At 44.9% G+C, this 288,358-nt stretch overlaps 1 protein-coding gene, 2 long non-coding RNA genes and 2 pseudogenes across 5 annotated transcripts; 3 read left to right on the top strand and 2 right to left on the bottom strand.

Annotated features, from left to right (window-relative positions):
* Positions 1 to 17,312: 17,312 nt before the first annotated feature.
* On the bottom strand, positions 17,313 to 36,560 carry MEX3C (mex-3 RNA binding family member C). The gene is made up of 2 exons (XM_008148294.3): positions 35,409 to 36,560; positions 17,313 to 20,338 (listed from the first exon to the last, which is right to left on the bottom strand). The coding sequence occupies exons 1-2, from the start codon at positions 36,127 to 36,129 to the stop codon at positions 19,116 to 19,118; spliced, it is 1,944 nt and encodes a 647-aa protein (XP_008146516.2). The 5' UTR covers positions 36,130 to 36,560; the 3' UTR covers positions 17,313 to 19,115.
* A 276-nt stretch (positions 36,561 to 36,836) lies between these two features.
* LOC129150996 (uncharacterized) lies at positions 36,837 to 237,508 on the top strand. Its single transcript, XR_008557797.1, has 4 exons — positions 36,837 to 36,882; positions 40,112 to 40,189; positions 224,466 to 224,535; positions 237,481 to 237,508. It is a non-coding gene; the product is annotated as an uncharacterized LOC129150996 (long non-coding RNA).
* LOC114234040 (small nucleolar RNA SNORA48) lies at positions 216,705 to 216,849 on the top strand (annotated as a pseudogene).
* Positions 218,003 to 226,310, bottom strand: LOC114234025 (uncharacterized). Of its 3 annotated transcripts, XR_008557796.1 has the most exons (5): positions 226,161 to 226,310; positions 224,216 to 224,512; positions 220,408 to 220,490; positions 218,999 to 219,064; positions 218,003 to 218,407 (listed from the first exon to the last, which is right to left on the bottom strand). It is a non-coding gene; the product is annotated as an uncharacterized LOC114234025 (long non-coding RNA). The 3 variants fall into 3 exon arrangements; XR_008557795.1 differs by lacking the exon at positions 220,408 to 220,490 and having other exon boundaries at positions 226,171 to 226,310; XR_003620225.2 differs by lacking the exon at positions 220,408 to 220,490.
* Positions 237,509 to 263,612: 26,104 nt separating the features above from the next.
* Positions 263,613 to 265,718, top strand: LOC103292172 (protein NipSnap homolog 3A-like; annotated as a pseudogene).
* Positions 265,719 to 288,358: the final 22,640 nt, after the last annotated feature.

The raw sequence follows: 288,358 nt of genomic DNA on the forward strand, positions 1-288,358 counted from the left end.
CTTCTTTTATCTTTATCAAACATTCCCTTCCCGATGAGAATATTCTAGCAGGTTCCTGTCTCAGAAGGCAGACAGCCCAGATCTCTGGGGTTTCTGTTCCAGGGGGACCTGACACCCAAGTTCCCGGCTCTGCTGGGGGCCCCAGGCGGACTTAGGATGACCTACTCCCGGGTGGGGTCCCCACTGCAGAGAGCGGGGGCACCTCGCCACATCACAGGCTTGTTCATGACTCACATGAACTCACCGCTTCCAACTCCAAACCTCTTGCACGCTGTGGTTTTTGTTTGCTCCTGTGGATGGGGGGGAGAGGGGGTGGGGTGGGGTGGGAAGGGGCTCTTGGGAAGTCTGAGGTACAACCCAACCCAGCTGTGGCCCTGTCTTCCCAGCCATGGCAACCCAGACCTAACCCACCAGTGAGGGCGGTGACCCCGGCCCACCCGGGGGAGGCCAGCGAGAGCTCAAAGCTTCAGCGCCCAGAGAGGAGGCGGGGGCAGGCGAGGTGCCCGCTTCCCTCCTGTGCGATGACCTCCTCTGCCCGCAGCTGCTCCCAGGGACTGCCCATGTTCAAGGCAAACTGTACTTGGTTCGTTAGGCAACAGCACATTCATGAAATTCACTTTTTAAAAAATACATATTTTTATTTATTTCAGAGAGGAAAGGAGAAGGAAAGAAACATCAATGATGAGAGAGAATCATTGGTCAGCTGCCTCCTGCACGCCCCCTACTGGGGATTGGGCCTGCAGCCCGGGCCTGTGCCCTTGGCCAGAATCGAACCTGGGACCCTTCAGTCTGCAGGCCGACACTCTATCCCCTGAGCCAAACCAGCCAGGGCTGAAATTCACTTTTTACATATTGACCACACAATGCTAGAACAGAGATTTCAGGCCCACGTGATGTCTGCTTGAACTCACCTCCTAGCAGGTGTCAGGTGATGGACACCTTCCTCCCCAGCCCTCTCTTTGCTGGTCCTGAACCCCGAAGGACTGTCCCCTCATCCTTCCGGCAGAAGCCCCCATTCTAGACAATTCTGGATAGCCGACTCCAACACCAAAGGGATGGTTTTTAGAAAGGAAATCAAAAGTTGTATGATACCCCCAGGGTTGACTGAAATTATTTTGCTTATTATATTACTTAAATAAGGATGAACACAAAATTACTTACACTCTGTATGCTTGAGAACAGTTACATAACTCCCCAACCGAAACCAGTGTTCAAATGAAATGCAAAAAGTCCCTACAAAACTGTTGGAACTCAAGTTAGCACATTTAATATGATTTTTCTCAAACGGAGCTCTAATTGACACATTGCATAAGTTTGGTTTTCTTTAAACAGTGATTTATTTATTTTTTTTTTAATCCACCCAAGGACATGTTAATTAATGAGAGAGAGAGAGAGAGACCCAGATAAGTGGCCTCCCGCCACTGACCCAGGATTGAACCCGAAACCTTTTGGTGCCTGGGCCCACATTCCAGCCAGCTGAGCCGCCAGCCGCGGGCTACACACTAGCAGTGATGGTTTTAATCCCACGCGCTTCAGCAACCTGCCGCGTTGTTTTTGTGAACCCGCACGCGGGGACCAGCGTGCTCAGTGCCACACCCCGCGAGGGTGAGGACAGGCTCCTTCCCCGTCTCTCCTCCCCTGGGGCAAGCCTTCCGCGTGTGTGGGCACCGGGATGTTTACGGATGGAAGCTTCTCCATTCCCTTGAAAATTAATCCCGTTTAGCCCCCCAATCTCTAGGAACCGTTATCAAATGATCTTATACACTGAGTGGCCAGATTATTATGACCTCTGAACGCATAATAATCTGGCCACTCAGTGTATATCCTTTATAATAAAAGGCTAATATGCAAATTGTACCCTCGACCTGGAGTTCGACCAACAGGCAGGCCGGCCAACCGCCCATATCCCCTCTCCCTAGACAGGCTGGCCGGACCCCACCCATACACGAATTCATGCACCGGGTCTCTAATACACACACACACACACACACACACACACACACACACACACACACACACTGAGTGGCCAGATTATTACGCGTTCAGAGATCATCATAATCTGGCCACTCAGTGTACATGCTGTGGAACACGTTTACATAAACTTCCGAGGTTTTTGTTTAAATGGAGATTAGGATGCTCGCCGAGGGTCACGGCCCTCCAGAGCGTGGCCGGGCTCCTGGGTCCGGCTCAGTGGATAGAGTGTCGGCCCGCAGGGTCCCAGGTTCCATTCCGGTCAAGGGCACGTACCTCGGTTGCAGGTTCCCCGGCCCTGGTCGGGGTGCATGCAGGAGACAACCAACCCATCGATGTTTCTCTCGGTCTCTCCCTCCCCCTTCCACTCTCTCTAAAAAACCAATAGAAAAATATCCTCGGGTGAAGACTAACAAATAAACAAACAAAGAAAGGATTTGCTTAAAAAAAAGAAAGAGAGAGAGTCCTGGCTGTCACATGCACAGCTCTCCGGCCCTTCTCTTGCCCCGAGTCCACCTCCAGCTCCTCCCGAGGCCGCGGGGAGGTGGCCCTGAGGCGCAGGGCCCAGCCGGCCCCGTTCTGCTCTCCTGCGTGGGGCCAGGGCACGTGTGCAAAGCAGCCCAAACCCAGGGGCTGTGGAGCCGCACAGGAGAAGGCTCCCCGCTCCCCGCTCCGGGGCCCCAGCTGCCGGGCGCCCCCAGGCCCTGGGCTGGGCTGGTGCAGGGAGGGCCGCCACCCAGCGGACGGGACCGGCGGGCGGCCGGCTGCCAACTGTGCCTCCCCCGGAGGAAAATAGTTGGGGCCTTGGAAACAGCGAGCGACTCACAGGACCGGAATAGCAACTGCAGACACTTAAAAACAGAAACACCTGCCTCCCGGAGTCGTGGCAGGAAATGAGGTTTCAGAAAGGCCACAGGGAAGCTGGGGAGCAGCAGCCCGCCCTGCCTCCCCCTGCCTCCCCCTGCCGCTGCCCACCGCCCTGGGACAGATACAGACGGGCCGGACTGCGGGGCCAGCCTGGCGCTGTCCAGCGGCGGGTCCTGCCGGCCAGGCCTCCGCGGGGCCCAGCTCCCCGGCCAGCCTCCCGGGTGGTGACCGGCCAGCCTCCCGGGTGGTGACCGGCCAGCCTCCCGGGTGGTGATCGAAACGCAGGCGGCTGGGCACAGAGGGGAGGGCTCTCGGCCCAGAGACCCCGCGTCTCCTCTGATGGGCTGAGGGCTGCTGGCAGATCCTGGACGGATGGCGTCTCTTTAGGGGCCTCCCGGGGAAGAGGGGGGAGGGTTTGCCGGGTTCAGTGCGGGGCAGGGGGTCTCCTAAGAGGCACACGCACCCCCGAGGGTGTGGAAAATGATCCACGGGGTCGAGGAAAGAAAATAATAGTCCATCTATTTAATGTTTCACTTCAAACATGAGGGACAAAGCCACACATCATTCCTGCTGGATGCTGACGCACTCGGGCACCCGGGTGTCCTGGAGGGCTGGGGAGGGGGGTGGGGGGAGCTGTGCCACTGAAGGCAACCGACAGTCTATTGTCTTTATGTACACAAACGAACTGGCACGAAAAGAACAAGCGGCTTTCAAACCTCGCAGCGAAGGACCCCTGGGCTGGAGGTAGCGCTAATGTGGACATGGGGGGTCGGGGGGTGGGAAGAGGGCTACAGCCCCAAGGGCGCCTGCTCCCCCCCCCCCCCCAGTGTGGGCTCGCTGTCAGCCAGGCTACCAGGTAAAACAACAGTTGGTGCTGTAACAATCTGGCAGAGCGGGCAAAGCTGAAATTGCCCAGAAGACTACGTAAAACACGGTCACCCGCGAATGGTACCTGAAGCGTACACTGCGCCACAGCGCGGAACCGGGCATTCAGAAGTGCTGTTCACCTCATCCTGTTCAATCTTGCTTTTCTGCATGTCTTACATGGTACACAATCCGATCCTAGCGCACAGATGTCACTTAGGAAATAAGATAAACAATCGGAACGTGTGTGGCTGTGGGAGCAGCCGGGTCGGGGTGGACGGCTGAGTGGCGTGTGGTTTCAGTGCCGCAGGGTCCCGGTGTGTGTGTGTGTGTGTGTGTGTGTGTGTGTGTGTGTGTAAACACAGGTTCAGCTTCAGGAGGCCCGGGATGGGCCGTGGGAACGGGCACCGCTAACAGGTCCCCGGGTGATGCTGACGCTGCTGGGCCGGGACCAGCCTGCTGGGCGATGGGCGTGACCAGGGCACAGGGGAAGCAGGCTGCGGGGAGCCAGCCCTGCTCTGCGGTCTCGGCCTTCCTCTCCGTGACGACAGGGTCCCCTGAGGCCAGGGACACCCCCACCCAGCCTGCCACCTGCCTGGAAGTCGCCCTCAGAGATGATTCCTTGGTCTTGGGCCTGGTTTGCAGTCACCTCTGGAAAAGGAGGTTCTAGAAACAGTGCTAAGGGGTGGGGCAGGGGTGGGATGGGGCAGGGGTGGGATGGGGCAGGGGCTGTGGTCCCCCCGCTGGCCTCCCAACCCCCAGCCGCCCCTCCTTGCCCCCGACACAGGGCTGGGAACCCCCAGGCTGGGATGGCAGAGCCTGATGGATCCCTGGGCCATTCGCTAGCTGTGACCTCAAATCTTCCACAACGTACGTGCAGCAGGAAGCCGTGTGTCCCAGGAGAGACAGGTCTATGTCCTGTTGCCTTGCCGCCTTCTAAGAAGGCAGGTCTGGCAGCTGCGGTCCTGTGTGCTGGGCTCAGGGAGGGGTGGGTATGTGAGCCTGGAGGTGCCGGCGTGTCTGGGAGGGGCGGGCAGGAGGAGGAGGAGCTGGGTGGGTTGGAGGCTGCGAGAAGGAAGCAGTGGACAGTGGGGAGTGGTCACACTCTGCTCCTCGGTGCCCTGCACGTCGTCATCCAGGCAGGGACGGGGCTGTCACATCTGGGGGTGAAGGCCTAACACAGAGGTCTCGGCCGGCACAGGATGGGGCCCCTCTGCCCCGCAGCTCCTCCCACACACAGTCCCATCCAGCCTTCTGTAGGCGCGTTATTTAGGGACACGGGGAAGCCAGGAGTTGTGGCACATGGAGGACTGGGTTGCAGTGGGATTTCAGTCAGTTCCTAGACTGGGCCCCAGTCACACCCCGTGCCCACGCCCGCTTCTGCGGGAAGGCAGCTGTGTCAGGCTCTGCACCTGCCCACTTTGGCTCCCAGGGCCAGATGCCAGAATCCCAGCCCCAGGCCCGCAGCCCACGGAGGGAACAAGCCCACGCAGGCCCTGCCAGGCCGGGTGGGGCGGCCTGGGCCCTGGGCTCCCCCCTCCTCAGCACTCCTTCGCACGTGGCTCAAGCTCTGTCTGTAGGGTTAGTTATGGGGCCTCCTTTGCCGCCATGACTGAGAGCCCAGCAAGGGCTGGTGAGGACCGTGGAGAGAGGCTGCGGAGTCGGGGAGACCTGGGTCCAATCCCCGTCCCGCCACTGAGCCTCTGTTCCTTGTCCTGCAAAATGGGCCGATGAGGGAGCCGGCTGTGTGTGGTGGCGAGAGTGAAGCGAATGTGTGCACCGTGCCCATCACGTGCTCCCTTGCACCCTCACTGTGTGCTGCTCCCATGTGAGGAAACCCCAAAGCGCCTGTGGGTTCCCCATGCGAAGTTAAACTTGGAGAATCATATCCAGGCGTTCCTGGGGCATCTGAGGGTAAGAGAATCAACTCCTTCACTCGTCCATGCACATACATATTGAGTGCTCACTGCCTGTCAGACAAGAGACTGAAAAATACGTAAAAACAGAGATAAAAGCCAGGAGGGCTACTCATGCAGAAGGGTCTTGGGGCTCTGGTGGGCCCCCCTGGGGACAGAGTGCTGGGAGGGAAAGGGGGCAGGCCGCTGGCACCGCCAGTGGATTGAAGCTCATCCCCCCCCTCCCCCAGGGGGGCGGGCAAAGTAGAGGAAAAACCAGAGCTGCTGCCAGGCTAAGGGCCCCCCTGAGACAGAGGGGAGGCTGCGGCCGGAGGGGCAGGCCCAGTGCCCTCCTCGCTTCGCTCTGGGTGGGTGCCCGCCTGCTTGGTCCCTGCAGAGGCCTTTTCTTCTCTGCACACCTCTCCCCGCGAGTCTTCCTGCCGCGCGGAAGGCTTCCGAGTCAGGCCTTTGGAGACAGACCTGCATGCAAAGCCGCTCCCTTGCTGTGCCTTGGGGAAGTCATTTTGGTGCTCTGAGCCTCAGTTGTTCCATCTGTGAAGTGGCCACAATTACATCTCCTTGTTCACTCTGCTCAGGAATAAATGAGATAAGAGGAAGTGTTCAGGTCCACAGCACCTCACACCCAGTGTCCACCATGTGGCCGGTCCTGGTGGCAGTCTGCAGGGCGGCGACCTCCTCCCTAGATGGCTCTTCTATTTTAAAAGGAAGCAGCAACATGGAGCCAACGGACCTTCCAGCCTCATTCTGGTGAGGCAAGGATCCTCACTGCTGGCTGGGGGAGAGGAAAAGGAGCCGAATGTGGGTACAGCAGGGAGCCAGCCCGGGGAGCAGCTGCTCACCCTCAGCCCGGGGAGCCAGCGTTGCAGCCACAGCTGTGTGAGGTCTGAACAGCTCGAGCCGGGCCCCAGGGGCAGTGGCTGCACAAACAGCCCCCTTCTGGGCGGGCCTGGGGGACGCGCGGTGACAGCAGTGGCCACACTGCAGGTGGCAGCGACCTGTCTGCATCCTCCACCTCCCTGCCTGCCTGGTGGTCTCCTGCTCACTCAGTTCCCCACCCAATCCTTCCCTCTGAGCCGTTATCCCCGAAGCTCAGCCACTGGCCAAGGACACCCTACGGCCAGGGTCTGGCCCTGGGTTTTGTACACCATGAGCTAAGAATGGTTTCACACTTTTACACGGTGTGAAAGTCCTCTCGAAGGCAGCACAATACTTTGGGACCTGTGAGAATCACATGCCATTTAAATGTCAGCGCCCACGCATCGTGGTCCGTGAAGTGTCTACGGCTACTTTTGTGCTACAACTCAGAGTGCGTGGTCACGGCAGGGATCGCAGGCCTTGCAAAACCCAAGATGTTCTCTGGCCCTCTGCAGAAAAAGTTTGCTGGCCCCTGACTTAGAGACACCTTTCTGCTAATGAAGCACAGTAACCTCCATCTTGGGTAAAAACTGCTGTTTGAAATTTTAACCCTGCTATTCTGGCTTTTGTAAATGCTTGCTTGCTTAAATATTAGGGAAAAATAAGACTACTCCCATTCCAGAGAGGCCATAAACAATGCCCCAGACAGAGTTGTCAGTGCTGGCGCCAGGCCAGGCCTTGAGATATGGTCTCACAGCCCTGTCCCAGCACACAGGACTTTTAAGGTCCGGAAGTCTCGTTCCAAATTTGGAAGACAAAGAGCTGAAAACATAAATAGAGAAGACTTCCACCACCATGCTGGGGCCCAGAATTTGACAGAGGTATTCTACTCTGAGCCTGCTAGCGCTAGCGTAATAGAAAGACTCCAAATTAATTTGGCTTATTGATTAAGGCGTCTTCTGATTTACAATATAACACTAGGAGCATTTGCACTTTAACTCACACTCATGTCTTAAGCAAAAGAGATGAAGCTCTAATGGTGGAATTTAGGCATCTATGTATGACAGATGGCTTCTGGCCAAACTTCCCAGGGGCAGGGGGTGGGGGTGGGGGTGTGTGTGGAGAAAATTAGGGCCAGGAAACCAAGAGGCAGCAGGATGCAAAATAGAAGACTGGAGTTTCTAATTTCAACTACAACTAGCTAATAGTTATGTGATTTTGAGCAAAAAAAAAAACACTATTTTTTTTCCCCCTCAAAATCACACAGTGCTTTTCTCACCCGTCCAAGATCTGCCCTCGACTTCATACAGGAAGACAGTAGCTGTGAAATGTTTTACGACCTAAAGGCTCACCCAGTCAGTGTGACTTAGTGGTTGAGTATCAACCCATGAACCAGGAGGTCACCGGTTTGATTCCCAGTCAGGGCATGCAGTCAGCTGATTAGTGCTTCTCTCTCATCATTGATGTTTCTATCTCTCTCTCCCTCTCCCCTTCCTCTCTCTGAAACCAATAAAACCATATTTAAGAAAAGACCTAAAGGATCTCAAATGCAAAGATGGGCCAATTCTAGAGGATCCTGTAAGGTCCATTTCTTCCTTTAAAGGCAAGGAAAACAAAGGTGCCCAAGGCAAGGGCTTTGGTTCGAGAACAAGACTATGCTAGATCCTTGGCATTGGTGCAAGGGACATTTTAGTCAACCCCACGTCGCCCAGAGTGGTGTCTCTGTCAGAGGCACAGCCGGAGTGACTCCCAGGCTGACTACAGTAGAACCAGTAGGCGGCCCAGACAGCATCCTGGTCCAGGGCAGCTCGAGGTTCTCTCCTTGTCCCGGCAGGTGTAGTGACGAATGAAGTGACTCAAAGCTCCCTCTGTAAATAACTGCTCGGTAGTCAGGATGTGGGTCCTCTCAAAAACCTCAGGACCTTCTTTATTTGCAACCAGGAGACTGGCCTGGGGCAGCCATTTCTGGGAGCTAAGATCCATGCCTTGAAGAACCACCCCAAGAAGTGGCTTCCTTTGATGGCCGTCTCCGTTACGGGTTCCTAGAACAGCTGACTTCAACAGCATCCGCTGGCACAGCTACCGGAGGGGGCCGGGGCCATGGATGGATGGCAACCACATTGTACTTGGACATCAAAGCACATCGCAGCCACATGCAGCCACACCCTGCAGTGGTCCCAGCGCATGCAGCAGGGCTTTTGCTGGATGTGTCTGCTCCCATTGCACACACCGAGCACGTGTGCTCCGAAAAATGCAAAGCCAGCCCTGGCCGGCGTGGCTCGGCAGTCAGAGCATCAGCCTGCGCTCCAAAGGGCCACGGGTTGGGTTTGATTCCCAGTCTCACATGTTTCTCTCTCTCCCTCCCTCCCTCCCTTCCTCTCTCCCTCCTTCCCACTCTTTCTTAAAAAATCAACAGAAAAATATCCTCAGGGGAGATTAACAAAAATAAAAATGCAGAGCCGCACCGGCCCATGCCAGACAGTTGCAACAAATTGCATCGCCTGGACTTTTTTGTTTATAATAGCCGCCCCCCTGGCAGTGCAAATTGGCCGTCGTGTGCTATTTTAACCCGGCCTGCTCCTTTCTCATTTCTGGGAGGGCTCACAACGCTGCCCAGGAGGAGGGAACCCTATGAGCATCAGAAGAATGGCCTGAAGTCCCGCTTCCTAGGCCCCAGGGGGGAACTGAGCGGGAAGGAGGACCGGCCAGCTGAGGGAGGTCCTTTCTCTGAGTCTGTGTCCTCAGGCTGCATGCTGGCCCCCCCCCCCCCCCGCTGTCCGAGGTCAGTGGGAGGGAACAGTGACCGGTGGCCGAGCGGCAAGGAGGCCTGGGGGCAGCGGGGGTTGGAAGCACGACCTGAGGACTCATCCTGGCTGCGTTTCCAGAGGCCACGCCAGGGCCCGTCCCTCTGTCTGGCCAGATCCAACCGTCCCTGGCAGAAAGGCTGCCGGCGGGCCCAGGCGTGGCCCTGTCCTTACCAGAACTCCCGCCGGGACGGAACCTCATCCAGCCCGCCGCTTCCTTTCTTGGATCTTCCAGTCCAGGATCTGTTCTGCTGGCGGGAGGTCACCTTAATCTTATCTCGCCCTTCTCCCTCCTCTCCTCGTCCCCTCCCCCTTCTAAATGGCCTGGGGACCCCAGGCTACACGCTTGCTGGATGCCCCCACACAGCCATCCCTCCTCCCCCACGTGGCTTCATTTCGGAAGCTGACTACACCCCAGCCTGCATCCCAGCTCACCAATGCCGTGTCTGGGATTCATACCGATGCCCATCAGGACAGGCGCCTCTGCGGGCCCAGGTCCCTTGTGAGGCCTCCGGGGGGTGTGGCGGGGATGGGGGGAGCGGAGGCAGAGATGTGGGGTCAGGGCCACCCTAAGAGAAGCCCCTCACTGCTCTCGATCTGCCTAGGGCCAGGCTGGTCTGCAGACAGCAGGACGTGTGTATAACCCCGGGAACAGTGCCTGCACGGGCTCGGGCAGAACTGGAGAACAACAGATACGCCGAGTCCAGAGTGATTACCGTGAACACCAGAACAGACGGGAAGTCTCTATGAATGAAGTACTTCACACCCGGGGGACCGGGCTTTCCCTTCGGCGATCAACGCTGTGAATTCGGCGAGCTTTACCCGTGAACTCAGAGGCTGGCATGGTGGGAGGTGGTTCCGACCAGGTGGCCGGCGCTCAGCCACCCCAGGCCTTGTCCTGGCATCAGAGCCTCCTCATCTGTAGGCTGGGGACTGCCCTGTCTCACAGGACGGGTCAGAGCTGATACCATCACATACTGTTTCCGGAATGAAGGAGTAACAAGAAAGGGAGCACACCAGAGGCCCCTCTCCCTGGCCTGGGCCTCGGTGTCCCCTGCTGGTCCCTGGCAGGTGCCTCCCTCTGCGCCTCTTTCCCGGCCGCCACAGAACGTTACGCGGGCACTGAGCGTGTCGTTCCTCTCTCACATGTTTAGAAGCAAAGGCAGCCCGAGGCCCCGGCAGAGCCGGACCCTGGGGAAATCCAGGCGCCAGTCAAACGGGAAAGAGGTTCCCAGACGCCCAGGGAAGACCGGCTGCTGTGCAGCTGGAGGACTTCCTGGTGACGAAGCTTCCCAGCCTGGGAGCGGGAAGGGTGTTTAACGACCTGGATCCCGCGCCTCGGATGAGCCATCACCGGAGGCCCGTGACAGGTGCCGAGCCCGTCCGGGAGGGTACCCGGGGACTGAAGGCAGGTGCTAGTAAGACAGCTCACCATCACCTGCGACGTTGCTCAGGAAATGCAAACTGTTCGTGGGCCCAGATGAAACGCGGCTTGAAAGAAGCCTCAGGTTTGCAGCTGAGTCCACGAGCCTGGCTTTGAGTTCACCCCCCCCCCGCCCCCCCCCCCCCGCTCCTCCTGTCTCCGCAGACTGGGCTGGCCCAGGGGCACCCACTGTGCCAGGACCTCAAGGGGCAGGTCCAGCATCAGCGCTTCCCAAAAGGTCCCGGGTGAGTGATGCTCAGGTGAGGTTAAGCAGCTCTGGCTCAAGGGTGTGTGTGTTCTTGAAACTCAGGGCAGGTGGGAAGGTCTGGAGGGGCTGTGGTCCCTTTGTAGGTGAGCCAGTGATTCTTCAGGGTCTGAGTGAGAGTGACACACCCGCCCGGGGCTTTGCTGGGCCCGGCCAGTGCTCACACCAGCCCTGGGGGATGAACTCCACCAGGCTGGCCGCAGTGGGGAGACACCGGATACGGGTGTGGAGGAGGACCGAGGACTCACTCCCAGGTGGCTTTTCCCACCCCCCCTCCCCCCCTGGCTCCCACCTTTTGATATCGGGGAGTAAATGATATAAGGGCATCTCTCAAAGTCTGTAAAGGAAGACAGCATTCCCCAATGCCTCCCTGGAGGAGATGCTACTGAAGACCTCTGGCTCCTTCCTGGACCCAGGATCAAACGGGAAAACCACTGAGCAAGGACACTTCCCAGAAAGGGGCAGGTCTCAGGGAGGACCTCGGCCCCCAGAACAGGGACTCAGGCGGCGCAGTTCCTTGTTGTTCCACAAACACAGTACCTTTCACCTCATGGATTCTAAGGACCCTGATGGGGCTGCCAGGCCCGTGGACAGTCTGCCCCAGGCGGCAATGCAGCGGACGGAGGCCTGGGAGCCATAAGCCAGCCCCCGGGGCAGTGGTCTGGGTCAGGCCACAGAGATCTCTAGAGTCCCTGGAAAGAGTAGGGGACAGCTTTGTGAGGAAGGGGGCCCGGCCTGGGGGGGGGGGGGGGCTTGATTGGCATCTCCATTAGAAGGTAAACTGCGTAAGGGCAAGGATGCCGTAGAGCCGGGTGAAGAACCCGCCTCAGAATTCCTCAGTGTGGAGAGGGGCCAAGGTGCCTGGCATGTCTCTTGTTCCGTGAAGGAGCTGACTTTTGGACTTCCCCTAAGCCTGGGGGCTGGAGGTCGAATCCATTGCCAGTGGCCAGGTAGTCAATGAATCGTGACTCAGTAATGGACTGAGGATGGGGGTCAGTAATGGACTGAGGACGGGGGTCAGACCTTCCGGCTGGTGAACGCCTGAAGATGGGGAGTGAGGTGCGTGGAGACAGCCTGGAGGCTGCGTGCCCTCGCCCCACAGCTGGCCCGATGCATCTCTTCCAGGTGGCTGTTCCTGTTACATCCTCCCATAATAAACCACTGACCTAGCAGGAAGTAAGAGGTCCCCCAAGGTCTGCGAGCCACTCTAGCAAGTGAATCAAACCCGAGGAGGGGGTTGTGGGAGCCTGAGTTATAGCCAGGGGAGTCTGGCCTTGCAGCTGGCATCTGACGTGGCAGAGGGGGCAGGAGGACTGAGCCCTGGACCTGTGGAATCTGATGCTGTCACCAGATGGATAGTGACCACAGAGAATTTCTGAGATGCTCTCAATAATTATATTGGGCTTGAACGGGAGGCAGAGGTTAGCCTGTTCACAAACTGCTGTGGGCCAGCTGACAAGACGTGACTGCTCACATCCCGAGTGTGTGTGGGAACTCTGAATTAATTTCCAGGTGGCTCTTTCCCAGACTATCTAAGAGGACAGAGAGAAAGCTGGAAGCCCGCTTCTTGTTAACCCACGTTTTCCGGATTGCTGTCTACAACCAATCCCCAGGAGCAGACTTCTCTCTCTCTTAAGGGCCCTGTTCCTTTCCCAGAGCGACTGGCCTGGATTCGCCTTCTCCCACCCCCTTTGTCCACAGCTAACGCAATTCATGCAGAACTTACATCTTTCTCCCCGTACTTGATGCATAAGAACTCAAGTTAGCACATTGAATATGATTTTTAAAAATTGAGCAGTTGCCCGGCCGGCATGGCTCCTTGGTTGAGCATCGACCTATGAACCAGGTCACAGTTCGATTCCGGTCAGGGCACAGGCCCTGGTTTCACTCAATCCCCACTCTGGGGCGAGCAAGAGGCAGCCGCAGCTGCCCAAGGATTCTCATCATGGATGTTTCTATCTCCCTCTCTGAGATCAATAACAATTTATAAAAACAAACCAACGCTTGCCAGCTCCAGGACGGCGGGCTGACTTTCCCACTTGGCCCTGCAGTGGGTGGTTTAGACTCCATGCCCAGGACCTGGTCTCATTTTCCTAGCAATGGCCCAAAAAACGCTTTCCTCTAAAGACCTTCAGCCATGGAGTTACGATTTTTGTTTGACAATAATGTTGGAATTGAGCTGCATTTTTGGACACCCTACTGATGCCTGAGAATTGCTCTTGATGGTGTGGGAACACTCCACCCCCAACACAGTGAGGCTCATAGGTCAGTGCAGTGATTTTAAAACTTTTTTTTTTTTTTGGAAGATGTGAAAAAGCAGTAGAAATTGGAGGATCAGAATGGGAAAGCGGCTGGAGGCTAAACTGTGGACCAGGAAAATGGATGAGGTCGGTCCCCCATTTTTTATTTTCTTTCTAGGATAAGGCACAGGCACACTGAGAGATTATAAGCACTAAGTAAAGGGAAGTTCCATGACTTACTCCTCAGAACAGCAACCAAGTGATCTGGACAGGCCACTATCTGCTCATGCTATGGCCTCAAAGATGAAATTTACAACCTAAGTGAAAATCCTGATTTGAAAAGTTTTGGCCAATTGTGACATTTCATTTGCTTGGTGGAGCATTTTGGAGTGCTCAGTATGAGTCCACAAATCAAATATTTTTGTTGTAAATCCTCATCCGAGGATATTTTTTCCACTGATTTTTAGAAAGAGTGGGAGGGAGGGGGAGAGAAACATCGAGGTAAGAGATGCATCGATTGGTTGCCTCCTGCAGGCACCCCGACTGGGGCCAGGGATTGAACTGGTTACCCTTTGGTGTGCGAGCTGACACTCTAACCACTGAGCAGCACTGGCCAGGGTCACAAACCAATTTTTAAACAAGAATTGGTGCCTTAATCTAGCCCAAGTTCTTCCTGGTCACGGTGGTTTGAAACACAAGTTAAACCCTATTGCATTAAGAAGTGCTACTGAATCTTTCGGCTGGCACGCCCAGGAATCAGAGAACCACTGACTTCAATGCAAAATGCCCCACCTCAGTTGTAAGCAACCAATGAGACATTTTATGAAATCTTCCTGAACGTGCTTTTAGATATGGGGAATTTTATTTTCACCGTCAGTCCGTTACTTAAGCTCTTAAACCTGTTGTTTTGTTTTTTTTGTCTTTCCTCTCTGCAAAGTGGAGATAATGGTCCCTTACCCCTGGGGCTGTGGTAAAGATTAAATACGATTATGCACCTGAGTTACTTTGTTCTAACTGGGTCACCCAACTGGAGGTCGTGGTCTGAAACCCAAAGGCTTGTTCCTTTCACCTGCCATTGCTCTTCAGCAGCATTCCATGTGTTTATTAGGGTCATCCATGCTGGGTTTAGAAAGAACCAGAAGAGGGATGCCACCTAGGAAAGCAAATTACTTCCGGCTTCTCTAGGTCTTCCTCTCATTTCAGTCTCATGTAGTCCTCCCTCAGAGGAGGTTATTTCCATTTTGCAGATGAGGAAAACAGGACTCCAAGTACATAATCTGCCAAGTACAGGACCAGAGGCCCTCTACTGCCGCCAGAAACGAAAGGCACCTGAATGGAAGTAGAATCCAAAGCTGGAAATACGTTTTGTAGGCTCAGCCCAGGAGCTCTTTTCTGAGCCTTCATCCAAACATTGAAAAGACAAACCTAAGATATGTCTAGCCGGTGGAACTTCTAGAATTAAAAAGAAACATGCTAAGGAATACCATGGGATGGCTTAAAATGTGCCAAGTTCCCAAGTACAAATCCTGTATTGTATAGAGTAACAAAGGAAAATTGCTGTTTAATCCAAACACAACCAAGAGCCCATTCATGGTCCATTCTTGATTTTTACCCATAGCTAGCCACAGGGGACAGTCCTGGACTGAGGCAGAGCGGACTGTTTCAAGTAGCTTTGAGAGCTGCTTTCAGGTACAGTTACCTCCACACACACACCTTCTTAAAAGTACTTCCAGCAAGTTCTTGTAGACGCTAGCCCATCTCTCGTTTCTCTCTGTAGTTTTGGTCTTCCTTTCAGGAGAATTTACACCACCGGCAGTACACAGTAACAATTTCTTAATAGGCATGGCTATTTGTTAATTCTATTATTATATTCTTTTGTCACCTAATAGTGAACTTCCAAGGCTTTAAACCTAAGTAATTTACAAATGTTTTTAGCATTAGCGAAAACCAAGGCTATCAAGTATTCCCTCACTCTTTTTTGAAGGCTTAGCTCTCTAGCTTTAGATTTGTCTTTAAAGTACAATGCTTAGCTCTAGCCTGTTTGCTCAGTGGTTAGAGTGTCAGCCTGTGCAGATTGAAGGGTCTCTGGTTCGACTCCAGATCAAGGGCACATACCTCGGTTGCAGGCTCAATCCCTGGCCCCTGGGTCGGGCACATGCGGGAGGCAACTGATCGATGTTTCTCTCCCCCACCCCCCTGCCCCCTCCACTGTCTCTAAAATAAATAAATAATCAATGGAAAAAATATCCTTGGGTGAGGATTAACAAAATACACACATACATACGTAAGTAAAAGTAAAGTACGACCAGTTTCCATACTTTAATTCTTTACACCTATGACTCACTGTAAGTAGAAATTTGAGGGGAAAAATAGGAAGCAGAGTGAACCAGTGTCTGTTTTTACGCTAACAGATTCACTAGGAATAATTAGAAGTGTAATAACATACCTATTCCAGGTCCCTAAACCTAATTATTCTATCTAGCCTTTACTCTTGCTAAAAACTTGTTTTTGCAAGGAGAGTCCTTTGTTAAAATCCTTTATAGAAAGAATTACATGTCGTTACATATCATAATTAAGCTGCTAACCAAACCAAATGTTTTCTTCAGGGTCACATCTATTCTCCAAGGTTATAAGATGGAGTATTGTCCAGTCCCTCCCAGTGTGTTTGCCTGATTCTAGATTGTTCACATTGCAGATTATCCTGTGTGGGGCTGCACTCAAGTCCCGGAAACACAGGCCCGAGGGCTACCTGGAGCCTCTCCCTCAACACTCCCACCAGCAAGAAAACCCCCTCAGGCATGAGAGGAAGGCAGACCCAGCCTTGGAACTTGCTGACGTGAATTTCAGGCAGTGTTGGCTTCCTCTGCCAAGGAAAGTCTTCCAAGTAGATTACTTTCAAGGTTCTGAAAGATCCTGACCCTATCATGGGTAAAAGTTAAGAAACTCGTATTTACTGGGTATTCATTTATGCTGGAATTGTAAATCCCAGAACACACCCAAATAATTTAACTTCCATACTCTTGGAGGCTAATCCTAAAAATAACAAGATAATTCTGGCAAAGTAATTCTAGGGCAATGATTTTGCCCACTTTCCAATCTATATATTCCAGTCTTTTAGCCCCATCTAAAAGATTTACTCTGTGTGTATAGTAAATACCTCTAAGTATTAAGAATGAATAGAATGAATAGAAAGATCTTTATTCTTGCTTGTTAACAAATGGAAACAATTTACTCCAGCCAGCATCACCAGATCAATTTCATCAATGGAGTAAATATTTTAGTCAATGACAAAAACGTAGCAAATGAAGTTAAAGACAGGGGTGGGAAATGCAGACTTAAGTTAGGAGTCTACACATGAAGGAGTTTATTCTTGCATTACGTACTGTCCCATTTCCATACGGAACCTAAACCCACTTCTGCCCACCCCATACGTGTACTTCCATATTAAGAAAAGAAGTTCATTTCATATACTTGGTGATTAAAAAGACAAAAATCCTCTGCCCTGGCCATTGTGGCTCAGTTGGTTGGAGTGTCGTCCTGTACACCAAAAAGTGGCGGTTCCATTCCGGTCAGGGCACATACCTAAATAGGTTATGGGTTCAATCCCCAAGTGCAGTAGGCAGCTGATCGCTGTTTCCCTCTCACATCGATGCCCTCCCCTCCCTCTCTTTCTAAAGAAAAAAAATCCTCAACGAAGGATAGACACTAAATCATCTAAGTTGGATTCAGGGTTTTAGTTCTCTCTCCTCATTGATGCTTCTATTTCTTTTCTCCCTTTCCCTTCCTCTCTGAAATATATATATATTAAATAATTTATTATTTTATTTATAATAAGCTTGATAGTTATGATTTGTGGTCAACTATAAACATGCAACTAAAAAACACCTTAAACTAGCTAAATCTAATTTTACTATAATGTGACACCATTTAAAGGCTAAATTTGGATATGAACATAAGTGACATATTAAACATTAACAACACACTTAAAAAACCCAAGAACACAGGTAGTTGGAGAGGGGCACTTTGTAAAAGGAAATATTCAATTTTGGTAAATAGTATCTTCCAGTCTAAACTAATGATTACATGAAAAACACCAAGGAGAATACATTCAAGTTAATGGAAACAAGTCTTTATTAAGTAACTTTTAATATCAGAAAAATAAAACTCTTATAATTCTCTTTACAGCAAATATATAATATCAGTGCTTTGGCCATCTTAAGTTAAAGGCCCTTTATCATAAAATATATGGTTTTAAACTTTACTCAAATTGAATTTATAATCCCTATAACTTCCCTACATATACATAACAAAAGAGTAGTAAAATTAGCAAATACTAAACTATATTGATAATTTATCATTCTTAGTTTGTGGTTTTAGAAACAGTACACGCACCTAATATATATGTCGATTCCTTGGCTTATTAGTTGCAGTGTACAATGCAACAAAATACAAAATACATGCTTGGCGAACATTCGTTCATATCTACAAGACGGCGCTAAGGATTAGGTTTCAATACTGACTTTAACTATCCTACAAGCAATTAGCATTACATCATAATATGCCATCAAGGCAATTTTTTATACTGAAAAAAATCAAAATAAAAACCGTTATTTGTAAACTTTTATACGAAATGTAACTCTTCAAGTGAAAATAAAAAATAAAATTTGTCTATGTACTATTCAATACACATAGGATTTCAATTTTTGTTACACTGAGAAAAAAAAAAGCTCCTTTTTTTTGGTTGGGAAAATAACGCTTCAAAAAATAATTAGTAGAAAAACCCACCAGTGTAATGTTTTGTCCTTTCAATGCCAGCATAGATTTGGGAACATACTGAGGATGAAGTTGCAGACATCCACAGGTGAAATGTAAAAGTGTATCTTAAATCTTCCCTTGTGATTAGAAATAGTTTTGAAATGAAGTAAACTGATTGGAGGTCATCACAGCTGCTTTTGTGAATTATACTAAGGGCATTATTCTCCCTCTCTCCCTCCCCCTTCCCTAAATTACTAAAAAATAAAAATATATTTATAATGTGCAAGACAAATATGAATTGAACATAAAATGTTTCACATTTTGATCTAGAGTCTAAATATTAATCAATAGCTTGATTAGACTAATGAATGGAATGTTCGTATCCTCAATTAGCCAATATAGGTGAACCCCAAAACCCTTCCTGAAATGGGAATACCCAGGTGGCCATTTCCACATTCACCAAGGGAGGCAATGGGTAGGAATTCACAATCGACACAATTGCCACAATTGCATTCCTGATCCACTGATTATACCAGCTGGGCGAGATGAAGGTCAATGTAGCAGTTTTTGTCCCAAATTATAACCAGTGATTGAGTAAACTGCCACCAGCCCTATTATTACCAGTAATTAAGTCACAATGCACTAGAAAGTTACTTGCAATCCTGCAGAATTAGGCATAAGTTGTTGTAAATAAAAAACAAACCTGTTTTGTCAAAACTGGCAGTGTAAAGAAGGCAGCCCTGGAAGTGTCTGAATCATCTGTAATGCCAAGCACCCTCCATAAACTCTTAATGTGGTTAGGCTTTGGGACCAGTTTTGAAATCTCAGACGTATACACTTTTCTTGTAGGCTCACACAACCTATGATGATCTTCACTCAAGCGAGTTGAACTTCAGCTTTAGCAATTCTTATACAAGCTATGTCTCTGGGTCTATAGGATAATATTAATAATTCAAACCAAACTAATAGACAAGAGACCACTTAGGTTTAGTGTTACCATAGCAGCCTTTTATAAGTTTACTAACAACTTTAGCCTAATCCCAATAAAGCCTGATAACAGTCATAAGAATTCATTAGGAAGTTTACTGGGGTACCATTATACCCATGCCTTTACGAGTCCATATAGAGATATAGTATTTATGTATATATATATAGTTAAGAGTGAATTTGGATTGCCTGAGTAACAGCTGTCTGGCAAACTGGACATGATGGCGTTCTCTTTTCACAGATCTTGTTGGCACATTCCATGCAGAAGAGGTTGTGGCCACATGGAACTAGGGCAGCAATAACTTCATTCTCAAAGCAAATCACACAGTCGTGCTTGCGTCTTGATTCTGGAGGTGAGCTAGAGGTGGAACCGCCGTTGGAAGAGGAGTAACTGTTGGTACCATTAGAAAAAGCAGGGATGTATATTGGAAGGCCAACATGGTTGCCCGTACTAGGTGGGTCGCTCCTAACCCTCCGAGCAAGTGGGTGCTCAATGCTCTCCGGAAAGGTAGGAGACAGACGAGGAGTAGATGGCTGACTTCCTCTACGCTGAGTCTTCATGTTACCAGAAGGATCACTCCCAAAGCCAGAGAGTGGGTTAACTGGTTCAAATGGAGTCCAGATAGTTTGCGCGGATGTTGGTAAAGAGTCAAAGGCAGGAGAATCAACTGCGAGATCTTCTGAGCCTACAGATGGCAGAGCATCTCCAAACCAGAAGTTCCCTGTGCTGAACGGGCTCGTCGGACTAAAGTCAGCCAGCCTATTGCTTCCGAAGTAGGAGTCTGTGGACCCACTTCCCAGAGAACTGGAGCTATCGTTGCGGTAATTGGATATCATTCTCGCACGGCTAGGAGGGACTGGGTTGGAGGAGAGCCACGCAGAGCTCAGAGTGCCGCTCTCGAAGCTCACGTCGGTGCCGTTGTAATGGAAATCGTTCTCTTCATTGAGCTCAATGTAGTTTCCTGTGCGCATGGCAATATGCATTTCTATCTCTTCTCGTGCTCGGTCAACGTTTTCAGGCATCCCCGTCACTTCAAAGACAGGCTCCTTATCTCTGCTCGGAGTGACTATGTATGTGTGGGTCTGCTGCTGAATTCTCTTAATAGTTGCTCCTTTGGGTCCAACTACTAATCCTACCACACGATATGGGACCCTCACTTGAACGGTGGTTTGGCCGGGCAGATTAGGGCTAGACAACCCTCCCAGGGCAGGGCCGTTTTTGTTTCGAGACGCACGGATCATGGAGAAGTGCTCTGCCGCGGAGAGGATTTCTCTTTTGGCCATGGCGACGTCTTCCTTCCGTCCTGTGACAACAAAAATGGGCTCTTCACCACGAACGGGTGTCTTGATGTACGTGTTTGTCTTGGCTCTCAGTGCTTTAATTTTACAACCTGTCAGAAAGAAAACACGTCATAAGAATCAGCATCTACTTCAACAACACGATCAAGACAAAGCAGAGCGCTCCTTTCAACCACACGTCTGCCCTGGGCAGCCGAGCACCCTACCCAGCAAGCTCTGCCAGGAGCGGGCTGACGGCCGAAGCTGTAGTAGAGTACTACCCTGCAGGGTACTGGCGGCAAAGAAAAACCATTAATGTATATCGACGATCTCATGTGATCTACACAATAACCTTAAGAACTAAGTATTATACTCCTTTTACTGAGAAGGAAAATAAAGCGCACAAAAATTGTATGACTTGTCCACGTTCGCACAGCTAGTAAGTGGCAGAGGCAGAGTTAGACCTACTCTGACTTGAAAATCTACTGTCTTTTTGTTAGTCCATGAACTTCAAATTTAATACGACTATACTATACGACACTCACTTCCACTCAATTATCATTTTACCATTACTCTTTCCTCTGTAAAGCTCAATGGATGACAACAGCCAAGTGCTCACGGCTAGTAAGTCATTTCATGTTTGCTCCCCATCAGTTGAATTATTAAGCTTACTAAGCTTCATATAAATCAGTGAAATGTGAATAAAAAAAAGACACTGTATTTGCATGAAAAGTCGATGGGGTAAAACAAGTAATATAGAATAACTTTTGCACTCACTATAAAATTCTTGCTAAATTCAAAATAAATATTGGAAATTGTATGTGGTTTTATTGAAGAGGGACAATTCTGGTTAGCAGACCCGTTCTCAAACAAAAAGTTTTGACCCAAAGCCTAAGTATATTTAAGTTAAAACATGTAAGACAATATGCCTAACTACACCTGATTCTTTCATCAACTTTTTTGGAGTATTCACCCATTCGAGTGCCAACTGTGTACAATTAGAGGGCTTCAAACTGTAACTTAACATGTCAAATACACCACCACAGCATATGGCTTTCCAAGATCTTAACATGAAACTTACCAGGAAAGATTTATTCCCATGAATGTATCATGCCATTTCTAGTTCCTCAAATAAGGAAGTCAGGTGCTGTTGAAGATACTCATCACAATCTGGGCAGGTCTTTTTCTTAAATTTTCCCCTTTGAATCCCCTCCCCCCAAATATATTCATAATGTACTAAAGTCTTTATATAATCATTTCTAACCTACATAACTGCAATAGTTTTCCCCAACAGGTCTCCTTGCCTCCAGTTTGCCAGACTTCAATCTACTGTCTATGATCACTTCAGTCAAATTATGCTTTCTCTAAATGAAGCGCATCACATGATCATTCTTTGCATGAAGTGTTTTAATGGCTCCCCTTTACCTTAAGGTAAATATGGCACACAAGGCCCCTCATTACCTGGAATCTGAGTACCTCTTTATCTCTTTACCACTCTCTTTTTCCCATTCCCCACTTAAGCTCTGCAGAGTGCACTACCACATTAGACTCTCATGCATGCACCTTCTTACATGACTAGAATGTTCCTGTCCCCACCTCTTTACCTCCCAGTTCTGACTGCTGAACTCCTGCCAGCCACTCCGGATTTTACATTAGCTGCCTCACCTTCTAAGAGGCTTCCTCTCCCTGAGGGCTGGTTTGTGTGCCATTCCTAAGCATTCTCAAAGCACTGAGTGGTTTGACTCTAAGTATATGTCATGGGTGGCCATACATTTGTTGAAACAAAGATTACTGTTTTTCTATATAATAATACTGGGCCTTTCTTATACATGATGTTTTGTAGCTAATCATTTTCTGCTGAGCTTTTTGAGACTTTCATATTCTGGCCTCATACTACTAATCCAACCTTTTTGAAAGGAGTTGATTTTGCTGACTTCAATTATAGCATAATCAACCTCCCTGTAACTTCCAGATCTCTACCACAAATGAAGCTCCTGTCCTTTCCAACCACCTGCAGAACTCCTAAACAGCAGCTTTCTCACTGCTGGATCCCAGGTCTCTTATCATGAAAACACTGAGAGTTAGGTTTATTCTAACCTGAAGGCTGTATGCGTTTGAAAAGACTGGGGTGGGGGGGTGGGGGGCGGCGGTGGCTGGATGAGGGTGAGGAGCCAAAAGGGAGGAGGTAGCTTGGGGCAATGAAGAAATTACTACAATGAGTCGAAATGTGACTGTAAAACACAAACGTTTTTATTTAATAAGAGTGCTGCTGTAAATTTACACCTATAACGAACTTCCAGAAGATTACATGGATAGTGCAATTTTTGAGTACAGGAAAACACTTTTGCTCCATAATAGAAAGTCAATTGGAAGACCAGAGCAGTAAAATTCCCCATCTACCTGTCATTTCTACAGGCTGGCTCTGCAGGATCCAGCACAGTAGGTGATGCTCGGGGCTAAGAACTGAAACCACTTTCCACTGGACAGCATGTGACTGATGGAAAGATGGCTACGAAATCCTGAAAAGGCTGATGTGAACACATCGCTGTAACTGTTCACACTATACACCCAAGGGAGTCAGAATCACCTTCCGAACAGAGGGTCCTGCAGAACAGGCGTCCTCAAACTACGGCCCTGCGGGCCACATGCGGGTGTTTTTGCCGTTTTGTTTTTTTACTTCAAAATAAGATATGTGCAGTGTGCATAGGAATTTGTTCATAGTTTTTTTAAACTGTAGTCCGGCCCTCCCGCGGTCTGAGGGACAGTGAACTGGCCCCCTGTTTAAAGAGTTTGAGGACCCCTGCTGCAGAACAGCGGCAATTTCTATTAAAGGTAGAGGGAGAATTGATCCGCCTAAGGACTGGCCCCTTTCCACCCTTAAGAAACTTCCTAAAAAAATACTTCTGAGGCTATAGTCAACCAGCAGTTGCTGCTTAGAACACTTTGTGTTTAATACCTAGTAGGCATATTAGTAACTAAGACAATGCCTAAAGGCACACAGGACACTATGTTTGCCTATGGTTAGATCTAATAAATAGGTTTGTAATATATGGCTCATTAGGAAGCAGAAGGTGAACATTTTGAGCACAGACTACTTCTGAGATGGGGGAGTAAGATAGGCCTTATACTGCCCAAAAGGGCCATGTGCATACGTTTTGCAGATGAGGGGAAAGTGATAACAGGGAGATAGCAAAGCCAGCTAATTTTAAGCTACTGCCAACAAAAAAAACAGAAGTATTTCTTCTCTCTCTACAGTGAACCTCATCAATCATAACCTTTAGAGTTCTAAACAACCAGCACACGATTTCTAGAATACACATACATTCTAAAGGTGTGGTCAATTTGAATTGGCAGACTTCTAAGTAGGTGACACAAACTAAAGGAGAAAAAATAATCATTTTATTATTTTTCAGGTGGAGATAAAAAGCTTTGAGTATTGTAGATTAAGTTTGTACTTGAAAATTCAAAGATACCAAAAAATCATAAAAGAATATATAGTCTCAGAACAGCACAAAACTCAGAGCTATAAAAGTACTGATAAAACGCACTGTAAGAAAAATCGCTGCCTGGCAAGTCACCCTTAACAAGGTTAAAACATTAATTATTTACAACTCATACTATAAATGGCTAATTTTTCTCTTACACAATATTCTACCCTACATATGAAAACACCAAAACCCAACAGAAAAATATGTAAAAGAAATAGCTCACAGAAAGAAATACATAAATGGCTCTGAACACAAAAACTCCCCTTTTCATGTGAATTGAGGTTAAGATCAAAAACAGTGCAAGGAAGAAATGGGAAAAAGACCCTCGTTTAGCTGCCGAGAGAATCAGCTGCCCAAGGGCACTTTGCAATGTCTATCAAAATTACAACGGCAGGCATCCCCTCTGCCCCATCACTCCACTCGTAGAACTGATTCTGCAGAAATACGTGCGTAAGTGCAAAATGACCTTTGTATTATATTATGCACTAGGGTTTGTATTAGTGAGGCCGGTACAGCCACATAATGGAATTCTGTGCAGTCACAAAACTGGCTGACTTAGGGGGACAGCACAGGAAGGAGGCAACTTCCCTTGTACACCAATTTTTATAAACTTTGAGCCAAACAAATGATTAGTTTTTCAAAGGTACGATTAAATTAGAACAATTAAAAAATAAAATGAGCCCTCTCCAGTTTGGCTCAATCGATAAGAGCGTCAGCCTGCGGACTGAAGGGTCCCGGGTTCGATTCCGGTCAAGGGCACATGCCTGGGTTGCGGGCTCAATCCCTAGTGGGGGGGGGGGGGGGGGGGGCGTGCAGGAGACAGCCAATCAATGATTCTCCCTCATCATTGATATTTCTATCTCTCTCTCTCTCCCTCTCTGAAATCAATATAAATATATTAAAAAGTCTCTAATTTACCTCCCTGGTGTAAGAGAAACCCACCTCTCCTTTGTATGTCACTGCAGCTGCAGCCAGAATTCTGGTCCTCTCACTCCCTGGAACAGCAGAGGTCCTGCCTTGCTTCTCAGGGTAGAGCCTCTCCTACCAGCTGCCTCGGCAATTAGAGAGGAGACTGGGTCCTCTGTGGCTGGGTGAGGAGCTGAAAGAACTGAAAGCATGGTATCTTCAGTTTCTCAAACCAGTTTGCATTACCAACTTAATAGGTTCAATCAGCATTAAAGACAAACAAAAAGCAAAATGAAACAAAAAAACCAAGAACTCAAAGTGTTCCAAATGTTTCAGTAAAATATGTGTACAACGGGCTTCAGTGTAAAATGTTCTTTTGCTTGGAGGATGGGGGTCAGTCAGAAAAGTGGAAAACCACTAGACTAGATAATCTTTAAGGCCATTTTTAAAATTCCATTAAGCATGTGGAAAGATGTACTTATAACAAAAGAACCAGATGAAGAATTACAGTCTGCAATTTAAATGTAATTACAGTCCAAATCAATTCACATTAAAAATAGGAAGATTAACCAGCTAATCTGGGCAGGCCTTACCTAACCATGTGTTCTTTAAGGTTTTCTCCAGTGGCTGGCCTCAAGTCAACCTACCTTCTCCTAGATTGTATCATCTCCGAAACATGCCTTATGCCTGTTCCTCTTTTTCCTCTGCTCAGGTATTTCCCTGCATAACCCGGAACACACTCCTAGTACTCCCACCCCGCACAGCTTCTGAGTAACAAGCATGGCCGTTTGGAAAAGATGAGACTGTGTGTGTGAAAGGCTCTATGAACTCAATAATACAAACATAGGCATGACTCTTATTACCACAGCTACTACATATGAATCTTCCAAGGTCCAGTCTAAAGGAAACTATGTAAGGAGCACAAAACTGAGTTACAAGACTGGGTTCAATCAGATCTTTCACCAGTTACTAGTGGTTTCAAGTGCTGGGTCCTTCAACCTCGAGGTCCCTTCCAATGCTTATATTTTTTTTTACCAAGTCCCTCTACTCCTAGGAAATACAGTTACCTCTTTGTTCTGAAGTCTAAAAAGCATTTGGGACAGTCATACATACATCTATTCTTTTCCTAAGAAAAGGTAGGTTGGATAATGGGTGAGGAATTATGATTGAAGATACTGTCTCACTTGGTTTTGCAACAATTAAATAAAATAATATATTAAAAATATTTAAGTGCCCTAGCTGGTTTGGCTCAGTGAATAAAGCGTTGGCCTGTGGACTGAAGGGTCCCTTGGTTCGATTCTGGACAAGGGCACATGCCGGGTTGTGAGCTTGATCCTCAGTTGGGGGTGTGCAGTAGGCAGAAACATCATTGATGATTCTGCTCTCTCCCCCTCTCCCTTCCACTCTGAAAATCCATTTTTTTAAAAAGTACTTCATTAGTAAATGAGACAATAGGCCTAACTCTTAAATAATAAAGATTTGTGGCCCAGTTTTCCAAACTCTGTTTACATTCTCATTTAATCATAACAGAGTGCTTTGAAGAGCAGGAAAGAGCCTAAATGAATTGCTCAAGATCTCCCAACTGGAAGGTCAGATATCAAACCCAAGGTGTCTTAATTCCATTATCCTCTCACTAGGCAAAACATGTTTTGTGAAATAGTAGAAAAAGGGGGAGGGGAGTCATATTGAACGCTCCTCCTATACAATAAAATGCTAATATGCAAACTGTCCCCTTGGGAGTTTGACCACTTGCTTTGACGTGCGCTGACCACCAGGAGGCTGCGCGGAATGAAGGAAGGCCCTGGTCGGCAGCCAGGGGAAGGAAGGCCCCAATCACTGGCCAGGCCTAGGGACCCTACCCATGCATTAATTTCATGCACCGTGCCTCTAGTTTTATGTAAGTGCCTCTAGTTTTATGTAAAACTAGAGGAACGGTGCACGAAATTTGTGCAAGAGCAGGCCTTCCTTCTCCCGGCTGCCAGCACCAGCTTCCCTCCAGCAACCAGGACCCGGTCTTCCCTCTGGCTGCTTCCCGCCAGTCAGTGGCCTGGGCCTCCCTTTTTGGGGCAATTATGGAGCCCTCCAGATTGATCACCGCCCCCCCCCCGGCCAGTGGCCTGGGTCTCCCTCTGCGGAGCGGTCATGGGGCAATGGCCGGCCCCCGACCAATCACATCGCACCTGCCTTGGCTGGCCTGGCACCAGTGGGTGTCAGCATGGTCCCGATTGGTCATCTGGATGGTCGTCCAGGTGGTCGTCCCACTGTTCAGTCAATGTGCTTATTACGCTTTTACTATCCTATATAGTAAAAGTAATATGCAAATTGACCATCACTCCAACACACAAGATGGCCGCCCCCATGTGGACACAAGATGGCCGACACAAGATGGCCAGCAGGGGAGGGCAATTGGGAGGGACCAGGCCTGCAGGGGAGAGCAGTTAGGGGAAATCGGGCTGGCATGGGAGTGGTTAGGGGGTGATCAGGCAGGCAAGAGCAGTTGGGAGTCAGCAGTCCTGGATTGTGAGAGGGATGTCCGACTGCCCATTTCAGGCCTCTAGTATAAGAGAAGATCCTTTACCTCCTAGAACAGTCTAGACAGACTCCTTGAATTTTACAAGGGACGCAACCGCAGTATTGTATCTTCAAAAATTGACAAATATCAGGGTAAATTCCAATAAGAATGTTTCTTATGTATACAACTTAATCTAATATTTAAATAAGTTACTTAGATCAGCAATGCAATGTATTCCTAAATCACAATAGCTTTCCTTTCTAGGGTTCAAATGTGCATCTTTGTAGCTCTTCTAGTCAAAATTTTCAAGAATTGTACTTTCTCACTTTGAGTTGCTTTCATAGTGATAACTAAACAGCTTCATTCATGTGATTTCAGTTTTGCTTATTATCAGTATTCATAGACATTTCACACCTTAAATCAATTAGCATCCACTGCCCTAAAAAAAAAAAAAAAAGCAGTTCCAAACAACTTGGGGTTGACTGGCTCCTAACTGGCAAAGGGTTAAAGATAAAGCAAGAGAGAAAAAACACCCTAATTACCACAATATGCAAATTAAAATAAATAATGAAATGATAAATTTCTAATCCAACAATTCAGTTCAATAAAACGAACAAGAGTAAGGATGCAAAGACGACAAGATTCAGTTCTGCCCTCTGACTTGTATCGGCTTCAGGCACCAACAGGATTTGGTGTTAAACATGTTCATGTACAGATATTGATCTGTCATTTTCTGTTTATAGGGTTGGTTGGTGATGTTGTTAAAGTCTTCTATATCCTTGCTGACTTTATTTCTGCTTGTTTTACCACTTATTGAAGATAGCAGTGTTGAAGTCTCCAATTTTATTAGGCTGAGACTCTGGTAAGTTATTATCTCTGTTGATCTGTTTCCTTATCTGTACAATGGAAATAAGAATGGATCAAATGAGATAATACACTGCCTGACACACTTAAATATTTATTTATTTCTTAGAATCTTTATTGTTGAAAGTATTACATTATAGCCCCCTTTTCCTCCCATTGACCTCTTGTAGCCTGTCCCCCTACCCCCCTGCCCCAGGCCTCCACCACTCTACTGTCTGTGTCCATGGGTTATGCATATATGTATACAGGTTCTTTGGTTAATCTCTTCCCACTGTCCGCCTCCCCTGAGGTTCTGTTCCTTGCTTCTATGTCTCTGGATCTATTTTGTTCACTAGATTCCACATATGAGTGAGATCATGTGATACTTATCTTTCTCTGACTGACTTACTTCACTTAGCATAATATTCTACAGGTCCCTCCAGGCTGTCTCAAAGGGTAAGAGAGCCTTCTTTTTTTTTACTGCTGAATAGGATTCCATGGTGTAAATGTAAAAAAAAAAAAAAAAAAAGCATTTTCTATAGGAAGTTAAAAACATTTAGGAATACATCCCTGCCCTGGCCTGTGTGGCTCAGTTGGTTGGAACATAGTCCTGGATACAGAGAGGTCACAGGTTGGATCCCCAGTCAGGGCCTGCATAGGAGGCATCCTATCAATGTTTCTCTCTCACGTGGATGGTTTCAACTAGTTATCTGCTCAGAGTCTAAATCCAGTAGAAAAACAAATTATAAACTTTACTTATGCCTCATACGTACTTTACTATTTCTTACACATTAAATTGTATAGTACATTGTACTCACGACATCTTCTCAAACTTGATCCTCACAACAAATGGACGGCCGAGGAGGGGCCAGGAAAAGCCAGTGGATGGAACAGGTTTTGTCCACAAGAGGTAAAGCTGAACTCAGTCGATGTTAAGTGATTTGTTCAAGGACATAGGCAACAAATGGTGAAACCCTGTCTCCATCAACTTATCTAAGTCCAAGTTCAATGTCACTAAATGGTACAGGTGGAAAGGCAGGAACAAGCCAAAGGGGAGGGGAGAGTGGTGCAGATAGGGGGACAGTAATAAGGTCAGTCCACAGTACAAACACTTTTACATGGTAACCTTTGGGGGAGATTTTCTAATTGTTTGCAACTATTCCCTCCCCACTCTCCTCTAACCATGCTCAATACTAACCACTTTTTGCTTATCTTCAACTATACCTGCAATTTTCATTAAATAATTTTATTACTTTAAGCTCTAGTCTTATTATTCCATGATACAACTACTTATGGTAAAATCAGGCTTCCCTGCATACAATGAGTTGTAGTAACTGCTTATTGGACAAAGGCAACAAACCATGCCCACATGAATTGTTCTTAAATCCCAAACACTGGCATGAAATAGGTGCTCTAGTTATGGTGTGTAACTTAAAATCCTCATAATCAGTCATGAAATAAAGGCTTGAACTTGAATGCTATTCAAACATCAGGCTGTGCATAATTCCATTTTATAGTTGCATGTGGTAATACAGTATTAGAGAATTATTATAAAGGCTTAAACTATCAGATTTAATTTTTATAAATGTCTATATAGTACCTAGTGGTAGGCATGGGGAAAAAAAGGTATAAGCCCACAAATTATGATTTAAAACTATTTGGGAAGCATTAAGATGCAGTTTAATAAAAACATCACTTTAGAATCATCTAGAGATCAATGGGGTTCTACAATTGATTATCCATAATCTATTTAGAGTCTCCCACAAAAGTTTTTAAACTCAAAGTTTTTAAACATTCCTATTTAATATATGATGATCATTATGTTTTTTTTTCAATTTGAGTTTAATTTTAAATCACAAATCCTACATTGCATAAATGACATTTTAAAAAATCTTGTAACAATCCCATAGATTAAAAAATAATACTCATGCTAGTCATCATGGCTGTTCACCAATATTCTGGCGCTCTCCTGTGGGCACAAGGTTGTAATGAACTTTCTTTTAATATTATTTTTTAATCCTTACCCAAGGGTTTTTTTCCATTGATTTCTAGAGTGGAAGGGAGGAATCGAGAAGGGGTAAGAGAAACAGAAGAGGTGGGGGAGGGAGAAAGAAAAAGAGAGAGTGACCTGCTGGGGAACCTGCAACTGAGGTACATGCCCTTGACCCACAATTGAACCCAGACCCGGAGGTCTGCAGGCCAAAGCTCTAACCACTGAGCACAGGCCAGGGCTGTGATGAACTTTCTTGACCACCTGAAGTGAGGTGTGGCCAGATAGCTTGCTTTGATAATTATTACTGCCGGGCCTGACATTTCAAGACCAGCATGTGCTATGTGGTCTCTCATCCCTCTGGCCCCGGGTAAGACCAGCCAACATTTGAGATGGTGGTTGCTTCACTGGCCTGTGTCCCTGAATGACTAAAACGACCAGAGCCCTTGTGGGTAGAAATAAACCTTTGTTGTTTTAATATTGAGAAGTTGGGGTTCTTTGTTACCACAGCATAATTTAAACCTATCTGGACAGAAGTGCCATGTAGCTGACAGGCATTCAGACATCAGATGGTTCTAGTTCTATCACATGAAAAGAATAAAATGGATGAAACTGCTAAGCAAGCCAAGGAAAGGTGAACGTGATTAAACAGGGTGGTTCAAATTAATTTCAGATTTAACTTAACAAAAGTAATATGTGCTATCACTTAGTTTCATATGTATCAACTTATTTGTGCATCACTCAGAGTTTCTCCATTACACCCAGCCGAAGAGGAGGAATCTGAAGCCCGGGGAGTTTAATCGACTTGTCCAAGATCATAAAGTGAGTTATTGGCAAATAATAGGATTTAGGAATTTTAATTTCTGAATTCTGGCTCTTTCCAAAATACCACAGTTGAGCAAAGACTGTTAAGGGCAATTTGAAGTAGTTTACAACATGCATTTTTACATTAAAACATACATTCTAAAACACTTTGTATTCAGCTTTAAGGCAAGATATTAAATACTTTAATTTGTACAAATATCAAATTTATTCAAATCCACAAAACATTAAGCACCATCCTATAACTACATGCTACCTTTCTTTGAAAACAAGATGTAAGAAGAACTACCTAGAATTCAACCCATAAATATTGTTGAATATTTATCTAAATAAAAATCTCTTAACAGAGTAAGTAACAGTTCTCAAATACTTGACTCCCTGGGTCAGTTTTAGGTTGTTGGTAATAGGATATAAAATACACCCTTGATTTACCACTTTATTTTCCATTTCCTGAATCAAAATAGTTCATTAGCAGAATAAGGCAGGAAGAAAAGGCAGTAGACTACCCATCAATTTGCAAAACAATTACAATAACTGAACCTTTCCCAAGGGTCCCGGAGGTAATACAATTATCAACTAAATTTAAATTTTAAAGCCTAAAAAAGTTACAGTATTTAATTTTTAAAGCTAGTGTGTATATATACACACACATTAACTTTCTAAACTATAAAATGACAATGAAATTTAATTAGACTCATAGACCTAAGAATATTAGAATAACTGCCTTCTGAGTAGTAGAGATACCAAAATTTTATTAAGGTAATTTGAATAATATGTTGTTATGCATACTAAAAATATAGTATCCCAACTCTTGATTATGACAGAAATTAACCCAAAATATTATTAATCATCGGGAGCAGGATGCTTCAGTGCTGAGGCAGCAATGTAGAGCGAGACCCTCATCTCTGACATCAAACAAACTGGTCAAATCCAAATACCATCACTGAGCAAGTTACTTTTCAGAACTTCAGTCTCTGCATCTGTAAAATGGGGGATAAGTGCCCAGCAGGGTTAAAAGGCATCAGGGAAGCACTTAGCATACTACCTGGCATAGAGAAGGCCAACAATCCTCCCTCACCCTATTCCACAAAAGAAAAAGACACTGCGCTTTAGTGTTATTCTTAAACTGAATAATCTTCTTATGAGATGTATATTTCTTCTTGAAGAGGATTTGTATAGCAAGACTAAGACTAAACATGCATATACCTTATTTCAATTGTGTTAGAGCTTGGTCCCAACCCTATGAAACTGGAGACAAGAGTAGCTCAATAAAGGAAAACATTCCAAAAGGGTCTAGGCTCAGCGATAGCCAAAGTAGGGTGCAAGAAACTCCCCTGGAGTGCAGAAAAACATAACAGAACTCCAATTTTCATTTTCCCCTCTCTTAAAAAGCTGGAGATGACTTTTCTAGACTGTGAGACTAGAAAACACATAAACCACCAATTAGTCACTAATGGAACTTTTCTTAAACAGTAACATAAAATCTTGGGTTCAGTTTTCTTAAAAACAACTGAACTTATGACACCAAGATTTATTTATAATATAGTTAAGAATGGGTCTATTGTTCTACTTTAATTCATTTTTTAGTCTAACTGGGTATCAATGATTGTGCAAATTAGGACAAAGTCTGTTGACTTAAACCTGTTAACCACTGTGAATCTGTCTTGTAAATCCTACATTTTAAAAAGTTGTCTTAAATCTGTTAGGTTTACTTTCTATGTCTATGTTCTAAAAGTTCTGATTACCAATAAGCTCTTTAGTTCCTGGCTTTATTTTACAGTATTACTGGTTTAAAAATGAAATGCAAGTTTTAAAGAATGGGGCCAATTTGGCATTTGCAAACAACCACACACTATTGGGGATTGGACATGAGGCCAACTCTGACCATTTTCATCACCAGCAAAAGCAGCGGTTTTACTGAGACGCTGGGACCAGAGGCCATGTGCAGGAGCTGCTAGTCTCCGACTCAGAATTCCATTTGTCCTGCTCTTTGCTTTGGAGCTGGTCATAAATGTCTTTATCTGTAACATAATTATTTCCCAACCCAATTAAGAGATGTCAAACAGAAAGTTATGACTTCCGGTAACGAAGGGAATGGCAGGAATAGAATAATTCTTAAAGATGAAAATTTAGTTCATTCAAGGCAAATGAATTAAATGACTTGCCTTGTTTATTCTCTTGGGGAAAGGGAAATGATCACTGTAAAAGGACGCGTACGTTAGAAGTTGTCGAGTTCTGCAGGAAAGTACAAGTTTTACCTCGGTGCTGGGGAGGGGTGGGAGTGGCAGAGGGGTCAATGTTGAATGGCTCAGAACAGCAAAAGGGCTAGACTTTCTGCTCTTAAGATAAGATAGAGGATGATGACATACTTTTTACAGTACTGTGAATTCTGGGAAAATACTAAGGAATAGTTAGCAATTCGTCTCCATGTCCTAAGACAGATTCACATATCCTTATTAACCATTAATCAGAGATCTAAAAAGAAAAACTAAATACTTTCTTTTGTTTGCTGCAGTTTATTAGATGGTACAAAATAAAAACTTGGAAATGAATTCAGTTTACTTTTATGTCATGGATTTGTATAAAGATAACAGTTTTTTCAATTAAAGACCATTTCATAGTGCTTTAAAAGGGTCTAATACAGAGAAGGGAAAAGCTTGTATTAAACTATATATACAAAAGATGTGTCATTACCTTGTCCCTTAGTAAAACCAGCATGCAAGTGTTTTCCTTTGATACCCTAAACTGTCACCAGGACCACCCTGTGAGAACTTGGGCTAAGGAAGTGGCATCCTAGTATGGCGATAAGAGTGTTCATTGCCAAAACACACACCTTCTGAGCTTTTCACCACTCCCCTTTACAGATCTTAAGCATCAAAAAACAAAGACAAAAAACCCCAAAACAATGCAACTTTCCAATCAGACCTAGAGATTATTCCTCCACACCATTCCTTACACTGCTCTTCAGACTTCCTTCCATCTCCATTTGTTAAAGTCCTGTCCACCGTTAGGGAGGCCGTCCAGGGTTGATGTTCTCCTATGTATGACTTTTGTTTGTCACACATTTACAGTCAGTGCCATTAACCACAGTGTAGTGACATCCCACTGTTTATTAAGATTATTAGCGTCTCAAGGCCAACAACTTGGAAATCAACCTTCCATTCCCAAACTGCCATGAATAAACTCTGCCTGCCACAACTCTCTGATGTTCTTAATTGAATGGCCAACTCATTCTGGATCCATAAATTGAGATGTTGTAATTTTATCCTATGTAAGGCGAAGTAGTTCCCTCCTGGATTAGTATCTTACGTATTGCAAAAACTCAAAGCATGCAAAAGTTATTCATCAAACTCTAGTCATAAACTCTCCGTTGAAAGGCATCAGCTTTGAACAGTGCCTTTAAGTACCCATCACCAAAGGTCTGAAGTAAGCTACCTATCTCCTCCATCCGGATTTCGGATGGGTTTTTCTTGTTAAAATCCTAGAGGGAAGACATGAGCCAACTCTGATATCTGAAACCACCATTTCAACAGACCTCTTATTTCTGCACTTCAGACCACTTGGGAAAGATGAGATCATTTAAGCAGCAGCGCCATCCCTTCTCTCTATTTGACCCCAACAATGCTCTCAGCCTAACAGCAAAGATACGTGTACGCACCAGGCCAACCCACATTGCCAGAAGGCAGCTGCAGGTGAGAACTCATCCAGCGGGAAAGGCTGCACTGGATGGAGCACCGGACCTTCCCCCAGCATGTCGGAGACAGAGGTAGTCGGGCATCCCCTTCCCCCACCTTCACAAATCTACTCCAGGAATCGGAGACATAGGTCCTTTGTCTGAGCAATGTGGGAGGAGTCAGTCTGCAGGACTGGTGTGCGGGCAAGGGGGAGAGAAAATGCACAAAAAACGGCACAAACGCCTAAAGTTCCTTCACTCGGTGGCCTCCCTGGTCCATGTTTCTCCACCGCGTACACTTCAGGGTGCACAGAGGTCGCCAATGCGCCTTTTCGAGAGTGAAAACGCCCCAGAGGAACGCACCCACCGGGAGTTGGGCTGCACTTCCCCAGCGAAGTTTCCGAAGAGCGGGGGGGAGGCGGGGAGGGGGTGAAGCCCACCAGCTGAGCACCCCCTTCCCTCCAGAGTGCACTGTGCACAGGCCTCCACTCCGGCCCGTTCCTTGATCGGACCCAGGTGCTGGCGGGGAAGCCGAGCGCGTTCACAAGCCAGGCGGGGAGCGCACCGGCCGCCTCGGAGCTTTGCGTGCACGACGCCGAGTGCACCATCGACCCGACCTTTTCCCAGCTGGCTGAGGGTTCTGGGGCCACGCCAGCCCGGGGTTCCACGAGTACAGCCCGAGGACCGTGAGCGCCGCCGGGCCGGGAGGCTGGAGCGACTGAACACCTTCTAGACACTCCACGCCCGCAGAACGAGCGGGACTCCCGCCTGGCCTCCGAAAGGTGCCCCGTCTCCCCGCGCCGACCCTCGGCTCCTCCCAGACCCCTTGGCGGGGCACTCGGGGGGGGGCCTCGCCAGGTTCGCCTTCTCGGCCCCAACCTCGTCTCTTTGGATGCTTCACCCACGCCCGGGGCCATGCCCGGCTCCACCCCGCGATCCCCGCACTCACCCTGGCGACCGACAATCTCGGCGACGTGCTCGGAGCTGGGCACCGGGACGCACTCGGTGGTGTTGACGCTCTTCCTCCGCAGCAGGGCCGCCTGCTCCCCGTTCAGGCCGGCCGCCGCCCCGCAGCCGCCGGGGCCGTAGGCGTGGGACAGCATCGCCGCCATCATGCCCGGGGCATCGTCCCCTCCGTACAGCACCCCCGCCGCCGCGGCCGCCGCCTCCCGGGCATCGAAGCCGGCGGCGGGCAGCAGCACCGACCCCAGGGACCCGCCCGGGATCGGCTGGGTCTGGGAGGCGGCGGCCGCGGGCGGCGACAGCAGCAGCAGCGACGGCCGGTCCTCCTCCTCCTCCGCCTCCTCCAGCTCCTCCTCCTCCAGCAGGTCTCCGTCCAGCTCCGCTTCCTCCCCCTCCTCGTCCTCCTCCAGCTCCAGCTCGGCCGTCTCAGGGGCCCCGGGCCGGCCGGGCGGAGTCCGCTCCTCCTGAGACGGCCCCGCCGCCCGCCTGGCCGGGCCCTGCGCCGCCGCGGCCCTCCGCGCCGGGGCGGGCTCCGCGGGGCTGGGGTCGTCGAGGCCTAGCGCGGCCAGGTGCTCCCGCAGCAGGAGCCCGTCCCCCTCCAGTTCGGGGCCGCTGGCGGGCGGCGGCAGCGGCGGCGGCGGGGGCGGCGGCGGCAGGGGGGCCGGGGCCGCCGCCAGGGCCAGGGCCGCGGAGCTGCCGCTCGGCATCGCGGCGGCGCGCTGTCAATGGCGGCGGCGGCGGCGGCGGCGGCCGGGTCAGGCGCGGCGGGCGGCGGGCCCCATGGCGGACAGGGCCCGGGCCCCGCTTAGCGCGCAAACACCTTTCCTCCGGGGAGGCGGCAGGGCTTGGCGACCCGGGCTCGGGGGCGCCTGGCCGCCCGGAGACGGAGGCTGGGGCGGGGGCTGGGGCCGAGGCAGAGGCAGGTAACTAGGTGGGTGGGTGGGGACGGCGGCGGGGCGGGCTGGCGGAGGTGGCAGCGGCTCCCTCTCAGGCTTTCTTTTGTTCCATGGCCTTAACCAGCCCCCGGCGCGCGCGGCGGCGGCGGCGACGCCCCACGCCGCTCTCCGAATGAAGCCGGCGCGCTCTGATTGGGCGTTTTAATCTCCGGGAGTCGGCCCTCGCCTCCCCGCAGCCTTCGAAGTTCTTTCCCTAGCCCCCCACCCACCCACCCTCTCCTCGGGTCCCGCCCCGCTCCGGCCCGGAGCTCTCTGATTGGGTGGCCGGGACGAGCCCGCCCCCTAAGCCTTCTCCGTTCGTCCTCTCCCCTCCCCCCCACCCCTCCCTCCTTTTCCTACTGGCTCACGAGAGGGGCCGTGATTGTTCGATTTTCACGTCACTCTTTGTGACGTACGAAGTGGGCGGGGAGGAGGAGGCGGGCCGAAGGGGCAGTAGCTGAGGCTGTAGCTAGGGGCTGGGGAGGGGTGTTTGCGCAGGCGCGCACCGTGGACGCGGGCACCTAGGTGTGTTCCTTTCGCGGCCTCCCTCTTGCCCACCTGGGCCGGTGCCTTTAGCGAACTGTGGGGGCAGCCCTGGGGCGGACCGTAGACATGGCCGGAGGGCGTGGTTTCCCCAGGTTCAGGAGGAGGTCTCCCTGCTGCAGGGAGAGGGCTTCGGCAGAGTCCTGGGAGGTGTCCTCCTATGGGGCCGCGGGGGTGGTTTCCGAGCCGCGTGGCCCTGGGCCTTCCCGGCTCACCCGGGGGCGCTCCCTCCCGCGCCCAGCTGGCTGGGCCTCCCGTGTGAAGCCGGTTGGTTACAGATTCTTTGGGGCTTTTCAAGGAAATTAAATCGTTTTCTCCTTCAAGATGCCCTTCCCACGGTCCTGCCCAAGGGATCCCACACGGTGGTTCTATTTTCCAGGGGTCTATTTATACTTAAAAAAAAAAAACAAAAATGGTTTTATTGATTTCAGAGAGGAAGGGAGAGAAACATCAATGACGAGAGTCATTGATCAGCTGCCTCCTGCACAGCCCGCCACCCCCGCATGTGCTCTGACCCGGGAATCAAATCGTGACCTCCTGGTTCATAGGGTGAAGCTCAACCGCTGAGCCACCCGAGCCGGGCAACCAGGGGTTTATCTGTAAATGGCTTTTTAAAGCCTATTACTTTCCTCCGCTGTAGACTATGACTCACCCCCGCCCCTGTGGTACCAGGTACTGAAGTTAGTGTTAATCATTAGCATTGTCCTGTCGCTATAATGCGACCAACATAGTGTAATTTTAAGGTTTCTAGTGGCATCATTAAAAACAGTAAGAAGGAACAGTTTTAATAAATGGGCAATAATTCGGAATATTATTTTAGCAATATAAAATCATTACTACTATCTTTAAGTTTTTTCATGCTAAACCTTTGAAAATTGTGTGTATTTTACCCTCACATACACTTGCAGCATACCTCAGTTCAGTTCACATCACACTAGCTACATTATCAAGTACGGAATAGCTACTAGCAACTCCTGACTTTTGAGTTGTAATTTGGGACCCTTTCTACTTTGGATTGATTGTATCTTGCTGCCCAAAAGTTGTTTCTTAAGAGTGAACTTTAATTGAGCACCAATTTTCTGAATTGTCTAGGACAGTGGTCGGCAAACTCATTAGTCAACAGAGCCAAATATCAACAGTACAAACGATCGAAATTTCTTTGGAGAGCCAAATTTTTTAAACTTAAACTTCTTCTAACGCCACTTCTTCAAAATAGACTCGCCCAGGCCATGGTATTTTGTGGAAGAGCTACACTCAAGGGGCCAAAGAGTCGCATGTGGCTCGCGAGCCGCAGTTTGCTGACCACAGGTCTAGGATGTCCAAGAGAAGGCTGAACTATGTCTTGTTGTGTTTTTTTGTGTGTGTTCCTAGTCCTACAATTTACCCTATCCCTCCAAAGGCCTAGAGAATTGTAGCTAACACTAAAACGGTTCATGTAACCCTGTATATTGCTTCTCTAACAACTCATTTGTAGCTATAGGCTCAGCAGGGATTTCAACCCTGGCTGTACAACAGGATGAGGGCTTTTCAAAAAGATAAATGCCCCTCGGGGAGAGGGAAGTGGATTATTTGGATTTAGTAGATGTGGAGTGGGGACATGGACGTGTTTTTATTTCTTTTCTAATAATTCTTTATTGTTGAAAGGATTACATATGTTTCCCCCCCCACACACACACACACATACATTGAGCCCAGCCTGCCCCTCCCCCCTCCCCACCATGTTTTTAAAAAGCCACACAGGTTCTGAAACCTAAGCCAGGGTTGAGAACACTGATCTCAACTATCAGGGGTTGAGTTTGGGGTTTACAGAAGGAATCTTGCTATTAATTCTACTGAAAAGTGTTCTTTCTCCCCTTACCCTCCCAATTAGATTAGGCACAATTTTCACTGGTTTGACTACATCTACACCCTTTTTTGCAATATCTTTGCCCAAGGACATAATATTTCATGGCGTCTTATAAAAGTACTTAATCTTTTTCAATATATCAGCGAATAGCTTATACTGAGGTTGGCAGAAGTAGGTTTATGGAGGTTCGTGTGGGAAAAGACATGCAGGTTATGATTATTACAATAGCTTTATTAACTCAAAAAAAATGTCACAATGCAACTGTGAACCTACTTTTTCCCTGCCCTGTATAGACATTTACTTATAGAATATACAGACACTCTTGCTGTCTGATATTCCAGTTCGAACAATAACCATTATTTGAGGGGTAGATCTAGCAAAGCAAATCTCATCAGGGGAGAAAGTCAAATAAAAGATGCAATGCCCCCTCCCAGTGTGTCCTGGTCGTTGGGAGGAAATGGGCAATAGAATTACCAATGGAACTCTCAGAAGTTCCTTCCTTTATCTCTTTTCATGAGAATTGTCATCTAATGCTCCCTCCTTGGTCTTAAGTTCTCTACTAAGGACCCAAAGCAAAAGCTATAGTGGGAGTGATCGTTCACCATACATTTTTCTTTTTAGAGGGGTGATGTAAAGAAGAGATACATCTAGATAAGATCCATTCAGCTAAGTTTTTAAAAAATGCTAAATGGTTTAGTTGGGGTGTTCATCATATAAAAATTGCTTCCTGCTTCATTCTCACATAATAAATGAGGTTTCATAAGTTCCCATATACAAATGTATACATTCATGCATTAATTTATATTTGATCAATATTGTGATTTATGAACAAGGCAGACGATATTGAAGCTCACACACCTTTCCCTTTGGGTCTATACTTACTGTCTTGTATTAAATCTTGTTTATGAAGCAAATTTAAGATTTGCTTTTGCTCTAAATATATGGCTGGGATTCTTTCATTTAAATTCATTAAACAACACCATCCCTTCTACCCTCCCCCAGCCACACAACACCATTAATTTGCATCTGAATAGGATTTCTCTTTCATTCCTATGCTGCTGTTTATGACTTGGGTTGATATTCGGGAGCAAAAGAATTGCTTTACGGGTCTTAAAACAAAAAGAAAACTACAGAATTGTTCAGGGCGGGTGGGTGGGTGGGAGGGGATCAACCAAAGAACTTGTATGCATATATGCATTAGCCATGGTCTCAGACAGTGGGGTGGCGAAGGCCTGGGGCGGGGGCGGGCCCGGGGGGGGGGGGGTGGTTAATGGGGGGAAAAAGGAGACATTTGTAATACTTTCAACAATAAAGATTAAAAACAAAAAGAAAACTATAGAATTGACTACATTTTGTCAACTACAGGCAGTCTTCGGGTTACCTCGTGGTTACGTCACCATCTCTGATAAACACCGACAATGCAGTATTTACCCACAAGTAAAGGTCAGGAATTGCTGTCTTTCTGTTAAATGTTTTATACTGTTTCACTTCATTACCGCTGTGTATGTGCTCTTGTAGGTGGGTTCTGACTTACGGCGAAAATCGCATTACATCGCACCGTAGGAACGCATCTTCAATGTAACCCAAGGACCTACTGTATTAGGCTAACTGCTGAACTAGCCTTTTAAATCTAATTGTGATGATATTAAGGTTGGAACAATTGCAAACTAAACGAAGCTTAGCGAAGCTGTCCTAGTAAGAAAACTTGAGCTAATTAGACAACAAATTTGAAAGCCAAGCCATAAAGGCCGCCACAAAAGTATGGTGAAAGATCTGGCTGACAGCCTCACCTAGAACCCCAAACTAAACACCTGCTTTATGTCAAGGCAGGATACATTTCCTTAGGGGCAGGCCGTCCCCTGGAATCAGCAGTACCCAGCTCCGAGATAAAGTCTTCCTACGGCATGACAACTAACATGTCACCCTCCTGCTTGAAATGGCTCCCAACTGCCCAAGAACAAAGTCTTCTACCTACAACTCCAGGCTTTCCACACTCTGGTATCATTCTTCCAGTGCTCACAGCTGTTACATAAACATGCCTAACTCTCTCCCACGTTAACTAACTCTTCCTTGATAGCACATATCCACCCTGTCACCACTTCCTTCTTCTCTGCTCCAATAGCCATCTGCTGTGCTTTCCTGCACACTTCCCTGTGCTGGGCGGCTCCTGCTGCTTCACTGGAATCACCCTCATCTTGTCACTGAACCCAGTGAGCACTTTTTACCCTTGGCCAGCTTAACCTTCCCCCCGGCACTGCTGACTGCTCTTTGAAGCGCTCCCTTGCGTTGCTTTCTCTCTGCTTTTCTTCCTACTTCCATAGTCATGCCTCAGTCTCCTTTACACACTCAGTGTCGCTATCAACCTTGGGGTGTTTATCAAGGCTCTGTCTTGGGCCTGCTTTCTGTTTACTCCATACTCTCCACCTAAAAATCTTCTCTCTTCCCAAGATTTCTGCTTCCTTGTCAAATCCCAGATCTATGTCGTCATTCCTGATCTTTCCCCTTGAGGCCCAACTGTTTTATGGATGTCTCCACTTGGCAATTCAAATTCAACCTTGATTTAAGCTCAGCTTCCCAAACTAAAATGTCAGTTAAAATTTGCCTTTCAGCTCAGTATTAGCACCACTGTCTGCTCAGTTCCTTTGACCAAAAGCCTAGTAGACATTCTTGACTTCTCCTTTAACCTCTATAACCTGTAAAGACCAAATCCTATCTCTTAACTCTCAGATCTACCTTTCTGCATCTTGACCACCATTACCATAGTCTAGGCCACTATTATTTAGACCATGAACTATTATAATAGCTTGCAAAACAGTATTCTTACATCCAGTCTTGTTTTCCTCCAATTTATTTTCCATTCTGTAGCCGGAATGGCTTTAATTCAAGTTTACTTCTTCCACTTCCCTGCTTAAAACTCTTTTTGTTGTCCTTAAGATGACATCCCACTTTCTTAACATAACTTATAAGATTTTCTGTATCTATCTATCTATCTATCTATCTCTTTCCCCTCATTCCATGCCATTCTTCCTCTTGCACTCCTGGCCTCAGCCATAGAGGCCTTCTAGCAGCCATTCATATATTCTGCATACTCTCATTATGCCTCCCGGCCTGGAATATGGCTCTCCTCTGCCCGCTTCCCTAGAAACACTCTTTAAAATATATATATATTGGTTTTAGAGAGGAAGGGAGAGAGAGATAGAAACATCAGTGGTGAGAGAGAATCATTGATCAGCTGCCTCCTGCATGCCCCATACTGCAGGGATTGAGCCTGAAACCTGGGCATGTGCCCCAACTAGGAATCGAACCGTGACCTCCTGGTTCATAGGTCAACACTCAACCATTGAGCCATGTGGGCCGAGCCCTATAAATACTCTTCATACTTTGTTGTTTATCTGTGCTTTTTCCTCTGTTTTCATCCTTATAAAGCCAGTGTCGGCTATTGTCCCTGGCATGTAGGAGGGACCAGTTTGTACTTACTGACCGACTACATAGATATTCTCCCAAATAAACTCAATTCTTCAGCCTGTCTGAGCTTTTGGCCATTTTTCCAGCACACATTGTAATTTCCCATCTTGGAGCGTCTGCTTGTGTTAGTTTTTCTGCCTATATTGCCTTCACCCTCAATTCTTACCCTTCCCATCTTTACCAATTTTAAAGCTTCAGTTTAAATTTGACTTCTTCCAACATACTATTTTCTTAATCAGTACAATTAGGGCTAGTCTTTCTTTCTCTTCCCAGAAAAATGCACATGAAAGCAACATTTTGAATACATCTTCTGAATGCCTAATCAACCCCCTAAAGTCTATCCATCCATCCCTTTGGGCTCCATCGACCTGTGACACAGACTGGCTAGGTGGATGTTCACTAACCCATTTCCTCCTCTTCCTGAGCACACAGCTACTACGTTTCCTGGCCTCCATTGCAATCAGGAGTAGCCATAAGACTGTGAGCTCTACCAAGTGCACACCAATTCCAGACCTTTAAAAACCCCTTACACATTTTCTTCCATGTTCCTCCCCACCTGTGACGTAGATGAATGTGATGACCATAGAAGCCACATGTTAAAGATGGCAGAGCTATGAGACAAAAGGAGTTGAATCACCACATGGAAGAGAGGTACTCTCCAATCAGATATACTAGTACTTATTTTAGACTTTATGTGAGAGAAAAAAATATTTTTATCAAGTTGAAGTATATATTTTTGTATTTATTACAGCAGTTAACCTATCTTAACTAACATAAAATGCTTGGTTAAAAGTCTCTGGTTTATGCCCGGCCGGCATGGCTCAGTGGTTGAACATTGAGCTATGAACCAGGAGGTCACAATTCGATTCTTGGTCAGGGCACATGCCCAGGGTGCAGGCTTGATCCTCAGTGGGGGCGGGGGGGGGGGGGGGGGGGGGGGGGGGGCGGGGGCGTGTAGGAGGCAGCCAATCGATGATTCTCCCTCATCATTGATGTTTCTATCTCTCTCTCCCTCTCCCTTCATCTCTAAATCAATAAAAAAATATTTAAAGAAAAAGTCTCTGGTTTGCAAGAAAACAATAAAATGGTCAGCAGGTGCCAGGGATTAAAGGGGAGGGAGGAATAAATAGGTGGAACACAGAGGATTTTCAGGGCAGTGAAATTCTTCTGTATATAACTGTAATGGTGGATACATGTCATATATATTTGTTCATGCTATCAAGGGAAAACACAAAATAAACAAATATAAGTAAATTATACAGTATGTTAGAGGTGATATTAAAAAAAAAGGAAACAAGATAGGGTAAGGAGGGTATGAGATTCTTCTTTTTTACTTCTACATAGTAAAAAAGCCTGGGGCATGATATAGTTTTAAATAGAATGGTCAAATCAGCAAATGACAAGTGCTGGCGAGAATGTGTAGAAAAAGGAACCCTAGTGCACTGCTGGTGGGAATGCAGACTGGTGCAGCCACTGTGGAGAACAGGATGGAGTTTCCTCAGAAACTTGAATATGACACTGCCATTTGACCCAGTGATCCCACTTCTAGGAACTTATCCTAAGAAACCCGAAACACCAATCAGAAAGAATGTATTCACCCCTATGTTCATAGGAGCACAATTTGCAATAGCCAAGATCAGGAAATAGCCCAAGTGCCCATCAGTAGACGAGTGGACAAAAAAAGCTGTGGTACATTTACACCATGGAATACTATGCAGTAGTAAAAAAGTAGGATCCCTTACCCTTTGAGACAGCATGGAGAGACCTGGAGAGCATCATGCTAAGTGAAATAAGTCAGTCAGAGAAAGACAAGTATCACATGACTGCACTCACATGTGGGATCTAATGAACAAAATAAAGTGATGAACAGAGTGGATCCAGAGACATGGAAGCATGCAACAGAGTGCAAAATATTGGAGGGAAGGCAGGGGAGGGTGGGTGGGTGGGAGGTAATCAACCAAAGACCTTGTAAGCACATATGCATGGCCCATGGACACAGACAACAGGGTGGTGAAGGCCTGGAGCAGGGGGCGGGGCGGTCTGGAGGGGGGCAGTGGGGGGGGGGGGGGGGGAAAGGGGAACATATATAATACTTTCAACAATAAAGATTTTAAAAAAAGATAGGATAAGGAGGGTATGGACTACAGAAGCCTGGGGCATGATAGTTCTAAATAAGGTGGTCAGGGTAGGCTTCACTGAGAAGATAATGTCTGAGCAATGATTGGAGGTTAAGGAGTTAGCCAAAGTGGAAATTTGGGGGAAGAATGTTCCAGAAAGAGCATTACATCTAGAGCAAAGGTCTAAGTTGGGAGCTGCTCATGCAGAGCATTGTAGACCATTTTAAGGACTTTAGTTTTACTCTGTGTGAAATGAGAAGCCATTGCTGGTTTTTTGTTATTTTTTTAAGCCAAGATCACAAGACTATTTATTTATTTATTTATTTATTTATTTATTTTCGTTAATCCTCACCTGAGGATATTTTTCCATTGATGTTTAGAGAGAGGGGAAAGAAGGAGGAGAGACAAAGAGAGAGAGAAACATCAATGTGAAGGAGACACATGGATTGGTTGCCTCCTGCACCCTGACCAGCACCGAGGTTCAGGCCTGAAACCAAAATTGAACCCGGGGACCCTCAGTCCATGGGCTGATGCCCTAACTGCTGAGCCAAACCAGCTAGTGCCTATTGCTGGGTTTTAAGCAAAGAAGTGCTATTTTCAAAGGCGTTGAGATTTTTTACTGTAGGAAGCACAAATAGGAGCAGGGTCATAAGGAGCTGTAGAGTCAGGACAGTGTGTGTGTGTGTGTGTGTGTGTGTGTGTGTGTGTGTGTGTGTGTGTGTGTAGTTGGCAGGATACGGAGAGTTAGGACATTTTTTGAAGACAGTGCCAGCTGACTCCAAGGTTTTGACCTGAGCAACGAGGTAATGCCATCAATAGGGAGAGCTGCGGGCAGAGCAAGTCTGGGGTGAATATTGCTAGGGTTTCGTGATCTTTGTTGTGGCCTCTGTTGTGGCTTCAATCCAAAGGCCTCTTCTCTGATTTGATGTTTCTCAAAATCCTTACTGCCAGTCCTCTTCCTCAGTGTTGCAACCCTCTTAGTCTTAGATTAATTTTTCAGGTACCTACCCCAGCCAGTGTAGCTCAGTGGGTGAGTGTTGTCCTAGGAACAAGGAGGTCATGGTTTGATTCCGGGTCAGGGCGCATGCCTGGGTTGCCGGCTTGATCCCCAATGTGGGGTGTGCAGGAGGCAGCCGATCAATGATTCTCTCTCATCATTGATATTTCTTATCTCTCTCTCTCTCCCTTTCCCTTCCTCTCTGAAATCAGTAAAAATATATTAAAAATATATATGTGTAAAAAAATAAAAAATTTATTTTCAGGTACCATATTGCCTTGCCTGGTTTCTCTTACTTAGACCATAGTTGGTAAATCTTTTTGCTAAATATTATCCCTTAGGACACTGGTCCTTGAGTGAATATGAAGAACTCACTCCTACTGGGAAAAAAACAAAATCTCCTAATACTTTCATTCTTTTTCTTAACATTTTTTTCATAAAATTAATTTTTTATTAAAAATCTTTCTTAAAATTATATTTTACAACAACTGAACTTTTAGAAGCAAATTTGATGCTCATTTTGCATGCAATATTGGAGGGTTAATTGCTCTAGGTGTAAAGATGATGGGAGCATTTCTTCTTCCAGTTTTTAGCAGAATATTTGAATGTTGATTGGGAAAAACTCTTCTTAAGGATAAAGTGAAATATACTTTCCATATCAGCTCAATCTCTGACTTCTTTATTTTGGGTCATGTGTAGGAATTGTTGAGTTTACAGCGGCTAGAATGAGGTTTGAACTATGCCAACTGCCTGTGAAGACCTGGGTTGAAACTATGATTGTATTCAGGTCCCTGTGTGATTGTGATAGAGGAACTGGTCCCTGTGGTCGGGTTTGCACTAAAGTCATTGCGCAGCAAAACTTCCCCACGGCTACATTTTTTATGTTTCATTTTCAGGCTGTGGGTGCCACAGGAGCAATTAAAATTCATGAATAATGTCTGTTTCCCCCTTGATAAATAATGTGATGGCCTGCAGTCTGTTAATATTCATGGCAAGGGACATAACAGGCTATTGTGTTAGGAACAGTGTGGATGCAAATTGTAAACATTTATCATCTCCAAAGTTTCAGGCGATTTTCAAAGCAATGTCAATTGAAACAGATGCTCTAAACTCCTCAAATAAAACAGTCGTTAGATGATTTCTCCACATTCTCCAAAAACATTTGTCTCCTAGTAACTTCTATTTATTATGTCAAATAATATTGTAAAATCTACTAGACAGTGAACAATAATGGATAAAAAGTTTAATGTAATGCCCTCTAAAATGGAGTTCCTGTTTCTTTAGATGCTATGAATGATTATCAAAGCATATCAATAACTCTTTCTATATGTTGGAATATAGTAGTAAGTTCCCTCTGCATGTTCATTAGAAGGTACGCTATATACATGCTAGTGAAAATTTCCCAATGTATTTATCTACAGTCTCCAAATTTTGCAATTGATATTATCTTCACTCATGAAAATCACTGATCATAATAGGAAAGTTCAAGGATTTGAAAGTCTTAACATTGAACTAATATTTTGTCAAGAGGGGGAAATTCTTTAAAAATTATGTCTTCTGCCCTAGCTGTTTTGGCTTAGTGGATAGAGTGTCGGCCAGTGGACTGAAGGGCCCCAGGTTTGATTTCGGTCAAGGGCACACGCCTGGGTTGCGGGCTTAATCCCCAGTAGGGGGCATGCAGGAGGCAGCCAATCAATGTTTCTCGAATCATTGATGTTTCTCTCTCTCTCTCCCTCTCCCTGCCTCTCTGAAATCAATAGAAATAAGATACTCATTTTCAGTGTTTTGATAGGAAATATTTTGTGAGTTAATCAGGAAAGACTTTATGGAGGAAGTGAAATGAGGTGAGGATGTAGGGGAGGCAAACTCTAAGTAGGTGAAAAGAAGGGGTAAGTCAGTGCATTGGTGAGAAATACCCCAAGGAAGAAGAGAAGCTTGCCTTGGTGTAGTGGTAGAATTGGAGGTGAACAGATATGTTTGATTAAAATGAAAGATAGATATATGATAATAAGAGGAAGAAAATCGAAAAAGGCCAAGGCATTTAGATTCTATTTTGAGGCCCATCTACTGTTGGGAGGTTGGTTTCTTGTATACAGCGATTCAGGTCATACAGAAATTAAATTCCAGCTCTATCACCTACGGATAATATGTTGTCTAGTGATTTAATATCTTTAAGCCTCAGTTTCCCTTCTATCCAATAGAGATTATATCGACCAAGCAGAGTTTTGAGGGCTGCACGAAATAGCATTTTCCTTGTCACATTAGCTGTCATCTCCTCTCTAGTAAATAGGCAGGGACCAGAGGCTACAGTAAGAGCTTGTGAAGAGGAAAATGACATAATTAAAGGATGGATATGGTGTCTTGGGAATATTAATTTTGCGATGGTGTGCAGGATGAATCGAGAAAGGAGAGCATGAGTGTGTTGAGGGTGAGGGAAACCAGGAAAATGAGCTCATTTGACCACACACAAAGACGCAGGGCCCTGAGTTAACCACGCGGGCTACGGCCAAGCCTATAGAAGTGATGAGTTCAGGAGGGAGGGATGGAGGGATTGGGTGAACACAGAGCCAAATGTAGAGAATGAAATCAGGAAGAAAAATTTATTTCAGGATGAAGAAAAAAGCATCAAATTAGTAGAAGAAAGTACTAAAGAAAATCCTCTAATGAACATTTGTTTTTTGTTTTGTTTTGTTTTGTTTTGCTTTGTCTGCCTGGTGGCTTAACCCACTCTTTCCTTTGGGTTAGCTGCTCTCTTTGATGACATGTCTTTTATCTGGCTTGGTGATATGGTCCCAATTATTATTGTGTGTGTGTGTGTGTGTGTGTGTGTGTGTGTGTATGCATTAGAATGTGAAATGGGACTTTTTCTATTGCCTTGAACTTTTGGCCAAAGCCCAAATCTGAGAATAATTGATAAACAAGTATCCTTACAGCTGCCATTTTCAAGGCAGAGTTTAAGACACTGTCCCACAATATTTACTGTAAGGCAAAAAGCAAAATAGACAAGGAACCTGGTTATCACCGTTACCACCAGGAACAGTCTATGAAGACATTTCTCAGACAGGATTACCTCAAGAGGATTTATAGGGGAATCTGTGCTTTTTGGCCTAGACCCTGGCGCCTGGTGCTGGAGCAGTCCACAGTGGCATGGCAGACGAAGGCACCGGTGGGCACAGGCTTCACTTTCCCGTTTGGGTAAAGGTACGTGGATTTTCCTTGGAGTGACTGGGGTGGGGCAAGGAGAACAGAAGACCAGACCATTGCCACCTGCTCCATCTGCTTCTCCCCACGTCCCTGAGTTATAGAAAGGCCTGGGCTTAGGGGAGCAGAAGCACTGACTTGCTCTGGATCAAACTGGACTTTTTAATGACTGCTCCTGAAAGTGGTTCCACTCTCCGCATGTGACAGGAAAGTGATGGTTCTGCCTGGATCATGGCTAAGGGCCGAGAATGGACACCTGATGAAGCAAGCTTGAAGGCAGTGGCGAGGGAAAGTCAAGCTGCCTCATCTTTGCGCTCTACCTATCCATCCTGTTCACTAATCACTCCTAAATGCATCGATCATGTTGGGGAAAAAATACATCAAATGTTATCTGAAGTCATCGCTGAGTGGTGCCTTTTCGTGTCTTCTTTATTACAATTATTTCTATTTTTCAAAATTTCCAAATAAAATTTTAGAAAGACAAAAAAGAAAGATGGAGAGGAAAGAATCCATCAAGAGATGGATCAAGAGAAAGAATCAAGATCAAAATTTGAAAGGAAATGAATCATCCCCAATGTAGTCTAATGAGCTGCACATTATATTTATACTAGAGGCCTGGTGCATGAATTCATGCATGGTGGGGTCTGGCCAGCCTGGCCCAATAGGGCCCGATCAGGGCTGGGCTGGTGGTGGGGTGGGGGTGCGGGGGGCATGGGAGGTCAGCTGGTCTGGCCCCCGATTGGGGTGTGAGTTGTGATCGGGGTCCAGGCTGGCGGGGGTGGGGTGGGGGAACGGGCCACGGGAAGTTGGCTGGCCGCCCCCACGCCCAATTGGGCCCATTGGCAAGCTGCAGTGCATGTCATAGCTACCAGTCGTTCCAGTCGTTCTGGTCTCTTGGCTTTTATATGTATAGATTTCTGTTGAAATGTCTTTTCATTTTCATGACACCACACTACTGCTGACCCTGCCACCTCCCTCTTGGGAGACAGCAGGGAATTCATAATTGATATATTTTTCTCATATGAACCACCACACCACTGACAGGATTATCTTCCCCAAATCTGTTCTCTTCTGACGTTTTCATTGCTTCCCAACTGTCCCAAACAACGCCCCAGCTTTGAGCAGGCCACTTTCCTCAAAGGGCTGGGTTTAACCCTACTTGAGCTCTTGCTAATTTCAAACATCCAAAGTAACCTTTCAGTCTATTCAAACGGTAAGCCTTTCTTGGAGCTCACCTTGATTCCCACCCCTTCACTAATGTCAGATAAAAAGAAGCACTTGGCTTGGGAGTTGGTTACATGTCAGAATTCTCTCCTATTTCATACATGTAAATTGTATACAGACTTGTAAACTCCACAAGTGATGGGACACGCAGTGTGCTTTTGTATGTTTACCCCCATGCCACATACTACATTGTTTAGTACATAATAGTCTCAGAAAATATTGTCGAATTTAAGTAGTTATCATGAAACTATTTAGTCTGTTAATTCATTCCTAAAACTAATAGGATTCTGGCACTTAAAATAGCCATTGGTTCCTTTCTGGAATCTTGTAAACTTTCTAAATAATCTTTTCACCTATGATATATAGTCATATGAAATTAATTTGACATCATAATGTCTTAAATGTAGATAAAAGAAAACCTGTATTTAAATCCAATTGAATGTGCAATGCAAAGAAACACTTCCACATTTCTGTCATTTAAAAATTACTTTTGAGCCTCCGAACAAGGGTTATTAAAAATAAACCATTTTCAACCTTCTCCTTACTCCCACCACCTGGGAAGACTTTATTTTCTTGACCTTTCTGAACAGATCCCAGGAAATAAAACAGAGGCTCATACTTGTTTTCGTCACAGTTAAATTTTTTTATTTGTAAGTAAATTTACCCTGACTCCACACAAGCCAAGAATTAAAATGCAAATAAGAGAGATTGGACATAGTCAAAGGTCAAGCATCCTCTCAAGTCTACAAAAGGACCATGTCCAATGGGACTGACAAACATGAAATACTTGTGTGAGCTGTGTTTGTCAGAAGGCCATGATATAGTGTCTTACATTTGATTTGACCTCATTAGCAAAGAGTACGGATCACAGTACTGATCTAGGTTTAGTTTTTTAAAGTTTTTTCTTTTTTAACTCCTTACTTCACCTCGCACAGAAACCCACCAACACCTTTTCTTTAATCCCCACCCCCTCTTCCCTGCAACCCCCAGCTCTATTGTTCTTGGCAGCAGCAAAGCTGTAGTGTAGACCAGCCTGTCTGCCGGGTTAAGCTCCGGGAGAAGCGGGTGTCTCGGGAAGGCCCTGAAACCCAGAGGCAGCTGGGCTCTTCCAGCCCCAACCCCTCTGACTCTTTAGCCTGGTTTCACCTCCCAGAGTCACACCCTTCCCCCTCCCGCACCCCTTTCTTAAAACTATGACTCTAGGCTTGGGCGTTTCCCTACCAGGGAGTTGGCAGGCCGCAGAGGTGCAAGCGGGCTGTTCCTGCTGGTGGCAGAGGCAGAGGTATGCCCTCGGCTGGAACTCAGAACTCACTTCCCCATAGGCACCGTAGAAGCCACGGTGGATTGTTAGGTAGGTTCTAGAGTACATTTAGAACTTCAGGTCAGGTAGGTGAGTCAAATGGATTTTTGTGAGTTCTTTGGGGCACCTACCTACTCATTTTAAGATGGTTTCCTTAGGAAAATGGCTCTGAGCTGTAATCAGTTAACCATACATCCTTTGTGTGGAGGGAGCCTCTGAGGTATAGGCCTAAATTCTTTGCTGAGAATCCAGAATGGTGTGGGTCCCTTTGAAGGGCTCGGCCCACAATACACCAACTCCAGGCCCTAGACTTCTGAGCTATTGGAAAAACCAGGAGCCCCCATAGAGTGAGCACCCACAAGGGAAATAACAGACTGAGTGGGGAGAGGGTGCACAGGAACTGGGTGCAAGGACAGTGGCCTGGGCAGAAAGAGGGGCTCAGGGATGGTAGGGTTGAAGATTTCCAGAGGTCTGTTGGCCCAGGCCCTAGAGATTTTAACAGTGTTATATTGTTAAGCTGGTTTCTATAGACTTGTGCCAGAGTCGTTGGCAGGAAGGTTGTGATAAAAGGCAAGTGGAACAAAGAGCTGTATATTTAGAGTTCTCTATGAAATGGAAGCCAGGGGTAGAGTTGTCTTGTGGCCTAAAAATAGAGAACATCACCAATGTGTGTGTGGGGGGGATTCCACTGCTCAGTTGGAACAAAACAAATGTGTAGCTATCGCCAAGGCCACACCAACCTGGTGATAACAGGAGGCGCGACAGTAGCAGCAGGGAAAGCAAGATCCCTTTTGAAAGGATGAAAGGCTGGAAGCCACCATGAAGTAGGAGAAGGAATGGTCATAGCCATTTATGAATCTGCGTGGGGTCCTATGGGATGAGAAAGAGGTTCTGGGGCAATGGGCTGCAGAGATTGTGATGGAGGGGTCCGATCTAGACTTATTAAATAATTATAGCTTTGTCCTGGGGAAACGAGGCTGCCTTTATACATCCCTTGGTGTTTACTACAGCATCATGCATAATAAAGTAGCTCTGAACAAATGTCACTGACAGCCTAAGCAAATAAGGTTAAATAAAATAGAATAAAACAAAATAAATGTATTGAGGAATAGATGAAAGGCAAACATCATGCGCTGCAGTATGGAAGACCCCCTGTGTAAGATTTGGAAGTTGAGCTTAGCCTCGTTGTTTATCATTATAATTGTTGAGGGTGTCCACGCAGTCCTTGCCTTCAGAGGAACTCAATAGAATTACGAAGAAAAACCAGCCTTTACGGTGATGGTTTGATGTTTATTTTGTGGTCTTTAAAAGTGTCCTGCTAGTGATCTGAGCCTTCTCCACTAACTGAGGGTGTGGTGGGGAATAATGTGGAGGATGAGTTGCTGGCAGAACTTTAAGGGTGACGATAGCGATTGGTGGTGGTGGTGGTGGTGGTGGTGGGCAGGAAGGAATTTTTGTTGAGAGGCATAAACCATTGACTCTTATAGCCAGAAGAAGCCCTCCCAGGCATTGGGAGTGGAGTGTGGCTGCAGAAATTGGCCCTTCTAAAAAAAAATTCAGCCAATATGTTACATTTGGCATGAGTTGGGGGTGGGGACGGAGGACTTCCTTGCTCTAGTCTATATAATGGGCAAAAACGTATGCAACCAAAGTACTTCAAACGATGTTAGATGTCAAATGGTCTTACTCATGTAAAGTGCCCTTTAATTATCCTTTGATTTAACAAATATTTATTGAATTCCTAGTATGTGCATAGATTGTCAGCCCGCTGGAGGTACTGGAGATGGCCTCAAGTTTTTATGCTTTTAGAACGGCGGGGACTTAGAATCTCTCATTCTTTTTTTTTATTCTTTGGGGCCTCTTTCTTGGAATTTCAAAGTGGCAGCAGAAGGAAGGTGTAGCTCTTTCTTCTTAGATTCCAGAACTGCTGGCAGACATACCCTTTGCCTCCTGGAGTGCCCTGAGAGAGTGCGCCCTAACTTCAGGCAGTAGCCCAGTGGAAAAGGAGAGCATGAAGAGGGGAAGAGAGACAGGGCAGGACAGAGAGGAAGTCCTGGTGATTTTAGACTGTAGTCACGAAGTCTTTGCAAACCCTACTTTGCTCACCAGTTTGTCCCCTCAGGTCAAAAATCTGGGTTATTCTAGACTCTTTGCTTCCTATCACCCCTGACAGTCAATGATAATCAACAAGTCCTCATGATGTTCCCCTAAATATTCCTTGAACCTATTTCCTCTTCCCCATTTTTATCATCATTACCTTAGGACAGACCTGAGCGCTTGCCTGGAGTTTTGCAATGGCCTTCTACCTGGGTTTCTTCCAGCTTCATTCTTGTTAAGTCCATCCTCCACATAGCAGCTATAATGCAAACCTAGCTTTATCAGTACAATGCCCACGTTTCCCATGACCCTCTCCAGTTTCTACACACTACACCTGTCATTTTTACACTGCATCAATCAACAAAAAGCTTATTATTTCACACACACACACACTGAGTCAGCTTGTGTGTCTGCAGCGATGATGGCTCTGATACTTAGAAAGAGAGGTGGTCTGTTTCCATTGACTTGATCTTCAACAGTCTTCAGTTTTTCATTTCCTACAAGATAAAGCCTATGTTTTGTAGGTTGCCATTTAATGCCCTGCCCACCTTTTCACCCCCCACAATTATGTAAGAATCATAGCTTCAGCCAGACTATTCTATACTACTGTTACCCACAAATGTCTTTCCCTCACTGAAGGTTTTTTACACAGGTCTCTCTGCCCTCAGAGCCCTTCACTTATTTTATCTCCATTCACTTGTACTTACCCTCAAGGCATTCCACCCACACTGAGTTATTGCTCGTCTAGCATCTGAATTCTGATCATTTGTACAACTCTCATTTTAAATCACTGATGGCATATTGCTTTATATTGATATTTGAGTCTTCATGAGTATGTCCTATCTCTACCACAAGTTCCAAGGCCTGTGAGGGCAAGGACTATGCCTCAGGCCTCTGCGTGTGCCCAGCATGTTGCCTTGTAGATGGTGGGTATTCAGTGGAGGTTTTGGGTTTTCTTCCACTGGACCCATTCTCTTCTCTTGAGTCATGGCACACCCACATTCTTGTGAGTTTTTAATCAACGGGTTCAGAGAAGACAAGGCCAGTACATTTTAACTTCCCAATGTAGAAGTTTTTTAAGGTCAGTTTCCTCAGTTCCCACAAAGGGGATAATCACTTTTGTGAGGTGCATATAGCAACAATCTTAAATCCCATTGAGTAAGTTCCAGGAGCCTCTAACTCCTGTGTCAATGAAAAGTATAATTACCGAGTACATTTGCATGCTGTGGAAATCATGCATATTATAATTCATGCATCTGTAAAATTGCCATTTTAGGGCTCATGAAGTACACAAGCTCAAGACAAAGGAGACCAAGAAAACCTTGGAACCAGATTTCTAGTCATAATAAAGCAGTTACTTTAAAACAGTCTGGGACTATACTTTTTAATTCTCTGTGTATATTCCTATTTACTTTTTAGTGTTTCACCTTAATTTGGAGCTCATGGACATAGAAATTCTCCTGGTATTGCCATTTTATTTTTTCTCTCTCAAGATTCTTTTTATCTGTTTTCCTAAGCTCTTATGATTACAAGGAGAATTTTAGTCAACACCCTGATCATCTCGTCATAGAAGGCATTTTTCTACTAAACTTCTTAGACATGGGATACATTTCATTTATCCTCCCATAGAATTTAGTATTGTTTTCATTGCAAATGACATTTGTACTTACTTGACTTATTCAGAAAAGGAAGTTATTGGCTCATCTAAGTTAAAAGTGTATGCGCAGCTAGATTAAGCTTCAGGCACAACTAGAATTAGAGGTGAAAGGATGTCATAACTATATTCTCATCATCTTTCTCTTTTGGCAACTGTTGCCTTTACTCCTGTATCTCATCCTTGGATCCTTAGCACGTTGTCTGATGCTTCTTAGTAGATGCTCCACAAATATTTAATTCATGAGGGAATCAGTGGAACAGCGTATACTCGAGCAGTGCAGAGTAGCTGTAGGGAGCTCTTCACCTGGAGCAGCCCCATCTCTTCTTAAGTTTCAAGACAGCAAGCAAGATTGATACTGTCTTTCCTAGAAGTCCTAGCCAACGGATCTCATTGGCTCTTGGTTCATGTCCATCCCGAAACCCATCAGCATGGCCATGATTTACTTAAGTCTGGTGGGGAGGCATGATAGGAACCCCTGGCCTCACCAGACTCTCATGGATTAAAAGTGTGGGTGAATTGGTATTGATCTTTCAGAAATCCACTTAGTGAACTCTCAGGAGTAATCAAACATGTTGACTACATCCTCTTTTGGTAATACATTTTCTTGGCCTCAGGCTCTTGGGTCCTTCTTCTATCTGGTCATTACCTCCTTTCTTGGTCTTAAATGTTTGAGGTCCTAGGCCCTCCATTCTAGGTTCCTTCATTCACACACGATACTTTAATGACTACCTAAAAAAACACAGGATTTGAAATTTCCTCTGTAACCCTGCAGAAACCCCTGACCCCCAAATAAACCTGTTCTGAGCAGTGTTTTCTGTTGCAGTGAATTTAACCATTATCTATTTAGTTTACAAGTTGGAAACCCAAGTGCCACCTTCAACATGGCCCTCATCCTCCTCATTCTTAGCTGGTATGTTGCCAAGTTCTAAAAATTTTACTTCCTCAATATCTCTCAAATCCTTCCATTTCTTTCCACCTTACAGCCACGTCCTTAGTCCAAGTCACTATTTTCTTTAATATATAGTATATTTGTATTGATTTTAGAGAGGAAAGGAGAGGGAGAGATAGATAGAAACATCAATGATGAGAGAGAATCATTGATCAGCTGCCTCCTGCATGCCCCACACTGGGGATTGAGCCCACAACCTGGACTTGTGCCCTGACCAGGAATCAAACCATGACTTTCTGGTTCATAGGTCGACACTCAACCACTGAGCCACACCGGCTGGACCTTTTTTTTCTCTTTTAATACAAGCCACTATTTTCAATCATCTAATTACTATACACCTTCTCAACTACTTTTCAATATGTTTTTGTCTTCTTCTTCTTCTTCTTCTTCTTCTTCTTCTTCTTCTTCTTCTTCTTCTTCTTTATTTTAAATATAAGTGCTTTTAAAAATCTATATATTTTTATTGATTTCAGAGAGGAAGGGAGAGGGAGAGAGAGATAGAAACATCAATGATGAGAGAGAATCATTGATCAAGCCCACAACCTAGGCATGTGCCCTTGACCAGAATCAAACCAAACCTGGGACCCTTCAGTCTGCAAGTCGACGCTCTATCCACTGAGCCAAATCAGCTAGGGCTGTTTCTGCCTTCTTTCAATCCATTTTTTAAATTTTGTAGTGAGAGTGCAATTTTTTAAAATGTAAATTCAGTGACTCCATTGGTCTTAAAAATACAGAATAAAATTCCTACCATGATCTTCAGAACTTTGCTGATATAGCTCCTCACCGTAACTCTTTATCTTCCCTTCTTGCCCTTTACATCCACCACAGTGGCCTCCTTTCGCTTTCTTGACACATTAGGGTAGAAAGAATAATGCATCCCCTACAAGGATGTCCCATCCTAACCACCAAAACCTGAATGTTACCTCGCATGGCCAGAGGGACTTTACAGATGTGATTAAATTAGGGGTCTTGAGATGAGGATATTTTCCTGGATTATCCAGGAAATTCCAATATAATCACAAGGATTCTTATAAGAAGAGCAAAGCAAGCGTGTCAAAGGCAGAGAAGGAGATGTGATGATGGAAGCAGAGGTCAGAGTGGTGTGAAGAGGGGTCTTTGAGTCATGCAGGCAACCACTAGTAGCTGGAAAAGGCAAGGAAACAGAGCCTCCTCTGAGCATCTAGAAAGGAATGCAGCCTTATCAACACCTCCATTTTAGGACTTCAGAACTGTAAGCTAATACCTTTGTTTTGTTTTAAGTCACTAAATTTGTGACAATTTGTTACAGCACCAATAGCAAACTAATACATGCAACATTGAGCTGAATCCAGTGTATTTATCCAGATTTATTCTCCACCTTTTATGCTGCTCTATGCCCCAAGGCAACCTGTGTGTTTGAATCAATGAACTCTCTTATTTCTGGTCTGGATGGAGCGTGGTCAAAGGGAGATACACACAGGAGATTGGAAGGCAGAAGGCAAGTGAAGCTGGGCTATGTATTTCCTCTACTACTACCCACCTGGGTCTCTATTGGCTGGCTGCACTCCTTCTAGTGAAGACCACAGCTCTTGTCAGATGGTCCTACCACACAGTTACCTGTTCCAGGTTCTGATAACTGCTTTATTCCTCTGCCTCGTGAAGCTGGCATGCTAGTATCGGCAGTGGTGTTGGTTGAAGTCTCCCTACTATTGCTAGGGTATTATAGCCTAGGGTATTGCATTATTCTGTACTATTTTCTCCATACCCTGGCCTTATCTTGTTAAATAGTCTTTCTATTAAACACTCCTAAAATTACCCAGATTGAAAGGGCCATCTGCTTCCCCATAGGATGCTGACTAATACAGATGTCATTATTTTCCTTCTGCCTCAGGGCCTTGGGACATGCCGCTGCCTTTGCCAGGAAAGCCCCTTTTCTGATCTGTGCTCCATTCCTGTATTAATCCTCAGATTCTTAAATAGTACTTCCTCAAGTAAGTCTTTCCTTCCCCTGGACAAAGTCAAGTATCACACAGCCTCCTAACACTACATACCTCTACTTCACATCCCTGATCATGATAGTTTCATAGTGTTTATGAGCTCATTTGATTATTGTTTATCTTTCCTCCTAGAGCTGCATTATCCTATATGGTAGCCACGAGCCACACGTGGCTATTGAGCCCTTGAAATGTGGCTAGCTTAACTGGCTAATGATATTTTAAATTTTATTTCATTCTAATTGATCTACATTTAAGAACTAATAAAGCTAGCGAGAAAGTTTTAAGTATGTTTGGAACAGCTTGGGCATGTGAATCTATCAACTGTACAATTTATGAAAATGAAATACTGATAAAATATCCTGATGAATTTAGCGTCTGAATAGAAATGGGCTGTACAGCGTAAAATATGCATGGGACTGCAAAGACTCAGTACAAAAAAAAGAATGTAAAGTATGTTTTTAATACTTTTAGAATGTTGATTACAAGTTGAAGTGATAATGTTTTGGGTCTTTTGAGCTAGATAAAACATATTATTAGAATCAATTTCACTTTTTTAAAAATCTGTTGTAAATATGGCTACTAGAAAATTTAGAATTATATATGCGGCGCACACTGTTATTTCTCTTGGTAAGTTCTCCATACTGAAGCCTATGTACCAAGAGGGCATTTCTTTTCTCAATCTTGTATCCCTTGGCACATTGTCTGAGGCTTCTCAGTAGATGCTCCACAAATATTTAATTCATGAGGGGATCAGTGGAACAGGGGAACCCCAACAGCGCAGAGTAGCCGTAGGGAGCTCTTCACCTGGAGTGTCAGCAGATTTCTACTCCGCCTCACTATATATGCGAAGAGTCAAACTTTTAGGGGCAACAATGATAAAGCCTATACATTTAATGAGGTTCCAGTATGTTTCTATCTCCTGGAAGCTAAGATGCCTCCAGCCTGGTAGGTGTAGCAGCCGTGTCTTAGCAACAGCAACGAGGCCTTATCTGGTGATGGGGTAGGGCGCACTTGGCAGGAAGCAGGCTGTGAGGTGGTTTCAGGAGAAGAAGGGGAGTGCTCGCTGTGCCAAAAAGTCTCCTGGCACCTCATGTATCAGAATAAACCAGGGCCACTCCCTGCCAGTCCTTTTCCCCAGCAAGGTCCTCCTGGTCGTTTTCCTCTGGTTTCACCCAGCCTTACCCCACGGGCTGTCCTCCGCCCACGACCCTGCACCCACGTGGAGACGCTTATTTGGTGGACAGCAGGCCTCTGCGTCCCAGCCTGGGCTCTGCAAAGGAGATGGGCAGCTTGGCTGGAGTGACAACTAGATCATTGGATTTTGTGTTAATAAGACATCGGCATCTCGGGTCACACATCTCCATTTTTTTTTAACTCCAAACACTTCTTTTCAACTTGGAAAATGGCATCCTCCCAGGTTGCTGAGCTCTTGTCCTCTGTTGAACCTTCCTCTCTCTGAGAAGAAATACATATAGACACAGGCAAGACAGTGACTGCTCGTCTGTATGATTAAGGTCCCTCGGATGCTCACCGTGCCTGTCTGACTAGTAATGCTGTAAGGTCTGAGTCACCGGGAGGCTCAGGGGGACTTCCGTTGCCGGCCCTGCCCTGTGACTGCCCATCTCCCTGCACTTTTCTTAGATTTCAACAAGCCAAATCCAGCCCCCACTTACTTTCAGTCATTCATCCCATCTTCACATCTCCTTTAGGGCGATGACCTATTAAATGAAAGGGAGATACAAACCCCCAAGGAAATTTGCTGACTGCTGTATCCTTGGTGGAATGAGATGGGGCATGTGTCTGAGAGAAGCTTATGAGCTCTAAGAATCGTTCTGGCTGGGAGTGGGAGTGAAGGGGTTGAAGATTTTTAACAAGTGTTAGATGACAAGGTTCCTGGGGAAGTGATTGGAGACTGATGGTCGAGGGAGGGTTGGGTAAGAAGTAGTTTCTCAAGGACAGACCTGGACTGGAACTTCCATGTCTGTTTCGTCTCCTCCCTCCGCGTCCTGTTCCAGGTCTCTACTCCTGAAGTCACAGGGCTGAAGAGTGTCAGGGTCTAGACGGAGTAGCAAAAGGCAAACCATTATTAGAACTGAGCACACTTGTGGCAGCTGGTGAATCACAGCACAGTTTGGAAGACAATTTAAGGACAAAGACAGAAACAGCTTCAAGCCAAGAGCCTGGGAGCTTGAATTTTTATATCGCGTTGGTCAGGAACTCTCTGTGTGTACTCCAAGCAAGTCATTTTGATCCCTCTAAGCCTCACTTTTCTCATCTGTAAGATGTGTGGTTTAGACTAGATGATGGCTAAGATGCCTTTCAGCTATTAATTTCCTTGAAACACATAAAATGATTTCCTTATTGGTTAAGAGTATTGAGTAAAGTTGTTAACAAGTAGACTGATTTATGTTTTTTCCTTTTCTTTCCTTCTCCCTCCCCTTCTCTCCTCCCCCCTCTCTCTTTTCCTTCCTTCCTTCCTTCCTTCCTTCCTTCCTTCCTTCCTTCCTTCCTTCCTTCCTTCCTTCCTTCCTTCCTTTCTTTCTTTCTTTCTTTCTTTCTTTCTTTCTTTCTTTCTTTCTTTCTTTCTTTCTTTCCTTGATGGAGGTATTTTGTAGGATGGCCAAAAGGTTGAATCACAGAAAAGATCAAAGATCTAAATAAGCCCCCAAAAGGGACAATCAGCCTGTGAACCAGAGGCCACCGATTGGCTGTGGACTGTCGAGTCCATTCGGTGCCTTCTGGTATGAGTCACAGGCCTCGCCATCCCAGGCATCCAATCCCGTGGGGCCATCTTCCCTTATCTATTCGTCTGGTATGTGGGAGAACCAACCACCTCCATGACTAACAGCCCAGACACTCCTGGCTGAGCCCTAATGTGCCCTTTGCGTAACTTCTTCATTCAATTGCAATGGCGTGAATGCAGTGGGCACTGAATAATGCCGGATGCTGAATTCCACAACAAACCATCTGCTGTTTATTAGGGGAGCTGTCAAAAGTAGGTATAGCAGGCAAAAGTACTTTTGGGTCAGTTTAGAAGCTTAAACTTATAGTGTTTATAGAATTTCAGAGTTAAAAGAGACTGAAATCCACCTGATCTAATATTAACACTTCATTTACTTATTTTTAAAAAATCTTTACTGTTGAAAGTATTACATATGTCTCCTTTCTTCCCCCATTGACAAATCAATAAAAAAACAAATAGGACTTTAAAAATATGCAATATGCAATGTATGTACTACAAAATTTAAAGACAAAGTTATTTACAGTGAAAATTTAGTCTCCCTCTATTACTGTCTCTAATCACTTAGCTTCCTCCCTCTGATCAATCATGTACGTTGGTTGCGGGCACATCCCCAGTAGGGAGTGTGCAGGAGGCAGCTGATCGATGTTTCTAACTCTCTATCTCTCTCCCTGCCCCCGACCCTAGGCCTTCACCATCCTATTGTCTGTGTCCATGGGTTATACATATATGCACACAAGTTCTTTGGTTGATCTCTTCCCACCCACCCACCCACCCACGCCTTCCCTCTGAGATTCGACAGTCTGTTCCTTGCTTCTATGTCTGTGGATCTATTTTGTTCATCAGTTTGTTTTGTTCGTTAGATTCCACATATGAGTGAGATCATTGGATACTTGTCTTTCTCTGACTGACTTATTTCACAGCATAATACTCTCCAGGCCCCTCTGTGCTGTTCCAAAGGGTAAGAGTAAATAAGAAGGATCTACTATTGACACTTTAGAGATGAAGTGAAGATAAAAGGAGTTGCCCAAAGTTACAAGTTAATTAGTGCAAAATCAGGACTCAAAATCAGGACTGCCATATTCTCAGGTCTGTGGTCTTACTACTATACTAGATTGCTCACGTAAGAACCCGAGTACATTTGGAATACAATGAATTAATTTTAAATATGCAATGTATGGCCCTAGCTGGTTTGGCTCAGTGAATAGAGTGTCTGCCTGCAGACAGAAGGGTCCTGGGTTCGAATCTGACCAAGGGCACCTGCCTGGGTTTCGGGCTCAATCCTCCCCCCAGTAGGGGGCGTGCGGGAGGTAGCCAATCAATGATTCTCTCCCATTGATGTTTCTATCTCTCTATCCCTCTTCTTTCCTCTCTGAAATCAATAAAAAAGCAAATAGGACTTAAAAAATATGCAATATGCAATGTATGTAGTACAAAATATAAAGACAAAGTTATTTACAGTGAAAATTTAGTCTCCCTCTATTACTGTCTCTAATCACTTAGCTTCCTCCCTCTGGTCAATCTGGACTTTATTTTACTGGCCGATAAGGTATGCTTCCCTTATTTGTGCTTATCTCTTAGAATTTTTGTATTTATTCTTTTTTTTTTTTTTTTTTTTTACTTTCTGTATGAACTTGAGACTCAGCTTGCACATTAAAAAATTATGTTGGTTTTTAAAAATGGAATTGTGTTACATTGACATATTATCTAAGGGAGATTTGACAGTGTTTACGAAGTCTGCTATAGAACTTCAGGACATAAGTTCCTCCTTGATAAAAAGAAATATGGTATGCCCAGCCAGTGTGGCTCAGTGGTTGAGTGTCGACCCATGAACCAGGAAGTCACAGTTCGATTCCAGGTCAGAGCACATGCCTGTGTTGTGGGCTTGATCCCCAGTGTGGGGTGTGTAGGAGGCAGCTGATCAATGATTCTCCCTCATCATTGATGTTTTTATCTATTTCTTCCTCTCCCTTCCTCTCTGAAATAAATAAAAAAAAAAGAAAGAAATATGGTAGGAGACACTATCCTTTCCTCCTTTTGATGTGATTCTGTTAGCGTGTGGTTGTCACACCTTCCAATACCACACCTTACCTCACACCTGTATTCCAGCCACGCTGGCCGCCTTGCTGTTTTTTCAACTCAACTGGCAGGTTCTCTCAGCTCAGAATACTCCCCCCACCCAGATATCTGCAGAACTTGCTCCCTCACCTCCTTTAAGAATTTGCACAGCCCTAACCCAGTGGTCGGCAAACTCATTAGTCAACAGAGCCAAATATCAACAGTACAACGATTGAAATTTCTTTTGAGAGCCACATTTTTTAAACTTAAACTATATAGGTAGGTACATTGTTATTAACTTAATTAGGGTATTCCTTCAATCGCACTGTACGTGTGCACCTGCACGTGGTATTTTGTGGGAGAGCCACACTCAAGGGGCCAAAGAGCCGCATGTGGCTCATGAGCCGCGGTTTGCCGACCACTGCCCTAACCGGTTTGGCTCAGTGGATAGAGCGCTGGCCTGCGGACTGAAGGGTCCTGGGTTCGATTCCCGTCAAGGGCGTGTACATTGGTTGCGGGCACATCCCCAGTAGGGAGTGTGCAGGAGGCAGCTGATCGATGTTTCTAACTCTCTATCTCTCTCCCTTCCTCTCTGTAAAAAAATATAAATAAAATCAATAAAATATATTTAAAAAAAAAAAGAATTTGTACAAATGTTACCATCTCATTGAGTCTGTCCTGACCACTTTATTTATAATTGCTATTGCCTCAACTCCCAGCTCCTAATTTTCCTTATCCTGTTCTACTTTATTTTCCATGCCACTCACCGCCTTCTAACATACTAGGTAATTTACTTAATCATTATGTTTATTATTTATTGTCTGTCTCCACCACTAATATGTAAGCCTCAAGAGGGCAGAGATTATTGTCTGTTTTATTCACTGCCATATCCCAAGTGCCTAGAACTATGCCTAGCATATAGTAATTGTTCAATAAATATTTGTTTAACTGGATTTAAATTAAAGGAAGTATATATCTAGTAAGATACTTTATTAAGAGTAGACGTTACATTTTTATCAAATATATTTTCAGCACCCATGGAAGTAATCATATAACTATCTTCTCTTTTCATTACCAGACATGGTAAATTATATACTAAATTTCCTAATAGTGAAAAATCCTTGCATTTCTGAAATTAAACTCACTTAATCATGGTGTGTTATTCTTTTCTGAGTTGCCTGATTTTGTTTGTTATTATATTTTGGTTTTTGAATTGATATTAAAAGTGAGATTGGTGTGAAGTTTGTCATGACATCTTTGTGTGTTTGCTTTGTTATGACATTGTGCTAGCTTCAAGAGATAATCTGGAATTCCCTTGCCTACTTTTTTAAATGTTCTGGACTAGTCCAAGTAGTACTGACTTTATTTTTTCTTTGAAATACAGTTATATATGCATTCTATGTGTGAAATCTCGGGGTTCTCACATTTTTTATTTTGTTATGCTTAGTATTTTGTAAACGCAGTTCTATTGTCCTTCATTTACGCATTCAAAATTAAGCTAGAGTTAATTATTTCAGGAAATTATCAAGAGCAAGTCATCTTACACCATCCATTCTTTTTAACCAAGTTTCAACGAACATGGAAATTCAGAGAACATTGCTGCAATTCCCCTCTCTCCCTTCCTTCCTTTGAAATAATCAATTTTTTTTTGCTTTATTTTTTTTATGTTGCCACATTGAAAAAACAACTCCTAAACTATGCATTTTCTTTCTTGAGTGCTTACACGATCCTAGAGCTACAAATACCTTGTTTTGTAGCTGACAAAACAACACCCAGGAAGTTCATGTATCCTGCCCCCTCGCATTCTCCCTGGAGAGTCAGAATTAGGGCCCTGATCTCCAGCGGCCTTTGCCTCACGCCACTGCTTCTCTCAGTGGGCTCTGCCCGTGTGTGCACGTGTGTGTGTATGTGTCCCTGTTCTGCTCTTCCTTCCAAGCCTTCTCCCTTCTACAAATAAATGTTAAATACCAAATCCGTGCCATCACTGTTGGAGGTGTGAGGAGATATGAAGATGAACGGGGCAGTCTTTTTAGTCTAGAAATTTACAGTTTAGTGAGAGACTCAGACAAGTAAACAGACTTACAGCACGAAGATGGTGCCTAGAAAATGTAAATGGACAGAAAGCACAGTGGAGGGCGGTCACTAAATGTGACTGGAGGGTTAGAAGAAGCTTGACAGAGTCTTGGATTTGGCCTGAGAAGGAGGAGTCTGCTCCTGTTTGCCATTCCTTGAGCTGAAATGTTCTATCAGAAAACAGGCATATCTAAAAATATTCCTGTCAGGGCACATGCCCAGGTTGCGGGCTCAATCCCCAGTGTGCAGTATGTAGTGCAGGCAGGCAATCTGTCAGGAGCCAAGAGTCGGTCAAAGGATTAACTCTGACCTTCAGTAAGTTACTGAAACTAGGCCCACTTCCTCTTGCCTGAGGACAAAGCATTTCTTCTGTAGCCGCCCTTCAACTGCCACACCTCTCTCTCTCTCTCTCTCTTTCTCTCTCTCTCTCTCCCTTCCTCTATGAAATAAATAAAATTATATTTTTAAAATATTCCCATTCCAGGGAAGCTGTTTGGTTCTAGGGAACCCTGTGATTAGAGGCCCTATGTTCTCTGTACTACAATCTCCATAACTCTTTCTTTCTGTTAATAACACTGGGCCCCAAACCAGTTTGGAGCTCTCTGCTCCATCCTATATGGCTTCTACTCTCAGATGCTCTAGAACCATCCCTTTGGCAATGCTCAGAGACTTCAGCAGCTCCAGGGAAGTAGGAATGTATTCTCGAGAGAGCAGGAGGTAAGGGTGCTTGCTTGTATGTTTACAAAAGAGTCCTCTGGCAGTGGTCACACGGTGTTCACTTAGTGCATTGAGGTTAACACTCTTGATTTATTTATCCCAAGGGATTTCTCAGCTTACTTATTTTTTAAATCATTTTTTTCCTAAACTAGTGCTTTTATTTAACACATTGTGAGCACCTGCTGTGTGCTTATCTCTGGATAAAGCATTGTGAGGATGGAAAGAAATGGAAGACATGCACCCCTCATTGTCTTATTCCTGACTATCCAAAGGAATTTTTAGTCTAATTGGGACGACAAGACAAATGGAAATCAAAGATAAATAATAAAGCAAGTCACTGTGTAATATGTCTCAAATGAATGATATAGGCAATTATTTCTATTGAGTACAGGAGAGGGAGTGGTTACTGTACAATGTACCAGGTTTTATTTGCCCCAGATATGTCCATCTTGAAGCCTGTGAGAGTTAACTCACTGGGTGAAATTGGCTAGGCTATGATACCCAATTGTTTGGTCAAACACCAGCCTAGATGTTGCTGTGAAGATAATTTTTGGATGTGATTAATATTAAAATTAGTAGACTTTGTGTAAAGCAGCTTACCCTCCATAATGTGGGTGAGTCTCACCTAATCAGCTGAAGGCCTTAAGAGAAAAGACTGAGTTCTCTAAGCAGGAAGAAATCCTACCTTCAGACGGCCTTCTTCAGACTTCTTCAGACTGCTGGTCTGGTCTGCAGATTTTGGACTTGCCAGTACCAACAATTGCATGAGTCAATTCCTTAAAATGAATCCATCTCTCCCTATACATGCATCCTATTGTGTTTGTTTCTCTGGAGACCATAATACAAAGCACAAAGATTTTCATCCTTGTTCAACCTGGTCCCTAAGGTAAGAAGAAGGCCTGGTACATATAGATGTCTCCATTGAGATGCAATCTCACTCATTTCTTTATTCTTTCAAGAAAAAATTTATTAGCTATCTATTAATATGGTGGGTTAAGAGTGTTTAGGCTTTAAATCCAGTCTATCTATGTTTATTTTCTAGTAGGACTCTCAGTTTTCTCATCTGTAAAATGGAGATAATAATTGCACCTACTTTTCATAATTGTTTTGAAGGATAATTGTGTTAATAGAAATATGCTAAGTGCTTTGAACAGCTCCTGGCATGCAGTAGGCACTACATACATGCTAGCTATTTTCTATTATGACTGTATTGTAGGGGTCCTGTACATGGCTCTGTGAGACTATGTTGAGTATTATACAGGGTTAGCTCTTAAGTTGCTCCTGGCCTATTTGGGGAGTCAGAGAAATAAATGTTCCAATGGAGTGTGCTAGGGGTATTTAAAAAAAAATTATTTTTCAATTGCAGTTGACATTCACTATTATTTTATATTAGTTTCAGGTGCACAGCATAGTGGTTAGACAATCCTATACTTTACAAAGTGGTCCCCCCCAATATTTCTAGTATCCACCTGGCCCCGTACATAGTTATTACAGTATAACTGACTGTACTGTGCTGTGACTATTTTGTGCCTACCAATTTGTACTTCTTAATCCCTTCACCTTTTCCACCCGATTCCCCAACCCTCTGTCAATCATCAGTCTGATTTCTGTATTTATGAGTTTGTTTCTATTTTTTTTTTTTTTTATTTTGCTCTTTAGATTCTGCCTATAAGTGAACTCTCATGGTATTTGTCTTTTACTTAGTAGAGTACCCTCTAGGTCCATCCATGCTAAGATTTGGGCTAGGGATATGGTGCAGGTGTGCACAGGGCCATGGGCTGTTCAGAAGAGCACAAATGCGGTGCTTGGAACCCTGAGAGGTCTGGACAAGGAAACTGTGGTTTAAGCTGTGCAGGCAGAGGGGATAGCCTGTGGGGTGGGGCTGGAAGCAGAGACACGGTGGTGTTTTCAAGGGAAGTAAAGTGTGAGGGTGAGCGGGTGGGAGAAGAGGCAGAAGAGATAAGCCTGAGACCAGATGATGGAGGGCTTTGTATGCCTGAGTAAGAGACCTCGCATCCTCATCTGGCCAATAAGTAACAGGAGGGGAAGCCTGCTGACGCGCAGAGCCCGCCTTGTTCTCAGTTCAGGGCCTTTCCCCGAAGCCTTCCTCTTCCACATCCTAGAACTTGAAAGCTTAGTTCCAGGCTACCTCCTCTGGGGAGACTTCTGGCCACCTCCCGCCGCGTGGGAGCCCCTCAGGCACTACGAGTCAGTGCCTCTGTCTTTGAAGGCGTATCTTATTTAGTCTATGTCTGCTTATCTTTCCACACAGAGATAACGTTTTTATCTCTATACTAGTAGCCCTGCGCACAAATCCGTGTGCTAGTAGCTCGCTGCCCTGCCCTCCTATAGGTGCCTCCTCCCTCCCTCCCCCATAGCTTGCTGCCCTGACCCCTCCTGTAGCTCTCCGCCGCCTGCTTGTAGCTCGCTGCCCCACCCTCCTAGCTGATCCGTGATCCGGTCATTACGTGGTCGGTCGTTATGCTTCACGGCATAACGACCATTTGCATACTACATCTTTATTATATAGGGTAGATAGGCCTTTAGTCTTGGCCCATGGTAGGTCCCGAATAAATAACTGTTGACCAAATTAATAAGAGAATTTAGGGTAGAAGGTTCAAAATGTACATTGGCAGAGCCACACCTAGACACAGATTTCTCTCTGTGTGGACTGGGGTTCCTGGATCTGCCTTTTGAAAAAGCCCCATTTGATATTGAGGCTCACCCATAGAACCACTGATACAACTCAATCTATTCTTCTCTCCACTCTGAAGTTCACTGAGGGCAAGTGACTTACCCAATATCACAATACAATTGAACTAAGTACCCAAATACCCCTCAACTGAGTCTCTTCTTCTGCACTCTAAAGAAAAACACAGATGTGAGGCATGAAACAAAACATCAGTCTGAGATGGAAGTCCTCCGGTCCTTCAGTAACACTCATCATCATTAATGGCAATAAACCCCATTGTGTTTGGACGCACAGGCATTGCTGATGATGGTGCAGATGTCTGGGAGGAAAAACGCAGCCCACGCAGCTGGAGGCAGTGCGGGAACGCATGGGCCCTGGTCAGCCCTGCTTCCTCTCTGTCCTTCCCACAGACAGCAAGGACCATCCTTGCACTTCTGGAGGAGGGAGGGGTGCAGAGAGCATTTAGTCCAGGGACCTCCTTTTAGAGAGGAGGAAACTGAGGCTCAGGGAAACGGAGGTAGCGACCTGCTCAGGCGCTGCAGCCAGCTAATGGAAAAGCTGGGCCTGCAATCTGGTTTCTCACCTCCTTGCCCAGTCTATGCACACTGACTATTCTGATCTAGTTAAGTGTTCCCAGGTTGAGGGGTGGCTTACTGCTTCACTCAGCAGTGAAGTGTCCTAACCAGTCCCCCCTCACCCCCTACCCCCAGTCTGACCTTCTCCCACCTCTGCCTCCAGTTATTTCTCTAAGACTCGGCACAGACCAGTGCTTTCCTCCTCCCCACAGAGATGTGTGCTGGTTTCTCATGAGTAAAACAAGCTCCAACCTCCTTAGCAAGGCCCGCAGGCCTCCACCACCCAGCCTGAGCGTGTCTCCTGGCGTCCTCACCCAGCCCCTCTGCCAGGCAGGACGGGCACTGCGGCTCTCTGCCCACGCTCATTCCAGATGCTCCTTTCCTGTCCACAGCGCCCACCTCCAGGCGGAGGTTGTGGGTCCCATAGACTCTTCCCCAGCACCCTGGGGCCCGAGCCCAGGCTGTGAGCAAGCTCCGGACAAAGGACTGCCACTGTGGAAGGTTGCAGGGGAGGGGAAGGTCACTCCTGGTAAAGACTTTTCTCCTAGACGAGAGAGAGACACACAGCAGCCCTGCCAGCTCCTGCCGTTCTGAGGGAGAAGCCCAAAAGAATCACGGAGAGGCTGCCCCCCGGCCCACCAGCACCGGGCCAGCTCGGGAATGCCACGTCGGGATTTGCTGTCATAGGAAATATAACGATATCAGGCAAGGATGGGCCTGAGAATACATCTCTCCAGAAAATGCTCAGTGGCTCGGGTCTTCCACTACTTGCATCCCCACTGAAGCTGCCCTTTACTCAGACCAGCCCTGGGGGGACACAGCAAACAGCTCCCTCCCTCAGCTGACTCCTCGGGAACAGGAGGAACAGTTACAACTGTAGCCCGGCCGGTGTGGCTCAGTGGTTGAGTATTGACCCATGAACCAGGAGGTCACAGTTCCATTCCCAGCGAGGGCACATGCCTGGATCGTGGGCTTGATCCCCAGTGTGGGGCGTGCAGGAGACAGCCGATCAATGATTCCTTCCCATGATTGGTGTTTCTATCTCTCCTTCTCCTTTCCTCTATGAAACCAGGCAAACATATTTAAAAAAAAAAAAAAAAAAAAAGAGTTACAACTGCAGAAAAGCTCAACTCTTCCCCTCCTGGCTTCCGCCCTGCTCCTCAGGCCGGACCTGTGTAAGCTCCCGTGGTAGTCATTCCTGCTTCCAAGGAAGGAGGAACTTGGACCCACACCCCACTCATCCTGAACAATGGTAGACTCTGCCGGTCAATGACTTCACTTCTGGTTTTCCTGCTTTCTTTTTAACCTTGCGGTTCAGATTTGAGGGGACCAGGTCACCCCAGTAAGGACTTCAGCTTCCTCATTGAGATATTCTGCCTCTCCACTCAACGGTCTCCTTGCCCACTCGAGGGGTGAGGGGATGGTCTTCCAAATTTCGCCCTCTCGAGGGATTCTCATTGCTTTGACACTGGTCTGCACGGTTGGAGGTGAACATTACCACGTCTCACCTCTACGCCTGCAGACCCAAGGCGTTTCCTTGCATGCTACAGAAGGTCCCCCTTTCTCTCCCACGTCACCGGTTTCTTCCGTGAATGCTCCTTCATGTCCACATCTCCACTCTCAAAACCCTCCCCACACTCATGCCTCTTGTGAGGTCATCCTTGTTCATTCCAGTCCCAGAACTCTCCTCCTGCCTGTCAGCGCCTGCAGGGTGTCGCACTGCCTTGTGTTGGGGTTGTGAACGCGTGTCCCCCTACTGTACTGCAAGCCCTCCCTGCCACCCCCCCACCCCCCGCCCAGGGACCACAGTTATTGTATGTTTTTAATCCTCTGCAGAGTAGGTGCTACAGGGCAATTCAAGTCAACACACATTTATTGTGCTTTGTGGTGCTGTCTCAGGACTTCTTATCTGGGGGAAAAAATAAATGTATTTATTGTTCAAAGTTACTTATATTTAGGTTTGTGCTTCCTTGTGGCCAAAAGCACCATCACTAATACACATACCAACTACATAAATAGATGTGGGGGTAAAAAAGGGGTTTTCCTATGGTTAATTGCAGCTTGGGGGTGGGGGGTGTTGAAGGGCAATGATTGAGAGAAAGGCAAAGCTAGGAGTCAGTGTGTGTGTGTGTGTGTGTGTGTGTGTGTGTGTGTGTATAAAAGCACAAAGCTCAAGGAAACAAGGGGAGAATATGTAGGAGAATGTGGTGGGCGATGCAAGGAGGATGTTTATTTAGAAGCAAGATTGAAATAATTAACTCCATGTAGTGTTACCACAATATGAATGAGTAAAATCTAGATGTTCTTTTTAACAGTAAACATTTACTGAGTGCCCCAGGTATGCTAGGGATGGCTTATAACACACATCCTTAAAACTTTATCTCACCTCCTCCAAACCAATGCTTCCTAACAAGAAATTTGATTTTACTCTCAATAGATAAAAAAAAAGTTTTTATTCTCCATTTAGGTCAAAAGCAATTTTGGCAGCAGTCCAAACACTCCTCCGGGCACCAAGAATAACTACAAGCTTATCTTTGTGAATGTCTTTTTGGGGCCTGCGTCTCATTCTCTGGTATTTTTCTTCTCCAGTCCTTGAATTTTCTTTCCCCTTTTTATAATTTTGCAGTTTTCATTTAGTTTTCATCATATCTCTCTTTGACGTCTCCCCAGATTCCTTATCGAGGTCTTCTTTCATCCCTCTCTGGGATGACGGTAACATTTCAATAACTCATGTTAATGGATTGGGAGATTTGGGGTCCCTGGAGCAGCAGGAATGCGGTCTGGTAAAATAGAAGGAGTGTTGGGCCCTTTATGGAGACCCTTTATCACTAACTAGTGGGATGACCTTGAGCAAAATAGCAACTTCTTGGAATCTTAGGGCCCTTATCGCTCAGAAGAAGGATTTGACAAATATGATCTGTAGGCATTAACATTCAGTGACATTTAAAAACAAAACTTTTTTTTTTTTTACTCAAAGAGTGAGATTTGCACTTGTATTTGGAGATATGCTTCCTTGGTGGTAATTAACGCTGGATTTAAAAGCCGTTTTATCTTCTGCAACTTTGTGGTGACTTGAGCTTTATAAATGAGGGCTGGGATTTGGGACTATTTCTCAGGTCGTCGTCAATCAAGCATTGGAAACTTTTCCAGACAGGAGCCCACGCTGAAGGAAATAAGGAATAGACTCGTGTTCTTTTTCTGTTAATTGTGGTAAAGACACATCACATAAAATCGACCCTATTAACACATTTTGAAGGGTACTACAATATTGTTACCTACTGTACGGCAGATCTGTAGAGCTTTTTCATCTTGCATGATTGAGACTTATACTCATTGCACAGCAACGGCCCCCACCCCACTTTGCCTCCAGCCCCTGGCAACCACCATTCTACTTCCTGATTCTATGAGTTTGACGACTTTAGAAACTTCATATAAGTGGAATCACGTAGTGTTTGTCCTGTGATGGGCTTATTTCCCTCAGCATAATGTCTTCAAGGCTCATCCATGTCATAACATGTGACAAAATGTCCTTCTTGTTAAAGGCTGTGTAATATTCCTTGACTTGTGTACTAAGCCAGAATTTTTTTTTTCTGAGTTTCATACAAATAAAATTAAAACTCACACATTTTGTCTCAACACCTTTTTCTGTTCCTACTGGTTGTTCAGGATGCCTTTATCCATGCAAAAATTCTTGGGGCAGAGTGGCCTAGTCCCCACTCACATCCAAGGATGGCTCTCTTTACCTTTTGATGTCTCTGTCAGCAAACACGGCCTTTTTGATAGACTAATCAGACTTTTGGGGACAATTTAGATTCTTGTCTTGATTCTGAGCAGCCTTGGGCAAAGTTCCTCCCACCATGGGCCTCAGTTTCCTCATCTGTAAAATGGACAGGTTAGATTAGTTCACTGGTCCTCAACGAGGGCAACCTTGCCCCTCAGTAGACATTAGGCAATGTCACACCTGGCCTGTCCCTACCTGTCCTAGGTAGAGGCCAGGGATTCTACTACTCACCCCACAAGGCATGGGACAGGCCCCTCCCTTCTCCCCAACAAACAATTACCCAGCCCCAAATATCAATAGCACAGAGGTTGTGGGATCCTGGACTAGCAAATGTCTGGGTTCTCTAGCATCTATAAAATGCCATGACTCCTTCCCTCACTTCAATTTTCCTTTCACTCTTTCATTGGCTTGAGCCTTAGATAAAAGTGTGAAATAGCAGAGTTTATCCAGTTTCTTCCTTCTCCTTTCATAGTCTGTCCTCCCAAAGGTTTCGTTCTCTTTTCCTTCCTTCACTGTCTCCTCACAATCTGGGTCCAGTATAAGAGGCTGATGCAACCCAGCCGGCGTGGCTCAGTGGTTGAGCATCAACCTATGAACCAGGAGGTCACAGTTTGATTCCCGGTCAGGGTGCACATGCCCAGGTTGCAGGCTCGATCCGCAGTGTGGGGTGAGCAGGACGCAGTCGATCAATGATTCTCTCTCCTTATTGATGTTTGCCTCTCTCTCTCTCTCTCTCTCTCTCTCTCTCTCTCTCTCTCTCGTTATCCCTTCCTCTCTGAAATCAATAAAAAAATATTTTTAAAAAAGAGGACAATGTTTTTGAACAGGGTCTGAACTTTGGGAGCATCAGGCTGGCGTGAGGGAGAGACATGGGACCAGGCTAGGCCTTTGCTGCCATACTGCTTCACTGACCCCCCACCCTCTAGTTATATAAGCCTGGGGGGGGGGGGCACCACAGTTTAGTATTAAAATAAGATGATATTTAATTTTTAGTTTTAATTTTGGCGACTGCTAAGTTTTGTTCCTTATGCTTTCTTATCCTGACAGTTGTCATCTTGTGCAGCACTTAAATGTGTGAAAAAATAATAACAGGCATACCTGCCTATGTAGGTTTAGTCCAGAGAACCAAAGAAACAAGATCCCTTATATATACTTGCCTTTAAGATATAATCTTAAAAAAAAAAGATATAATCTTTAAAAAATATATACATATATTTTTTAATTGATTCCAGAGAGGAAGGGAGAGGGAGAGAGAGATAGAAACATCAATGATGAGAGAGAATCATTGATTGGCTGCCTCCTGCATGCCCCACACTGGGGACTGAGCCCACAACCCAGGCATGTGCCCGACCGTGAACCGAATCATGCGTGACCTCCTGGTTCATAGGTCGACGCTCAACCACTGAGCTATCCTGGTCAGGGTAAGATATAATCTTTAATAATTTATTTCTAGCATGTCTTCTATGCTAGAAATATATTAACTATCCTATCTAATAATAGAGTAACATGTAAATTACCATCACTCCACTACGCCCACGATTGGGCGGCGGGAGGCTGGGGGGCGGGACTCGGGGTGGCCTATCCGGCCATTGAGAGGCACGGATCCGCTGTTGAGAAGCGCAGGGGGAGGGAGCCTGTGCCTCTCAATGGCCAGATCCGCGGCCGCTGAGGGGGCCTGCCTCGGACACCCAGCTGCGCCTCTCAACGGCAGGGTAGCCAGGTGTCCACGGCAGCCTCCCTCAGCGGCCGTTGAGAGGCGCAGGGGGTGGGAGTCCCGCCCCCTGCGCCTCTCAACAGCAGGGTAGCCCCCCTCAGCGGCCGCGGACCATCAAAAGTGGGGGAGCTGGGTGCCTGTCTGCTCCGGCACCAGGTCTTTCAGAAGCCTCTGGCTCGGCGGAGGCTTCTGAAAGGCCTGGTGCACCAGCAGACAGGCACCCAGCTCCCCCGCGATCAAAGCGAAAGCGTGTAGGGGACCCTACATGTGCATGATTCAATCATGCACTGGGCCTCTAGTTCAAACATAAAAGCCAGCCCCCAGTTGTTGTCTTTGATATTGCCCCCTCTCTCATCTTCAGACCTAATTCATCTCCATGTCCTGTCAATTTTGCCTCCTAAAATATCCTCCCACTCCACTACTGAAGCCCACCCCTGTCCATAACTGCAGTGCAAGTTCCCGTCGCCTCGTCCTGGACCACAGGGATCTACTGTGAACAACTCTAAGCACCCCTCCCCACGACCCCGCCAGCCTTGTTCATGTGGAAACAAGAGCCACCATTTCAAAACACAAACGGGATTACATCAATCTGTAAAATCCCGCAATGGCTTTTGCCTTCTGAGGATAAAGGCAAAACTCATTCATGTGCCTCTATTCCCTACCCCTCCTCCTACTTCTCCAGACTCATCTTCCCCCACTTCTTACTCATTTTTTTTTTTTTTAACTCCAGTTACACTAGCCAGTTTTCACTTCCTTGAACTCTCCCCGCTCCTTCAGGGCCTTAGCACCAGTTGCTTCTCCAGCCTGGAATGTTCTGTCCACCCCTCTTATCTTAGTTTGGGTTCTCCCAGCAGCAGGCCCTGACGACCGGGACTTGAGTTTGTGTGCAGTAGTCCCCTTATCCCGGCTCAGCTGCAACCTAAAAGTATTACATGGAAAGTTCCAGAAATAAACAGTGTGTACATTTTAAATCGAGTAGTGGGATGAAATCTGATGCTGTCTGGCTTCGTCTCACCTGGGACAGGAATCACCCTTCTGTCCGGCTTTCCCACCGGTAGACACTCCCTGCTCCTTAGCCACTCAGTGGCTGCATCGGTTATCACTGTGTGTCACGGTGCTTGTGTTCAGGTGTTCAGGTGACCCTTATGTCACGTCACAACGACCCCACCATGCAGGGGCAGGGCTGCTGGCAATTTGGATCTGCCTCAGAGAGGCCGGGAGTGCTTCCTTTAAGTGCAGTGGTTCTCAACCGGGCAGGGTTAGGGTTAGAGTCAGGGTCGCCTAAGACCATCGGAAAACACAGATATTTACATTACGATTCATAACAGTAGCAAAATTACAGTGATGAAGTAGCAACGAAAATAATTTTATGGTTGGGGGTCACCATAACATGAGGAGCTGTATTAAAGGGCCGCGGCATTAGGAAGGTTGAGAACCCCTGCTTTAAGTGGAAAGGTGAGCACGGCAGGCCGTCCGGGAGACTCATTGGTTCCATGTGTTTCCATGTAGCGCTGATGAGGAAAAGCAAGTGCTTCCAGCTGGTGCCACTATCGGGGTGGAGTTTGCACGTGCTCCCAGGGAGCTTTTCTCTGGTCCCGGGGTTTCCTCCCACATGCCAAAGGGTGCCCGTGAGCTGCACGGCGCGTCTGCGCTGCTCCAGGCTGGGTGTGCCTGTGCGTGGCCCTGGGATGCAAGGGCGGCCTGTCCAGGTGGGCCCCACCTTGTGCCCTGAGCGCCGGGAGCGGCTGCCGCCACCCGTGACCTTGAACTGGAATAAGCAGGTTGGAAAATAATTATCGGACTTCTCTTAACCTTTCTTAAATGTATGAGTAGCTTACATTTATTTCAGTGTTTAATATTAGAAGTGTTCTGGGTCTTTACATAGACGTTTGGTGGGTGATGGTTTTGTGACCAGAAATATGCGGTAGGAACTTAACTCTTCGTATCAATGAGCCTGCGGTCAAACTGGTTTCGGTATCTGTCATTTTGCTTAAAGTTGTAGTTTTCAAGAACTTACCGATGGTGAGTGAGGACTTATGGTACAGTCCAATACGGTATTTTGACACAATCCTCCTGACTGTTGAGAATTCACAATTTTCTAATTTTTATGAGCTTTTAGCTTAGTTATGAGATAGTCCAACCCTTTATATCAAAGGTATATATTTATTCATATTGTGGCATGCATGTGTTTCCTGATGAATATTGGGTTAATCCTTAATTAAATAGATACTATTTTATATTTCTCTCCTGTGTTCCCCAACAGCTGGTAAAATATTACGGTGTCCCTAAAACTTTTTTTGTGTGGCTACAATTTCTCTTATTGAATCTGGGTGGGAATCGATCCATCTGGAGGCTTTTCTTAAAGTCAAAGCAGCCCCCTCTGGGTGTGACCCTGGAGCCGCGGTCTCCTGCCCTGGGGCCCCGGGCGGAGGCCAGCGGAGGCCGCTGCTGCTCGATTCTTGGCTGGAGATCAAGCCCTGAATGTCTTCTGACTTGGGGGGTGGCTTAGGCAGCTGTGGCCTGTTCAGCAATTGTCAGGTTCTTGGGCAAAAGCCCAGCAGCTTCTGGTGTTTACAGGGGACGCTAGCCCTCCCCAACCTGGCGAGCAGTGCCATGCTCCGATGACAGCAAGTCTTTGACAATCTTCTGCCAGATACACCAGCACGAAACCGCCATGCAACCTGCTCTTGGGAGCTCAGGGGAGTGTTGCTTCAAGGGGAATGCTAAGGTTTCTGAAGACTTGTCATTGCATCCACGTGGAGTAAAATGTTCACAGGAGGTGCTTGTTGGAGTCCCTCAGGCAGGGGTGGGGAACCCGGCCTGTGGCCGTAAAAGGCCCACAAAACCATTTGGTCTGGCCCTGCCAAGGCCTTAGGGGGCAGTTAATTAAATGTCTGACCAAACATAGGCTAAATTTCAAGTTGATAATTCTGTATGGCCCGAGAACGATGTTAAAAATACCCAAATGGCCCTTGGGCAGGAAAAAGGTTCCCCACCCTTGCCCTAAAGTGTGGGGACAGACCTCTCAGGTTTCTCCAAATTTATTAGGTCCTGGGCTTATCTGGTCCTTATACTTCGTTTGTGTTAGCGTGGAAGGGCCTGGATAATTAAAAAAAATTTTTTTGGGGTAAAATATACATAACATAATATTCAATCACGTTAGCCATTTTTAATGCCACACTTCAGTGGCATTAAGTCAATCCACATTGTTGTGCTGCCATCATCGCCATTCAGCTCCAGAACCTTTTCATGATCTGAAACTCTGCACCCATTAAATATTCTCCCCAACCTGCCCCCCCCACCCCCCTACACACGCCCGTCCTCTGGCAAGCACCATTCTACTTTCTGTCTCTATGAACCTTATGTAAGTGGAATCATACAGCATTTGTCCTTTTTTGTCTAGTTTCTATCAGTTAGCATTCATGTTTTAAAGGAGCCTGGATAATTTTTATAGCAAGTCTGCATATTCCTTAAATGCCACTTATTTCACTAAAATAAATTATTTCTAATGTCCTTTATGCTATTTAACGAACGCGTGGAGTAGATTTAAGTAACAGTATTTAAGGGGCTTAGTAGCCACCTTTGAAGGTGGCTTAGAGTTTTTCTCATGCTAACTAATCCCCATTCACACATCACATAGATCAAACTGGAGTCTGCTTAAAGTAAATCATCACCCTGACGCTAAGGTGTAGTTAAAATTCAAAAGCTTCTGAGGGAGGTGAAGAGCTGAGTGTTGATAAGGAAGGGACACTTCTCATTGAATTAGCAGGATCACATTTTGGTTCTGCAACACAGTAGGGTTTGGGGATGTCTGGAATTTTACATAAATTTCTCTCTCTCTCTCTCTCTGTCTCTCTCTCTCTCTGTTCTGGGGTAAGAGTTTAAATTCTTAGGGTGGGTCATGGTCTCCCTAAAAGTGTCATGAGCCATCTTAGAAGGGGAAACACTATTTTCTATGGTGTCTGGGAGGAAACAGATGGCAAAAAGTCCAGACAGCCAGGTGGGGTGGTACGATGCACTGAATGTTTGCTTCCCCCAAATTCCTATGTTGAAATCTGACCCTCCATGTGATAGTAGGAGGTGCTGGGGCCTTTGGGAGGTGATGAGTCATGCGGGCAGAACTCTCCTGAATGGATTAGTGTCCTTATGAGAGACTCCAGAGAGCTCTCCTGCCCCTCTGCCCTGGGAGGATACAACCTGGGGATAGGTGTCCACCATGAACCAAGACGTGGACCCTCACCAGACACCAATCTGCTGGCACCGGATCTCGGACTTCCCAGCCTCCAGAACTTTGAGAAATAAAATTCTGTTGTTTATGAACTATGTCGCTCTGTTATGGCAGCTCGACTAAGTTAGGCGGGAATATTTAGAAGCTCAGGTTTTCATTGTCTCTGAATTTTTGTGCCCCCGGAGCTGAGGCTCCTGGTTGATGGTGGCTTCCAGCAGCAGGCTGACTTGAACGGAGCAGCTAGACTCGTGGTCGGCAAACTGCGGCTCGAGAGCCACATGCGGCTCTTTGGCTCCTTGAGTGTGGCTCTTCCACAAAATACCACGGCCTGGGCGAGTCTATTTTGAAGAAGTGGCGTTAGAAGAAGTTTAACTTTAAAAAATTTGGCTCTCAAAAGAAATTTCAATTGTTGTACTGTTGATATTTGGCTCTGTTGACTAATGAGTTTGCCGACCACTGAGCTAGACCCTCCATGCTTCCAATGTTTTGATCCCTTTATGCTCATTACTTCCTCTAAACAAGTATCTTTGCCTCCATAAAGTTGCATTGGTTAATAGCTCTAATTGACACTGTGTGTGTGTGTGTGTGTGTGTGTGTGTGTGTGTAGTCCTTTAGCCTTAATTATGTTACTGCCTTCAGCATGAGGACCAGTGTTGTGTAATTCCTCTTATTAGAGTCAGCAAATTCATTTCAGACTTGCAGCCTCAAAACTTTTCCCACTTATGAGGGCAACTGCATCTCACAACTCTAGGGGGCACTGTTCACTTTCATTCTATGTGAATGGCACCTCCTGGAGTTGGGTGGCACAGCAGCCTTGTTAATTACCAAGGCTTTTTTGTGGGGGCAAAGGTCACCAGAGTCTTCACCAACACCATTTTTCTCATAGCCAATATATATATATAATGTTTACATGGACTGTGGATAAGATTTAAAGAATTAAGAATAGGACACTTGCACCTGTGTTCCAAATTAGCAAGGTGAATTGGTATTTTGAAAAGATTTTTACAGTGATTGGCTAATGAGTGAGTTCAGAGAGATAACATCAGGAAGCTTTCAAGGCTAATAATGCCCTGATTTCCTGTGGTAGCCTTTCTTTCCTAGACTTCTCAATGATCCACCAATTTAGCAAGCTGATATGAACCATTCCTTCCTACCTGGGATGCTCTTCTCACACTGCCTGTGTAATTTTTCTACATTCTCAAAATTCCAGCTCAAGTCCCACCTTTTCCATAAGTCTTCCCTGGCCATTTCTGCCCACAATTTCCTCTTCTCAATTCAGTACCACTCAGGGCGCGCACCTCACTGCTAGCATTTACCATGCATTGCTATGCACTGTTAGTTCCATAGGTATGTGAAGGATAATATTTTGAAGTGTTAGCTGGTGTCATTGTCATTGCTGATCATTTTGGTGGCTCTGCAGCCCTCTCTTCCCATTGAGGCTGAGGCATCTACTGAACCAGGGGTGCAAGAGTTAGAGGAACAGTCCCCAAGACTTCCTTCACTTCTGACATCAAGTGCAAGTTTAGGGGGTTCCAAGACCATCCTCATGTTTGATACTTCACTTGAAGAACTCAGAACACACTATAAGCTGTTACACTTGTGGTGATGGTTTATTACAGGGAAGAGATACAGATTGAGATCAGCCAAGGGAAGCGACACATTGGGCAGAGAAGTTCCACGTGTGAGCTTTCTGTCGTCCTGGCCCAGTGTGATGGGCGGCGGTACTCTTCTAGCAAGGATGTGTGATAATGTATATGGAGTACTGCCAACCAGGGTAGCTCATCAGAGCCTCGGTGTCCAGAGTTTTTATTGGGGTTCCAAGGTTGACTGCCCATGTGGCCGATTCAGGCTGCAGCTCCTCGGAAGTTGAACTGATATTATGTGACTCAAAGTCCCCACCATAAATCACATGGATAGACTTTTTGGTGTGGTCCAAAGCCCCCAGGTAAGCAAGGACACTCTTATCAAGCAGGACATTCCAAGGACTTAGAGATGACCTCCCGAGGGATCAACGGCCAAGGCCAGACCTCTTTGGGCAAAGTTAAATTCTTTACTATACAGGGGGCTTTGCAGAATCTAGCTGAAGAGTAGAGACCGATTTTTGTTTCCGACTTCCAAGATAGGTCTGAAGGTGCACTTCAGAGCTGTGACTTTCATTTGCAAAACTCTTACATGTAGAGCCAGCCTCTTTGAGAGAAGTAGGGCTTGTGGGTTCTATGGGAGCCAACAATGAAGAACTAGAGTTTCGAGTTTATACAGGTGAACAATAGAAGAGAGAACTAGGGAGGCTGTGATAGAAGGCTGGCTTCCCATACGTAAGAAGGCAAGGGCCCTTCCTGGGCTGGGAGGAGGAGCTTGGGAGATCGAGAGAGGAGAAAAGGGAGGGGCTTTGGCATGACCCACTAGTGGGGTTGAAACCAGGGGCTGGAAGTGGGAGCAGAAACTCCCCAGATGCATTCGAGGATCTGGGTGCAGAAGGGACACCTGCCCTTCCTTCTGCCTGGAAATCGTGGAGACCAGCTCACAGAGTGATTCATGCCAGTAAACCACGAAGATAGAAAACACAAAGTTTCCTGGGTTGTAAGCAAATCCCCACATCAAGATGGCATGTGTGGAGCCATATGCAGATCCATTGTTATGCGGCATGATTCGTAGACAAACGGAAGTCTGCCCACATCAATGGCAAGAATTACTGTTATTTTTTCAGACACAATAGGCAATTTACAGCTTTCTTATCTTCCTTGGTTAGTTGTCTCATCTCTGAATAAACATAGTTGTGGGCAATTTATAGCTGATAGCACCCGACTATGTTTTTCTTGCTCAGATGTTGATGATAAAACTCCCTGTTTCTTGGCCTGGCATTCGGGCCTCCAGAGAAGTTTGGCCTCTGTCCTCGTGCCCAACATTAGCTTCTGTTCCTCCTCCTTAAAGGACTCGGCAGCTTCTGAATGCACATTCCCTCCTCTTGCCTTTACTCAAGGTGTCGTTTCTTCCTGGCCTGACTTCCTCCATCGCCACAGGGCTTACATTCTACTTCCCCAGGAAGCTCTCCTCAGTTTTCCAGGCCTGATGCCGACCTCCCCTGGCACATGGCTTTACCTCTGTTATGGGATCTAAAAACGCTGCCATTGCCATTATTATCTATGATCTGAATATAGGTCGTCTCCTGTGTTCGATGGTCAATTCCTTGAAGGCAAGGACCACACCTTTTCTTATTTAATCTCTGTGCCTCTAATAACCCCAGGCACAGGGCCCTGCATGCTCAGGTGCTGAGAGCACCTGCTGAGTTCACACACACACACACACACACACACACACACACACACACCTTTAGTCTCAGTCTCCCAGGAGTGAAATGCCATGATTGGGGGCCGGGGATTTGAGGGAGATGAGGCTGAACTCCAAGGTGGAGGGCAGGGGGCGGGGGGAGCTAGCAGTGGCTGGGATGGGGTTGACTTTGGAGTAACTTCTTGTCAGGCGGAGTGGCTTCCAGGTCCTAGAGCTGGGGACTGAAAGAGCAGACCAGACCCAGGCTTCTGTGCCTCTACAGTCAAATGTGGGCAGCAGGCTGGGGTATGGGCTGGGGTGGACCTCATAAGAACCAGAGAACTTCTCTTCTGACTCCCGCAAACCCTCCAGAATAGAGAAAACCAGGTTTCCTTAGTATCATCCTAAGGTGTTTGTGTGGTGGGATGTCAAGGGGTCCAGGAGTACAGGTCCAGAATCACCATGTGAGAAAGAAGAGATAAAAACAACCTACACCTATTTTCAGAAATGGTCACTCTCACTAGCCGTCAAAGAACGGTGAGTTAAGACAACAGTGGGGTTGGTTGGCCCTCCTGTCTTTTATTTTTGTCCGGTGGTAGTGAAGGGGAGGATGAGCTACAGGCCGTTCCTTTGGTTGCATTAAAACAGAGTCTAAAGTTGCTGTAACCTTGGCCAGTTTAAAAGCCTTCAGACTGAATATCCTCTTTGCTACAGAAATTCTACTTTTAGAAAATTTCCTTCCTTCCTTCCTTCCTTCCTTCCTTCCTTCCTTCCTTCCTTCCTTCCTTCCTTCCTTCCTTCCTTCCCTCCTTCCTTCCTCCCTCCCTCCCTCCCTCCCTCCCTCCCTCCCTCCCTCCCTCCCTCCCTCCCTCCCTTGGTCCCTTACTTTCGTTCTTCCTTCCACAAATGCTTCTCGAGTCCCCAGTCTGTGCCAGACAATGTTCTGAGCACTGGGGACACTGGCTGACTTCTCCCCTCCTCTACTGAGCAAGATGCCATGTATGGCCACGGGAACCACGGTTCTTGTCTGGAAGTAGCCAGGCATGGGACGTGTGCTGTGGCTTATGAAGAGTTAAGGGAATTTCTGGAAAAATCTGTTGAATAGCCTGCAACCCTTCTGAAAGATCACTCTAAGAGGGAAGCAACAGGCCCTGAGTCTTCCTAAGGACTGAGCCATCCCCAGGCCTCCATCTGTGGCCTCCGTACCTGTGTGTGGGAAGTGTGTTTTCCTGTTACAGATGGCTGGGCACCTTAAATCCGCTCGACACAGCTGTGGCAGGAGAGTCCCCTTGCTCCTGCTCAATCAGTTGGGAATCTTGCTGGTGATAGATGCAGGGAGCAAGGCAGTGAGAGGCCAGGCTTAAAGAGGGTTTTGGCAGTGTAGTCACATGTCCATGTCTGTGTAAAGACTCTGTTTTGAAGAGTTCTTACCCTGCCCAGCCAGCGTGGCTCAGTGGTTGAGCGTTGACCTATGAACCAGAAGGTCACGGTTTGATTCCCGATCAGGGCACATGCCCAGGTTGCAGGTTTGATCCCAAGTGTGGTGCGTGTAGGAGCCAGCTGATCAATGATTCCCACCATTGATGTTTCTATCTCTCTCTCCCTTCCTCTCTGAAATCAATAAAAATATTAAAAAAAAAAACCCCAACCAACCAACCAAACAAGAAAAGTTCTCACCCTGAAGAGGAGAAAGATGTGCATGATGTTCCACTACACATGAGAGGGGTCTGCTGGGGAAACTCTGAATAAATCAGGAATAACTATTAGCATTTTATGTTATTTATTACCACTTGTATTTGTCTAGCAAGTTATGCCTTTCAAAATGCTAATATATACCTGATCTCACTTGATCTTTCAAAGAATTTTACTGTAAAATCTGTTTCATATTATATATTTACAACTTTTTTTTTGTTTTGTTAATCCTCACCCAAGGATATTTTTTTCTTTAGAAAGAGTGGGAGGGAAGGGGGAAGGGGGAAGGGGAGAGGGAGGGAGGGAGGGAGGGAGGGAGAGAGGGAGAGAGGGAGAGAGGAGAGAGAGAGAGAGAGAGAGAGAGAGAGAGAGAGAGAGAGAGAGAGAGAGAGAGATGTGAGAAAGACACATCAATTGGTTGCCTCCCTGCACGCGCCCAACCAGGGCCGGGGATTGAACCTGCAACCCAGGTATGTGCCTTTGACTGGGAATCAAACCCGAGATCCTTTGATGCAAGGCCCAATGCTCTAACCACTGAGTGATGCCAGCCAGGGCTACAACTCTTTTCCTACTATCTGTTGGGCCCAAAACATGACGCCCCCATATATACTACAGTGGCATATTAATTACTTTGAATTAAGGCTACTTAACTAGCAGCTGGTGCCAGAGGGCACCTTGACCTTCCCTGTCTCCTCGAGTGCAGGAAATAAATCTCCTGAGAGAAAACCTTATCACTAGCGGTAAGAAACCTAGAGCCAGAGCTTTTTACAAGCTATTCACTTACTATCCAAGCCCAAACTTTAGGTTCCTCACTAACGAATGCCCACACCTTGCTTAGATTCCTTTCTAATGAGCACTAGCTTTCTTTGTTCTGTCAATTTCTCATTAATTTATTGTCTATTTATCTAAAAAATATATAATGGTATTCACTTTGATCATTTCTTTGAGCCTCATTTTGAGCATCATATTCTGCTTCTCCCGTGTGCACGTATTAAACTGTTTTTTCTAAAAAAAAAAAAAAAAAAACAATAAAAAAACTGTTTTTTCTCCTGTTAATCTAGTCTTGTGTCTATTTTATTATTTCACTATTAGTCCAACCATAAAAACTGAAAAAGGGTAGAAGGAAGAATTCTCCGTCTCCCTGACACGCCTATCAAAGCCAATAAAACTTCCACAGACACTGACTGTCAACGTTAGGAACGTCAACATCATCCGTTTTGCCCTCTCCGACTTGCCTCGTGACTGTTTTATAAGATGCGTTTTGTACTTCTAATTCTCCCATGACCTTTTCACATTTCCATTACCCAGAGCCTCTTTATCCCTCATATTGTATGTTTGATGTCCCACTCTAACCCATTTTATTGTTTGTTTTTTGCTGTTAAGAGTTAAAAAAAGAAAACCAATTGTGTTGTGGTACAATACAATTGACACAAAGTAAACTGTGCCTCCTTAAAAGTGGTACTTATGCCCTAACCGGTTTGGCTCAGTGGATAGAGCGTCGGCCTGCGGACTGAAGGGTCCCGGGTTCGATTCCGGTCAAGGGCATGTACCTTGGTTGCGGGCACATCCCCAGTAGGAGGTGTGCAGGAGGCAGCTAATCAATGTTCTCTCTCATCGATGTTTCTAACTCTCTATCCCTCTCCCTTCCTCTCTGTAAAAAAAAAATCAATAAAATATATATATTTTTAAAAAAGTGGTACTTATACATTGTGACATCTGTATAAACCCATACAACCATCACAATCAAGATAGTGAACATATCCATTTATTTCAAGTGACTCAAGTTGGTCTTTATTTTTTGCAACCCAAAGAAATGTAACTGAGGCACCATTTTATTTACGTTTTCTGGTTCTTGACTATGTTTGTGGAGAACTCTTTCTGGTTCTGGGCTCTCGGATCTGTCAGCTCATGCTGGACCTCAGTGTTAATCAGTCATCCCATATTAACGTCTCAATATCCCAGTTTCTCTTTCCGTCCCATGGGGTAGCTGAAAGAGCACAGTCTGAAGCTGGAAGACCTGAGTCCGTGTCTCCACCTCGCTACTGTTTAGATGTATGATCTTGGATGTTAATCGTTACACAATTCACCAAGTTGTTTAGGATCAATGCAAACCTCATTATGTAACAGGATGTCAAAATGGACATTTCTATACAGACACCGAGTCATGGTACATGTTATATTGCAAATCACCCCATGGAAAATTTACAAAGGGAATGTCCCCAAACTGGTTCAAGGACTCTTGAACTCCTCACCTGATTTAAGATAATCACAAGAGTGGAGGAGAGGACACAATGGCTTAGAAAGTCTCAAAGCTCATCATTAGGAGATTATGTTTGTAGTGTTATAGTCACCCTTTATGTGCAAATACTTATTGCGTATGTAGCATTAGTAAACAGAAGTAATGTGTTCAGTTTCTGGGTAGATGGGCTGCCCAGTTGTCATGAATTCTTCAGTCTTCCCAAACTCTGCTCAGAGACCCTATCCTATGTAATAAAAACCTAATATGCAAATTGACCAATATGCATAACAACTGCTTGCTATGACACGCACTGACCACCAGAGGGCAGACACTCAATGCAGGAGCTGCCCCCAGTCTGCAGGCCCCAGGCCCCAGGCCTAAGGAGGGGTGCCAGTGGGGGCCCCCGATCGCCCTGCAGGTCGCCCCACAGATTGGTCGTGAATGCTGGCCAGGCCTAGGGACCCTACCTGTGCATGAATTTCGTGCGCCGGGCCTCTAATTTATTACAGATTGATCGCTGATGCCTTCTACTCTGTGTACCTTTTTTGAAGACACCATTGAAATATTCTTGTAGGAAAGGAAGATTACTTTGGGAGGCAGTCACACATATTTTTTTATTCTCAGGCTCCCGTTCATATGTAGAATTATAACTGTACATCTGGTAGCTGAGATTCTCTTTTTTTCAAACATCCTCATTTTGTATATTAAACAGAATTCTACCTCTACATGACTTCCTTTCCATGTTATTAAGCTGTGTGAAGACCCCTAAACCCGTTCCCTTTATGTACAATAAAATTCTCTCTAGGTAGGAAGCTTTATTTCTTGGACTAAAATTACATGCAGTTGTTTGTCTCTCAGGATCGAGGCCCATCCATCCGGAACTCAGTGTTCTCACTTTCTTTGGCTTTCTCTCCCTTAATGCCTCTGCTGTCTTCTTTTCCTCCTCTGTTGATTCATTCAGGCATAATTGACTATTTCCTTTCCTTCCTGTGAGTTAGCTGTTCCCCAAAGCATTTACCCATAAGATTTTATTATGAAAAATTTAAAAATACAAAAAATTTTAAATAATTGTATAGTAAACATCCATATACCTACCACTCAGATTCCACGATTAACATTTTAGTATGCTTACCTTTTCACATATCTATCCATGTATCAGCGTCTGCTTTCCCTCGATCACATCACCTGAACTTACCTGGTATTTTTCTTTACCATTTACCTCCTATTTTTATTGTTGAAATAATAATTTACTATTTACCATTACAATTTAAAATCTATTCACTCAAAAAATCTTAACCTTGTAATAAGCAATTATACCTATGGAATTATTTTGATGTTCTAGTTCATTATTAAATATGTGATCATAAGAAATTGGTTCACAGGCCCCATAAAGTCATCCCAAATACTACCCAATGGTTCACATAATATACTTTGGCAAGTTCTGCTTTTTGTTCATTTACTAAATACTTTTGAACACCTACTATGTTCTAGGCCCTGGAGGTACAACAGCACATTCAACCTACAAAAGTTCTTGCTCTCATGGAGCTCACATTCTACCAAGAGACACAGATAACACACAAAATAAAGGAAGATAATTGAAGTATGTGAGGTGGTGATATGTATTTTGGGGAAAAATCAAACAACGAAAGGGGATAGGTGGTGTTGGAAGAGGGACACATGGGTGGATTACAATTTTAAATAGAGTGATCAGGACTTCCCTTTGAGCCAAGTCCTGATGGAGGGGACAGAACAAGCCATGTGCCTATTTGGGGAAGAGATTTCCAGGCTGATGAGAGAGCAAGTTCAGGGCCCTGAAACATGTCTGGTATGTTCAAGGAACAACAGGGAGGTCAGTGTCAGGACTGCGGAGAGCAAGGGGAGAAGGGTAGATAAGGGAGGTCAGAAGGTAGCCATGGGTGGCCCAACAGGCAGAACCTGCTGCTGCCACTCCTACTGCTATGACTGTGGCTGCTGCTACTAACTCTATTATTTCAGGGTAGAAGGAAGGAGGAAAGAGATAGGGTAAGGAGACAATATTCACGAATCAGTTTGTGGTTAGAGCCTAATTCTTAAATTTTTGCTCATGGGTCCCTTGGTTCTTGCAAACCACTAAACTTGCATGCCACCTAAATATCCATTACACCAAATTCACCACCTAAAAATATTCCAACAAAGAATAATGGAATAAACGAGAGAAAATGTACTGGCCACTTAATGTGCCATTCAGTACTCTACTAGGCTCTGTACAGAATGCAAAAGAAGTAAGACTGGATCTCTCATTTCAAGGAATCCATAGTCTTGTTGGAGAAAAAAACAAACAAACAAACAACAAAAAACCAATCCTTATAGACAGATCAGGAATTCTCTGAGCACCGGGCAATATAAAGTTCTATGCTGTTGACTCAGTGCAAGAGGTAGGAGGGAACGATGACTGAAAAGGATGGTTAGGGGAAGCTCCTGGACAGGGCAGGCCTGTGAGACGCTCTTTGAAGAGTGAATGGACAGAGGGAGGGAATTCCAAGCAAGAAAAAACAAACAAACACCCCATTCCCACCCCCCCACTCCCCCACAGCAATAGCCGTGAGCTTGAGCTTAGCTGTGGAGTGGGAGATGAGGTTAGGGAGGACCGTGAAAGCTTAACAGTTAACAGATTAATGTACTTTTCCATGATCGCAAGAAGAAAACTTACAGATGGGAAGCTGAAGGAATGGTTTATATTATAAACCTTGGTAGAGAAGAGGTTGGCCAGAAGCCCACCTAGACGTGCTGCAAGTAGAAATTCACTTGGAGAACTGCTGTGGGGAGCATTCTGCTGAAAGGAGTCCCTTAATGCTTCACGCTGGCCAAAAATTCCATTTCCTATCTGAGGGCAGCTAGGGAACCTCTCTTATCAGACCCAGGTCTCTAGCTGCAACAAGCCAGACTGAAGCCCGCACGTTACAAGATTAGAGGTTCCAGAAATGTCAGGGATAAAGGCTGTTCTCATTTTCAGCAGATGGAGGGGAATCTCAGAGAGCAGAAAAACAAGAAAATCATCTGTTGTTGAAAGCAGGGAGCTGGGGTAGAAATAGGCCTGCCCCACACCCTCCTGAACCCAGAGCGCTGCCTCAGGCAGATACCTCACACCCATCTTCTGCAGGTGAATTCCTCCTGCTGCTCCTGCAGCCAATGGATCCCTTGAGATTTTCCCTTAGACCCAGGAGTCTGATTTTCTACCTCCACGCCTTTCACAGCTCAGAGTTGGGACACCATCCCTTCAGCTTCCATCTGCTCATAGCTCTGATCTTAAGGAAAATGATTCAGAAGAACAGAGGTAATCATTGTGGGGCAAGTTTCAAGATTATCCTGCTACGGCCTGATCCGCAGGCCCCCGGGTCTGCTTCTTAAGCAGTTCTTGGAGACTTGAAGTGTGTCCAAAGCATCATTAGCATCAATAGAAATGCAGACTCTCAGCCCCACCCCAGCCCCTCCGAGTCAGAGTCTTCATTTTACCTGGGTCCCCAGCAGATGGTTCGGATGCACATAGACTTTGAGAAGCGCTGGTCTACTTCATTCTGGGAATCAGTGGTTCAGGAAGAGGCCTTCCCAGAATGCAGTTTGAGAAGTAGATGAGTCGGTGCTGCTCTTTGGTTTGGAGATTCTGGCTTTCTAGACTTCTTTCGGGGATGTCCCTCCCCTTCCTCTCACCAGCCTGTAGACATTGGATGGTGCTTGCTGAGTGCTAGGCACCAGGCTAGGCTCTGGGATACAATCACGAAAGGCCAGCCCTAGCCTCTTGGCAGCTGGTAATCTGGGAACAAAGCGTGCCTATGCCAAGGGAGGTACCTGTGTCCCGTTAGGCAAGTCAAGTACTTTCCCAGCGGCTCCCTCTCCTCCAGAATTCCCTGGCAAGCTTCCGGTCATGCTACACTGACTCTGAAAACCCTTCTTCCCTGCTTAAATATCTGCATGACCACCTCCTGGGATGCTAGACTCTCTCTGTAACTGATTATCCGGGCTCGTCAGTGTTCCTATTAGTCAAGTCCCCTTCTTCCCTTTTCAAGTCCTGACTCCTATGCCTCTGCTAATTCTGGAACCTGTCCCCTTTTCTCTAACTTCAATATGATGAGCCTGCTCCAGACCCTTTGTCTTTATCAAGAAGAATTCAGTATCTTTCGTCACTGGTCTTCTTTGTCTTGTGTCTTTTCTCTGTCAAGTCCATTCTCTCTATCAGATAGAGTGATCTTTCTGATACACAAGCTTCGTGCTCTTCAAAACCCTTTAGCGCTTCCCCGTGTAGGATACATTTGTTCTAAAGTCCTGACCAAAGCACATGGCACCTTTCATGACCTGTCCTCTGGCTCTCTGCCTCATCTCCTGTGGCCCTGGCCTTGTAGTTCAGCTACCTCAAACCTCTCGCATCTTGCCTCCATCCCTCTACAGATGCACTGATACCCAGCCTTCTGTTCTTTCCTTCTTCACCAGGCTGATGCCTGTTCATATCGCCACACCCAGTTCACCTTTCCTCTTCTGTAGGTTTTCCAACCCTAGCTGAATCTTAGAGTCACCTGGGGAGCTTTTTCAAAAAATACCCAAACCCAGGCCTCACCCGTAAGAAATCTGGTTTTATTGATGTGGGGACTGATGTCTAACATGGGTATTTTACTTTTAATTAAATGATTTTTTTGAAAGTGAGAGTGAATTTATTAAAGCTTGGGACAGTGAGGCAAAGAAGGGCCCCTGGAGGCAGAATCAGGTAAGCCTAGGATGAGCTGCCGCCGCCCACTGTTCCTCTGGTTGCAAGTATCGCTGGAACCCTTTGAGCTTAGGGTAAAGAATGCAAAAGCACACAGCTGAGGAAGGGGGCGTGGGTGTGCTCAAAGAAGAGCATGCCTAGACAGGGATATTTAAAAAGAAATTGCCCAAATCGCTGCTTCTCAAATCATGTACTTGAATCCCCTGGGGATCCGGTTAAATTGCAGATTCTGATTCTTCAGGTCTCAGGGGCCTGAGAGTCGGCATTTCTAATCAGCTCCCAGGTGCTGCTGGTCCAGTGATTGCACTTGAGCAGTGAGGGTCTGGGATGAGTGATTCCAAAGTGTGGCCAGTCTGGAAGCCTGGTCATTGATTCCCCCTTACTGCTCCACCCTCCTGCGTGTTGCCGTCCGGTTTCCTGACACTTCTTATCACAGTAAGTCTTCCTCTAATTCTCAATGCAGCCATCCAGGACAGAAATGCAATGAGCTGCTTCATGAGGGGGAAAATGTCACATGCCGTTTTACTAAGCAAACACTTGGGCACAAAGATATAGTGTCTCTTTAAAATGCTTATGAGTAGATTGGAAAAACGTCAAAGGAAGACATTTTTGCACAGAAGCAAAGGAAGGATGGTTTGTTTGCTTTAGAGACAAAACTCATGGACTGTTTGACGCATTTGAAGGAAAGAGCATGTACAGGTATAAAAAGAAATGGAAGAATTTACAACGACGATGGTAGCATAATGGCAATAGCTAACAAATCGCTGACACTTCCTAAGCGTTTATTACCTCGGTACAGTAGTGCCCCTTTATCTGCTGTTTCACTTCCCGAGGTTTCATTTACCCTCGGCCAAACACAGTCTGAAATAGTAAATGAAAAATTCGAGAAATAAACAATTGTTAAGTTTTAAATTGCACGACATTCTGAGTAGCATGATGAGGCTTTCGCTGTTCCGCTCCATCCTACCGGAGACACGAATCATCCCTTTGTCCAGTGCCTCCAGGCTGCATACACTACAGCCCATGAGTCACGTATAGCCATCTCAGGGATCAGCTCCACAGTCGCACTTGTGCTCAGGTACCTTTATTTCACTTAATAATGGCCCCAAAGACATTCACATAACTTTTATTATAGTATATTGCTATAATTATTCTATTTTATTACTAGTTACTAGAGGCCTGGTGCACGGAATTCATGCACGGGTAGGGACCCTAGACCTGGCCAACGATCAGGGCCAATCTGTGGGGCGACTGGCGGGGCGATCGGGGCCCCTGATAATACCTGCCTTGGCCTGGCACCACCAGCTCATCCGCTCCACCATCCCACTGTGGTCCTGCTCTCGTCGGGGCCCATTGGGGCCAGCAGTGCCTTCACTGCCGCCTGCTGCCAGCGCTGCATTGCTGATGCCCATCATGTTCTGCATTGCCCCCTAGTGGTCAGCGCACGTCTAACTCCTGGTCAGTCCAACTCTCGCCCGTGGGGACAATTTGCATATTAGCCTTTTATTATATAGGATTGTTGTTAATCATTTACTGTGCCTAATTTATAAATTATAGGTATGTGTGTATAAGACAAGACGTATATAAGGTTTGGCTCTAGCCGGTTTGGCTCAGTGGATAGAGTGTCGGCCTGTGGACTGGAAGGGTCCCGGGTTCAATTCTTGTCAAGGGCACATACCTTGGTTGCAGGCTCCTCCTCGGCTGGGGCCCTGGTCAGGGCACGTGCAGGAGGCAACCAATCCGTGTGTTTCTCTCACATCAATATTTCTCTCTGTCTTTCCCTCTCTCTTCACTCTCCCTAAAAATCAATGGGAAAATATCCTTGGGTGGGGATTAAAAAAAAAAAGCCATTACTTTAAATAAAAACCTAAGAAAAACATATATAGGGTTTGGTACTATGCGTGGGTTCAGGCATCCATTGGGAGTCTTAGAACATATCCCCCGCAGATAAGGCGGGGCTACTGTACTGTTCTAAATGCTTTATGTGCAATAACTCCATGAATCCTAACATTGCCATTTGATGTAGTTTCTATTAATTATCCCCATTTCACAAGTGAGGAAGGTCTTAAATACCCAGCTGTGTGGACTAACAAGTTGCTTCACCGAGACAAGTGAGTTAATAACAGGAAGTATTTCATAGAGCTGGAGTCAGCCAGAGGTTGGAGACATCATCTAACACCCGCGACAGGAGACAGCTGAAGAAGTCTTCCAGGGAAATGACCTTCCCCGCAGCGTTTACACACTGGCAGTGGTATCAGCGAACATCAGGTTGGCAAGGAAACATTTTTTTGTTTCACGACTTTGAATGCAATTTGCAGATCTGGGAACAGTGAAGAAAATGCTTACTCTTGCTTCAGGGAGATTTACCAGGAAGATATGTTCTCTGTTGTCTAACCTTTATTGCAGTTTTATTTTCAGATACATCAGCCAGTCTAGACCATGCTGAGAAACTCTGCCAAAAGAACATTTTAAAGGTTACTTTAATATTAAGTATTTGGATTTAATATTTGCATCTAATACTTAGGAGATATCTGGAAAAGCTTATACCAGTGGCTGCATAAAGTATACACGGTATTTCTGCGGTCTAAAGGGCTTTCCAGAAACGAAACCTACATTTATACCACTACATCTACAGGACATAAGCACTCCACGTATGATGGCTTGACAACTCTCTTATGACTGTTGGCCAAAACCCAAGGGGGCTGTCATAGGCTTGTGCACACATGGGTTCCTCAACACTTAATGAGCATGTTTTCTCAAGGGTCAGCACCAGGTTTATTCCTCTTTAATCCAGCTCCGGCACAGGACTCAATATGCTTATCAAACCAGACCAGTAGCAATGGCTAATGTGTCTGAGTGCTTTCTCTCTGACCCAGGCGCTGTGCTGAGCGCTTTTGCAGGGGTTAGCTCATTAAAGCCTCTCCGTAAAACCAGGTGGTGTGCGCACAACCCAGGCAGGCGACGACAGAGCCACCCTCTTGAGCACCACGTGTTAGTGCTTCTCCACCTGCGGGCTTGGGCTGCCTTCGGGCCACCTGGCCTTCCAGCTGCCAGGCTGCACACAGCGTCCATGCTCAGCTCTTCTCAGCAGACTGTCTCCCTTCCTGAGCTGGAGAAGCTGCTCTATTACAGCTCCTGAGCTGGGCAGAAAATTACCCACACACCCCAAGTCCAGGAACTTGAGATTCCATTTTATCCACATTCTGAGATCCTCTCTGAATCCTAAATCAGATATATTTCCCCCATTTGAATGTTTGAAAAATTAGTAAGTTACACTTGCATTCCAAGATTCTCTCTGAATCTTAATTCAGTTATTTTTTCCCCCCAACTTGAACTTCTAAAGAATGAATACTGCTAAAGTTTGACATTGAGTCCACATTTAATTAGAAACTATCCTTGATGTGGTCTTCCCTCTTGAATTGCCAGATATCTTTATGAGTAGAGGTATTTTCTCCATTTGACAGGTGAGAAAACTGAGGTCTGATGTTCAAGGTCACTCAGCTTGTATGTGGTAGGAAAGCCCAAACCCGGGACACCCCCCTGAAACTTCCCTGTCATCACAGCCCCGCGTGCGACACTTCCCTTGTTTTCAAAATTCTCTGGTTTCATTGATCTGCTCAGCCCTCTGGTGAGGGGCAGCTCAGGCATTAATTTCACTTTGTGGCTGACAACACTGAGGCTCAGAGACTTAGGGACCTCTCACATTCCTCAGGTTGCTAAGTGGAGGAGCCAGCACTTCTGACAGGTGCCTTGGGTTAACAGAAATGGTGGCAGGTGTTGAGGAGAGGAAGGTCATTTTGTCTCCAGAGTCTCCCAACGAAGGCCTTCAGACTATTTTGCAAAGTTGAGCTGTGCTATTTACTCTTGCCAAGGCGGATGCTGAGATGGGGTGAAAGACGGTGAGGGAAAGAAGACGACAGTAGTATACCACTTTTCAAAACTTACCAGATCTTGCTGTGCCCTCCTGCTCCGTCCCCATCTCCACATTTTATAAATAAGACAAACGAGGCTCAGAGAGGGGAACTGGCTCGTCTGTGGTCTGTGTGAGGAGGGAAGGCACGGCCTCTGGGTTTGGGTAGTCTTGAAGTGGGCTTGGCCATGTGACCCGTGAAACCATGCATGATGCTTCTCTCTCAGACACCCCCATTCATCCAACCTCTCCCCTGCTCTAGAACTTAAGGTGGCTCCCAGGAAACTCAACTCCCTGTTTTGAGCCTCATCCCATCCATGTGTGGGGTTGCTTGTCCTGCCCAGCCATTCTGTCTGAATTGATCTGGGGTCCGCCCTTGACTTCTGTACTTTCAGAAAGTTCCAGAAGGCTCTGATGCACATCTGGACTGAGAATTTATGATCTTGTTGAAACCTTCAGTTTACGGGTGAGGAGATGGAGGCTCTGATTTGTCTCAAACTCAAGTTCTTCATTTAAATTCTTGTTGGCCTCCCCTGGAAGTTTGGCCAACACCGAAATCTCAAATATTCCAAAATGGAAACATGTTCCTCTCGAACCAGCTTCAGCTCTCAGTGTCCTCACCATCATGGTCCTGAACGCCTCTCTGGAGACCTCCGGCATCTTTAATATCCTCCTGACCCCCACGCTGAACTCTGGAGCTGGACAGAAATTTCTTCACCAAATATCCTCCTTTAGTCCATGCCTTTCTGTTCCCACTGTCCACATGCTCGCTCCTGCCTTATTAGCTTACATCCTACCCCGTCCAGCCGCCTGCACGCTGGCCTCCTACGCTCTCCTCTTCTGTGATTTTCTCTGTCCGGAATCCGAGGCCTCTCGGAGGCGGGGGTCTCAGCTCCACAGCTGGCCTTGCAGGGCTCCTGCTTCGGCTTCGCTCTGCCTCTCTGCCCGCGCGGCCGAACTGGGCCTCTGCTTTCTGGACACGTGCTTGTTAGACGGTCCTCTTCCAGTTTTGCTCTCGCTCTTCCGCACCGTTCTCGGCCCGTTGAATCTCACTTATCCTTCAAAGGCCAACGTGAGCGCAGCCCCCTGCTAAGGATTTCCGGATCTCCTCCTGCCAAAGGGATGTCTCTCTGAACCCTGTAGCACTTCCTTTGTACTTGACTTTGGCGCTTAGCAGAATTGGGTTTCTCAGGGAGACTTTGACCTCCGTGGGGACCAGAGCCCTGCCCTATACATCTGTGTGCCTCCCTACGGATACCCGGCCCAGCCTTCTTTGCCACGGCGGGTGTGCAGCAGATATTTCTCGCGTGAATAAACACAGAATTGCAATACGGCTAAGTGACTTTTGCAGGATCATCTAGCTTGTGTGATGGGCCGAGTTGGAAGAGAATCCGTCTCTGACATGTGCACACTGTACCGTTTCAAGAAGCCCATTCTGTTAAAGATGAATCACAGACGGCCCACTTTATAATTAAAAACAAAATTTAAAAATAGTCTCATCGAGGACATCTGTTTGCTAACTTAGAAAAAAAATGAATATGAAAAAAGTTGAACAATTTGGGAGAGGGAAAAATAATCTGGCTCCATCAGAACCAACCGGAGAACCAAACATTCAGATTAGTGGAGAGTTAGTTACCTTTCCCCGTCGTTCCTGCAGGAGATGGCAAAGCTGAGGAGGGAGGAAGAAGGGACCGGGACAAGTTTCTTCCAGAAGATGAAGGCCCCAGGCTGTCTGCGCCCATCTGTCCTCCCTGATGGGGCTGCTGTGTGCCTTTGACAAGGGCGACAGACTCGCAGCGGGCAGTAGGGGCATTTCTTCCCCTTTCTCACCTCATTACACTTCTGAATGCAGAAGTGTTGCTAGTGGACTGTATTAGGATTACTCTCTCTGGAATCCCACACGTTTCATTTAAGCCGCACAGTTAATTTCCTGAGGGGTCATTGACATGCAGCATGAAGCATGTGGGGAGTGAGCTGTCACACACACCTTAGAGCCTACATTTCCGAGGAACTGTGAGCTGGCACCCATTAACGGCATTCCCTTTGGTGACCAGCATTTGGTTCATGCCAGTGAGTTAGCTCTGATGCGTGCCTTCTAACATGGTAACTGCCATCTTCACCCCTCTGTGTCTCTGTCTCCCTGTCTCGCCCAGTCTCTCTCTCTCTCTCTCTCTCTCTCTCTCTCTCTCTCTCTCTCTCTCTCTCTCTCTCCTCTTTTCTATTCCCAGTATAGAGGATTTCTTAAACTATTCACTATCTTAAGAATTCTCTTGTGAAATGAAGGCTAGAAAAGTAGTGATTTGGTGCTGGCTCATGGAGTGTGGGGACACGTTCATCGGACATTCCTGGCTTCCCATCAGGCATCTGCCCTGCTGCCCACAGAGATGCCCCAAGTTATGGGGAAGCACGTGGCCCCTGCCCTGCTTCTCCGGCTCTGTAACGACGAGGCGTGAGGTTTCTGGAGAGGGGTCCCTGCCTCACAGGTTAGTATGCGACCACCAAACAGCGTGTTATGCTCATGCAAACTTCTTTTCCCTGATCCAAGTGGAAAATAAATCCCATCGTCTCTCTCGCTCTTTTTCTTTTAGAAGAAAGGTCTTGCCTCTGTGAGGCCTGGTTCCTCAGGGGACCCTGGGACGGAAGAGCTGTGTCTGAGTCACTGCGGAGATGGCCTGGGCGTCCCGGCTGGGACCTGCAGCTGGACTGAGGGGTGGGGACAAACTCATGGGATACAGTGAGTGAATGATTGCACCGAATGCTTGTTCCTAACTCATCTGTGTGGGATTGCATACTAGTGGCTGCTTATGAAAACGTGCAGGTGCAGTGTGTGATGTGTGAGGACAGAGCTGGCACAGAGGAGGAGAAAGCGTGGCCTGAATTCTGGCCCCAGCCCTGTCTGGTCTCTGAGCATGACTGGCCTTTTGGCAAGTTGCTCACTGCCTCAGGCCTCACCTTCCCCATCTCCAAGGTGACCTCCGGGGCCCTTCCAGCAGCGGGAGACGTGATGTTTAAGGAGGCCCCGAGGCGCTCTCTGCAGGGCTCAGAAACCGTGTGAAATAACTCGGTGTAGCATGGACTTCCAAGGCTCAGGAGCAGAGCCGAGGAGCAAATATCAATAAAACCCACTAAGTCTCCGTGCCACCCAGGTTGTCAGCATCCACTCCACTGACCTTCATGAATCTATTGCCTCATTTAGCCAAATCCTATCCCCGCGTTGCTCACCACCCTCACTCAGGATTGGTCATTATGGATTTGTAGATTACTTTTCTCTTCTCTTGTGGGCTTACCTGTCTGCAGCAATTGAAGTCTGTGCTTGGTGGTGATTGGGAAATAGTGGTTAAATTAATAGTCCTTTCCAGCAAGGATACACTTATTGGAGGTAATAGATAAAATGTCTAATTAAGCAGGCCTATCATTGTTTACTTTGAGTCTAAGTAAATTTACCTCGTAACGTGGGTGGGCTAAGAGGTAATTAGAAAATGGGGGCGCGGCCGCACCTGCATGCTCACTGGTAAATGCAGTGTCCGGGTTTGAGAAGGTGGGGGAATGATTCTCGCCAGTGTGCTTCCTGCCCAGTATGCTTCCCACCCAGTGTACTGTCCACCCAGTATAATTTCCACCCTGTGTACTTCCCTTTAATTTATTTATTTTTTGGTAATCTTCATCTGAGGATATTTTTTCCATTGATTTTTAGAGAGAGTGGAAGAGAGAGGGAAAGACAGAGAGAAACATTGATGTGAGAGAAACACATCGATTGGTTGCCTCCTGCATGAGCCCCGACCAGGGCCCTGGCTGGGGAGAAGCCTGCAACCAAGGTACATGCCCTTGACCAAAATCGAACCGGGACCCTTTAGTCCACAGGCCCATGCTCTATCCACTGAGCCAAACCAGCTAGGGCCCATCCAGTGTACTTTTCATCCAGTGTAATGCTCTCGAAGGGCACAGGCCTAGCCAGGCAAGTGTGGAGTTAGAGTATTTATTTCCTGTGAATGAAGATAACTCACAAACACAGCACGGAAGGGCATGACTTCTTTACCCAGCCATCTGCGATGGATGCTTGGTTGTTTCCATTTCCATTGACTCCCTTGGAGAACTGGCCATCTTCTCATTTTCGAAGTGGGACCTAATGCCAGACCCAACCTTTGGTATGGAAATCTGACAGTTTCTGGGTTTGTGTCACCAGTTGGAAAACTGCCTATATCTTCTTCACTGTCCCCCCAAAGCACATCTATGCATACTCAAGGCCACATATATGCCAAGTGTAAGTGAAGGATGAGGGGAAATCCAGGCTATGTGACCCCTGATTTAGTTCATTTCACCCAACTTATCAAATGTTTGTTACGTGTTTTAGCTAGCACAGTGCTCTAGGGAATTAAAAAAAAGCATTGAGATAATCCTTGACCTGGAAATGTGTGGGAAGACAAGTTTTACTGACAAGAACTAATCAGAGAACAGTAGTGGTCAGTCTATAAGCGGCTGCTAAGTTAAATATAATCAAGTTCTAATGCAGCCACTTAGAAGAATGTGCTGTGGCTTGGGGAGAGGCAGAGCTCAATCGTCTTCGCTGAGGTGGTTGCAGAATCCAGGAGGGATCAGATTGGGACAGAGGAGCGGAGGTCTGAGAGTATTTATGGTAGAAAGGGAGGGGCCCCGGTACCAGGTGGTCAGTCTACTCTGTGTGGAGTGAAGTCTATTCTCTGGCTTCAGAAATAGAGCCCCACATCGATTCACTACCTCGGTTTGGTGACCTTCTTGGCTGTGAATCCCAAGGGAACACCCTGTAGTCACCCCATAGTTAAAATACCATGTCATATACTTGAAATTTGCTAAGAGAGTAGATCTTAAGTATTCTCTCTGCCAAAAAAAAAAAAAATCATAACTGTGAGATGATGAAAATATTATTAATTTTTATTTTTTTGTTAATCCTCACCTGAGGATATTTTTCCATTGATTTTTAGGGATAGTGGAAGAGAGAGGGAAAGACAGAGAGAAACATGGATGTGAGAGCAACACATCAATTGGTTGCCTCCTGCACAAGCCCCGATCAGGGCCCGGGCCTGAAACCAAGGTATGTGCCTTTGACCAGAATCGAACCTGGGACCCTTTGGTCCACAGGCCTAAGCCCTATCCACTGAGCCAAACCGGCTAGGCTTGATGATGAATATATTAATTAGCTTGATTGTGGTAATCATTTCACAACATATTCATATACCAAAGCATCACATTGTACACCTTTAACATATACTATCTTTATTTGTGAAGTATACCTCAATAAAGATGGGAAAAACATCTCATATAGTGCAAGAGCTAATTAACTTGTGTTTGTAAATGGCTTTGAGATCTAAAATTGAAAATAGTCACAAAGCACAAGATATCATTACAATGGTTTATTTGTGTCCTGTTATTTAATGTTATTTTATGGCTGAGGTTATGTAATTTTTTATCATAAGGTGAAGGAGAGCTCATTGCATGCCAAAATGAAAATATATAGTAGATACAGTAATATATCTATTACACATGTTTTAACCTGCTTGCATTTATCACCTGTGTTATGTGAGGGTGAGTTATGAGACCTCACCAAAAAGGCGTATCTCTTTTTTGCACTCATAATTTAGAAAGAGTGGTTGAATGGATTTTGGAGAAGCCTACACCCCCCCCCACACACACACACATACTCACACACATTGCCCCCACTCCCCTCAGCCCTCCTGCCTCCTACATGTGAACACCATGGGACTCAGATCAGCTCAGGAATTGGAATGACTAGAGCAATTTCTCTGCCTTGGGGTGTATTGAAGTGAACTAATGAGAAAGTACGTGCAAAGAAGGAAAGGCTGTAACTTTTGTCTTTATTGCTGTGGTTTAGAGTTGTAAGCTGAAGACTTTCAACGTAACATGAATATTTCGAGGTACCATGCTACTTAAATAGGGAGGCCACTTTTATTTTTAGTGGTAGATTCATTTATTATTTCCACTTTGTTGGTTGAAAAACCAAGCTAGAGGATGATTTTTCATCTGACATCTGATGGAGAAATTGCTGCACCTCTCATCGCCTTCGCATTAAACATTGAGAATACTGACCACAGCCGTTTGCGGAATATTCACCATGTAAATTACAGAGCATAGAGCTTGGCCCATGGTGACCAGGAAGCTGCTGTGTCAGACAGATACTGTGCTGAGGACTTTTCTTGGATTACCTCATTAGATCCTCTCATTAGTCCTGAGAGGTGGTAGCGCCCATTTTAGAAATGCAGAAGCTGAGAAACAAGAGAGGTTAAGTTCTTTATTGATGGGTCAGAGTGCAGACCTATATTCATCTGGTTCTTAAGTCTCTGTTATTAACCACTGACTCTAGTACTGTTCAATACAGTAGCCACTAGCCACACGTGAACAATCATCGCTTGAAATGTGTCTAATTGGAATTACAGTACAGAATTTGCTGTGAGTGTAACATACCTACTGGATTTTGAAGACTTTGTACAAAAGAAAGAATGTAGAATATAATGAGTATTTTAAAAATATTGATCACATATTGAACTCATAATATTTTGGGTTAAATAAATATGTAATATTAAAATTGTATTTACTTATTTCTCTTACAATTATTTAACATGGCTTCTAGAAAAGTTAAAATTGCGCCTGTGGCACAAATTGTAATTCTATTGGACAACACTGCTAGAACTTGCTGACACTGTCCCTTGTACTTCTTACCACAGTTTTCTGCCCACAATAAGCCCTCGCATGTTCTGAGTCACCCATGATTTATATAAGCACGGCTAAAAGCCAGAGAAGAGGAAAAATGATAACATAAATTGCCAAGTGAATCCTTTCAGCATGAGTGAAACACAGCTTAAAAAACTCAGGAGACAGATTATAAATTGGCAATTTTCCAAGGCTCAGGCTCCCATTATCACTCCTTCCCTCCCCACTGCCCAATCCTCTCCTCCTTTCATCAAGAAACATTCTAGGAGCACTTAGAATAGGGCAGGGACTGTACAAGGCCGTAGAAATTACAAAGACGAATAACACCAAGTAATCAAGGAGTTCACTCCCTAATAGAGAAAATTGATCTGTGGTATATTAGTGTGCTAGGGCTGCAGTAACGAGGTACCACAGAATGGAAGGCTTAACAGAAATGTTTTTCTCATGGTTCTGGAGGCTGGAAATCCATCTCCAGGTGTTGGCAGGATTGGTTTCTCCTAAGGTCTGTTTCCTTTGCTTGCAGATGGCCTTCTTCTCCCTGTGTCTTCACCTGGTCTTCTCTCTCTCTCTCTCTGTCTCTCTGTCTCTCTCTCTCTCTCTCTCTCTCTCTCTCTGTGTGTGTGTGTGTGTGTCTAAATTTCTTCTTATAAGGACACCAGTCCTATTGGATTAGGGCCCACCCTAGTGACTTCATGTTTATTTAATTATCTCTGTAAATATGGCCACATTCTGAGGTATTTGGGTTAGGACTTCAACATATTAGTTTTTTTGGAGGACACAATTCAGCCCAAAACATGATCTATGAAGCAAATGTGATGGCCATGTGGAAGATGGAATATCCAATTCTTTGTGGCTACATGTTGAGGGTGGTCAGGGAAGATGTTACATATATGAGCTGAGGATTTATGGGACACAAAAACTCAGTGGTGGAGGCAGGAATGAATAGTAGCCTCCTAAAATAAAATTACTTTGAAGAAAGGAGTGCCGACATTTGTGACTAGGTTTCGACTCAAAGAGCCAACTAGTGTTGAGGGGGGCCTGGTTTGGTCCAAGGGGTTACTGAAGTTGTTTTAGTCCAGGGTGTTAACTCTTGAGGATTTGAGCTTTGGGGTCAATGGATGAGTGTATGGGTGTTGGATCTAAAGAAGGTGCCTGGAGTCCAAGTGTAAGGCCTGTGAAGAGACTTGGACAAGTGTCTCTGGGGCTGTGCACAGGGGACCTGTGACTCTGAGGTGTATATAGCATGAACAAGTGGTTCCAAGATAGCACAACACAGCAAGGAAGGTAACAGCAGTGGTGCGGATCAGACGCCAGTTCTCTCTACTAAGCTTTGGCCGTGGATTGACCATTCTGGGTTGAATTACCCTTTGACTTATTAGAAAAAAATAATTAAGGGAAGTCTCAAAAGAAAGATGAGTACTTAAATAATCAATTGGGAAAAAAATGATGTGACTGGCCCTGCGCTTTGAGTTGATGGAGGGCATCCATGGGTTACAGAGCGGGTAACATATGACTTGGAGTTGGAAGGATGTGTTGGAGACTTGTTGGAAGGCAAAATTAAAGGGAGACATTTCTGGCAGAGAAAAGAGTAATTGCAAAGACCTAAAAGAGTCTGGTCTGTTAGAGAAGTGACTTCTGGCAGGGGCCATCGAGTTTCTGTGGGAGAAAGAGAGAGGGTATAAAGCTCTAAAGGTACAGCAATCTTTCACACACGTTTCTGGACTTTGCTAGGTAATGGAAATTTGATGATGGGAGCTGTTTCTCTGGGTGCAGGGTGAGTGAGGAGGGGGAGAGGTGCTGAAAGCAGACATAGCCACCACCATAGACTAATCATTACAATAATGGGGTCTGCAAAGTGGATGGGGCCGTGACAAACGATCCACTAGGCCCGTGGTCGGCAAACTGTGGCTCATGAGCCACATGCGGCTCTTTGGCCCCTTGAGTTTTTAGCAAAGGCCAGCTTAGGAGTACCCTAATTAAGTTAATAACAATGTACCTGCCTATATAGTTTAAGTTTAAACAATTTGGCTCTCAAAAGAAATTTCAGTCATTGTACTGTTGATATTTGGCTCTGTTGACTAATGAGTTTGCCGACCACTGCCCTAGGCTATTAGAAAAATAGAATTTCTATTTTTTTTATTTGTAATCTAAAAGGCAAATAAAACATTTATTGGTGTCTATCGAGGGAGCAACACTGGACTCATGCCTGATGGTCCATGTGGTGTACGTCTTTATGCCTTAAGGACTTGAGGATCTGAAGTGGAGCTCCACCAGGCTGAGGCACTGACAGTGGGGAGCCCACTTCTTTGCTTGTTTTTAGTGTATTTTTCTGCATACCGACTGATGAAATAGATTTATAGATTATATTTCTTAGTTATAGCTCATTTAATTTGCACAAAATGGATGAGTAGATTGAACAGTTCTGAAATAAACTGTGGGTTTAAGGTGGCACTAATGTTGCAAACAACTAGCAAATCACGGGCAGATGGTGGAGCCAACACTTCTACTTTTGGTGCAAGTTCTTTGCAAACACAACATGAGGTAAAAATAGTGACAATGTAATCACCCAATAAGTGGTTGGCCCACAAAAGTGAAATTAAGAAAATTATTTAAAATATGAATTTATATCACTGTCACTAATGTCAAACCTTACCCTAAATGTATATTGGCCAATAATATACTCGGTAAGGTATTTAGTAGGAATATCTACTTCTTTATTATATCTTTTTAAAAAAATATATTTTATTGATTTTTTACAGAGAGGAAGGGAAAGGGATAGAGAGCCAGAAACATCAATGAGAGAAACATTGACCAGCTGCCTCCTGCACACCCCCTACTGGGGATGTGCCCGCAACCAGGGTATATGCCCTTGACCAGAATCGAACCCGGGACCCTTCAGTCAACAGGCCAACGCTCTATCCACTGAGCCAAACCGGTTAGGGCTCTTTATTATATCTTTTAAAAATTTCTTTTTTGGTGTGTGTTTTATAATAATATTATTAAAACAATGGTATATGTACATAATTCACAAATATATATATATATATATATATATATATATATATATGGAATGCATGTTCAACATTTTTACTGAATGATACTATTTTAGGTAATGAGAAATTGAAATTAATGCATAGTCTGCTTGTAGATTCCTGATTGTCCTCTGGGTGTCCTATGAGTGTTTTCCCATGTTTTACTAATAATCATATAATGATTATTTACATGTAATGATTATTAGTTCATTCTCCTCTCCCTGCTCTGGATATGCTAGGGCAGTGGTCGGCAAACTCTTTAGTCAACAGAGCCAAATATCAACAGTACAACGATTGAAATTTCTTTTGAGAGCCAAATTTTTTAAACTTAAATTATATAGGTAGGTACATTGTTATTAACTTAATTAGGGTCCTCCTAAGCTGGCCTTTGCTAAAAAATCAAGGGGCCAAAGAGCCGCATGTGGCTTGCGAGCTGCAGTTTGCCGACCACTGTGCTAGGGTATCCAGCATGGCCTGAAGATACAGGTACAGGAACTCTTTTCCATAATATCCTCCACCCCAAGAGTTGTCTAGCAGTTTCCTTGGACTGAGGCATTGTGGGAAGTATCTTCATAGCAGTCAAATTATGTAGCCTCTGAAGCTTTGGAGGCTGGAAGTCCAAGATCAAGGTGTTGGCAGAGCTAGTTTCTTCTAAGGCCTCTCTCCTTGGCTTGTAGAGGGCTGTCTTCTGATGGTATCTTCACAAGTACATGTCAGTATCCTAATCTTCTCTTTTTCTGTTTTTAAAAATCTTAAATTGTTGAAAGTATTACATATGTCCCCCTTTTCCCCTCATTGACTCCCTCGAGCCGGCTCCCACCCCCTGCCCCAGGCCTTCACCACCCTATTGTGAGTCCATGGGTTATACATATATGTATATAAGGTCTTAGGTTGCTTATCTCCTCTTCTTATAAGGACACCAATCATATTGGATTAGGGCCCACCTTAATGACCTAATTTTACCTCTTTAAAGACCCTACCTCTAAGTACAATCACATTTTTAGGCACTGGGGCTTAGGGCTTCAACATGTGAATTTGGGGGGGAGGGACACAATTCAGCTCCTTACACCAACCAACCAACTGAAGGTGTGTATGTGGGTGTGGGCGCCTGTGTGTAGCTGTGGTGGAATGGCTGCAATCATAGGGCAGGGGAGCTAAGGTTGGAGGGACTAGGCATCTTAGTTGAAGCTCAGAGTTAGGATTAATCAGGTAAAGAAATCAAAACCGAGTAGGCAAATGCTGACCATTACAATGCTAGGCATTGGGTTCTATTCCCCATTTTTATTTATTTATTTTATTTTTAAAATATATTTTGTTGATTTTTTACAGAGAGGAAGGGAGAGGGATAGAGAGTTAGAAACATCGATGGGAGAGAAACATCGATCAGCTGCCTCCTGCACACCTCCTACTGAGGATGTGCCCGCAACCAAGGTCCATGCCCTTGACCGGAATCGAACCTGGGACCTTTCAGTCCGCAGGCCGATGCTCTATCCACTGAGCCAAACCGGTTAGGGCCTGTTCCCCATTTTTAGTTCCAATGAGATCAGGCCCCCAAGTACCCTGCTATGGGAATCAGGGAACCAACAATAGTAAGTTTGCATCTGAAAAGAAGCTTTTCAATTCTCTGGGTCAACCCAAAGGACATATCAAATAGGAGCTCTTATTTAATTCTCTCTCAGTGATGGAAGGATGGGCCAGCAAGTGAGCCTGTCGGGTTTCCCAGCGACACTGTGGGCATCATTAAATGACATGCAAATCATTAACTAGGAATGTCGACAGGGTGCCCAGACTTAATCATTTTTATTCCCACCCCTCGGTAAATCTGGCAGCATACATGCCTTCACCGCTGCCATGAAGAACTAGCTGCTCAGAAATGCACAGCTTGGCTCAGCCAGCAAAGTAAAGGAAACTGTAATGGTCTCATTTCTATCTTTTTGAGTAATGATATGCCGGTTTCCCGATAAATTGCATAAAGGTGAAGAAGAAAAATAATTCTTTGACCTTTCTCGTTTATAACTACACATAGATATTTCTTCTCATAACTTATGCTGGCCACAGAACTTTGCATAGCGGAGATTTAATTTCCTGCTGCTGCAGGCATTAAAACAGAGAGGCCCTCCCTCCCTCCTTCCCTTCTCCCCTGCAACCTGGAGCCTTCCACGCGGCTGTCAATCAGGCTTGTCATTCACAGGACCCGGGCGAGGGGCGTTGCAGGTGAAATCCTTCCTTTCTAAGCACACTGTTCCCACGGTGCAGAGCAAATTGGTGCCCGACGGGAAGAATTGCAGGCGCTGTGATATGGCAGTCACACCCTCTGGGTGATGAATATCTTTTATCCAGATAAATGTACTTCTAATTTGTTCGTTTAATTACTGCAGCCCTGCGAAGTCTTGAGCCAGTAATTTCTTTCCCAACAAATGAGAGGTCTTAAATGATTCTGTGGGAAGACTTAATGCCTCACTCTGGTTTTTTGGACGGTCCCCTGCAATGTATTTCCAGAACCCAGTTGGGTGCCATTAACAACTCGGCGTGATGGTTCTGGTCTCATTGTGATGTGTAAGCCTCTCTTTGGAGTGGCTTCTGCATTGCTAACACTGAAGCAGACATCTCTTTGGATGAGTTCCTTCCCCAGCTCCTTTTTTAGGATGTGAGAAAGATCTTATCTTTTCCAAACAACCATCAGCCTTTGTTCCACAGGAAGAAGGGGGATCCTTCCCAGGCGATGCCAGGTCTGAGCCTGAAAGGCGGGTGTGGCGAGGACACCTCTTTCCCTGGGAACACCAGCCACTCTCCCCTCCTGCCTCTTCCCGAGGTTGGGACAGGAAAATGCAAAGCGCGCATTTGTGAAAAGTGTATGCCTCCTTTCAACCGCTGCCTGTTCCGCTGGCCCCCTTGTATCAAAGATCTGCCGGCTCACTTTCCCTATTTTGCCAATGTCTTCCTTTTCCCCCAAGGGAGAGCAGGGTTAGCTGGCTTTCTGTGAATAGGAAATCTCTGCTAATTGGCAGTTCTCTCTGCTTTGCAAGCAGAATGGTCACTGATATTCATAATGATATTCCAGAGGCTCTGCGAGACCCGAAGGGTCTCGTGAATTCTCAAAAAAATGATTGACTTCTGAGCAGAGTAATTTTAGTGTCCGGTGTATTTTATGGTTGTCTGTGTATGGGCATCACTTCCTGTTTACCAGAGCATCTATGAAGTGGAACCTAATATGCCTTTGGGAGAAATGGAAAACAGGGCTTCTCCAATGTGGAAGCTCCTGATGGCAGGATGGGGGCCCAGTCTAACGCTTCTTTTATCTTTGATGTACGCAGTGAGTACTCAGAGGGTGCTTACTGGTAATTGAGCAGGGTAGGGGCATGGGTAGCTCTAGGCTTGACCAAGGAAGGATCAGCCCCTAAACAGGCTGGAGCCAGAGGCCTGAATAGTCTGTTAAACCTGAAAGGTCAGGTAGATGGGACTAGAATGGGGTGGGGGCAAAAAATGTAGAAGTCAGGAAAACTCACACGTGGAATGCAGGTCAGAGCAGGAGAAAAGATCTGAATCAAGGGGGGTGAGGTATTGAGAACAGTTCCAGAAGGTGGAAGTACTTAGGTGGACCCTAAACCATGCAGCTTTCCATTGTGTGTGTGAGCGGGTGTGGGGTCACCGTCGGTCACCCAGAGTCAAAGACGGCAGACCCTTGAGGTCCCTATGGTATAGAAGGATGCAGATGACTGGGTGTTGAGACCATAGCAAGGGAAACAGCTATTTCTTCTCTCTTGGTGATGGGTTCTGGATGCAGCAGCCAAACGGGCCACGTGTCAGTCTGCTTTGCCGGTTCAGATGGTCAAGTCTATCCACCCATCTTTGCTGCTGTCTGTCTGGTTTGCACGCACAGGCAAGATCTAAGGTCAGTGCCACTCGACTCCAGGCTAAATTCTTTGTGCTCTTGGGATAACAGTTTCCCTTATATATTACAATGCACATGTTATGTCCCTTAACCTATATTAAGTAACCAACACTTAATGCTTTCACTGGGTCAAAGCATCTGTGTAAGAGAGGAGAGGAGAATGAATTCATTGTCCTTGTTTCACTATGTACAGTTCTGTGTAACAAAACTCAGTGCCTTAAAACAACGGTGGTTTATTATTTGTCCTGGGTTTGAGGGTTGACGAGGAGTTCTGCTGGCCTCCTGGGGGGTCCTCTCATGTGGCTGCATCCAGGTGTTGGATTGGCCCGAAGACCTGAGCAGGCCTGTCTCACATGTCTGGGGCAAGGGTGCTGCTGACGGTGTGCTGGAATGAGCCGATCCTAAGCCTGTTTACCCTGCCTCACCTGCACCCCTCGTGGAAGCCACAATAAAGGCTCTTGCTCACCTTTTCCTCCTGTCCCCTCTGCCTCCTGACAACCTGGTGCTTCCTCAAATGCCCCCTGCACGTGGTGCCGCCTCCTCTTCTTGGGAACTGTAACAAACTAGCAAGTGTTTGTGTACCTCAACTGTGAGGCCCTTCAGGGCTGGGATTGAGATGAATTTGTGTTGAGCCATCGACACTTCCAGTGCGGAATCTGTGGCCATAAACAGGTTATTTTTGTAACCGACTTACTAATTTTATTTCTTTATTTTGCACAAAACAGATCATCCCAGAGATTCACGTTGCAGCTCTATCCTTGTTCATTTCATGTTTTTTAAAAATAAATATATTTTTATTAATATCAGAGAGGAAGGGAGAAGGAGAGAGAGATAGAAACATCAATGATGAGAGGGAATCATTGATCAGCTGCCTCCTGCATGCCCCCTACTGGGGATCGAGCCCGCAACCTGGGTATGTGCCCTTGGCTGGAATTGAACCTGGGACCCTTCAGTCCACAGGCCAATGCTCTATCCACTGAGCCAAGCCGGCTAGGGCTCATGTTTTTGTTAACTGAGCTGATGAGCCCCAATTTACCAAATGTACTGTTGCGAGTTGACAACACCTTGCCTATTCCTGTTCCACCCAGGTCCCTTCCTCCCTCCCTGCGGCCCTGTGAGTTGGGCTCCATCTGGGTCCTATATGCTCTCAGGACTCAGCACAAGTCCCACCTCCTCCTAGAAGCCCACCCTGACTTCTCCAGCCTGAGCTCGCTCTTCTTTGTGCTCAAGCACTCTGACTTATCTTCCCTTCATGAGTCTTCATCAGGGCGTGTTTGTTTTCATTGCAGGCTTTCCACAGGTGTTTATCGATCACCCTGTTACAGCAAAATTTCCAGGCGGCGGGTAGACAAAACAGCCAGGCACTCGGAAGGTCAGGAAAGGCTCTTTATTGCAGGTGCACCGGTGCGTGGCTCAGGGAATCGGTTCCCAAAGCTGAGCGCCCAATGCGGCCAGGCTTTCCCTTTTATCCCCCTAGTTTCTTTGTCTCCCAAATATTGACGAGGCTTCTTGACTTTTCGCGGGCTTTTGCAGCCCCTGTGATGGTTGTAAGGGAGGACGTGAAAAAACGACCAAGACCCCGAGCAGTCAGACCCCCTTGTGGGGCTGTGGATGGTTTTATGGCCCCTGTAAGATAAGCATTCAGGGAAACAGGTTTTTCAAGGCTAGGCCACAAGCGGAAAGGGGGTTGGGGCTTAATTATAGGCTTGCACGCATACATACACGCTAGAATGCAGGTTTGGCTGGGCACAGACCTAGGTTGCCACCCCAAATGGCCTTCACAACCCAACTGCTCTCTTCCTCTGCCGGCCCCCTCCCGGCCCGATGCTGGCCAGGGCAGCTCCATCCCACTGAGTGCAGACCCAGAGCTGCGCAACGGGGAACAAGCTGGCAGCCCAGGAAGCGTCTTACGGGTTTTCACGTTCAGAAATCTCTCTTGTGGGAAACGTGTCCCGCAGCCTCCTCCGGTCACTGATCACACCGATCGGTTTCCCCTTCCGGGCCTCCGGATCCCACTGGAGTTAGCAGAGGAGGTCCACAAGCATATTTGTCAGAAACAAAAGCCTTACCCGTCAGCATCTTGCCCTCCATTAGTCGTGTCATCCATCACCCTCCTGTTCCGCTCACTCGAGCCTTCCCACAGGGCCTTAGTCTCATCGCCCCTGCAACCCGGACGCTTCAAACGGGCCTTTGGGCTCCATGGACTTCTGATGACGCCAAATGGAAGGTTCTTCCTCCAGTGCATGGGCCAGGGCTCCGCTGAGACGAGTTTCGGTGCCATGACCCGCACCCTCTGTGAAACCGCTCAGGAAAGGTGGATGGTGCTACAACTCTAACCTGTCACTCTGCCCAAAGCTCACAGCTCCCCTTGGCCACGTGATTTGGTTCAGTTTTCTTCTTAGTTTTTTAAAGTCAGATGAACAATTTTTGAGATGATTGTAGGTGCACCCACAGTTTTAAGAAACAATACAGCGAGAGCCCCCCGCGCCCTTAGCCAAGTTTCCCCCAATGGTTACTCTTGCAAAAGGAGAGGACAAACCACCGATGACATATTGCCATCTGCAGAAGGGGTGGGCGCTCCTCCGTGCTGCTGGGCGTGGGTGGGTGGGGCCTCAGTGTTTTCTGAGGAGTTTGGCTGGAGGAGAGCCGTTGTCATATAAGTTTTCTGTCTTTCTAGGCGGCCCCTTTCCTGGTCCGTTGGTGAGAGAGAGCATGCTTTGGCCGTGGCTTTTTTGTCTGCGTCTGTTGGGATTTCTGGGTTGCCAGGTATATCAGCTCCAATCTGGGATATGTGACCCCCCAACTCCCCCTCCCCCAGTGTTATTGTGTCATTTCTCAGGTCTGAGGTCCCTCTCTGGTCTGCCCTTTTCTCTCTACTTTTCAGAATCCTATTGATAATGTCTAGGGTTTTTAGTTGTACTTAAGTAGGAGGAATAGGACCAAGTACATTAGCCCATATTTTGGAAGCAGAAGTTCCCAGGTGTCTTCCCCCTGTTTAAAATATATTTTTATTGATTTCAGAGAGGAAGGGAGAGGGAGCTAGAAACATCAATGATGAGAGAATCATTGATCAGCTGTCTCCTGCACGCCCCACGCTGGGGATCAAGCCTGCAACCCAGGCATGTGCCCTGACCAGGAATCGAACCATGACCTCCAGGTTCATAGGTGGATGCTCAACCACTGAGCCACGCCAGCTGGGCTTCCCCTGTTTAACTATGAAGTGCCATGATCTGTCCTCTGCTGACCCCTCCACACTCCTGTAACACCTGCTTCATGCCTGATGCTCAAAGGCAGCTACCTGTGGAACCACCCTCCCCCACCCCCATCGCCTCTGCTGGCCACTCCGCCCACACTGTTACTATTAAACACACAGATGTATGCAGTGCTCATTGTGTGCCAGGCACTTCATATGCAATGATTATGTGTTAAGTGCTATTATTATGGAGATGAAGAAACTGAGGCCCAAAGGGATTAGGTTACCCATCTTAGCTCACCTGGCCCGCAAGCGGCAGGGCCTGGATTTGGACCCACGCAGCCTGGCCCCACAGCCGTACTCCTGACCGCTCCTCTCTGCTGCCGCCCTGCTGGTTCTGGGTGTCTGACCTGCGTGGGCATCAGAACCCCCTGGAGGGCTTGCAAACACAAATGCCGGGCCCACGCCCAGAAGGTCTGACTTCTGACAGGAGGTCTGGAGTGGGGCTTCGGCATGCGCATTTCTAACACGTTCCCAGGGGCTGGCTGGTTTTACTTTCTGGGACCCACCCTTTGCAAACCAATTACTTTCCCACCTTCTCCTTCACCCCGGTTTGCTCTGGCAATGGCTCCACAGACTTTCGGTATCAGCACAGGTATCACCTCACCTGATTTGACCTGCTCGTCCCTCTTCCACCCTCAGATATTCCCCCCAAGCTTCCTCAGCCCGCTCTGCACCTCTTAGTGATTCTAGTTGCCACATTATATGAAAAGGACTTGTTTATACATCTCATTTCCGTCCTCCGACCCCCTGGAGGACAGAGAGGTTCGTGCAGGACAAAGTAGGTATTATTCATCTTTGTAGAGTCACCTGGGGTGACTGTTGGAAAGGAGGTTCCTGGGCCTGGCCCCCTGAGTTTCTTGAATCAGTTGATCGGGGGCAGGGCCCAAGGACCCCCACTTTAAACAGTCTGTTTACACGGTTCTGATGCAGTTGGCCCACGTTGGAGACACTGGCCTAGAACTCCGCCTTGTGTTGGGCACTCAGTGCTCAGTAATTACTTATTAACTGGGTTTTATTGAACTGAACTTTGAGAGGCAATGGTAACCTCCTCCTCACCTTTTCTGGGCTTGCTCCTTACCCCCGCCCCAATCCCATAATGGCAGTTTTTTCTAAAACCTAATATGTCCCTTCCCCCAAATTCTTTCTTTCTTTCCCTCTCCAATCGGATCTTTCATTCACATGCTTCAGCTGGTTTCAGCTTGCTGTCGAATAAACTTGGAAACATTTAAACAACTGTTTTGGGGGGCATCTTTTTAACATGGAGACACGTCTAACATGGAGAAATGTGCACAGACCTCAGGTGTCCGGCCTGGTACATTTTAGCTGTTTGCACCGGTGCCAGCTCCGCTCGGGTCGTGGTGGACGCATTTACAGTGCTCAGCGGGCTCCCTCCTGACCCCTCACTCATCACACCTCCTCCAGGGTGATCCCACTCTGCCTTCTATCACCGCAGCTTAGTTTTGCCTGTCCTTGAACTTCATGTAAATGAAATGTAAAGAATGGACACTTTTGTATCTGGCCGTTTGTGCTCAACATTATGTATGTGAGATTCATTTATTTCTTTGTATATAGCAGCAGTTTAAAAAAATTTTTTTTTTAATTGATTTCAGAGAGGAAGGGAGAGCAAGAGAGAGATCGAAACATCAATGATGAGAGAGAATCATTGATTAGTTGCCTCCTGCACACCCCTCACTGGGGATCGAGCCCACAACCTGGGCATGTACCCTTGACTGGAATCAAACCCAGGACCCTTCAGTTCGCTTCACCCAGGCTGACTCTCTATCCACTGAGCCAAACCAGCAGTAGTTCTTTTTCATTGCTGCATTGTATTCCATCTTATGAATATAAAACAATCAACTGTTCTTATGTTGGATATATTTATTTTTGGTTGTACTTTAAAAAATTGTGATAAAATCCACATAATATGAAATTTAACATTTAACCAGTTCTAAGTATACAATTCCATGGTATTAAAGTACATTTACTATGTTGTGCAACCATTACCACTCTCCATCTCCAGAACTTTTTTCATCTTTCCAAACAGAAACTCTGTACTCATTAACAGTAACTCCCCATTTCCCTTCTCCTGGCTCCTGGCAACCACCATCTTACTTCCTGTTTATGTGAATTTGACTATCCCAGGTAGCTCACGTAAGTGAAATCATAGAGTATTTGTCTTGTGTGACTGGCTTATTTCACTTACAGTAACGTCCTTAAGTTTATCTTCTTTGTAGCATGCATCAGAATTTCCCGCCTCTTAAAGACTGAATAATATTCCACTCTATGTGTATAGCACATGTTATTTATCTATTACTTTGTTGATGGACATTTGACTTGTTTCTACCTTTTGGCTATGGAGACTCTTTTGTAGTTTCAGGGTGTCCACAGCAGGTCACTGCTACCCCAGGAGAGTGCACATATGCAGATACCCAGGGCCATGTGACAATGGATAGCAAAGGGTGATCCTTCCCTGGAGATCCTGCTGCTGGAGAGAAATGTTAGTAGAAATTTGGGGAACAAAGGAGGAGGATCTGGGCCTGGGAAGCATGTCAAGTTTTGTGTCACCCTGGACATGTGCAGAAGAAAGGGCAGAGAGTGGGCCCATTGGAAAATCATTCCATGACATCCAATTATCCGATGGACATTTTCAATTTCCTTATTACATGACCTAGGGTCCTTTGGAGGGCTGGGTGCTGATATTGCTTCTACTGCCATGACTTCTCCCACCATCTATATACTGATAATTCCCAAATCTGTCTTAGTAGCACTAACATTCTTTGGGCTCTAGAGCCATATTTCCATCAGCTTAGTTGATATATATATATATATATATGCACATGTACACACACACATACACACACACACACACACACACACACACACACACACACTCACACACACACTGAGTGGCCAGATTATTATGATCTCTGAACGCATAATAATCTGGCCACTCAGTGTATATCCTATATAATAAAAGGCTAATATGCAAATTGTCCCCTTGACCAGGAGTTCGACCAGCAGGCAGGCTGGCCAACTGCCCATGTCCCCTCCCCCTGGCCAGGCTGGCTGGACCCTACCCATGCACGAATTCATGCACCGGGTGTTCAGAGATCATAATAATTTGGCCACTCAGTGTATATATCCACAGATACTTCACATTCAATATATCCTAAATAAAAATTATCTTTTTAGCCTTGATGGATTTCATTACAGTGTATCCAATTATGGAAGCGAGAATTCTAAGAATTTAACTCCTTTCCTGGGCTCCAAACTATTGATTCTGCTTCTAAACTACCTCTGGACCATGTCCTTTTACTCTGACTTTATATCGTCATGCCTGAGTTTCACACCCCATGTCTTGTTCCATAGACTCTTTCCCCTTCCTCCATATTTTCCCAAAATAGATCCGATCATGTTAGTTGCAACTTCTCTTGTCTTTAAACTTTTGACGTCTCCCCACTGGCAATAGAATTAGCTTTATGCTCCTTGGTATGGCCTTAAGGCCCCCTAGGACCTATCACTCAAGCAGTATCACAGTCCATTTCATATCTTTCACCATCTGCTTCACCCAGGCTGATCATTTTTCACATTCTTTAATATTGGACATAATTTTGTGCCACAGTATCTTCCATGTGCAAGTCTGCTCACTTTTGAAGAAACAGGTTCCCCTGCCATCCTCTCCTCATCGTTTTTCTTGGAGGAGGTAGAACTCTGTGCAGAGTCTGGAGTGAAGGCTCTTGACGTTCTTTACACTATGTTACACACCTGAGGGTCCTCACATAGTCCCTGGAGGCCACGGCGAGAGTCTAGGCTTAAGGCCCCTGAGCTGACCCAGTACAAGCTTCTTTGGGTCTTTGGTAGAGATGGCAGAAGGAACTATATTTGAGTCTACCTTCTATTTCCTAGCATTCTGATCTTTGGCATATGAGCCCAGTTCATCAAATTGGGATACTACTACCTACTGTGTAGGAATTTTGAACAATACATTGATAGATATATGGGAAACCTTTTATAAGCAGTAAATACTATAACTACTAGTTGTTATTAATATGTACTTCACTTTTTTACTCTTTTCTTTTTATATTGTTCTCCTCCCGTTCCTCTTTCTTTAGTTTTCTACATATTTTCTAGTCTTTTCCTGTATGTTTTCTTTTTCTCTTCAGATTGACAGTCATACTCATAAGCAAAATTAGGCCTACTTGGTGCTGCTTAGATTTGACTTCTACACTTGAGTCAAGTTGCATGAGGTGCCACCAAACCATCCCGTCGTCTTAACCATTCTTACATTTCCCCTGTTTGTTTAAACTTCTCTTCTGGGAGACAGCACCTCTTCCTGGCCTGGGGAAGAGTTCTCCAACTTACACAGTCTCTTTGTTGTTGGACTTTTATTTTTTAATTGAATTTATTGGGGTGACATTGGTTAATAAGATTGAATAGGTTTCAGGGGTACAATTCTATAATACATTATCTGTATATTGTATTGTGTGTTCACCACCCCATGTTGTTGAACTTTTAAAAAAGACTTTCTGTACAACATTGTCAACTGATTAACCTTTAGGCTGCAAAAAAAGGAAAAAAGGGGGGAATATCAAAGCAGTAATATTTTCAGCTGTTTTTCACTGAAGGGTGCATCAATCATAGAAATGTCTTTGACTCCTGTTTGGTTACTGCACCAACAATTGGGTATAACTTTCTGAGCTGGAGGGAGTTAATGGTTTCTCGGGGCAATAAAGCTGTCAGGAGGAGGGAGACTTTCATCTCACACCGTGAAAAATGTGAACACATTGGGTGGCGGTGCAAGGACGTTGAGGAGATGGCAACATCTGCAGAATCTAGAGACCTCAACAGTCCGGTAATTTATGGTCCGAAGAGAAATGCATTAGGCCAGGAGCCTGGAAACCTGGGTTCTATTCTCATCCCCATCACTGACTTCCAGAGTGACCTTGGGCAAGTTGCCTGATTGTTCTATGCTTTTTTGAGTCTTGTATTCATTCTATAGACAAGGATAATAATACTACTTGTATTTATCAATTTGTTATCCTAAGAGAGTTTTTATTTCTCTCTCTCTCTCTCGGTAGATAAATGAGGCCCTCCTTGGAAGCTGTTGAATAGATTCAAGGTCTCTCTCTCTCTCTCTCTCTCTCTATCTCTATATATATCTAGATATATATATACTAGGGATACATATATCTATATCTATATCTATATCTATATCTATATCTATATCTATATCTATATCTATATCTATATCTATATCTATATCTATATCTATATTTATATCTATCTATATCTATATCTATATCTGTTTCAGGGATACTAAAGCTCTTTCCCCCCAAAATTATATATATATAAATAATTTTTTGGGGAAAGAGCTTTAGTTTATTTTATTAAGAATTCATCAGACCTGAGAGGCGGAGAAGTTTTCATGTTAAATTTTAAAGAGGAAGAAGCTGCAGCTCAGACATTTGTAGCATCAGAACTTTAAGTTCCTGTCAATCACACTAGGTTTCTCCTGTTTAGTCACAGACCCATAGGACAGAGTAACTGCAGATAAAATCAGAGGCTCTTGAAAATACATTTACCTGTATTTAATTAGTGGCCAGTGGGTTATATTCAGTGTGGGATAGCAGTGAAGTGTCCACAGCCCAGCTGGGTGTGTCATACCACAAAGTGGGGTAGGGACAGGGTTAGGGCTCAACTCAGGTCCCTCCTTCTCCATGCAAACATCCCAAGTCACAATGACATTATTTACCTTGGTACTCATATGTCTTTTTTTTTTTTTTTAAAAAAAAACAACTTTAAAAATATATTTTATTATTAAGGTCTAGCACCTGGACAAAATTCAGATCTTGTTTGCTGAATAAGAAATTGTATTTTATTCTCCTTTTTTTTTTTTCTGATCTAATCAGGTGCTTTCATAATTATTAAACTTTGGGTATATACGGAGAAAGAGAGTTACTTAAAGGTCATTGTTCATAAACTCATGAATATTCCAGATCAAGGTAAGCAATGCTTTAACTGATACTAGATGAAAAGTGGTACTCATATGTCTTACCCCTCCTGTTTTTCAATTATATTATATTTTTAAAGTCGTTTTCTTTTGTAATTTGACTTTTATGGTTCTTCCTGCAGTTACAGATTCGTTCATTCATTTCACAAATATCATGAAGTGCCCATGAGGTGTCAGTCAATATGCTGGCCTGAGAGATAGAGTGGCTCTTGCCTTCATGGACCTTAGGAATGGCTGGGGAGAGAGACATCTAAAAGTTGCCACTCCAATATCTGATCGCAATGGTGATAGTGTGGAGGAGAGAAAGCATCAGGAGCTGTTAATAGAAATGGTGATTGTCCTGTAAATGATTTCACCTGGTGCTATTATTATAGCTCCCAAGTCCCTTTTTCATCTTCCTTGAGACCACTCCATCTGCCCCACCAATAGCCCTTCCTCACTGTGGTGTATCCTCCCTCCCTCCCTCCCTCCCTCCCTCCCTCCCTCCCTCCCTCCCCCCTCTCTCCCTCCCTCTCTCCTTCCCTTCCTTCCTTCTTTCCTCTTTTCCTTCCTTCTTTCCTTCCTTCCTCCTCCTTCCTCCTTCCTTTCCTTCTTTCTTTCATTTTACAACATGGTAAAACACACATAACAAAATTTATCATCTTAATGTACAGTTTAGTAGTGTTACGTACCTTCACATGGCTGGGCAACGACTACCTCCCTCCTCCATTTCCAGAACTCTTTTCATCTTGCAGAACTGAAACTCTATGTCCAATAAACAACAACTCCCCATTTCCCTTCCCCCAGGCCTTGGCAACTAATATTCTATTTTCAGTCTCCATGGACTTGACTCCAATGGGTACCACAAGCTGGTGGAATCATACAGTATTTGCCCTTTTGTGACTGGCTTGTTTTACTTAGCATAATGTCCTCAAGTTTCATCCATGTTGTAGCATGTCTTAGAATTTCCTTCCTTTTTAAGATTGAGCAATATTCCACTGTGTGTATATATACCATGTTTTGTTTATTCATTTATCAGTTGATGTCACTTGGGTTGCACCCACTTTTTGGCTATTGTGAATGCTGCTGGTGTGAATGTGTGTGTATGAATATCTATTAGAGACCCTGCTTTCAATTATTTTAAAATATATTTTATTGATTTTTTACAGAGAGAAGAGAGAGGGATAGAGAGTTAGAAACATCGATCAGCTGCCTCCTGCACACCCCCTACTGGGGATGTGCCCGCAACCAAGGTACATGCCCTTGACCGGAATCGAACCTGGGACCTTTCAGTCCGCAGGCCGATGCTCTATCCACTGAGCCAAACCGGTTTTGGCTGCTTTCAATTATTTTTGAATAGATACCCAAACGTGGAATTGCTGGATCATGTGGTAATTTTATGTTTAGGGTTTTTTTTTTTTTGTTTTTTTTAGGAATGTGTGTGTTTTGTACTTAGTTTTTGTTCTGACTATAGCCACACAGTCTCTTGCCAGTAACACACTGGTGGCCAGTGCAGAGCATGTCTGATCCACATTTATCCCCCCCCCCCCCACCCGACCCCTTTTATTTAGGACGATTGTGCCACAACACTTCTGCTTTTTTCCCTTTTCCCGATTCACTCAAAACTTGGCTAAGACCCCCCTAAGACAGTCTTGTCTTTTATGATCCTCAATCCATTGACTCCTAATATCTAATTATGGTAGGTAAGTAAATATAAGGTCATCAGTGATAATATCAAGGGAAGTATGGTTATTTCCCCTTATCTGTGGTTTTGCTTCCTAAGGTTTCAGTTACCTGTGGCCAACCATGATCTGAATCTGAAAATATTACATGGAAAAATACCAGAAATAAACCATTAGTATGTTTTAAGTGGTGTGCCATTCAGAGGTGTGTGCCAAAATCTCGAGGGGCCTGGGACCTGACATCCCTTTTCCAGCCTCTCCACCCTGGATCTGCTCTGTGCCCCTTAGTACCTTAGCCTTTGGTTCAGCAGCGCTTTTGTGGCGGAACCCTTACAGCAGCCGAACGCTATGTCACTGTGCCTTGTATTCAGCTCACTCCGTGTCTTCCCACAGGCACTTTACCATCGCATATCATCACGAGAAGAAGGATGAGTGCAGTACAGCACGCCCTCCAATATCGTCATTTCATTCAACTCTGTTTGTTATAACGTGGATGAGAAAAGCAAATTCTATTTCTGGCTGGGGCCACAGTCTATGTAGAGGTTTTGCGGTCTCCTCATGTCTTCATGGGGTTTCTGTGGGTCTTCGGGTTTCGCCCCCGCATGCCAAAGAGGTGCATGGGAGCTGAATGTCATGCTCCAGGCGGGGTGAGTGTGGGTGTGGGTGTGGGTGGCCCTGTGATGGAAGGGCAGCCTGTCCAGGTGGGCCCCCCGGGTCCTGAGCTGCCCGGAGAGGCTGCCACCACCCATGACCCAGAACTGGGATAAGCAGGTTGGAAAATAATTACCTTACTTGTTTTTATTATTTTTTCTTAAATGTTGGTATAGCTCATATGGATTTCTCTGTTTAATAGGAGGAAAGTTTTGGGTTTTTATTTAGAAGTTTGGTGATGTTTTTGTGACCAGAAATATGCCGTAGGAACTTAGCTCTTATATCACGGAGCTGAAGGTAAAATTGGCTTCATCAAATGTTGTTTTGCTTAAAGTCGCAGTTTCTAAGAACCTATTGAAGATGTTAAGTGAGCACTTGCTGTGCAGTACAATATGCTATTTGAAGAGAGAGATCACTCAACCTTTACTATAGTTTATTATGTACATTTAGGAAAAAAACATAGTATCTATAGGGTTTGGTACTAAACACGGTTTCAGGCATCCTGGGCGGGGGGGCGGGTGTGTGTGTCTTGGAATGTTTCGCATGGTGATGGGGAGAGGGGACTACTGTAGAAGCTCTTTGTTTGAAAGTGGATGTAGAAATTATGAAGAAAACCAGTGCCGTCAACCTCAAAAGCCCTTGAAATGCCCATAACCCCTCCCCCAGAGTTTTTACAAGCTTCCCTTGCTCTCCAATCTGCCTTTAATTTGTTCTTCTTTTCCTTAAACTTCAGCACTGAAGGTAATGGAAAAAGCCATTTCTCATTCCACTCTATTGTTTTTCTGTGCTGTTTCATTACACAGTTTGAAATATGTTGTTTTCTACTGTTTTTCATTGCAAATGTGCAGAATTTCAATTACATTAAGATGCCTCGCAATCCTGGAATTTATTGTAGAGCAAGTGGGCCTTTTGAGGGCTAACTGAAGAACTTAACCACATGCTTATAAATAAATATTTAGAATATAATTCTTTTGCAAGTAAGACCATCCAGATTATAAACTCTTTTGGGTATTGGACTGTTTTCTGTATAGTCATCTCTTCTAAAGTGCCTACTGCAGTGCCTTCCACGCAGGCGGCATTTCATGGGGAAAGACGGAGAGTCCCCGTTCTCTCTCTGGGTAGTTCAAGTTCGGTGTGTCACACCTTCCTTTGTCCTCTGCAGTGCAGCCAAAATCAATTTCTATTGGCTTTGTCCTTTGTTAAGCTGGCAGCTAGAAAGTTAATGTAATTAAGTTTTTGAAAATTATAAAATGCCAACCATACAGGAAAGTGCAGAGAATTATATACCATATACCCACTATTTACACTTAACTGATAATAACATTGTGCAATATTAGCTTCAGGTAGTTTTTTATTTAAGAAATAAAATGGTAGCTCTCTCTCTACTAACCCCCATCCTTGTCCCTTCTCCTTTTTTCCTTCACCAGAGATAACCAATATCTTTAAGTTTGCTTGTTTTATTCTCATCCATAATCTAATGTTTTACTACATATATATATATATATATATATACACATACATATATATGTATATACATACACACACATATATATACATATATATGTATATACATATAGATAAATAATATAGGTATTATTCTGTGCATTAAAGTAGATATTAATAATAAAATACTGTAAGTATCCTTTTGCAGTTTGCTGTTTTCACTTAACATTAATTTTGAAATCTATCCATGTGGATACATATACATTTGATTCATATATATTAATTGCTATGTGGCATTCCATAATATGAATAAGCCGTAGTTTGTTTTGTTCCGTTTTCCTCTTGGTGGTCAGGGTTTCCCAGGAAGCAGAACCTGAGACCAAAGCTTACACGGAGGCCAGAGCTTCTTGGAGAGTGTGGTCCTGGGGAAGCTGGAGGGAAGGAGAAGGCCAGTGAGCCAGGAGAGGAGGGAGAGCTGGTGTGCAGATGCCACGGCTGCTAAAGATTTAACCACCACCTGTCTGCCCTTTAGCAAAGATCTGTCCCATTTAGGGTTGCCAGATTTAGCAAATAAAAATATAGGGTACCAGTTAAATCTGAATTTCAGATAAGCAACACATAACTTTTTAGTATAAGTGTGTGCCATGCAAGATTTAGGACATACTTATAGTAAAAGGTTAATTGTCCTTTATCTGAAATGCAAATGTAACTGGTATCCTGTATTGTACCTGGTAAATACAGCTCTACCAGCTGTAACTACCCTGCACTTCCAGACAGAGCCTGTGGGGATGCGGACCGGGCCCTAGCATAATGCCTCGCCCACCAGACAGTTTCAGGTCTAAAGCTGGAAGTCACCATAAAGGCCATCTAGGAGAGGAGCTCTCAATTTTTTTCACTCCCATTCTTCAGAGGTCCATAACACACTCCTACTCATAATAACGGCTAGTAATAATTAATGGTATCTCATCTGGGGCATCCGTAAGAATCACATGAGAATCTGATGATGGTAGTGGTGATGATGATGATGATGATGATGATGATGTATGTGTGTGTGTTTGTGTGTATGAAAGAGAGAAAGAAATGTGTTAGGACAGAGTTGGGAGGCACATATATTTTCAAAATATATTAAAAAAAATTCTTCAGTTGATTCCAACCCCACTCCTCTCCCCCAATTTCCTCATCAAGTCACTGATCAAATTCAGTGATCATGGAAGACTTTCTAAGAAAGTGCTATTTGGGCTTGACTAGGAAATAAGTACATGAAGAAAAGTAGTTATTTCCTAGTTATTTTCCTGGGATTGAGGAGAGCTTTTCAAACTTTGGGAACAGCTTTTTCAAAGGCCTCCACGTGGGAGGGATCATGGTGTATGGGTGATAACTGAAAATGGGAAGAGTGGCTGAGAGAAAGGAGGGGAAGAATGATGAGATATGTGGCTGGAGGGACAGGTGTAGTCCCATCCATCCTGTAGGGCTTGATATGCCATGTTAAGGATTTTGGACTTGATCCTGACAATAATGAGAAGCCACAAAATGATCTGAATAAAGGAGACACAGGAATTAATCTCACTTTTTAAAAAAATATATTTTTATTGATTTCAGAGAGGAAGGGAGAGGAAGAGACAGGTAGAAACATCAATGATGAGAAAGAGTCATTGATCGGCTGCCTCCTGCATGCCCCCCATGGGGTATCAAGCCTGCAACCCAGGCATGTGCCCTTGACTGGAATCGAACCTGGGACCCTTCAGTCTGCAAGCCGACGCTCTATCCATTGAGCCAAACCAGCTAGGGCATTAATCTCAAATTTATTTATTTATTTATTTATTTTATTTTTTAAAAATATATTTTATTGATTTTTTTTTTACAGAGAGGAAGGGAGAGGGATAGAGAGTTAGAAACATCGATGAGAGAGAAACATCGATCAGCTGCCTCCTGCACACTCCCTACTGGGGATGTGCCTGAAACCAAGGTACAAGCCCTTGACCGGAATCGAACCTGGGACCCTTCAGTCCACAGGCCGACGCTCTATCCACTGAGCCAAACTGGTTAGGGCATCTCACTTTTATATGAACAACATTTGGGGCCAGTATGTAGAGCAGACTTGAGGGGATATCATTAGACAGTGAATGTCAGGCTGGGATGTGGTGTTTGATTGGACTAAGGAATGGCAGTGGAGAGTCAGAAGGGTAGATGGATAAAAAAAGTCCTTAGTGGGTAAAATCGATAGGACTTGGTGCTTTGAGTGAAGGAGAGGTATGAATAAAGAATGTCTTAGATCTCTGGCTTTCGTGGTTGGATGATGGATGGCGCCGATCATTAAGGTAGGAAACCTTGAAGCAAGATGGGTGTGGAATTAGTGTGGACCTGATTATTATGAAGTGCTTTTAAGACATCTGAATGAAATTGTTAAAGGCCATTGCATGTCTGGGTGTGATGTCTGGAGGAATGACTTGGGCTGGAATTAGAGGTTGGTGAGCCATGCCATGGGCATGAATGAGAGTGCCAACGTGCCAAGTTAAAGAGAGACCAGGCAGCCAGCACTCCTTCCCAATAGTAACTAGTTAATAAAAGCTAATTCTTGAGCAAATCTCTTGAAAAAGAGACTGCTCTCCTCTCTCCCAGTCAACCAATGGAGCCCTCTGGAGAAATGCCTTAACCCAAAGGGTAACTTCAATGGAGAAAATTTAAGTCGTGGGGCAAGTTTGGGGGAGGGTATATTTGAGCAGGCAGGGACTTGTGGTGTCTTCAGAAGCCACACTGGGCTGGGAACTGCCTTCTGGTTCTGCAATTATACGAACTTTGTTTCTTCAGGTATACTATGTGCCAGACAAAGGGTAAGTAGAGAGACATGTAAGACATTGACCTTCCTTCAGCTCCCCAGTCCCAGGCAACCCCTAAGGAGTTATCCTAAAACCAAGTTTGGTTGCTTTTTACTCTTTACCTTATTCACCGGGAACTATGGACATTCTGGAGATCTATGTGCAGGGAGCTTCTGAGAGGCTGAGCCTGCTAGGGACCGGTTTCAGCTGCATCCTCCTCAAAGTGAGTCTCAGGCCTTAGTCTGCCTCTCCTAGCTCAGGGTGCCATCATCCCATGCCACAGGTTAGGGGAAGCTAAGTAAGTAACTTGCCCAACGTCAGGTAGGTCCTATGTGGTGGAACTAGCATTGGCAGCCAGATCTCCCTGGCCCTGAGTCCCCTGTCGCCACCACAGCGCAACACTGCCTTCTAGGCGGCCTTCCCTCAGGATGGGGCTGTCTGGGAGCGCCCGTCCCAGGAATGCCAGCTGCGGGCACCTGGGCTGGGACAGCTGAGCCAGGACCCTGGGCCTGGAGTCTGGGTGTCCTGCCATGGGAACTGCAGTAAGCTCCATGTGCCCTCTGTTTGCTATCTTTGTGGTCCCTTGTCGGTTGTAGCACAGGAATTAGGAGTGAAATGTTGACTATGAAAAGGGCTTGTGCTCTTATCTGTGGGCGCAGGAGAGGGAAGGTACTGCCTTGGATGTAGCCAAGGTTGCGGGAGAGGATGGAGGGTAAGCGGGCGGAGAGGCCACAGGCGGAGGGCAGGAAGGCAGCGGAGGATGGGGGCCTGCAGCTCCAGGAAAGGGAGAGCCCACGGTGCAGCTCTGGGCGAAGCAGGAGCCCAGGCCGTGGAGGTAGAGAGTCCAGCGTGGGCAGGGCCGGCTTAGAAGGGCCTGTGCCCGGTTTGATGCTCTGCGGTCGCAGTCTTGAGACCCGTAACACCTTCTGAGCAAGACACCCCCCTGCATTTCAATTTGGTACCAGGCCCTGCAATTATGTAGCCTGCTCCTGAGAGTGGGGTTTCCTAACACCCCATTTTCCCCTCAGTGCCCAGGGGCAGCCCCTTTCCGGAGGGGTCTCAGAAGGTGTGAAAAGGACTGTTTGCTTCAAAGCACCTTCCCACCTTCCTTTTGCTTGGGAAGCAAAAGGAGTTAATGATTTAAAATGCAAGTTCCCCTAGGAGAGAGCAACGTAAAGGGCCAAATGCAGCCGTCTTTCTCGGGAGCAGGTCTTAAGGAGGGTGGAGAGAGATTGCTCATCTATACCTGGAATTTAAGGTGAGGTTGGTGGGGTGGGGAAGGAGCAAGAACATCAACCCAGGAAAACCACCCCAGGGGGATGTGGAAGCTGCATATATTGAAGACTTTGTGAATTTCATTGCTTTTCTGGATCTCCTCTTATACCCAACTGAAGTGTTTTTGGTAGTGTATTTAAAAAATTATTTTTAAAAAGAAACTTTTATTGAATTTGTTGGCGTTACATTGGTTAACTAAATTGGTTTCAAGGGTACTTAAATCAAGTTCTATTCCTCAAACTTCTTTTATACGGAGCCTTAGTCATCTTTTGTATGATGGAAATAGTGGAGAACTCGAAGGGTTAAAGTGAGGATTAAATGGTCCGCCATGACCTTAGCCAGGGCCCATTTCCTTTTTCTCTTACAACATCAAGTGTGCATAGGGCTGGGTAACTTAGCCAATGCCCACTGTTAAGGGGCAGTGGGGGTGTTGAGTGGATTACCAGGTCTGGTGCTTTACAGGATGATGGTGATAGTTCAAATAAATTTTTGGGATCTCAAAGGCACAGCTTCCAATTACAACTTCGTTATAGCTGAGCAAGAGATTTTTCTAGGTCGTAAGAATTTCTAGCGAGCCCCCCGAAACTCCTGTAGAAGCTACAGCTTGACTCAACAGTTACAGTTGCTTTAATTGAACCTACGTGAGTATTGCCTTGTGGAGATCCTGTTCTGAGAATTCATCTATATTACACACACTGGATACTTCACTCTTCTCAGGATGTGTGTGTGTATGAATGTGTGCACACATGGGTCAACTTTACTCTTTTCAGTCTCATAATCAGTTATTTGGATGTAGTTAAGAATAAATAAATATAGCCGAAACCGGTTTGGCTCAGTGGATAGAGCGTCGGTCTGTGGACTGGAAGGTCCCAGGTTCGATTCCGGTCAAGGGCATGTACATTGGTTGTGGGCACATCCCCCAGTGGGGGGTGTGCAGGAGGCAGCTGGTCGATGTCTCTCTCTCATCGATGTTTCTAACTCTCTATCCCTCTCCCTTCCTCTCTGTGAAAAATCAATTAAAAAAAAAAGAATAAATAAATATAGTAGACTCCATATTTTTCACCAGCAAATACTCTTTTAGGCATGTTTTCTGTTATTTTGTTCCCTGTTTCTAATTTTCTCTGGTAGTAAAAATTTAAGGTAATACATGGATTAAGAAAAACGTGCTTCACCCTACTCAGACTCAGTATGTGTTAGGAGGGTGTTTTTGACTAGTTTAAGAGTTAAGATTTGGCTAATATCTCAGCTAACACCAGACTAAAATTTTTAGGTTATGTGAATTTGAAATGAAAACCAAACCCAAATAAACAAAATATAAGAGAGAGAATCTCTGGTAATTTCTTCCCTTCATTTAATTCTACTTCACTTTTCATGTTTTTACCAAAACATGATATATTTTAGGGACCCTAAAATAGACTTTGCCCAGGTATTAACCCTTAGTCTGCCATATGTAGGAATCCCTATTTGTCTTTTAATTTTAATAGTGTTTAGTCACACCCTTTTTCTCCTCTCCTTCAGGGACTCCAATGGCACAGATGTTAGATCTTTTATAATAGCACCACAGGTCCCTGAAGCTCTCCCGGTACATTCTTCTTCTATCTGTTTTTCTCTTTTGTTCTTACTCGGTAATTTCTATTGTTCTATTTTAAAGTTCACTCATTCTTTCCTTTGTCATCTCTATTTTGCGGTTAAACTCATTCAGTGTGTCTTGAAATTTTGGTGATTGTATTCTGTATTTCTAAAATCTCCATTTGGTTCTTCTTTATATCTTCTGCTTCTTTGTTGACCCTTTCTATTTTGTTGCTCGAGCATAACTGTAAGCATTTATATGATGGCTCTTTAAAATACTTGTCAGATCATTCTAAGAACTGTGCCATTTTGGTCATCTTGGTGTTGGCGTCTGTGTTAGTTTCCTAGAACTGCTGCAATAAATTACCACGACTTTGGTGGCTTAAGACAACAGAATTTTATTCTGTTATCACTTGGGAGTTCAGAAATCTGAAATTAACTTGTTGGCAGGGCTGTGCTCCCTTTGGCGGGCCCCAGGGACGATCTTTCCTGGCTTCTTCCAATTTTCAGTGACCCCAGGCACTGCTTGGCTCGTTGCTAACGTAACTCCCATCCCTGCCTCTGTCTTCACAGGGCCTTGCTCTCCCCTGTGTTCATGTGGTCTCTTGGAAGGGCACATGCCATTGGATTTAGGACCCTTAATCCAGGATGATCTTATCTCAAGATCTTTAATTCGATTACATCTGCAAAGACCTATTTTCCAGATAAGGTAGAAGTCACAGGATTATCTTATTTGGAAGATAAGGTATTGGGGTGTAAATATATCTTTTTGGGAGCCACTTAGTCAACCTATTGCAGTGTCCGTTTCTTTTTAAAACTATTTTTTTGAGGTATAATTGACATACAAAAGGCTGTACATATTTAATGCACACAATTTAATGAGTTTGCAGATAGGTGTACATCTGTGAACCATCACCACAATCAATGCCATAAATATATCCATCACCTCCAAGAGTGTCCTCCCATTCTCTTTATTTTGTGTGATAAAAACAGTTAAAATAAGATGTACCCTCTCCGCAAATTTTACAGTACAGTGTTGTTAACTGTAGGCACTATGACTTATAGCAAGATTTCATCTTGTGTATCTGGAATTTTGTATCCTCTGACCAACACCTCCATTTCTCCAGTCTCCCAGCCCCTGGTAACATCCATTCTCTCTGCTTCCATGATTTAGCCTATTTTAGATTTCTCATTTAGAGGGATTACATTCTGTGTCTGGCTTATTTCATTTAGCATCATGTCCTCAGTTTCATTCATGTTTTTGCAAATGACAGGAATTTCCTTCTTCTTATGGCTAAATAACATTTCATTGCACATAAACACCACATTTTCTTTATCCATTTATCTGTTGCTTAGGAGATTATTGTGAATAATGCTGCAATGAATAGGAGTGTGTGTGTGTGTGTGTGTGTGTGTGTGTGTGTGTGTGTCTGTTTTTTGGAAGACTTTAAGAGGCATTGGTATTAAGTCTCTGGAAGCTAATTAAGAGGCATTGGTATTAAGTCTTCAAATATTTGGTAGAATTTACCTGTGAAGCCATCTGGTCCTGGGCTTTTCTTTGTTGGGAGTTTTTTTTTTTAAATTAATTAATTTATTTAAATTGATTTCAGAGAGGAAGGGAGAGAGAGAGAGACAGAAACATCAATAATGAGAGAGAATCATTGAGCAGCTGCCTCTTGCACATCCCACACAGGGGATCGAGCCCATAACCTGGGCATGTGACCCCACTGGGAATCGAACCGTGATCTCCTGGTTCATAGGTCAATGCTCAACCACTGAGCCATGCTGGCTGGGCAGGAAAGGATGTCTTTAATATGATATAAAGAGCATTTATTTTTTGGAGTAAAATCCTTTTTTTTTAATGTCATACGTCCCTTCTAAAATTATATGAATATTATTAATCTACTTATTTAGTGCTTTCATAGTTTCAACTTTTATACTTAAATCTTTAAGCAAGTGTTTATCAAAATGTGGCCTATAGACCACAGTTTCTGGACCACCCTAAGAACTACTGAGTCAGAACCTCTGGGAACCTCTCTTTACATCAACCTCTCCACGTGGTTAAATAGATGCTCAAATTTGAGATCTGCCGTTTTATCCATTCAAAAAGAAATTGATGTAAGTAGTAAGGCAGGAATCTTACCATTCCCCCTCTCCCCCCAAGTGATTAGCCAATTGTCTTAAAACCATTTATTAAATTGTTCTCTTTTCTGCACCGATTTAAAATGCCACCATGATAAAATACTAAATTTGTATATAAATATTTGGGTTCGTTTCCAGATGTTCCATTCTGTTTCATTGATCTGTCTGACCATTCTGGCGCCAGTATTTGGCTTCTTTTAATTGCTATAATTCTAGTCTGTGTAGACATCTGAATGCTGCTTTGCACGGTCTCTAAAAGCCTCCCAGGAAACCATCTGCCAGGAGAAAATTCGATGACTCATATGTGAAGATGCTTTGTAAATTGCAAAGATCTCGGGCTTTTCAACCCACTCCTGACACCAGCACTTCCTCAAACCCTGATCTCATCCTGCCCCTTCTTGACTCCAAACCCTTACTCATGAGACGAAGCTAATTATCCTGGCATTCAAGGCCCCTCCTCTGCAACCTGGGCTCCATCTACCTTTTCAAAATGACCTCCCACCTGCCTTCAGTAAAATCCTCTTCTCTGAAAAATTTTACCTACTCCCTGGTTTCCAGACTTGCCTGACACATTTCTTGCATTTGTCTTGCTGTTCTCCTCACCTTGAAGTAAGTCCTTCCAGGCTAAACTCCTCCCAGAAATGTTTTAACCTGCAGTTTTAGTTTACCCGACCTCTCTCTGCACTCAAGGCACTGATGTTACACTTAACGCATATTGATCTACGACAGCTCTCATGAGGCGAAAGTACTTCGTTGTTTATGTTTTCTGGAGTTGTGCAGGTCACATCACCCAGGGATACTGTCATCTCCGTCCAGTCAGAGGCGTTGCCTTCTTCTGTGTGTGCCCCTGTGTCTCCCTAGCACAGTGTGAGGCACACAGTAGACATTCACTCGGTACATATTTACTGGCCAAATAAACCAGGGGAATACTAGCTCTCGGTAAAGGGCTATGACGGACTTGTGCAGACCCAGGCAGAGATCGAGTCTCCTTGTTTCATCTGTTTGTGGGTATGTGTTCAATTTAGAGCAAAGTCACAGGGAAAACCCGTGATCTGAGACATCACCACTTTGTATTAATGAGCAAGACAATGATCTCATGGGCAGAGTGATCCTGTGCAGAGATGTAGAAACCCACGAGCATCTTCCTTAGAGCCTTGCAAAATCTCCCTGCAGCTCAGAATGGTCTCTACCGAACAGAAAAAACAAAGCCCCACAAAACGATGTTTTAGAGATGCTCTCATTGCCTGCCCTACCAACAACCCAGTCCTAAGAATGTAGCCATTGAAAGCCTTTGATGCCGTGGCAACTATTACATTTTTTAAAAAATTATTTGATCCAATTCCTCTGTGGCCACAGCTGATTGGGCTGATCAAAGGGTGCATGGTGTTGAGCTGGGCCAGTCTGCTTCTTGCTCTGATAAATCAGAACTAAGAAACACAGGTTACCAATGGGATAGGGACTGAAGATGAAAGATTCTGCAAGGAGAGTCGGGGCCGGGGAGGCTGTGATGGCAAAGAGAAGCTGAAAGACAGAGGCTTGGGTGAACAAGAGAAAGAAGGGAAATGATGCTTCTGGTAGAGGGATGGCGAGAATGTCTGTGCCCGGGTTACACTGACCCTGGAAATACTCTCTACCAGAGCTCTCTTAGCTAATGCCTTTCCCCGTGACACTGAATCTCCTCTCTTCTGGCATCCCCATGGGATCATTTGAACCTAATAAATCCCACTTTTCTTGACCAGGCTCCTTTCCAGCAAATTAGCGTGGATGAAATAGGTGATACTGAGGTGAATGGTTCTCTGCTGTTTTTCTGTCTGGGGGATATATATATACTGAAGCAGTATATATATATATATATATATATATATATATGTTAGATAGCTGGATGAATTTTCTAAAAATATATTGCTCTCAACAAGATTTTAAGCCTTTAAAACCTTTTATCATGAAAAATTTCAAACATAATGAATAGTAGAAAAATAATAGTATAAACATCATCATTCTACCACCCAGATTCAATAATTGTTAACATTTTTCCACGTTTGTGTCATCTCTCTCTCTCTTTTGTGTGTGTGTGTGGCTGGACCATTTTAACTTACAGATATTATAACACACTAGAGGGCCCGGTACACGAATTCGTGCATGGGTGGGTCCCTCGGGGTGGCCTGTGGAGATCGAGCCCCAGTTCGCGCCCCCAGCCTCGCAGCCCCACCTGGCACCCTGCCTTGGCCTGGCACTGCCCCCTCACCTGCTCCACCATCCTACCTGCAAGGTGATGGATTGGGGCCGGGGGCCCCCTACCTGGCTCCCTCAGTGCCTTGGAGCCAGGCAGCAGTCCCGACCCCTGCCGCCACCGCAGGTTGCTAGCTGTGGGATGATAGGCGGGGCGATTGGGCCCCCGCTCGCACCCGCCTTGGCCTGGCACCGCCTGCTCACCCACTCCACCATTCCGCCATGGTCCTCTCTCGTCGGGGCCCATCAGGGCTGGCAGCACCTCCACTGCCACCCACTGCCAGTGCCGTGTCACAGACGTCTGCCATGTTTCATGCCACCCCCTGGTGGTCAGGGCACATCATAACAAGGGGTTGAACTCCTGGTCGCACGACCGCCCCGAGCAGACAATTTGCATATTAGGCTTTTATTATATAAGATTAGCTCTCTACTTCAGCATGCATCTCTAAGACAGGATGTTTTCCTCTAACCACTGGATACCTGTAGCACCTTCAACCTCCACCCAGTTGTGACAGCCAAATATGTCTCCAGACACTGTCAGATGCTCAGATGAGACCCCGTGCCATAATCCAAGGAACCGGCATTTACCAGGTTACTACTCCCTGATTTCATAATACCCAAGAATTAGCTATTTTATAAACCAAAAACTAGGACATCGGTCTGATAAAGTACCCCTCCCATTCATATTTAGAAAACATGTTTTAAGTTATAAACTAAACATATACAATTAAAATAGCACTTTATACAGTTACAACATGATACAGATCGCCTTTACCAAAAACAACACTTTAAAATCCAGTTGTGTTGGAAAGCCTAGGCTATGTAGTCTCTAGGACTTTTCTTGTAAACCTAACTCTTAAATAGTGGCAAATGCCAGCTATCTTTTTACTTTCCCTCCCCGTGGACGGATGCATCTGAAGAGATGGTGTTAAATAATAGTGTGCATGTGATCCACAGAGTGGAGGAGACGCGTGGCAAAAGGTCTCGTGGTGTCTAAACAAGCAGATCAGAAAATATTCAGTTTAAAAACACCTCTCGACTCAAGTGTTATTCAGACTGACTTGATGCTCTATTCAAATCGTTTGAAGTATATTCATTTCACTTGGTATTGTGTCAAAGTGGCTGACACATTATTCTTCTCTAGTTGTTTATGACTCCAAGCGTATGTATTACAAAACTGAATCTGACCTGACAGTTTCCATCTCTCCGTCCCGTGTGAACGATAATGTTGATGAAACTACAAGAAGCAATGCCAACCATGAAAGGAAAGGATTTCAAGGTTTCCTGCTGAGGAATTCTAAGGCACCACCAGAAAGTACTGGGGAAGGTGAGACTGCGTGCACCCCAAGGCTTCACACAAGTCTCGATGATTAAGTCGTGGTTAAAAAACAGTCAGATCACATTCATTTCTCCTCAGATATTATAAACGGACCTGTCAAAATGGCAAGTACGTCTGCACAGCTTCCCTATCTATAAATACACGCTTACACGTGTTCCTTCTATGCATTTTCCCACACATACGCAAATACCTGCAGCGCCCCAATATGCTGATCTGCTCATTTGGAAAAGCTGCCGATGGTTTCCCCTCTGGCATTTTGAATAACTGCTAGCTGAAGATGCTAAATAACTCTCAGGTCTGTGCGAGTTAGTATTTCTGCCCAGTTCCTAATAAAATACAGCTGTAATCTCCACTGGAAGATGTAATGTATTGTCTGACATGCACTTGACTGCGGTACTGAAGTGCCGCCTGCCCCATCCCTGACTGCTGAGCTTGAGATTCACATGGAATCATTTTAGCAGCCTCTTCCCCCCCATTTCTTTCATTGCATGTGAATTAAGAATTGTTTTGCTCGATGCTGTGGTGAAGGTAAATTTGGTGACATAATACGCTTAAGAATTTATCATCCCACTAACTTGCTTTTCCTGCAGTTTTCTCTTCCTCCTTCCCACCCATCCCCACCATGAAATCTGACACCACCGAGCGCCCTGATCTCTCTCTCTGCCTCACATCTGGACTTGAATTACCTTTATTTATATCCTCCAGGAGCCCAATTTTCTCCACAGAAGAATTCTCCCACAGAGTTCCATAGTTCCATGAGAAGGTGGCCCATTAATTTCTCTGTTGATTTTAATTTCTCCCGAGTATCAGCTCTTTGGCAAACGTATAAAACTTCACTGACAGGCTAGGACAAAAAGACAAAGCAACAACACTTCAGGTCTGAAATAATTTATATAAAGAAACAAATCCTTGTAGGCAGTGCGGATATTTGGTCCTGTGGAGCAGGATGTTATTAGCTCAGCCACACAAAAGAGCCCACGCCCAGGCTCCACAAGAAATTTAATCCGAGCTGCTGCACCTTTTGATTAATATCTGTGAGACTTTTCTGGAAGGAAGATCAGTTTGGTACAGGGATTCACTACCTTTGTTGCCCTGAGGACTTCCTTCATTTCAGGGTTGCAAAGTAAGATGCTGTGGAGCGATGAATCGCGGGATCTACCCCGAGTGGCTGCCTACGAAGACGGAAAGGGCTTCCTTTGTGAAGAACACAGAGTCTCTCCCCACCTCCGACTGAAGGCTCGTGAAACTTCCTAACAGTTTAGCTCCAAATGGCTGACGACAGCCTGGCCTGGTTAAGATCAACACATCCCATTGAATGCCTGATGCCAGTGTGCTGCACAGAATAGGTGTAAAATAAATATCAAACCATCAATCTGGCGTTTAACCAGAAATTGCTTTGTGGAGGTTCTTTACATTGCTGACTTCACTGCTGTTATGTTTATAGTTTAAGATCGGGGAGGACGTTTTGGCCGGTGTGGCTTGGTTGGCTGGTATTATCCAGTGCACCAAAGCGTTGCTGCTTCCATTCCCTGTTAGGGCACGTGCCTGGATCAGTGGCTCGATCCCTGACAGGGGGCAGCCAATTGATGCTTCCCTCTCACATTGATGTTTCTCTCTCTCCCTCTCCCTTTTCCTTGCTCTAGAAATCAAGCCTATGTAATGAAAGCCTAATATGCAAATTGACCGAATGGCAGAACGACCGGTCACTATGATGCATACTGACCACCAGGGGGCAGATGCTCAACACAGGAACTGCCCCCAGCCTGCAGGCCCCAGGCCAGCCAAAGCAGGTGCCAGTGGGGGCCCCAGGCCAGCCAAGGTGGGTGCCTGATCACCCCTCCAGTTGCCCCACAGATTGGCCCTGATTGCCAGCCAGGCCTAGGGACCCTACCTGTGCACAAATTTTGTGCACCAGGCCTCTAATAGAAATATAAATATATTAAAAACTAGAGGCCCATTGCACGAAATTTGTGCACGGAGAGGGGAGTGTCCCTCAGCCCAACCTGTACCCTCTCCAATCTGAGACCCCTCGAGGGATGTCCGACAGGCAGTCGGACATCCCTCTCACAATCTAGGACTGCTGGCTCCCAACTGCTTGCCTGCCTGCCTTCCTGATTGCCCCTAACCACTTCTGTCTGCCAGCCTGATCACCCCCTAACCACTCCGCTGCCAGCCTGATTGATGCCTAACTGCTCCCCTGCCAGCCTGTTTGCCCCCAACTTCCCTCCTCTGCCGGCCTGGTCACCCCTAACTGCCCTCCCCTGCAGGGTTGATCGCCTCCAACTTCCCTTCCTTGCAGGCCTGGGTCCCTCTCAACTGCCCTCCCTTGCAGACCTGGTGCCTCCCAACTGCTCTCCCCTGCTGGCCATCTTGTGGTGGCCATCTTGTGTCCACATGGGGGCATCCATATTATGTGTTGGAGTGATGGTCAATCTGCATATTACTCTTTTATTAGATAGGATAGAGGCCTGGTGCAGGGGTGGGGGCCAGCTGGTTTGCCCTGAAGGGTGTCTCAGATCAGGATGGGGGTTCCCTTGGGGCATGGGGCGGCCTGAGCAAGGGGCCTGTGGTGGTTTGCAGGCCAGCCACGCCCCCTGGCGACCCAAGAGGAGGCCCTGGTATCTGGGATTTATTTACCTTCTACAATTGAAACTTTGTAGCCTGGAGCGGAGCCAAGCCTCCTGCTCGCTCTGTGGCCGGCAGCCATTTCTGTTGGGGTTAATTCACCTTATATAATTGAAACTTTGTAGCCTTAAGTGGAGGCCTGGGCCTGGCCAGGGTGTGCGGAAAGCTTTGCTTTCTCTGTTGCCGGGGGCAACCCTGGCCTGCTCTCTCCAGCTCTGTGGCTGCCGCCATTTCTGTTAAGATTTGTTTACCTTCTATAATTGAAACTTTGTAGCTTGAGTGGATGCTTAGGCCTAGCAAGGGCAGGAGGAAAGCTTGGCTTCCTCCGTTGCCTGGGAAACCTTGCTCTCTGTGGCTGTAGCCATCTTGGTTGGGTTTATTTGCGTACTCGCCCTGATTGGCTGGTGGGCGTGGCTGGTGGGCGTGGCTTAGGCGTAGCGAATGTGCGGTCAATTTGCATATTACCCTTTTATTAGGTAGGATGACTGCACCCTCACTGACACCTTGAGTGCAACCTAATGAGTGACCCTGAGCCCAGTCAAGTCACTTCTGGATTCCTGACCTAAAAGAAGCATGTATTAGTGAGATAACCAATGCTTCTTATTCTTTTTTTTTAAAAATATATTTTATGAATTTTTTACAGAGAGGAAGGGAGAGGGATACAGAGTTAGAAACATCGATGAGAGAGAAACATTGATCAGCTGCTTCCTGCACACCCCCTACTGGAGATGTGCCCACAACCAAGGTACATGCCCTTGACTGGAATCGAACCTGGGACCCTTCAGTCCACAGGCCGATGCTCTATCTACTGAGCCAAACCAGTTAGGGCTAACCAATGCTTCTTAAAAAAAAAATTAGGGAGTAATTTAGGCAGAGCCTCACATGATATCCGCAGCCAAGTGGTCCCTGGCACCCACTGGGCCACTTCCTCAGTTTTCACATATTAACGCACCTGGACATTAGGGAGCTTGGGACCTGGGAAAAGTGAGTGGGAGTGGCCTGTGGGATGTTGCTCAGTCTGTTAGAGAATCCGCCCTGCTCTTCTAGGGCATGCATTTTCAACAGTGGCGATGTTGCCCTCGAGGGGGTGAATTTGGTTCTTGGGGGAATTAAAAAACCCTTAGCTATTACAATAGTTTGTGGCCTTCAATAGCTCAACCCAAACTGAAAAATCATAGCCTTTCATAGTTAATTTCTCTCATTAGGGAGACATATAATTTAAAAATTATTAATTAATTTAAGTTACTTTTAAATTAAATTTAGTTTTTCTCCTGTGGGAAGGTGGCGGGTGGGGAAGACATACTGTTCTAACGCAGACACCTTCTCTGTGGCTTTGGAAACCACCCGTGATAAGCAGCTGTGTATTCTTTCATTATCTCCCTCAGATAAAACTAATACTTCAAAAATACTCCCCGCTGTGGCCCTTCTTAGGATGAACCCCTGGGGAAAGAATTGGACAAGGGCCTTGTGCAGATGCTGGAGACAGACAACCAAATGTTGCACCAGCCACAAATCTCCCCATACCCGCTTGCCCTCACTCCCCACCATGTGTCCCCAAACCTTCCATCTCTCCCACGTGGCAGCTGTCTCCAAATTGCCAATAGGCCAGGCCTCGTAAAAGTTCATAAGTCCTACTTTGGGCCAACTGTAAATTTATTATGTTTTTTTTTTCCCTCCCTTGGAAATGTTCATAGGATTCCTTCCAAGAAAGATACTGTTTCTGGAGGCAACTGACTCTACCTGGTGTGGTTGGCAGGCAGTTACCTGCCCTTGACATTGGGGAAAATGTGCCACCACCATTCTACTGTTTTTATGGTCAGCTTTTTTAGATCCCACATATACATAAAATCCTACAGTATTTGCCTTTGTCTCTCTGACTTATTTCACTTAGCATGATGCCCTTGAGGTCCATTTGTGTTACAAATGGCAGAATTTCCCTCCTTTTTTATGACTGAATAATATTCCATTGTATGTAAATGTCACATTCTCTTTGTCCATCCCTCCCCTGATGGACAATTAGGCTGTTTCCATATCTTGGCTAGTGTGAATAATGCTGCAACAAACATGGGAGTGCAGGTATCTCTTCAAGATAGAAAATAGCAAGAATTCCTCTGGATAACTGGGTAAGGGACATGCCCAAGCAATTCATGAAAATGTGATAGTAATAGCTGGTAAATATATAAAGGAATATTTAGCTTCCAGAGAAATGATAGAAAGGCAAATGGTGGCCATTGTGGCAGAGACAGAGGGTGTTGACCATGTGTTCCATGTCCTTCGTGACGTTTCAAGGGGATGTTGGACTGCAGGTTTTGGCCTGATCCCCGTAGGCCAGGCCGAGGGACCCCACTGATGGAGGGACTCCACTTACTCCACAGATGACCTTTGAGCCCCGGCGCAGACCCAGGTGCGGCCGGCTGGGGAGAGTTTGCAGGAGGGTGGCTCCTGGGTGTGTCTGGCCCATCTCACCCAGTCCCACCTCACAGGCCACCTTCTAATTAATTTCCTTTCAATGTGCACAAATCCATGCACCGGGCCTCTAGTGTTTATATAAAAAGTCAGTGTCTGATAAAGCTAGAGTTTCAATGCAGTGGGAGGAAACACTATACAATAAACGGCTCTGGGACAATTGAATATCCATTCGCATGAAAATATAGTTAGCTCTCTGTCCCACACACAATTCCCAGAAAGATATTCCATGAAAATTGAAGAACTTCACCCTTTAAAGCAACCCACTGTAAAAGCAGTAGAAGAGCCCTGGCCAGTGTGGGTCAGCTGGTTGGGTATTGTCCCATGCACCAAAGGATTGCTGGTTTGATTCCTGGTTGGATCACATGCCCGGGTTGCGGGCTCGATCCACAGTGAGGGGCATGCAGGAGGCAGCCCATCACTGTTACGCTCTCATTATCGATGTTTATCTCTCTCCCTCTTCCTCTCTTTCTAAAGATCAATAAAAATATTAAAAAATAAAAGCAGTACAAGAAAATGTAGGTGTGAAAGGGAACAAAGAGTTCCTCAAAAAAGTTAAACGTAGATTTACAATACGACCCAGAAATTTCACTCTGGAAACATGGATGCAAACAAAAGCCTGCGTACTATGTTCATAGCAGCATTATTCACAATGACAAAAAGGTGCAAACAACCCAAATATCCATCAATGGATTACAGAAAAACAAAATGTGATGAAGACATACAACACACTATGTAACCTTAAAAAGGAAAGAAATTTTGTCACATGCCGGACCTGGATACACCTTGAAGGCATTGTGCTAAGTGAAATAAGCTAGTCACAAAAGGACAACCATTATGTGATTCCACTAATATTAGGAATCTAGAAGAGCCAAATTTATAGAGACAGAAAGTAGAATGGAGGCTGCTGGGGGCTGGAGGAGGAAAGAGAGATAGGGAGTTATTGTTCAATGGGTACAGAGTTCCAGGTTGTTTGCTGAGAAAGTTTTGGAAATGGATGGTGGTGATGGTTGCTTAGCCTTGTGAATGTACTTAATGCCACTGAATTGTGGCACTTCAGATGGTAAAATGGTAAATTTTATGTTATGTGTATTTCACTACAATAAAATTGAAAAATAAATAAATAACGGAAGTACACTAAGCAGAAAAGGGCAACCACAAAGTTTGGGACTGTGTGTCAGAGATGAACACTGTTTCAAGTACAGGGAAGGCTTGAGAGGCAAAAGTTCCCAGGTCACTGAGAATAAACAGAAGTTGCGATTGTACAGAAATTAAAATGGGCAATATAAAAATATAGCTCAGAAATAGCTGAAAAAAAAGTTTTCAGAAAGACAGGATGCTTAAGTTTTTGTAAATTGATCACAACAAAAGGGAGCAGATTCCTTTTTTGTCTTGTTTTATTTTTTATTTTTTAACTCTCTTTTTTTATTAAGGTATTATATGTGTACATATCTTACCATTGTTCCCCCCACCCCACACCCATACATGCCCTCACCCCCCAGAGTTTTGCGTCCATTGGTTATGCTTATATGCGTGCATATAAGTCCTTCGGTTGATCTCTTATCTCCCCCACCTCTCCCTAACCTTCCCCCTGTAATTTGACAGTCTGTTTGATGCTTTACTGTCTCTGTATCTATCTTTTTGTTCATCAGTTTATAATGTTCTTTATTATCCATAAATGAGTGAGATCATGTGGTATTTTTCTTTCATTGACTGGCTTATTTCACTTAGCATAATGTTCTCCAATTCCATCCAGGTTGCTGCAAATGATGAGAATTCCTTCCTTTTTATGGCAGTGTAGTATTCCATTGTGTAGATGTACCACAGTTTTCTGATCCAGTCATCTGCTGACGGGCACCTAGGCTGTTTCCAAATCTTAGCTATTGTAAATTGTGCTGCTATGAACGTAGGGGTGCATATATCCTTTCTGATTGATGTTTCTAGTTTCTTCGGATATATTCCCAGGAGTGGGATTACTGGGTCAAATGGGAGTACCTTTTTCAGTTTTTTGAGGAATCTCCATACTGTTCTCCACAGTGGCTGCACCAGTCTGCATTCTCACCAGCAGTGCACGAGGGTTCCTTTTTCTCGCATCCTCGCCAACACTTGTCGTTTGTTGATTTGTTGATGATAGCCATTCTGACAGGTGTGAGATGGTACCGCATTGTTGTTTTGATTTGCATCTCTCGGATAATTAGTGACTTTGAGCATGTTTTCATGTGTCTCTTGGCCTTCCTTCTGTCTTCTTTTGTAAAGATTCTATTTAGGTTCATTGCCCATTTTTTATTGGATCATTTATCTTCCTTTTATTAAGTTGCATAAGCTGCCTGTAGATGTTGGAGATTAAACCTTTATCAGTGATAGCATTTGCAAATATGTTCTCCCATAGAGTGGGCTTTCTTGTTGTTTTATTGATGGTTTCTCTTGCTGTAGAAAAGCTTTTTATTTTGATGTAGTCCCATTTGTTAATTTTCTCTTTAGCTTCCATTGCCCTAGGGGCAGTATCAGTGAAGAAGTTCTTTCGGCATATGTCTGAGATTTTGTTGCCTGTGGATTCCTCTAGTATTTTTATGGTTTCCTGTCTTATGTTTAAGTTCGGTATCCATTTTGAGTTTATTTTTGTGTATGGTGTAAGTTGGTGATCTAGTTTCATTTTTTTTGCATGTATCTGTCCAATTTTTCCAACACCATTTATTGAAAAGACTGTCTTGACTCCATTGTATGTTCATGCCTCCTTTGTCAAATATTAATTGAGCATAGTGGTTTGGGTTGATATCTGGATTCTCTATTCTGTTCCATTGATCATATGTCTGTTCTTGTGCCAGTACCAGGCTGTTTTGAGAACAGTGGCTTTGTAATACAGCTTGAGCTCTGGTATTGAGATCCCTCCTACTTTATTCTTCTTTCTCAGGATTGCTGTGGCTATTCGGGGTCTTTTTTTATTCCAGATGAATTTCTGGAGAGTTCTTTCTAGGTCTGTGAAATATGCTGTTGGTATTTTGATGGGAGTGCATTGAATCTGTAGATTGCTTTGGATAGTATGGACATTTTAATGATGTTGATTCTACCAGTCCATGAACATGGTATGTTCTTCCATCTGTTTACGTCTTCCTCTATCTCTTTTTTCAGTGTCCTGTAGTTTTCCGTGTACAGGCTCCTTCTATGAAACCAGCATCACCCTAATACCAAAACCAGATAAAGACAACACAATGAAAGAGAATTACAGACCAATATCCCTCATAAACATAGATGCCAAAATCCTCAACAAAATTCTAGCAAATCGGCTCCAGCAATACATCAGAAAGATCATACACCATGACCAAGTAGGATTTATCCCAGGAATGCAAGGATGGTACAATATCCACAAATCAATAAACGTGATACATCACATAAACAAATTGAGAGATAAAAATCACATAGTCATATCAATAGATGCAGAAAAAGCATTTGACAAAATCCAACACCCTTTCTTGATAAAAACTCTCAACAAGGTGGGAATAGAAGGATCATACCTCAACATAATAAAAGCTATATATGATAAACCCACAGCAAACATCATACTCAATGGGCAAAAACTAAAACCATTTCCCCTAAGAACAGGAACAAGACAGGGATGCCCACTCTCACCACTCCTGTTTGACATAGTACTGGAAATATTAGCTATTGCAATTAGACAAGAAGAAGAAATAAGAGGCATCCAAATTGGAAAAGAAGAAGTAAAGCTGTCCTTATTTGCAGATGACATGATATTGTACATAAGAAACCCGAAAGACTCCATCAAAATCTAATAGACTTAATAAATGAATTCGGCAATGTAGCAGGATACAAAATTAACACCAAGAAATCTATGGCATTTCTATACACCAATAGTGAACTTACAGAAAGAGAGACTAAAAAAGCAATCCCATTTACCATCACACCAAAAAAACTAAGATACCTAGGAATAAACTTAACTAAGGAGGTAAAAGACCTATACACGGAAAACTTTTGTCTTGTTTTATGTTGGTGTTAATCCTCACCCGAGGACATTTTTCCATTGATTTTTTGAGAGAGTGGAAGGAAGGGGGAGAGACAGAGAGAAACATTGGTTGCCTCCCGCACACGCCCCTACCAAGGCCTGGGATTGAGCCTGCCGGAATCAAACCCAGGACCCTTCAGTCCACAGGCTGATGATCTATCCACTGAGCCAAACTGGCTAGGGCAGGGAGCAGATTTCTATTGAACATGACCCATGTAAGATTTGCAAACCTGCATTAGAAATTGCTTGTTTAATGAGGATTTCATTATTGGTCAAAAAGAGAAAACTGTTCCAATTAAATTTGTAACTTGAACAGAGCAGAAGAAATCTTTGCAACTTCATATTCTTCCCTGAGTGAGGATTTCATTATGGTCATGAAGTGTCACCTGCACAGGAAAAGACTCACGTGCAATTGCTAGACGGAACAAAAAGGCTGAATAAACAGCAAACAATTGATAGCACTGCACCACGGCTAGTGAATGCAGGACATTGACGGAGACGGAGAACATTGGCAAGATGCTCTTAAACACAAAGCATAATGAGGATTTTTTTTTGTTGTTGCGATATTTTCTGAAAAAGAAAAGGAGAAAATTCTAAGTTTAGTAGAAATAATTTCAAAATGTAATGCTAGAATGGCCAAACATGTAAGATGGAAAAGAAATTATAAAACAAATGATCACTGTCTAGGATGGTGAATTCAATATATCATTATTGATTCAATTGGTAATTAAGTGGAACAAAATATCACTCAAAAAATTTTAAAGCAATATGCTACTCAGTTTAATCAGATTGTGGGAGGAACAAAAGTTGTGGCAAACAACTAAAATTTATTGTACATATTGTTGAACCAGAAAGCAAAAACAAGGAGGTTGAAATGAGTAAATATTGTATTGATTTTACACCCGTTGCAAAGAGTACCTTTTAAATTAACTGAAGAACTAAAAAAAAATCTTTAGACTTTAGGCATTCATTTAAAAGTTGAAGGCAGCCTAGGGTAATGGCTTTGACTTGCTTGGTAAAGAAAAAGATACACAAGCTAGACTTTAGGCTGAAATATTTTGCGTGATTCTTTGTGCCTACCTAAATTCCAACTGTGCACAGTCAGATTTCATTACTAGGAGATGTCGTCTCAGCTGTGCCAATTGCAATCACATTTTTGGGGAACAACTCAGAGATTAGGTTGATAATCTCTGGACTAGTGTAAAATGGCCCATTTTGAAGAAACTCCTATCAAATTTGATCTTGCAACCACTCTCAGATAACCTGATTGGGAAATGTGAAAGCAATTAGATTTAATCTAGATATGATACAAGATGCACTGAAAAGTTAGGCAAAGCGGCAGAAGATTCTCAAATAGAGTGAATTAATGACTTTGGTAGGAAAAGAAGTTAAGGTTGGATTTGTAATGTGGTTGCTATTTAATAAGATGTTTGCAAAAGGTTACAAGAAACTCAGAGGGATCTAAATTTAGCAACTTACTTTAAAAAGAATGAAAAGCATTTTAAAGGCTTTTAGAGGAAACAGTTTTCCCAAATAAAAATGATGTCAGAAACATGCAATAAAAATGAGGAAATTGAAACAAGGACACCAAAATATTTCAATCGCTGTGGGAAGTATGATTTATGTATCAAATAATTTTGAAATTAATTTCTATAGAGAGTATTTTCTGAGCATTATGGATAAGGCCTAGTCACAAATGAAGATAGATGTGACAAAATTGAGTAACATATTATTATAATGTAATGATACTTGCGGTATTCTTTATAAAATCTGAGCATTGATAAACTTGAATAGAACTTAAGAAACCCAGTATGGATGTAGCTCTTGCTTTAAAAGATGGTGAAAAATCACACTGTAAGTATATTTGGTGCCTGTCTTTCTTGCTGTTGAAGGGGATCAGAATAGGCCACCCCACAACGTGTCGCTTTGGCATAACGATTACTGTAAGCTGGAGGCAATTACGAGGCAGCAAATGCAGAAAGCGCCCTTTGCCCTCCCCCCGTCTGCCTCAGAGCAGGACACACACTTCTCTCCGTGAAGGTGACTCCCTCTCTCCTCTCCAGCACCAGGAGGACAAAGCCCGCATCACTGCAAACAAAGTCAGCCCCGAGGTGGGGCTGCACAATTTTACTAAAATAACCCTTGTTTTCCATGAGTTCCCCCCCTATATTTTTCTTATAATTTATCACCCCCCAGGAGTCCAAGACCCTTTTCCTTTGTCTCATCACTTTTCTACAATTTATTGCTCTTTGTTACAGTGGTATATGCACCCCCCCATCCCCCGCCCCAGAGTTTAACTACTTCTTTAGGCCTTTACTTATTTTTTTCTGGAGGCCTCTGTGCATGTAAAAGTTACAATATTGATTAAATAAGATTTGCATGCCTGTCTCCTCTTAATGTGTCTTCCATCAGTGGGAATCAAAGGTTCCTGCCACAGAACCTAAGAGGGGAAAGGTTTTCCTCCCCTACATTATTATCATTCTTTATGAAGCTATTGTCTTTGGCCTCCAGATCTGCTTTTTATTTATTATTATTATTATTTTTAATTAGAACAGTGATGGGCAACCTTTTGAGCTTGGTGTGTCAAACTTCACCAAAAAACTGAGCATAACTCGGGTAGTGTGTCACTTTGAGGAAAAAACATTATTTCGCGATATTTATAGTTTAAATAACATAAATGTATAATTGTTATATGTAATTGTATTTAATAAACCTCAGCGGCCACGTGTCATCAGAAATGGCTATGCGTGTCAGTGCTGACACGTGTGTCATAGGTTCGCCATCACTGAATTAGAACCTTTTAAAAATTATTTTTATTAATTTCAGAGAAGAAGGGAGTGGGAGAGAGAGAGAGAAACATCAATGACGAGAGAGAATCATTGATGAGCTGCCTTCTGCATGCCCCACACTGGGGATTGAGCCTGCAAACACCGGGAATCCAGCCAACTGTGACCTCCTGGTTCATAGGTCAAAGCTCAACCAACCACAGAGCCACGCCAGCTGAGGCCAGATCGGCTCTTTAGAATCTGGCTTTGTGATGCTGGAGTGGGAAGGCTGGAGGAGAAAGGGCATGGATTTATATAACTACATGATTCACATCTCTGAGGGGCCAGCACGAGACACCTGGTGCCCCCTCTTTGGGGATCTAGGTCACAGGCCCTTGGGGTCCTTAATTCCTAAGTTTGTATAATTCCAACCTCTTCCTTTTTGTTTCTCCTGACACCCAGGGGCAGTAGCTGTGTCCTGGACTAGCTAGCTACCTCCATGAATGTTAGAGTTCGCTGAGAACATTTTTTTTTTTATATTAAAAAAAGTAAGTTTAAACAATTGTGGCAAAATATCCATAACATAAAATTTACCATCTTAACCATTTTCAGGTGTACAGTTCAGTAGTGTTAAGTACATTCACCCCATCTCTAGAACTCTATCATCTCGCCGAACTGAAACTGTACCCATAAAACAACTCCTCCTTCCCCCATGCCCCACAACTACCGTTCTACCTTCCGTCTCTATCAATTTGACTAGGTACCTCATGTAAGAAGACTCATACAATATTTGCCCTTTTGTGACTGACGTATCTTAACATCGTGTCCTCAAGGCTCACCCATGTTGTAGTAAGCGCCAGAATTTCCTTCCTTGTTAAGGACAAATTCTACTGTATGGACGTACCACCGTTCACTTATCCTTGCATCCGCCGCTAGGCACTTGGGCTAGAATTTTTTTTTTACTTTTTCAGCTGCCTTTAAATATTCTTTCTATCTAGTTACCAGTTCTTCGCATTCAATCCTCTGTTCAAATAAGTGGCATGAGTTCTGCATCCTGACTGAAACCTGACTGATACAGTGGCCAGTCACTTGGGGAAAAAGGTGTGTGTAGGGAGCCTGTTTTCGGGGGTAGGAGGTCTTGTTCCTGGAAGAGGGACAGTTGGAATGCTGGAGGCACCACCTGCTTCCGAGAGGCAGGAGGCTTCCCAGCCAGAAGACCCCGTTCACACAGCTGCTTGCATGAGCTTAGCAGCCCATCCTAGATCCTGCAGCTGCCTGCTCATTCTTCTGCCTGCTGCATTCCTCGTGGCCCTCTTCGGATATCTGCTGATCTGTCTTTCTCTCCCTCCCCCTCAGCCCGGGCACCAGGCGCCCTTCCCAGACAGACTGGCCAGTTGTCCTAAGAACATGTCTCTTCTTGTTCCGAGAATCTGTGGACGTTGAGCTGGTTTGGCTTCTGAGAGTGCTCTGGTTTCTGCCACAGCTTTCTCTGACCTGCATTGTTGGATGGGTACCTCTTTGCCATGCTGATTTCTATGCTTTGTATTTTGTAGGAATTCTTCCCTAATCTCTTGATGGCATGCATTTATATAACTACATGTGCTTATTTTTTTAAAAAAATCGTGTATTTCTCCCATGTCAAGGGATTTTGAATTAGAGTGGAGATGTTCTTCGTTCCCTATTTTAATCCAATCTCCTATACACTTCTTTAAAATTGTCTTCCCATAAAGTTTCTATAAATGGCTTTAACTTTTATAATCAGAAGGAAAAAATTGTGTTACTTCCCTTGAAAACTATTCATCTCTCAGGGACATGACTTTTAGTTACTTCGGAAGGAAACATAGCGCTTATAATTCATGAACACTCCAGAGGCGACACATTGCAACTTAATTTCTTATATGGTGTTTTATTCATTTCATAATTGCATGAATAAATAATGTATGAAAATGAAATGGCAATTATGATCATCGTATCAGTGGAATTATTCTCAAAGTCATTTGAATAGATTCAGGGCTGACAAGAATTTATTGTATATTAAAAATTTTTGCTTATCTAAGTATCTTTTAATATTTGGCTCAGAATCTCCAAGGAGTTTCAGGGAATTAAAGTAAAATAAAATCCCCTTTAAAATAAACTGAGAATGAATGAAGTGTTTGCAAATACAACGTGTACGTCTTGCAAATATTTGTTTGCAACTGCAACATGTAGGTATTCATGATTCTTCAAGCACAAGGGCTCATAAATAAATGATACTCATTATTTTGAAAATGCTTCCTGAAAACCTACTGCATGTCCAATATTGTTCTCATGGTGGGGATACAATGGATAAACAAAATAGACATAGTCTACCCCGACCGGTGTGGCTCAGTGGTTGAGTGTCGACCTATGAATCAAGAAGTCACCGTTTGATTACCGGTCAGGGCACATGCCTGGGGTTGCAGGCTGGATCCCCAATAGGGGGCATGCAGAAGGCAGCCCATCAATGATTCTCTTTCACCATTGATGTTTCTATCTCTCTCAGCCTCTCCCTTCCTCTCTGAAATCAATAAAATATATTAAAAAAATAGACATAGTCCCTGATCCCTATGGAACTTATACTCTCGTGGGGGATACAGATGTATAGACAAACAATTACCATATGGTGTGCCAAGTAATCGGGTGAGATAAATCCAGGGAGCTCAGAAAGTAGAGAGGAGAGAAGCTTCATGAAGTCTCAAGAATCAGGGAAGAGTAGGCTGCAACATAAAGAATTAATAAGGAAACCTATGAAAGAGCATTGAAGACAGTCGACAGAGGCATGCTCCCTTTGCTTGAGGCTCCGGCATATTCTGTGGCCTCTGCTTGGTGTTCTAGAGCTGATCAGGGGTAGAAATGTCTTTCAGCATCGGGTAGGCCATTTTTGACATCATTCTCTTCTTGGTCCCATTGTCTTCTTTGCTTCCTTCAGTGGGAGCAAAGGGGGAAAAGTCCTAGGAGAGGAAGGGTTGGGTGTGTGGCCTCCACCAGGCTGCATGAGCTGGGGCTTGCCAGGCTGTGCCCGGGGCCATGGCCTATCTCACATCAAGAGCCCACCTTTCCTGTGAATACCAGGTATGCTCTTGTTTAGATTTTAGAGTGTCTATTTATTTTAGAGTTTGGTTTTAGGTATGTAATCCATTATATGTTGTTTTTTTTAATCTTTTATTGATTTCAGAGAGGGGAAGGGAGAGGGAGAGGGAGGGAGAGAGAGAGAGAGAGAGAGAGAGAGAGAGAGAGAGAGAGAGAAACATTAATGATGAGAGAGAATCATTGGTCAGCTGCCTGCTGCATGTCTCCTACTGAGGATGGAGCCTGCAACCCAGGCATATGCCCTTGACTGGAATCGAACCTGGGACCCTTCAGTCTGCAGGCCAACACTCTATGCACTGAGTCAAACCAGCTAGGGCGGTTATAGTTTTAAAACACGATCCATTTGGACACATCATCCTCAAGTGATAAAAAGGCTTTTAAAATTTTTGTTTTCAGAACAATTTTGCCTCAGAAAGAAGCATCCTGCATTTACAAGTGATGATACCAGCCTACCCCATCCATCATGCAATTTCTCCCCTCCTCCCCGACTTCTAATGTCGAAATGCCACTTGCCTCTAAACTCTTCTTTGGGTTCTTTTTTTCTATTTAGAAACAAGTAGAACATGTCCATTACATCAACAAACCCTGGGGCAAACAGTTGGAAAGCACCTCATTTTATGAGGTAGAGAAAATGCCTAATGATAAATATTCAGCAATGCCTCCTTGGCCCTCAGGACTCATGGAAGAAAAGTTGGAGATTCATATCAGAGGCGAAAAGAGCTTCATCCTCAGCAGAGTAGCAATTACAGTTTTAATCTCCAGGCCACAGGGGTTGTTATTATAGTTCCCTTTCTTGCCCTTTCTGTCCAGAAGTTCCTCAATTCTGATGGATTTTTTTGTTACATTTATTAAATAATAGCTACCATTTGTTGAGAATCTCTGGGTCTCAGGCATTTAACATACACTTGCTCCTATAATTCTGGGAAAAATCCTATGAGATAGATTCTATGATCCCCATTTTATAGGTGAGAAAACTGAGGTACAGGTAGTGAGAATTTGGGCGGTATTTTGAACTCAGTCTGATTCCGAGGCTGAGCTCTTCTCTACTCTTCTGTAAACAAACAACAAAGTGATACAGTTCTCAAGCTTGATTAGACTTTGGCTGGACAAGGATGGTTAACTCTGTTCAGAACTTCCATGAACTTGGTTTTGACTGAGTTGATGGTGTCAGGTAGGTAAGAGTGGCCACTTTTAAGGCCCCTTTGCTTCTATATATAATAAATGCTGCTGATTAGTAGTGGACACAAACATTCCCAACTCCTTTAGACCCAAGGAAAGCTAGATCCTTATATTACCCAGCTATCCATAGACTCAGAGTTCATAACATTTACTGTTAACACCAGGTATTTTCAATCTATCTTCCATGGGAACAGAGCTAGTACTCAGTGGAAACCTACCAGGACCCTGGCTATACTAGTTGTTAAAATTGTGACAAGTAAATGGCCAGCCCCCAGCCTCCTCACTGCAGACTCACCCCTGAGGTTTCCATCTCTTCATAACACCCAGCAACTGAAGAGGACATGTCTGCATATATTCTTTCTAATTAGTGTTTCAGGGTCTTTTTCCCAGATATATTCCCAGAAGTGGAATCTCTGGGTCAAAAAGCAGTTCCATGTTTAATTTTTGAGGATCCTCCACACTGTTTTCCATAATGGTTGCACTAATCTACGTTCCCACCAACAGTGCATGAGGGTTCCCTTTTCTCCACATCCTTGCCAACACTTGTCTGTTGATTTATTGATGATAGCCATTCCGACAGGTGTGAGGTGTTCATTGCAGCACTATTTACAATAGGCAAGATCTGGAAGCAACCCAAGTGACCATCAATACATGAATGGGTAAAAAAGCTATGGTACATATACACAATGAAATATGATTCGACCATAAAAAAAGAATGAAAGCTTACCTTTTGTAACAACATGAATGGACCTGGAGGTTATTATGCTCAGTGAAGTAAGTCAGACAGAGAAGGACATTTACCATATGATTTCACTTATATGTGGAATCTAAAGAACAAAAAAATAAAATAGAAACAGATTCATAGATATATACAGTTGTCAGAAGGGAAGGGGGGGTGGGGGGCTGGATAAAAAAGGTGAAGGCATTAACAAGTAGAAATTAGTAGTTACAGAATAGTCATGGAGATGTAGATTATACTTTAGGGAATATAGTCAATAAGATCATGAGTTACTATGTATTGGGCCAGGCGGGTACTTAAAACATCCAGGGACCACTCTATAAAGTACATGATTTTCTAACCATTGTGCTGTACATTTGAAACGAATACAGAATCAGATTGAATATAAACTGCAATTGGAAAAAGTAAAGAGTTAATGTTGGACACAGCAGGGGGCTTCCTAGACCCTGGTCTTGCTTTGTAGCCAGTGTCCCTTGCCCCGTGAATTCGTCTATGCCAGTGGTCGGCAAACTGTGGCTCGTGAGCCACATGCGGCTCTTTGGCCCCTCGAGTGTGGCTCTTCCACAAAATACCACGTGCGGGCGCGCATGTACAGTGCAATTGAAACTTCGTGGTGGCCCATGCGCAGAAGTCGGTTTTCGGCTCTCAAAAGAAATTTCAATCGTTGTACTGTTGATATGTGGCTCTGTTGACTAATGAGTTTGCTGACCACTGGTCTATGCAATGGAAAAACAATATCTGCTCTTCCTTTGTTACTGGGCTGAGGGAAGGATCATGGGAAAGAAATGGCTAAAAACTTGCTTTAGAAACTGAGAGATACAAACACAAGGGAACGTGACCATGTGGAGTTTCATTCTCAGGCAGGAGACACAAATGACCTCGGGTCCGCTAGTGTTCCTTAAAGAGTGGCTAGAAGTGGCGATTGTTTTCACACGTGGAATGAGGCGTTAGATGTGTTTGTGATGTCACTAATGCTTTATATTTTGAGTTCTTAGAGAGTATGTACTATTTTTACACTTGTTCTGTTCTCTTCTTTTTTCTTCAAAGTATACCCTCATTTTCACTCATTCTCAAGTGTAATCAAAGTGTGTGCTAGAAGGTTAACAGCATGTGGGTAGGAAAGGTTAAAATATTTTTTGTGTTTGTTAACTGTACATTGAGAAACAATATAAAAACAAAAGAGCATATTTAAATTTTATTTAAAAATTCAGTGTCCATCCTCAAACTTACCACTCTACTATTTACCCATTTTTTAAATTCATATTTTGGTCACCTTTTTTTTCTACGGCATAGATGTTTATTTTGTTTACAAACATATTTTAATTGGTTTCTTTGTTAACATTATTAATACCTTACCACTTTGCTTGAAGTTATATAACTTTTAAAACAAAGACTGTGTTATTTTAAGGTTGAACATTTCCTTTCTGTGGTATATATATATATATATATATATAAAACAGCTTTATTGACATAAATTTACATATTATATAATTTACCTATTTAAAGTATACAATTCAGTGACTATTAGTGTATTCATAGAATTGTACAAGCATCACCAAAAACAAATTTAGAACATTTTCATCAACTCCAAAAGAACCCCAAACCCTTTAGCAATAATCCCCCATTTCTCCCCAACCCTGTCTCCCTCCTACCCCCCTTCCCCTCTCCCCATCAATAGCAGACAATCACTAATCTATGTTCTGTCTCTAGATTTCCCTATTCTGGACATTTCATATAAATGGAATCATACAATATCTACTCTTTTGTGAATAACTTCTCTCGCTTGGCATAATGTCCCAAGGTTTCTAGGACATCTTTTTAACAGGCGATCACCTATTGTCTTGGGGTAGCACCTGTGTGCCGCTGCTCCTTACGTGTTTCCATGTATTGCTTCACCAAATAGACCATGAGCATCTAGGGCAGTGATGGGCAACCTTTTGAGCTCGGTGTGTCAAACTTCGCCAAAAAAATGAGCATAACTCGGGTAGTGTGTCACTTTGAGGAAAAAACATTATTTCGCAAATGTTTCATCCTCAGCATGCAGCCGCCTCAGTGGCCGCGTGTCATTAGAAATGGCTACGCGTGTCAGTGCTGACACGTGTGTCATAGGTTCGCCATCACTGATCTAGGGACTGGTGTGGCGTCTGTGGTTGTGTTTGCCCAGCACAGCACTGTCTTCTGTAGGAAATGATCCTTCCCGTCAGAGTCCTGGGGCAGTTCCCTCCTGGGGCCTTTATACGGGCCCTTTATCCCAGGTCCCGTCTGGGGATGGGTATTTGACCCACCTGACCCTTCCCTGGAATTTTAGGACTGATGCCCTGCGTGGTCTGGAGAGATGGAGACGAGGTGGCCATGTCTGCTGTTGTGTGGAAGAGGGTGGTCTGCAGTAGGAGAGCAGGAAGCCCCCCCCCAGAGAGATGAACCGCAGTGTTACCTGGCAGGCAGCATTGCTATTTCTGGCTCCGTCCATTTCTGAGGCCCAGCTGCGCCCCTCATGGTGTCTAAAAAGCACGCCGTTATACATTTCCACATGTTCCGCAGCGAGGATTTAGATACGGGAATGATCACTGAATCTTTAGAAAGTATCTGGAGAGTGTTCAGAAGTGTGGTTATCTGTCTCTGGGGACATGGTTTTAATGGATAATTATTACCTAGATTTATTGATATTAATATAGGTATTTTATGTAAATTGAAGATGTCTTCCATGAGCAAATTCAAGATCTCAGTTCACATTAATGATGTATCACCAATTCTGTGGGTATTTTTTTTTTCTTCATTAGAAAATGCATGATAGAGCACAGGCCTGTATGGAACACAATCAGATTTTTCCCTCCACATTTCACTGGCTCGCAGGAATAGTCGCTCCCATCCCGATTTGCTTTGTGTCGTAAAGTAAGTAATTGGAAATAGCAGCCGGGCAGGCCTTTCAGGCGTGCAGAACATTTTTCCACTCCCAATGTATATTTCCGGGCTTTGGGGGGCCCTGAGCACTGGGAAAGCCCTGGAAACGCAGCGTTAATCTCGCATTACTTTGTAACATTGCAACTACTTATTTTCTGTTTGAAGAAAAGGCTTGACACCTTAAAGCGTATGAGACTATAAATATTCTTGTTTATTCAGGTGTACATAAAAGATAAACTCCAGGAAAAAAATCCCGACCCCCTTTTAACTGCTCTTTTTTCTGCGTGGGCGTGGGCGGCAGAAAGGGAGTCTTGGCATTTATAACCATTCTGCATGTTTGGTGGAAATTCCTGGCCTTTTTTTAAATGCTGCTTTTTTCTCCCCAGTGTCCTATTTTACCACTGTTTGCAGGCAAAGCTTAACATCAGTTCTTTTTACTAACTTATGAAATGGCTGCTTGGGCAAAGCTCTGAAAGACAAAGAGACGGGGCGGGCGGGGGGAGTGGTTGGGGGTGGGGGGGAGAGGGGAATATGGCGGGTCAAGAAGAGGTAGTGAGATACCGAATAGATTTCTGACAGGCCAGAGTGCACAGTCCCTGGGACAGGTGCAAGAGAAAGGTGCTACTGGTCCCCGCAGGGAGAGGCCCCGGTTCTGGAACCTGGTGAGCCGTCCACTGAGTCTACATGAGGGGTAGGGTCTGCAGTCACATGGGAGGTTGGGGTGGTGAAATGTCTCCTTCAGGGGGAACACTGGGGCCAGGGGGATTCACTGGGATGAGATACGACTCAAGGCTGGGAAGAGCCAGGCTGCAGCCTTGCCAAGGTGCTCTGGGCCACACTTACCACCCTGGAGGGGGACTTACCAGGCCGCTTCACTGGGAGCACTGCCTCGGGGTGGTGGAGGCAGAGCTTGCTGGGCTCTAAGCTCCAAACTCTGCTTCCACCATGAACATTCCTTTTACGTGTTTTTTTGTACAAGTGTATGGTGTGTGTGTGTGTGTGTGTGTGTGTGTGTGTGTGTGTGTGTGTAAGATTTGAGAGAGAAAAAGCATTTTGCTGCTAAAATATTAAGAAGTTAGGAATCTTCCCTCCCAAGATGAGCCCGTGGGAGCTGATCTTGTGTCTGAGAATGAATGCAATTCCCCATCTTTCCAAGAAGTCACTTTGGCTGTCGATGGTCACTGATGTCACAGTGAGCCACGGAAGGGGTACAGGCAGAGGCACTTCCGGGAGGAGAAACGTGAGGTTCTAGGGAGTGATATAAGGAGGGGTCACTGGGAGGTACCTGCTCTTCCAGGAGAGACCACAGTTCTGCCATCTGACCACATAGCATCGATGCCATTTGGCCACGACCGCCCAATAACACTCAGAGGCCAGTGTCGCATGGGGGAAGGAAGCAAGTTTGAGTCTTGCCCATCATCTAACAGATGTTGGGGTCCTGAGAGGGCAGTTATTTTATTTCACTGAGTTTTTGGTCTTTAGGGGTTGCCAAGTGACAGACCAACAAATCTGAGTGAGGGACAAGGAAATGAATTTATTTTGTCTTCAGCCAAGAAATCAGACCCACGTTTAATCTGTGACTTGATTTGAGTTGTTTCCACTCTGTGCTGATGAATGCACGGTGCTTGATTTGGGAGAGCAGGGGAGCCTTTCCAGCAACCCCCACCCTTTGCATGGGGTCCTGCAGGCCCAACCAGCCTGAATGGGGTGTCACCCGATCACACAGTGAACTTTGAAACCCTAAGACCCCTCACTGGGGAAGTCAGAGGACCACCTGCATAAGAGTTGCTTGAATGTGTAAAAAAAAAAAATCCTATATAATAAAAGGGTAATATGCAAATTGACCAAACGGCAGAACGACTGGTTGCTATGACATGCACTAACCACCAGGGGGAAGACGCTCAATGCAGGAGCTGCCCCCTGGTGGTCAGTGCACTCCCACAGGGGGGGGCGCCGCTCATTCAGAAGCTGGGCTGATGGCTGGTGAGCGCAGAGGCGGTGGCGGGAGCCTCTCCAGCCTCCGCGGCAGCGCTAAGGAGCTGTCAGTTGGACATCCCCTGAGGGCTCCCGGACTGCGAAAGGGTGCAGGCTGGGCTGAGGGACTCCCCCACCCCAATGCTCAAATGTCGTGCACCAGGCCTCTAGTAAATAAATAAAAATAAAAATGCAGGCTCTTAGGCCTCACCTAAAATTCACTGAATGAGAATTTCTAGGGGTGGGGTTCAGGAATATGCATTTACACCAAGTCCCAGACTAACTCTTGGGCATCCTAACCTTTGAGAATCATTGCTTTAAGGCTTGGAATGGCTCAGATATGGGGCTTTAAACCTGGAGCAGTGTGATTCCATACTGCCCTCTCTGGTGTATTTCTTGAATAGCAAAGACTCTACAAATTGTATTGCAGGGGAATTATTGGGTCTCAAAAGTTATGGTATTGGGTGAGGGGTGGTGGTAGAGGGGTTGAGCCATAAAGAAAAAAAAGGGAGAGAACTCATGGACATGGACAACAGTATTGTGGTTGTGGGGATGGAGGGGGATGGGTGGAGGTGGAAGAGAGCATAGAGGGGATAAATGGTGATAGAAAAAATTAAATTAAATCTATCTATATAAAAGCCTAAGCGACCATCGCAACTGAAACAACCGAACAGACAACGGAACAGGCTGCGTGGGGTGACCAGGCTGGCAGGGGGGTTAGTGAGGGACGACCAAACAACTGAGCAGCAGGCTGCGTGGGGCAACCAAGCTGGTGGGGGAGTTAGTGAAGGGCAACCAAATGACCGAGCAGCAGGCTGTGTGGGGCGACCAGGCTGGGGGGGTGGGGGTGGGGGGGGCAGTTGGGGGTGATCAGGCCAGCAGGCAGAGGCAGTTAGGAGTGATCAGGCCGGCAGGGGGGCAGTTAGGGGCGACCAGGCCAGCAGGGGGTGCAGTGAGGGGCAATCAGGCAGGCAGGTAGGTGAGCGGTTAGGAGCCAGCGGTCCAGGATTGTGAGAGGGATGTCTGACTGCTGGTTTAGGCCCATCCCTGGGATCGGGTCGTTGGACATCCCCCAAGGGGTCCCGGATTGGAGAGGGTGCATGCTGGGCTGAGGGGACCCTCCCCCCTCACCCCTCCTCCCCCTGCATGAATTTCATGCACTGGGCCTCTAGTAAATAAATAAAAAGAATTGTGGTACAGATGGTGAAGGATGCATCTTAGGATAAGACCAGCCTGTGACTGGTCCCTGTGAAAAGAGAGAGGAGGGGAAATCTCAAGATAGGGAAGAAAGATTAGAAGTCAGAAGAGAAAAAGATGAAGGGAGATCATTCACAAACATTTTTAAAGGAGGAAGAGGAGTCAGAACACCAGTGACGGGCGTCTTAGTAGCCCAGGGATAGGAAAGTGGTTGGCACTGTTCTAAAGCTGCAGAGTCAGGTGTTTTGAAGAGCGATCACTGGATTTTTGGCAATTATTATTAAGCCATTCATAACCTTTAAGAATAGAGTTACATTGGCTGGAGGAGGTAGGGCAGAATAAAATGTCAGAGCCTTGGCAGGGAATGGGGGTTAATGAGTGGAGGCTTTTCTTTCACCCTATTAGCAGGGAAGGAAAGGGGTTAGTGGAAGAGCTGGAGGGAAGGGATTTTATTTGTTGTTCTTTTAAATGGAACGTTAGGAGTTGCTGAAGGCCCTGGGCTGAAGGCACCGGGTCTCATGTGAACATGGGAGCATTGCTGGGCTACTTGACACCAGCCTTAGCATTTTCCAGTTTTTTGTTTGTTTGTTTTTAATGGCAGCTAATGGTATACATACCATGTTAAGTTAATTTTTTTAAGATGTCATTTTTTTCCAGTTCATTTAGAACATGCAAATCTGGTATTGTTAATCCAATGAAATATTTCTATAATAGATGTCCTTCTAATTCTGGATTCATCATGACTTTACAATACCAACTAATTGTGATATTTATAATATTTCCCCAAAGTTAGATTTTTGCAAGTACTAGGTTATTATCAACGTTTCTTGAATAAACCTAGCATGTAAAATCTGAAGCTTCAATACTGGCACCTAAATTATACGCGAACTGTATGTTTGTAGTATTTCCAGGTTCACATAACTTCTTTGAAAAATAGAACTAATCTTTGGAAGCAGACTATAAAACTTAATAGATTTTCCATTTTATCAACTGAAATGCTTTATCTTAGTTTTTCACTGCACATTCCTTAAGTATTTTGTTTATTTAACCTACAAATTATTATTTTTATTGTGAAGTATTTGCTTTTTAAAAAATGTTGGCACCTTTTCAAATTGGCATGGCTTTAAAGTATTTTCCCTCCTTGATTAAAAGTGTGTGTGTGTGTTTTTAATCACATCAAATTTACCAAGTGAACTAAGCCATACTGTTTTTGAGCCAATTAGGAAAACTGAAGATTTTAAGATGCAATATTTTGGAGTGACGAACACATGTGAAATTTCTTATTGTGTCTACACTAGTAAAGGAAACTGCCTTAAAATCATTGAGCTGATCAATGATTCTCTCTCATCATTGATGTTTCTCTCTCCCTCTCCCTCTTCTTTCCTCTCTGAAATCAATAAAAATATATTTTTTAAAAAGAAACTACCTTAAAATTATTAAGTTTAGCGCTATCTGAAAAGCAAGAGGAAGGGCAAGTTGGTAAGAAGTTAAAAGGAAGAAAGAAGAGTAGTTTTGCTTTAAAGTAAAAACTGTGCTATCGTGTGAAAGAAGAAAGTAAAAGCAAATTTGAGTGTACACTAAGTTGTGGAAGGATTGGAAGGAAGTGAAATTCATATACCTGCAAATCAGCTTAAAAAGAGACAATGAAATGTGTAGAAAATTTGACAGCACTAGATCAGTTTTGATGGGTTTATTCGTAAGATGGAGAAGATGTTGGTGAATATTGCAAAATATTTCATGAGTGATATGCAAAAAGAGTGGAATTACAGTGTAATTTTTTTCCTGTTAAAATAACAGTGAGGTCCTAGTCTCTAAAAAGGGGGAATGGTGAGGTGTACCAAAAGCCCCATGCTCTCACTGATTTGTAATTAGTGAGAAGTTCAAGTACATGTTGAATATTATGTGAAATATATGTGGTCAGTGGAAATAAAAATTGGAAAACACTGTAAATATATGAATCCAAATGAATTCTCCATATAAACGAATCATACAATTAAACAAACCAACAAAAAAAGCACACAGAAATAAAACAAAGAAAAAAAACAATTTGGGGTGTTGGAGGAGCCAGGTGTGCCTTGTGGCTCCCTCCCCTGAGAACGAGGGATGGGAACAGTAGCTGTGTCCTGGGAGATTTGGAAGAGAATACGGGAGTTCTGTTGGAGGACCTTGATCTTAGGAATGTAGGAGGAGGCAAGGCTGTGTCTTACTGCGATGTGAGGGGAGGTTAGACTGGAGGTTTGAGCAGGGGACAGAGGTTTGTAGGGGCGCCATGGGATGCGTGGCAGGGCACCCACAGGGAGCGACGTGATTATGGGTCAGGTGCTTCTCAAAAGTGCTGGAGAAGAGGGAGGATGGGAAGCCAGTGGCATGGGGAGAGGAGCAAGCACTGGGCTCATGACCTGCCTTTAAAAGGTGCAGGCGCAGGTGGTGGTGGGCCATCTGGAGCCCCCTGCCCCAGGACACACACACACACACACACACACACACACACACACACACACTGCTCTCTGCCTCTGACTTGGAGGGTGGTTACTCTCACAAGCAGGTGCATTGGTTGGCCTACCTGGGCTCAGAGTATTTCAGCCTCTCATCCTTTTCCGGATCCACTTTGTTCTGCTAAAAGCACCTTCTTGATTCACAGTTGACATGATTTTGGCTTTATATTCTCTCCTGTATGAATTTACTCTGTGATCTTAGAAGCAGAGCATAGAACAACGAATAAAAAGAAAAGAAAGGTTGCCAGAGGTGGGTGGGTGGGGGTGGGACTGAGTGAAAAATGAATGGATTAAGAACTACAAGTTGATAGTTATAAAACAGTCACAGGATGTAAATTGCAGCAAAGGGAACACAGTCAATAATCCTATATAATGAAGAGGGAATATGCTAATTGACTGTCACGCCCTCAAAGATGGCAGCACCACAGCCACAAGATGGTGGCACCCTGTCCCCTCAGCCCCACTGGGGCAGAAGGCATGTGGCATGGCCGGGCCCGCCCCCAGGCAGGTCCGGCCACTCTGTGTGCCTGCCTCGGGAGTCCCCCAGTCCCCTCAGTCCCCCAGCCACCCAGGGCTGGCCTGAGGCACAGGCAAGCCTTGGATGGCAACTGCCCAGCCGCCCAGGGCCGCCCACGGCTCAGGTAACCAGGGCCGGCTGAGGCTTGCGCTGCCGGCAGTGGCAGCAGCAGAGGTGTGATGGGAGCATTGCCTTCCCCTGATCGCCAGGTTGCCTGAGGGCTCCTGGATTGTGGGACCCCTCCTCCAGTGCATGAATTTTCATGCACCAAGCCTCTAGTATTGTAATAACTATGTACAGAGCCAGGTGGGTATTGAAAATATTGGGGGGACCACTTGGTAAAGTATATGACTGTCTAACCACTATGCGGTCACATGAAACTAATGCAAAAAAATACTGAATTTAAAAAAAAAGGAAGAAATCTCCACACACCTCCTCCTTATCAGAGAGCTTTGGCGGTTTCCTGTTATCTGCCTCGGGAGGAGGAGGCCAGGGCTTGCAGGGAGGATGAGGAGAAGGAGCGCTAGGCGCTGAGTGGTGTGTCTCACCCCAATGTCCTCTCCAGACCTCGCGGGGGCTTCTCTGCAGTCACTTTCTCACAAAGTCACTGTGTCTTTAGCCACGAGAACCCATCTTGTCCCCCATACCCATCACCCCTTTTCCCCTTTCTCTTGACCAAGAAAGTCCTTCAGGCTCCTTGATGCAGCTCTCACCTCAATGAACAGGGTAGCTATTTTGCTTGGCCCTTGGTTTGATTTAAGAAAATGAGGCAAACATTTAGGAGGAGGCCACTGTGAGGGCCCGGCTCTAGGGCTGCGAGCAATACCCAGCTGGGCAGGAAGGCAGCGCAGTGAGAGGCCCGGCCGGCGGGCTGCACGGTGACTTACGGCTGGGCTTGCGGGTTTTAGGGATGAGGCAAGGTTTTGACCAGGTGCCAAGGAGCAGGGTCAGAGCCCTCGTGGTGGAGGAACCCCGAGGAGCAGAGGCCCGGGGTGGGGGAAGGGGGTGCGGGAAGGGGAGAGGGCCAGGCATGGTCTGGGTAGGAGTAAAAGCGGGGTGAGGAGGGTAGGGTACCCTCCACCTGCTCTGCTCAGGACTTTGGGTTTCCTTCTGTGAGCAGCTCAGAGCCTTGGAAGGCTGCCTGTACCTCATCGCAAAAGCTTTCTTCTTTATCTGCCCGTTCGCAGTTAAATCTGTGTTTCCTGGTTTCATCCGATAAGAAGCAGAGTCTGGAGCTTCCTCGGCTGCGGTGATGCCGCGTTCGCTCCCGTGCTCCCCACGAACCCCGCTTTATCTGGGCCCCGCGCTTCGCTTGGTTCTGCCCGATGGCCTTCCGGCACTGTCTGCGCACAGCGGGTGCGTTGGCTTGGCTGCTTTTGAGAGTTCAGGACCACAATTCGGCCACGTTTAAATTTTAACAAGTATTCTCACCATTTCCTGGCTGTCTTTAAAAAGAGAAAAATATAACTATGCAAGGAGCAATCGGTGGCATTCTGGATATTGTTATATTGCAGCTGAGAGGAAAACATTAAGAAACACAGCACAATTTCATTCCTTCAGAAGAGTTTTGGTCCTAAAACCGCTTCAGATAAAAACTGGTAAATAAGCTCTAGCCAGTTTGGCTCAGTGGACAGAGCATCGGCCTGTGGACCAATCCCAGGTTCGATTCTGGTCAAGGGAATGTACCTTGGTTGTAGACTCTTCCCCGGCCAGGGCCCTGGTCAAGGCTTGTGCAGGAGGCAACCAATCCATGTGTTTCTCTCACATCATGTTTCTCTCTGTTTCTCCCTCTCTCTTCCACTCTCCCTGAAAATTAATGGAAAAATATTCTTGAGTAAGGATTAAAAGAAAATTTGACAAATAAGGAAAAGAAAAGGAGGATTTTGATCCATGTAACTTTTGCTTAGTTAACTCAATAATGGAAGTTTTGGAGGGTTCTTCTTGTGGCACGTAGCAGGTGCTCAATTAAATAGTAATGGTTAGTTCTGCTCCGCGAGAGGCGTTCATGGTTAGGTGGGAGGCACCATGCTGGATACACATTTTTATTCCACATGTAATCACCATATTCCACAGTGCAGTGTTATGTTACTTTTAATAAAGAAGAGAAAGCCATCTAAATGTGCAATCAAAGGGAGCATTGATAAATTAACACATCCATTTGATAGGTGCTTATGTCATTATTAAAAAGATGATTACCCACATCATTATGGAAAACTGTTATGATGTAACATTAAGGGGAGGAAAGCAGAATGTAAACTTCCATATCACCTGAGATCGAAACACTTTACAAATGAGGTGTGTCGCCCTAGCCAGTTTGGCTCAGTGGATAGAGCGTCAACCAATGGACTGAAGGGTCCCGGGTTTGATTCCGGTCAAGGGCACATGCCTGGGTTGCGGGCTCGATCCTCAGTAGGGGACGTGCAGGAGGCAGCCAACCAATGATCTCTCTCATCATTGATGTTTTCTATCTCTCTCTCCCTCTCCCGTCCTCTCTGAAATCAATAAAAATACATTTTAAGAAAATGAGGTGTGTCTATTGTACAGACAGCCCCTCCGACACTGAAGGCTGGGCCCACTGACGGGTCAAGGTGGCCCCCAGTAGGGGCTGCCCAAATGCAGCCTAAGTCTGAAGCTAAGTGAGCACTAAACATTTCTGAATATAAAGAACTATGTTTTCAAAAGAGGCCCGTTGTAGGTAGACAGTGTTGCTGACCCAGCACCTAGGATAAGCAACGGAAAAACACATTTGCTTGCTAGCCACTCTTGCTAGCCACTTGCTAGCCTTCTTCATTTTCTTGTCACCCCGAGTGCTTTCCATTTGGGTCATTTCGTCTAAAAGATGATTTTCACCATCAGGTTGATGTTGTCTGCACACCTCCCAGACCCTCTGGGTGGGTACACGGCTGCCCGCGGCCTAGAGCTTGCTCAGAATCGCGAATGGTCCCCGTCTGGGAACTTGTGGTGGCCGCCTCCTTCCCAGAGTGTCTGCAAGAAGAATTCACAGTAACAGCCAACCGCCTGGCTGCCACAGAGGCAGAGGCAGGAAGGTAAGAGGAGCAGGTCATGATGGGTTGTGGTGGAGGACCCCTGCACATTGCCAGAAAGTTGCTTGCATATTCTGTGAAGATCCAGAAAAAAAAAATCCTGCTTTTAATAAAAAGAAGAGAGAACGAAGTGGCCACCGTTTCTTGGGGTTTGCGCACCCTGCTCTTAAGCAGCGTGAGGGTCGTTACAGAGGTTTTTACTTTCTTTGAAGAAAGGAAGTTACTCCAGTGCCTCCTGTTCTCTGGTGCGCAGCCGTTATTTCCTTCTCCCCCTGTAGCACCCTCCTTTCGTCTTGTTTATGGGCTGTGCTTTCTCCACGACCCGCCCCTCTAGGGCTCTGACGGGGCCCCTCCCTTCCTGGTCTCCTAGTCATGTGAGTTGAGGATGAGCTGGAAAAGCACAAGCAAACTCCCTCTCCATCCTCCTTCGTTCCTGCCTCTGCAGGGCTGGAGCTGACACATCCCCCTTGCAGAGGTGTCCAGCCTGAGACATTACTAAAAATCTGTTCACAGGAGCCGGTCTTTTCCCTTCCTGCGTCTCCCATCTACACCTCTCAGCCGAGAGCAGACAGGCATGCGTGCCTGTGTGTGTGCATCAACAGACACCCCCCGCCCCCCAATATTGCTCCTAAACGGTTGTGTCTCTGCTCAGAAGCAAGCAGCTGAGAGTGGCCCATTATTTACCTTCTTTTCTTCTTGATCCCTCACCTCCTGATCTTGGAGCTCAGGGACCATGCGGAATGCAGAACTGAGTGGCTCCCGAGAGGCTCTGGCTCCCCCTCCACTTACTAGACGAGGAAACTGATGCCCAACAGCAGTGCTGGAGATCTCCCAAGTGACAGCTAGGGGACAATGTCCTAGGACCCTCCCACCCCCATCGGGCAGCCTTTGTATGATGTCATCGTGCTTACTTGAGTTGCTTTCTTGACCCAGAAAGTTCCAAGATGCTATGCAGGAAAAGCCCAGGTTTTCCTCAGAGCTTTGTCCAAATTCCGTCTCTTTCACAAACCTTTTATAGATGGCCCAGTCATAAGAGAACTCTGCATCCTCCAATCTCCCTTGGCATTTTAAAAAAATTTATTGTCTAAAGTTTTACATATGTCTCCTTTTTCACTGATTGCCCCTCTCACCCCACCCCCTGCCCAGCCATTCCCACCCCGGGCAAGCCCCCACCACCCCAGGGTCTCTGTCCATTGGTTATGTCAGTGGTCGGCAAACTCATTAGTCAACAGAGCCAAATATCAACAGTACAACGATTGAAATTTCTTTTGAGAGCCAAAAATTTTAAACTTAAACTATATAGGTAGGTACATTGTTACTAACTTAATTAGGGTACTCCTAAGCTGGCCTTTGCTAAAAACTCAAGGGGCCAAAGAGCCACATGTGGCTCGAGAGCCGCAGTTTGCCGACCACTGGGTTATGTTAATATGCATGCATACAAGTCCTTTGGTTGCTCTCTAACCCCCCTCCCCTGCCATTTGTCTCTGGTTCTATTTTTATTCATAAAATTATGTTGATCATTATATCCCACATATGAGTGAGATCATGTGATATTTATCTTTCTCCGACTGGCTTATTTCGCTTAGCATAATGCTCTCCAGGTCCATCCATGCTGTGGCAAATGGTAAAAGTTCCTTCTTTTTTATAGTGGCGTGGTATTCCACTGTGTAGATGTACCACAGTTTTGTAATCCACTCATCTGAAGATGGGCACTTAGGCTGTTTCCAAATCTTAGCTATTGTAAATTGTGTTGCCATGAACATAGGGGTGCATATATCCTTTCTGATTGGTGTTTCTGGTTTCTTGTCCCTTGGCATTTTTTTTTAAACCATGCAAAGCATTTGTAGTCTATAGTACCGTCATCAATTAGGGTTACGTACATATTTTACACTCCCTACCGGGCTGTAAGAGCTGCTTGAGGCAAGTGTTATACCTTTTTTAGTTTTGTTTGTGCCATAATGCTGGCACAGGGCTTGGCAATGGTGGACACTCAGTAAGGGAATCTGCACAAATGGATGAGAGAATGAATGAATGAACAGTGGACCCATCGGAACAGCGCCTCCCCCCCCCCCCTGCCCCCGGAGTGGGGTGCTGTAAATCACAGCGTGATGATCTCTGGGACTGGACTGGGAGCCCTATGAGTTATGGGGAAGTCTCTCTGCCTCTCTGGCTGAGCGGGCAGTGATAACATTAAAACTGTGGCCTTGGTGTAGCGAGCTGTGATTTAGGAAGCGCATTCGTATGGCCTCTTCGTACATAAATCAACGAAATTGCTGCCCCCGGCCAGCCAGGCGGATCTACCCCGCAGCAGAGCGGGTTTCTGGCATTCCCCGGGCCGGGGTGTGGTTGCTGCCGAAAACTGCCCAGCATCCCTGTTTCTGTGCAGCCTGTCTCCTCTCGCCAGTGCCTGCCTCTTTGGGGCCTCTCCCCCCCCAGCTAGGGGAGGGCAGAGAGAGCTCACACCCAGTCACTGCCGATGGCACCCTGGGCAGCGGCCCCAGCTTAGGTCTCCTCTACATTCGACTGATTTTTTTTTTTTTTTTTGGCTTGAATTTCTTCACTAAGTTTTCTTATGGGGGATTCAGTGGCTCTGGAGCTCAGAAGTCAAGTCTCAATCAGGAACTGTGGGACGTTCTGCTGATGAGTAAAGCGCTCTGAATTCCAATCCATCTCAAAGAATCGGTGGATTTTTTGAAATGATTAAGCAACTCCAGGCTTCCTCATCCCCATCAAAATACGTTTGCTTCTCTATCTTAGTCCCAAAGGCCGGGGTCTCTGGAGTTACAAGGTAGCAATGACAGCTGAAATCCTGGTTTATATCACTGAGTGACAGGAGATGGCGAGCGAAGGGTCTCCCACGTCCTCCCTCCCCTCGCAGGAGTGGTTTGTGTTCCGAGAGGCTACTCCGGACGATGGAGAACATGGGTAGTGTCCACTTGGTGGGATTCTGGGCAGGACAGGACACATGACTTGTATGTACGCGGGACACAATCTCTGTCTTTACACAACCGCGTGGTCCTGCGAGCAGAGGTCAGCGACCTCCTATTGTCAACGTATTACCAGGGGGTCTGAGGCGTCTAGGCTTGAGGCACAGGGAAGGGAGATGGAAACTTCTAGAGAGGGAAGAGTGGAAAAGGGGGAGGAAAAGGGTATGGGGGCAGAGAAAGAAAGCAGAAAGGAAGAAAGAGAAAAGAAAGAGGAGGCGGGGAGAAAGAGGTGGGTGGCTGGGTCAGAGGCAGCCTAGGGGCTCCTTTAACTAACTAACTAACTAACTAACCAACTAACTAACTAACTAACCACTTACCTACCCAACTCACTCACTCACTCACTCACTCACTCACTCACTCACAGCTGTCACGTCACAGCTAATGACAAGAAGCCCGTGAGCCACAGGAAACCTCTGTACCCAGCCAGGTGTGGGACAGCCCAGCCCCGCTCCTGCGGTGGGAAAGGAAGTGCAGTGGCAGGGCCCGGCTATAATTAGCACCCCCCCCCCCCCCCCCCAGCCTAGAAAGCTGCCTGCGCTGAGGTCTGTGTGCTCAGAGCCAGCGCCTGCAAACAGGCGGTGCAAACAGCCCAGGAAAGACAGGGGGGGGGGGGGGGGGGGGGGAAGGCGGTTGGCCGGGGAAGCCAGCGCCTGCCTGGCTCAGAGGCGCAATCCTGCGGCCCTGGAGCCAGCAGGGCTGATGCTAGGAGGAGGGCGTCCAGAATTCCTGGACTGTCACTTATCTGTCTGGGCCAGCGTCCTCCAGGGCTGGCTTTCCCTGGCTCCTGGGCAACCCCAGCCCGTGGGAGTGGCACTGCCTTGGCAGACGGGGGCCCGGCCTTGGCACACACCGAGGGCACCGCTTTCCCAAGGCCTCGTCTCCTGGAGACTCTGTCCAAGGCCTTGGCACATCCTCGCCGCCCTCCCCAACGCGGGCCCATTCTTGGCTGTGCTGCTCGTGCCCCACATGGGGACACCTTTTTATAAAGATCTTTGCAGTGAAATAGGGAGGAAACCCTTCAGCTGTGAGCACAGGGGGACCCCTGCGGCTCCTCCTCATTGAACCTCAGCGGGGGGGTGGGGGCAGGGGGGGCGGCCTCGAAGTCACCTCTCAGGCTCAGGAAGCTGGACTCCAGCCTGGGATGTGCTCGGGCCTCCGCCCTCTCTCCACCTGTCCATCCTAAGGAAGTTCTTCCTTAGACGGATCCCACGTTCATTTCCTTGCAGCTTTCTATCTCCAGTCCTGGTTTTCTCTCTGGGCAGCCTAGAATAGCTGCCTCCCCCTTCCACATAAGAGCCTCCCTTTATTTTTGTGAAACAACCATATGTCCTGCCTGTTTTCTCTTTCCCAGGCCGATCGTCCCCAATTACTGCGAGCACTCATTAATTCACTAGTATCCGATTCTGCTGGCTGCCTGCCTCTCGGGGGCTGGGTGCTGGGACGCATCCATTAACAAAAGGCAGCCCTGGAAACCGGAGGATCTCACGTTTTTGTTTAAAGGAACTCTAGTGGACAAAATGGAAACGTCATAAAATGAGAATAGGAGGCGATAAGAACCGTCATGAGAGATAAGAAGTTTCTATCGTCTCTTGAGGCTTATCACACGTGGTGCCAAGTGCGCTGTGCACACGGTCTTAGAATTCACAGCATCACCGTCACAGACAGGTCAAGCACCCGGCCAGCCCCGCAGGGCTGTTGGAAGGGGCTGCCTACCTTGCATTGAAGGACAATTCCAGGATTTCACCCCCGACCCCCTTGGAGTAAACTGCAAAGTTTCACCCTCCAGTTCACACACCAAGAGCAAGGGTCTGACTCAGGCCATCTGGCTGCAGAGCACATGGGTTTGTCCATGATGCCGCCTTGCTTTCCTGGAGGGGCGGGAATGCCGAGAAAGAGGACATGGGAGCGTGCTCAGCTGGTGTGAAGAGGTGTTGGAGAGACGCCCCCAGCCGGAAGCGCCATGTGCGAGCTCTGACCTTGTGTGGTTCTTGGCACAGGCCATTCAGTGTCATGTTCCTGACACCTCCGCTGCTCTGAACACGCACTCTCTCCCAGCTTTCTCTTCACACTGGAATGAAACCTATCGTGCACAGGGGAGGCCACGCCATGCACTTCCCACAAAGGTCCATTCTTAGAAGAATCACCTTCCAAAGTCATCCTGAGAGCTTTTTTTTTTTTTTTAGAAAAATATGTATTTTTATTGACTTCAGAGAGGAAGGGAGGGAGAGAGAGACAGAAACATCAATGATGAGAGGGAATCATGGATCGGCTGCCTCTTGCACACCCCACACTAGGGATTGAGCCCACAAGCAGAGCACGGGCCCTGAGCGGGCATTGAACCCTGACCTCCTGGTTCATAGGTCAACGCTCAACCACGGAGCCACGCCAGCTGGGCATCCTGGGAGCTTTTGAATGAAATCCTGCCAGTTGGAAGCCAGCTGTTGTTCCGGAGAAGAAGGGTGGGGCTTTGCGCCATCATCTGACAGCCTCGGTCCCACTTCCTGGGCAGACAAGGATGCCCTGGGTGCTCCTGTGACTTAACCGCTTAACAGCTGTCCCTGGTGCCCACTGTGAGGGGCACAGGGGAGGGGCGGCCTGACAGCTGCCTCCTTTCACCCACTCCCCGGCCAGGCTGTCAGCAGGCAAGTCTTGGCAGGCCCCGCCAGGGCTCTGCAGGCCGGAGCAGCCCAGCAGGAGACCACATTCTGTTCTATTCCCGACTCCAGGCAGCTTCCCTAATTGCCTATTTCAGTATGGGGTTCTGTGTCTGCCTGTCATTCCATTCTGGAAGGTGGTGTGGCCGTACTGAGCACGACATGCAGGAATAATCACTATTATCAGCATTATTTTTAACCTCTATTGTTCACCGGTGGGTGTTGTTAGAGAACAGAATTAGACATACCCATTCTCCTCCCCCCCCCTTTATTTTTTTGCTCAGTCAACTCTCAATTTAAATTAAACAGAGATTTGTCATCAGCAGGAGGTTAGAATGGTGATGCTGGGGGATGTTTGGCCTAAGAAAATGTAATTTGTTTCTATCTTTTTTTGGGGGGGGGGGAGGGAGAACAGATATTAATCCTTGTATTTCTCTCCTTTGATTTTTTAATAAAACCTATGACAATAATAATGCTATTATGCAGAATTTGGACCTCTCAGGCAACGTTTTTGCAATGATTTCATAACTCTGGGAAAAACAAGATTCATTAAATTTGAATTCACATGTGCAAAAAACAGGGGGAAATTGCCACCATGGTGTTGGGAAGCCTGGGCTGGTTGCGGGGGGAGGGGGGGGAGCTGTCAGAGACTTTGCTGCTCTGAGTTTTTTTGCTTGTTTTCTCCCGAGCAAGTATCTGGTTTCTCTGTGCCATGATTCCTTTGCCAGCGACGGTGTTTACGTCTCTCTCTGTTCCATGTCTCCTTTCTCTGAACTGTTGTCCCCATTCCCAGCACCCGTTCTAGAGAAATCTTCCCAAATGAGCAGTTTCACCCAGGCCACCCCCTTTCTCGGAATTCCTCACCACTTCCTCCGTGGGCTGCTGTCTCAGAGCTCAGCTCTGTCAGCTCTTCTCAGCTTTTACGGACCTGCTTCCCTCCCATCCCTTTAGCCTCACGTTTATTCTTTGGTCACAAAAGCTTGATTTTCTCATTAGCTCACAAGCTCACCTTCTTCCTTCTGCTCTGGGCCTCTGGGCAAGTTACTTCCCTTGCCGGCTGTGATCTCCCTCCCCCGCCACTCAGCTGCTGCCATCCAGGTCCTGGCCTGGCTGCACCAGCTCACAACCTCACTCCTTCAGACTTGGCAGAGCTTGAACTGCATCCCAGGACCTACTAGTATGTCTCCCAAACTCCAGCAGACACATCTCAAGCTCTTGAGTTATTTTTTAAAGGACTTCTTTCCTCTGCGTGTGTGTGTGTGTGTGTGTGTGTGTGTGTGTGTGTGTGTGTGTGAATACACAGTACACCCACTGCAACCCTTTCTATCCAAGGAAATTCTATCTCCCATAGATTCTTTAGTGCTAAAGAATGTGGCAGACCTAGTTTTTGTTCAGTTCCTTTGCAAGTCTTACCTAGATGGTCTAGCATCCTGCTTTAGAATATGGAAGCACTTGGCCTATGTTAAGATGCCAAGACAACACGGCAAGGGCAAGTGACAGTCTGTCTCAGGAAATCCATTCTTTCTAGGTCTGGCATTATCTAGCTGGGTGATGCTAAGCACGTCATTTAACCTTTCTGAGCCTCAGTTGACTGTGTGTGTGGAATTCTGATGGTCTATTCCAGTTCAACATTTCCCCCCGTATTTTATCCTTACCCTTACCCTGCTAATGAGGGCACTTACATCTGCTGGGCCACATAATTTCATGTTAGGGCCTTGTGGTTGGCTGAATAATGGCCCTCCAAGGATGTCCATATCTCAAACGCTGTGAATACATTAGTTTAGGTAGCAAAAGAGGTTTTGCAGATGTGATTGAATTAAGGGTTCTGATATGGGGAGAGTGGCCTGGATTTTCCAGGTGGGCCAAATGTAACCAGAAAGGTCCTTTATAAGAGGGGGCTGGGGGTACAGGCAGAGAAGGAGATGTGATAATGGAACTGGAGTAAGAGTGATGTGAAGTAGGGGCCATGAGCTGAGAAATGCAGGAGTCCTCTAGAAGCTAGAAAAAGCAAGGAAATGGATTCTGCGGAAGCCTCCAGAGGAATGCAGCCCCACTGACACTTTGATTTTAGGCAGCCAACTTCCAGAATTATAAGATAACTAGAGGCCTGGTGCACGAAATTCCCTCAGCCTGGCCTGCACCCTCTCGCAATCAGGGACCCCTTGGGGGATGTCCGACTGCTGGTTTAAACCCGATCCCTGTGGGATCAGGCCTAACCTGGCAGTCGGACATCCCTCTCACAATCTGGGACCACTGGCTCCTAACTGCTATCCTGCCTGCCCAATTGCCCCTAAACTGCTCGCCTGCCTGCCTGATTGCCCCTAACTGTTCACCTGCCTGCCTGCCTGATCACTCCTAACTGCTCACCTGCCTGCCTGATCACCTCTAACTACCTCTGCCTGCCTGCCTGATCACCCCTAACCACTCACCTGCCTGCCTGATTGCCCCTAACCACTCACCTGCCTGCCTGATTGCCCCTAACCGCCTTTGCCTGTCTGCCTGATCACTCCTAACTGCTCCCCTGCCTGCCTGGTTGCCCCTAACCACCTCTGCCTGCCTGCCTGCCTGCTTACCTGCCTGATCACCCCTAACTGCTCCCCTGCCTGCCTGCCTGCCTGCCTGATCGCCCCTAACTGCCTCTGCCTCTGCCCTCACCACCATTGCTTCGTCTGGAAGGACGTCCGGAATGGCATCCGGAAGGTCGTTTAGCTGTCCAGTCTATTTAGCATATTATGCCTTTATTATTATAGATACATTTGTGTTAGTTTAAGCCTCTAAAACTTTGGTAATTTGTTACTGGAGCAATAGGAAATTCATATAGACCCAGATGAAAAAAGATCCTATGGGGCCCTGGCCGGGTGGCTCAGTTGGTTGGAGTGTCATCACATGCACCAAAAGGTTGTGGGTTCAATTCCTGGTCAGGGCGCATACCTAGGTTGTGGCTTTGATTCAGGTTGGGGAGAGTGCGGGAACCAACTGATTGATGTTTCTCTCTCTCTCCCTTCCTCTCTCTCTCAGGTCAATAAACATATCCTCGAGTGAGGATTTCAAAAAAGACTCTATGGGTATGCCTTTAGGCTGACCTACCCCACAGGCTCAGGATGGCTCTGCTGATGTCTTAGGTCCTGGGCCCACACCCTCTTCCAGCTGATTGACGCTTTTCCATCTAACTTCCTCTTTTCTTCAATATAGGAGAGTCTTAAATATAGAGGCTTCAACCAACACAGATTTATCTTCTGTGTTTTACAAGTGGCTTCATGTAGGCAGCAGAGGATACGCAATGCTTTCCTAGAGCAGGTCATAAAATCGTCACAGGGACACACAGGCACGATGGGGAACATGCTGGCCAGGCACTCTCCCCCAGTTCTCCACAACCAGTTTCCGACTGGTCCTCATAAGCACAGTGCCATCTCTAAGAAGAGAGAGAAGGCAGTGAAGGGATGCTGGCGCTGGTTAGTGAAGTAGCAGGAAACCTTGGAGAAAATGCCATTGCAAACTGCTCAGTTGTGGACTTTTGCATGAGCTGTATACACACCGTGCTAGAGTTTTGAAAAGCAGGGTTCAAGAGGAAAGGCAGAGATAAGCACAAGGCCTGAGACCCTAAAAGGGATGCAGTACAAGCTGAGCATCCAGAGGCAAGAGGTTCCTTAATTACCCAGTTACCCCCAAGAGACTTGGTGCTGTTTTATTTCTGCTATTAAAGGTCATTCCTGCCAAAACCGGTTTGGCTCAGTGGATAGAGCATCGGCCTGCGGACTGAAGGGTCCCAGGTTCGATTCCAGTCAAGGGCATGTACATTGGTTGCGGGCGCATCCCCGGTAGGGGGTGTGCAGGAGGCAGCTTGTCGACGTTTCTCTCTCATCGATGTTTCTAGCTCTCTATCCCTCTCCCTTCCTCTCTGTAAAAAACCAATAAAATAAAATAAAATAAAGGTCATTCCTGATGTTTACATACAGAGAAGTACGAAGAGAGCAAAGATGGCCTGGAATCCCACTGCAGGGTAGCTGAGCTCCCCTTCCTCACCCGTCAAGGCTTTCTTAAAGAAAATTTACACGTAAAAGGATTATTCCCGCTCCCTCTCTCTTTCTCCAAGTACACTGTTCTACCTTTTGCCTCCAAAAAATTAATTGTATTTCTTAAAGATCTTCCCATACTCACAACCTCATTATTTTTAATGGTTGTATGTATAGCTTTCCTTCATATCTTTTACCATTCCATAGATATTTTAAAAGCATTGATATTATTTATGTTTGCTTTGCTATTGCTAGCAATGATGCAATAAACAACATTGTACACATATTTTCTATATACTTTCAAGTATATCTATAGATAAATTCCTATAGATAGAGTTACTCAATTAGAATGTACATACGTTTAACATTGCAGAGTGCCTCCAATATACTTTATACTCACACAGTAGTGCATGAAAATACTTGTTCTCCCACATCATTGACTACTAGGCTTTAGCATTAAAAAAACTGCCAATCTAATAGGGGAAAAATAATATTCATGTGTTTTGATGTGTATTCATTAATAAGCTTAAACATTGTTTCAAAAGTTTATTTATCATTCTTATTTTTCTTTTTATAAACTCCTCCTTATGTCCTTTGTTCATTTTAATATGTTGCTTAACTTTTTATTATTGATTTGAAGGATATTTAGAAATTCAAGAAAATTGTCCTTTGTTCAGCACAAGTTGCAAATATTTTTCCAGTTTGTGACTTGTCCTCTAATTTTGCTTATGGCTTTTTGTTTTGTCACATTGATTTTAAAAAATATGTAGTCAGATTTATTGTCCTTTTCTTTTATGGCCTTGAGCTCATGGCTTTAAAAATCTAAATGGGGTCTCTAGGTTGGCAGATTAAGGAAATGACAAAAAAAAACCACACAATTTTATAAGGACTTTATCCACGTGTTTCATAAAATTTGCCATGATATCCTTGTGGACAAAATGGAGAAATGAGAGTTGGATGATGATATACATCAAAGTGCCTTTATAGTTTATCCAATGAATATACATGAAGAGTGCTGATTAATGGATCCAAGCCAACTGGTTCCCTTGGCCTTGATGAAGATAGAAGACATAATTCTCATTTTTTCATACAGAAGAAAGGTCAAGATAGGACATTTAATCCCCAGGATAACAAAAATCAAGACTCAAGATCTTAACAGGCCAGAACAACGATTTTAAAACCAAAAAGACAAATTTAAGAGAGATAAATCAAAGGTTTGTATTTTTATAAAAAGTCAAGTATATTAGAATAGATGGGAAGGCCTGGATACCAGATATTCATGTAAATAATATCACAACAAAGATACAATTCAGTGTGAATTAATGGTATAAATACCAAGAAAGTCAGTACGGTCTTAGGTTCTTTTTGGACTTCTCAAGTTTTTATTTTGAAAGAAAATTTGCAAAAAGAGTATAGACAGGTCTCAGGTACCTCTTTATCTAGAATCTAGAGTCTAGATTGTTCCAGTGGTAACATCCTACATAACTAGAGTACAATATGAAATATGAAAAGCAGAAAATTGCCATTTGTACACTCACATTTATTTATGTGTGTAGAGTTCCATAAAATTTTGTCACATGTATAGACTCATGTATTCTTTACAGTTTTTAATTGATAAGTAATGTGAAAATAGACTTATCCATAGAAGAAATTTGTTTCTCTATTTCAGACAAATTGACTCTGGAATTTTGCAAATGTGACATTCTCTGAATAGATGTGTAGACAATAGGAGTGGACTTGCACAGGGTACCCCTGTTGTACTCTGATCCTGCTATACTTGTATTCCTAGGATAAACTGTATATTGACACACAGTTTGGCAAGAACCAAAGGGAAATGGGACTTTTAGCAGTGATTGTCCTGTGAAGACCTCTTATCCAACAAAGGCATTAGGCTTATTCTGCATCATCACAGTGGTGGTTAAGAGAGATTGGAGGCAATTATAAGAAACTTGTAACTTGAAACTTTGACTTCTTGAAACTTTGACTCAAGAAAATGGCTTCTCACAAGACAAGCTATAAAAGAGCAGGCAGGAATTGTTTAAATAAAGGCAGAGTGACTACATTGCAAGAGGGACTTAGAAGGGATTCTGAAATTAAACTTTGGATTATAAGACCACAGAAATTCTTCCCAACTCAAGACTCTAGGATTCTATGTTGATGAATATCATAAAGGAGCTGGAATGTTTGAGAGGATGGGTTTTTCTGTGTACCCCAGAGTGGAAAAAGAAGTGGAAGAGGAGGGAAGGGAGGGAGAAAAGATAGAAGGAGGTGTTGGTGGTCCTAATGGCACACATGTAGTAAAGAAATAAGCAAAAGCAGTCATGAAGATATACCTTCAAAAGCTTTCTCTGTGGAACTTTTCCGATCAACTTTGTAAAAAGCAGTAATTGTATGCAGCCATGGTGCCCATTAATTATGAAGATAAAGAGGTTTGATAGATGTTTTTGTTACTCTTTATCATTCTCCTTTGCCCTTCTCTCTTTTCTAGGCAGATTATACATGTTGTGCTCGAAGAACACTATTATCTAGTAGATTCCTGATACTGTTTTGACTGCTCTTTTTTTCTAACCTAGCTTGAGCAGACCTGGATTATTAACTGGTGAGTTTACAGTTCTCTATGTCACACACTTTTGTCACTGGTAAGGATCCAAGGAGATTGGGGGTTTAGCGTGAGTGGCTGCTGTCATTCTCTGAGGCCGGTGTGATAGGAGCCTGTGCAGTAGTGGAAGCCTGTGCCATGGAGCTGTACAGGAGAACGTATGCTCTACAAGCGTCTTGAGTAAGAAAGAAAGGTTGTCAGATGTATCAGTTTGGGTTTCATAAAATGAATATAAGAGAATACACAAGTACAGGGACTTCAGCAAGTGAAAATATATTTATTTTTTCACATAAGAAGAAGTCGAGAGATAGCAATTGCCAGCTTAACCTCAGTGGCTCTATCATGTTACGGTGGCATCTCTTTAATTTTCTGGGCTTTTCCCTCATGGTCTCCGAGAGCTACTGCAGCTCCAGGCAGCATGTCAGTATTCGAGGAAGGAAGGAAGAAGAGAGAGTAGGGGGAAGGGGAAAAGAGAAAGAGGAACAGATGACATTATCTTTTAGGAGGATATGTAAATGCCTTTCCAAAGCTTTCCCTCGTGTTTCATTGGCCAGGGTTTTTCTCACCTTTACTCATAATCTTGGGTCACAAATTGACATTTGTACAATGCTTTAACATGCGAGGAAACGAGAGAGAGGAGAGAGAGAGAGAGAGAAGAGAGAGAGAGAGAGAGAGAGAGAGAGAGAGAGAGAGAGAGAGAGAGAGAACATTAACTTGTGAGGATGGACTATAGATCTCAGAGATTTAACTTGACATTTATTTGTAGATATCTTCCCTACCCCCATACATTGGGATTAGGAGAAAAGAGCTGGAAGGATTTTTGGTAACTTTCCACTGACCTGAAATCATCTACAAAACTGGTCATAAAAACTCTCCTTGTGATTTTGCTGTAGCCATTCTCTGGGAAAATGTCAATTTAGAGCAATTTCTTCATAGTCTCTGTTTTTTGTTGTAAACAGGGTGAAATGGTGTTCGGGGCTGTTGCGTTCTGGAGCCCAAGTAGGGTTCAGAGGACTGTCCCTCTCCATTTGAGAGCAGTGTTTCTGTAATTGAGACCAGAGCTTGACTCCGTGTGTCCACAATGCTACTAAATTGAATTAGAGATTTCTTGGAAAGAACAATGAAAGCCCAAATTCTGTTACTATGCTATTTACTTAACATGGATGAGCGTCCAGATCTTTTAAGTGGTAATATAAAACAGGCCCCGCATTCTTGGGCTCTAAGTGCTGGTTTTAGAAAATGTGTTTGTTCACAGACCTCTGATTGTTTAAGGGAACTTTGAGCATTTGAGGAGGGAGGTTTGAATTAGCCCCCTTTTGTGAAAGAGGACACCCGAGGTCACGAGAGTTAAGGGACTTGCCTGAACTTTCCCCAGCACAGCTGAGGTTCACCTGAAGCTTGTCTGATCTATGCCCCTTTCTCTTCATAAGGAGGACACCCTGCACGACTGTAAGCTCCACAGAGGAGTGAAATAGGGGGCATCTAGGTCAAGAAATGAGGCCCAGATGGATAAGATTGTTCACTGGGCCCAAGGTCACCTGGTTCCGTGTTGGCCCTCTGCCTGTTTGTGTGTGATAGTGACTTAGAAGAGGATCCGTGGGCTCCATCTTGCTGTGGATGTGGATGCTGTCTGTCTGTCTGTCACTGCTCTCCAACACAAGGGGACTCTGGCCTCAGATGTCTGTCTTCCCAGATGCCCCCCTGGTCCCGAACCCACAGTCCTGTGCACCTGGCATGCCCTCATACAGTGGCCCCATTACACACCTGGCCACTCAGGGTGCACTGACCCCCACCACCCTGGCCTCACAGGGGAGGGACACAGCCCCCTTCCTCAGCTCCCTGACCCCTGAGAGGAGACCAAACATTTTCCAAAGAGCCCACCCTTAGGGGGAAGGATTTTTTTTTTTTTTTAAAGGTGAAAAGATGTAGAAAGGTGCATTTAGCAGGAATATCTCTGGCCACAGATGAGCTTGGCTGGCACCGCTCATGTTTCTTCATGCAGCCCTGTCTACGGGATGCTGCTCCAAGCCTGTCCTTGGTTGTGTCTCCCTTCCCTTCTCTCTGAGGGCGGCCCATCCCCTCCTGCTCCAGGCACTGCAGAACATGTGCCGGGGCCAGGGTATAGGCATTCACTTCGCAGCCAAAGGCTTTTCCTCATGGATGGCAAGGGCTGGTTTTCATCTATCTATCTATCTATCTATCTATCTATCTATCTATCTATCTATCTATCTATCTATAATTTATGTTTTGGAGGAAAGCGCAACATATATGGTTTTTCCTTTATTTATTTACTTTTTAAAAATTTATCTTTATTGTTAAAAGTATTACAGATGTCCCCTTCTTCTCCCCCACTGACCCCCTCTACCCCACTTCAGTCCACCCCCGGGCCTTCACCACACTATTGTGTGTGTCCATGGGTTATGCATATATCCATATAAGTCCCATATATATTTTTAATGCCATGACTTTGAGTGGATACTAACAGTGCTGATAAAATAGCAATAAACACAAAGGTTTTATTTACATTCCTGTGTTCATCTCTAACTCTAGTGTTAGGCTTTGACACTCCTCAAAACAAACTGTTATATATTATGTATACACATATGCATGTGTATTTACCCACATACATGTGTACTTACACTTTATGCATATACACGCCTATCTCTGTGTTTGGGGTATAGTTGTTTAGAGTGCTGGCGTAATGGACTAAGCATTCCTTTATCCATTTGTTTTTAATTTAAGCAATTTAATCATACCTATCACGAGTCATAGAAGTGGACATACCTTTGGACACAGTAATTCCTCCTTAAGAAACCAAGAAAATTATTTAAAATGAAGAGAAAGTTATAAAATACATTGATGTGTGTTTTTAAAAAAACATACAGGGTATATTTATTTACAATTTGCAAGGCCTTTTCACCCATATAATCTCATTTAATCTTCATGACAACCCTCCGGGGTGTGGTTTTCCTGTTCCTCCTTTATAAATGAGGGAACAGGCTTCGAGAGATGGTGTGGTTTCTTTAAGTTTGCACAGTTGAATGAGTGGTAGAGTGTAGAAAGCCTTGCTTAGTTTGAAGAGCAGGGCACCACAACCAAGAAAGATAGGACAACAAAGCACTCGAGTGTGTGTGCGCTTTGGAAGAGGACCAGGGAAGTCTAGGTCTTCAGGCTCCAAGCTCACTGTCCTCTTGACCACAGTCACCAGTCCCTGGGGAGCTTAGTGGGCATCCTGGAGGCCTGTCATACTGTAACCACAGAGACTCTGAAACAGGATGGAAAGTGTTTACGTCATAATTTAAGTTACAGTATGAAAAAGGTTATATACACAGTATAAATAGAAATGTACGATATGTGTATATTTAAAAATAAAAATCGGAGCTCAGCCAGTGTGACTCAGTGGTTGAGCATCGACCTATGAACCAGAAGGTCATGGTTCGATTCCCGGTCAGGGCACATGCCGGGGTTGTAGGCTTGATCCCCAGTGCGGTGTGTGTAAGAAGCAGCTGATCAATGATTCTCTCTCATCATTGATATTTCTATCTTTCTCTCCCTTTCCTGTCCCCTCTGAAATTAATAAAAATATATTTTAAAAAATTAAAAATAAAAATTGGAAGGGATCATGGGAAAAGAAATAGGCAGCCATGAGGGTGACTCTGAGTATGCTGCCATATATACCGGATCCTCTACAAGTTGTGTGAGGAGGATTGTACCGGTAACTAAATTTTCATATTTTTTATTTAGATTGAATTAACAGTAAATTTAAAACATCCAAATACTAATAACAATGAACATTACTGAGTGCAAGTACTAGGCTAAGTGCTTTTCATGCCTAATCCCATTTAATCCAGCTCCATGAGGTAAATATCATTATAATTTCCACTTTGCGGATGAGAACCTCGTGCCATAGGATGGTTAAATACCTTCTCAAGGTTATAAAGCTGGAAGTCAAGAGATGAGCATACTTGGATTTATGCTCTGTTTCCTTCAACCCAAAACACCAATAATCCCTCAACGTGTGTCCTATACAGGGGACAGTCGGTCATTAAATTATGCAACTCATCTTATGTGTTGATGTGTCAACATAGACTCTTTTTGTCTGATTGTAGAAGAACTGCAATTGATTGGCAGATGTTCACAGAGTGTCTAAATTCTTAGGAACTCTTTGTGGACCAACCGCAAATACTGGGTGAAATGCATTGAGGAGATAGAGATTTATAGGCTCCTTTGTAAAACACAGTCCAGAATAGCAGCGGCTGCTGTGAGGAGTGATACTGAGCGTGTTGCCAACACTGAGTCCTCTACCGGTTTAGGGGCAGCATTTGACCAGAATTTTGGCTCCAGTTGTCGGGGTGTTGGACAGTCCAATGGATGCAGAAATGGGGCTGCCTCTTCCATCCCAAGGAGCAGTGTAAGCTTCTTTTTTTAAAAAAATATATTTTATTGATTTTTTACAGAGAGGAAGAGAGAGGGATAGAGAATTAGAAACATCAATCAGCTGCCTCCTGCACACCCCCTACTGGGGATGTCCCCACAACCAAGGTACATGCCCTTGACTGGAATCGAACCTGGGACCCTTGAGTCCAAAGGCTGACGCTCTATCCACTGAGCCAAACCGGTTTCGGCCAGTGTAAGTTTCTGAATCGGCAGGAGAAATGCCTCAGTTCTCTACTTTACTTTGTCTGGCTTTGGCTATTTGCTGTTGAGAAAAGTTGTTTCTCACGGCCGAAGGGAGCAGCCCGAGTTTCTTGGTTCTAGTGGGCCTGGGGTTTGTCCAGGAGTGTGGGATTCCTCCTGAGACTTGAGTAATCCTTTGTAGAAATGTCCTTTCTTGCTGCAGGTTACAGCGTTGCTGCTCTGTGGGAGCAGATTGCTCTTTGAAGGAGAGATTTGCAGAAGGCTTTGGGGAATGGAACACAAAGCTCTTCTTTTGCACAGCCCTCATGGAAGCGCTGGCCTCCCAGGTTCCTCTCCTTCTTAGGACAGAGCTTTCAGTCCCTAGTGCTCAGAAACTTTATGCCTTATCCTTCCCAGTTCCCCTTTCAAAGCATATGCTCTTTCAAGTGCTTTGTTGTCTCTCTTTTTGATTAGTGTCCTATCTTCCTTGGCTGTGTTTCTCTGCTTCCTAAAAGAAGCAAATAGAATCACCCCCCTCTGTCTCGGCCCCCGTTTGTTTACTGCTCTCAGTTACTTTAAATCTTGAAATGTGTTTTATTCCAGGGCTTTTCCTCTTTGGTGTGAAAATTGGTCCAGAACCCATGCTCCTGAGCACTAGGCTTAGCATTCCTCCTCTGCAAAGCCCTTCACAAAGACTTGCTAATTAATCCCCTCACCACCCCTTGTCCTGTGGGGACAATTAAAAGCTGGCTAACAACAGGAAGAAGAAAGAAAATGATTCTTAGTCTTTTCATCAGTGTCTTCAAGCTTCAGAGCACATTTCCCGCCATTAGCTAGAGTGCAGAATAGGGGCAGAGAGGAGGAGAGGAGAGGTTTTGAGAGGAAAGCCCTCTGCTACCTTCACGAAATCCTCCATCAGGGACTTTGGTGCAAGTTCTTTAGAGGATAAACTGTGTGGAGCCAGCTCTCGTCTAAGGACTTGAGCATGAGCTTAATTATAATCCTAGTTTCCCTTCCGATTTAGAACCATAGAATGTTAGAAGATTCAGGCCTTAGAGATACAGTAATTCAGCTCCTTGACAGATATGAAAACGAAGGCAGAGAAAGGTTAGATGATCTCAGTCAAGGTCACACAGGGCTAGATTGGCTCATTCCTTGGCACAGTCTCTGCTTCTTTGTGAGATAAGATGTCTGCTCACCTTGAAGTCTTAAGAAAATGTATTAATTGATCATGCCACTGGCTGGTGCTGGGTTTAGATACCAGGCTGTGCTCAGCGTCTGCCTGGTTCCTGAGAGAAGTGGAAGCTACCTGCTGCAGCCAGCCCACTGGGTGCCGAGGAAAGAGAGGAGAACCACAGTTGAGCCAAAACGCTCTCTTAGCCCATGTGGGGGAAATGGGATAGAGAACACATCACTTGTCTTCAAAGAGAGCCAGTGGATATTTGATTTCAGCACACACTTCATTATGGTGCTCACTGTAGCACATTCTGTAATTGTAAGTTTTATGGCAACTCCCATTACTAAACCATTTTCATCCCTCTCCTCGCTGTCTGAAAAACCTCAACACGGGAGGCAAGTTTTGAGGCGAGACCCTGCCTGGGAGAGGATGGATGGGTTCTGGGAGCATAGAGAAGGCGAGACAACCTCATTAGCTGCCTCTGACTTACTGTTGAGCGGGAGGACAATTTTGTTTCCCCAATTTGCAAAAGAGTTCAGTGTTTCTCTTTTCTTTATTGTGGATTTGTGAAAACGAGGCAGAAAGACCTCATATTCAAAGCTGTGTAGAATTTCTAAGAAATGTTGGGAGGAAAAAATTCTTAACTGAGTTACTTCTAAACAAGCCATGGATAGGGCTGCAGATGATGTCAGCATCTACCTCCCAATGTTTACGTTTTACATCTTCCTCTGCTCTGCCTCGATCATTGTGTCCTTGCCATCCAGGACTCCTGGAACAGATAAAGGATTTGGAACCTAAACTTGGAGGAGAGAAACGTGGCACGCATCCTGGTTTGTGATAATTTCTGAGGTGGTAGACTTAGCCGCAAGGGTTAAGTGGATCAAGCCGCTTTTGGATAAGGTTGATTCAGTGCCACATGCCAACAGGTGACGGACACTTTTTAAAGATACAAAATTCTGAAACAGGATTTCTGACACACAAAAAATCTTTTCTCACACTGTCTTGAAATGTGGCTTTTATTAATCATGAACAGACTTCTTCCCCTCAAGTCAGTCACATGACTGTCTTCTCTGTGTGTGGTGTTTTTGACTCAACTCCCCCAGCCCATCTTCCCTCAGATCCTGATTCTCACTCTTTTTTCAACGCTAACCTCAGTTTCTTGTTTTTTTTGTGTGTGTGTGTTTTTGTGTTTGTGTGTGTGTGTGTTTTTCCACTCCTCCCAAACTCCCCTGATTATCTTAGGCTGTAAGTCAGTCTTTGTTCTCAAAACTGATTTGCCATACTACCAGATTAAAATATTTGTCTATAAATGATCTATATGGTTTGCAAATTGTTTCATATACATTTCTTGTCGCCCTACCTAGATTATAAGTGCATTGGGAACAGGGATCATCTTTTATGTATCCAACTGTAGTCCATGTTAGGAGAATTCTAAGACATAGTATATGCTCCTTTAACAGTTGCTGAGATGTAATATAGGATGTGTGAGAATGCTTTTTTTTTTTCTTATAGGCTGTAAACTCTTTAAGGACAAATCTTTTAAAAATTCATCTTTTGGGGGCCTTACACTTATTTGATGCTTAATAAATATTTGTTAAAATGAGTGCTTTGTGACCACCTCAGAGAGTCCATTGTCTTTAGCTTCCCACCAAATGTCCAGGTTCTCTCACCCTCACAGACATTGATGACTCCTCTGATGGAACATTTTCACAGCTACTGCTAATTGTTTGTAATGAGCATAGGTGTTTGGGATTCTTTTTGGATGCTGTTGCTTTTCCTCTAATATCCACGTGTTTGCAAACATTATTTCTGTGGAAAATTCCCATTGTACACTCTTCTTCATCCTTCGTACACAAAGACAGGAACTTGAAAAATAGTAGTATTGCTCTATTGTGCACTTCACTTCCTAGTGATACTACTTTTGGAGTTCTTCAACCTTATTTGGAAGTAGTGGAGATAAAAATATTGAATAAAAGTATTCACAAAGCACTGACCTGTATGTCCTATAACAACCCCCCCAGCCCCCTGCCCCAGCCATCTCCCTGGCTCTATCTCTCCTTCCTAACACTGTGGATCTATAACTGAACAGTTGCCTGGTGCTGTCCGGATGGTCCTCCCATATTCTTCTTCTCCACCACATGGTATCATGAACACTTAGCCCGGGGACCTCAAATCCCAGCTGCTCTGTTGGCCTAGTTAAACTTCCTTGAAATTTTTTCTTAATTTAAAGAAAGCTCACCTATTATTTCCTAAAAGTATTATTTCCTAAAGTAATAATAAACTTATTTTTGAGTTGGATTCTGTTACCATTACTATTTCTTCACTAATAAAATTATTAAAATGTTGTAATTTACAGTTCCTCAGACATACTAAATATTTTGAAACATTCAACTAGGAAAAGAGATTTCATTTATCTCTTCATTTAACAAGCATGTACTCAACATCTATTTGGTGATGCTTAGTGAAACACTACAAAAAAGGTGCATCTTATCTCTGCTTCCTGGAGCTTTGCAACCTAGAAGGTGATTGAAATGACTTCTAAGTTGAGGATTTGGGACCTGAAATAGAGGCCAAGGCTGCACATCTAGGGTCCGAATGAAGCAATTAACTCAGTGCCATAGAGGGACGCAGCTGCGATCCATCCACAGCCAACACTTCCAGGAGCTGGTAGAATAAGTGCTGGAGTCTGAATAATGGACCGCTTTTCAATTCCATTGCAATGTACAGTGCTCTGTATGTCTGGCTCCTGCTCCGCTCACCAGCTCATCTCTTGACACCCTTTCCTGCATACACAGTCCAACTGTTCTGAACTATTTCCAGTCCTGTGGGTATTGCCAAGGGTTTTCTGGTTTCTATAACTTTGTTCACGCTGCTTCAGCTACCTAAAACACCCTTCTCCAATTGCTGCTTGTGATTACCACCTGACCTTTGATCCTTCATATCTGAGTGCTTTATAGAAGAGCTCTGAGCTATTTCTGTGACTCCCTACTCCTGCTATAGTCTGATTTGGGGTCCCTTAAATTTGCTTTCAAACTCCATTTACATATCACAGAACTTGCCACATTATATTGAGATTGTCTGCAAACTTGCCTATCACCTCAGTAGACTCTCTTCCCCACCCCTTTCAGGCCAGCTGGCATCTATTCATCTTTGTATGCATGGTATCCGGCACATGCTTGGAACATGACAGACATTCTATATTTGTTAAAGAAGTTAGCCATTGGTGTCATTGCTAAAATTTTTGAAATATTTATTTTTATTGCTTTTATATTGCTACTAAGAAGTGAGGTTTGAGTACTTTTACTGAACCTCAACCATGTACTTAGCCATGTGCTTGAAGATTTTGTATGTATATATACACACATAATATATATATATATATATATATATATATATATATATATATATATATTAATATATGTAATATAAAATCTTACACACACACACACACACACACACACACACACACACACACACACGTAGTCTCTGACCTCTCAGAGTTCATCATTTATCAGGAGAAAACTGGCATGCCAACACCCCATTTAATGTGGTGAATATTCACCATTTCATGTGGTAAATGTCATATTCATCACTTAATGTTTCAAAATAAATTTAGTAGTGAAGAAATAAGTCTGTTGTTTTTTTTCCTTTTCTCTTGCATACTAGGCATAAATTTGTTTTAATTATTTTAAGAGTTTATCAATTATACAGTTATCCTTTGTTCAGATATTGAACCTTTTTTGTTAGGATTTGACTCTGGTTCTTAAGACCTTAATGAAAGATCAGCCTGACAGTGATAAAGCTCTTAGGGAAGGAAACAGGATTATTGCTTGTAGTGGTGGACGTGGTCCTGTGTGGAGTCAGTATTAGCAATGGACACTTATCTACTGAGCACTTTGGAGGAGGAGGATGCAAAGCTATTGAGTAAAGTCCTTACTGAGATTGCTTTCTCTCCTTGGGATGAAAAATGACCACACATGAGGCACTCTAGCTCAAAATTGGGAAAAGCTACCAGTAAATTTATTTCCGTGAAAAATGTGCTCTGATTCCTAGTCCTTGAAGAACACTACCCAGTTTCGGGTCAACTAAGATTTAGATGATTAGGGTATTATTTCTGAAGTTGATTTTAATCCACACTGTAGCAGAAAAGCTATTTACTTACATAACTGTTGATTTAGAGAACACATCGACTTGGGCTGGAGTCCTGGGGTTTGAGAGATAACTGAGAGGTGATGTACAATCACCCTCAATAAGGCCAAGATTAGCCTATCAGGGTATCTCAGCGTGGCCCAGGTAAGTGTGGGGTGCAGAATTAGGAGCCATTTCTTAATTCCAAGCATCTGTTTACATTCACTGAATAACCTTCTAGATAAAGAAGGCAACAGCAACACTGACCACAACAAAAACTCTGTCATGTATTTGGGCTGAAGACACACACAGACCCTTCTTTGGGAAGTGGGAGAGTAATAGGGGTGTGGAGGAGCAGGGGTGCCGTGACCTTTGTGGTTGGTTTCAGGATCTGAAGGAGGGGCTGACACACAAATTAAAATACTATACAAGAAATATCAATTTAGAAGGCATTGGGGGCCAGGTGAAGCCTCTTTCTTGAAGAGACACACTGACTTCTGGCCTGGTCTGCCTTTTATTTACTTGAATACACATTTTCCATTTAGCAATGCATACAGGCATATCAAAGGTAAAGTTTGGTAAACAGTAAAAGAATTATGAGGTTAGGGAATTGCCTTGAGCCACCACTATCTCAACACAAACAATTGGTGCTTAGTGTCAGCCCTGCTATTGCCCAAGATCCTTCGGCCTTCCACATTTTTTGGTGCACTCTCATGACAGTATTAGCAAGCAGTGGCTTCCCGCACAGGTGCACTGGGCAAGCAAGATGGCAGGAAGGTAAAAATGGTCCCTTAGAAAAGGTTTACTGTAAAGGAAGAAATTGTTCTGCAGAGTAAGCCAGATCCTGCAACAAGGCCTATGGGTCAGAGAGGAGCAGTGGTTGGTTATGGTGGGCTGTTATTTAAGCTATTCTTTTTTTTTTTAAATATATATATGTTTTTATTGATGTTTAGAGAGTGAAGAAAGGAGAGGAAGAGAGAGAAACATCATTGATAAGAGATAATCATTGATCAGCTGCCTCCTGCATGCCCCCTACTGGGGATCAAGCCCACAACCCTGGCATGTGCCCTGACCGGGAATCAAACCAGTGACTTCTTGGTTCTGGGTCAATGCTCAACCACTGAGCCACACTGGCTGGGCTATTTAAGCTATTCTTACCCAGCTACCCTCACGGTACCTGTGGGCCCAGGGACACCCCCTGCCCCCCACTATGTACTAGTTGAACGGTGGAAGTTGATAGCATCATGGGGTTCCACCAGGCCTTCTGTGACAGGCCCCATTTTAAACACAACATAAGTCAGAGGAAAAGGCATTGTTCTTATGGGTTTTCAAGAGTATCCCTGACTGCACCTGGCTAGTGGGGCCAGTGGGAACATCATGGCTCCATGTGCAGGAATGTCTCCGAAGGCCAGGAGAGAGGCTCTTGCCTGCAGAGTCCTGGTTCAGAGCATTTATACTCACAACTATATGATGTAAAGTACAGGGAATAAGATTTACCTGGAGATGAGATCCCAGAGGTGTATGATGAGGGAACATGTAGGAGTAGGAAGGACTTTGGATGTGGACATCTGGATGGTGACTCTGGGGAATGACACTCTGAGGGGACCTGGACACTCTAAGAATCCATGGGCTAAGAAAAGGGGATGAGAAAAAAGGAGAGATGAGGGGAATCCAGGAGTTTCTGGGTGAGACTGGATGCCTAGGGAAGCTGTGAGCCATGAGCAGGAGGAACATTTCTCTGGTCAGTTTGATTGCTTTCTGAAATGGAAGATGGCAGTGGAAGAACAAAAACATAACTCCAGGGTCTAGGTGAGAGAAAGAACTGGAGGGGCAATTGGAGAGGCATGAGAACTGAATGAGCTTTGGAAAACTAGCTATGCTTTAAACGCATGCCAAGCTGACAGTGAAATATGACTGTGTGGTTCATATAATTTATAATATCCATATTATAAAAGTCAAGGTTCCATCATGCTGTCATACAAGTACACATGCATCAAAATGGCCTTAGCCATCATGCAGTGAGCCCGTTGGGGGAAAAGACGAGGGAAAAGACTGGTTCCAGGGCACATTTCTTAGAGGAGGAGAGGCTTCAATTTAATGTACAAAAAATTCAGTAAATAGTGATGATCAGGTATCCTGTCATATCCCTGTGCAATAGGCTGGAAAGTCCAAGGTCTCTGCTCTCAAATGATGTTGCCTGGAAGAGAGTCATAGCAGCCATGTGCTGGGATGATCAGAGGAGAGGGAGTGGAAGGAACGCATGCCACAGGGTGGTGATACACAAATGGATTAGGGACTACTAACAAGACATTTTCATGGGCATATTCATTGCATATCTGGAAACATTTTTAATGACATATTTCAAACATTAAAGACTTATAAAGGATAAAATAATGGGTTATTTGAACTCAAATTAAGAAACAAAAAATACAAAACACAGATGAATTTCCTTGTGTAAACATTCCTGACACACTTCAGTAAGTCTTAACTTATCTCTGAAAATCTTAGCTGGGCAGGTTTCTTATGGGACCTGTCTTTGTTTGGGCCGATATCACCTGATACCATAGATTGGATAGCTTATAAGCAACATAAATCTATTTCTCACAGTTCTGGAGGCTGGGAAGTTCAAGTGCAAGATCAAGGTGTCTGCAGAGTTGGTGTCTTTTGAGGCTCATTTCCTGGTTCATAAATGCAGTCTTCTTGCTGTGCTTCACAGGGCAGAAGGGGTGAGGGAGCTCTCTGAAGCCTCTTTTATAAGGGCACGAATCCCATCCATGAGGGTTCCACCCTTATGACCTAGTCACCTACCAAAGCCCCACCTTCTAACATCATCACATTATGGGTTAAGTTTCAACATGAATTTTGAAGGGACATAAACATTCAGTCTCCAGCAGGACTTGAACACGGGCAGGTCCCTGGATGAATTAGGACTGTGATGGGTGAGAGAGCTAAGAAATAAGGAGGATCAGTCTCAAGAATTCCTAACTGGAGAAACCTCCCTTTTAACATAGAGTCTTGTTCTTTCAGCTCAGAACTTGTGGTTCAGGAGATCTCCTGCCCAGGCTTGGGCCTTGATTTCTCTGAGGGGCTGAGGGTTTGGAATAATCCGGGGCAGAAATAAGAGTGGAAAAGAGCATGCAGTCACCCCATAAGCAGGCCTAAGCTGCTTCTCTATGTTAGCACATGGAACTTCCAAAAGGAGCAATTGTCTCTCTTTGAAGAAACTGTCAGTGGAAAAGCTTTCAAAAATAATTTCCTTGCAAAATGCATAATGCTCTTGTGCAGAACTCTGCGACACTGCTGTTTAGCAGCCTCTTCCATTTGTATGAGCTCTGGAATATTAAACACTCTGGTGCAGACTCAGAAAATAGCTTGCTTATCCCACCGGGCCTGTCAGTTGCATTGTGGGTGCCGGCCCTGGCACAGTGGAGCTGCGGGCAAGTCTGGTTCTGTGTGATACTGTGTGTACCACTGAGATCAGGGCCTTTTGAAGTCTCGGTGCTTGAGGATTTTAGAAAAGAGTGGATGGGTTAGCAGGATCTTTCTCTCCAGCAGTCTGCCTGCCTAGCCCCCCTGCCCCCCTTCCCCGAGCTCTTGGTTGGGTTCTCAGGGCTGGGAAGAGCTGCCTGAGAGGTTCCACTGGAGGACAATAATAAACCCAGATAATTCGAACCTTCTAGGTTTGGCGGTTGTGATCTGCAAACAGGGGTGTGGCTAGAAGGTTCCAAAAAGATTTAGCACATCTGGGGACCAACTACTGTTGGCTAATTCCACAAAACTAGGGTGACAATAATGACAGTCAATAATGATGGCACATGTACCATATAGGGACGTACACTGGACTGAGCCTTTTTAATATATTGTCGTATTGATTCTTGCACCAAACCCTACTAGGCAGGTTTTATCTTCCCGAGTTTAGAATTGAAGAAGAGGCTAAATAACTTGCTTAGGGTCACATAGCCTAGAGGTAGCAGCACTAGGGTGTGAGCCTGGGTCAATGTGGCTTCATAGGCTGTTCTTTTGACCTTGCCAATGATTCCCAAATTCATGTGCATAAGAACACCTACAAGGGTCATAAAAAACCAGATATTTGGTCCTTATCCCCCATGGATTCTGATTTATTAGGTCGGGGACGGGGGGAGGAGCTGCTGCTTTACATGCATTTTAAACACTCCACGGGCGACTAGGTGGTGGAGGAACCATGCTTTGAGAAACACTGGAATGTGGCTCTATCGGTGGCCACGGCGCTTTCTGGGCATCTGCAGTCATGCAGGGAGGGGAAACGCTATCACAGAGAGTGGGATCTTAATTCTGGTTTATTTCCTTGTCGTAGAGATCCATGAGGGGTGGACTGCAGCTGCCCCAGCAGGTTGGGTTCCAGGGCTGGGTTGGCACAAGCGTATGCCATCAGCCTGGGCCTCTGGGTCTGCCAAAGAAAAGCTGGAAGGCCCAGGTGTTTTCTAGAACTTCTCTGATGGTCAGAAATTCTAGGGGGCAGCCAGTGGGGAGAGGGTCTCTTTGGCCTTGCTTCACCGCACTGGTCTCAGCTCAAATCCATGGATTATAATTGGTTAGAACTGACCTGATTTCGGGCAGGATACTTGAGCCCATGTTTCGGTGCCATGCTTCCCAATGGCACATGCTCCATCCCTTACTGGGGAGCCAGGGAGTGCAGCTCTGCTTTAGAGGGAGGCCTGTGGGGGAAGGCAGTTCAGATCCATCCTAATACATCGGGTGCAAAGTCAACGGCCAATAAATCCTTATTGAAAGATCTCCCTTCAAGAAACCACGTCAGCAGATCACAGTCCCCATTAGCCTTCCTGGCAGGCAGATCGGAAAGGTCAAATGGGCAAGGGCCTCCACCTTCCTGTCCTCTGTCCTTTGCAGCACTAGTTCTTATTTTCCTCCTTAGTGTGGGGTCCTTGTGCTCACAGGGACCCTCCTGCAGGGAGGTCTCTCTCATGCAGCCTCCATCCCCCTGGGCTTTGCTGGGTTGCATAATAGGATTAGAAAAACTCTCCTCCAGTTGACACACTCAAATTCAGCCAATTTTGCCCCGGCGTGTAGAAGCTACAGCTCACAGCCACCTATTGAGAAGATCTGGGAGACAAAGAAAACCGGCTGCCGTGTGTCTAATTTCCACAGACCAGGAGGTCAAAGGATTTGTCAGCTGATTCAAGATGAAATGTCAGTGATTTACTGGGCCTCCCTGGGGAGGTTCACGTTGGAAAGGAGAAGGCATGAGAAAGAGAGAAACAATACTCTAAAAAAAGCATTTCAGGTCGTGATGGCAACCAGGTAGCTGGTAGGAGATGATTAGGGAAGAAAGCCTACGTGTGAGCCATCCGATCAGAGAGCTCAGGGAGGATTAACCTGTAACTTATCCCGTCGTGGGCCCTGCTACCCATGTTCTGGGACTCTGGGCACACTGCGTGGAGTCAGCCTTCTCCAAGTCTCCAGGGGAGCTTGGGCAGTTTAATCTGAGCTGAGCCTGTGGACGCTGGCTGCAGCCGTCGCCTCCAGTCATCTTTTGAGAGAGATTCCTGGCTACACTGGGGTCTTCTCCTCGGGGTGATGTGGGTCCCCAGGCGGCAGGGCAGTGGTTTTCAACAGGGAGCTGATTTTGTCCTCCTTCCCCAGGGAACATTTAGCAACGTCTGAAGTCATTTTTGGTTGTCATGACTGGGGGTGGTGGTGGTGTTACCACCGAGACATAAGGGGTAGAGGCCATGGTCGCTGTTAATATCCTACAATGCACAGGGAAGCCCTACAAAGCAAAGGATTATCTGACCCAAACATCAGTAAATGAAGCTGAGAAACCCGGTACCAGCAGAAGGCTGTTATACCTGGGTAGTGGGACAGGGGAGTGGCCACAGGGTGGCACTCTGAGTTAGGGACCTCAGGACCAATTTTGAACTCTAACTGTGATCCATCAATTTAGTAATGGAAAGTAGCCTGCTTGCCATTTTCCCTCGAAGGAAGGGAAGAGACAGCTGAAATCCAAGCTTCCCTTTTCTCCATTTTCTCAGCACCCCTGAAGGAGCATATGCGTCTCTGCCCTGGGCTCCAATGTCCTGAACGAAATAAAAGGGCTGGGGACAGGCTTTGTGTGTGGCTGGGATGGCCCCCTCTGTCTGTCAGCTGAGCCTTCCTGGAGAGGATCCTGAGCCTGCAAGGTCTGTGGGGAGTGCTGAGGGGGTCAAGGCCCAGGCCTGTTGTGCTCATAACTGTCTCCACGGCTTCCAGCCAGGGTTTGTTTGACACATACAGGGCAATCGTTAACGATCTGTTGAACGAATGAATGAGGGTTACCTGCTGAGCGTGAATCATTCTACATGTTTCCTACTCCAGACCTTGAGAGTGGCTCCTGGTTAAAGAGGAGGGAGGCAGCCCTCTTCCTCTGGCCTGGCCTGGCCTGGGTTGGCACTGTGCCCTCACCTGTTCAGTGGAATGTGGTGGTTAGTGCACAGGCTTTACAGTCAGGAGAACTTGTGCCTGAATCCTGGCTCTGTCACTTCCAGGGGGTGTAAGGTTGATCACGTGGCTTAACCTCAGTGAGCCTCTGTTTCCTCACCTGTAACTTAGTGACAATGGCTGTTCTCTACTTAGTTCATAAAGTTCTAGAGCAGGCGTCCTTAAACTACGGCCCGCGGGCCACATGCAGGTGTTTTTGCCATTTTGTTTTTTTACTTCAAAACTAGCTTTCCCGTTGCAGGAAAAATCCTGCAATAGGATTTCCTGCTGCACTCTACCCCGCCTCCGTTCCTCCCTTGTTCGCCTGCCTCACCTTCTCCTCCAGCCCGCCCGCGTTTCCCTTTGCCCCTGGCCCCGCCTCCGCTCCGCCTTTATCACCCGCCCCGCCTTCTCCTCCAGCCCGCCTGCGTTTCCCTTTGCCCCCGGCCCCGCCTCTGCTCCGCCTTTATCCCCCGCCCCGCCTTCTCCTCCAGCCCGCCCGCGTTTCCCTTCGGCCCCGCCTCCGCTCCGCCCTTGTTGCCCACCCCGCCTTCTCCTCCAGCCCACCCGCGTTTCCCTTCGGCCCCACCTCCGCCCCGCCCTTGTCCCCCGCCCCGCCTTCTCCTCCAGCCCGCCCACGTTTCCCTTTGGCCCCGCCTCCGCCCCGCCCTTATCCTCCCCCCGGCTTGCTTGCTTCTTCGAAGCTTTACTTCCTTCTGCAGCTCTTGACTTCTTTGGACGCTGTCTTGATATGCAAATTAGCCGCCATCTTTGTTGGGGCAATTTGCATACACGTCCTGATTGGTTGGTGGGCGTGGCTTGGCTTGTGGGCGTGGCTTAGGTGTAGCGAAGGTGCAGTCAATTTGCATATTTGTCTATTATTAGATTAGATAAGATATGTGCAGTGTGCATAGGAATTTGTTCATAGTTTTTTTTTTAAACTATAGTCCGGCCCTCCAATGGTCTGAGGGACAGTGAACTGGCCCCCCGTTTAAAAAGTTTGAGGACCCATGTTCTAGAGGATTACATGAAATAATGCAGGGTGAATAATGATGTCCAAGAGATTTTCCCAAGAAGCTGCAGTGGGAGCATCAGATAGAAGGGTAAACAAGCAAAATGAGGACGATATAAGTGTCACCATAGGAATATAAAGGAAATGATATATGGAAACATCTATACAGGGTGTCCCAAAAATGTATACACTCACTTTGAATAATTATAAGGCAGTGTTTATTAAGATATATTTCATTTTCAAGATGTAATAGAAACCAGCTGTTAAAGTGTGCATGCATTTTTTTAGGAGGACACTCTGTATATGCCTGGCACTTCTTGGGAGGGATTCAATAAACATGAATTCCCTTCTCCTGATGAAAAAGGCCATAGGACTATGGAACAGGGATGGACATGAGTTATAGAAGAAGGAGGTTACACAAGCTTAAATTTCACGGAACAATGTCATTTCCAGAGGGAGAAGAGGAAATGGGGACACAGTTTGAACTTGGGAAGGGTGGGGGAGAGTTTGGGAAGTCAACGTGGGAAACAGGAGAAGGAATCAAGTGGGAATGAGAAGGCACATACGAAGACACAGCTGAGACCGAAATTGCAAATCATCCAAAAAGTCATAAAATACTATTATTTATTTACTAGAGGCCTAGTGCATGATTGAATCATGCACATGTAGGGTCCCCTACACGCTTTCGCTTTCGATCACGGGGGAGCTGGGTGCCTGTCCGCTGGTGCACCAGGCGCCGGAGGCTTCTGAAAGGCCTGGTGCCTGAGCAGAAAGGTATCCAGCTCCCACGCTTTTGCTTTTGACCGCCGGCATGGCGGAGGCTTCTGAAAGGCCTGCTGCCTGAGTGGACAGGCACCCAGCTCCCATGCTTTTGCTTTCAATCGCGGGGAAGCTGGGTGCTTGTCCGCTGGTGCACCAGGCCTTTCAGAAGCCTCCGGGGCAGCGAAAGCTTCTGAAAGGCCTGGTGCCGGAACAGACAGGCACCCAGCTCCCCCGCTTTTGATGGTCCACGGCGGGACGTGAGCTTGCTGCCCCAGAGGCCCCTTCTGTGCCGCAGCACAGCCATGGTGCAGACGCTGAGCTCGAGCCGCCGCGACGCGAGCTTAGCATCCCGCCAGCTGAATCAGCCACCCCGTCCACCCCGAGTCCCGCTCCCCCCCCCCCCGTGCCTCCTTGCCAATTGTGGGCATAGTGAAGGTACGGTCAATTTGCATATTTGTCTATTATTAGGTAGGATTTAGAGCAGTAAGTAGGCATAGGCATGCGCTTGTCCCGTTTTCTCCTCGGGTGTGGATCCAGGGCTGGAAGAGGCAGCCCTCGTGAAGCTGGCACACACACAGGCTGCCTGGAGGCAGGGACATTGATAGCATCGATGAGCTCACAGGCGCATTAGTGGGGTCCAGGGTGGTGAAAGGGGATGAATCCGGGAGAGAGCAGACCAGGAAAAGGAGCCGAGGGCCTGGGGCTAAGAGAAAGGGGAGAGGAGGTAAAGTAGAAGGGTGGGAATTTGGACTCAGACAGGGGAACCCCAGAGTTGCCCCTTTGCAGGAGCAGAACTTCTGGATGATGAGAAATCTCACAGCGAGGCTGTGCGTTTGGGGAACTGAAGGAGAGGTGAGGGCCTTGGAGGAGAAGCAGCTGAGCTCTGTGCATATTGACTTTGCCTGGGTGGTAGGAGGTGAGACCAACTGGAAGTGGAGCCATGCAGAATTGCCCCTTGTTAGGCACTGAATTGTGTCCCTCCCAAATTATACGTTGAAGGCCTAGCTCCCAGTGCCTCATTTGGAAATAGGATTGCTGCAGAGGTGATTAGGTAAGGTGAGGTTGTACTGGAGTAAGGTGGGCTTGATCCAATATGACTGGCGTCCTTATAAGAGAGGAGGAAGCCATGTGATGACAGAAACACAGAGGGAACGCAGCCGCCATATGCTGACAGACGCAGAGACTGGAGCGATGCAGCCATGGCCAAGGAAAGCCAACATGGCCAGCAGTCACCAGGGGCTGGGAAGGGGCAAGGAAGGCTTTTCCTCTTCAGGTTTCAGAGTGAGCAGGACTCCGCTGACCCCTTGATTTCAGGCTCGAGCCTTCACACCGTGAGAGAATGAGTTTCTGTGGTTGTAAGCCACCCGAGCCCCAACCCTCCTGCCTTCCTTCTCTGAATTCCCACTACACTGGAAGTCTGGGACAATTATGCGTAACTGAAGCGTGTAATTCCAATCTGTTTTGTTATTTCCTTAAAATTGATTCAAGATTTGTCTCTACTTGAGGCACAAGCACCTTACCTCTCGGAATCTCTCACCCGGCCTAAGGTGGTGCTGAGCATCTGGTAAGCACCCACTCACTCCTGGCGAAGCTCTTGCTGGCGTTACATAATGCAGGCTAAACTCCATCCTCTCATTTAGGTCACTCGCAGTGCCCTTTTCTGGGGCACCACTCTCCTGCGGGGTTTGAATACTGATGGGCTCTCTTGGCTCATTATGGAAAGCTATACAATATACATCATCCAAAAAGTCATAATATATTTTTTGAAATCATGAGAACAATTCAAGTACAGGAGGGCTCACCTGTAAGCAAACCCCCAAGACCAAAGAAAAGATGCAGCTGATTAAATGGTGGCGGCGGTGGGGGAGAGAAAGAATCATTTATTAACGCAAAGATTTTTCTTTTTTAGTTTTAAATTGCCTAACAAGGCATAGAACATTTTTTTGTTTTTAAGTAGCTTTTTTTTTTTCTATATATGCCTATCACAATAAAATTTGATCTGTACAACTTTCTGGGTACATTTGCACTGAATAAACTAAATACACTTATACTGAGGATGAACAAAACTTAGAAAAACAAAGAAGCAGAAGCTTTAAATACAGCTGGTACTATATAAATGCATATGTGCAGGTTTGTATTTTAAAACTATGTTTTATTGGTTTTAGAGAGAGAGGAAGGGAGAGGGAGAGATAGAAACATGGATGAGAGAAACATCGATCAGCTGCTTCCTGCATGCCCCCTTCTAGGGATGGAGCCCACAACCCAGGCATGGGAATTCAACAGCTTGGTGACCTCTTGGTGCATGAGACAATGCTCAGTCCACTGAGCCACACCATCTGGGATAGAGAATATCTTCTGAAGTTTATGCAAGAAAATGGTAGTGGTGACGGTTTGGAGGGGGAACTACAGAACTACGGGGCACGTGGGGAGAGGACAGGGAGAATTGTCACCTTATACTGTTTTATGCTAATTTATTTATTCTTTTTTTTTTTTAAATGTGTGCTTAGAGGTGAGAGGGAAAGGAAGAGAGGAAGGAACAGAGGGAGGGAAGAGGAGGGAAAGAAAGGGGAGAAGAAATAAAGGTAGATTAGATCACAGGACATTAGGAAACAAAGACAGTCCTTAAGAGGATGGTTTAGGCTTGGATGTGGAGTAGAAGCCTGCACTGAGATATAGTCACGGAGAAGTACACATACATGTGTGCACACGTGTACACACACGTGTGTATACACACACACACGCACACATACCATTAATGATCAGGTCTGCTATCTTCAAAAAGCTATATTCTCATTAGGTTTTTCATGGGGCAAGATGATGTCATTCCTTGACAAGGTTTTGGAAACCTAAGCTTCTCAGGCAAGATTTTTCTGCTGGTTTAATTGCTTCCCAATCCTCTCCTTAGGGAGCCCCCATCACCTTCATCCCTTTGAATACCACCAACCTCCCTTCCCTTTATGAGAGTCATTTCCCATGTCATTTCCTTTGCTTGGTGGTCTCCCATTATGCCTTTCTCTCTTCCTGCAATGAATGGCATGCAGCAAGTACTTAATGGCATTGCTGGGAACAATGGGCTCCAATCTCCCTAGGTCTGGGCGACAGGGAGAGCACTTGCCCAGGCCACACAGCTTATTAAGCGGCTAGGTTCTAGGCTCCTAACCCCTACCCAGTGCTCCTTCCCCAATACCACAGGCTGACACCCATATTATATACCTCCCACTACATCAGAGTGATGGGCGGGGCAGGGAGCCTGGGAAGAAAGGCTCTGGGGAGCATGCTTGCATCTCAGGCAGCAGCAGAACTGCATTCTTGACAAGACTCTTGACATCAATGCTGGGCTGCAAAGGATGGTCACCAGGGCTCTTAGCAGAATGACACATTAGGCTGTGGTTTCCTTTGGGCACTTTTCCTTGCCTTTTACCAGCTCTCTTTCATTTCATTGACGTCTGGTTTCCTCTTTCTATCCCCATCTCATTCTGTCCTTGATATCTGAATGCTGGGGGGGCTGTGTCCACCTGGTCAGCCTTCCTTCCCTTCCAGTGTTCAGATGCCAAAACACTCTTTTTCTTCTGAAACTTGGGTCTTGGGACAGAATTTGAATTTCTCTCCAGTAGAAAATCTCTCAGCTACATGGTTGGATGGATTCTGTGACTGGAGAAAGTCACTGGACAGCGTGAATGATTTGCACTTAACCCTACCAGAGTTAAGCCTGTTACTCGACGGCATGCTGTCTACTTTGCTGATGTCCCCTTTTTAACCAGCTCCACACTTATGTCAGAAGAACAGAGAAGGAAGAGGCAGAAACTTGGTAAAAGTGATCAAGAGAGAGATAGGAACATCAGTGATGAGAGAGAATCATTGCTTGGCTGCCTCCTGCACAACCCCTACTGGGGATTGAGCCCACAACCTGGGCATGTGCCCTGACCAGGAATTGAACCATGACAGCCTAGTTCATATGAAGACACTCAACCCTCAAGCCACACCAGCCGGGCTACTTCATATTTACATACAACTAACGGTCCTTCACTGAGCAGTGCTCTGGGTGCTGCACAGACATTGCTTCATTCGATTCTACCAGCCCGGGGGACAAACCTTACCCCACATCTTGCAGATCAGGACAGAGGCTTAGGAAGATCAAGCAGTCTGCTGGTAGGAGGGGCCAGGATTTAACTGAGGTCTTTCAGCTTTGAAGTCTTCCATTCAAAGTCTGCCTCCCCATATCCAGAGCTTTTTTTGCCTTGCTTCTTCCTTGATTCCCACAATAAACTTTACTTAAAAAAAAAAATCACATGGACCTTGTGTGGATGTATGATGTAATCTTTATTATTCCAAAGGGGAAGAAAACCTTGAGCAAGGGAGGGACCATCTGATTTCAGGGTATTGTGCAGTATGGATGCTCAACACTACATTATAGAATCATCACCATCTTGCCTGACCTCCCAGGAATGAATGCCAGGAGGGAAAATGTGTGGGTTAATTAGAAAGACTGTTCCATGAATGTTCAGCATTGTTCTTGTCTGTGGCAAAAAGAGAATGGCTGAGGGGAATACCTACCCAAGCTGGTCCCGGAAAGCCAAATTGCTGGGTCAGCCTGACATGGATGCCTGGGGCTGATGGAATTCAGCCAAGAAAACAGCTCTGCCTTGCTCTCCACAGACAAAGCCCCAGGACAGGCTGAGAAGCTCAACAGGATAAACCACTGCAGAGCGTGTGGTACTGTGCAAAGAACACAGGCCAGGAATCCAGAGACCTGGACTTGCCCAGACCATCAGAAATGGCCTCTCTTGGGCCTCGATTAGACTATCCGGTCTTTTCCCCTCTCCCAGGTCCAGGAAGAAAAGCCATCAGCCTGGGAAAACTTTTGTCATGTCAGAGTGGCAGTCAGAGATCCATTTAATAGTCCCAAGTTTACTTTCAAATCCCCTTCCAAGCTTGTCCCAGTTGTTGGCAGAATCTAGTTCCTGTGGTTATAGGACCAAGGTCCCATTTCCTTGCTGGGGGGCACCTGTATCCCAGAGCCAGCAATGGCACACGGAATCCTTCTCATGCTTGGAATTGCTCGGCCTTTCTCTTCTGTCATATCTCCAGGCCTCCAGCCAGAGAAAGTTCCCTGTTTTTAAGGCCAAATTTGATTAGATTGAGCCAGCTAATCATCCAGGATAATCTCTTTATCTTAAGGTCTGTAACCTTAATTACATCTGCAAAGTCCCTTTGGCCTTTTAATGGAATGTATTACAGCTTCCAGGGACTAGGGCATGACTGTCTTTGAGGGGCCCTTACTGTGCCTCCCACAGTGAATTTTTTGGAAACCTCAACCACTGGACAGAGATGCCATGTTGCCAAACTGCTATGTCTTCTTAGGAAGTCATTCATGATCTTCTCCGTTAGAAGGGCTTCTCGACTTCTGTAACCATTGATTCTAAGCATGACTCTAGTTCACAGCGGTGGTTTTTGCTCTTTGCTCTTTTTCTTATTCAAGTTATAACATCCCCTTTCCTTTGGGAACCCCTCCTACACTGTCCCCTCAGGAGGGCTGCCAACCCATCACCATAGTGGTGGGCATGTGGCCCATTCCCTCAGCATACTGGTCATATGACCCAAGTGAACCAATGGAACCTTCCCTGGAGTTGATTTGTGGCTGTTGGGAGAAATGTTTTAGCTGTGTTTATTAACTGAAAGGATATGAATCTGGACCCTCTGGCAGCCATCTTTTCTGCCACATGGGGAAAGCCATCTGCAAAATGAAACCAAGGAGAGGAAAGATGAGAAACATCTGTTTTGCTACGTTTTTGTCTTTCCTGTGCTAGCCCAGTGTGTGCCCCACAGTGGGTGCTCAGTGAATATTGAGTGAAAGGAATCCCGCTAGTTTTGAGTCCCAGGTGCTAGTCTCTAAGACCTTAGTCCTTATAGCTATTTCTTCTATCTCTGGAGCTACTCAGATTTTTTCTAATGAAGTGACTCTTTCCTCTCTTTAGGCCATGCTGAGTTGGGTTTCAACCACTTACAGTGGGAAGAATTCTGGCTAATAGGGTGATGCATAGCATTCTTACCCTATAATCAGTTTATGATGCCTCTGACTTGAGAGTGTAAGCTTTTTAAGAGCAGGGATTGGGTCCTTTATGTCTGTGTATCTCCCACAGTACTGGGCACTCAATAAACATCGAAATTAAGAAGCATTGAAGTAGCAGTGCCAAGACAGTCTGTTGTGGGGGGAGGAAGGAAGACCACATGGGCACAAGAAAGAGATGGAGAAGCAAAATGGGTGCGTAAGAACCAACAAAGGAATACATGTGCTCACACACAGACTTCTGAGTAATGGAAAACTCAGAAGAAATAGGTGGCAAATGTGGCTCTTACTCCACTGTCCCTCTCACTTCTGTCCGTGTCTGCCTGACTGTCTAGTCAACAGTAATGGACACTTCGATACAACATCTTGGCTCAACTAGGTTTTTCACCCCTACCTTTCTGGAACTCCTCTACTTCCTGAGCCAGTTCAGACCAGATTACCGAGCCCCCACCAGTTGCTGGGAGTTCCTCCTGTTGCTTTAGGCCTAGTTATTATGTGTATACTGAGTGCATCTCTCCCCACCCCTCTTTCTCCTGTGCTACTTTATTCATAGCTTTTCTTAGGCCCTGGCGTCCCAAAAGATTCATCCTCACCCAGAGCAGCACGTATTGCCTACCATTGTCCTTCCACTTACAATGGAAAGAATTCTGGCTAATCTGGTGATACACAGCATAATTACCCTATAATCTGTTGGTAATGCCGCTGCCTTGAGAGTGTAAGGTCTTTAAGGGCAGGAATTGGGTTCTTTATGTCTGTGTATCTCCCACAGTACTTAATAAACAATAAAGGATAGGAAGGTTTATCAATTATTTCTGTGATTGAGGTGGTGAGTGTGGGAGGTGGGAGAGCAAACTTCTTGGTTTGATACATTTGAGCAGATAGACCTTCTTCACTCATGCTCCAGTAGTGGCTCTGGTTCTCTGTTGTTAATAGCTGGCTCCAGGTTCAAGTCCAACCTCTATCCTTGACCTCTGTGACACCTTGGCCTCAGCATCATTATTTGCACAATGGGTAAAATAATATTACTGATGCCATGGGGTTATTCATGAGGATTAAATAATGTAAAACTTCATTAAATAATGTGAGGCATTATTAAATACTATAAAACATTTAAAGTGCTTATAACATGCCTGGGGTCCAGTGAGTGCTCAATAAATGTAACCTAATATTATTTTTATTGTTATACATTTTTCTTTCTTTTTGTTTGCTTATTAGTCCTTGCCTGAGGATATTTTTCCGCTGATTTTTAGGGAGAGTGCAAGAGAGAGGGAAAGATGGAAACATTGATATGAGAGAAACACATTGATTGGCTGCCTCCTGAAAAAGCCCCCATCAGGGCCAGGGCCAGGGAGCAGCCTGCAACCAAGGTTCGTGCCCTTGACTGGACTCGAACCCAGACCGTTTGGTCCATAGGCCGACGCTCTATCCACTAAGCCAAACCGGCTAGGGCTTGTTATACATTTTTTCTGATTCTTTTTCAGAATGAGTGAAGTCATCAAGTTGGCCCAGCTCCCAAAATGTTTTTGCTGCTGACTAGCTCTAATGATATATTTCATAACAAGTTGAAGAATAAACCTAAAATTTCCGTTAACTGTAAAAGACAATTCTGATCAATGGAGGTGACTTTGTACAGAGTCTGTGGCTGTAAAGGAACAAGACTGGTGTGTACATGTGGCTCAGGTAGAACTCGGACAAGTCTCATTGGTTTCTGAAAGATGGGCTGCAAAGTCACAAAAGAAGGATTATCAATTCATGGGTTCTGAGGAAAATTATTACTTTCTTAGTTCCTGGGTGCCAAGAAAGAGGATCAAAAGTCATTTTCAATAGGAATAGAAATTTCCGTAGTCCATTTGGGGGAAAGGTTTTATCTTCTATTGTATATAATAGTCATTTTAAGATGAATTATTAGCTTTTACATCTCAATCTAGTGTTACATATTCCAACTTTATTGCTTTGATTTAATATTCTATCTTAAGCACATTTCCAATGAGAAATCACAGAAGAATTATTGCTGGGGAGGAGATTTCCAGATTTCCAAAGGGTGAGCATTATTAAAGGAGTTATTAAAAAAAAAACGGGTTTCTGGGGTTTTCTTTGAAGAGATTGAGTAATTTTTAGAGTTTCCTTCTTTTATCTAGAGCAGGATAGATGTGGTTTTGGAAAGTCAGATCACTGGACACAACTCTTTGATCACAATAGTTGAAAGGGATCCCCATATCCTTTGATTTCCTTCATCTACTATGCCTGTGTAACACATCCTGTGATTTCCCCTGCATTCTATTTATATCTGTGCCTTATTTTCCCTTCTAGACTCTAAATTTTTTAATAGAAGTATGCACATTTTATACATATACAAGCGCTCATCTTTTAAAAAAATATATTTTATTGATTTTTTTACAGAGAGGAAGGGAGAGGAATAGAGAGTTAGAATCATCGATTAGAGAGAAACATCGATCAGCTGCCTCCCGCACACCCCCCACTGGGGATGTGCCCGCAACCAAGGTACATGCCCTTGACCGGAATCGAACCTGGGACCCTTCAGTCCGCAGGCTGACACTCTATCCACTGAGCCAAACCGGTTAGGGCACAAGTGCTCATCTTGTCCAATAGCTAATGTATGTAACACTAGCACTTGATAACTGGATGGGCTTGTGGAAGTTAAGCATAATGGAAAGAGAGATTCCAGAATTCTACAGAAGATCACAGTCTTAGTTCATGGTCTAGATCTCATGTCATCCACTTCCAGGTGAATGACCTTGGGCTTAGTATTCTGATCATTCTGAAACTGTGGGTGATAGCACTGACTTTGAAGAGAAGATTTAGAGTCTGGACATGGTGGAGCCTGTTATCTGACATAAAATAAGCCCCAAGTTACACAAGGCTTTAAAAATAACAACCACTTACACTAATATGGATTTTTAAAGAGCTTACAAAGTATTTTCATTTTCTCCCCATTGCCCACCAATTGGGGAAGTCATATTCTTTGGAGAGTTTAAAGTTTCAACTTGTCCTCCCTTCAAAGAAAAATGTATGCATTCTTTGCCTCCTGGAGTGTGAGAGTTGGAGAGGATATTTAAGATTGCCGTAAACCCTGCTCTTGATGCAGAAACTGAGTTTGGCTTCACAGAAGGGAGCAGATGGGCCTGGACCTTAAGAGAGTGTGGAATTGACTACATGGAGAACTGGGAGAAGATGGCGTAGATCAAGCATGTCAAACTCACGGCCCGCGGGCCACATGCCTCGTTTATTTGGCCCGTGTTAGCCTTTGAGTTTGATATGCTTAGTCTAGGTTCTATCGGGAGCATGGAGGTGATGGAGGTGGGGTGTCAGAATGAGACAAAGGCAAGTAGGAATTTACTAGGTGTGTTTTAGGTGCTTTACTCAGTGTTCACAATAATTCCATTATGCCCTTGATGCTCAAGTTCATTTTATAGATAAGGAAGCTGTTCAGAAAAGTTAACTTGCCATTGCTCACATAGCCAGGGTGTTTTCCCATCTATTATTCTGTGAAGGCTCACCAAAGGGAACAATTCCGGGACACCGGACAGGAAGTGAGGTTGGGGCAATGGTATAAAGGCTTTGATGTCAGGCTAAGGAGTATAGGCTCATCTTATAGACAATGGAGAGACATTGAAAGTTTTCAGTTTGGGACTTGGGGAAATGAGGTTTATGATACAATAAAAGGTGAGTTAGGAAGCTTTAACCCAACAGGCGTAAATTCTTCAGTTCATCTTTGAAACATGAGCTCTCCACTTTAGTTCCTGCCAACCCTAATTTGTTTATTAGGTTGTACTCTTTCTCCAAGGGGCGTGGGGAGGAGAGTGCCTAAGATTCCATGGATCCACACTCGCCCTTATTAAAGGTATTGTAATGAGAAGTACGAGGTTTTCCCACTTGCTGCTAACTGGCAGAATCCAAAGCAGAGAGGGGCATGCTAACGCTTTCTTAGCAACATTGAACAACTGTGCCCAAGATAGCATTATAAGCATTCATTCTGAATTTTTTATATCTTCCCCATTTCAGTTTCATCCCCTCAAGTCATGTACTAACTTCGGGCTTTTTTTTTTTTTTTCTTGATCACTATCAATTTTCTTGCTGTTGAGGAATAGAGATGAATCATTGACGTTATTACATGATTTCCCATAATAAGTTTAATGTGAAATGGAATTATGTGACAGGACCCGGTGGCTGTCTATTGCCTTGAAAATTAATACCTCACCTTCACCCCGATGTTTATATTTAATAAGTGCTTCACCTCATCATTTGCCTTTCAGCAGCACTGTCCCCATCCATTGTGCAATTAGAACAGTGACTGCCTCATTAGTCAGATCCATCTTGGCATGGTCTACCTTTTCCTTTTCACACGGTCACCTGCTGAGTTCCAGATCTCCTGGCACTGCTCCCTGAATGGCCGGGTGACCCTGGAAAGCATTTTAAGTAGGTAAACGTTGACAGTGTACTTCTCTTTCTGGTGCCTTCATGCTGACCCTGGGCTGCCCACGGATGTAAGACACAAAACTCCCAGAGGCTTGGCATTACCACATTCTTGCGACTTTTTTGGCTGCCTTCTTCTCTATTAAAACCTACACCCTCTTATTCCTTTTTTTCTCTATTGCTTCAGGGTCTTATTCTCAGATAGGAGACCATAAGGGGCAATAAATTAGTCCAAAATTTTTTAAATCTCCACTAATGAGTAGGTAAGCTAATATTTTAAACTTCTAGAGTAACAACACAACGCAGACACCTCCTATCCATCTCTTCTCCTTCTTAGAGAGAATTTAGGCTACAAGGAACTTCACACACCATTCTAGTCCAAGCACCAGTGGCTCCGAGTCAGTAAACCTGGAGTGGGTTTAGGTACATAAGTGATGAGAAGGCTTCAGTTGATCCTCGCATGTCACTCTGGATAAGAATACGACGTTTGTGAGACAACAACCGTGAGGTCCTAAAGCTGCACTTTTGGATACAGTAGATACTTGTCACACACGGCGATTTAAATGGAAGTGAATTCAAGTGGGAAATACAGCTCATCAGTCATACTAGCCATATGTTGAGTGCTCATAGCCACACGTGGCTGCTGTATTCAACAGTGCAGATGTAGGACACTTCCGTTAGTGAGAGTTCTGATGGACAGTGCTGCCATCAACCATGAGTCCCATACTGGCTAGTGGAGCCTAAACAAAGAAATCATACCCTTCGGAAGGAGAACAGAATGAAAACTCGGAAGGAGGTCTTAGGACCACCTTCTCTGAGGGGGGAAGTACCAGGCAGTGAGTTGTCCAATATATCAGTCCACTCTGGTTAGATGGTCACTTCCAGCCTGGCTGTGTTTTTAAATCAGGTATTTATTTATTTATTTAAAATATATTTTTATTGCTTTCAGAGAGAAAGGGAGAAGAAGAGAGAGAGAGAAATATCAATGATGAGAGAGAATCATTGATCAGGTGACTCCTGCACACCCACTACTGGAGATCGAGCCTGCAACCCGGGCATGTGCCCTTGACTGGAATCGAACCTGGGACCCTTTAGTCCGCAGGCCAACACACTATCCACTGAGCCAAACCAGCTAGGGCTTAATCAGGTTATTAGCAATCGGCATAAATACTACCTTACAGTGACATACTTATCTAATAAAACTTACATAAACTCTCATTTCTAGTTTATAAAGTAACTTCATATCCATTCACTTACATGATACTCACAATGAGTGTAGGAAAGGTAATATTATTCCCATTTAAGAGCACAAGAATATTAATACTTATCAATAGCAGGATAGTTACATAAATAATCAATCAGCCATAAAGAGAACATGTGAAAGGCATGGCTGTTGATTTGAAGGGATTTCCCAAGGTACCATTGAGTGAGGAAAGCTGTGGGAGCCCCTTTCAAGTCCCGCGTGGTTCAGGGTTCCAGTTCAGGTTTCGGGTTCTGGAGAAGGCTGCACACAAATGAAAAGAGACTAGAAAAGTATTAATTTGGCAATATTGGGGGGCCAGGCGGGAGCCCACCTCTAGTGGGAAGACTACACACTGCTCTGGCCCTGCTATCCCTTTTATTGAGGCCATGGGGAAACACCCATAGCCCTTAAGCAGGAAATAACAGATTTTACATAAGACAAACAGAGGTGGAGGCTGCTTCAGCTAACAATGTTTCAACTAAGCAGTGAGCGAACTAGCTCTGACCTTTCAGAGCAATGAAGGTTGTTGACAATGATCAGTTTCCGCCAGAGAGCGATATGGGAAAGTGTGCATAGCATTAGATTGGCTATTTGGATGGTCACTGCCTGGTCCATCCCTCACTCTCCCCCCTGTTATGCAAGTCTCAGACCCCTGAAGATTCTGTTTTCCAGGCTCCTGTGTCAGTTGGCTTCCAGTTGAGTTCAGCCAATGAGAGTCATGGTATATTTTTGTGCGGTTTTAGCAAGAAAGAAGCCAGGGCATCCACCTTGGGCAGGATCTTTGCAGCAGTGTCTCTCTTCTCTGGCTCTGTCTCCTGCCCTCCACAGCTTTGCCATGGTGCCAGCTTCCTCCAGGTAACTACTGGGATGGGATAACATTACCTCTGTCCTTAGCACCGACTGCCTTGGGCTGGCAACACTGCTTTTGCAAACTTCTGGGCTGACTCATCGTTCCATGTTTGGTGTCTTAGCTCTCCCATCACCAGTGTAGCCACTATCCTGCACTAAATTCTCCCTGTGTGGATGATCTTAGAGTGATTTCCATTTTCCTGATTGGGTCCTGACTGAAACAAATATGATCTTTCTGTATAAAATTATGATAACCAATACAGAACGAGTCTGTGTGAGCTACATCTGCATGTGTATGATTATGTGTGCTTAGAGAAAACCATAAAAGGATAAGTACTGGGTTGTTAATGAGGAATATGCAAGGGGGGTGAGTGCCTCTGGGTTGGAGAGGTGGAAGAGGATAAGGATAAAGCTAGACTAAAAAGGAGGCAAAAAGACTGCATTAAAAATGCCTGATATGGTGACACCTGTATTTACATACATACATGTGCTTATGTTTAAATAAGAGCTGAAGAAACTAGTTGGAGTGATTTACTGCCCTGCCCATAGGTCAATACGTGGTGGAGCTGGAGCTTAAACCCAGGCCTTCTGACTTCAGGTTTGGATAGAGAATAATGGTCAAGATCCCAGATTCTTTTAAAAAATATTTATTTTTATTGATTTCAGAGAGGAAGGGAGATGGAGAGAGAGAAAAACATCAATGATGAGAGAGAATCATTGATCAGCTGCCTCCTACTGGAGATCAAGTCTGCAACCCTGGCATTGCCCAGCCTGGGAATCGAACTGGTGACTTCGTGGTCCTTGGGTCAAGGCTCAACTGCTGAGCCACAGCAGCTGGGCCACAACCCAGATTCTGAAGCCTTGGCCTGGTGTCCTCACTGATAAAACAGGGCAATGACAGTGACCACTTCTTAGAGGTGATAAGAAGATGAAATGAGTCAGTATTTTCAAAACACTTACTTCTGTGTTGGCACATTGTAGGTTCAATATAAGTACCAAAGGAGTGTTTTTTCTCTGTCACTTAATTGTATTAAACATATCAAGAAAGGGTGAACACTGCTTCCACTGTTTTAATTTTTGCATTTGCACTTTGAGGAGCAGGTAGTTGCAAGATCTGATTAAAGGACTCAATTTAGCTCAACATCAACACAATAATGTGCTTTGCCAAGGGACAGCAGAAAAGAAAAAAAAAAAACTGGAATAGAAATTTCACGTTGGGGAATCTTAGTGAAATAAAGCTAAGTATGGAAACAGCTTTATGTGCAAATGAGTTTATTGCTACATTTTCATAATTGCCAAAGATTGGGAGCCACTTAAATGTCTTACCATGAGGGATTAGTTAAGATAGCTGTTAAATATCTTTGTGATGGAACATCATAAACATGGAATTGCTTAAGGAAGTAGGTAATAACATATTAAGCACTCCTGCTATAATGTTATGTAGAAATACAACATTCTTAATTATACACATTATGATTACATTAAAATAAAATCCTTGCCTGGAAAAAGGCTAGAATGACATATACTTTTGTAATGAAGGTAACGGATCGTCTATGCTTTCACATCCAGCAATCAGAGACCGAGGTGAAGTCTGCCCGGATACAGGCTGTTTGGTATTGGCAGTTCCGTGGTCTCCGGGTTCCCCCAATGTACACGTCAGCCTTCACTCTGGGCTAAAAACAGAGGCTGGAGGCAGCACCCTGGGCGGTGCGTCCTCTGCACGAGCTGATGTTTCATGGGAATGAGCATGTGCAGGAGGCATCTATGTATTTAAGGGAAGGCTGTTTCTAGATTTCTAGAGTGACCAGTGGAAGAACAGAGGGAGTGGAAAAAACATTCTTCACTATCTTGCATGCCTCCTTATTTCTCCCCCAAATAAAGGCTTATCTCTGGGTCAGGCCTGGAGTGCCAGTCTAATCAAGTCAGAACCGCGACCAGATGACCCTGCTGAAGCCTGGGTCAGAGCACCCTGGAAACTTAGGGTTCCCTAAACATTTGACCATATTTGCTTTGTGCTGTGTGATATCTTCACTGTGAGATTTTGAGGGCAAGGCAAGGCCAGCGCGTTTGTTCTTCTTTTGTTTTTGTTTTGGAGAATCTTTATTGGGATATAATTTATACAATTCATTCATTTAACATGTACATGTCAGTGGTGTTCAGTATATTCATAAGGCTATGCAACCGTCATCACTAGTTAATTTCAGAACATTTTCATCACCCCCAAAAGAAACCTCATCCCCTTCAGCAGTCACTCCTCATGACCAGCCCCTGATAGTCCCTAGTTTACTTTCTATCTCTAGGGATCTTTCTATTCTAGACACTTCAGGTAACTGGAAGCATACCATTTGTGGCTTTTGCATCTGGCTCATCCATGTTGTAGCATTTATCAGCACTTCATTCCTTTTCATGGCAGAATAATACCCCACTGTGGACTGGCATAGCCCTATCTCTGCATTGTGCCTGGCACATGGGAAGCATGCATGATGGTTTCTTAGGAAATAGTCAACTGATGATATTCTTCTTTATATTCCTCTTTTCAGACAACCTAGTCATTAGAAAAATATAACATTTTAATTATCTTCACTATTCTCACTGCAAGTATTCCAAACTCACATGAACCAGATTGCTAACTTCCAGTCTCCTCCCATTCCAATTTATTCTCTGCTCACTGACAAGATTTAGCTTTGTAAACAATGACTTTACGTAGTCAGATCCTCGTACAAAAACCCCTAGTGGCTTGAACATCATATATGTGGTTTCTGTTTTCATGAAGCTTATAGTCATTAGGCAAGTAATCACAGGAAGAAATAAGTAATTGTACATTATAGAACTTATCTACCTATCTATCTATATAGATACAGATATAGGTATGTTTTAATATTTTTGTTGACTAATTCTGTGCCATTTGTGGATCCGTTTCTATTAATGGATACTATCCCATATTATTGCTCATATTTACCTGTTTCTTTGCATGCTTGGCAATTTTTTATTTGATGCCATGTATTCAGAATTTTACCTTACGGGGTGTTGGATGTTTTTGTGTTCTTATAAATATAATTTAATTTTGTTCTAAGATGCAGATGAGTAATTTGGAAACAGTTTGCCCCTTTTGAGACTTGCTTTGAACTTTTGTTAGGCAGAACTCAAAAAGCCTTTAGTCTAGGGCTAATTTTACCACACTACTGAAACAATACTGTTCTGTGTATTGTGTACTTTAAATACCCCCTGAATTATAAGGATTTCCTCTCCGGTTGGTGGGAAAGCATACTATTTCTGGCTTTATATACATTTTAAAAGTTGTTCCGCTGCTTCTTTGGGTGGTTTTTTCCTCACATACGTGCACTGAGCTGTACTAGCTGAAGACCTTCACATGTTGAGCTCTTAAGCTCCCTGCCTCACACCCTCCCCCCTACCCCATGCAGCTATGTATTCAGAGAGAGAGTCTATGACCTGTCTACATTGCATTAATGTACAATTCACTGCCAATTAGGACTCTTCCCACTACAAGGGACAGAAAACACACAGCTTGGCTTAAACAAAACTGGAATTTGTTCATTCCCACATGGAAATGTCCAGGAATGGTTGTTTTCATGCACAGGTTGATTCCGGGGCTCACATGATGCCACCAAGAATAAATTTCACTCTCTCTATTGCTTGGGTCTTCTCTGTTGGCTTTAATTCTTAAATTTGTGTGTTAGTCCCTGGTAGCTCCAAAAACTGAGCATGTCCACTTCTGACAGTTGTGGCAAAAGTGTCCTTATTTACATCTGATTGGCTTTGACGGGGTCATGTGGCCAGGAGGATGTCATGCTCTGATTGGCTAGGCCTGAGTCACATGCCTCATCCCTGGAGCCAGCATAGAGCTGCTTTTAATGCCTCAACCTGGAAGGATACCAGCTATTTTTGCCCACATCTATTGACCAGAACAATTTTCATGGCCCCAACAAGTTTAAAGAAGACTGGGCGCGGTAGAGGAGCCAATGGAAGATAGGATGACCACTAACTTTCTGTCACCACCGTCTACATATCAATCATTTGGGAAATCCTTACCAAATTCTCATATTAAGTAAAATACCCTATTGTCTGAAACTTGCTCTAACATACTATAAAAAAGGTGGAGGACTGAAAGATAAAAGAAGATTGACAAGATGTTGTGAAACTATTAAAGGTGGATGATGAGTACATAGGAATTCATAATATTGTTAGATTTTTGTGAATCTTTGGAAATTTCCATTATAAAATGTTTTGAAAAAATAAAAGAAGAAACACTGACTCAGGGATCTCTTGTTGAGCCAGAGAAACATAAGGAAATAAAATGGGTGTTATTTTTAAGCTGCTAAGTTTTGGAATGACTTGTTATAGAGCAATAGACAACAGATCAGATAGTGTTATACCCACAGGCCCTTGAGTCAATGGTTAAGACTTTAAAATGTGTTTTCTCTCTCCTTTTAAAATTTTTTTTTTAAAATCTCTAGGTTGCACATCTTAGAAATGGTAAGAACTGAGTCTCAGATGTCTCAAAGTTAAAAAAAATATATCAAGCTATATTTCCCTCCAAGGAGAACTTTATTCACTCAGCTTTGGTTTTATCTACTTTTATGACATCTGAATTGCACTAGGATGTGATTTAATTTTGGGTTTGGAACAGAGTTTATATTGGCATTGGGGGAGTTTTCCTGAGAGATCAACTTTCAAGGAAACATATATTGAAATTCAAGGGAAAGTATGATCCAAGCTAGTGTGATTTCAAAAACAGCAGAGTTCAGTCACCAAAGCACTAACCATCCCCAGCTGATGTTGATGATATTTACTTCTTCTGGGATTCACTCAAGACCCCCATGAGGCAGGCATAATATTACCAGTAGATGCTCAGGACGGAGGTGATGAAAATAGGATTGCATGGGAAAACTGTTGACTTGTGCTAGTTTCTTACCAACCCCGTTAGGGGTATAATGTTCTGCAGAATCACACTCAGAACCTAAATTTTAATGAAGCAAAGCCTCCCTTTTGTCACCTTCAGTGGGTCAGGAAGAGACAATGGCTATTTCCCAACCATTCAGTTCTGAGTCTCTGCATGAAGAGAAGTTGGAAAGAGAAACTTGCATTCCCCAGGAAACTGTGTATGTGTCCCGAAGCAGACGAAAGCTGTCATGAATTCCTGAACTACACCAGTGGGTGTGAGCAGCATTGGGAATGATTTATTTGCTAAACTGCTGTTTTTAAAAAGTGAAGCTGCCTTTGCTACGGACTGAATCTTGGCTGTGTGATCCAGTCTCAGAAAGAATCATGCATTAAAAGGCATCACTTTGGGGAGTGCCATATTTATCTTCAAATCGCTCGGTATATCTAGCTGAGTTTACAATCCAGAATCTTTGACCCTAGGTAATTATTTTCCAAATGTATTTTAACTAAGAATAACTATTTCCCCCCTGTTTCAAAAAGGCCATATTAATTTTTAAATACATTTTTTATTGATTTCAGAGAGAGGAAGCGAGAGGGAGAGAGAGAAACATCAATGATGAGAATCATTGATTGGCTGCCTCCTGCGCACCCCCTACTGGGGATCAAGCCCGCAACCTGGGCATGTGCCCTTGACTGGAATTGAACCTGGGACCCTTCAGTCCCCAGGCTGACGTTCTATCCACTGAGCCAAACCAGTGAGGGCTAAATTTATTTTTAAGTGATGTAGTTCACATTTTTTTCTACTAAAAATACTTATGAATGAGAAGAAAACATTTACCAGGAGAGAAGGCTGAGGATGATATGAAGGTTAAAGGGACAAGACAGGCAACTTGTTCAAACCTGAAAGCCTGCTCACAAAGAGTAAGTGAAGCAGCAGGAAGCCGTTCAAGAGAAATTCAACAAGAGAACTTGACCAGCTGTTTCTCCATGTAGGGATCTGAACCCAGGGCTGTTGTTGATTTAGAAAACAATAAGGCACAATCTGGCTGGTGTGGCTCAGTGGTTGAGCATTGACCTATGAATCAGGAGGTCATGGTTCAATTCCCAGTCTGAGCATACGCCTGGGTTGTGGGCTCAATCCCCAGTGGGGGGCAGCCAATCAATGATTCTCTCTCATCATTGATGTTTCTATTTCTCCCTTCCACTCTGAAATCAATAAAAATATATTAACAAAATAAATAATAAGCCACAGCCCCATCCTCAGGAACTGACAATCTACATAGGCACGGAAAATCTCTAGGTTGCACATCTTAGAGATGATAAGAACTGAGTCTCAGATGTCTCAAAGTTAAAAAAAAATCTCTAGGCATAATGCATCTGAAAAGATAAGAGCAATGCAACAGGCAAATAAAAATACAGGACATATGTGTGACACCACAATAGTACACGATAAATATAAAATGAGTGTATGGTGTATGCTACAGGAACTCAGATGGAGCGGAGATTGTTGAAGGCCTTGGCCTGGGGGAAGATTATAAATGTTATGCAGCTAGGGAAATATTTGGATCCTGAAGAAGGGACAAGATCTGGAAGAGCTGAAAGGAATGGGGGAGGTAATTCATTTTGGAACAGGACAAAGGAATTGGTATATGGAATGAAGCAAGAAAGCATATGCATGAGCACTTTTTAAAAAATACATATTTTTATTGATTTCAGAGAGGAAGGGAGAGGGAGACAGAGATAGAAACATCAATGATGAGAAAAAATCATTGATCGGCTGCTTCCTGCATGCCTCCCACTGGGGATTGAGCCCGCAACCCGGGCATATGCCCTTGACTGGAATCAAACCCAGGACGCTTCAGTCCACAGGCTGACACTCTATCCACTGAGCCTGATCGGCTAGGGCTGCATGAGCACATTTGAAGACAGTGGTAGAAGAGTTTCATTAGAATTAAGGTGTGTGTTGATGGTTGTTGGGCAATGAACTGTATTGGAGCCTATGGTGGCTCTTACTGGTCAAGGTGTTTGAGATACAGTCTCTTGATCTTATATAAATCTTTGGGTGTCTTCAAACACCTGTTAAGATGCTGCAAAGAATCAGGATTATGCAGGGTCTTGATGAATGAACAGAAACTTTCAAAGAGTTATCAGCTGTAATAAAATCCATCACTCTTTCCACCTTTGGACTGAAAAAAGTAATTAAAAACTCAGCTGATCTATTTAATTTGGGTCAACTTGAGAACCTTTCTACCAAGATATGAACTTGGTTCCATAATCTAAATTTAGGTTTCTCTTACACAAAACGGGGCATAAAGAAATTAAACACTACTATTACCACACTCCCCCACCAAACTCAATTGTGTGTGTACAAATGTATGCATGTGCACTCAAAATATTTAACATTCAGAAGGCAATATAATACACATATCCTATATAATAAAAGCCTAATATGCTAAGTGTCCAGTAGTCTGGTCATCCATTCAACCAATCAAAGATTAATATGCTAATGATATGCTAAGGCCACTCAACTGGTCACTATGATGTGCACTGACCACCACGGGGCAGACAGTTGACGGGTCGACCAGTTGCTATGATGTGCACTGACCACCAGGGGGCAGATACTCCGACTGGTAGGTTAGCTTGCTGCTTGGGTCTGGCCAATCGAGATTGAGTGAGATGGGCCAGACATGCCCTGGAGCCCTCCCATGGCCAACCTCATGCGTCCCTCCCCAGCTCTGATCATGCACCAGTGGGGTCCCTCGGCCTGGCCTGCACCCTCTTGCAATCCGGGACCTCTCGGGGAATGTCGGAGAGCTGGTTTTGGCCTGATTCCGCAGGCCAGGCTGAGGGACCCCTCTGGTGCACGAATTCATGCACCAGGCCTCTAGTTTATATATAATACATGTACAACATATATGTATTATAGCATTGCTTATTGAGTGATTTAAAAGGAGGTGTAAATTCTTTATCAAATCAATTCTAATAATTTTCAAATAATTTGCTGATAATCAGAAATGGTGATTATAATCTTTTGTTTGAAGTGACTGTCATCCAAAAAATAATGCCCTAATTTGAACCTTGATTTTATGAAAGAAACTGTTTCCAAATTACTTCACTGAATTCTGGGCCATTATGTCCTCAGTGCCCAGGTGTTGTGTAGCAGCAAAAGGCAACTGGATGGCCCACCTGCAGTTTGGGGTTGGTACACACCTGGGTGTCAAGGCTTTCCATGGGGCCTGGACCTGGAGATCCTGTGTCTGGGACTCAGTGACACTGTTGCCTTCCCTCTCCCCCACTACTCACAAAAGGTGGCCCTCGGAGCAGATGGCGGGGAGATGCATACACCTGCTTCCTCACGTGTGTAGCCAGTGTGAACCTCATCATCACTAGGCTTGTGTTTAATGAAGTTGTACAAGAAGTGACTGTAGCAGGGCTTCCATGTAGTGAGCAAGGAGGGCTCCGACTTCTGCTCTGATTTCAATAGGAAGGATCTCTACCTATAACTGACTTCAGAAGAACTCTAACAACTATAATAAGAGAGAACTCAGGCATAGACAGACCTCTATTTTCTTAAGTCAAGGGTTGGCGCAAATGTGCACAAAGGTGAACATACACACTTCTGGCTATAGAGAGAGCGACCTTGTCCCAGGAGAAGAGAATGCAGGCTGGACAAGCTTCAGACTTTAAAAGGGGTCACCTTTTTTTTTTCAATTAGGAGACTATATTAGAAACTCAGTTATCTATGTTTAGAAAATAGAATATGGTTTTATGTATAGAATATTTTGAAGTAACTCATCATCTTTATAAAATCCCAAGTGAAATACAATTTGGGAGAGGGTATTATTTTAAATAAATATTTGGATTAAGTGCACCCTTTTTGCTATAAATGTCAAGGTCAGGTGCCCAGGTAAACAGCTTCCACCTCAACATTCTATAACCATGAAGTCTATTACTATCTAGGTACACCAAATATTGTTAATATCTGAGTTAGCTGACCAAGGATTATGGCAGAGAGGTTCAAGCCTTACAGTGCACAGTGATCACCAAAGAAGGTTGTTAAAAGTGCAGATCTTGGGTCCCGCCCCCGAGACTCTGACTCAGCTGGAAGAGCTCCAGAATCTTCATTTTTAGCAAATGCCTACAGCATTCTACTGCCCATGTGACTCTGCACTATATGTTAAGAAACACTAAATTAGGGCTTTGTTTCAGGAGATCATAACTGAATGAAAGAGGGAGAATTTAAGAGTATAGGGCCAAGGGAAGATAATGATGGTATTCTTGATATCTAAATCAAGAAATGAAAACATCATTGACTAGCTTCTCTTTTCCCAAGAGTTGCCCAAACATGCCAGAGTTCTCCAGAAGTTGTGAAAAACAGGAAGCTACTCAGGTTAGCTTCTCACAAATTTATAGTTGGATTAAGACAGAGGTCATTATGACAGAGATAGCAGGCAGGGAGAGGGGTGAGTGGGGTTGTTATCCAGCCATTCTCTTTACCTCCAAAACTATTATCATCTATGAATGAAATGAACAGACTGCCGATTTTGAGCCTAGGTTATTAACCAAGTAGTTAAATTTAATAAAATCTCAGACTAATCCAGACAATTGGTGGCCAACTGGCAACTTTCTCATTAAGGTCTTACATTATATTTATTTTTATAACAGGCTGATGTATTCAAAATCAATTACTAAGCATACTAAGTGAATACTAAGCATGAGTCAGAAAAAAATGAGCTAGATTTACATGTTGCAACATGGATGGGTCTCAAAAACAGAAGACTGAATGAAAGAGGTAGGGTACCGATGAGATAGAGAAATACCATTTATATATATAATAAACCCACACAAAACACTGCTACCTATTTTTAAGGCTGAATACACAGCTACATAAAAATACGAAAGGTGGGAAATGCATTAAACAAACTAAAGCGAATGTCTATGTTAAAGGAAAGAAAAGTGAGATTGGAGGTGGAGGATAAAACCACACCTAACCAGGAACTCGCAAGTCGATCAATGGTGATTGTGTATCTTAAGTTGAGGAGAATGATGGGCTCAGCTGTGGGCCTCTGAGGGACAAATGAAAAATGTTAAATAACTTGATCCCTGTCATTATGGAACTGCAGTTCAGTGGGAGGTAGATGCACAAAATAAGAAAAGACATAATTAAGTGTTAGGAGGTACCAGTGTATACTATGATAGCTCAGAAAACAGGAAAAAAAAGGGGGGGGGGGACAAAAAATTACAGGACATTTTAAGGAAAACTGAGAGGAATAAAACAAATGTTCTCTTGTGTCTGGTGTCTGGATGCATTCCATTGTGTGCTTATCTTTGGAAGCCCCTTAATTTCATAGTTTTCTCAAAGGTGTGCAAGAATTAACACCGGTCTAGACCCCTCCAGCCCTACCCCAGTTCCCAAAGACTGTTTTGTTTACTTGGTTCTTTTCCAAATGCATAGAAGATACGATAGGACTTTGCTTAGAACTTTTCATTTATTTATTCTTGTTCATTTTCTTTTTTAAAAAATATATATTTTTATTGATTTCGGAGAGGAAGGGAGAGGGAGAGAGAGAAACATCAATGGTGAGAGAGAATCATTGATTGGCTGCCTCCTGCAAGTCTGGCACTGGAATCGAGCCCGCAACCCAGACATATGCCCTGACCGGGAATTGAACCGTGACTTCCTGGTTCATAGGTGATGCTCAGCCACTGAGCCATGCCGGCTGGGCTGTTCTTGTTCCTTTTCTCCCACTTGCTTTTATAGTGCTCAGGCTCCGCGAGGTCAGGCAATATTTGCAGAACTTTTCTAATACCGAAGTGTACTCTTCTACCTCACATTGGTTAAGGTAACACTAACTGCTATGGTAGAGGTGCCCCCAATATCACAGGCTTAAAACTCAAATCACAGTATAATGATGGTTCTCCTGGGCTGCTGGCTCTCTTCCATGCTGTGACTCAGAAACTCAGTTTCCTTCAATCTTGACCCTGTGGCATGTTATGCATATGGCCTCATGTGCCCTGGGCATCTCTTCCATTCCAGCCAGCTGGAAGAGGAAAAGGAGATGGAAAACCATGCTTGGGAAGTTTAGATGGGCAGGACTGGAAGAAGTGGTACATCATTTCCTAGTCCCATCTCATTGGCTGGAACTCCGTCATATTGCCGACAGGAAGGTTGGGAGAAGTAATATATCGTTATGCTAGGTACATGGGAAGATGAGTTGGCCAAAAGACTCCTATTTATTCACTGATTTTTTTGCACCTCATTCAAAAGAAGTGTAGAAATAGGGATTGATAAAGGTAGTAGAAAACCGACCTTTGATTTAACTGGATATAGCTGATGTATGTAATCAGAAGCTGGATAAAGAACCTTAGTGTGTGCTTTTAAAGACTTCCTCACCAACATTCATTGATTATAAAACATGGACATCTGCATCAACAGAACAATTGTATGAGTTGGGAGGGCTAGAAAGCCTTTACCCAAAAAATATTCTGGTATGTGGCCAAGAGGGACAGTGGTCAGCTTTGCACCTCTCTTCTTTCAACTGCCCTTTATGATTTCTCTGAGTCAGTAGAATCTTACAATCTTGATTAGATTTTTTAGATTTTTATCCCTGACCTTGCCACACCTTTGAGACTTGCTCAGCCCTTTAGGCCTTAGCTGATATTTTTTGGACTACACTTCTTGACAGCCCATAATTCTCTGCCTAATTGTTTCAGCCCTAGCTGTGCTTATGTAAATTTTCCTTCTATCTTGTTTGAGTCAGTTACCTACTAAATAGCCAAATTCTGGGTAGTGGTATATTCTCATTAGTATTATTTTGTTGCTATCTTCATCTCAAGGTGATTATAATATATTAATAGTCAGGATTTCTATGTGAAATCCCCACAAAAGAGCTTAACATTTTATCCCACATATATTTGCATCTCTATATATAAAAGCCTAATATGCAAATTGTCCCCTCGGGAGTTTGATCACTTGCTGTGATGTGCACTGACCACCAGGGGTCAGCACGGAACGAAGGAAGGCCCTGGCCGACAGCCGGGGAAGGGAGGCCCCAGTGGCAGCTGGAAGGCCCTGACTGGCCCTGATCACTGACTAGGCCTAGAGACCCTACATAGGGGCCTCTAGTATATATATAATCGCGTATTTATGGGACATAGGCTCCAGTGTCCCTGCCACGTGTTTAGGTATTTTTTTCATCATACTTGGTTACTACTCAAAATGCTCTGGAGGGAACTGAGGCAAGTTTTTAACTCAGGTCTAGAAAAGTCAGAGTGACTAAGTAAAAACTTTTCCTTAGGATCACCTGGTGTTTGAAATGTGTTATCGTCAGATGATCAATTTATGATGCAAATATTGCTAATATATCTTTTCCCCACACATTTACATGATCTGATCAATAATAGATAGTGCAATAATTTTTTTCCCTTTGATTTATAAAGGCCAGGCATTGACAGGCTATATAGCCTGCAGGTCAAATTTGGCCTGCTGCTTATTTTTGGTGAATAAAGATTTATTGGAACACAGTAAGGCTCATTCCTGTACATATTATCTCTGGCTGTTTTCATACTACAGTGGCAGTGTTGAATAGTGTGGCAAAGACTACATGGCCTCACCCCCTGGCAATGGGCAAGGAGACACCTGATTGGTGGTGTTGCTCTTATATCAATCAGGGGCAAAGCAGATGTACAGTCCTTAGTTCATCCTAGCTTGATGCCTGTGTCGGTGGCCAGAGTTGTTTCATGCCTGAGGCACATAAAAAAAAAAAAAAAAGACTACATGGCCTCAAAGCCTCTAATGGAGAAAGTGTGCTTACCCCAGCTTTAGGAAAATGCATGGAAAGCTTGTATATAATTCCTAACACAGAATAAATGACCAATAAATGTGAGTTTTCTAGTCCAATCTTCCTTTGCTTATATCATTTCTTCTACCTGGAATGCATTGATTTATTCATTTATTTATTCATTTACCCGCAAGCATTCATGAGGTGGCAGGCACTGCTCTTGGCTCTGGGCCAGTAAAGATAACACATAGAGTTTCTGTCCTCATGGAGCTCATTTTCTATTGGAATGGGGCAACAAAAGACAGGTGAACAAGTAGATATAGAACATCTCATGATTAGGGCCATGAAGGTGAATAACGCAGGGTACAGGGCTTCCCTGTTTAATTCCTGCTCATACTGCAAGGTCTGGCTCATGCCCAGTTTCCTGCATGCGAACATCCTGGTCTCCACATGTGGTCTTTGCTTCTTTCCCTCCCTGTTCACTCACAGCTCTTGTACTTTTAAGGCATGTATGTCATTCTACTTTGAACTGGAGTTCTTTGTGGATGTTTTTCTTCTCAAAGGTAGATTGTGAGGGCAGAATAACAAAGGCAATGTAGCAATTTTTGTTTCTAAACAGCAGCTAACACAGTGCCTGAAATTTGCTACGAAATTGGCCAATCAATTTAAGCCAAATCTTGGGTCTAGTAATGGAGGTTTTCAGTACGCAATAATTGGATGCATTCCCCCAGAGCCTGCGTATTCCTGATTTGTGGCCATCTCTGTGGCTCATCACCACTTACACTGATAGAAGGGAATTTCCCAGGAGCTAAGATCCCTCAGGCATTAACTACACCCACAGGCCCATTTGGACCGTAAGTTTGATCTTTTCTCTTGATATAGAAATCGGATAAAAATCTTCTTAATTGGTTATTCCCTAAATTTCCCCCAGCAAGGAGGAAAAAAAAATCCAACCAAGCACCAAGTAAAAGGGAGAAAGGGAAGAAGTTGCACAAGTAGTTACCAAACAGATAATTAGATAAGAAATTCTTGGCTTTTTGTTGTTGTTCAACCAGACACCCCCGTCCCTCCCCCCACCCGTTCCCCCCCCTCCCCCGCTCCCTCCCCGCAGAGTTCATGGACTGGTCTGTTGGAGGAAAACAGGTTACTTTGTTGGAAAGAAACTAGCGTTGGAGATGCATTAATCAGCGCCTAGGCATTGGTCAATTTCTCCCATGAGTGGGATGAATGGGGCTATTCATGAAAGGGCATCTGGGCAGGAAATGTGGGAGCTGTGGTGAACTGAGCCAGGCCAGCCCCCAAGAGTGGAAGGGAAATCTGTCATCAGAACAAATGAGCATCAGCTAGGTGAGGGAGAAGGCCAAAGGTGCTTGGAGAGGTGAGTGAGAAGGAAATGCAGAGTTGTGACCTGTTCGCGATTTGTACGGTTCTTGGGGCAAAGCCACAGACCGAGCTGAGCCATGGATCATAAGGTCCTGTGTTACACTCACCGCTGAGCCCTCCATGGACAAGACCAGTCTCTGTGACCCTTGACCTAGAAGAGACAAATTTTGTTACTGTCTCAATCTCTTCAGCACTATCACCAATGTTCCCCACTATTTCCCAGCACTGGGAAGAAAGAGCCAGCACTGAGGTCCTATAAAACCCAATTTACAATACAATTTTCTAGATGCTCTTAGCTTCCATCTCAGGACGCCCAAGTTCTACTGAAATAGTCTGAAAATGTCTCTTGACGGTGGGAGTGCTTATATGGCTGAAACATGGCAGAGCAGCCAACGTGCTATGGGAACACGGACAAGGGTCTCTCCTCAGCCCATACTGTACGCCTTCCCTTTGAACTTGGGAGGGCTGCCTGGATGACCCAAGCTATTCCTACTGAGCTACAACCATGTCCTGAACAAGTAGGCAAGGGCTTTGGTCTCTTAGAATCCAGGCTGTGTTCTTGAGGAACAACCTATTTCTGGGACAAACTGGAGGCACCTGGGATAGGAGCGGACTCTGGGGTAAATAGTGAGGTGAGTGGTCAGGCAATGAGCTTGCTTGTCTTGTGGGTTTACACCCCGGTGTATTTAAAGTCCTCCCATTCGGGTTGTACCTCCAGATACTCATGTTTGTGCATACTTACAAATTGAGGCTGATTCCATTCCTAGGGTCCTATGTCCACATTTCTAGTTAAGTCTAAGTTGCCCACCTGAGCCAGTACGAAAAAAAAAAAAAAGGTCTTTGTCAGGTAAAGACAATCTATAGATATCATTGGTGAATTTGTGGCTATCTATAATGACAAACAGTGCCATTTTCCCTGTGGTAAACATAAGTGCATTTGTATAATAACATCAATATTACTTACATATTAATGGATATCATTTATTAAGCACTTACTATGTGCCTGACACTAAGCTAAACACTTTAAAAACAATGTAACATTTATAATTGCACTGTGAGGTAAGTACTAATATTACCCCCATTTTATAGATGAGGAAACTGAGGCTTAGGGTAGTAACTTTCCCAGACTCAGAGCCAGCAAGAGACAGAATCTGCAAACCTAATTTCAGAACCCAAGCTCTTAGCCTCCATGTTTTCTTTAAAAAAAAAATATATATTTTATTGATTTTTTACAGAGAGGAAGGGAGAGAGATAGAGAGCTAGAAACATCGATGAGAGAGAAACATCGACCAGCTGCCTCCTGCACACCCCCTACCGGGGATGTGCCCGCAACCAAGGTACATGCCCTTGACCAGAATCAAGCCTGGGACCTTTCAGTCCGCAGGCCGACGCTCTATCCACTGAGCCAAACCGGTTTTGGCAGCCTCAATGTTTTAATTGCTCCAGTTCACACAGCTAAAAAGTGAAGGAATGGCCACTAAACCCAGGCAGGCTGACTCAAAGACCTCACTCTTTTTCAGTGCACTATGCTTATATTTTTGTCTGTGTTGACACATATTTTCACCAGATATGCTGAATTGAGTGGCAGCTCTTGTTCTTCTTGGGGGCAGGGGGAAGTCAGGAGACCTCAGAGCCTATGGCTTAGAGCTGTGGACTCACCCGTGTAGACTAACTGTATGCACTTAAGGGAGGATAAGACTTGGTGTTGTATTTAGATGTAGAAATAGTCAGAGGCACTTTTTAAAATTCACACTGTAAACAATTGTGGCAAGGAGATTGCAATCCTATCTATTTCAAACACTACCAAGTCACATTGACCTTTTGAAGACTGTGTGTAACAATGGACTCAACTCTTAAGTAGAAAAAGTAAAATACAATTGATGGAGTGAGGTCATTGTCAATGGTGTATTTTTCTAAAATGATCAACTTCTTAACTTTAAGTGTAATTTATGAACAGTTACAGGCTACCTCCTATGACTTTTCAAGGTTATCTAAAATGTTGTTTATTTCAGGCTGATATAGACCAGATGTATGCTAAAAGAATTTAACAGTAAGACACTCCTCATCTCTCTTTACATTGAATGTCAGGAAACACTCAGAGGTGATTTCTAACTTGTGATAAAAGTTAGAAACAGTCAAGTGCAGTCTTACTTGAAACATCTTCTTCCATGTGACTTGCCAGCAGCTAAGTTTTCTGTTTAGCGAACAAAGAGAAGGGGCTTACAACAACATATCTGGAATGAAGGAATATGAGATTCAAGTGGTTTGCTTCATAGTTTTCATTTAATATAAGCAAAGTGAATCCATTTTCTGATGTAATAGTTTCCACTCCCAAAGAGATGACATATCATTCTATTTCCACAGCACTTTCCAGGAGTTTATTTAATTCATGTCTTGATTTGAATCTACAATTTTGCAAAATAAATTACAAAGTAGACCCCGGGAAAGATGACGAAGTGGGATTCTTTAGATTCTGAATTCAGGCTCTCGACCTCCACCCCTGTTTCTATCTGTCCTGTTTCATAAGCCTGTTGGAGGCGTGCTGAGGGCTTCGAGGTAACAGTGCATGTGGTAGTCATTAGTTCAGCACATGTTTTTGGCTGCCTTCCAGATATATGGTTGATTGCACTTCCTGGCTTCCTTGGAATTCAGTGGGGGCATGTGACCAGCTCTGGCCAATGAGTTATGTTTGGAAGTGTGTGTGTGTGTGTGTGTGTGTGTGTGTGTGTGTGTGTGTGTGACTTCTCAGAGCATTGTACTGACAGTGTGCCACCCCCCAGAGCTTCCTTTCCCTCAGCCATGGACCAGCCATGAGCTGTATATAGCTGTTCTGTTAGCCTGATTTCTAGAGTGAGGGTGTCATGGAAATGCTGATACAACGGATTATATAACATGAGCAAGAAATCAACTTTTCTGTTTGGTTGTTTTAAATCACTGAGATATGGGCACTGCTTGTTACTAGAACATAAGTCAGCCTATCATGAGGCCAATGTTACCAGTTAGAATGTTGCATGAAATAGTCAAGCCCAAGAATCACCAAGACAGTCCTGAGGAATAATAAGGTGGAGGAATGGGTAGACTTTTCTTTCATATTAAGCTTTGTTATAAACCTACAGTAATTAAAACAGTTCAGTATCATTAATATGATAAATAAAATGGCCAATGAAAGAAAAATGAGAGTTCAGAAGCAGATCCACGCATGTTGGGGAACTTTATATTTGACATAGTTGTATTGTAAATCACTAAGGAAAAAATATAGAAGTGGTGCTTTTTTCCTAAGGAGGAAAAAAATGAATTTAGCTTCCTGTCTCACACACAAAAATCAATTCCCAAATGTATTAAAGGCTTACATGTGAAAGGTAGAAATTTAAAACTTCATTTGGAGCTTTGAGTTGTGAAAGAATTCTTAAAAGAGATGAAAAGATTGATAAATTAGATTACATTAAAATTAAAAAGTCAAAAGCCTCCATAAAAAAAGATAAGGCACACACAGCAATGCATATAATTTGTAAAAATTACATTTCAGAAAATAAAAAATAACCGAATAATAATTTAGTTCATATGCAAAAGATAATAGTCATTTTATAGAAGAGGAAACACAAATGACAAATAGATTCTAAAGAATAGACATATCATTAGTTGTCAGAGGATGCAAATTAATCACACATAAGAACTCAACAAGTAAAAGTCTGCCAATACTGAGTGTAGGTGAGGATGTGGATCTATGGGATCCTCAGTACTCCTTATAGGAGTGTAAGTTGGTACAGCTACTTTGGGAAGGGAGAGGGAGAGAGATATATAAACATCAATGATGAGAGAGAATCATTGATCGACTGCCTGCTGCACGAAGGATTGAGCCCGCTACCCGGGCATGTGCCCTGATTGGGGATCGAATCATGACCTCCTGGTTCACAGGTTGGCACTCAACCACTAAGCCATGCTGGCTGGGCAAGAATATTTTCCTATTGATTTTTAGAGAGAATGGAAGGGAGAGGGAGAGACACACAGAGAGAAACATCCATGTGAGAGAGACACATGGATTGGTTGCGTCCTGCATGCGCCCTGACCAGGGATGGAGCCTGCAACTGAGGTATGTGCCCCGGACTGGAATAAAACCTGGGACCCTTCAGTCCATGGGCTGGTGCTCTATCCACTGAGCCAAACTGTCTAGGGCAGAACATTTTCATCATGAAAAAAAAAATATCCCTGTATGCATTATCAGTTACTCTTTATCTCCTCTGCCCCCCCGGCCCAAAGCAACCACTAATATACTTTCGGTCTCTATAGAGTTATCTATTTTAGGTTTTTCACATAAATGAAATTATACAATGTATGGCCTTTTTCCACTGAGTCCTCTCACTTAGTATAATGTTTTCAATCCATGACCTGTCATTTTAGCAGGCAGTTATATTTTCATCTTAGGGATTTTCCCCTGTCTCCAATTTCCCTGGTGCAATAACTGGAGAGACAGGTCAGCCCTGCCGGTGCTTTTGTGCTGCTACAGGATGTCTCATTTGAAAGCTGGTCCTGCTTGTTCCAATAGACCCTTCTGGACCATGGATTGATGCCTTTGTTCCCCCAGATTCTGCCTGTAGTGGCACAGGCTTGATCTTCAGGGCCTTTTGTTGTTGATCACATGGCATACTCAATCATTGCTTTCTCAACACAGATGTCGTAGTGTTAGAAGTGCTTCTAGCTTCAGGCTGGACCAGAACTTCAGAATCTTCGGTTGGAACAGCAATCTTATTAGTGACTTTACTTTTAGGGTCCTTGGGGTCTCCATTGGCCCGCAGAACTTAGATCAGACAACTCTAGTCTACTCTAATCGACCTTCTCAACGTTGAGTTTTAGGGAGCAGGTATTGGAGTCTTTGTTCCTTCCCTCTCAGAAGCCTTGAGAAAAATCATTCAACTTGGTATACATTCTCCTGGCACTGTTCTACGCGTCATAGGCCTGCCTTTGTTAGAACATTAAAAAAATATGTTATGCACATTTCTAGAGCAATAAGTGCCTGTCAGATAAGGGAGACCCCTTCAAATTTTCCTGGACGAAGGAAGACCCTTTCCAAGGTGACTGGTTGTATCCACCTAGGCAAAGAAGGGGAGCATGACGTTGGCACCCATTACACAATGTCAGGGTTTCCATCTGATCACTTCTTTTCATTAAAAAATATTTTCATGGATTTCAGAGAGGAAGGGAGAGGGATAGAGAGAAACATCACTGATGAGGGAGAATCAGTGATCAGTTGCCTCCTACATGCCCTCTACTGGGGATCCAGCCTGCAACCCAAGCATGTGCCCTGACCAGGAATCAAACTGTGACCTCTTGGTTCATAGGTTGACGCTCAACCACTGAGCCACAACATCTGGGCTCTTCATTTTTTTAAAGATCTGTTACACTGGCTCAGTGCCCTTCATAGTCTTCAGATATGTCTCCTTGAACTTCAGAGTTGTGTTTGTGCTTTGAGTGTGACAGTCTGGACTTGGAAGTTTGCTCATGCACATTCATTTTTCCTACCTTTTAGTTACACTCTTGTGTTTCCTTTTCAAAAAGATGCATTGTCTTGCCTTTTCTTGAGAGATAAGGACAGATTTGACATTCTCTGTGTTCCATCAAATTCTCTCTTTCTTTTTAAAAAAATATTTTTATTGATTTCAGAGAGAGGAAGGGAGAAGAGAGAGATAGAAACATCAATGATGAGAGAGAATAATTGATTGGCTACCTCCTGCACACCCCCTACTGGGGATTAAGCCCGCAACCCAGGCTTGTGCCCTTGACTGGAATTGAATCTGGGACCCTTCAATCCACAGGCTGACGCTCTACCACTGAGCCAAACCAGCTAGGGCAAATTCTCTCTTTCTTGGACACAGTGGAGAGCAAGTAATTTAAAATTTTAAAGAAAATTTGCAAAGATAAAGTGTAGAGCAGTTTGAAAGAGATTCAGTTACCCTGAGTGCACCTACAGACGATGTTGCTGAGTTCCTACCAACTGTGGTGAGCACATCAGGCTGCCAGTTGCAATGCTGAAAGCATTGCTTGCAGAAATTCGAGGTCATGAACAGGGGGCTTTGTCTTCACTGAAGTGTACAAGCAGGAAGCATCACAAATTCAGCAGTTTTAAGCCCGGAGTCACCTGTATTAGAACCGTGTGATGGGTGTTTGCAATCAGAGGTGTATCATACTCATTTTCTTGAAATTTTTCCTTCTAGTTCCCTGTATGCTGCATCTACTTTTATGATGATGAATCTTAGCCAATCTATGAGAGCAAAGAGAAGCCAGGTGAGTGGGATTGCAAGAAATTACTTATTTTTCTTTAGTAGGAAAGTAGATTTTCCACTTGTGTGATTTATGGTTGTTTATCATCAAGATTACTAGGCCCAAACCCACCTCTACTTTCTGGTTAAGATTGAGAAAGAGCCCAAGGGCAAACATAGCAGATTTCACGAGGCAGGACTTGCACAGTTGGACTCTGCCAGGCTCCAGGGTGAGGGGAGCACGGAGCAGACAGGAAGTGGGGTGGGTCCTGTTTCGCCCACGCCTGAGCTCCTTCTTCATGCCAAGTGCCAGGCCCTCCCCACGTGTGGGGGAAAAAAAAGAAAAGCCGTATCTTTCTATTCACAATTTTTACTGGCTCACAATTGTGGCCGAACTATTGCTACAAACCCAACAGATTGAAAGAAAATAGGAGTAAAAATTACGACAATCCCAGCGACTGTGGGAATAGACAGCCTCAGGCGAGTTTGTGATCTTTTTTCTTAAAGGTAAGAGAGGAGGTGACCAAAAAAATTACCGTGAAAATGGCAAACAAGAGCAAACTTTAGCCAGGTGTGACCCATGTTCTTCCGAAATTATATGTATCCCCCTTCTGAATCATTAAAGTGCATTTCTCACTACTTTATTTGTTGGGATGGATAAACTCTCCTGGGAGGGTCTGCCATTGAAGTACAAATGTGTATTGCTGTCTCCTAAGGAATGTACTCTTAACCACATGGTCGTGATTATTGCAAAAGTTTACATATTTTTGGTTAAGATTTCTCATTTATTCATTATAAGTTCAAGAAGAAAATGCAATTTATTAGAAAAAGGTATAGAATTTGAATTAATACACCTCAATTTTTCTGTACACCCTGTGATGATGAACTCACTGTTTATGACACTGTTAACTTTTTTCTGTTTGGCAAGAATTCACTTGCTAGTGGAAAGCAGGAATGCCCCATGTTTGGGTGTTTTTTCCTATGCCCCCTTAAGCAAAACAAATTAGTGGTTCAGATGAATTTCTAACTGCACTGTGAAGTTTGTTTTGTTGTCTTGGATGTCATTGTTTTTGGTCTTCACAAGACCACAGAGAGGAAGATTATATGATCGTTAATGAAGTTATCTCCTGAGGAAAGGAGGCTTAGAGAGGTTAAACCTGGGTCCAGGGGAACATGGGAGGGGTCAGAGCCAGGGACCAAGCTAGGATCTGTCTTCCCTCATGGCCCAGCTCTTTCCCCGGGGCCCTGCTGCCTCCTGAGAGCTTGCCCATGCTTCCTGGCATGGGGAGGAGGCGGAAGAATTAAGCTGATGTTTAGAAGGAAACGGAAATGACAGGTGGAGAGAAAGGCGGGGGCCATGGAATCTTTGAGACCTGTCCCTTATGAGACAGTGGATAGACCTGGCTAAAGTTAATTAACTTCCCCAGTGAATTCACTTCCCTAAGCTCTGTATTTTTAAAACTGTAAAATGGGGAGAAATAAAAAGGAATTCTACCTACCTAATATGGTCCTTATGAAGATTATGGCAAACTAGAGGCCTGGTGCACGAAATTCATGTGCTGAGGGGGAAGGGGGTCCCTCAGCTCGGCCTGGGCCCTCTCACAGTCTTGGACCCCTTGCTCCTTTGCTCCTTACCACCCGCCTGCTCACTGCTCCTTACTGCTTGGCTTGCTGCTCCTTAGTGCTGACGTGGAGGCGGGAGAGGCTCCCGCCACTGCTGCTGTGCTCTCCCGCCATTAGCCTGGCTTCTGGCTGAGCGGCACTCCCCCTGTGGGAGCACACTGACCACCAGGGGGCAGCTCCTCCATTGAGCGTCAGTACATATCATAGCAACTAGTCAGAACACATCATAGTGACTGGTCATTCTGATTGTTCCATCATAAGGTTTGCTGAGGCTTTTATTATATAGATAATGCATATAAAGTGTTAGCACAATGAATGTTAGTACTGACCACTATTAGAGCTAAGTCAGGAGAGAGGGCCCTCTTTCTCCTCCACAGTGACCTGGCTTTCTCTGTTGATATTTAGGCCTATTTATCACTGCCTGTGGGCTAATTGTAGAACCACTTCCCTTTCCCTGGTTTCCTCTTGGTCCATCTATCAGGCTAATTATCATTTTTTAATGGCTCACCTTACTCACCTTGACTACACTTGTTTGAGACATTTAAATAACTTAAATCTTCACAAAAATATTTTGAGAACATTTTCACGGTTGTAATGATATTAAGATATTTAAGGTATTGCAATACACGAGGAGCTGGGACCAAGGGAGATGCTTTTTGCTTTTTCCATTACTGGAAATCTAATAACATTGTTACATGAAATAATTTGGATTGTTTCAAGCACCAAATTACCAAGTGGGTATAATAATGTAAGGATGTATGTAACAAAGGCATTCTGTATAATTCAGCCTGCTCAGCACAATTGCTCTAAGAAGTTGCAATATTTTTTCTCTTATTAACAGAGTGACCTCATATTTTTATGGGAAAATTGATAAACTTTCCTTCTCGGTATCCTCTTAAGATGCATATGAGTTGTACTTTAAAGTGGGTAGCCAGTAACCTCATTTCATTTCTCCCATCTGCGGCTCTGACCCAGCTCTTTAAAGAAATGCAGCATCAGCACCCCTCTCATCTTTTCCTTTCGCTTGCCTGAGATCTAAGCAAAATGTCCCCCAAACCCATGGGTGAGGTTGGGGTAGGGAGACGCTAATGACCTCTGCTATTCTCTTTAATTTCAACCTGTTTTGCCTGTCCTGGAAGATATAGTAATTGGAAAGAGCAAACTAATAAAAGAACCCTGGACAACATGAGGGGACCCATCCTAGTCTTGGTTGTACCATTTGCTGTGCGACATGGAATAAGATCTTTCCCCAATCTGGGGATCATTTTCCTCATGTACAAAAGGAGAAGCTTTTACAAGGGACTATCACATAACACAGGTGTGAGCGATGGCATAAAGGTTACTTTAATGTTTCAGAGTCAAGGGAATCTGTATCACTCACCCTTTTCTCCTGTTTACCTTTACAAATATGGGGCATTGTTGGATTTGGGCCTTGCTAATTACAAGGAGTAGAAATGTACCAGCCTAGTCCAGATGTAAAGGGAGGTTGTTGAAGGACTACGGGGACTAACATGAAGGCATCCAAGACAGGAAATGAAGTTCTGTCAGGCCACAGGGAACTGAGGAAACCCAGGAACTGAGCTGGCCAGTCCAGTCTCAGGGGGCTCAAGGTTTCTCAGTGCGGCTTCATTCGGGCATTTGATTCCGTCTGCAGACTGTTTCTTCTCCTTAATTTTGGATTTTCTGCTTCCTTATAATTCTGAGCTGTCTTGGCACAATGCTGACTCATCTTTATGGGCTTTAATAATAGTTTGCATGTCTTCCATGATCCAATTTCCTCAGACCCTTAGAGACCCCTTTCTTCTACCACCTTAAGAAGAAAGGGCCCAGTTTGGCTCAGGCATCCATCCCTGGTGCAATCTGTGCTGGCTAGGGGTCAGAGGGTGCTCAGAGATACTCCTGTTGAGGGCTGGGGACAGGGCAGTTTCTTTAAAAGGGAATGGGGCAGTGAGACAGGAATGGGCATGTTCACTAGAGATCTAAGGACAATCCGATGTAGGGGCTCTGGGGCTTTAGCTAGACTTTTGTATTATTTATTAAAATCCATTGGCAAGATCAGAGTGGCAGAGACGAGTGAGCCTCCTAGTCAGCTAGGCGCTCAGCAATACTCACTGAAGCCCTCACAGAGGGATGACATCCATGTACTCAGTAATCTGTGTAGAGTGCCTAGTGTGGGGCCTGCCACAGACTGTGCTCCATAATTGGTGGCTTCCTCCTCTCAAGGAATTTCAGTCGTGTTGTGGAGACAAAATAACCATTTATCCAGTAAAATACAGGAAAAATGAGGTGGATCATTGGCTTTCAAAGAAGAGACAACTCACTGGGGGCTAGGGTTGTTGAGCCTTGAGTAGAAGATAGAATTCAGAGAGACTATGGAGGGGCGGGGAAGGGGGAAGGGGGAGGAATGCCTACAGATTTCAGGAATATAACAAGGCACAGAGGCCAGATGCTGAGACCTGTGGAGTAGAGAGTAGACCACTTCTGGTTGGAGAAGAGGGTTTGCCAAATGAGTAGCAAAAGCTCAGGCTTTTGGGAAATAAGACCCTACCCAGGGACGACCGATAGTTGGGTAAAAGGGAACGCAGTTCCTTGCTCAGGCAGACTCTAAGGCATTGATCAGGCATCCTGAACTCAGAAGTGCTGTCAACAGCCCAGTTGTGCCACAAACTCCAGTAGACAAGGCTCTTTATGAACTGTTGTTTAGATGATTTAGAGGCTGTTGGTCACACAGCCCATTCCTGGTACAATGTGGGCAGCAGGGACCATCTCAGAAGCTGGCTATCATACCCTGAACCTTTAAGCAAGACAGAGAACTTCTCTGAGCCTCCTCTTCCTCTTTATTACATGGAAAGTGCTGGCTAGAGGTGCTGACTTCATGGGGTGTTACTGAGGATCTAGTGAGGTGACAGATGAGAAAGCCCTTTGTAAACTGTGAAATATATTCTGTGTCACTGATCGGGAGGTGAAGAGTGAACGTCAGAGGCAGCAGAGAATTCCAGTCCCATCAAGGGAGAGACACAGGCTATCTTAGGCCACAACACTCTTCCCCTCCACACAGACACTCTAAGCTGCCTCTAGGGCTTGCAGATTAAGACCATGTAGAGTTTGTGGTTAGCGTGTTTAAAAAAATTTTTTTTTGACATAACACATTTTATGTTTCTAAGGAAAAGGTCAAGCCTCATTGCAAAGTTTGAAAAGCTTGAGGACACCAACTTGTTCTCACTATACAATTTGTTAATGAGTCAATTGTTCGTGTATTAAACACATATGGATTCAATTTTAATGAAATGATGCAGAGCTTGGAAAGAAATATAGTTTTGGTTGCACTGCATGTAAGGACCTTGAGTCGTGTGACCTAATAAAAAATGTCCCGTGTCCCGAACTGACCCTTGTTTGGTTCAGCATCAGCGTTTATCCACAGGCAAAATATTCTTGCCCACAAGCTGGCTGGGACCACTTCTCCTTTGAATCTGTGGGGCCTATCTCTTGATAGGTGTTGTCACGCAGATAGAATTTGTAATGAAGGTGAGAACGTGATGCCGAGAGTATAGTGTTTGGGGTTGGGTAAGCCTCTGGCTCTCACAACAACCACCCATAATCATGGCACATCTTCCAGTGCACACTCTTTAACTTACTTCTCTGGCCTTGTTATATTTTATATATATATATGTATATTTATTTATTGATTTCAGAGGGGAAGGGAGAGGGAGAGATAGAAACATCAATAATGTGAGAGAATCATTGATCGGCTACCTCTTGTATGCCCCTCCCCCCCCCAACTGGGACTGAGCCTGTAACCTGGGAATCGAACCCTAACCTCCCCCGTTCAGCGATCAATGCTCAACCACTGAGCCAAATTGGCTAGGCTACTCTGTCTCATTTTATAACTACGGTATGTAAGGTGGCTTTAGCCACTGCCTGCTTCTATATATCTTTTATGATCTCTACTTTTAATGTTCCCAAAGTTACAGTTTTTAACATTTTATTATATAGCATAATATATCTGGCACATTTTTCATAGTTAGTGCTATTATAGTACTCTGGTTTTCTCTTCTGAGAACGACGGGGCTAGACGCGGTGCTCTCGAAGATCCCTCTTAGTGTATCCTCTGATCATACCTGCTTAACAAAACCTCTGGGGATGAAGCCTGTTCCAGATGAAGTCAGGTAGGCGGAGAGTTGGAGAGTGACCCATTTAGAACTGCCTCCTAGAAACTCAAGATCATTAAACACAGAAGTTCTTGGTGATGCTGAGATTGGTGGGGAGTTTGCAGCGGAGGGAGTGGACCTGACAATAGAAGCAGCCAGTCCCATCCAGGAAAGACTGGGAGTCCATCGAGGAAGGACACAGAGTAAGATGCAGGGAGCCTGAACCGTGACAGACACATGGAGGCAAAAAGAAACCCTTCTTCAGATATTCTACCTGCACCTCCCCCAAAGGGGCCAACATACTTGAATGTCACATCTCTTTAAAGAGCCCGTGACAGGTTGCCTTAGGGACCCTCAGAGCCGGACTCTAGGTCAAGGCTTGGACCAGCTTCCCTCAGTCCCACAGGATTGGTCCTTACCATCACACTGACACAGCTTCTTGGCTTTTGTTTTCTTTCTCTCTCTCTTTTCTTTTCCAGAGCTCCTCACAGGAGCTGGTTGGCAGGCAGCTCAGGGCCCTGCTGCGAAGGCAAGGCTAACAAGCTTGTGCTGATTGATTAAACAGGACAGGCGAGGGGTGATGCCAGCATGAAAATTCCTCCCTGTGATTGTCCTAAGGGTTGGGCTTGCTAATGAATGGGGTCTGATTACGGCCCAGCCTCTCAAGTGCCCCCTGTTGCCCCAATCTGGGGACTCTTCTGCTTGAGTGCATCTTGAAAAGAGGTGCAGCGTTCTCAGCAGGATCTGGTGTGGAGGGGCCACGGTATTTTTAGCCCACTTGTTGCTCTCAAACCTTATCTGCACTGTTTGGAGGTGGAAGGTGATTCTACCTGCAACCAAAGCCACCTGCTTCATAAATCCTCAACATTTAGGCCTGGGGGTTCCAAACTGGGATCAAGCTGGGAATCTCTGAGAGTCCATTGGGAAGCCTCAAGGGTGTAATTACTTCTGGCAAGGTCATCTCTTCATTTCCAGGGCTTGTTACTACAAGTGAGGTTGACCTGTAGTTCTACCCCGTCTTAGTTAGGGAAATACTAGGTGATGTAACAAACAAACAAACCCTGAAATGTTAGTGTCTTACATGATAAAGGTTCTTTTCTCACTAATGTAGCATGCGCTGTCAGTGTTCCTAGACAGCAGGCTGAGCTCCTCCACAAAGTGACCCAGGCTCCTTCCATCTTGTGGCTTACATCCTTGTGGCCTTAGAGTTCTTTGCTCTAGTCTGCTGAGGACTACAAAATTCATTATCTGAAGGTAATTCGTGCACCATGATACTAAATGACAGATCACTCAGGAAAAGGACAGCTAGCCCATTTTCTACCTTCCAGCAACACCCCCACTACAGATGGCACATGTGTTTGGTGGTCAGCCACCCATCTCTGTCATGCTCCTTCAAATAGTTCTCAGAAATTTCACATCATAGATCTCAGAAATTTCCTTCTCTTCTTTGTTTGAATTTTTACATAATGGATAATAGAATTGGCAGCTAGCTAGAGTAAAAAAGAGTCAAACACGTTTTTTTAAAAAATATATTTTTATTGATTTCAGAGAGGAAGGGAGAGGGAGAACGGGATAGAAACATCAATGATGAGAGAGAATCATTGATTAGCTGCTGCCTACATGCCCCCTACTAGGGATTGAGACCACAGACCGGGCATGTGCCCTGACCAGGAATCAAACCATGTCCTTCTGGTTCATAGGTCGATGCTCAACCACTGAGCAATACCGGCCCGGATGGCAAAATTTTTAAATAAGACTTGTAATTGAAACTTGGCTCCAACATTTAATAATAGTGTAAATTTTGGGCAATTTACCTAAGATTTCTGAGTTTCAATTTCCAGATTTGCAAAAATAAGGCTAATAATATTCTTTATAAGTTTAATGAGTGGAGATGACATATATAAAGGACTTGGCATATAGTAAGTGCTTATTAAATGATAGCTTTTATTTTGACTTCAATAATATCATTGCCAATGGATTTGTCAGTTAACACATTAATGCCAAACTCAAAATTTCCTCAAGTTAGAGATTTTTTTCCTGTAACCTAAATTAGTTTCTACTTATTCATAGACGGTTAGAGTTAGAAGTCTCTTTGAAGTCATCATATTTGATTTCTGGGGACATCAAATGACTTATTCACGGTCACAGATAAGTGGCATAGATAAGATTAAATCTCACGTCTTTTTACTTGTAGTTCAGTGTGCTATACAACTCTTCTTATTAAATTTCTGAAAATAGAGCATACTAGAACTGCAGCTTCTAAGTAGGAACTTCTAAATGACCCACATGTCTGGTTTGGTCAGGTATGATTTCTAGACTAGCTGTAATTTTCCTGAATTCTCTGTCATTTAGTATCATGGTGCAAGAATTACCTTCAAATAATGAATTTTGTTGTTGCCAGAGAGGTTAATACCACCCAGTCATTAAAATGTGACTTTCAGTACGTTTTTCTCCTGAAAAAAGTAGTGCTTTAAAGAACATGCTATTTTAGATTCTCTAAATGCCACATTTTAAATGAATATTTTTCTCCCTTTATAAACCATTGGGCCTCCTTTCTTTCAATGATTTTCTATTAAGAACATACTGTCTCTCTGGTGTGTGTGTGTGTGTGTGTGTGTGTGTGTGTGTGTGTGTGTGTGTTCTCACTCATTAAATATATTATAATTTTCTTTAATGAAAAACCCAAACAACTCAGTGAAATTGTTTGGAGAGAAATGAATTTCTGACAAACATTATAAACAAACTATAAACCTCCAGCTCTGACTACATGGTCAGGTGTTAAATATTAATAGAAGGAATGAGTAGTCATTGGCAGGCATTGTCCCAGATGACCTAGATCTAGCACTGTTTTTTCTTCTCTAAGGTGGTCTTTGCGAACCTCAGTAGAGAGGACGTTATAATCGGGAAATACAATCTCACTACCTTGTGTGCCTTGAGGAGGTCTTTTGCAGTGAGTGTCTCTACAATCCAAGATGACTAGGTGAGACGCACCACCTCACCAGACTTCACCAGGTCAAACACTGTAGGACATGGGAAGATACAAAGGATTCTTAGCATTAGAGGCCTGGAGGGTCATAAAATCAGAGACGGGACCTGTCTCTGGAAGGATTAATTCCTCTATACCACACTTCCAAAGGATGGTTTAGGCTTAGGTCTTTGAATGGAGAATACCCATTAATGTTGCCTTTTCTATTTCTGTCTCTTCCCTGTTTTCATGCATCCCCTCCTTTAAAATTCATCAAACTGAATCTCTCCACTCTCAGCTTCAGCAAAGGCCTTCTCTCTCCCATCTTATCCTCGGAAGCGAAGGTGGGGTGCTTGGTCCCTCCATTTCCTGTCAATTAAAAAGCTTTGTTCTATGGTCAGATAGTAACGGAAGTGCTCCTTGGCTTAGCTGCAATAGATTGATCGGACAGAGTGTGTTCTGGTCCCAACAACCACAGCCCATTTCCTCACTGTTCACCCAAGAAGCAAGCACATTTGACCAAACGGGAGTTCTAAAAGACAACATAATCTAATATCACATGAGGAATGGAGGGTCCTAGAATTAACATGGACTTCACTTCACCAGTTTTAAAATATTTAGCCCTTGCATGAATATGTTAAGGACAATCTGACTTCTTCCTAGGCCTACCCCTTACAGGGTCTCCTGCCCTACTTTCTGGAAATGTCGGGCACACTCACATTGCTATCCAGAAAGTGATGCACTGGTCCCTGTTTTCTTCTATTCAAATACACCCAATGTCCTTAAATATGGGGATCTGTGTCCCTCTGGAAAGATGGCTCCAGAAGTCATCTGAGTTTAGGATACTTCCAGAACCACTCATTGGGGAGGGGGTAATTTTACTGGTTAGCTAATTCTGGGCCTTCTGTCCAATTTTGGGTGGTGGTGGGCTAACCCACCCCAAACATAGGGATCAAGCAGCATTACCTTGGAATGGGGAAGAGGATGTTTCTCATAGGAAGGGATGCTGTGCAGCTTATAAATTTCCACACGTCTGCTCTAGGAAGTATGGCATTCTAATGAGAAACAATAAACAATAACAGACTGTGTAATTAAACACTAAATGCTGAACCCAGGAGGGCAGTGTGCAAAGAGCTCCTAAATAGAGGGAAATCAGAGATGAGGATAATGAGAGCACATTTCATATAAAGGTGTCCTTTGACCTAGATTTAGAGAAAGCTATCAGGCAGATAATAGCTAATAAGAGAAAGAAAGACACAGGCAGGGAAACGGAGAGAATTCATCTCAAAGCATGGCTCGTCCAAAACAAAGGATGGTATTAACACACAACATGCTACCTTAGCAGTTCATTTTTCCACAAATTTACCAATGAAGTTTTACTTCTTGGGATTCCCTTGGCTTCCCCCCAAGACTCCAACAAAGGGCTGTTTGTATCTGGGGAACCTGATGCCTATGAAATGGTGGGGGTTTTGGTGACTGGAGATGAAGGGAGAAGAGAGACTTCATGACCAGCCTTCATCGGCAAAGGAGGGAACCACTCAGGAACCATGGCGGCCCCTTTCTCCTCCAGCCCCTTTCTCACCTGCTGGTGGATGCCTGAAATTGCATCAAGGACATAAGGCTTATGAAATGGCTGCTGTGACTATTCCTGGATTGAGGGGCTTTGGGACAAATTCTCTCATTCTTTCTGATGTTCGTGCATGAGGTCAGATCCTTGGAAGGTCAGATTGATAAGGTTAGTAAAGGACTAGAATGAAGCAAATCTTCCTGGGGATGAAAGAAAGTGGGAGAATGAGTTCAGAAAGAGGAGCAAGCCTGAGCCAGGGACAAAATACCTAGGTACTTCACATACCAATGAGCTAGTGGTGTGGGGAGGACTGGGTGCCTGATAAATCCATGTCCTTCTGTGCTGTAATATGGTAGAAACTTATAACGTATTCTGGGAAGCAATGTAAATACTTATTTGTAGGTACATCACATTTTATGTGCTGTGTGTTTCTGTGTGTGTGCTGTACATCCTATTATCTCTAGAACTGTGTGACCTTTTGCTCTTAGAGTCATGTGATGCTTGGGGAAGAATGTCACAGTGGATGGGTGTGTTCTCAGTCTAGTTCACAGCACATGGCTCGGCAAGTGAGCTACAGAGTGGGGGCGGGGGGAGAGCAGCTATGCTCTCTAGGCTGCTTTGGGCATAACCATGAGAAAGGCTTTGCAGGGGGCCCTTTGCAGCTTGCTCTGAGCTATACTCCCATGTTTATTTTGGGAGCAATGGAGACTCAGAACCCAGCATGACACTTGCATGACAATTTATTTTTAAAGGGATTACAAATATGTAACTCCTTTAGTAAGAAATCAAATCTCTTTTGGTATATTTTATAATCAGTTACCAGTACCCTCCAACTCTCTGAAATAAGCTAGACTATATTTTAATGCAATTTGCATTTGTGATTTCATTGTCATTAAATCATCAGGTTTTTTTTTTCTGGCATGCTCCCAATAGTTGTTTGTTCCAAAGCCATGCTAGGAGATCTGTCACAGGTACCTGGGGCTGGGGGTGGGGGTAGGCATGGGGTGGGGAGCGTGGGGTGCTTCTCATTGAGACTGGTTGGGAGTTACTATCCCTTCTCACTTCTTGAGGCATTTACTCCCAGGTCTCCTTTTTATTATGAGTCATCTTTCTAATACCACAAAGAGAAACTCTGGTGAAGTAGAAGCAAAAAGTAAAAGACAGAATGATGGAAAGAGGTATATTTTGAAAAATTTTTGGTGGTGTAGAGTATGGACTTGAGAATTAGACATGGCTGGTGGGTTCAACTCCAAGATCAATAATTTACTACTAATCTTGGGCAAATTACTTAACTTTTCTAAGCAGAGCTTCCTTATTTATAAAGTAGGGGTAATACTTTCTTCCTCATGGGTCTGTTATAAAACTGAAAGACACTGCATATAAAGTACCAGGTAGTAGTACTCACTAAGTGTTTGTTCCTCCTTTACTTAAAGCAGAGGCAGGAATATTCCAGCTTGTGAAAGAGGCATATTTATTTTATTTTGGGGGAGTGATGTACCAGTCAGAGTAGGCTAGATGATGCTGCAGTAACCAACAGTCTCCAAATTTCAGTGACTTACAAAAACAAAAGTGTATTTTTTGTTTGTGCTACAGGTTCACTCTGGGTCAATCACATCTTTCTTCCTCTTCGCTGTGGGAACAGGAGGATGGAGCCGTCTCTATCTGGAGTGTACTAATCATGATGGCAGAGGGGAAAAGCTAATGATCATGAGCTGACTCTTTTACCTCACGTGACACATAGCACTTTGCCCACATTTTATTGGCCAAATCAAGTCACGTGGCTAAAGATGATATTGATGGGGGAGAGATGTAGAATTCTTTATTCATCTGTGTCTGGTGGGGCTGACTTGTGGAGAGCATAAAACAGAGGTCTGAATCAGGATGTGGCATGACAAAGCCCGAATAAAGCAAAATCTTATGGAAGGCCCAGGAACACACATTTTTGTTACTTTCCATAGGTAATCCTGGTGTGCACAATCAAGTTAACAGAACCTGTGCTAAAAGGTTAAGATTGACCTAAGAACCAAGAAAATCAGTAAGCTGATAAGCACTGGAGGGAATTGTTAAAAATAGATAACTGCTACCCCCCCCCCGCCCCTAATTCTTACAAGTCTCTCTATTTTCACTGTTACACTTTTATTGAATTGTTCCATGGCCTGCTTATTTATAATTTAGGAAGCAGGTGCACTGAATGCTTTATGTCTCCCAGGGAAATGAATAACTAGGTTGCTTTTTAGTTGTTTGTGGCCCTTCATTGATTTTTTTTTCATTGGGCCAGTGGTTCACAATGGAAGGCATCATCACCACCATTGACTTAAATCTTCCTGGGGTGCATGAAGATGGACACTGGGGAGAGTCAGGCCTTGGTTAACCATTTACTTTGGGTACTGTCTACCTTCTGCAGTACAGGTAGTCTTTGCTCAGCTTTTCATTGCTTCGTGAGTCAATCAAGATAGTGGGTTTACCTTCCCAGCATACTAACTTTTTCCTGCGGCACAAAATAAGGCCACGAAAGAAAACCACAGGGCAGGGGTATGAGGGAGGAAGGCACAGAGAAGCAATGGGGTGAAGGAGCATGTCTAAACTGAGCACCCTACCCTCACTTCAGATGGCCTCCTTGACGATGCTAGTTCTTCAGTCTTCATTAATCACATCTTCCATTCCCAGATCTTCCTTTGACCGAAAAGAGGGGCCTGAGTCAACACTTCCCCACATCCTACTGGGGAAGAGAGTCCATGCAAATCTCCGCTTGACCCAGCCTCAGGCAGACTGAGGGAGTGAACGCCCCAAGGGCGGCAGCATCAGCACAGGTGAAGTCTGTGTTAATTGCAGTTTCTCCTGCATTCCCCCACTTTGTCACCTACATGAGCATGATCATTGGGTACTTTATCTACTCAAAGGGAAAAGTGACAGGAAACCTAAAGAAGGATCGTAAGTGTGTATTTAGCAGGAATAAAAACCTTGAAGCAAAGAGGAACTCTGGCTTTGCCGGTTGGTGAAGGGGATTTTGGGGGTATAGTTCCAGGAATTTCCTATTCCTAAAAACATACCTGGCTTGAATGCTAGAAAAAGGTCAGTCATATAGTGAGTTGTTTGTGCCTTGAAATTCAGCAGAGTAATGGAATGGATATATGGAGGGGGTAGGACGTGGAGAGAAGTGTTTATTTACTTTGTATTATTTATTTATTTAGCCTCACCTGAGGATATCTTTTAACATTTTTAAAATTGATTTTTTAGAGAGAGAGGAAGGGAGAGGGAGGCTGCCTCCTGCATGACCCCTGCTGGGGATTGAGCCTGCAGCCTAGGCATGTGCCCAGACCAGGAATTGAACTGGCAACCTGCCCCGTGCATGGGTTGATGCTCAACTACTGAGACACACTGGCCAAGGCAGGGATATTTCTTCCAATGATTTTTAGAAAGAGTGAAAGGGAGAGATGGAAAGGAGAGAAGAGAGAGAGAGAGAGAGAGAGAGAGAGAGAGAGAGAGAAACATTGATGTGAGAAAGACACATCGATAAGTTGCCTTCCAAATGTGCCCAGACTATGCCGGATTGAACCTACAACTCAGGTACATACCCTTGACCGGGAATCAGACCTGATACCCCTTGGTCTGCGGGCCAATGCTCTAATCACTGAGCAACACCGGTCAGGGCATACTTTTAATTTTTTTTCTTTTAATGGACGTCAGTGGAAATGATCCAGGAGAGAGGGAATAAGTAATAATGCAGAGGAGGGGACAATTGCAGGAACAAAGGTCTGATTAGCAAGAAGTAACGGTATGAGTGCAGGGGTAGGAGTTGGCCTTTCATAGGAGGAAGCACAATTCTTTCACTGTGTCAGGAAAGAGGGAAGAGAATCGGGGCGGATGTGCAGGCGGTTTGGTAGATTACGTGGTGGGAAGAGGCAGGGGCTTCTGCCTGCTTTAGGTCTCTCCACACCTTTCGGGTGATGTCAAGTGCTGGAGTGTGGTTGTTGATCAGGGGGCATGCACTGGAGATTTGAAGATAGAGAAACGATGTAAAATAGCTCCAGGGAATGTTAACGGGAAATCGCTAGGGACTTTTAGTAGGATTGCTGGGCAGTGTCCAGTGCTTATCTAGGATTTGAGTCATTAGATTAAGGTGACTTGACATAATAATATGTGTGGTTTAAAAATTTTGTTTTAAGTTATTTATTGATTTGCGAAAGAGAGGAAGTGAGAAGGGAGAGAGAGAGAGAGGGAGCGAGAGACATCGATTTGTTGTTCTATTTATTTATGTTGATTCTTGTATGTGCCCTGATTGGGGATCAAACCCATAACCTTGATGTTTCAGGATGACACTAATCACTGAGCTATCTGGCCAGGGCTCTGTGTGTGTGTGTGTGTGTGTGTGTGTGTGTGTGTGTTTTCCCTAGAAACATTTCATTATTGGAGAGAAGGTTCAAAAGCATATAGATATTTTAGTTTTACAAAGGTTGGGGTTTTTCTAGGTGTGTGGAAAGTGGGGGCGGGGTAGGGGGCAATAGCGCTAAAGGTGTTTTCACTGGAAGGCTCAGAGGGATTACCTGGCTCAACCCAGGTCACACAGCAAGGTAATGGCAAAGCCCACAATGTAAACCCAGGTCTGCCATTCCCCCATTATCACCCCCTGATAGGTTTAGGCTGAGAGTTTAGGCTAGGTGAAGAAGGAAGAGAGGCAATGAGGAGGTGATATTTATCCAGCCTACAGTGTCTGATCCAATATTATTATTGCTCTTTTGTTATTTGAAAAGATCTGCATTGCAAATATGTTGCCACATAAACCTTGAGATGTCTCTTTTAAGTTAGCAAGTACCTGTATTTAAGGAAAACATCCCCACAGTATTTTTGCACTCAAGGAGACCTGGGGCACCGAATCAGGCAGTATCGATTAGGGTGTGCCCAGAGCTCCGAGGAGCCTCAGCAACACCGTCCGTAAATGGACAGTGAGGCATGAAGTCATAATATATTTTATGGGAAAACCAATGAAAACTTCAAGCCATCTATAATACTGATTAAGAGTAATTTAAATCATTCACATTTTATTGCAAAATGTCAGTGCCTATGAATTAGTCAATTTCAGATCGATTTTATTGGTGTAAAATTGACATTTTAGAAACTGGATTTATGGCTCACAGTGACCTCTTTCAATGTGAAATTATTGCAATATTAGTAGTAAATGCACTCTGATTGAATCTATATCATTAATCAAATGTTCTCAAATTGAACTCCTAATTATGTCTCACAAGATTAAGTAAAAAGACCCAGAGGATGCTGGCTGCTTTTCAAGGCCTCAACAAGGAGGAGGAAATGGTGACCCTGGAGGACATGGGCTACTTTTTTTGACTGCCTAGAGTCTGAACACCCTCCTATGGTTGAGGACTCTGCCACTGATGAGTCAGGGGAGGAGGCAGAGAAGGTGGCAGAGGGGTAGGCTGAAAAGGCAAGATACTTTCCCAGTGTCCCTTGCAGTTAGCCTGGACATGTGACTGAGGCCCAATCAATCAGACCTCGTCCCCGTCCCCCTCCCCCCCACGACTTTGCATAGTGGCTAATGAAGCACAGGAGGAGGCAGTGGAGGGTCCATTCTGGAGACAGGTGATGGCAGAAGCAATAGAGGCTGGTGGCAGGGGTGATGCAAGCTAGGATCATGGTCTTCAATCGTAGCAGGGTGTCACTGCAAGTCAGTCAGAAGTAGGATGACAACGCATTCTAGTTTGCCCGGGACAGTCCCAGTTGATGCCTGTCATTGTGTAAGTATTGATAGCATCCCTCTTTGCTTTCAGAGTTGTTCCAGTTAACAATTTAATGATGGTTAAATTATTAAATTTAATAAGATGATCACTTCAGTCCTAAGTTAGATCCTTTATGCCTCAGCCTCCTCTCAGATTGTTCCCTTCACCTTCTTGCTTTGAAATTAGGCTCTTTTCCGAGACACTTCTTTGGTTGCATCCCTCTCCAATGGCGACTGTCTTACAAGGAGGCATGTGTCTTTCCTGACATCCTTGCTTCTTAGTACTAATTCCAAATCATCCCTTAATTTCCTCATGACCCTCCAGACCCAATGGAAATCATGTTATCTGACTCTAGGATTATGTTGTGGTCACCTACAGACCTCTCATTCCTTGATGATTTTAGTCCTTGATAACTGTCTCAATCTCCAACCCTCCTCCTGTCAATATTCTGGGTGATTATGATATCCAAGTAGATTATCCTTCTACTGGCCCCTTGCTTCCTTCAAAGGTCTTGTCTTTCACCATCTCAGCCACCCATTCCTGAGATCATGCCCTAGACCTTGTTTTACTAATAACTGTTCTCCATTTTCAAATGTTCTACCTACCAACTACTGCATTTCCCCTTCCCAGTTCACTCTTCCCAGGACCCTACTCCCACAACTTTTTGGCTTCACCAAGACCTGCAATGTAATAACCATATCACTTTCTTACTGTCACTCTCCTCATGACCTCATTTATTGTCTATCTGAGCTTGAATCCCATGGTTGATTATCAACATTCCCTTGTGTATATCATCAACTCCCTTTATGCTTTTCCCTCTGACATACTTGCCTGGAAAAACTGTACCCCGATTCTATCCGATGGCAGACTTGAGATTAAGGGAGGAGAACCCACTCAATCATGATGTGACAGAGACTGCTAGTTTTCTACTCTATAATCCTTTCTCTCTTGCTCGAGCAGCATCACCATTTTCCCTCTGTTGGGTCTTCTTTGCTCTTCTTTCTGCTTTGACATGGAAAGGCACAAATTATGAGGTCTTGTGTGTGTGTGTGTGTGTGTGTGTGTGTGTGTGTGAGTGTGTGCGCGCGCGCATGCATGTGTATAGGGGAGATCTATCTATAAATCTTAGTATTTATTCTCTGAGGCCTTAAATATAAAGTCAACAGATATTCATGTATAATCTATAAGATGAATAGGTATTTAGTAAGGAGTCACAAGGCTATAAAGTAATGTATGTACTTATCACAAGTCTTAGATTACCCAGATGTAAAAATATTTTTATTTACTAGCTCCATAATTACACCTGTCCCTGTCAGCTGAAGTAACCAATTTTAGGTTAAAAAATAATTAAATCATTCATGAACTATCTGTCTTTGAATTCATTTGGGGATATTATGCATGAAATGCTAAAGGATAAATGATACCACATGAGAAGGCAGTCCCACATGAATAGATTCGAGGGTAGAAGAGTCCCCTGGAGGGGCAGAGCTTCTGTCCAGCTCTGGTGTGACCAGTGCTAAGCTGTGAGTGGTTTTGGTTGAAGTGCTGTGGTTTGGCTAAAATTACCCTTTAGTGTAGGCAGGCACCCAGCTTGGTTATCCTTGATCATCCAAAGTGGCTACACCATTTTACACTCCCACAAGCAATGCAAGAGAGTCCCACTTTTTCCACATCTCTCTCCTCATGACCTTATTTATTTTCTATCTGAACTTGAATCCCATGGTTGATTATCACCATTCCCTTGTGTACGTCATCAACTCCCTTTATGCTTTTTAGCCATTCTGGTGGATATGTGGTGGTTCCTTACTGTGGATTTTATTTGCATTTCCCTGATGAGCAATTATACTGAGCATCTTTTCAAAGGTTTATCAGCTATTTGTATATCTTTTTGTGTGTGTGTGTGAAATGCCAGTTAAAGTCTTTTACCTATTTTTATTGGGTTGTTTGTCTTATTATTGATTATTTATATTTTTTGGATACAAATACAGGATTTCTTCTGAATGCAAATAACAGAACTTGACCAATGGTGACTTAAGCAATAACATCAATGATCTAATAAGACAAAAAGTCCAGAGCCAGACAGTTCATGGCTTACTAAGCAGATCTGTCATCCTTAACAGTTTGGCTTTTCATGTTTGTGCTTGTAACCTCACAGTTGCAAGATGGAGGTCCTTGCTTTAGGCAACATGCCTGCATTCCAAGGCAAGAAGCAGTGGGGCAATCAGGGAGGCAATGTGAAGAGGTCCTTGTACGACTGACCCTTCTTTCAGTGGAGATAAAAATGACTTCTCAGAAGTCCTCTCAATTTTCCTTTTATTTCTGATTAGACAGGATTAGGTATTCTATACATGCTAGTATACTAACAACAGGAAGGCTGGGGCATGGGCATTAGATAATGGTATATTATACTGTAGCTGTGGTTGGATTAGATAATGATGATTTCTGCCCTGGGGCTGGGACATTGTATGAACACCAGTGCTATTAGTTAGAAGAGAGGAATGGCTGCTGGGTAGACAACTAACATTGATATTGAAACTCCAAAAGCTGTATGTTTCTCTCTGCCCCAATGGGAGATCCTTTGGAAATTTTTGAAAGACCTTGGTAAGTTTATGAACAGCATAGAGGGATCAGAAAAAATAAGTTTGAAAACCGATTCCTTTGACTTAATTGCACACAGCAACAATAACAACACAAACTCCCATTGGCTATTTGATCTCAGAGAAGCCCTCCTGGCTTGAAGAGCTGAATCAAGTTGTCAGTTCTGATCACATTGTCCTGCTGCAATAGGAAGGTAGGATTCATCAGTGCCTTGTCCAAGGAAACAAGGTCAGATAAGTCCAATAGGAGTGCTGAAGGCAAGTGGGGTTAAGGGTCCATGCCTTTGTCCAGGTAGCCTCTGAAAGTAGAGCCTGAGGCAAGGACATTTTAGGAAGTATATTTGGGAAGTGATCCCAAGAAAACAGGAGTGAGGGATTGGGGAGAGTGAAATGGACAGGGGAAGGCGATGCAAAAGCACATTAAGAGTTGGTCATTTCTGGGGTGGCTGGCTCTTGATTGGCTGGGAGTCTCTGAGACTCTATATAGAATACATGGCAGAATTGTTCTCCAAGTGTGGCCCTTAGACCCGCTGCACTGGCATCACCTTGACGGTATTATATATGCAAATCCATGGCCCCTACCCTGACCTCCTGAATCGAAATGTCCGGTGGGAAGTGGACACAGGATATTGTATGTTAACACACTCGTCAGGTGATTCTTATGCATGTTTAGTTGTGAGAAGCAGAGGAATACTCCACAGAGAGAGCATTTACCATTCGACTCGAATCTTCCAGTGATCAAACCATGTGGCGTGAACTTGCTTTGCTTTCAGGTTGCTCTTGCACTAGTGCTTCCCTTCACATGTCAGAGAAGCCCATTGAAAGCAAGAGCTAGTCAGTGCAGCTGAGGCAAGGCTTGCCCACAAACATTCCCAGGATGCTGGTTTCTGGTAATGGCTGGAGTAGGAGGGCTGAAAGGATGTGGCACAACAGGTGCTTGATCCATAAGAGGAGGACCAGGAGTAGATCAGTTTAGACCATAATAGCGTCTTTCATACCTGAACTTCCTGGAGGAAGCCAAGAAATTGCTTTCTAAAGCTCTTTGTAAAGGGCCTTAAGCTCGTAGACGGAAACACACTGTGTAATTGCGGAGGACTTAGTGTATAGGCAACATTCAATAGGCACCTGAGAAGCAGTACCTGTTTATGCTGCAATGTATCATTGAGGCAGGTGGATTGTTTCCACCCGTTGAAAGTGGCCCCAGTGGTCTCCCTGTTGGGATCAAGCTAAAGAGAATGGATTTTTCACTTTAGTGGGGAGGAGCTTCTAAACAGAACATATTCATCAACCCTCTCTCAGTTTCTTTGGGAACATAAACCTGTGCAATTTTCTATCTCTATGTTCTTTCCTATTGCCCAGGAAAATATCTACCTCTTTACTAGCCATTGCTTCCTTTCCAGCTTTCTTCTTTGATATTAGGATGTTGCTGATGGTCATGATTGGATTTGAGTTTTTTTAAAAAAGGAGGAAAAAAATATCCTGTTGAGACCAGAATAACAATGGATGGGTGGGGGTGGGATGATTAACTTGGGTGTGGAGAGGTTGGTCCTACAAGTCCTTTGTGATACTTGGTTGAACACCGAAACTTCAGGTTTTTATGCAGAAATAGCATTAGTCTGGAGAGGCAGTAACATGTGCTGCAAACTGAAAGAGAGCGAGTGCGAGAGAGGGAGAGAATATTTGTAGACTTTTTCTGCTGTAGGTGGGAGGAACTTTAAAACTCAATCTAAAAAGTTACAGCCACTGCAATTTGGAATTTAAGAGTGCATGAGCAGAGATTTTCCTGAGGGTAAGAATGGTCAACATTTCCCATGTTTTCCTCCCTTTATGATCCCCATTCCAGTGCATATTTCCTGAACACCAATTGTATCTGGTGATGACGGAGCAGTCCCATTGCTGAGGACTGAAAGTGTCCACTACACAGGTCATGGCATGGACCGACTTGACCTCTCTGGCCCAGAATAGATGAAGTCTCTAAGGGAGAGTGACAGGGGTCTTCCCACCAAAGCGTCTTTATTTTACACCCAGAGGGTGCTACAGCCCAAGGACCATTCTCCGGGGGCCAGGCCTCACACACCTGGGTTCCACTTAGCATCACTGATTCTGAGCCAGGCCGTCCTGCCGAGGGCATCTCAGAGATGAAGTGTCTTTCTCTGAGCTCTGTCTGTCCTGAGTGTCCACGTCCCATGGGGATGCTCTTCTGGGCAGTACTGTATCCCTTCTCCTCAGGCCTCTGGGAAGTGGGCAGCTTCTCTGTAGAACTGTAGTCAGAGCAGAGGTGGATCTCATTCTTTCTGTTCCTTTTATCACAACTAAGGCAAGTCAGTTTTCCAAATGGACCATTCACTTACAAATGAAACAAACAGGGGGAAATATCAGAAACAACAACACAGGTTTGGAAGAGGCGTTTTCTGAAATAACCCTTTCCAGCTTACACCTTCTCACAGTCCCCTTCGCCTCCCCGATCCTGTCCCAGGAAAGAGAGTTGGCAGAGTTTCTCCCTAGCACCTGCTTGCCTCCCCCTTCAGGGCCTCATTGAATGGCCCACATGTCTACCCAGCGCAGGTCCCACTGCCTAGACCCCTCAATGCCTCACAGTCAAGGTCGCAGAGGGCCTTCTACCCCGATGTTGTTTGTCTCGGGCTCTGCTAGGAAGTTTTCTCCCTAAGGAGCTGTCCCCTTACCCTGTTTACTGGCACATCTGCTGCGACTGAAGCAATGAATGACCTCAACATTTCAAAGCCACGCTTCCTATACACAGGAACTCCCTTGGAACCTCAAAGAAACCCAACCATTTTAGGGCAAAATAAAAATATTACTCAAATACCAAGAGCTACGGTCGAAGAGACTCTATCTGGGAATCCAAAATAGTGCAGTCACTGAGCAAAAAATAAAAAATTATTCTAAAAACATTTAAAACTGATTTTTCTTTTTCCAAACATACCATTGTCATAATTCAAGATTCATGTCATCGCTTTGCTCCCTCAGGCTGCGTTTGATCAGTCAGATTCCACAGTTGTTCCACCTGGCAGATGTTTTGGCAGGGAGATACTCTTTTTGAATAATAATTGTGAAAATATAAATTATCCTATCCCTTACTTCTACACAGAAAGTAAATTTACAAAACTGGGCTGGATCTCAGCTCGGTTTGGCTCCAGATTTGGTTTCAAGTTTGCTTAAGTTAAAAAGGGCTACGAGAAGAGACCACCACTAGGAGCAGTAATAATTAAAAATATCCCAGATGCTTTGGGGAGAGTTCATGTATTACCTTAACAATCACTTACTCCCCAGGGTGAATTAATATATTTTATCTTTTCCTTACAAGTTGGTTTGAAGGGAGAGGAAAAGGACAGTGACACATAAAGGATTGAGGGGTCTTGAGCCTGAATTCGGCCTTCTTGACCGTATCCTCAGAGGTTTTCACGATGCCTTTAATCAGCAATCATGTACAATTGCATGATCCGCACAAAGGGTTATTGATGTGGCTTTAACACTTCTCTCTCTCTCCCTAAGTGGGCTTAGAAAGCGGCCTTGCTAATTCATAGCAGAGGGTGATGAAGAAGCGAATTCAGTCTCCTCTCCAGCCTATCAGCCTGGGAATTGCTTTTACTGAGATTCCAGCGATCCACACGTTTTTGCAGATCATGTGGATTTTGATAGACCACGATTTTTATGCTGGGAATTTCCTGTGAATATTTGAGGCTGATCTGCTGTAGGAGACCAAGAGCCTGGCCTCCCATGGGGAGGTGCAGGGAGAGATGCCTATAGTCAGAGGCGGAGACACACCAGAACGTGGGCCCCAAGCTGCACCACAGCAGAAGATGAATGTGCAGGCTTCCCCTCCCAGAGGAGAAGACATTGCTGAATACGCTTCCATATTACCATTTACCAGTGACTAAAAGCCAGGTAGGCTTCCTCTATGAGTGTGGTCCTCAGGATGAGGAGAGGGACCTTGGCAGGAAGTTAGATTAGTCCCCAGTCCTAGATGATGAATCAACTGAAAAAACTCCCTTCCCTTGCCTAGGCCCAAGGTGGTGTTATTAAAAAAAACACCACTTTTTAAAATTGATTTTAGAGAGGGAGAGGATGGGAGAGAGAGAGAGAAAAAGAGAGATAGAGTTTGATTTGTTGTTCCACTTATTTGTTTATTCATTGGTTGATTCTTGTATGTGCCCTGACTAGGGATCCAACCCACAACCTTGGCGTATGGGGACAATGCTCTAACCAATTGAGCTACCCGGCCAAGGCAAAGTGGTGTCACATTTTTTCCCTTTTCCCCACCAAGTGAATAAGGAATTGGACTGTTTCAACGTTTTCCCAACTAGATCAACATTTTCCAAAGAGTGTTACACTTGAAGAGCTGTTAGGTGTTATAAGAAAAAAGGGTTACATGGCTAAGTGTTTATGAAATGGTGCACGAGACAACATTAACAGTTTTCTTTACCACAGAACTTCTAGTCTCTGCTATGCAGATGTGCCTTTGACCCTATTAATAAGGTTGTTAAAGAAGGTCTACCAAAAATTTTTTTTAAGTGGTTTTTTTTTTTTATGGATCATCTTATGACATTGGTGTTCACTGAAGTTCCTTCAGCTTTATGAATCCCTTCATCAGAGTGCACACTAATTGTTTTAGAAGAAGGGATGGAGTGTCCACCACACCCAACACTCTTCAGGGCCCCAGTAAAGATCCACATTCTCTGGAAAGTTACTCTGGATTTCACTGTTTTTCAATAGAAATCTTCGACTTCACTCAATGGAGAGAATATTGGCTCTGACCAACCAAAAGGGAATTATTGGAGAGAGTGCTTCTGAATAATTTGATGCAGGTTTCCTTGACTTTTATTGACTACCCCACTCCCATATAATGATTTCCCCCTTTATTTTCTGAAATACAGCCTTATGTAAAAGCCTGTACATGAAAATCCATACACATCCTATCTAATAAAAGAGTAATATGCAAATTAACCATCACTCCACTACACCCACAAGCCATGCCCACCAGCCAATCAGGAGCAAGTACGCAAATTAACCCAACCAAGATGGCTGCAGCCACAGAGTGAGCAGGAGGCTTGGGTTTCCCCTGGCAATGGAGGAAGCCAAGCTTTCTGCACACCCTGGCAGGCCCAGGCCTCTGCTCAAGGCTACAAAGTTTCAATTATAGAAGATAAATCCCAACAAAAATGGCTGCCGCCACGGAGTGAGCAGGAGGCTTGGCTCTGCTCAAGGTTACAAAGTTTTAATTATAGAAGATAAATAAATCCCAACAAAAATGGCTGCGGCCAGAGAGCGAGCAGGAGGCTTGGCTCTGCTCCAGGCTACAAAGTTTCAATTGTAGAAGATAAATAAATCCCAGATACCAGGGCCTCCGCTTGGGTCGCCAGGTGGCATGGCTGGCCTGCAAACCACCACAGGCCCCTTGCCTAGGCCACCCCATGCCCCAAGGGAACCCTCACCCTGATCCGGGACACCCTTCAGGGCAAACCAGCTGGCCCCCACCTGTGCACCAGGCCTCTATCCTATATAATAATAGAGTGATATGCAAATTGACCATCACTCCAACACACAAGATGGCTGCCCCCATGTGGTCAAAGATGGCTGCCACAAGATGGCCAGCAGGGGAAGGCAGTTGGGAGGGACCAGGCCTGCAAGGGAGGGCAATTAGGGGCAAACAGGCTGGCAGTGGAGCAGTTAGGCATCAATCAGGCTATCAGGGGAGTGTTTAGGGGGTGATCAGACTGGCAGGCAGAAGCGGTTAGGGGCACTCAGGAAGGCAGGCGGGTGAGCAGTTGGGAGCCAGCAGTCCTGGATTGTGAGAGGGATGTCTGACTGCCCGTTTAGGCCGGGCAGTTGGACATCCCTTGAGGGGTCCCAGATTGGAGAGGGTGCAGGCTGGGCTGAGGGACACCCCCCTGCCCCGTGTACGAATTTCGTGCACCAGGCCTCTAGTAAAACATAAAAAAAAAAAAAAAAAAAGATGACAGGAAAGCTATTCATATAACAGGAGAATTTTTCACTTTACAAAGTGATTCCCCCCTGAGTTTATTTGAAAGGGAAAGCTGAAGACATTGAAGGAAATTCAATGGTCTCACAATTTTCTCTAAATTCTATAGCATTTCTAAGCCCTTTAGTAACCTTAGCTTTTAAAAGTACTTTCTTAGATGCCCCTGTTTACCCTCACATTAAGAGTGTTACCTTGATTCCCTTCCCCCACCCCATTGAACACCAGCGGATTGATGTAGCACATCTAGCCTTAGCAATGGTGCACCTCCTCGCTCACACTGCTGCTGGTCTGCTCCAAGACTCCCTTGCTAGTCAAGGAAGACTTTCCCACCACCTGGAAACCAATATTTAATGGCAAACAAGCTCCCAGCTAGAACATCATTATTCATTTTCTCATTGTTGCTCACAGCCTGGAGACTTATTTATTTGCAGAGATTATCATTGAAAACAAATATTTGGACATTATTATTATTTTTATCATGTCTCTGAAACATATGTTCTATTTGTCAGCTGTTCATGTTGCTAGGGCTCCCCACAACCCTGGTTGGGAAACCAGTTCCTACTTCAGACACCTACAATGGATCAAGATGTACACAACCTTGATTTTAAAGGTGTTTCCTGCTTTGTTAACTCAATCATTATAAAGACAAAGAAACAATTGGATCGTTGAAAGCATTAGCTTTCTAGTAAGGGTGATTTGCCACTTCAGGCACAATTAGGCCACTTAAACACTTATCTTTGTTAGTCAATGGACTGGGAAGTCTTTATCCTTATCATGAGTAATTTACTTCAAAGAGAATCTCAGCTCTAAGTGGAGATGCCCTTTCAGTGCAAGGTAGTATCTCCTGGGTTGTTGGACATTTTAGTCTCCAGACTTCAGCAATGCCCTGCTTTATGTACCCCTAGAAGGCTCTCACCTCTAAAATATTTCTTCATTCCTCTTTATGTAGAATTTGATATCCCTTCTGACACATATTTGCAAGGTAGATGGGTAAGCAATGCCTTTTATAAATTCACTAGAGGCCTGGTGCATGGATTTGTGCACTGGTGGGGTCCCTCAGCCTGGCTTGCACCCTCTCGCAATCCAGGACCCCTCGGGGGATGCTGGAGAGCCGGTTTCAGCCTGATCCCCACAGGCCTGATCCAGACAGGAGGGAGCCTGATCCCTATGCATTGAGTGTCTGCCCCCTGGTGGTCAGTGAGCATCTTAGCAACCAGTTGACTGGTGGAACAGTCAAATTCAGGGAAGGAGTAACCAATGATAATACCAAATTCTGAGAGTGAATGTTTTTTCAGATCATCTTACTTTAGATGTTTGAGAAAAGAGAATTATAGTACGTAGTAAGGGGTGGAAAGGAGGTCAAGATTGCTTGCATCCCACCCACCCACACTTTATAGCTCAGGCTGGAGGGGAGGCACAGATGATGGAAAATGGGTGTGTGTGGCTAATTTCTTCTGTGACAGTGAAACATAATGACCTACTCTAGGGATTTCCATCCTGGCTCTGGCTCTGCCTCTCTAACCAGCTCTGTGATCGTGGGGAACAGTGACTCTTGTAGTTTTTTTTCATGGCAAATGGGGGTCTATCCCTGCCTTGCATTTTACTGAGATAATGAGCTTGAAAATGACAAATTATGATGATTAATGGGGGCAAGGGGCATGTTTTTTTTTCTTGCTTCTTTTATATTTTGTTTAACTTATATGGAAAGAGCACAGGTATTAGAATTGTACCTACCTAAGTGTGAATCCTGGTTTTGTAAGTAACTCAGTAGTGAGATCTATTTGATGGGGTTATCATTAAGATGGCAAATTCTATTGCATTTTAAAAAATGTATTTTTATTGATTTCAGAAGGAAAGGGAGAGGAAGAGAGGGATAGAAACATCAGTGATGAGAGAGAATCATTGATTGGCTGCCTCCTGCATGCCCCCCACTGGGGATCAAGCCACAACCTGGGCATATGCCCTGACTGGAAAACAAACTGTGACCTTCTGGTTCATAGTTCGACACTCAACCACTGAGCCATGCCAGCCGGGCAAATTCTACTGCTTTTAATTGCAATATCTGGAATTGTGACAAGAAATCTTTTCCTAATATCATCTCTCCCTCCCTCCCATGCTTTAATGACAAATGCAATTTTATCAACTCTTTCATAGGTCATTTACAGTACATAGTTATTGGGTTGTTCTTTTATAAGAAAACATTGAATTATGATATCACATTTCCTGCTACTTTGTTTCTTTGCTCTCTGACATTAAGATTACTTCATATGTAATCTTTTTGAAGACATTTAAAGCCATAACGAATGGTCCAAATTTAAGTTAAAATTTAACTTCAGGTTAAAACCATAATGAGATACCAACAGAATATAAAAAATATCCCACACCCCTACACATATAACAAAAAAACAACCAACCAAATAAAAACAAGAACAACTACGCCAATGCCAAGCTTGGGCAAGGCTGTAGAGCCACTGAAATTCTTGTATCAGCTGGTGGGAGTGCAAAGTGGCACAGCCATTTTGGGAAAATGTCAGTATCTAAGAAAGCTGAGCTTATGACCCATAAATAAACGTAAATGTGCATGAAAAATGTCTGAGGTTGTTCTTGGCAGCTTTTATTTATAATAACTAGGAACTTGGTAGCAGTCCAATCCCCTTTAATAACAGAATCAATCAATTGTGGTAGGTTCATCCATACAATGGAATACTGTATAGAAATGAGAGGGCAGTGGGAAGCATCCATGGTGCTGGTGATGTTTTATATCTTAGTCTCAGAGGTAGTTTTATAGGGGTATTTCTTTTAGAACAAATTATCAAGCTATAAGATCTCTGCATATATATTCATAAAATTGTTATAAAATAAGTAAGTATTGTTATTTAAAAAAAAATCCAATGCCATATGGCTGGAAATTTTCTTTAGCCCATAATTAAAAGATACATCACCATTTTGAAAATTCTAAAATATTGACAAAAGAAAAATGCACCTATAATTCATGTGTCCATGCATTTACATATTATTTTAATTGAGGTATAATCCTATATAATAAGAGAGGAATATGCTAATTATCCGTTATGCCCTGAGGCGTAACGACCGACCACTTAATGACCAGATCATGGATCTGCAGGAGGGTGGGGCAGTGAACTACAAGCGGGCAGTGGAGAGCTACAGGAGTGGGTAGGGCAGCAAGCTGTGAGGGGGGGAGGGGGAAGGGGGGCTGGGGAGCTACAGGAGGGCAGCAGTGAGCTACTGGCTACAAGCAGGCAGTGGAGAGCTACAGGAGGGGGCAGGGCAGCAAGCAAGCGGGAGGCAGAGAGCTACAGGAGGGAGCAGGGCAGCAAGCTTTGCGGGGTTGGGGGAGCTATAGGAGGGTGGCAGCGAGCTACTGGTGCACAGATTCGTGCACAGGGCTACTAGTTTATAAATAAAAACTCACAGGTACTAAGTGTACAAGTCAATGAGTTTTGATACCTGAACACATTCATGTAAGTTTAACCACAATCAAGACATAGGACATTCCCATCACCTCTTCAAGTTTACTTGTGCATCTTCCTCGTCAGTATCCTGTTTCCCATTCCCAGAGGGAAACAACTGTTCTTAATTACAGCACCTCAGGTTAGGTGTGCTTGTCTTTGAACATCTCATAAATAGATCAATGCAATGCATATACTCTTCACGTAGCATTATGTTTTTTATATTCATGCAAATTATTGAATGTACCAGTAGTTAATTTGTAATTTTATTAATATGCCATAATTTATTTTTTTTCATTTCTCTGTTGTTGAGGTTGTTTCCAGTTTGGAGTTATTGATAAATTTATTGTCTTTTCTTTTGTGTTTGTGCCTCAATTAATAGTTACATGTAATGTGAGGAAGGGATTAAAGTTCCTTTTTTTTTCTATTGTTATTTAGTGGTTCCAACCCCATTTGTTGAAAACACACACACACACACACACACACACACACACAGACCACAACAACACCCTTTTCCACCTCTGTTCAATACTTTGCATCATCTGTTGAAAATCAACCAGCCTATATGTATAGATCTACCAGGACTTTCAATTCATTTCCATTGATCTTCTTACTCTTATGCCAATAACATACTATCTTACTGACTTAGCTGTAGAGTAAGTATTGAAATCATGTAGTGAGTATTTATCCTTTTATCTTTAGGTGATAATGGACCTCCTTACAACAGGGATAAGCTCCATCTAATGTCCAAATGGTAGCTTGATTTTATGTTAAGTGAGAAATTATCACCCAGATTTCAGAAAGCTCTCAGGTAATGTACCTTAAAATACAGAAGTGTCTACACTACTTAATAAAACTTTTACTACTGTTTATCTTATGACTCTGTTGACATTTCCTCCCTTTCCCGGAAGGTGGTTCTGAGTAGTAACTCTGACTATGTTGAATAGTGGCTTTGGGGATATAGTAATTGATGAATATGCTTTTATTTATATTTTGATCCCCAATATCACTTTTAGCACACTTGTTGCCCCAAATATCCCCCTTTCTTTCTTTAATTCTTTGATATTTTATAATGTTTCACTTTTTCCTTGGTTTTTATTATTATTTCTAATTTATTTTTTTATGCTACAAATAAAGATTGACCTTCAAGTCACTAGATGGTCCCATTTCCCTTTTGTCAGTGATTGTGATTTCCCTCCAGGGTGAGGTGACCTGCTCCAGGTGGGTGACCCTGAGGAGTAGGGTCTGGCCTGGGCCGTGTGTCCCTCATCTGTATTCCCAGCATGCCTCTGGTGTGTGTGGTGATTCCCCTCTGCCTCCTCACTGCTGACTCCCTTCCTCCCTGCAGGGGGAGGGTGGAGTGGAGAGTCCTGCTCACTCATTGATGATGACGTGTGTCAAGCCTGTGAGAAAGGGGGCAGGATGAGCACGCTGCCAGCCTGTCTGTCATGCGGCTCAGCTCTTCCCCCTCTTTCACACTCTGAGCTCCTTTGTGGGAGTGTGGGGGTGGGTGAGGAGGGGGTCCGCCCCAGACAGGCAGAGGCTTGCCAACACCTCTACTTGATTGTGGAGTTTGTCAGCAATGGAAACGCTGTGTGGAAAGGCCAGGAACCTGCAACTTCCTGTCTGTGGTGGACAAAAGGGTTTTGTTTACCCCAGTGAACTAGTCTATCAGCCACTGGCACTAAAAGTTTGGGGGCGGGGTTACGCTGAGATGTCTAATTCATACTGAGCACTGAGAAGGCCTTGGGTCTGCCAGGGAAGGGGTGGCTGGCTTCTGGGCCAGGATGAGGGTTGTGGTTTTAGCCAAGGGGAGACAGGAAAGGAGCCAGAGGAGTCTTCTATGTCCTGACATGTCCAGCTCATTTCTGCCTGGGGCCTTTGCATGAGCTCTCCCTGGAGTACGCCCTCCCTCCAACACCTGCTCCCTCCACACTTCATCCAGGGCTTGTCCAAGGACATTATCTGTGAGGTTTACCTGGAGCCCCTTCCCCCAAATGATTAAATATCTACCCCCACTATCCTCCATAGTGTCTCTGAGTGTTTTACCTGGTATGCTTAACATACCTATGAGGTTCCAGGTCCACCTTCAGCAAATAGAAGAATGAATTTTATACCAGGAATTCCCCAAATGATGAATGTATCTACTTGGTAATTAGTTTCCAGAATATAGTAAGACTAGAGGCCCGGTGCATGAAATTTGTGCATGGGGGGGGGTGTCCCTCAGCCCGGCCTGCACCCTCTCCAATCTGGGAACCCTTGGGGGATGTCCGACTGCTCACAATCTGGGACTGCTGGCTCCTAACCGCTCACTTGCCTGCCTGCCTGATTGCCCCTAACCACTCTGCCTGCCTGCCTGATGCCCCTAACTGCTCCCCTGCCTGCCTGATTGCCCCTAACCACCTCTGCCTGACTGATTGCCCCTAACCACCTCTGCCTCAGCCCCCATCACTGTAGCTTTGTCTGAAAGGAAGTTCGGAAGGATGTCTGGTCTAATTAGCATATTAACCTTTTATTAGTATAGATAGCTGTCTGGATTCAGAAATAACTGTAACAATTAAGCAGTTCATTGGCTGAAGCTTTTATTCGACCCAAAGGAATGATACTCAGATGGGCCTGGCAGATGTGGCCTCCTCTTGCAATGAACTGATGCTGGGTTGTCTTCAGGTGTCACCAGGGTCCCCTCAAGGCACACCTGGGGAGTGCAACACAGGGTGTGGTAAAGTCATTATGATCTAGTGCAAACAGAGTCACCGTGATGATTTCCTTTTTACTTGAAATCTGTTTCTTCAGGCAAAATGATGAAACCCATTATTAGTGAGACAAGATTCACTTTTTAAACTACAGACATATGGCAGCTTACTTAACGTGAAAACATTGTGCTTGAACCATTCGTGTGTATTTTTAAAGAATTTTAAAAAGAAAGGCTGTAGAAATGTTAATTGTCCTATTTTCTTTGTTAGTTCATTTGAGACCTGTATAATTTTGTTAACCAGTGTCAGCCCAATAAATTCAATACAAAAAGAAATGAAAAAAGAGAATAAGTGATAATTGCTGGGTCTGTATGCCTTATCAGGCTCGGGCCATTTCTAACTAATTGAATTGATTGCTGTGAGACTGTCCCACTTTATAGAGAAGAAAAGCAGGCAAACTGGCCCCATCTAGGCCTTTCATAGATCCCACTTAGTAAGCTGTGATTGGCTCAACCACAGAGCCAAGCACATAGCCGTCTCATTCATTCGCTCACAAAGTACTTATTGATTACCTGCCACATGCCAAGCATTTTTTAGGGGTTGGGGAATCAGCAGTAACTAAAGCAACTTATTTGCCCTCACAGTGCTTTCGTTCTAGTGGGGGAGATAGACACTATCAAAATAAATGAAGCATGCAGTATGCTACAAGGTGACACGTACTATGGAAAAGGCAGAGGAAGGGAAGGAGATGCCGTATAGAATGAGGCCATCAGGGTAGCCCCCAGCTTACATTTGGGCAAAGATGAAAGGAGGTCAGGGGCCCAGCCGGTGCAGGGACAGGCTGAGCAGAGATTTCTAGCATGCCTGAAGAGGAGCCAGGAAACCAAAGTGTGTGGACCCCCGTGAGCAAGGGGGAGCAGTAGGGATGAGCCAGAGAGGAAAGGGGGTGACAGTCACTTAGGGCTTGTGTCCATGGAAGGACCCTTGTGCACTGTTTTGAGTGAAACATGAAGCCAATCCAGGGTGTTACGGAGGAGTCACATGATATGCTCACTGTGTAAAAGGATTCCTGAATTGAATTCATTGACAGCCTGTGTTATTCTGGCCAAAACATTAAAATAAAATAAAAAAGGGCTTGCAGGCAAAGTTGCCCCTGGGTATAGCAGGGAGATTGATGCCAACCCTTGTACAGGTGGCTAACACCCGTTGCTCTCTGAAGCCTCTGTGCTTTACTCAGCAATGCCAAACCAGGGGCAAAGGGTGTGGGCCCTGGAGCCAGCTTGGCTCCAAGTCAAGATTCCCCAGCCCTCCTTCGTTTGGCATTCCTGGTTGAAGGAGGAGGGTGGACCCGGGAAGTGGGACAGGCAAGGTCAGCCTGGGATATTCATGCTTATGCTCTGCTGAGATATGCCTGGTCACAGCAGACTCATCCTAGAGCAGTGGTTCTCAACCTTCCTAATGCCGCGGCCCTTTAATACAGTTCCTCATGTGGTGGTGACCCCCAACCATAAAATTATTTTCGTTGCTACTTCATAACTGTCATTTTGCTACTGTTATGAATCGTAATGTAAATATCTATGTTTTCCAATGGTCTTAGGCTCTACAGCAGCAGTTCTCAACCTGTGGGTCGTGACCCCTTTCACAGGGGTCGCCTAAGACCATCGGAAAACACAGATATTTACATTACGATTCATAACAGTAGCAAAATGACAGTTATGAAGTAGCAACGAAAATAATTTTATGGTTGGGGGTCACCACAACATGAGGAACTGTATTAAAGGGCCGCGGCATTAGGAAGGTTGAGAACCACTGTTAGAGAATACATGCTAAGAATTGCCTGAATCAGTCTTCGCTTCTAAACTTTGGAATTGGTGCAGTTACTCCTCTCATGGCTCATGGTCAGTGGCTTCTACTAAACCTGTGGCATTCTGACATGATCTTTGAGTTGTTTTAAATTTGAGAAATAGCCTGGGAGACGTAGTTTGAGTGTAAACTGTTGATGTTGAAATCACGGGGATTGTTCTTTGTCATGAAGACAATAAGGTCCTTGGCCAGAGGCTTATGACAGGTGGGATGGGTTTGTCTGCAGCGAGGCAGAAGAAGGTATCCAAAGGCTTTGGGAGATGGAAATGCTAGAGCAGATTTATCATGTGAGAAGACTCACCCACTTCCTGGCTGTGTCCCCCCAGAAAGTCTAAAGGGCACCTAGAGGGCATTATCTTCACCAATGCTGGGAGGAAATGTGTGTGTGTGTGTGTGTGTGTGTGTGTGCGTGTGTGTGTGCACTTGAGCGCGTGCACACACACGCGATAGTTCTCTCTGAAGGTCATGTTTCAAGGGGTGATCATTCTGGCTACCTGGCTGGTTGCTCGTGAGGCCCGGCATGCTGCATAGCGAACTTGATGTAGCAGACAGTAGCAGGCAGAGGAGGGCAGGGAGGAGAAAACTGGTCCCAGTTCTGTCATTACCTCCCTGGGTGTCTCTGAGCAAGTCACTTTGCCTTTCTGAGTCTCGGTTTTCTCATCTTTAAGAGGAAAGGTTGGGCTGGAAGTCAGTGATCCTCAACTTGGGCTGCATATTGCAATCCCTCAGGGAACGTAAGTACTAATCTCCAGGTGCCATACTAGAGATCTTGATGAGCTTGGCGGGGGTGGGGATCTAACTCTACTGTCTTCAGCATGTCCCCAGGGACTCAAACATGCATCAGGGAGAGCCCCACCGGGTGAGCTCATGGCTGAGGTCCCTCCAGCTCTTACAGGCCCAGTCTCCACAATGTTCCTCATTGAGAGAAAGAGAGAGTCTGGCACATTTTAATTCAAAGCTGCAAAGGGCCTTTGAGGAGAACCCCTCCCCCCCCAAACTCCTGTTTTTAAAATTAAAACCTGCAGTATTTCTCTTTTAAGGAAGAAATTTGACTGACCAGCCTGCAGAGAGAGGGGAGGGGGGTTGAAGAAGAGCCCAAATATTTGCTCTAGGCACTTCCATGATATTTTTCAGGGCTGCTCAAAGATCTGTCTACCATATGTGTCTGCGTCTGAGACACAGGCCAGAATCTGTCCTTGTGTTTAATATAGACCCTGTCAGATGCCTGTTATCCTCCTATAGATTCAGAAAGAAACCCGGGCTTTTGCTTGCTGAAGGATGCTCCCACTTCTTGGTCTTGTTTCTACCTTCTTCTCCGCCGAGCCTTTGAAGAAGGGTTGCTCCCATTCTGTGAACAGTGGGATTGGTTCTGGTTTCTGAGCCTGACTCAGTCACGAACTAGCTGTGTGACCTTGAGTAGGTACCTTTCCTCCATGGCCTCTGTTTTCTCATCTTCTGAATGGGTGGCTACAAACTGTCTTACGGATAAAATGCTCTATGCGAATGCTGTTATAGGAAACCTCATTTATTCATCCAGAACATTAAGCTGAGCTACCTTTCCGAAGAAAAATGGGCTCCATGTTGTTGCAAAGCTCTTGTGCTCATTGATGACTGAGGGGAATTTATGAAGAGCATCTCGCCAACTTGGTCAACCTCAAAGGAACAGTGGGCCTTTCCCACCACCTGTCCCAGGCAACAGTAAGCCCAGCGCTGAAGCACTTAGAGCAAGGGCTGCTAGATGGCGCTGTTTCCCCAGGTTTCCAGGCAGTCTGCGTTTTCAGCAGATGGCTTTTGGAGGAGAATTAACAATTAATGCCCACGGTATCAGCCAAAGCCTGCAGAAAATATGTTATCCTCCAGAAACTACAGAGAGCTGAGATTGCTCAAAGACATCCTGCCGCCAGCCTGGTCCTCTGCTGGCCAAAAATGTAATCATACACAGCCTGCCCCATGCACAAATTGGTCCCACAAACAAGGGACATTAATAACAAGGGTAAATAAGGAAGATTATAGTAAATGATTTGTGTGCTTGTTTCCTCAGCCTTATTGCATTTTCTTCGGGAAGTTTCTCTGCATATAATAGTCACAAAACAATTACCACTGGGCTAGAGGGTGATGATAAGGCAAAACCAATTCGGATGCGAGTTCACTTTCCAACAGTAAAAAAAGAAAACCACCAGATGAGACACACGGGCTGTTCCTCTGAGTCCATATGGACGCTTACAGGGTGTCACAAATCTGTGGTGGCAGGCAGGAAAGGTTTCTTGTGTTCTCCCGACCTTTACTCTGCTATAATAAGGATTTGAATACTGCAGATGCCAGTCTCTTCATCAAAAGGCAAAGGTGTTCTTTGTCAGCAAGGACAGTGTTGGGGAGGTCAGGATGAGGGAAGGGCAAAGAGGTCATGTGGCCCATTCTTAGCTCTGCTTCTTGCATTTCCCCTTCAATGTTTGTAGCCCTCATTATCATGATTTCCAATGATGCTCGGTGGGATGATGGGATAGTAAGCCTCTCGTGGAGAGCAGCCCTTTTGGGGAGGAGGGAGCCAGAAGGTCTGCTTCCCTGCCGGGCCTTTGATGGCCTTCCATCTTGCAGAGATGGGCTTAGTGAGAGGGTGGTTGGAAGAACTCACAGGGCAGTTCTCTCTTGCATGCACTAGCCGCGCTCTGAAGTACCAACCCTGCACCTTCTGCAGCGCCCCCCGCCCCTGCTGTCTGACTCCTGACTTCTCTCTTGCCCAGAATCAGCCATCTGTCAAAATTAAATCGTTAACGGCTTTACCCTCCCTCTGCCACTCCGTTTCCAGCTCAGTTTTGCAGGCTGGGGAGACAGAAGGAATGAAACCCGGGCATTTTCTTCATGTCTCTCTTCTGGTTTAATCCTGCTTTTTGTGTATTCATGGTGTGCATTGTTTACATTGAGGAAATTGTCCCCAGTGCCAACATCTCTGGTGTGAATCCAAAACCTAGTATTTTCAATCAACAGCATCAACATCGCAGACCCCAGCTGCCGAGAGGGCGAGTGGGGGCGGGGGTGCAGGCAGAGTATCACCCCTCCTGGCAGGGAAAAGCGAGGCCCCTTGACCGAAGGCGCCAATTACTATTTTAACTGCCCTCCCACACAGCCCCAGAGGCAGCTGGAAAGGAAAGCACACACTGGGGTCCCCGCAGCGTCTTGCTGGCTCCCTAAGGCGTCCAGGCATTTGCCCATCTGGTGAGGCCTCCAGAGCAGAGGGCCTAATTAAGTGTCATCTGGCCACCTGAGAAGGCTCGGTGGGCCTCCCTGGCGTCCCCCTCCTCCAGGCAGGACTCGGCTCTCCCAGCTGCAGATCTCTGGAGCTTGTTTGATTGAGCAGCTGCCCTGGCTAATTATTGGACAGCAGGGCCCCCAGGTGGCTGCCTCAGACTGGAGGGGATGGGCGGAGAGAGGGCTGAGGAACATAAAGGGACAAGGAGGGGAACAATAGCAGGGGTGGTGATAGAGGGGTCAGAGGAAGAAGAAACAGAGAGCAGAGCTGCATGAGCATCACCTGAGCTGGAAGACCAGAGTTGATCCATAGGTGGGCCCATCCATGCGAGAACGCCCTGGCCCCCCCACTCCCCACCTCTCACCTCCCACCACACTGATACTCTGTGTTCCTGCTCTTTGCTTCACTTTTAGCATCACCTTCCACCCAGCCTTGCTCCTTCAGTCCAGGGACTAACCAACAGTTTTTCATTGGGAGAACATGGTCATAGAGGCCTGAATTGGGGGCAGGAGGAGGAGGATAACACAGAGGCTTGAGGAAGAGGATGGTGTTCAAATTAAAATTATTCTTTGCCCTTGTTGGACTTTTAGACATGCAGGCATGTATGTGTTTTAAGGTGTTTTGCACCCTAGTGTCCCTAAACCATGGCGGTTGTGCAGTTGCTGATATGCATGCTAGGCTCTGCCCACTACTTCTTGGGCATTTTCCCTGTGTCTGGGCAATCACCCCAGGACATGAGACAAATGGAAAGAATAAGGGGACAAATTAAGGGGAAACAGAATGGGAAGTAAAACCATCCACAGCAGTTGTATTGGCAAAAGGTGCAACCTCCAGGTTACTGATGCCCCGCTTTGACCTTTGCTTGCTTAGAAGCTAGGCTGAGCCACTGAGACACTTAATTCCATGGTTTTCTCTCTTGTAATGGAGGATCACTGGGAGCAATAAGATTGTGTTGAGTGAGACCAGGACTAGGTCCCTGGACTCCAGTTTAATATCTGGTCCTGCGACCATGGGTAAATCATTCTGTCTCCTCTGTCCTCCACGTTCCCATTGGAAAATGTCAGAGAATGCTTCTTTCAGTGTGCCAGAAGTTGCCCTTTCCTGAGCATATTAGAGGTTAGAATTTCATGTCACTATATTTGGTTTAACAGGGCTCAGGAGGAAATGGCTTTCTCCCCGCCTAACCCCAAACTGCCACAATGTGATCGATCAAAGGCAGTTTTGTTCTAGGAAAGGGAAACTGGTAGATGGAGAACAGATGTTTTGAGACTGATCATGTGTGCCCCAAACATCAGAAGGGTGTGCTGTACAGATGTGCACCAGTTGTTGACAGCTGTAGCAGGAATTAAAAGGGTGGTGGGATTTTCAAAGTGACAGGAAGATAATCTCATTAAGCTATTGATGTCTTGTCTGGTTCCCACACAACTATAAGCCCATCCCTTGTGAATCCAGGGATGATGTGGGAAGCCTCAGCCTGCCATAGAAGGATTCAGAGATTTGGATCCATCAGACAAGAGTCACAAGGGTGAGCAACTCTCTTCAGAACACTAGAATCCTTTAATTCCATTCGTTGTAGGCTGTGGTCGTCTTTGGCTCCTTCGAATGTCCTCTGGGCACAGAGTGGACTCAGTGGAGGGAGAGGGGGATGCAAAGGAAGAGAATCTTCCTCCTAATGGGCGTCAGCTTTCAGCTGGGTGTAGAATGGTGGGAAGTTGGATTTCGTCAGTCTTAGAGTAAAGGTCATTGTTTTAAAATTACTCTGGGGACCAAGATAAATCCTAGAGAAGAGTTGTTACTGTTTACTCAGGTCCCTAAGCAGCCCAGATTTACCCTGAGGTCCACTAGAAAATGACCAAATCTCTAAAGCCTATAGATTCTGCAGGGGGATTTGGTGGCCTCAAGAGGCCCAGCATGTCACCGTGGTGGGCACTTTTCCAGTCTCTGATGGATGGAAACCAATCTTCTGCTTGACTAACTCCCAACAAAAGTTGCCCAGGGCATTTCATTGTGGGCAGTTCAAGTGGTGAGAGGACCATTCCTAATTTTGAAATCTGCTTCCTTGAAATTCCTCTCGTTAATCCTAGTTCTGCCCTCTGGAACAACACAGGATAAGTATAATGCCTTTTTCAGATGAAAGCTCTTCATCTTTCCCTACGTTATAACAGTCCCTACATCTTCCTTCATACAAGACACACATTCCAAGCATGATATGGTGTCAAACTCCCTCACCACCTACTGTAGATGTCACCTGGGTTTTTAGCATTTGCATCAGTCAGGACCCAGAGAGGAAAACAGAAACACTCTCAACACACCCAGCAGAGGGAAATTAATACAGGAGCTTCTTATATTGTTGTAAAAGGAGAGAAGGAACAAAAAGGCAAATGTGAGATAATCCATCATTAGTAACTGCAAGAAGCAGCTACCATTCCTAGAGCTGGAGAAGGTTGAGAGGGAGGGCTACTCAGGGGCAGAACGGGGACCAGGTGGAAGGTCCAGGTAGTGGGACAGTCTTACTGATGCTGGGACCACCCAGGCTCTGTAGACATTCCTGTTGAGCTTGTAGTCAATTAAATTCCTTATTTACAGGAAGCAGGTGAAGTATTTTAAAAAATGAGTGTTTGACTAAAGTTCGGGTCTCTAGTGGATCTACTTTTTTCTTGCTTTCCTAGCGTATTGACCCTTTCTTTTGGTAATGGTCCCTTCTTTTTCCCTTGGAGAAATTGCCCTCTTCCATCCTTGTGGTTGGGTTGTCTGTCACATGACCCCAGCATCCCTGATCACAGGGGAGGGCACATGAGACAAGCCTTAAAACTTGGAGAGAGATGCTGAGGGAACTTGGGCAGATGGCTGGTGGAACTGAGGCTGTTGATGGCACCTCTCTACAGAAACAGTATTTGGCTTCTCTACTGACATCCCTGCAGCTGCTCTGATTCTGGGCCTTCCCAAGACCTAGATATCTTTTCTGCTATTGCAAACACTATCCAGTATCCTTTCTATAAAACCCTTTCTTACCTTGGTTAGCCAGGGTCTATTTCTATTGCTTACAACCAAATAACCTGGGATGATATGCAGTCCTTACCTGTATTCCCTGTAGGCAAGAAGGCACTGTCTTGCTTGGTTGAGATCAAATATTAACTCTAAAGTCAGCACACAGCTATCCCTCTGTCTCTTTGTCCTCAAAAATATTAGAAGCACAATGAATTGGTACCGGCTTGGAAAGTCATCTTCTCATGGTGTTCTGAAGAGATCTATCCTTATTGCTGTGGAGTTCCAAAACCTGTGATGCAGGTGAATGTATGAAAATCAGGTCTGGAAAAGAATTTTGCTGTGACAGTTTTGATTTGTTCATATTGAAATGGGTGCATCAAATTGTAAAAACATTTTTTTATTTCCTAACAATGTAAACAGAGAACATCTCAAGGCTTCATCCTATCACTGGATTTGACTTTCCTGTACTTCTAAAATTCACTCAAAAATGGGTTGATCAGGAAGTGAGCATATATGTAATTATGTTAATTGGTACTTTAGAAAAATTTCTTCAAATTAGATCATTTTACAGGGCTGTCAAAATATCTTCAAAGCAATTACATCAAAATATCACATATCGGCCCTAGCTAGTTTGGCACAGTGGATAAAGTATTGGCCCAAGGACTGAAGAGTCCCAGGTTCGATTCTAGTCAAGGGCATGTACCGCCGTTGCAGGCTCAATCCCCAGCCTTGGTTGGGGTGCGTGCAGAAGGTAACGAGTGGATGTATCTCTCTCACATTGATGCTTCTCTCTCTCTCTCTCTCCCCCTCCCTCCCTTCCACTCACTCTAAAAGTAAATGGGAAAATATCCTTGGATGAGGATTAACAACAAAACAACAGCAACAACAACAAATCACGTATCTGATTTCTTTGTACCCATATGACTCATTAAAAATGTGCCAAATATATGGTTTTTGCAAGAAGAACACCCCCCATCACCACACTACTTCCAGGGGGACAGAATCAAGTTTATCAGCTGCATATTTATCCAGCCATTCTACTAGTTAAGAAACTTGACTTCACTGTCAACCAGCACATGTTCACCCATATTATCCATAGAGATAGTTTGACAATGTCTTCTTGGAATCTGGACCAAGGAAAACATTGCCTTCCCCTGATAACTTCTCAACAGGGAAACAAGATTAGTTTGGAAATGCTTGTTTCATAAGAATCATGTTGGCACAGATAATTATGTTTAATACTTACCTTGATAATCATTATCTTTTAAAAATTGGCCAGGTCTTAGTTTGAAGAGGGAGGCTATAAAAAGAGGAATCCTAGCCCTGGCTGGTTTGGCTTAGTGGATAGAGCATTGCCTGTGGACTGAAGGGTCCCGGGTTTGATTTCAGTCAAGGGCACGTGCCCAGGTTGCAGGCTCAGTCCCCAGTGGGGGGCGTGCAGGTAGCAGTTGATCAACGATTCTTTCTCATCATTGATGTTTTTATCTCTCTCTCCTCCTTCTCTGAAATCAATAAAAATATTTTTTTTTAAAAAAGGAGGAGTCCCAGAAAGACCACCTACTGGCTGCCCTCCTGGGCACCTGAAGACATACCACGCTTGTCCTCTGAGGGGTCCAACCACGCAGCCCCATGCCCCTCTGTGTACTTATCTTTTGCTCTGGAGGGGCCTTGGAAAATATGATGAAACAGTTTATGAATTTCATATTTGTTGCCGTAAACCATCAAAGATAAATGAGTTTCTGGAAAACATTAAGAAAAACATTTATCTTCAGACAGCTCTGAATTGGTTGAATTCTGGAGTACAGAATTTGAAGGCAGAATGGATAAGGTGTTTCATGTTTACAAGCTTTGCTCAATGAACTGACGTTTAGAAAGGCTTGGATAAATATAAGGAATGCCAAGAACAATTTCTCATTCTAAATTTGGCTCTCATGGATAGACGAGAGTTTTGAGGTTACTTATGCAGTACCGTGGTGCAAAAGAGAAAACTCTCCAAAAGGAGTCTACGAACTGGTTATTTTCCCAAATGAAACCGGGTGAGCCAGCTCTGTGGGGTGACGCATTTGAAAGGGCACTTGATGCCCATGTCAAATTAGGCTGCGAAAAACAAATTGGAGTTCTCCACCCAGAATCTGAAGCACCCAGCAGAGTTCATGCTCATTGGTGAAATGAGAGTTCAGACAGCCATGCACCTGGGAGACATCAGTGTCTTAAGGATCTCAGACTCCCGGTGGCTATTTGGGAAAATGTCAATGACCATGTGTCACAGTTGAATATGCTTCTGATTTCCACATCACTTTCAGCGTTGATATAGTTTTCTACTGAAATGTGAAGCATTTTATTAACAGCTCTAAGATATGTCTGCGAAGGGGCTTAGATCCTCCCAAGAGATTCTCATTTTATGTGAAGGAGGTGGTACGTTAATTAGCTGTGTCCCTTGCATTTTTGAAAGCCACCTCTGTCCTTTGTCACTGCCACTTCAGGAGATAGCTCTGTTCATTCCCCCCACGGTATTTCAGTATCTGGAACACGTTAGAAATAGTTGCCACTACTTCATGATCTTGATTTTTAAAATTTGTTTCAGAATAACTCTTCTTCTGTATTTTGACAATCGTTTGCTTTTTTTTTTTAACATTTTATTCAAATGATGATGTTACATTTCCATACCTATGACAATATTTTAACACTAGTTATATATCTCTATCTCTCTCTCTCTCTCTCTCTCTCTCTCTCTCTCTCTCTCTCTATCTCTATCTATCTCTATCTATCTTTAATGTCTGTTTTTTATTTTTAGATTTAAAATATGCATGTACTTATTGATTTCAGAGAGGAAGGGAGAGGAGAGATAGAAACATCAATGATGAGAGAGAATTATTGATCGGCTCCCTTCTGCAGGCCCCACACTGGGGATCAAGCCCACAACCTGGGCATGTGCCCCGACCTGGAATCAAACTGTGACCTCAAGGTTCATAGGTTGATGCTCAACCACTGAGCCATGCCAGCTGGGCTTTTCTGAGATTTTTAAAACACATTTTTTGCTCAGTAAAATTTATTTTGTAATATCAAAAGTGGTTCATAAAAGTATTAGTTAAGTATATTTCTTTACTTTGGAAAAGTACAGTATCAACTATAATAATTATGGTTTTCATGTTAATCACTAGTAACTCTAAATTTATATGTTGAAATGTGTTCATTTACAGTTAATTTACTAATTTTTACTTCATTTTCAATCACTACTTAACAAAGATATTTGGGATATCTTTGTTATCTGTTATTTGGGATATCTATTTGTTTTAGAGAGATCTTTATTATTATGAAAATGCTGGCCCTAGTAAACATCTACATATTTCTAAAAAATTATTGCCAGGTCTTGATAATTTTCACCTTTTCCTAATGCACCCATTCCTTATTTTAAAAAAATGGAGCATATTTCTGTTCTCTAACCACAACCTCCTCCTCCCCAACCCCCCAAATCCTCAGCACTCCTTGCCCACACCTTCCTCTGCGTAGTAGGATGTTGTTCACCTTGGCCTTCGGACTTGAACTCATTTGAGTGATTGGGTATTTTCTTATCATTTCCTTGCTTAGCTTAGGTTTCAATTTTCTACCAACCATATTTGTTCTAAAGTTTCCTATTTGAAGATCACTTTCTTCGGTAGAAAAAGGAATATTGAATTGCCTTGTCCTTCTGTTAGCTTTCGACATGACACCACTTGCCTAACCATGGGCTTTTCCATTCCTCACTTTTATTCCTGCCCTGAACCTCATCCAAAGCCCCCTCTCGGTGCCCTTCGACTGTCCTTTTAAGCCTCCGTGCAACCTGGGCTCTGCTTCTCCCGGTATCAGTATGACTGGGCTGTATTCCTTGGTTACTTGTGCTTCCTTTCACATTTCAGACATTGCTTTTAAAATCTGAGATCAGAGAGCTCTCTGCATAGCTTTCCTATTTGTTTGCTTTTAAGACACTGTCCTTTTCTCTTCTTGATCAATGTCATTTGTGGTCATGAACTAAATGTTAGTGTCCCCCTAGAATTTATGTGCTGAAATCTAGTCCCCAATGTGATGGCATTTGGAGATGGGGCCTTTGAGAGGTGGCTAGGAGTCCTCATGAATGGGATTAGTACCTTTGTAAGAAGAGGCCAGAGAGCTAGCTCGCTCTCTTTCTGGCATGTGAGGATACGATGTGAAGGTGCCGGTCTGCAAATTGGAAGAGGGTTCTTGCTGGTACCCTGATGTCTACCTTCCAGCCTCCAGAACTGTGAGAAATACATTTCTGTTGTGTAGAAGCCACCCAGGCTATGGTGCTTTGTTATAGTAGCCGAACGGACTAAGACATGTGTCACTGGTAGAATTCTTTTCTGTGAACTTTCTGTCCTCTTTTAGCCATTTTTAAGGTCATAGTGTTGCCAAGGGGAGTCATACCTACTTTTTCTCTGAACTTTTAGAAACCACCTTGTTCCCAAAGTCTAGAATTTATGTCTAATTATAGTCAATGCTTTCTTTTTCATTGGCTGTTACAAGTTCTACAGTGTGATGGCTGCTTTATCAGAGTGTTTATTTCACTATCCTAGGCTGGTTGTGCCTAGCGGTTAGTAAGAAGACTGCAAAGGGGGGCCTCTGAATTTGGCAGTTATGGGTTCAAATCTCCACGGACCCTTTGATGATCTTGAACAATCTACATGGCCCTCAGGGGGATAAAAAATTGGGTCAGTTAAACAACTTTGCAGGGATGCTTTTAAAATAATGAAGTATGCAAAATGCCATTAGCTCAATAAAGGGTCGCCATTATTATTACTTCCTGAATAATGTTTTTGATCTTTTGGGAAACTATGTTACTCTAGCATATGTGTAATACATGTGAGTTGATAGTCTTGCGTGACTAAGTGAAAGCTACACCGGGTAACATTAGGGGGGAAGTGCATTGCAGACACTCTGATGGTAAAGGGCGTACTGGCTGAGCACACAGGTTCTGAAACTCAATGGTCTGACTCAGAGTCTTGCTGAGCCACATACTGGTCTGTGATCTTGGGCAAATGGCTGGTGCATTCTGTGTTCCCATTTCTTTATCTGGAAAGCAACCCTATTTCATGGGGTTGTTACAAAGATTTAATGAGTACATTTATGTAATTGTTTAGAATATCGCCTGGCATATAATCAGCACTTAATAAATGTTAGCTCTTCTTATTATAATGCTGAGGATGGCATTGTATAAACACAGAGCTGAGAATGCCAGAAGCACCAGCATCCACGTATAAACCAGGCTATCTGAAACAAAATTGAGAAGGTTGTGGAGATAAACAAAGCTATAGAAATGCACAAGAGGAAGTCGCTGAAAAATATTGCCAAGAAGGCTTAGATTGAAAAGTCATTCCATGGGGAAACACCTGAGAACTTCGGGGGGGGGGGGGCGCGGGGGGGATGGTTTCAGAGTCCTGATGCCAGAAGACACCAGATTATAGGGACAGTGAAACTTTTACCATTGAATCATTGGAGCCCTCCTCCAGGTGCCCCCGCCCTCTTAGGGAACTGGAGGTGTGCACTATTCTCTAAGACAGGCTGTCAGTGACTCAGTCAATCCAGCTTTTAAAATACGGGTCCTTGAAGGCTGACCCGTGGGATTAAAGTCAGGGAAAGTCACCAAAAGAAGCACTTAAAACAAGGTCAGGGCCCTTCAGGACTATTCCCTAGACCCGTGGTCGGCAAACTGCGGCTCGCGAGCCACATGCGGCTCTTTGGCCCCTTGAGTGTGGCTCTTCCACCAAATACCACGGCCTGGGCGAGTCTATTTTGAAGAAGTGGCGTTAGAAGAAGTTGAAGTTAAAAAAATTTGGCTCTCAAAAGAAATTGTACTGCTGGTATTTGGCTCTGTTGACTAATGAGTTTGCTGACCACTGCCCTAGACCAAGGGAACAAAACACTGCTCAGTGTGAGAAACTCCCTGGTGTTTCACCAGATGGAAAGAGATGGATAAACAGATATCTCCTCAATCGTCTGCTCACAATGGTTTACTACAAAACTGATAGCTTGATGCCCTTAACTTTCAAAACATAATATTTGTGCCCCCAGGGAATACCAGGTCCTTTGTCATGAAGGATCTTCATAACATTTCTCTTTCAGAGAGGGGGAACACTCCGGAACCCCCAAATCTCCAACCACGCCATCTCATCAGCATAGCCCATGGTTAGACAGAGCACGTGGTTATCAGAATATCAGGCCTAAGTCCTTACATCTTGGCCACGTTTATGTCCTTGTAAAATTGGGGATAGTAATACTAACCTAACCTGAAATGTTTTATAAGTATTCAATGAGTTAATATCATGTCCTGCACACAGTAACTACTTAACAAAGCCCGCTTTATTCTTTGGGGCTATCAAGGAATTGGTAATTATAAACCGAGAAGCTTTTCTTTGTTCAGGAATTCCTCTCTCTTCCTTCGATAACTATTCTTGTTTATGAAGAGTAATATTTGAGATGGATTTCTGGAAGAGTCTAGTCTATTTAAACCGAGGCTCAATGTGAGGTGGAACTTATTCAAAATTCTACTGACTCTTCAGAGCTCATTCAGAACAGCGTATCCTCAGGAAGCCTCTTCAGCGACTCTGATTGCCTGGCGAGGCTCCTGCCGGGGTGCCCATCGCACACGCGGCCTGAACTTCGTCCATCGTCCATTGATTTACATCACATTGTGCATTTCTCTCTACATCTGAATACATCGTTTTCAGTTTTGAAGTGTATTGCAGATCATGAAAGATAATATATGCTCAGCATTTTAAAATATATCACAGCTGAATTTATTTCTCGTGTGTAATTCCTGTTTGGCATATAAAGGGCAGACGGTGGTGTAAATTAAAAAAATGCAGGGTTGAGTCAGGTTGACTGCATTAAAGGCCCGAATCCTCTCTTTATTTTGTCTATGACCCTATGCAAGCTCTCTAAACTCTCCGAACCTTAATATTTTCATCTTTTATTTTTTTGGTGAAAAATAAACTTTTATTTTTATTTTTTTCCTTTTTATTGAATTTATTGGGTGACACTGGTTAACAAAATTATGTAGGTTTCAGGTGCACAATTCTACAACACATCTGTACTGTGTGTTCACCGCCCAAGTTAAGTCTCTGTCCATCACCATTTATCCTCCTATACCCTCCTCTACCTCCCCCAACCCTTTTCCCTCTGGTAATCATGGTAATGTTGTTCATGTCCATGAATTTTTCTCTCTTTTTTTTTCTCAATCCTCTACCCCCACTTAAGCCCTTTAATTTATTCATCTTTAATATGAGAACAATTGAGAGAAATTAAATGGTATAAACCACATGCCAAGGTACTGGACAAATGTTGGTTCAGATCAGTCTGTGGACCCTCCCTTCTCACAGTCAGTCGGTCAGTCTTGAGCTCCACCTACCCTCTTGGTTCCTTAATCAATTGGCAGCCCAATCTAGTGATCAGTTTCTGATACCTTTTGTATCAGTCTTGGGTTTTGGTTATACTCTCAAGATCTTTTTTTATAGCCATTCTCAACTCTCAGGGGTTTTTACGCTGTATATTGATAAATAGGACCTGAGTGCTTAATAAAAATGCTAATTTCAGGACCCCAGCCTGAATGATCCTGATTCTTTAGCTCAAGGAGGAGCTCAGGAACCTGCATTTTCAGCATGTCCTAAGTAATTGCACCAGGTAATTCTAAGCGCTGCAGAAACTACCCTTTGTGAAATTGCTAGGTCCTACGAATCAGCTCCTTATTTGTTCTGTCCCAAATGCCTCTAAGCAGGGGTTCTTAACCTTGAGTACATGCGCAGGCTTTAGGATCCATGTGAGCTCCCCAAAATTGAAGGCAAGTCATGTATAGATACATTTCCTTGGGGAGAATTTTGTCCTATAGCTTTCCCTTTACATATGTTCATGAACCTTCTATCCCACTGCCCTCTCCCACCAAAAACAAAACAAAAAACTCAAGAACTGTATCTCCATGCCCCAGGCCATTTTCCACTCCAGCTCTGAGAGCTGTTTTTCTCCAGTAACCAACCAGACAGGGCTGTGTCAACAACTAGCCTATCTTCTCATGATCTCACCCCCATGGCTGCATGCCATGGACAGGAGCCTCCAGATGTGGCTTATCTGGCCTATCTTGAAGTGTTTTCCAATTGGTTTACATCCCTGCTGAGCACAGGTATTGGGGAAACCCTGTTGTAGGTCCTGTGTGGGTCCTACCAGGTGCCCAAAGGTGATGGTCCTTTAGGTCTTTTCTGGGTTGAAAGTTGTCTGTCAAGGCCTACTGTTAGGAGTTCTGGTTTTTCATAGGGAGCTCATGGAATATCTCTACAGGGATCCAAATTATCTATCTATCCTGGCGAAGATCTGAGCCCCATTGGCCTGGTTATTCTTTCTCTGGGGAAGCCACACTACAACTCCCTTGGGCACTGAGCTTAACCCAAGGGAAGATTTCCCTTTCTCCTTGCCAGGAACACAGTCCAAACACATCAGCTTCCTGGAGGATGGTGGAAAGCTTGCTTTCTGCCTGTACTCACAGTCCCTTTAACTTAACTTTCTCTAAGTTTGTGGCGTGGGGCCCACCTGGACCCATATTATTTAAGTATCTTGTCTTCAGTACTCTTCTATTGTTAAATAACAAAATAACCCCTTACCACCACCACCAACCCCACACCACCACCACCACCACCACCAATGCCTGACTCTCCACTTATGAGAATCCTGTTTCTCCTCCAATGGCCTTTCATACTGTCCCAGGCTTTGGGACATCTATAAATGGCTCACTGGTATTTGCTGATGATGCCTTTATGCATGTGTTTTTCCTCTGGGCAGATCCATTCAGTCCCAGTCTTTAGACCTGATTACCTCTGGGTTTCAAGTTGCATAATGTTGAGGGGTGAATAGGGGCCAGTGGGTTACTGGCATGGCCAGCCAGCTCTACCTCATGGCCCTTGTGATCTCTGAGCCCACCCAGGTCACCACCTCTTTTGTACCTTTTTGTCCTTCTTCCCATAATGAAAGCATCCTTGGAGAAGTCTAGCATTGATTCTTGTACTGTTGGTGTCTACCCTGCTGGTAAAGATGGCACACTGGGTCTGCAGATGGTGAAGTGCCTTTGCATTCACTCCCCTACCTCCAATCGCTTTGTTCTCCAGCTTATTCTGTATGAAGAGCTTAGCAGTGCTGGGCTCGGGAAGAAAGCAGGCAAATATGGCGATAAAAATGCTAACAACAACAGATGGCAGGAAGCGTTTCCTTGAAATTCAGATGAGCAGTGGGTTTTTATTATTAAATTTATTTCCATCATTTGCTAGATAGGTCTGTCCTTGTACTTGCTCATCGTGTGCTGAAATAATCTTGTTTTTCAATATCTGTAACAAGGAGCTGTTCATTATACCAATTATCAATACATCCATATGGTCCCATGTATAATTATCAGCTTAGTTACATGGATGTAGCCTGTGTATTTGGAGAAAGTGAATGCTTACCTTATCCTAAAGAAAATGGTAAGTTTCTGAGATTTTTAGGCTTACCACTTTCTATGTTGGTGAGAATAAAATAAGCCTTTTGCAGGGGTTGGGGGAGGGAGATAATAAAAAAAATATTGGTCCTTCAATTGATTTCAAATACATTATCTTAGGTCCTGCACGTAACTCCTATTTTATGACTATTAAAACATAAGCATCTAGGCTCCCTTTGTGAATTTGTGATTTTTCATTTTCAACATCCAGTAAGGGGAACCAAAGTTCATCAAGTTCTTTGGAAACTGAATTTAAATGATTCTTCTACCCTGTATTCCCCTAACCAAAGTAGAATTCTCCACTCCCACTCCCACTGTTACCACCAGCAGCTCCGTTAGCACCATCACCTTTCTGCTCCACGGTCATTGCCATCAGGACTGTTTAATTTCATGTGTGGCAGAAAGAACCTCACTATATATTTTTAACTCTTCCCAGATCAGGAATTCTAAAATCATAGAATTCCAAGGATATGAAGGGACATTGGGAGGTCATCTAAGCCAAGCCTCTACTTTCCAGAAAGGAAATGTTCAAACAATACAGAAGGGATTTATTTTCAAGAAAAGTAGGCTTTGTGATGAAAGGGCTGGTGACAGGATAATGGACAACAACAGAAGGTTGGAATGAAACGCTTCCGCCCTTTTCACAGGATTCCTAGTCAGTGTGAAGGGCCTCCGGTGCTGGGGGAAACGGCCATCATAGGTAATTTTGTGAACTCAGTGATAATCTTCGTAGTGAAGAGAGATGTGCACTGAACCTGATTATTTCTCAAAGAACTGTCATTTTCCTAAGAGCTGGCATTTGCAGCCTCTTGAGCAACACCAACCACTGTTATCACAGCTTTTACTTGAGCAATCAATCAGGGGTTTGAAACATTAAACTCGAATATATAATTTCAAAGGGGATAATTTCAGCACAATTCACCCTGAACTGAAACAGCTTCAGCCAGCCCCTTTCCCATAAGAGGGTCACTGCTTGCTCCCGAGTCCCTGGCAAATTCCCTCCCTGCACTCACCTCGCCCTCCTTCCCGGCCAGAGGAAATGAGGGGCCAGGCCATGGGTTGATGAGGTTTCCTGAAAAGAATACCCAGAAATGTCCTAAAGGAGGCAAGTACAGGCTACCTGGGAGAACTGGATCCCTCTTCTTGCATTGCTATGCAAGCCGTTATTTCCAGAGTAAGGTAATACAATTGGGAAAGATGGTGTGGAACTTCTTATCGCTTATCTCTGACCCCATCAGATGTTAAAAAACGATCCAACTTCTGCTCTGGAAACACTACAAGCCAGTTCAAATTTAAATTCATTGGCTAAAGTCCTGCCAGGATAATCACATAGTCCTTAATTTCTTCTTAGCTAGCCAACTGGAAATTTATGCTATCGCAAACACTTTTTGTTGCACCTAAGCGTAAGTGTATAATTAGGCTAAAAAGAGAAACAGACAAAAAGCAGACACAGGTGGAATTTGGGACATGTTTTCGGTGCCAGTTTTTGTAATCTGGCTCCCTGTCTTCAGGGTCTATTACAAGAGCGAGTGACCATTTTTGTGTTTGTTTCGGTAACTATCTGTGCTGCTGTTGACTGGGGGGCCCTGTCCAGGGTTATAAATGTTACTATGCAGCCATTGTCTTGTCAGATGTAAGCAACTTGCCCTGCAACCAGGGAAACAGCAGCCACAAACCCTGGTCTCCCTGCCCCCCGCCCCCCTCCACCAGACCACATCTATCGTCTGTTCAACCTTGTAAGCAGCAAAAGCTCAGCAATGGTGACAGTCTGAATATCCTAGATGAATGTCCCACAGCCCAACTCTATCTGTCCTTGGCCAAAAGGGGGGACTGAGAAAGAGGAAAGTGTCCCTGAAACCAGATCTCACTTGGCCCTGTCCGTTGGGTTGGGACAGTGGTCGGCAAACTCATTAGTCAACAGAGCCAAATACCAACAGTACAACGATTGAAATTTCTTTTGAGAGCCAAATTTTTTAAACTTAAACTATATAGGTAGGTACATTGTTATTAACTTAATTAGGGTACTCCTAAGCTGGCCTTTGCTAAAAACGCAAGGGGGCAAAGAGCCGCATGTGGCTCGCGAGCCGCAGTTTGCCGACCATTGGGTTGGGACATTGCTAGGTGCTTCCGGTCATTTAGAACTAGGCTGTGCTGTTCCTCTGTTAAATATAAATAATTTTAAAGAACACCAACATCAGGCAAAGCCACTCAGACAAGGCACAAAGATCATTCTGCAATCATTTCTTAACACAGATAAAAACATAAATATTGTCCCTACCACAAAAATGACCAAACATCACCCATCCTGGATGAGACGAGACAATTGATTTGTCTTTCCCGGTCCCAGCTTTAACCTCACTCCATCCTGATGGGCTTCTAGGTAAGAATTATGAAGTTGCCCAACCTTAGAATTACCCCCACTTCCCGACGGCATCCAAAGTGGAGAAAAGCTCCCTTTCCTTGTATGATTGCCCAAATTACCTAAGAGAAGCCCAAATTCTATACCATGCCCCTTCTAACATGTGTGTGTTCTCCCTTATTGCAGCAGGTCATTACCTCCAACTTTGTTCCATTGCAGGCGTGTTGCCAGTGGTCTTAGGTTGAAGGTCATCGACCTCCTCTTGCACAATGTCATGTTCATCTCATCATCCTACTAAATGTGCAGGGACCCTGAAGTCATATTTGGTATCTTCCTCTCAACCCCATACCACACCAATCACACGTCCTGATGAGTTTACTTTGCAAATAGCTCTTATAACGATTTCCTTCTCTACACCTTCACAGCAACTTCTGAGAACGCAAGCGGCAAGGGTCTCTCATTTTGTCTAGTGCCGCAGTCTCTAAGCTAGCCTTCCTGTGGCGCCCTTGACTTTCCCCAACCTGTTTTCCACACTTCAGCCAGAGTAATCCTTTCTAATTAGGAACCTTAGAAAGCCATTCTCACATTGAAAGCACTTTAATGCTTCCTAATTCTCTTAAAGACACAGTTACTTAAAATGGTTGACAAGGCCATAAGAAGTCTGGCCAATGCTTGCCTCCTCAGCCTCATCTCATGTTCCATGCCACCTCTGATCCAGCCACATTGTCCTTCTCTCATTTGCTTGAACACCATATGCTTCTTGCTACCATAGAGTCTTCAACATGCTGAAGATGTTATGAAGGCCAAATGGGATAGCATATGTGCTAACCTATGGAAGATGGAAAGAGGCTACCCTTTGATCAAGAAGGACTGTGGCTATCGCCCTCTTCCTGTAGAAACAGTATATAGATAAGAAAGCCTACCTGGGGTGGGAGTGGGATTGTTTTAGTTCAACCTCAGAAACATGGTAGGTGGAGTTGCGGTGTTTCAGAGCGGGCTGGGCTTCGTTACTGTGAGTCCTTGGTTCCGGATGGCTCCTACAGCACACTCTGTGGAGTCGGGTTGGATCAGGGGCCTTCCGAGTTCTCGTCCCACTGCAAGCTTCGTGTCTCGTACTGGGTACGGTGTTGCCTTCACCTCATTGGTAATGGGCCCGAGCTAATCTTGTCTGACCGTGTATACTAGAGTTCAGCAAACTTCTGAAAAGGGCCAGGTAGTACTATTTAGTAAATATTTTAGACTTTGCAGGCAATGTGGTCTCTTTTGAAACTATTGCACTCTGTCACTGTAGCAGGAAAGCAGCCTTAGATACTCTGTAAATGATGAGTGTGTCTGTGTTCCAATAAAACTTTACTTATGGATACGGGAATTCAGATATCATATAATTTCCACGTGTCATGAACTATTATTCCCCTTTTAATTCTTTTTCTCCATCCATTAAACATGTAAAAGCCATTCTTCTCTGGTGAACCTCCAAAACAATCCGGTGGGCTGGATTTGGCCCATGGGACGTGGTTTGCCAACCTCTGATATAGATCATTAATCAGAACCTGAAATGCCATTAACTTCCTGGCTATCCTTAGGCCACTGAACTACACTGATTTTTTAAAGCCTGGTTGGAAAAAAAAAAATCTGCTCTTCTCTAATTTGACTCACTGGCTAGACAGAACATTTACTTTATTATTTCCACAAGTTTCATTTTACGGTTGGCTGTGAAAAAATTACTTACCCATTTGCCAGTTTATAGCAGCTAAGGCTCTTAAAGCAAACCCCGCCTTTCCCACAGGCCCTGCTTCCGCACAGCCTTCTCAACCTGCCATATTTCCCAAGCCCCCTCTCGGCTGCCCGTGCCAAGCCCCCAACCTGTAAACCAGACTCTTCCAATTAGTATTTCCAATACCTGGATTTCAAAAATACCTCAATGCCTTCTTTACATTCAGTTACAAAGCACAGGCATGCATGTAGAAGAGACGGGTAAAAAGTGAGCGATGTGCCACCAGCAGCCTGAGGGTCAAACCTCTCACTACTTGCATTCCCTGAATCTTGCTTTCGTTCTTTCTAGAGCAAGTTGCTTATCCTCCCTCCAAGCTCATCTCTCAGCCTGTGCCCTGGGTTCGGTTTCGTCCCCCACGCTAGCCATTTTCAACTTGTGGTCATGGATAGGCTTCTGGGCAGAGAAGTGAGCTGAGGTAAGCAGTGTTGTAGAATGAGCTGCGTGTCCATGCACATCCCATAACCTGGAGGGAAGAGTCTTGGTGTTGGCGTGTCACTAGACTATGTTGGGATACTCTTTGCCTCCCGCAGCCCAGTGCAGGCCACGCATGGAGTGAGCAATGGGCTACCTGGGTCCTGGGGTGGGGGGTGTACATCTGCATGCTCCACTGCAGCTTTGATAGTGTCCGAGAGCGAGGCAGAGACTCAGAGAAGAGGCTCACTCAGCCCTTGTGGGGAGAGCCTGGCATTATTTAGCTATCAGGGAAATCTGGCCAACATGGCAGATGGGTAGGAGTAACACTTGTGCTTGGCCTGAGGTTGGAAATGAGGTAGGCTTGCCACCGTGCTGAGAAGGGATGGGGAAGCAGAGGCCCGGGGGAGGATGCAGTGAGAGCTGCCAGGTGCATGTCAGGCAGGACTAGCAGGGTTCCAGAGGCCTGAGCCAGGAAGAGGAAGTGATAAGTAGATACAAGGTCCCCTGCAGAACACTGGCGTGTAGACGAGCGTTATCAGGAAACACCCGTTCTCTCCATTGAGGGGAATTTGTTACTTGCCAGGTCCAGATATTTCAAAAGCTGTTTCCCTTCAAGGTATAATCAGAATTAAGATGTCAAGTGATGGCAACTGTGCAGCACTACTGGTGAGCGGATAAATAGATTGTAAAATTGTCTTTCGGTCCCTGGGAGACAGTGGGGGTAAGTGGGGGTCAGCAGACCTGGCTCTATCCCAGCTCATCCCCCAAATTGCTGCGACCTTGGGCCAGCCATTGAACTGGCTAGACCGCAATTCCTAACGTATAAACGAGAGAGGAGGGGCCTAACTCAATCATCCCCAACATTTCTTTCATATTGCGATTCAAAACATTATGTTGTGTGTGTATATTTTAAAGAAATTAACAAATTTAAAATGATGGGAAAAATCTAAATCAACATTAGTGGGGAAAAGAATTAGCACAACTCATTTGGAAAGTAATTTGGCAATCTGTGTCAAGAACCTTGAAAATGTTTATACCCATTGACTCAATAATTTCTCTCCTAGAAAACTACTCTAAAAAGTGTTCTGAAATTAAAAAACGCATACAAAAAAAGAAAACCACCCAGATGTTCACTGTACTGTTATTATTCAGCAATTGGCGGGGGGATGTTTTTAATGGACAGTCCACACAGTGGATTAGTGTTTAGTCATTAAAACATGATTATTGAGCATGTAAAATGATAATTTTAAGTCATTTAAATAGTACATAGGGAAATTAGTGAAATAAGTAGGGAAATGTTTATGTTATAATATTAAGTTAAAAAAAAAAACAGAATCCCAAGTTATATAAAGCTAATATCAATTATGCAAAAAAAGATATGGACATATTGTAAGAAAGTATTTATTTTAAATGTTTTGGAATTATTGATTTAATTTCTTTTAGTTCTCTTTAATGTTCTATAATAAGCTTGTATTACTTCCATTATAATAAAAACTGAAATAACTCAAGTTTATGATTATTAGTTGGTAGAATATATTAAGAAGCTGTCAGAAAAAAATAGAAATAACCACAATTATAGAACTCTGGTTGTTATATAATATGAAATAATGTACCGTGAAGCTCCATGGTAGATGGGTTGGTGGAAAAATCCCTGAACTCACATCAAAGCTCCAATTCAAATTGTGGTTCCTTTTAGTTCCTAGCTGTTGGACCTAGCAACTAAAGAGTAGAACTATAGAGTAAGTTAGTTCCATGTCTGAATCTCAGGAATGTTATCTGTAAAATAGAAATTCAACAAATATTCATTGACTTCCTATCATGTGCTACTTATTTATGAAATGCAGTAATTATACAAAGTCAAAAAAATACGATTCATGCTATTAAAAGGTTTATACATTAATGGGCATCTTCACTGAGTCTTTCAGCTCCACCAATGAGTGAGAGTTCATCAAATAAGGGCGTTATAAGTAGAAGAAAGAGCAAACCCACTTGTGAGGACCTATGAAAGTGTTTCATGCAGGGAAGTGGCCCAACAGCATGACTTCACAGAAAGACCACAGTCTTGGCGTCATAGATCTGTGTTCATATCAGCACATTGTCTCTTACTAAGCTGTTTGGCCTTGGGCAAGTTGCTCAACCTCTCTGTGTTTCAAAATTCTTCACCTTAAAATGGAGATGGTATTACCTACATCTCTTGAGTGCAGTGATATTCAGAGAAAGCTTTGCAAGGTATGTGACAAAACAGTGGTTTGTTTCTTCAAAACATATATACTGAATGCCCATTGTCTATAATACACGGGGACAGACATTGAGAGTAAATAATACACAAGATAGACACCTTCCCTTGCTCTTCTTTCTAGAATAAATGATATTACTATTGCTGTTATTAATATTAATATAATCATTGGAAAGCAGTTCTCAACATTTTCTGTGTGCCACGTGGTCCCGTCAGTTGTCATTACGCAGTGATGTTCAGCCCATGGGCACATCAGGTCATGCTCTCAGACATTGTGGTGTGGGTGTTGAGTAAAAAAACCATTGAAACCTGTAAAGAATTTTTGTGAGTTTATTTGAGCCAAACTGTCGATGTATGCTGAGAAGCAGAACCTCAATGAATTGAGATAATGCTCCGGAGAATGGGGGGTCCATACCTTGTTTATAGAAATTACCATCAAAAGGAAAATACGTAAGTGGGTTACATGAAATTCATTGGTGACAGATTAAGGAGGTGGGAGAAAGCAAAGCGGGAGAGACCTCTGGGATAGGATAAAAAGTGAAATGATGGATATATGCTTCTTTTACATAGATGGATATGGGGAGTTAACATAGTTAACAGTTGATGATTAACATAATAACAATAACAATGAGGGAATGCCCTGGTGCCATTTGTTGTGCCCTGAGGGGTGAGGAGGGGGGGAGGGGGAGGAGAGGGAAGTTACAAGTTACCCAGGTATGTTATCTTAGATGCAAAAAGACAATAGGTTCAGTAATGATCTAAGTTGATCTTTGTCAGGGAAAATACTGGCCTAGGACATGACTGCCCACTATAACCTGTTTGTAGTCAAATATTTAATTTTCAGACCATCCTTTGCGGTTATTTTAGGTCTTTGAGTTTGCACAACGGCCATGCAGGCCTTCCCTGAACTAGTCAGGTTAGCATATGGCCCCTTTCGTCCACAATATCTTGATGGAGAATGTCCCTCTCTGATACCCTGCTGCCCCATTGAGTCTCACCAAGGGGAGAACAGATGCTGAGTTGATGAGTCACGATCAGGAGGATGCACTACTGCAGTGTTCCTGGGAGATGGGGTACCCCAACCCCCCACCCCACTCTCCCCTCCCCCCTGGGTAGCGATAGCTGCCACCCAGCCCAGAATGGGAGAGCTGGAGGGAGGGCAAGAGCCAAGAGCCAAGCTCAAGCTGCACACCCTGTTCAGAGGGCTCCTTTGAGACGTGGGGAGTAATTATGGCAAATGGTTCAGCAACCACAGGGGGAGTGAGGGGGAGGAGGAGGGCGGTGGAGGGGAGAGCCTGGTTAATTACGGAGCAGATGCCCAGCAGCACCTTGGGGTGAATGCATTAAGGACGGGAACTGTCATCTTGCTCACCCCCTTGCATTTATTCACAGACTCCTGGGCACCCAGCTGGGGCTGGTTTAGTGTGGGTTTGGCCTCAGTTGGAGGGATCTGCAAGTTCAAAGCCTTCCCCTTGTTTCCAAATGGGATCTCCCTCCCACCTTCTCTCTCCCTTCCTTCCCTGTTCCGCCTCCCCATCCCGACTCCAGGCATCCCTCTGCGCCTCCCCTGCCAGCAGACAGCTTTAATTGTGTTGTCTGCCCTGGTTCGGGAAAGCCAGCTCCGGCCCTTCAGGCCAATGGGAAAGGGTCCAGGCCTCCTCTGGTTCCCCAGCTACCTCCCGCCCCTCCTCTCCAGCCCAGGCCCAGGTGCCAAGTGCCTCCCAGGGAAGTCTTCAAAGGCCCCCCGTGGACCTGCTGTCCCCCCTGAAGTCCTCAGAAATGCAAATCAGGCAGGACCAGCACAAAGAGCAGAGGCCTGGTGCTGAGTGCCCAGCGCTGCCTTTTGCTGCCCTGAGGTGGCTGTTCACGCCGTGGCCACAGAGGTTCGGGCCGAAGCAAAAGGTGCCAGCCCCCTACCCCGTGGGGGCAGAAACCGGGCTGCGCTGCAGGGCGTCCTGGGGACCCCGTCTCCTTCATCGCGCTCCACACACACTTCCCCGCCGCATCTCCCCGGCTGCCACATGGAGCAAAGCCTGGGAATGGAAAGGGGGGGATGACTTGGGTTTCACCCTCTCTCCGCCTCCCTGCATTTTCAAACATGACTCACTTCCCCAGGGGCCTGACTCAGTGCACCGACTCAGTGCACCGCGGCTGAGAAAATATCCTAACTCCCGGGACACCTCTTCCCTCGTTTCCTGCTGAAGTTGTCTCAAGTTAGCGCACACTTTTCTGCTAAAACGGGAAGATCCTTTCTCTGGATGTTTGTCAGCTTCTGGAGAAACCATGGCCACGTCAGAGCCACCCAGATGGTACCCGGCGGCACCCTAATAGAAACGGCCATCTCTTCACCCAGCCCGGCCCGTCCTGCGTGTGCTCAGCCTCTGGGTACCATTTATCAGTAACGGAAGATGCTACTGCTGCTAGGCACGCCTCCACGCTCGAGCAGAAGCATGGGGAAACTGGGTGGAGAGAGGAGCCGGCCTGGCTTAGAGTGTATCCAGAGCGCCTGATGCCGGGACATTTCCTTACATAAATGAGACAGGTGAGCACTTGCAGGAATTGAAACCCCACAGCACAGATGAGCGCACTGGCTATGGAGTACGCAATGCGCCATCAGCCTGATCATGGTTCTGCTTTCCTTATTCTCAGAATTTCCACATGGGGGTTGTCAATCAGATTTAGCAGTGACCTTTGAGGTCACCTAGTCCAATGTCCTACTCAAAGGACAGCCCTTCAGCTCAGCCAAAGCCGAGGTGCACGCTCCATCGTTTGTAAGGCAGAACCAGGAGACTGTGGCATCGGGAGAGGCACTGGCCGCGCTGGGGCGCGCAGCCTGAGATAATGGGGTCTGCCTGGCCCTGCGCTCCGAGGCCTAACCTTCCAGGAGCCGCTCACCGCAGAGGCTGCAAATTGGCTCCTGGCGGGCTGCCTCCCACCGCAGAGGTCTTCGCTTCAGCTTGCATGGGGTGTATTAATATTTTATACGAGTCAACTTCTAAAAATCAGGAGAGTTCACCGAAAATAAACCAGGCTTTTCCTGCTTTACTTCAAAAAGTGGAAGGTTGGGCAGCAACGGCCCTGCAGTGACACTAGGAAGCCATTCACTGGAGGAGGTTCCCATAGATCTGGGCGAGCTCTGAGTTTGCCACAGTCCTCACTGCGCCCTATTATCCCTGTCCCGAAGGTCGGGTGCCAGTTGCCACGTATCCTTATGCTTTGTTAAAAAAATATATTCTCCTGCCTGGCCGGTGTGGCTCAGTGGTTGATCGTCAACCTATGAACCAGGAAGTCACGGTTCGATTCCCGGTCAGGGCACATGCCCAGGTTTCGAGCTCGATCCCCAGTGTGGGGCCTGCAGGAGGCAGCCGATCAATGATTCTCTGTCATCATTGATGTTTCTATCTCTCTCTCTCCCTCTCCCTTCTTCCCTGAAATAAAAGAAAATATTAAAAATATATTTCCTCTTTCCTTCCATCCTTCCTTATTTCCTTTTCTTTTTCTTCCTTTCCTTTCTCCTCCTTCTCTTCCTCCTCCTTCTCTTTCTTTCTCTCTCCCTCTGGTCCTCCCTCTCTCCTTCCCTCCCTCTCAACTCCTTTCTTTTCTCTATTTTTTAGTAAAAATGGGACAACAAAAGGTAGATTAATGGTAGATGAATATTATTTATCCTTCAAACTGCCGCCTCATATACCTTGTGCTTTCCTACCATCACAGGTGTACTCATGCTTGTCCTCCCCTCTGGACTGTGAATTCCAGGCAGTTAGGAACTGTTTGTCTTGTTCCCGACTGTGCCTAGCCCTGTGCCCAACAGAGTCCACATTTGACGTATATTGTTAGACTAAAACTAATTTATCTTCCTCTTCTCTCACTTATGAGTAGTGATATACCCCCTCGGGCAAAGTGGACTAAAGCCTTGCCATAACGAGGTAAGTGGGCTCTAAAAACCCAGTAGTGTAAGATGGGGGTCACATCATTTAGAGGGAGTGAACAACAGAATTAGTTAGTAGGTCTGCGCTGGCTGGCGCGGGAGCTGAGGGGGGATGACTAAATGGCCACACATCAGTCACTTCTCACTGCCTCCCCGCCTCTCCCCACCTCTCCCCAGCCCCCCTCCAGCCCTCCCTCCAGCCCTCCGAATACCCATTGTCACAGTGATGCTTTCTGGGGACCCATCATCCAGGGATTTCAGTGAATACTGAAGCTCTTTTTCTTTTTCAAGATGGTTCTAGAGTTTATTTCTCTTTGTTGACATTTTTCAAACAAATAATCTTCGTTACAGTTGTTAAGTTTGAAGATTTCCCTGGGGACTCCTCCTACCCCCCCCCCCCCCAGCCTTCTTAAATTACGAGCGAGAACGAGGGGCAATACTGAAGTTCTTGCTGCTCGTCGTGCCATGACAATCTTGGGTCTTGACTGGCTGATGCAGGTGCTCACTCATACAAGCAGCCCAGCTCATAGGAGGCGAGCCTCGGGGTCAGCGCTCTGTTCCCGGCCCTGAGCAGGCTGCTGGCCCTCAGCACGCAGCAGACACGCATGCTTCTCGGTCCAGTGTGAGGCCTCCCGAGGAGGTCCTCTCTGCCTGGCCCTGACCTCCGCTCTGAGCCCCGAGGGCTCTGCCTTTCTCCAGGGGCCCACGTGGAAAAGAGAGGGGTCAGCCTTTCGGGCTCTGTGAAAAACTCTGGTATAGATCAGGAGTCTCCTGCCTTGCTTTTGGGGAGCAGGACCCAAGAGGGGCTTGTCTTAGAATCTACTATCAGATACTTGCGTGGAACAAACCTCTGGCCCATGTGCTTGGCCACTGTCCCCTCCCTTTGGGCTTGGCTGAGCTCCTGGGCAGGGATCCTGGCTGGAGCCAGTGAGGGCCGCATGGCCGGGCCCGGGCCCTGTCCTAGCGCCTGGCTGCGCTGCTCGCTTACACGTAGACACCGGCCTGACACTCAGCCCTGTCCCCTTTGTCGAATTGCGGGTGACTACTCAAAGTTGAACCCACCACTGTAAAAACCCAAAGGGAAGGTGACTTAATCCAGGTTGGCTGCCTGCTTTGCTGTTTTAAAATGATCACCTGTCCTTTTGCGCATCCTTTGTGCCCTTCTTGAACACAGCACCTGGGCGGCATTTAACAAGTTGGTGCTGAGGCCGAAGGGGGTGAGCTGTCCTGGGGGCTGGAGGGGGGTTGGCGGGGAGCGGTGGCGGTGGCTGGCAGGTGAGCATGTCTCCCTAAGGAGCTGTATGCTGCTTTAGCGGTTCTGATGGTTCTGGCCCAGAAGCAGCGATTGTGCATCCACTTTTGATAAGCGATCCAGCGGGCTTCGCTGGCTGGCTTCTGTAAGAAGTCAGCAGAGGCACGACCTCCCCCCTAGACCCCCCCCCCCCGCCCCCACGCCCCCATTAGGTTGCTGGCAGCTTTCTCCCAGGATTCAGAAGTCACCTGGGGGTCGTACCTAATCCTTTCTGGCATAGTATATGCCTCCCACTCCCCCCTCCCACCCTCCCCCAGATGCTGCCTTGTCAAGAACTGCCTGCTTCAATTGATGCATTTACTACTATTCTTGTCAAAACCGTCCACAAAACCGCCGCCGCTACCTGGAGTCCGTCCCCACTGAGCACCTCCCTTCCCTGATGCCTGGTTTCTCTGATGAGTCCCCGCTCCCCACCCCACCTTCTTCGTCTGTTTAATTTGTTTGCCGTGCCCTTTGACCTCGCCCATAGGAGACATGACATCACACCATCTATTTCTACTGGGGACATGCTTGCAATGTGCATTATCCATGTGTTGGCCACGCGTGTTGTTGGAGACCAGCGTGCCCGTCAGTGTTGGTGGGCCCCGGAGGGGCGGCGAGGCCTCTGCAGTGGACCCCGCGCAGCGTCCTTTCCCGTAAAGGGCTCGCTCTGCTTTCTGGGGGGAATGACAGCTTCGTGCCGCCGACAAGAACAATCCGGCCCTGGGATGGGACCATACGGTGGTTCCGTTTGCCGTTTGCCGCCCGTCCTTCAGCCAGTCTGGGAACCCCTCCGCCGGGGTGGATGCAGGCGGGTTTGGAATCTCATTTAGACCCCGACTCCGGCCAGGACCCTGCAGAAGGCCTGGGAGAGTTGTGGCTGTCAGAGAAGTTTTCGGTTCTTTTTGCTTCACAGGGGACAGGAAGGCTATTGCGGAGAATGTCCCCAATCGAAGGTCACCCAGGCAGAGCAAAGGGACAGGCGGTGGGAAGGTCAGGTGGTGTAACTGTGGTGCCCGCTTCCCTTTCTAAGTCTGTTCTCTCCCTTAACAGTTCTCTTCACGCTTCGAGGCCCTCTGGTCTTGGAGAAAGGGGCCAAGCGCTGGGCGGCAGAAGCTGACCACACTGCTCCTCCCAGACAGACTCGCCGTGAGGGAGACCCATGTGGAGCCCCAATGAAGGCATTTCTGTTGGTGGAGGTCAAGAATTGTGGCTGTTGGGTAGGGAGACCTTTGGGGGGCAAGATGGCTTTCCCAGAGTCTCTAAATCATATTGCATGTATGACTTAGATTCCCCTAAACCAGTGGTCGGCAAACTCATTAGTCGACAGAGCCAAATGTCAACAGTACAACAATTGAAATTTCTTTTGAGAGTCAAATTTTTTAAACTTAAACTTCTTCTAATGCCACTTCTTCAAAATAGACTCGCCCAGGCCGTAGTATTTTGTGGAAGAGCCACACTCAAGGGGCCAAAGAGCCGCATGTGGCTCGTGAGCCGTGGTTTGCCGACCACTGCCCTAAACTTTGAGAAGGCAACCCCTTCTCAGCCTACGAGGAAGGCAGGCTCTGGGCCAAAGTGAACTAGCCCCCGGGCTCCTGTTCTCTGCACTATTATTCCACATGCGTCAGCAGTCCCGGGTTAAACTAGGGTTTTGGAAAGAACTCACTCTTTGAGGCTTCGTACCTGTCTATCCCAGACAAGCTACTTATGAGCAGGTTGGCTTCTAAAGGCTATTGAAGTTGATTTGTTCCAAGAGTCCAAAGTGACACACTACAGTTCAGCTGTGTGTGCCACTGGCTGGCGGTGCACAGAGTTCACACACCTCTGCATGGGTTCTGGCTTTTCACACGAAGTTCTTCAGTGAAAAGTTTTAAATAAAGGGCTTTTGTAGAGGGAAAATAAAATAAATGGTTCCCTTAGAGATTTAAAGGGGAAATATATTTCTGTATGCATTGAGCTCCTCACAATATCACCTCAAATAGTTAGAACTGAATAAACCTAAAACTTTTGGTTCATTAATTCATCAATTAAATAAAAAGTGTGTGAATGTTACTCTGTGCCAGCCCTGTGCTCGGTGGAGGGGATAACACAAATGAAAGACAGAGTCCCTATTGTGTGTACATGTGTACCCCCGACATGCACATACACATATATGTGCACCCATGTGCTGCAGGGCATTAGCTCAACAGCTGTGATCAGTGGGGTGAGGGCTAGAATGGAAGGAAGATGAGAGTGTTGTGGGAGTGAGGAGAATAAAGGCACCCAACTCAACACGGATGGCTGGGGAGAGAAGCCGAGGGAACCGAGGCATGAGTTGGGTTGTGAAGGATGGTGGTGTTTGTAGGGAGAGAACATAGGGTGGTCACAGCAGAAGAAGCATTTGTATAAGGCACAGAGCGAGAGGGAAGGAGACTGCTTAGGGAAACTGGAAGCAGTTTTGCAGCTGGGAGGTCTGAAGCATATTGGGGTTCTGGGGGAGAAAAGGTCGGAGAAGAAAATTGGGTCCCAACAGGAGATTCCAGGCATGCCACGTGGAGGAGCTGAGACCTTGTCCTTCAAGTGATAAAAATTACCACAGATTTCAAATAAGACCGTGCACTTTGTGAGACCTCTGGGATGGTAGTGAGGCTGGAGTAGAGGACAGGGGACAAGAATCTGGGGCCTGTTATGATCCTGTGACAGCAGAGATGGTGGCAAGGAGGGATGGAGAGGAGAAGATGGCCCAAGAGTCACCAAGGAGGGACAACTGGCAGAACTGGTGGATGATTGACACATGGGGGAGAGAGGGTGGTTCTTAGGTGTCCAGTCTAGGGACTGGATGGTTAGGGGGTGCAACAGTGAGTGCAAATTCTAGGCCAGTGGTCGGCAAACGGCGGCTAGTGAGCCACATGCGGCTCGCAAGCCGCGGCTTGCCGCTCTGTTGACTAATGAGTTTGCCAACCACTGGACTAGACTAAATGTTACCTTGTAGTTGGAAGCTGTGAGGATTAGGCAATTGTGGCATATTGTGGGCAAAGAGGTAAAGGGTAGTATATGACAGTGGTCGGCAAACTCATTAGTCAACAGAGTAGCAAACCGCGGCTCGTGAGCTGCATGTGGCTCGCGAGCCACGGTTTGCCAACCACTGTTCTAGGCTATAATCTCTTCAGCCATAATCTCTTTCCGTGGGGGGAGGGGGGGGACAGGTCACTGATATTTAGGATGATGACCTCATTATCACAGTAAATCCGAAGTCCATACAGTGGCCTCGTGGCCCCTTAACCTGTTCTCTGCCACTTTCCTTATGTCATTTAGAGCCAGTCTACCCCTCATTGACGTGTTCTAGCCACACTGGCTTCCTGCTGTCCTCACCGTCCACATCCTTTCTGATCTCAAGCAGGAGCTCCCTGGCCTGCTCCCCTGTCTTGGCCCCTAGTGTGGTCTCCTGGGTCCTTGCCACTTGCCCAA

This window comes from Eptesicus fuscus, chromosome 12 (genome assembly GCF_027574615.1).
Source record: "Eptesicus fuscus isolate TK198812 chromosome 12, DD_ASM_mEF_20220401, whole genome shotgun sequence".
Lineage (NCBI taxonomy): Eukaryota > Metazoa > Chordata > Mammalia > Chiroptera > Vespertilionidae > Eptesicus > Eptesicus fuscus.

Bases quoted from the DNA above. Each gene is read 5' to 3' on its own strand.
- MEX3C (XM_008148294.3), bottom strand. From the start codon at position 36,129: ATGCCGAGCGGCAGCTCCGCGGCCCTGGCCCTGGCGGCGGCCCCGGCC. The intron at 20,339-35,408 runs GTGAGTGCGGGG...TCTTTCTGACAG, and splicing joins CGAGATTGTCGGTCGCCAGG to GTTGTAAAATTAAAGCACTG.